Source organism: Hyperoodon ampullatus, assembly GCF_949752795.1.
Source record: "Hyperoodon ampullatus genome assembly, chromosome: 13".
In the NCBI taxonomy this organism is placed as follows: Eukaryota; Metazoa; Chordata; class Mammalia; order Artiodactyla; family Ziphiidae; genus Hyperoodon; species Hyperoodon ampullatus.
Genome location: NC_136926.1, coordinates 20312580 through 20600937, shown reverse-complemented (window position 1 = coordinate 20600937; position 288358 = coordinate 20312580). Strand labels below are relative to the sequence as shown.

The 288358-nt window shown below is 49.1% G+C and overlaps 1 protein-coding gene and 1 pseudogene across 3 annotated transcripts; both read right to left on the bottom strand.

The window, feature by feature from the left end:
• Positions 1–55301: 55301 nt before the first annotated feature.
• MYO18B (myosin XVIIIB) lies at positions 55302–281301 on the bottom strand (the record flags this gene model as incomplete). Of its 2 annotated transcripts, none has more annotated exons than XM_079717540.1 (42): positions 55302–56487; positions 74834–74971; positions 76239–76283; positions 86046–86176; positions 115063–115248; positions 117594–117731; positions 118983–119066; positions 119848–119964; positions 121343–121456; positions 137865–138017; positions 147073–147177; positions 151632–151742; positions 155469–155669; positions 156529–156652; positions 160312–160466; positions 165247–165371; positions 168800–168908; positions 169191–169310; positions 182477–182566; positions 184079–184222; positions 186032–186160; positions 190827–190892; positions 201299–201408; positions 206017–206239; positions 207051–207234; positions 209709–209868; positions 216357–216504; positions 218563–218643; positions 224132–224324; positions 226014–226104; positions 229428–229601; positions 249924–250068; positions 259063–259126; positions 260167–260267; positions 261095–261237; positions 263248–263446; positions 268168–268344; positions 269645–269757; positions 272093–272159; positions 272694–273956; positions 279194–279352; positions 281142–281301. In XM_079717540.1, the coding sequence occupies 42 exons, from the start codon at positions 281178–281180 to the stop codon at positions 55302–55304; spliced, it is 7605 nt and encodes a 2534-aa protein (XP_079573666.1). The 2 variants fall into 2 exon arrangements, with proteins under 2 accessions (XP_079573666.1, XP_079573665.1); XM_079717539.1 differs by having other exon boundaries at positions 216357–216507; positions 281142–281180.
• Positions 107811–108035, bottom strand: LOC307062100 (dolichyl-diphosphooligosaccharide--protein glycosyltransferase subunit TMEM258-like; annotated as a pseudogene). Its single transcript has one exon. The product of its transcript is annotated as a dolichyl-diphosphooligosaccharide--protein glycosyltransferase subunit TMEM258-like (transcript).
• Positions 281302–288358: the final 7057 nt, after the last annotated feature.

The following is a 288358-nucleotide window of genomic DNA, read 5'->3' as shown; positions in this document are numbered from 1 at the left end:
CATCAGTGAGCAAAGTTGGTCCAACAGCTCCCTTCTTAAGACAAAACAAACAAAAATAACAAAAAAGAAACTTCCCTTGACTCCACATCCCACTCCAGCCACCATCTGTTCCCTTTAGAAAAAAAAAAAATTTACTCAAAAGAGTTGTCCAGATTCCTGTAATTCTTCTCTCATTCTCCCTTGAGTCCAGTCCAGTTGGGCTGCCCTGAAACTAGTTCTAGCAAGGTCACTGATAAACTCCATTTTGCCATATCCAATGGGCCACCCTCAACATTCATCTTATTGGAGCTGTCAGCAGCATTTGCTACAACTGGCTGTTCCCTTCATCTTGAAACGTGTTCTTGACTTGGCTGCCAGGACACATGTGCTCCTGGTTTCCCACCTCCCTCCCTGGCTTCTCCTTCCTATCTCTTTCCGAGCTCCTCCTCATTGCCTGCCCTCTACACACTGGGACACCCTGGGACTCAGGACCCTTCCCCTCTACACTCACTTCCACTGAGTCTCATCCAACTTCTGAGCTTCACATACAAGCTGTGCTCTAACAACTCCCACGTCAAGTACACATCCCCAGGCTCCATCTCTCCAAACCCAGACCGTCCTGCTTAGGACATCCTGGATGTCTAATAGGCATCCAACCTAAGGTGTCCACCTTCCCCCACATCTCATCAATGGCACCTCTGTCCTTCCAGCTGCTCAGACTCAATTTTGTCACTTCCTTTTTCTCACTCTCCATGTATCATCTGTCAGGAAATATTGACCTTCCAAATAATCCAGAGTCTGATGACTTCTTAAAAATCTCCACTGTTGTTATTATTCTGGCCCAAGTCATCATGATATATAACCTGGATTATTTTGTCCTCATTTTTATTGAGATATAATTGACATAACATTGTATAAGTTTAAGGTGTACAGCATAATGATTTGATATATATAGTGAAATGATTACCATGATAAGATTAGTTACCATCCATCACCTCACAGAGTTAAATATTCTTTCCTTGTGATGACAACTTTAATATCTTGGCAACTTTCAAATACACCCTGGATTACTGTAGTAGCCTCCCCGTGGTCCTCCTTGCCTCTGTCCCGGCCACTACAGTCCACTCTTCACACAGCAGCCAGAAGCATCCTTTTAAAACAAAATCTAATCACGACACTTCTGCACTCAAAATTCTCCAATGATTTCCTGTCTCACTTGGAGTCAAAGTGGAAATTCTTACCAGTGACTAAAAAAGCTCCTCTGTGATCTGGCTTCCTCCGCCTCTCCCCTCCTTGCCCACTCCACCTCACACATGGCCTTTGCACATGACTTCCCGCTTCCTGGGATGTTCTTCCCCCAGACACGTGCACAGCTCACTCTTTCACTTCCTTTGGTTGCTTCTCAAACCTTATCTTATCAGAGAGACCTTTCCTGACTATGTTATATAAAATACCACCCCCATCCACGCACACCCATCCATACCCTGCTGCGAGAGGCAGGAGTTGGTGGAAAATATCTCAGCTACCCTGCCTCTTGGTGGGCAAATATGAAGTGTGTTCTTTGCAGGATTGAACCCCAGTTGCCCACAGCAAAACCTACTCATTAACATGTTATTTATTGGCTTTCTTCCCTTCCTTGTTTCAATTTCCCATTTCTTGATGGTACTTTCTAGGACCACCTCCTAAATAAAGGACCTCCACGTGAATCCCCTACTCAGTCTTCTTTTAGGGGGAACCACACTAAAACACACTATTTGGCCAGATGCATTTATATGACATGATATATATTTATCTATTTATTTTCTTTATTGTCTATTTCTTCCCACTAGAACATAAGCTCCAAGAAGTAAAGAATGCTCTCCTCAGGGTGGCTGATGGGCACTCACCAAATGTTTGCCCAGTGGAAGGGTTTACTCATTCATGCCTACCCTGTGCCAGGCACTCTTCCAGATGCTGGGGATATGGTGGTGAGCAATACGGGTGAAGTTCCTACTCATAAGGACCTCACTTTCTCAGTGGATGGATAGGTAGATGGATGGATGGATGAATAAACAGATAGATGAATAGACAGGCTCTAACTCTAGAGGTTAGAGTTAGGGTTAGGGTGGGTGGATGGATGGATGAAATGATAGCTGGAATGATGGGTGGATGGGTGGATGGATGGATAGATGGATGGATGGATGGATAGGAAAGATGGGGGACCAACTGGGACCCATGACAACCTTACAACACCCAACATTTGGATGCTAAGGTACCATACCTGTCACAATATTTCTTGCATACAGCCTCTCATGACATGTTCTTGCTGCATCTATTCTGTTACCTCTACCTCTTTGTCATGTCCTTAACACATACATTTTCCTCAGAGACGCCTGTGACCTTCCTCACTTCTGCAGCTGCAAACTGCCTGCTCACTGCCCTTTCAGACTCAGTTTCACACCCTCTAATGTTTTTCCTGCCCCCTTTGCTCTGATTCATCCTTTTCCTGGTCCAGTGCTTTCGAGGCAATTCTGCCCAAACCCGACATGGAAGGCAGTTATTTTCCCCCATTGACTCTTGGAGTGTAGTGTAGACTGGCATTTGTGCTCACAGGAAATTCATCTTTGTTATTCATGGGAATGGAAGGCAGGGTGGGGAGTGGTCAAGCCCTTCCATTCAGGAGTCAGATGGGGCTCGGACTGAGTCTGCTACTTCCTAGCTGCATCACCTTAGGCTTGATATTTCAGCTTTCTGAGACTCAGCTTACTCATCTCTCAAACAGGGATGGGAAAGCCTCTCCTCTCTCAGAATTATGGAGCAATCAAAGGAGATTATGAGTGTAAAGGAGACAAATTTTTATTCAAATCCTGGCTCTGTGTGACCTTGGACAAGTGTCTTCACCTCTCTGGCTCTCTGTATAATTACAAAATGGGGATAGACATGAGCTCCTCATAAAGCTGTTGTGAGGATTACAGGAAATCATGTATACAGAATGCTGGGCCCAGAGCCTGGTGCATAGCAAGTGCTTAAATCAATTATTACCATTATTATTTTTATAAAGCTTTTGAGCTCAAAAGCCATGGAGGACTAACAGCCACCAAGCCTGCTGGGTAAATCCCTGGAACATCAGACTGCTCACATGATGTGATGGCATCGGTGAAAAAATCTTAACCTGGAGGTGTTGCTTTTCTGGGGCTTAGAATCTCCTGTTCTTCCTTGGGCATTTTCCTCTCAAACAGCACTTAGAAGCAAGCCAAGATTATTCAATTCAGAGGAAGGAAAGTGCTGCAAAGCCTAGGGTAAAACGTGAAAGCCTTCCTTTTCACGCTTATCCCACCAGCAATCTTAAAGAGGGCAACACACCACCCTTTTATCTTCATCTGCAGATGAATGTAGAACACACTGCTTGGGGGATGATGAATGGGGAAAGCTGCTGAACAGATCAGTTCCTTTCCAGAAGGCTGAGGCTCCCTTTGTGAAGGCAAATCCATCACCAAGAGGCCTGCAGGGGAGGCCAGATTTCAGCTGGGAGCAGGAAGAGGAAGGTTCTGATCCTCTTCAATAATTAATTCCATTTAATCTTTAAAATTTATACCGTTAAACAGATCGTACATACAAAACAGTGAAAATCTGTATATGCAGTTAAAGAATAATAATCGCATGAATATCTGTGTCCTCACCATTTGGCTCCTGAAACAGAACATGATTAGTAATTGAGCAGCTTCTAAAAGACACCACTACTCTGAATTTTGTTTTAATCATTTCCTTGCTTTATAGTTTTGCCATCATGTGCATGTTCCTAAATAATGATAATAATGACAGTGGTAATAACAAAGATAAAAATAATAATAGGAGAAGCAAGAAGAACTACAATCCTGCAGCCTGTGGAACAAAAACCACATTCACAGAAAGATAGACAAGATGAAAAGGCAGAGGGCTACGTACCAGATGAAGGAACAACATAAAACCCCAGAAAAACAACTAAATGAAGTGGAGATAGGCAACCTTCCAGAAAAAGAATTCAGAATAATGATAGTGAAGATGATCCAGGACCTCGGAAAAACAATGGAGGCAAAGACTGAGAAGATGCAAGAAATGTTTAACAAAGACCTAGAAGAATTAAAGAACAAACAAACAGAGATGAACAATACAATAACTGAAATGAAAACTACACTAGAAGGAATCAATGGCAGAATAACTGAGACAGAAGAACGGATAAGTGACCTGGAAGACAGAATGGTGGAATTCACTGCTGAGGAACAGAATAAAGAAAAAAGAATGAAAAGAAATGAAGACAGCCTAAGAGACCTCTGGGACAACATTAAACACAACAACATTCGCATCATAGGGGTCCCAGAAGGAGAAGAGAGAGAGAAAGGACCAGAGAAAATATCTGAAGATATTATAGTCAAAAACTTCCCTAACATGGGAAAGGAAATAGCCACCCAAGTCCAGGAAGCACAGCGAGTCCCATACAGGATAAACCCAAGGAGAAACATGCTGAGACACATAGTAATCAAACTGGCAAAAATTAAAGACAAAGAATAATTGTTGAAAGCAGCAAGGGAAAAATGACAAAAAACATACAAGGGAACTCCCATAAGGTTAACAGCTGATTTCTCAGCAGAAACTCTACAAGCCAGAAGGGAGTGGCATGATATACTTAAAGGGATGAAAGGGAAGAACCTACAACCAAGATTACTCTACCCGGCAAGGATCCCATTCAGATTTGATGGAGAAATCAAAAGCTTTACAGACAAGCAAAAGCTAAGAGAATTCAGCACCACCAAACCAGCTCTACAACAAATGCTAAAGGAACTTCTCTAAGTGGGAAACACAAGAGAAGAAAAGGACCTACAAAAACAAACCCAAAACAATTAAGAAAATGGTCATAAGAACATACATATCAATAATTACCTTAAACGTGAATGGATTAAATGCTCCAACCAAAAGACATAGGCTCGCTGAGTGGATACAAAAACAAGACCCATCTATATGCTGTCTACAAGAGACCCACTTCAGACCTAGGGACACATACAGACTGAAAGTGAGGGAATGGAAAAAGATATTCCATGCAAATGGAAATCCAAAGAAAGCTAGAGTAGCTATACTCATATCAGATAAAACAGACTTTAAAATAAAGAATGTTACAAGAGACAAGGAAGGACACTACATAATGATCAAGGGATCAATCCAAGAAGAAGACATAACAATTATAAATATATATGCACCCAACATAGGAGCACCTCAATACATAAGGCAACTGTTAACAGCTCTAAAAGAGGAAATCGACAGTTAACACAATAATAATGGGGGACTTTAACACCTCACTTACACCAATGGACAGATCATCCAAAATGAAAACAAATAAGGAAACAGAAGCTTTAAATGACACAATAGACCAGATAGATTTAACTGATATTTACAGGACATTCCATCCAAAAACAGCAGATTACACTTTCTTCTCAAGTGCGCACGGAACATTCTTCAGGCTAGATCACATCTTGGGTCACAGATCAAGCCTCAGTAAATTTAAGAAAATTGAAATCATATCAAGCATCTTTTCTGACCACAATGCTATGAGATTAAAAATGAATTACAGGGAAAAAAACGTAAAAAACACAAACACACGGAGGCTAAACTAAATAACTAAGAGATCACTGAAGAAATCAAAGAGGAAATCAAAAAATACCTAGAGACAAATGACAATGAAAACACGATGATCCAAAACCTATGGGATGCAGCAAAAGCAGTTCTCAGAGGGAAGTTTATAGGAATACAAGCCTACCTCAAGAAATAAGAAAAATCTCAAATAAACAACCTAACCTTACACCTAAAGGAACTAGAGAAAGAAGAACAAAACCCAAAGTTAGCAGAAGGAAAGAAATCATAAAGATCAGAGCAGAAATAAATGACATAGAAACAAAGAAAAGAATAGCAAAGATCAATAAAACTAAAAGCTGGCTCTTTGAGAAGATAAACAAAATTGATAAAACTTTAGCCAGACTCATCAAGAGGGAGAGGACTCAAATCAATAAAATTAGAAATGAAAAAGGAGAAGTTACAACAGACACCGCAGGCATACAAAGCATCCTAAGAGACTACTACAAGCAACTCTATGCCAATAAAATGGACAACCTGGAAGAAATGGACAAATTCTTAGAAAGGTATAACCTTCCAAGACTGAACCAGGAAGAAATAGAAAATATGAACAGACCAATCACAAGTAATGGAATTGAAACTGTGATTTAAAATGTTCCAACAAACAAAAGTCCAGGACCAGATGGCTTCACAGGTGAATTCTATCAAACATTTAGAGAAGAGCTAACACCCATCCTTCTCAAACTCTTCCAAAAAATTGCAGAGGGAGGAACACTCCCAAACTCATTCTATGAGGCCACCATCACCCTGATACCAAAACCAGACAAAGACACTACAAAACAAGAAAATTACAGACCAATATCACTGATGAATATAGATGCAAAAATCCTCAACAAAATAGTAGCAAACAGAATCCAACAACACATTAAAAGCATCATACACCATGATCAGTGGGATTTATCCCAGGGATGCAAAGATTCTTCAATATACACAAATCAATGTGATACACCATATTAACAAATTGAAGAATAGAAACCACATGATCATCTCAATAGATGCAGAAAAAGCTTTTGACAAAATTCAACACCCTTTTATGATAAAAACTCTCCAGAAAGTGGGCACAGAGGGAACCTACCTCAACATAATAAAGGCCATATACGACAAACCCACAGCAAACATCATTCTCAATGGTGAAAAACTGAAAGCATTTCCTCTAAGATCAGGAAGAAGACAAGGATGTCCACTCTCAGCACTATTATTCAACATAGTTTTGGAAGTTTTAGCCACAGCAATCAGAGAAGAAAAAGAAATAAAAGGAATACAATTTGGAAAAGAAGTAAAACTGTCACTGTTTGCAGATGACATGATACCGTACACAGAGAATCCTAAAAATGCCACCAGAAAACTACTAGAGCTAATCAATGAATTTGGTAAAATTGCAGGATACAAAATTAGTGCACAGAAATCTCTTGCATTCCTATACACTAATGATGAAAAATCTGAAAGAGAAATTAAGGAAACACTCCCATTTACCACTGCAACAAAAAGAATAAAATACCTGGGAATAAACCTATGTAGGGAGACAAAAGACCTGTATGCAGAAAACTATAAGACAGTGATGAAAGAGATTAAAGATGATACCAACAGATGGAGAGATATACCATGTTCTTGGATTGGAAGAATCAATACTGTGAAAATGACTATACTACCCAAAGCAATCTACAGATTCAATGCAATCCCTATCAAATTACCAATGGCAGTTACAGAACTAGAACAAAAAAATCTTAAAATTTGTATGGAGACACAAAAGACCCTGAATAGCCAAAGCAGTCTTGAGGGAAAAAAACGGAGGTGGAAGAATCAGACTCCCTGACTTCAGACTATACTACAAAGCTACAGTAATCAAGACAATATGGTACTGGTACAAAAACAGAAACATAGATCAATGGAACAAGATAGAAAGCCCAGAGATAAACCCACGCACCTATAGTCAACTAATCTATGACAAAGGAGGCAAGGATATACAATGGAGAAAAGACAGTCTCTTCAATAAGTGGTGCTGGGAATACTGGACAGCTACATGTAAAAGAATGAAATTAGAACACTCCCTAACACAATACACAAAAATAAACCCAAAATGGATTAGAGACCTAAATGTAAGTCCAGACACTATAAAACTCTTAGAGGAAAACATAGGAAGAACACTCTTTGACATAAATCACAGCAAGACCTTTTTTGATCCACCTCCTAGAGTAATGGAAATAAAAACAAAAATAAACAAATGGGACCTAATGAAACTTAAAAGCTTTTGCACAGCAAAGGAAACCATAAACAAGATGAAAAGACAACCCTCAGAATGGGAGAAAATATTTGCAAATGAATCAATGGACAAAGGATTAATCTCCAAAATATATAAACAGCTCATGCAGCTCAATATTAAACAAACAAATAACCCAATCCAAAAATGGGCAGAAGACCTAAATAGACATTTCTTCAGAGAAGACATACAGATGGCCAAGAAGCACATGAAAAGCTGCTCAACGTCACTAATTATTAGAGAAATGCAAATCAAAACTACAATGAGGTATCACCTCACACCAGTTAGAATGGCATCATCAAAAAATCTACAAACAACAAATGCTGGAGAGGGTGTGGAGAAAAGGGAACCATCTTGCACTGTTGGTGGGAATGTAAATTGATACAGCCACTATGGAGAACAGTATGGAGGTTCCTTAAAAAACTACAACTAGAACTACCATATGACCCAGCGATCCCACTACTGGGCATATACCCAGAGAAAACCATAATGCAAAAGGACGCATGCACCCCAATGTTCATTGCAGCACTATTTACAATAGCCAGGTCATGGAAGCAACCTAAATGCCCATCGACAGACGAATGGATAAAGAAGTTGTGGTACATATACACAATGGAATATTACTCAGCCATAAAAAGGAACGAAATTGAGCCATTTGTTGAGATGTGGATGGATCTAGAGACTGTCATACAGAGTGAAGTAAGTCAGAAAGAGAAAAACAAATATCGTATATTAACACATGTATGTGGAACCTAGAAAAATGGTACAGATGAACCGGTTTGCAGGGCAGAAGTTGAGACACAGATGTAGAGAACAAATGTATGGACACCAAGGGGGGAAAGCCGCTGGGGGGTGGGGATGGTGGTGTGATGAATTGGGCGATTGGGATTGACATGTATACACTGATGTGTATAAAACTGATGACTAGTAAGAACCTGCTGTATAAAAAAATAAATAATATTCAAAAATTAAAAAAAAAAATAATAATACGAGCTACATTTACAGAGTGTTTGCTCTGTGCCAGGCACTCTTCTAAGTGCTTTATACATATTAATTCTTTTCATCTTCACAAGAACTCTTTGAGGTAGGGACCACTGCCATCTTTAATATTCTCCAGAAGGAGAAACAGGAACAGAGAGGCGAGTTAACTCACTAGGGTCACACAGCTGGGAGAAGGGACACCTGTTCATGAACCTGTTGTTGGCTCCAAAGTCCATAATGAGCATGCTATTCTGTCTCTCAACAGAGCATTTAGTTTTGCTGGTTATTGAACTTTATATACATGGTCTCATGCTGTGGCTTTTTATGTGGGATTTATTTCTTTACTCAATATTAACTTTCTGAGTTTCATCGACATTAATTAGTATAGCTACAGTTTATTGATTTTCACAACTGCGTAACATTCCATTATATTCATTCTGTTGATGGAAACTTAGGTTATTTCTAGCTTATTTAATCTCTATAGAGATCCCACCATGTAGAATATAATCCTTTTGGTTTTCTGGATGAGGAAACTGAGGCTAGAGAAGAGAAGAGGCTTTCCCAGGTCAGAGCAGGCAAATGTAGAGAAAGCCTTCAAACCTGAAACCATCTGACTTTCAAGCTTTATCTCTTTTTGCTGTTCCATGCTTAGACCTTAACTGCTGAGCACAGACTTTTAACTTTGAATCTGTGGTGCTATTTTTAGCCTTTTTTCCCTCTAGGGAATTTGCTCTGATGTCTCCATTCTCTTCCTCTGGGAGAAGCCACATTCATCTTTTCATACCCACAGTGTAAATGGCAAGCCCTGAGTTAAGTTTTGTGGATAGAGAGACGAATGAGGCACACCTGGCCTTGGAATCGCTCCAACTGCAGGGAGAGAAGACACACATTCCTAACGATAGTTAAAATGTACCTTAGATCTTATAGCAGAAAGAAGTTACAAGTGATCTAGAAGCACAAAGGAGAAAAGTGAAATCAGGGAAGGCTTCTTGAAGAGGAAATATTCAAGTAGGGTCTTGAAGACTGAATAGAAGTTATCCTGTTAGATGAGGGAGGGCACTGCCCCCTGATGGGGGGTCAAGACTTTTTCAGAAAATAGGGTGAAGTTTGGGGTGGTCTAAGTGTCAGCTGCGGGAGAAAAGGGAACCCTGGGGCAGGAATCTTGATGGTAAATGGTCTTGGATGCCAAGCTAAGGTGCCTGGACATGGTCCTATGGGCAACAGAAATGGTGTCAATGAGGTTTCAAGGCACAAAAGTGACACAATGGGGCCACTGTTTCAGAACAATCTCCTTGGGGACAGTGTGGAAGCTGGTCTTGGGGGATAGTCATGAAGCTTCCCTTTTGAGAGTATGGAAGTCCAGACTACATCCTGTGAAGTGCTGAGGATCTCGAAGGGAATTGACAATCCATATTCATAGCTTATCCTTTCCTTCACAGTAATAAATGTATTCTCCATGTGTTTAGCTCCTACTCCATTTAGCTGTATGAGCTGGGGAAAATGACTTAAACCTTCTGTGTTGTGGGTTCCTCATCTATAAAATGAGATAATACAATCTAATAATATGAAGTAATCGTATGACAATTAAAGGAATCCATACATGTATATTAGTTAGAACAATGTCAGGTGCATAATTTTCCATTTTATTGCAAGTTTAGTACAGTTATCACTATCATCATCATCACATTTTCAGGGCACAAAACCAGACTTTGAAATACACTGAATGACACTAAGTCTTCTGAATATCTCTGTGGAGTGGGTAGCACAAGAATTTTCCTCCATAGATTAGAGATCTGAGAGACTGAGAGAACTGCCCAGTGTCACCAGCATCAATAATGGGCTTGCAATCTCAATTCGTGTCTTCTTATGGGTTTCTAGCCATGACCTCTTACACTACCTCTCAGATCAGGACGTTGCCCCATGCCCTACCTAGAACATGGAAGTCCCTGGAAATGGTCAACTATTTGGACTCTACAATAGCTCGGTCGGTACCGTGGACAGTGACAGGAATTCTTAAAAGAATTGAGCACTTCAGTGGCAGAGTGACATTCCACCAACTTCATTCTAGCATGACCGCCATCAGTCTTGCAATGAATTAAACAGCATCTTCAGGGGGAGTCTGGATGCTTCCTTACTCACTTTATAATTCCATAAGTCACTCCCCCACCCTACACTCTTATTGTTTATCTTCAGGGCTAATTCTTTGCTCTGATCACAGTGGGAAGCATGTGCCCAGTTCCTGAACAGTTAATTAAAGTCAAAACTCATTTCCACAAGAAACAGCAGTGAGACTGAGGCTGCAGACTGTTCTGTATCCTTCATTATTCAGGAAACAGGTCTGCGTGTGAGAGGGGATGGGGAGAAGGTGAGAGAGAGAGAGAAAAAGTGAAAATTACAGAGCACGTTGGTAAACTCACAGGTTAGGCCATTAGGATTACAACTCCAAAAGTTTTATGTCTGGGCCAAGAAATGAGGACTGAGAACAAGCCTAAAACGTGACAAGTCAGAGGACCATAATAAGGTCTACTGGTGACTTAACCACACCTCTACCGAACCCAGAGATTTCATCGTAGATGTCCTTCTCTGAAACTAAGGAGGATTCACAAATGAACAGGATCAATGGAGTGATTTCTCTCCACTGCAGCTTTTACTAATCCTCAGCATTTGGACTAATTCTGGCCACCAGGAGCCTGTTTGGATGTTCCCTGTCGTCTAGTGGAAAAAGAACCTGGGCTGGATGCTGTAGACTTGGGCATGACACCAACTTGGTCTGTTGCCCAAACCAGTCCTTTCTCCTTTCTTGGCTTCAGCATCCACATCTGTCAAAGGCAGATGATAACCTATGCTGTGTTTTTTGATGGGTCCAAGTACAAGCATAGATAGAATGATGTAAGCACTTTGAAAAAGTAAATCAACACGAGGGAGTTTAGCCCCCACGGTTAGCACTGCTCACAACTAACTTAGTAATTATCCGTTTCTGTCCTTCTTTCCCGCATGAAGGTAAGCTCCTTGAGAACAGGAACTCTATCTCGTTCATCCTTGGCTCTTTAGCACCCAACGCAGTGCCTTGCACAGAGTGGTCCTCACTAAACGTTTGCAGAACAAGAGTCAGGAAAGCCTAATAGTTAAATGCTTGAGCTGTGTTGTCAGAAAATCAGGGTCATGTCCTGGCTCTGCTGCATCTCAGCAGTGTGACCTTGGGCAAGTCTCTTAACCTCTCTTATCCTCAGTCTGAACATCTGTAAAAGGGTGATGACTCCTCTCTGGGTCGTTGGGAATGGTAAATGAGGCCACGAATATAAAGCGTTTGGGAAAGTTTCTGGTATCTAGGCAACAAACCTTAGCTAACGTATTTGTCTTCCATGTTCTAATTTTTGCATTGTGGGCCATTAAAGGGTTTCACAAGGGAACCTACAATTGCCAAGTGGGAACTCTGCCATTTTTTGTGTGGCTATTCCAAATCCATTTCAATCTGACTGTTTCATCAGCCAGAGGATATCCAGAAATAGCAAGAGTGTGCAGGTGCCGTAGGAAGGTGGACAGATCTCAGATCTGCCACTCACCTGCTGAGTGACCCCATGCCAATTGCTCTCTATCTCCTGGCCTTAGTTTTCCTACCAGTAAAGAGGTGGCCAGGATTGGTTTCTAAGCCCACCCTGCTGTTCTAAGTGCCATGAATAATCTCTGTGCTAAAAAAAGGTCATCCTTTCAGAAACCCCTGCAGCTGTTCCCAGGGAGGAGTGGAACATAAAAGAACAAGGGATGCTTGCTTTGGACAGAGACAAGGTGATCTCTTGGGCATCAGTGTTGATGACCCAGCCCAGGGCTGGGCTGCCTGAAAGACACAATTCACAGCGGAAACCAGAGACAGCGCTCCACATTTCATTTGGGGGAAATCTGAGCCTGAGGGCTCTCCTGGATCCCACCCCCATTTCCCCAAGGAGTCATTTTACTCGGCAACGCATTTCCCTGAGCTGATCACTCTCTTTAAATATATATGGAACTTAAGAAAAAAAAATGTCATGAAGAACCTAGGGGTAAAACAGGAATAAAGACACAGACCTACTTGAGAATGGACTTGAGGACATGGGGAGGGGGAAGGATAAGCTGTGACAAAGCGAGAGAGAGGCATGGACATATATACTCTACCAAACGTAAAACAGATAGCTAGTGGGAAGCAGCCGCATAGCACAGGGAGATCAGCTCGGTGCTTTGTGACCGCCTGGAGGGGTGGGATAGGGAGGGTGGGAGGGAGGGAAATGCAAGAGGGAAGGGATATGGGAACAGATGTATACGTATAACTGATTCACCTTGTTATAAAGCAGAAACTAATACAGCATTGTGAAGCAATTATACTCCAATACAGTTGTAAAAAATAAAAAAAGTCATCAGTGACTGTGATTCAGCAAAGAGACCATTGCTGCTCTACTGAAAAGGACGTGGACCCATTGTCTTTATGGAAATGGAACGCTTGCTCAGGGAATTGAGCAAAAACAAACAAAACCAAAACAAAACTCAGAGTAAACTTCTCCTTATCCCCTTCAAAAATTAGAGAGAGCATGCCAATCTTGAGTTCTCAGCAGTCGTGGGAGCTGGGATCCCTCTGGATGGCCTCAACAGTAACTGAAAATGTCCTGGACAAGACTCAGGAGTTGAGTCAGTTATGCCTTTGCCATTGACAAGCTAGGTGACTTCAGGCAAACACTCTCTTTTCCCTGAGTCTGGTACTCAGTGCCTGCTCTGGCTCATTTTTCCCTAACACAAAAGTAAGTAATAGAAATTGTCTAGGATGGGTCAGATGTATTGACTCAGAGTCCAGCACTGTCCTAGGTGTTGGGGAATGCAACAAAGTCTAGTTCCTGCCTGCCTGGAGCTGATGATTGAAGGAAGCAGAGGGATGGCAAAGTAAGTAGATAATTGCTTTACCATGAGATAAATGCAGAGCTGGAGAAAGTACAGGTACCTTGGGGAGATATAAGCACTGTGTGTGTGTGTGTGGGGGGGAATCAGAGAAGCTTTCCCAGAGGATGGGCATCTAACTCGAAATTTGAAGGGAGAACAATCATAACCACGACTTTTTGAATACTTACTATATGACAAGTAAAGAGTTATTCCATTGAACTCTTAAAATATGTTTTGAAGCAGGCAGTATTATTATCCTCATCTCAGGGACAAGGAAACGGAGGCTCAGAGAGATTAAGTCATTCTCCCACAGCTGCACAGCTAAGAAGTGACAAAGCTGGGTCTGGTCCCCATGCATTCACCAGCCACTACCCCACCTCTCGAAGCTGAAGCTGGCCAAGCAATGAGATGGTGAGAGAGAGCTCAAGGTAAAACACTACGAGCAAAAGTACATGGGTGGCAGAGCAGTGCGTCTGGGGAAGTGAAATCTGTGGACACTGGCCAGACGGAATGCAGTGTGTGCAGTGGGGAGGGTCAAGGAGGAAGCTGCTGGCACCTGATGAGGTCAAAGAGAAAGGTAAAGTTTATGATAAGAAATAGACTGCCTTGAGGCAAAAAGAAGCAGCTACAGAGTTTCCAGCATTAGAGAGCTATTGTCAGGCTTGCTATTTTGAAAACCCATTCTGGCTGTCCTATTGAGAATGGGGCTTCCCTGGATGGTGCTGACGGCCAGGGGACTTGGTCACGAGAGACAGTGAGATGTCACGCCCCAGGAGAGTGATGCTCAACCAGCCTCCGCACCCCTCACTCACTGTCATCTTTTCTCCATGCCATGACCCCACGGGCTTCTATTTCATCACTGTGACAACATCTCCCAACGGGTCAGACCCATCGGTTAGGAGCCCAATGTTCCAGTTAGGAGCCACGGCCAGAGGCCCATTGGTGTTTAGCACAAAGGACCACCTGCTACTTCCCATCCAATTCCCAGTCCCAGTTTGGGGGAGACTCCCACCGAGAAAGAACTGATGGTACTGTGGAGAAAGACCAGAAGGCAACAATAGATGCAAGTTCAACATTTGCTTCCTTATGCAAGCTGTGCTCCCTGCTAGATTGGTGGGTGACAGCTGATTTGGAGCCTCAGTTTTCCCATCTGTAAAATGAACTGGTTAAAGAAGGTCCATGCTTTCCAAAGTATATTCCAACAAAATGGATATATGAGGTGCTCCTTGGGAAAAAGATCCTGTGACCAAATAATTCTGGGGAAAGCTGTCTGTTATGACCCTCTTCAGGAGACTCACATCACACACTGGTACATTAAAGGCTCGGACAAGTCTTGCCAGAAGGACATTTGCTTAAACCATAGGCCCTTATACTTGATAATGGACTTTTCTGATATAATATCTCTGAGCATCATAGCAAACTAGTGTCCTGTGGCACCCATATAGGGAAATTTTGGAATGGACGCTGTCTAATTTCCATGCTCTAAGTGTCACTAAGCTTAAGAGCTCCTGGAGGTCAGAGATAATACCTCAATTACACAGCAGGTGCAAATAAAATATAGCTGAGAGGAAGAAGTTCATAATTGCCTGACACCCATGCAGATTCTAAAGATAATCCTTAATCGTTATCTGTATTTCACCAGGTGCTGTATGATGCACATGGTAATTTCTAGAGCCAATTTTTGATCACCTACAATGTGCCAGTGTTGGGGGCTGTAGCTATGATTGTCCTCTAGCAGTTTCCAGTCTCTGGGGGACCAGAGCTAAACACAGTGCCATAATGGACATCCGTACAGAGGATGGTGGGTGCTGGGCATCTTTTGTTTGCCCTCTACACTTCACCCTGCTCTGGCCTCCAGAGGCCAGCCCATATGGACTGCATCAGCAGACCCCCTTGTCTTTTGCTGCCAGCTGTGTTCTGCCAATGAAAGGCACCAACAAGATACAGGACAGCAGGAGGAAAGTGAGGTTGGGGGTTTATCCTCCTGGCTCCCTCCCTGATGCATCACTAGGAGGTGAGGCTGTCAGGGAATCCTACTGTTCTATCCTCTGTGAGTTTTGTAACTGTTCCTCCCTTTGCAGCTTCAGATCTTGGGTAACGGTTCCCCAGTGTTTTTAGCCCAGGTGATGCCCTATATCTAGTTGGTTTCTGGAAACCATGTCCACTGTAATGTATATTCCATTGTAAATAATCCCTTTATTAAAGCTGCCTCATATTGTCCAGTTTGAGTGTTTTCAACTGAGAGCCTCATTAATACATGAGATGAACAGGGAGAGCAGAGTGGTGGGGATGCAGAGTTGGGGCAAGGAATTAATCCTTGGGAGAAGAGAGTGATGATCAGTAAAGGCTTCACAAAGGAAGTGGACATTTGAGTTGGGTTTTGAAGGCTCAATAGGAGTTGCCTAGGTAGATGTTATTTTGAGGAGGGAGACACCTGAACAAAAGTAAAGGGGTATGAAGAGACACAGTACTTGGGGGGAACAACTAAAAGTTAAATGATGCTGGCTTTTCTTCAAAATCGTCCTCCCATGCCTCCAAAAATGGCCATCTTGGAAGATGCAGAGGCATGCTATGGTCACAAATTTTTCAGAATTTAGTGACAAAGTGTGGCAAATGAGGCCTGCTCAGAGACTGCAAACAAACAGTCTGTGGGCCAGTTCAGCCACCTGAAGAGTTCTATTGTACTCACAAAGATCCTTAGGAAAACTCAAGCTAAAACTTAAGAATAGAAATATTTTACTTCAAAATTCTGGTTTCTCGGGCTTCCCTGGTGGCGCAGTGGTTGAGAGTCCGCCTGCCGATGCAGGGTACATGGGTTCGTGCCCCGGAGGGGGAGGATCCCACATGCCGCGGAGCGGCTGGGCCCGTGAGCCATGGCCACTGAGCCTGTGCATCCGGAGCCTGTGCTCCGCAACGGGAGAGGCCACAACAGTGAAAGGCCTGTGTACCGCAAAAAAAATAAAAAATAAAAAATAAAAAATAAATAAAATTCTGGTTTCTCTTTTTTAAAAAAGGAGACAAGCTGGCAGTACTGTTCCTGCCTTCCCATCTGGCAGCAATAGTTGGAGCTGGAAGGCTCCCTCTCCAAGGCTCGGCATAGGGCCTAAACTTTGCCACAGTCCCCACCACTCCCTATTGCCTCCTGACCACACATTTTTTTCTTGCCCACCAAGCTCTATAAAAATTATCCACAGAGCTCTACAAGAGTAGACTGATGACCCTGGCTGTAGAGAGTACAGACGCATTTATAAATCCTCTCCCCTCCCTTTTCCCTCTGCCCTTGCCTTCGTTAAACAAAGAACTTTTCAACACTATGACCTGTCTTCCTCCAGGATCAGTGTCTGGGAGAGGCTGGAGCATGTTTTTGCCTCACTGTCTTTGTGCAACATATACACAGCCTCGTTTTTAAGTGGCAGAGGGTGGGTTTGATGTGTCTCTTATGATCAGAGCTGGTGGGATTTTAGAAGTCTGCTCTAGAGGAAAGCCCATTCTTTGATATATGATGCCAGCCCCAGAAGGACTCTGGTAGCATTAAAATCAGCCCCCTAATTTTATAGATGGGGAAACAGGCAGAGAGAGTGGTAGGACTCACACAGGCTCATGTAGGAAGTATGTGGGGAAGAGAAAGGAAACAGCATTTGGTGGCTTTATACTAGGTGCTTTAAAGGCGATGCTTGTGTTCCTCTTACAATCAGTTAGATGACAGTTAATTCCATTTTATGAATGAAGGGATGAATGCTTGGAGCAATGGAGTGAGATGTCAGAGGCCACGCAGCCAAGAAATGGTAATGGTTCTGAACTTGGGGACCCCAGAGTCAAATGGACACAGGTGCAAATATCAGCTCTGCTACTGACAAGAGGAGATGAGTCATCCAGTGGCTGGTCCCAAAAGAACAATCCCCCTTTCAAGGCTCAGAATGAAGCAGTCCTGAACACTGAAGGTTATCATCATGGGGACAGCCTCCCTCCCTGTAAGGGAGGATGCTCTAGCATAACTTTAGAACCAGGCAAATATACAGGTTCACATAACCACTCTTCTCTTTATTAGCTTTGGGTCTTTGGCTAAAACCCATCCCCTCTCTGAGCCTTAGGGTCCTAATCTCTAAAGTGAGAACATTACCTCTCTCATAGAACAGTTAAGAAGATTAATGCAATGCTGTTGTAAAGTGCCTTGTAAATTGTGGACCCTGCTTGAAAGGTTTGGTCCTGTTTGGGGGGTTCCCAAGACCATCCACACCTCCAATGATCCACTAGAAGCCCTCATGGGACTCAGCACATCATTGTCTCCACTGCTAAAGTTCATTACAGAGACACAGGCAGGATGTGCAGGCAGCTCAGCAAGGAAGGAGGCACAGGTAGGGTCTGGAGGAATCCCTGTGCAAGACCCTGTGCTCTCTCCCTCCTGCGGGGGTGGGGGGAGGTGGTCACACAGGGTGCACTCTCCCTCCAGTAGCAAAAATGCAACCACACATTTGTGATACTTGTTGTAATGCCCCTAGTAGCCTGTTTGAGACTCGCAATTTAGGTTGTTTATTGGGGGCTGATCACATAGATTTCTCTATCTAGGAACTACCAAAATTCCAGGCTCCTAGAAGGAAAGCAACCATAAATCACATTGTACAAATAATCCAGGCCCAGAGAATCAACCTTATCAGTTAGGGAACAGAGGAAGCATTCTGAAAGTCAAGTTCCCAGACGCCAGCTAAGGACCAACCCTGAAAGCAGGCCTTTCTAAAGATCACAGCCTCAGGCCTGTTAACTCTTATCTGCAAAGACCCCCTTTCAGAGCACTTACATTCATTCATTCTATGAATCTTTATGGAGGTTCCAATAAGTTTCTGGGAAGATGAGGCTCTGTGTTTTATGGGGGAGAAAAAGGTGCTGATATCAAGGAACTGGCAGTCTAGGTAGTGAGAGGCACAAAGGGAAAAAATAATAATAATGACAATATCAACCTATGCAAGACACTGGTTGGTTTGGTCTACCTGAGTCCCTTCCTTGCTTCTCGAGATAACAGCACCTCCTCTTTCTTTTTGGAGAACTTTCTCCCCCCACCCCCATACCCCAGACTTACTCTTCTCAGGTAAGGGTGCCAATCACAGATGCCACATGCTTGTACAGAGACCAAATTTGGCCAATCACAGACTGTTGGTCATGAATTTGAATTCTGATCAGAGTCACTTGAATTCTGATCAGAAATTTCAATTTCTGTCAGAGACAAAAAGTAGTTGGGACTGTGCCACCCACAGCAATGTCTTAGAGACCATCCTCCAACTTCTGCTTTTACGATCCCTAAGGTTTGCCTGCTTCCAGAAGCTTCTTCTAGTAACCCCTTGTCCTAGTTCAAATAAGCCAGGGCTGGCTTTTGATGTGGAGAAGTGTCTTGACTAGGGAAGGAGAGTGATATAGGACACATAGCAAGGACAGCTATATCCTAACAGAGTGTGGGATGAAAGGGGGTGGAATTCAAGCTGCAACCACTGAGAGGGGCAGGGAGCATGTTCCAGGCACAAGAAGCATCACACTCAAATGTCCACGGTGAGCTTGAGGATCTGGAAAGTTCAGGGTCTGCAGCACTGCATGTAAAGCAGTAAGAGTAGATGCGTTTGGAGATAGGTTAGGGTGAACCAAACCACTGAGCCCTGCAGGCCATGGGAGCAAGTTTGGGTGGCATCTTGCAGGAAACCATGGCAGGATGTACATTTTGGGAAGATCACTTTGACTGTAGAGTGGAGGGCTCATGAATGGAGGTCTGGTGAAAGCCATGATCAAGGTCACTTCCTTTTTCAGAGAACTTTCAGACTCACACTTTCCTGCCATCTTCATCCCATTCCAGAGTGAGGTAGGGCAGGACTTATCTCCACTTTCTAGAAGGGAGGATGAAGACCCAAGTAGAGGGAGAGTATAGTGCACCACGACAAAGCTGAACCTCTGATCAGTGACTCCAGGCTCTTGATCTGGAGGGTTTGTCATCGCAGTGAGTGAACCAGCGTCTCTCCCTGTGTCCCCTGAGGTGAGCCAATGGGTCTCAAACTCCAATGAAATAACAACCAGCAAACAATAAAAGAGCAAATTCGGACCAGGTGGGCAAGCAGGAGTAATGATGGTGGTAAACTGGTAGCCAACAGGGAGGTGTGACCTGATCTATGACTTCTCAAGAGAAGGTGGAAGTTTATTTTTTTGGCTGCACTGCGAGGCATGTGGGATCTTGGTTCCCAGACCAGGGATCGAAGCCACGCCCCCTGTAGCGGAAGCACAGAGTCCTAACCGCTGGACCACCAGGGAATTCCTGAAACATCCTTATTTCTGAAGCACTGTGCTGGCCAAACCAAAACATTTTATCCTGCAGGTCACAAGTCTTCACTTCCTACATTAAATTTCCACAAAGTTCCCAGCTAGGATTGCCAGATTTAGCAAATAAAATATAAGATGCCCAGGCCAATTTTAATTTCAGATAAACAATGAATATTTTTTAGTGTAAGTATGTCCCAAATATTGGATGGGATATACTTATGCTAAAAATTGTGGGTTTTTAAATCTGAAATTCAAATTTAACTGGGATTAGGGTTAGGATTAAGGTTAGGGTTACGGTTAAGGATAGGGTTAAGTTTAGCAATCTTATTCCCCAGCTGACCCAACACAGAGGAAATAAACTGGCTCCATATCCACCTCCTGGCTCATCTGGGGCCTGGGCTAATTCTGCATTTTCATCAATAATTCCTGGTGCTCAGCCCACACGTCCCCTGAAGACCCATGGTGTCACCTTCTCTTACTGCCCTTGATGAATGGGGGCCTCAGAGTCTCATCAGGTGTAGACAGAACAGCCCTGCCATGCAATCGCCACTCCCAGACTCCACAACACATGCCAGTGCAACGAGTATCATCTGTCTTTTGATCCAATGAGAGGAGAGGAAATCCCCCTGGCCCTCACAAAGCCAGGGGCTCCAGTTCTCTGGTGCTGAATAGATTCCGGAATAGGCTCTTTGGGATCCCGCTTCCCCAGGTTGAAGATAAGATGATAACGTGTCATCTTACTTGGATTCATGGTTTGGGAGTGTACAAACAGCTGAATGCAGTTTTCTTCCTCTGCGCACCAGGTATACACAGCCCTGGTTCAGAGAGTCTTTTGTGGACGGCTGGGTGACTGGGGTGTCCTGTTTCTCATTCTTTCTTCTAAATGTCCTCCATGGATGCCTCTGAAAGCCCTGCCAATGAATGGCCCCACTGTCAGGCGCAGATGAGCAGATAGTGGGCAGTGATGCCCCCAACTCAATTCCCTTCCTTTGCCAGTTTGGGAGGCTCAGATACCGCTCACCTGTCCTTCCCATGCCTCCAGGGACAAACTCAAATGCCCCTTTGCACTCAGGAAAAAATGGTCAGGACTCACCAAACTTCTTTTGATATCGGGCCTCTGTTTGCTTCCTCTCCCCCGAGCTTGCTTCTCTGGCCTCATGAGTCTGCTGCTCTTTCTCTACCAAAGTGATTTACCAGTTCCTAACGGGGCTCCCTGACGCTGTTTGTTTTCTGCCTTTCAACCCAGACTCAGCCTTGGGTGAGCTTCTGCATAGGTCCTAAGGTGAGAGGAAGCAAGTTGTCCATAATCCCATTTATAATTAGCAGTGGAGCCAAGCTCAAACTCAGGCTCAACTGACCCCAGAGCCTCACTTCTCCAGGGCTCCAGCAGAGTCCAGCAGGAGCCAGAGCCAAAAACCGTTGGATAATCCACATACCAGCTCCCAGAACCATGACTTAATTACAGCACCGACGCCAAGGGCTTTGAAAGTCCCAGGCTAGGTGTTGAAAACACAGGAAGTAAGGGGGGTTTTGCTGTGCCTTGCTTTCCCTTCAAGGGTTGCTCCCAGGGACACATCAAATCCCCAACCCCCTTTCATCTTCCTTTTGCTTTTCCAGCTCTTTCGCTGTGGACTGTTTTTTTTTTTTCCCTTCCAGATAATTATTTACACAGAAGGAGAATAATTAGCAGCCCAGGAAACGCTTTTTTGTTCTCAGCTCCCTGCCCCGGCCTGCGTCTCTTGTCTGAAGTGGTGCACTTGGAAGAGGGACATCAAAGCTGCTGGGGAGGCTTTGCACCGAGAGGGATTTTCTTTGTCTGACTGAGAAGCAAAGAAAGACAATCTTGGCTTGTTCGTCTCTGCCCCCTGACTGCTGCCATTTCTCTGGGCCTGGGGACCCTCCAGTGACCAAGGAGAGGTTAGAATAACAGACTGCTTCCCAAGTACGGTGGGTGTTTTCCTACTTGGTTTCAATCTCTTTTCCTGGACCATGAAGGGTACACATTCTGCCTTCTCAGAAAATGTTAGAGCCAAAAGAGTCTGTCCGGTCTGGAAAACACAAACTCAGATGCTTCTGTGGCCATCAGGTCACAAGCTGAGTGGAGCAGACAAGTATAAGATGATGGGGAGGGGTGGAGTCTGGGGTAACTCAGAGCAGACGTGCCCCTCTTAAAACCTGTCTGTCGTTGCTCTGTGGCAATGGGGGCCCGGTGCAGGCTGACTCCCTATTTTTCTAGAGAAGCTGGATACATGAGTTTGCGTCTGAAATTAAATTGTAAAATACTGTGAAGGCCAAATGAAACACCAAAAGAAGGGCTGGCTATAGCGCACGACCACCAATTTGCAACGGCTCATCTGTTTCAACTCCCTCTTCCTGCCAGTGAGGGAAACTGAGGCTCAGACAGTAGCAGTAACTTATCCAGGATCACATATAAGGGAGGAAGCCAGGACTGGAATCCAAGCCTTCAAGTATATCATGGAATCCAAGCCTTCAAGTATATCATGGCTATTTCCAGGGCTTGACATAACTTAAGATGCCTGGCACACAGAAGGTACTTAGATAGTTGTCAGCTAGATGATTAGTGACAACATTTAATTAGCATCGATCACCTATTATGTTTTAGCACTATGCTAGATGTTACATGTCTAGATATATTCATCAGGGCTCTTTTGGTTGCAAATGACAGAAACCCAACTCAAAATAGTTTAAACAAACAAAGATGCACTGGTTGCCATATATAAAGATGCGTGATCTGCAGGCGTGGCTGTACCTAGACGTTTACACCAATTGTCAGTTCATTTCGCTTTCCCAACATTCTTTTTCTCACTTCTGCTCTCCTGAAGGCAGTGTGTTGACTCCATTCCTAGATACATGCAAGATGGTAAAATTGGCCACAGACAGCTTGAAGCTTGCCCCTTTCCAGCTAAAGACGCTAGAAGGCAAAAGAGCTCCCTATCCCAAGACTGGAGCAAAAGCCCCAGGGCTAACTCTCATTGGACCAACTGAAGTCACTGCTCATCCCTAAATCAATCCTTATGGCCAAGAGAATGAAATGTTCTGATTAGCCATGTCTGGGTCATGTGACCACGCTTGGCACTTGAGTGGACCTGGTTTTAGGTCTTACATTTAAGTCTTTGATTCATTTTGAGTTAATTTTTGTATGTTGTATTAGGTAAGGGTATAGCTTCATTCTTTTGCATGTGAATACCCAATTTTATCAGCACCATTTCTTGAAAATACTGTACTTTCCTAATGAATGGTCTTGGCATCCTTACTGAAAATCATTGAACCATAAATGGGAAGATTTATTTCTGGACTCTCTATTCCATTGGTCTATATGTCTGTCACTAAGTCAGTACCACACTATTTTGAATAGTGTAGATTTGTAGTAAGATTTGAAACCAGGAAGTGTGAATCCTTGAGCTTTGTTCTTCTTTTACAGGATTGTTTTGGCTACTTGGGGTCCTTTGAGATTCCACATGAATTTTAAGATGAGTTTTTCTATGTGTGCAAAAAAAAAATCAGTGAGATTTTGACAGGGATTGCATTAAAACTGTAGATAGCTTTGGGTAGTATTGACATCTTAACAAAATTAAGACTTTTAAAAATACATTTTATACATCTATATACAGATACATATGTGAATGTGTGTTTGTGTGTGTATGTTTGTTTACATGTTTGAATGTCTGTGTTTTGCATATTGATTTATTCTAAAAAGTATAAGAAGTGGCTCTAAATCTAAGACACTCCTGGCCCACAGTAGGAGATCAATAACTACTTTGCTGAATGGTAGTGAATTATACTAAATTAACAGAGAACTTGTTATTGGCTGATGTTTATCTAGGATCAGTCAATGAGTAAGTTGCATTTGTGCTGATTTAATTATCTTATCTTAATGGTTTGTTTATTCATTCAATCATTATATTATTTCTTAATATAAGCATTTACTATGCACTCAACCCTCTACTGCTGCTGAGGATATACAGTGATGAACAAGACAGGCACAATTTCTCCTGGAGCTGATGATTGAGTTGGGGAGAAAAACACCAAAGAAAAGATAATTAATGTTTTAAATGATGGCTGCTGTCTTCATTAAGGTCTGTTAGCTCATCTTCATGGAGTTGGTTGGGTCTGTTAAGAATGATAAAATTTACTTATGTCCACCATGTTATCAAGGATTATCTTTGAAAGACTTTACTCTCCTTAAAAATATATATATTCTTTGATTTGTTAAGATGTCCCAATAAGCCAGAAGCCACTAAATCAAGAAAGGAATGATTGGGAAAAAGAAAAGCCACAATATTCTTGCAGCCACACTATTCTCAGACTCTGACCCTTTATGGTTGGAGTTGGAATCTATAGTCACAGTTTTCACAGGTGGTGAATGGAAAGGCTAGTGGTGGAAAGAAAACACAGACGTTCTAGCAAAATGATGTTTACTGTTGGGGGGTAAATTTAGACCTTGGGGTGGGGATTAAGGGCAGAATCACTGTAGGCATTGGCTGGAAAAAAGGGGAATAGAGCCCTGCACTGACCACGGATGGGAAGCAGCCAACACAGCCTTGCGGGCTTGTGTGTAAAGAGAGCTAGACCAGGGCCAGGTATCCCACGTCAAGCCCTGACTGCCTCCCTCTGGCTATGTGACCCTGGGTAAGTCACTTCATATTTTTGGCCACTTCAGTAATGTCTGCAAAATGAAACTCATCATCTTTGCCCGCTCAGAGGGTGGTCTGAGTATCAGCAAGATGGTTTATGGAAGCTCCTCTCTGACTGAGTGGTGTTGAGCTTGGAAGCTAATATTTCCATTGTTCTCTTCACACCTCTGATTCTTCTCATTTCTGCCACTTGTTTACACCTGTATTCTTGACACTTCAGCCATTCCATGTGAGCAGTTTCCAAATTAAAACTGCCACTCAGCTGGAAGGCCTTGAAGTCTCTTTTATTAATCTGAATATCATTCAAGTCAACATATGTTGCTTTCTAGCTGCACCAAGTAAATTATTCCAGAATCAATGATCTGGAATCAATGATCTCTGGTGTTGCAACAGTGTAACAGCAGAGAATGTAGACATTTAGAGCAAACAAAGAATCATGGCACAATCCTAGGGTAGGCCCAGAACTGCGTGACCATGTCCCTAAGAGCCTACCGAGTAGGTTTGCCTGTGACCAGTTCCCAGGATGCTAAGACTGTGACCTGGCATTGGAAAGATGAATTATGGATGGAAGCTACACTGTACTCTTGTCTTGCTCCATATTCAAGCACTCACTTCTATACAGCCACCTCTCTTTGGGGAACCCAGAATGGGTAGACCAGAACACCAGCTATGGAGCTTGACCTTGGGGACTGCATCCCAAGGATTCAGGGACAGCAGGGGGATTCTGACCCAAGGTGGCATGGCACATATATTGAACCAGAGGAGGCTGGGTTTTCTTCATCAATTAGTCAGGTGCATTTCATTTGTGAGAGAGAAAAAGTGAACTCAAACTAGCTTAAGCAAAAATAAAATTTTAAAGAGGTGATGGGATTTATTAACTCATGGGATTAAGAAGTCAAAGAAATGGAACTAGCTTCAGACCTGGCTGAGCACAGAGGCTCAGGCAGTATTGTCAGGACTCTGCTCTCTCTCCATCTCTCAATTATGCTGTCTTTCTTGGCTTGGGTTTCTACTCCAATAGAGAGAGTAGAAACCCACCTGACAGCCATGTGACCTGTTGGCCCACTACTATCCTAGCAACTCAACATCTCCAGTGGAAGAAAAAACAAGTCTTCCCTGAAACTCTTCCAGAAAAGACCTAGCAAGGACTCTGATTGGTCCAGCTTAGACCGCATTCTTATCCTCAGCCAAGCCCTGAGAACAGAACTGGGTTCCATTCCCAATCTTGGTGCTGGAGATGGTGGCAAGGGTGTCCTTCCCACCCACCCTGGATGGAAAAGGTCTTTGACTGGAGAGAAGTATCCTGTCACCAGAAGGCGGTGGGTGGGAGAAGGATGGAAGTTAGACAGAAAAAAAATGACCAAAATTTATAATATCAAATAATGCTTCATGCTTCCTAAGTCCCACAAGATAATCCACACACACAGAGAAGAAGAGTTCCACATTCGAATTAGCTTTGAAAAACACTACAAGCTCAATGGCTTTGTATTTTAAAGGTTCTGAGACACCCTGCAGCGAAGAGACCTCTTTAAATTTGTCTAAACCAGCATTTCCTGAAATGTTTGGACCACAGATTCTTTTTGTTTTTCAGAACCAATTTTAAAATCTAAAAAACAAAACAGATGGGCTAGAGAGGGCCAAGATTCAAATGCCAAGAACACCAAGGCCAAGCAACCTGAAGTTGGTGTTAACTGGACCAAGAGGCTGGAACTGGGCAGAGGTGCATTAAGAGCGCGAACAATTCAGGAACAAGCTAAGAGCATCAGATGGATGACCTTTCTTGGATGGTGGGGGCATAGCTTTTCTGGCCAGAAAAGCCAGAAACTGGGAACTCTAATAGTGCCACCGGTTCGGGGGCCCATCTCACCGTGGGCAGGAGAGCGGTACTGGAGGATGGAGATAGGTGCTCATCAGGCGAGGGGAGAGAAACCCAGGGTCCTAGCAAGGACTCCTTGGTGGATGGAGTGTCTGCTCCCAACATGTGGCAGAACAGAGGCCCCGAGAATTCAGAGCCAAGCTCTAACAGCTCAATCAAGGTAGAAAACCAAATGCTGAGCAGGTCTCTCAGGCTCTGGCCTAGGATTCAGAGTCAGGACTTGTATCTGTCAGGATCGAACAAGGAAAACAGAGACAACTGTATGGATGAAGAATAGGGAATCTGAGACGGAACTGATTATACACGTGATGGAAGAGCTGAGGCATCAACACGCCCCAGTGAGAGGGCCCAGAGAGGAATCCCGCAGGGAACCCCTACCCCATCTTGGCTGGAGGTAAAAGGGGGAAGACAGTGTTACCCAGAGTCTGAGGTCCCCCAGTGGAAGCTGGCATCACAGTGGGCAAGTCCAACAGAATCTGGGGTCACAGCAGGGGACAAGGTAGCCACTGGAGATGCTGACCAGATTGTGTGTGTGTGTAATTAGCCATTTTCTCCCTCTCGAGTCTCCTGCCAGTACCAGCCAGTGCTGGACCCAGACAGAACCCAGTGACCCAGGAGCCTCAAATGCACCGACAGGAGTCTGCTCCTTTGGCAACTCCCTAAGCAGAAAAAAAAGGTGAGAGAGGTCCCAGACTAGCAAAGAACCTCAGCTTCAAATTACAAGATTACGTGGTTTCCCAGATTTTCCCCTAGATCAGGGATCAGTAAACTCCTCCTGTGAAGGGCCACTGCAATTCAGTCTCTAATGCAATGACTCAACTTTTCTGCTGTTTCCTCACAGTATACAAACAAATTTGCTGTGTTCTAATAAAACTTTATTTACACAAACAACAGTGGGCCAGATTTGGCCTGCCAGCATGTAGGAACCTGGTGACGTATGAAAGACAGTAACCATCTTTGCACCTGACACCCAGGAGGTGACCTCCTTGCTTCTCTCCACAGAAACAGCATCTTGGGCTGTACAAATCGCAAAGCTCATAAAAAAAAAATTAAAAATATTCTTATGCTTAAAATCGTTTCACCCAGAATTCTGATGTGCAAAACCTTTCCTAGGCTGTCACAACTGTCTACTACATTGTCACCCCATGTGCCTTTCAGATGCGACATGTTGTAACCTGGACCCACACGCCATACCCAACCTTCTCTAGAACAACATGTAATTTCTTCTTCCAAGAGCCCCAAGCACGAGGGAAGCTTGAACAGCAGGGGGTTGATTTTGAATTGAACATAACAAACAACCAGTCAAGGGCTGCTCTCTCACTGGTTTAAAGAGGCTCATTATGTCTCTGGAATTGTGAGAATAATTCTCGAAGACGCCCTCTTGGGGTTTAAGGGTGGATTTAGGCAGGCAGTGGCAATGTATTCAAGCTGGAATTGGTCCAAAATGGTGCAGAGAGCAGCTGCTGAGTGCAGGGAGACACTGTCCCCTTCCCCAAGCTCCGGGTGCAGACAATGCCTGAGCTCCTCTTGCCGGGGAGAGGGGCTTGGTACGAAACTTTGACACATCCATGAAATAGAATTCTTCCCTCAAAGACACACTTCTTTAGAAAGCCCTTATTTCTTGGAATTCCAAATGGAAATGGAGCCACTCATTTCGGCATCCGCATGCGCCCTCTCTTCCCAGCCTTTAGACTTAGTGCCCCCACCGTCTCCTTCACCCCACATTTTGGTCCTCCTCCCTCTGTTCTTTTCACCCCCTTCACTAATGCTCCCATGAGCCATCACCCCAGCAGCCACGGCCCTCAGGCAGGTGCAGTAACGACCCATATGACATAGACTTTGGCTGGAAGAATCTTGACCAAATTTGCTGACCACACGGCATCCATCACTCAGGAAATGTCCTTGTCCAAGTCTACTTCAGAGAGGCCCCAAAGATTCTGTGAAGGCCAACATTCTATGAGCCTTCTCTCTTAGTTCTATTACCCGTCCATTTATACGACCACCACATAAAAGAGGAGAGGGTGTAGGCGGGGAGAAGAGCTCTCTTGTCTGGAGCTCCTGAATATGTATGTATTGCAGCTGTCAGTCTCAGCTTTCTCTTGTCAGGTTTTATACCCCCCCGTCCTCAGCTCCGTGCACCTACAGGTTGATCCCAGTCTTACCGCTGTGTCACACTGACTGGCCCCTCAGCTAACAGCTCCTCCCATTCGCACCCAGTCCGCTCCTGGTGGTCCCTGTCCCCGCTCCCATACTGGCTTATCATGGCCTTGTGAGCAGAGTATGGACGTCAACTCAAAACATTGCTTATCTGTCTCTAAAACTCACCAGCATTGAACTTGGTCTTTCCTAGAACTTTGAGAGAAGTGACCTTGGACTGATAAAATTTTCTGAAAGCAGTAACATTTTTGAAAGCAGATATTCATTTCGTACTTATTTTGTGTTGTCTGGAAGGCCTTGAACAGTGCTGTGCGTGGTGACAACAGTAAATAGGGTTTATCTCATTTCCCAAATCCAGGTGATCAGGAGTGCCTGCCTCAAACTACATCCAGGCTCAGCAGGAAGAGTTCCATAACTGATTAGTAATGTCTGCAGCAGGTATAGGCTGGGAGGGTGATGACATACATGCTACTTATCTGCTCTCCCTTTGGTAGGTGGTCAACCAGTACTTGCTGAAGCTGGTGAGACAGGAAGAGCTCAGAACCAAGTTAGAAAAGACAGGATTTAAAATGAGCATTGCTGTTAATTAGCTGGGTTGATACTGAGCAAAATCCTAACTCCTCTGGGCCTCCACTGCCTTAACTAGGAAGAGAAATGTTGAGATCCAAACAAAAATATTTCACCTGGAACCTCCAACCTTGCAGAAGCTTATGAAACTAATGAACATTCCCCAAATGACTGTCCATATTGCAAAAACACTAATGAAAAGGCGGCAGCATACAATGGTTAAGAGTGACTTTGTAGTCAGATCAACCCAAGTTTGGAGCCTGGTGGGCAAATTACAGAACTCCTTTGTACCTCAGTTTCCTCAACTGTGAAATGACCACTCATGACCACTTAGTAAAAATTAAGTAAGCTAAGGTTTGTCAATCCCTGGGTGGGGCCCCAGGAGGCATCTAATACATCCTATCATTATTGGTATCGTTATTATTTTAGATGGGATGGACCACTTCTCTTTTAGAAGCATCCTATTAACTGAGTGATCTTTAGTTACATAGATCCTTGGTTATTCTGTGGGGAAACACATCCTTTTCCAAATGATCAGAGCAGTTTAGTTTGCTGGCTGCATTCTTTAGAACATGAGGCCCATGGGAAGGGGGAGACATATCAAAGAACCCTCTGATGTGGAAAAGGCCAGGGACCCCAGGGATGGTTGTCCTCCACAGCCCTTTCTTATGCTGAATGTCTGTGCTCCTCTAAATGCCAGCCACGTGTCTCTACAGGGCTCGGCACACAGGCAGCTCTCTTGGTGGGAGGCGATGCCATTCTGAGATTTTTCTCTACTATTCTGTGAGTCGGTATACAGTTGGTGTCCCCTGTTGGGCCAATTACTGACTTAAAATGTTGTTAAGAAAAGGCAAGAACATTCATTATGTAGCAGCGAGCACTGAGGCTCCGTGGTTTTCTATTTATGCTGTTTGAAAAAGCCATTCTTCTTTGGTCTCTCTGTGTGTGCGTGTCACCAAAAGGCCTCCGAACCACAGATTCTTCCCTGGTAGCTGTCCATCTTCTCTCCCCACGTCCGTCTATCACCCTGGCTCGCTCAGCAGGGATCGGCCAGAACAGGAACTGCAGGCAACAAAGAGCTGAGCAGGAACCAAAGTTGCTGGGGACGGAGAGGCTTAAGTACTGTACAAGTGCAGGGGGTGAAGAAAAGGGAAGCAGGAGCTGATGTATCTGGTCCGCATTCTTGTGGCACAAATGGAGATGAGATCACATGATGCCACAACCGTGAGTAAATTCCACGAAGACACCTGAAACCATGAAAAAACCCAACACTCTCCTGGTGTGAAAAACAAGACTAGGAGTGAGGAGACCTGGGTTCTACTTATGGCCTGTTTGACCTTGAACAAGGAATCGAATCGTTCTGGCTCCCAGACCATCCTTCTGCAAGTTGAAATTGGTGCTATCATCATCATGTTTCCATTCAGCCCCTACGATCCATGGATATATGATTCCATGAGCCAAAGCCTGTGGATGCACTGAGTTCTTTGGTAGATTCCTATTTCGACTTCATAGAGACCCAGTCTCTGTACTTATAACAGACCCTCAACCAACCACAGGGGAGGGTTCCCCAGATTTGGATACACTTTGGATCAATCCATATCCTTTAGAGTATAGAACTCAAATCTCCTGTGAGCTGGAATACTACTCATCTGATCAATCATTTTCATCCTATGATTAATACTTCATTGCAAGGAAGGCATACCTAGGCACTTTTTAAATTAATCCAAGTCTGCAATCAGTCAGGGAATAGATTCACACTTTCACTTTACTTTTCCTAAGCAAGCAAAATGAGCTCATCTCAGGCATAGGATTAGTTCCTCCAGGAGGGTGGAATCCTTTCTGTATCTTCAAACCAGCCTGACATCCAAGCCCTCACCTCATCAGGAACCTGTTTATCTAACCCAGCTACAAAGAGGCGGGCACGTTCTCCCAAAGTGGCTCTCCTGATTTTGTTTTTCTTTATTTTTTCCTGCCTTTTTTTTTTTTTTTTTTTTTTTTTAATAGCTTGCTCTAAGTATAAGACACAGGGTTTCCAGAGTAACCTTAGGGAGCCCAGAGTTCTCCACTGGCTAAAAGATGACAATGGAGTTTCTCCATCTCCCATGACTCCTTTCTAGCCTCCGGACAAACAGAAAGATAAAGAATTGCAAAGTGATTTGATCCCCTTTGCCAATAGGATGGCAACAATCTCCATGATGGCCTTCCCCCTTCAATCTGAAAAGAGAAAACCTCTCCTCACTAGAGTCATCAGCATCTCAGTGTTTACTGAGTTAATATGACAATGGTCTCCTTAGCAACCTTGCTCTCACAGGATTGAAGGAGACAAGTCCTTCTTTAATGCTTCCTCAGCCTAGACCAGAACACAAGCTCTCTCCAACATCAGTAAACAGAATGTAATGAGGTTACAAAAAAAGCCAGTGATACAAGATAGCCTCTCCCTGAGTAGCTTAGCAGGCAGGGTTGTTCTGTTACACAGGGGTACTCGGTAGCTAAGGACCTGGAAAACAATGAGGTGGATGGAGCATTGTGTCAGTCTCATTCCTAAATGAACTTACTGTTCTACAGAGAAAAGAGGCTGGGCTAATACGATACTCACCTCTTAGCTTCTTACTGGGGCTCATATATTATAAATGAGAGCTCCTAGCGTGGAGCCTGACACGCACCAGGTCAGAAAGCCTGATGGGGGTGAAGAGCTTATGATCTACTAGACTGTCCGTTTATGAAGACAGAGTATCGATCTGCCCTCTTCAGTGATCAATGCTTAGTGGTGCCTGGCACATAACTGATGCTCAAAATCTGTGTTACTGAAATGCACTTCCTATGTGTTATTACATCATCAGATCCTTAAGATACCAGAGGAGGTGGGTAACACCATTATCTTACATTTTATAGATGAGAAAAATGAGACCCTGACGTCAAGTCTCTGGACTCAGGTCCCATGGTAAGTGACAGGGCCAGGCTCTGTCCCCATGTCCAGTTGACACTGGTGCCAAAGCTCTAGCTTTTACTACGCCGTCTCAACAAAGTTACTCTTTCTCTGGGCTCCATGAAGAAAGAAGGCTCAGTTTCTCTCCAGTGCTCTCAGCCCTGTTTACCTGCCAACTTGGAAGAAGTGTGATGTGGAGATTCCCCTCAAGGAGCTTTAAGCATCCGTGGTGATTTGAAATTTCCTAACTCTGCCTGCCCGCTCCCTCCATCACCCCATGCCCCCTGGAAGCTGTCTCCAAATTTGAAGCTTGAGTGATCCAGTTTCAACGTGGCTCACTCTAATTCATCAAGGAGAGCTCACTCTCTGTTGCTTCTCCAACATATGTTTATCCAAATTCATCATAGGAATGGGGATTGCGTGTCCCTGGCATGGGGCTCTGCTGCATGGGCAGATATTCCTGGCAGGGAACCTAAGCACCCAGAACTCAGGAGTTGGATGGGCACATAGCTAATTTTATGGAGCCCAGGTAAAGTTCTGATATCCCCTTTCCAGAGGTTAGAACTGTAGAATAAGAAGGAGGCAAAAATGTAGTTGTGAACATGTGGGTGAGGCAATGTAATTTATTACATTATAATCATCATTAGTGGGAGACCCAGAGAGTAGGCGATGCTGCAGAACTGTCTCCTGGGGCTGCAGAATGTGTATATGGTCCTGGGACTCCCTGTTCTGGGCCAATGCGCATCGGTGGCCCGGGGAAATAGCGGTCACGCAAACTGACAACCTCAGAGGCATCCTGGGATCCGCCCTTTTTCTCCACCTCCTCACTCGATTAGGTTTTAGTATCACCTTTTTTTTTTTTTTTTTTTTTTTTTTTTGCGGTACGCGGGCCTCTCACTGCTGTGGCCTCTCCCGTTGCGGAGCACAGGCTCCGGACGCGCAGGCCCAGCGGCCATGGCTCACGGGCCCAGCCGCTCCGCAGCATGTGGGATCTTCCTGGACCGGGGCACGAACCCGTGTCCCCTGCATCAGTAGGCGGACTCTCAACCACTGCGCCACCAGGGAAGCCCTAGTATCACCTTTTGTGTCACCTCCTCTCTGAGTTCACCCAACACCATCTCTTACCTGGACCTCTGCAACAGCATCTCTGCTGTCCCCAACCTCTCCTTCTGCCCCTCTGACGCATCACCTCCTTTGCAGCCGGAGTGATTTTCTTAGAAGGAAAATCTACTCAAAACCCTTCAAAGACTTCTCATGTTTTTATCACAAAGCCACATCCGTTAGCCTGGCATTCAAACCCCTTCACGAGCTGGCCCCTGTCTAATTCAAACCCCTTCACTAGCTGCCCCTGTCCAATTCCATGGTCTCACCTCTTTGCCCCTGGATTCATCGTTTCTGAGCATCAGTCAACCTCCTCGCCTCTATGTGGCTGCACGTGCAATTTCTATTAACCACCAGTGCACTCCAGCCCTGGTGTCCTTTACGCAATTCTTAAGAGTTGAGGCTTCACTGTCTCCCAAGGGAGCTCTCCAGCTCCCCAGGAAAATTTTCAGTAACCATGAATTTTGGGTTCACTCCCAAGAGACTGGAAGGCATATTGTACCAATTGAGCACCTCCCTCCTCCCTGTATTTGCACAGATTACACTAATAAGATGCTGACCAGGATGACAGGGGCTTAGAGTCTGGGCTTCTTGATCTTGACACACATGAGGCTGTGGGAAAAATGCTGAACCACATTTAGCCTGGGTTTCTTCCTCTGTAAAATAGGGGCAGCAATATTACCTACGTTGTTGTTTTAAAAAAAAACCTATGTAATATACATAAAAAAGAAAACTATATAAAACACTAATGCTGTATCATGTACACAGATGGGTTTAACAGATAGTAGTAATGGTGATGAGAATGACTGACAATGTTGACAGCAATAAGAGCGTGACCCAAGTAAATCCTGGAGGACCATACAGTCTGGTTTTGTAGTCGTCTGACATTCAGGGAAGCAGAGCCCAGCAACCAAAGAGTACTAACAAGCAATTCCTTTACCTTTCTCTCTCAAGGAGACACCCAATTCATAAACCACAGCAACATGTTTAAAACTCCCTTCCCCAGTTACTCCTATCCTCCCATCTGGTAGCTGCCCCAGAGTGACTTCCTTCTTACCCTTCCTACAAGTCTCAACTCTTATTCACAAACTCAGCACCCCATCTGTCAATTTTTCTTCTTCTCCCTTCTTCTCTGGCCCACTTTTTTTTTTCCTCCCAAATAAATCTCTCCAACCCCACCTCTCAGTTCTCCCCCAAATGATTTCTCCTTCTTTCTGCATAATCCCTGTTTGAGGACCAGGGGAGGAAGGGTGAGAATGCTGGACAAACAATAGCAAAATTGTCCTTGGTCGGCGAGGGGAGGGAATGAAGCTGATAATATACATCCACGAGTCCCATCTTTCCTGTTAAAACAGCATCAGGGCAATATAGGACACAATAGACAATAAATTAGTGAATTGCCACCTCTATCCTTGGTAACCAGCTGTATCAACAGAAGTGACATTTCTTATTCTGTAAGAAGATAATGTGTGAAATGATCAAAACCATCTCAAAACACCCTGCAGCCAAGCTGGAAGGATTCCCAGCCCCCAAACCTATGCCTTTGACCCCTAACAAGCCAACCTCCAGCTTAGCCAGCCCCAGAGAAGACGGAGCTCTAGAATAGTGGGAAACCATACCAGTTTTAGATTTTACCAATACCTACCAAAATAGACCCAAAATGTACTTAATCTTTTGATTTAACCTTTAATGATTTATCCTACAAATGACTGCAAACATGTATTCAGAGATATAGTCAAGAATATTCATTACAAAATTACAGAAGCAAAAGACTGGAAAAAGTCTAAATGTCCACCAAGCAGGACTGGTTAAAAATTATTGTTGATTCATGCAGTGGCATATTCTGGGGGCCCTCTTTAGGTTGATAAAGGACAATCTCCTGGGCATATTTTTAAGGGGCCAAAAAGTAAAGTGCGGAAACATTTATTAAACATGCTCTAGTTGTGTTTTTCTAATTATTTTAAAGCTTGTGTACTTTGCCTTTATGCTTGTCTGGGCATAAAAATATCTCAGGAGAGGTTAACATAGATCATGAGGAGCCTTGACCTCTGGGGAACAGGCCCAGGGTGGAAGCGGGAAGGAAATATTGTTTATTGCATATTTGGGGGTACTTATTATTTTTTCCATAGGCAGGTCTTACTTTATAATGAAACTTTTTAGGAAGAAAATTGCACTCATTAAAGATAGGCTTGGATTCAAATCCCGTCTCTTCACTCATGAGCTACGTGACGTTCAGCCCTCTGTTTTCTCACCGTAAGATGGGAACAGGGATCTATATCTCGCCTGCTGTGAGAATCAAGTAACACTATGTACACAAAATACTCAGCATGCATCTGGAAGATAGGAGATGCTCAAGAAACCATAGTCTTTTTGTTTCAGTCTGCTTCCAAGCCTTCCTTGTCAATCACACAAGTCTAGAACACTCTTTGTTCCCTGAGCTCTCATCTTCACCTCCCTTTCTCAGAACTGTGCCTGCCCTGAACACTCTCCTCGACACAGTTTGTAATTATTTCTGGCAACTTTTCTACCCAACCTTATCCAACCTCAGATCCTACCATGGAGTCTGCTAACTGTTGGACCTTCTCAGACCACCCCCTTCTTACTGCCCATGAGCAAAAATATCTAATGTGTGTCGGGCATTTTCTATGAGCCTAGCACTGTTCTAACATTTCATTCATGTGAATACCCAAGGAACTAAGGTTTATTACGACTCTCATTGTAAAGGCAAGGAAACTCAAGATGAGGCACAGTGAGAAACTTGCCAAGAACTGGAGAGTGCCAGAATCCCGCTGTTCTTCTGCCTGCCGTATTCATTCCTACTGTACCCCGTCCACAGAATTCAGATACAATAAGACGCGCAGCTCTCCACCCCATCATCACTTTTTTTTGTTTTAAATAAATTTATTTATTTATTTTTGGCTGCACCGGGTCTTCGTTGCTGCGCACAGGCTTTCTCTAGTTGCGGCGAGTGGGGGCTACTCTTTGTTGTGGTGCGGGGGCTTCTCATTGTGGTGGCTTCTTGTTGCGGAGCACGGGCTCTAGGCGCACGGGCTTCAGCAGTCGTGGCTCGTGTGCTCTAGAGAGCAGGCTCAGTAGTTGTGGCACACAGGCTTAGCTCCTCTGCGGCATGTGAGATCTTCCTGGACCAGGGCTCAAACTCGTGTCTCCTGCATTGGTAGGCGGACTCTTAATCACTGTGCCACCAGGGAAGTCTCCCATTGCTGCTATTAAAAAGTCCTTATCCATTCAAATAGATGTTATTCTCTTTCCCACTGTCCTTTCACCCAACACCTGCAGAGTAAGGGGCTGCAGAAGGGAGCCTTAAATAGCTTCTCCAGATGGCCTGTGGCCTGTATGAGCTCTGAGAACATGCCACATGTCAAAACTCCCCAGGAGGCCACCCTGCCCCATCATGCCACAGTTCTGACGGGACCCTGGAGCCTGTACTGCATAACTGCGGTGTACAATGGTGACACCACAGGCCCCTCTGTGAGTCCATCTCCAGCCACGGATAAATGGCTCGTGCTCCCCATGCTGCCGGCTGTATTTCTGCAGCAGTTCTGTAGGAGGGATTGTGCATGTAACGATGGCCCATCATTTTCCACGCACCCATCTCCGTGGCCTGATGGGTGTGTCCACCCTTGTTTATTTGTTTTATAGTTTAATTTCCCACCAGAGATTAACAGGGTTGTTTTTCTGAGGCCATTTCTTGTAAGAACTGAAGTCAACTCAAGCACTGATTCAGAATGGCTTTGCAAGGACAGCTGCTCTTTCAATTTAGAAGCTCCAAGGTATTAAGTCTGGACTGTGGCTTTGCAGTGCAAAAGGGGGTCTGCCACTCTTTTGCACTTGCTGTATACCAGCCGCTGTGCCTGGTATTTAACATGCATTTTCCCACTGAATCCTTGGCGCAGCTTTATGAGGCCGCTTTAAGGTTATCAGAGAGGTGAAGTGACTTGCCCAAGGCCACATGGAGGTGTGCTCAGAACAGAGACACAGCCCTCTGGAACCCCTGTGATTACTGCTTCTCCAGCCAGTCGTTTGTCCTACAAGTTTGTATTAGTGTCTCCCAGAGCTGGGCACATGAGATTCAGCTTTGACCGAAATGGTCACAACTCTGCATTTATGAAACCTTTATTACGTTTTGTCAAGAGGAGCACATTACGCTTGCAAAATAACCACTGCCTTTATTTGCCAAGCACTTTAAAGTTTACAAAATGCATCTGCACTCATTATCTCATCGTGAATAAATGTACTGTACTCCCCGATGCTTAAACGAATGGTAAATGAGACCTGTGACTTTGGAGTGGCCTATTTTGAAAGTGCATCCTCTCCGCTCAATCCTTCCAAATCCAGAGGCTGTGTTTACTATCCTCGAAGCAATTGCATTTAAATTAAATTACTGTCCCTCTTTCCCTCACTTCACTCTCTGCCTTCTGCTGCTCTTAAAATGCTTCTTTGGTCTCCAGATGGGTGACTTGCTTTCCATTGCCACTGCATTTGGAGGAACACATAGTTCTCTGGGCTGTGGGCAAGGTGTCACCTTGGAGACATACGGGGTTTGACTGACAATTGGGGACAGCCCCTGAGCAGTCAACCCCCTTATGAAGTCTGCTCTTCCCTTATCACATCTATCCATTTTTTTTCAAGTTTCCTTCTTCACAATGTGGGGAGATAACAAGCAAACACTCTAACAAACAACTGCACATCAACTGTGTGTGGATAGCCCTATAGATCATGATAAAGAATTGAGATTTCTTTTGCTCCCAGGGTGATAGGGAGCCACTGAATGATATGTCCCAGCTGTGAGAAAGTCAGTTTCTGCATTACCTTCCTTTCTGCTGATGGAGAAAAATGCTGTAGGCTGATGACAAGAGCCCTCCTTTGTCCCTGAGAATTCCCTGTGCCTTTAACCCCTGGCTAATAATGATAAAAATAATAATATACTACATGTAAATCTAAGCCTTAATTGTATGACCTGGGGGGTCCATCATACACTTATCTCATTGGTCTAGAGTTTGGGGGTTCTTCAGCCTGTGCCCCAAGTCCTTTCAGGGCATTCCTCTAACAATTATACTTTGCATTCCTGTTTCAAGCCAGAAAAGAGTTCCTGTCCTCGTGGGTTTTACTGCCTGGTGGGTGATACAGACAACACACAGCAGACCAATAACTAAAGTACAACTTGTGATTCAGGTCATAAAGAAAATACACAGGGAGTAAGGTATAAAGTAACCAGAAGACACCTACTTAGACTCTGAGAAGAGAGGACATTTAAGCGGAGATCTGAGGGACGAGACCGGAGCCAGACACGTGACCATCACGGGGAAGCACATTCTGGGCACAAGGAACAGCATGAGGAGAGGATCAAAGATAGGAAAGGAACTGCCAGGAAGCCAGCGTCGCAGGGTTGGTGAATGAGAAAGTGGTATGAGATGTCAGAGGCAGGTAAGGGCTGAAGCAGCACCGCGCAATAAACAGAACACAAGCCACAAGTGTAATTTTTAAATTTCTAGATATTCAAAGGAGTAGAAACAGGTTGGGACCAAGGTGGCTGGGTAGGAATATCTTGCGCTCACCTCCTCTCAGGAGCACACCAAAACCACAACTGTCTGCAGAGCAGCCATCGATGAAAAAGACCAGAACCTACCAGAAAAGATCTTCCACCACTAAAGAAGGAACCACAGTGAGCCGGGCAGGAGGTAGACTCGTGATATAGCCAAATCCCATACCCCCAGGTGGGCGACACACACACCGGAGAATAATTACTCCGCAGAGGTTCTCCCACAGGGGTGAGACCTCTGAGCCCCACGTCGGGCTCCCCAGCCCGGGGCCCTGCACAGGTTAGACGAGCCCCCAGAGCATTTGGCTTTGAAGGCGGGCGGGCCTTCATTTCAGGAGTCCCAGGGGGCCGGGGGAAAGAGAGGCTTCACTCCTAAAGGGCTTAAAGGGCCCACACAAAATCTCACACGCTCCAAGACACGGGGCAGAAGCGGTCATTTGATAGAAGCCTAGGCCAGACCTACCTGCTGGTCTTGGAGGGTCTCCTGGAGAGGTGGGGTCGGGGGGGGGGGGTGACTGCGTTTCACGCCGGGGACACAGGCACTGGTGGCAGCAATTCTTGGGAGCTCCTACCGCGTGGACGCTGACGTAGGTGGAAGCTTTTGCTGGTGGCCGCCATGATGGGCGCCTCCCTCCAGCTCATTAGCACCAACACCTGGCCCCATTCAGCAGCCTGCAGGCACCAGTGCTGGGACGCCTCAGGCCAAGCAACTAACTGGGTGGGTACACAGCCCCACCCACCAGCAGTCAGGCTGACCTAAGACCCCCTAAGCTCAAGGAGCCCTCACGCAGCCCTGCCCGCCAGAGGGCCCAGAACTCAGCTCCGCCTACAGTCCCAGAATCCCCTGCGCCCGGCCCCGCCCCGCCCCGGAGAGCCTCTGTACCAGCTCCACCCACCTGGGGCGGACGTCAGATGCAAGAAAATCGCAACCCTGCAGCCTGCGGACCCAGCCAGCTGACAGCAAGCCAGACCCTGCCCTGGGACCAGCTGGGCCCCAGCCCTGCCCACTAGCAGGCCAACACAAGCTTCAGGACACCCCTGACCCTGTACCCAACTGTGTCAGGAACTGCCCCCCTCACCTGTGAGCTGACACCAGCTCTGGGACCCCTGGGCCCTGCAGCCAGACTCCAGGACCCAGCTCTGCCTGCCAGTATCCGGCACTAGCCCCCCAGGACCTGGCTTCACCCACCAGTGGGGGGGCAACAGCCCCAGAGTCTACTGGACCCTGCCTCTGCCCACCAGTGAGCCAGCCCTAACCCCAGAGCCCTCTGGGGTTCTGCAGTCAGCTGCTTCGTGACCTGATCCCGCCAACCAGTGGCTGGCAGCCTCCACACAAGGCAGGGCCTGGCAACCAACTGGACCAGGGGCCAACCAAGCCTAGCAGACTGCCCACACAGTCAGCCTGCCACAACAGAAGGACGCACGCAGCCCTCATAGGAGGAACCCCTAGAGTATATAGCTTGAGTGTAGAAGGGGGGGTGTGTGTGCTGCTGGGACCTATAGGACATCTCCTATAGAAGGTCACTTCTCCAAGGTCAGGAAACGTAACTAACCTACCAGATACATAAAAGTACCAACTGCGATTTAGGCAAAATGAGGCAACAGATGAAGACTACAATAACTGAAAGGAAAAATGCACTAGATGGAATCAACAGTAGACTGAATGACAGAGGAATGGATCAGTGAGCAGGAAGATAGAGAAGTGGAAATCATTGATGCTGAATAGATAAAATTTAAAAAAATGAATGAAAAGGAATGAGGACAGAGACCTCTGGGACAACAGCAAGGGCACTAATATTTGCATCATAGGGGTCCCAGAAGTAGGAGAGAGAAAGGGCCTGAGAACATATTTGCAGACACAAGAGCTGAAACCTTTCCTAACCTGGAGAAGGAAAACACTGTCCTGAGCAGACAACCTCATGACACTTTTGGCAATTTAAATGTAGTCATTTTAAAGCCTGAAAGCTGCGTTATTTTCATCCTAACTCAGGATGTAGTTTAGTGACCAGAAGAATGTGCCAAATAAGCGTCAATCAGGTGGATTTTGGGCTATCGCTGCAGAAGTGGAATAAATTTATAAATTTAGTATCCTCAGAGTAAAATTTTGTGCTTCATAAGTTATTTTTTCTACATTAGAAAAAATATGCCACACAGGGAATTACATTCCAGATTTAAAGAATGAATGGAAAGGATACAAAACATTAAAGTGTAGCAGGTTATTGTTCATACTTGTAAAGCACCTCATATCATTGAGAAAATAAAGAAAGGTGCCTTAAAAGACAGACTGAAAGGTAGACTGTAACTTAAAATGTTGGTGACTTGTTCTTTCATATTAATGAAGGGAAAGGTTGGTCTGAGGATGTAACTGTTGATGTGAGCAGTAGTAAACCTGCTTTTAGATACCATACTGTATTTAACTGAAAACTTACCTATTTTATTTCAAGCCTGAGTAACTTAAAGGATGTTATACAAAGTCGAAAGCCTTCATCTACTGAACCTCCCAACATTTTGCTTATGGCTGTTAAAAAGTATAAAGTTGATTTAATTATATTTTCCTTTGCACTTCAAAAATTATCCTAACACTGTTGTACCTTAAAAGGATTTCCACCAAGCTTTCTTGAAAAGTAACTTCTATAAGGCAAAAAAGTTGTTTTAGAATCATGTACTAACTCTTTAAATGACAATCATTTTGAGACAGCAAATGTGAGCAGTGTAACTTCAGAAAAAATTTTAGTTGATCAGATTACTGTAGATTTTTAATGATGATTGCCCTGGATAAAACTGTACTTCTTCTGTCTCCTCTTCTATCCTTTCTTCTTCTTAGTTTCAATTCCTGTAGTATGATAAGCATGCATACTTTTCTTTAGCTTCCTTAAGAAGCACTAATTTTTTCAGGTTTAGAGGGATACTTCTTCCCTGCCTTTGACACATTGGATTAATTCAGAGGCTTAAATCAGTTTAAAATGAGCTTTTGCTTTTCTAGGTCATTAAGGTTTTTTGTTTTAGTTTCTTTAGCCTACAGTGGCTGAGTTTAGCACTTGGTGTTCAAATTTTTATATTAAGAAATGACAAGTTGCTTTGGTCCATTTCATAAGCCAAAATTCCTTACATTTACATAATTAAATGTTCTTAAAATGAAGATTTACTGTTTCTTCTTTACTTGCTGGTAGAGCTGAAGTTTGTTTTACTTGTACATTTGTACATATACCTAATGTTTTCAAGTGCCTTAACTGTTTAAAATCTCTGGCTTCAAAGATTTGGGGGGAAAGGTAGGCTTACCTCACATTTTTGTTTCCCTCAGTAGTAATATTTTAGGTACCTCACAAAAAATTTTATTATGGTGCCATGGCTGTTAGTTTTTAGTGAGTGCTTTAAGATACATGCTTCAGTTGAAAATATACAGAATTTCCATTCTCCCAAAGTGGTAAAAATTAGCTACAATGGTATAATTGTCATTTACCTAGATAGGAATACTTTGCCACACATTAATGTTAACACTATAGCTATTTTTGTGAAAATGTAGCTGACGAAGCCTCTCATCTTCTGTAATTTTGAATGATGCTCTAACAGAATCATAATATGGAATTAGATTTTACAAAAAGAGCTCTTACAACAGAACTCACAGTCTTTTCCCCTCTTCCTTTAGCAGTTTAGTATCTTGATCCATTAATAATTTTTTTTTTAAATCCAGAAGGTATATAGAAACCTTTTCAGATTTTTCATCTGATTTGTTCATGTAGATTGTAGTTCTATTAAAATCCCTTATTTTACCTTACAGATATTTGTTGCACAGACAGACACTGCTGTATTTAGAAATTTCTATTTCAGTTCATTAAAAACTGCAAAACCAATCTGTATCATGTACCAAACTGATTTAAAATAAATCTACATGTTTATTGGAAAAAAAAATAAGTCACCGGAGTCCAGGAAGCTCAGAGAGCCCCATACAGGATGATCCCGAAGAGGAACACGCCAAGACACATTGTAACTAATATGGCAAAAACTAAAGATAAAAAGAGACAACATTAAAAGTAGCAAGGGCAAAGCAACAAATAACATACAAGGGAACTCCCGTAAGGCTATCAGCTGATTTTTCAGCAGAAATGCTGCAGGCCAGAAGGGAGTGGCACGATATATTTACAAGTGATGAAAGGGAAAAAACTACAGCCAAGAATGTACTCTACCCAGCAAGGCTCTCCTTCAGATTTGATGGACGGATCAAAAGCTTAACAGACCAAATAGGGGACTTTCTGGGGTGACTGTTTGACACCCTGCAAACAGACTGAACAGCACACTTTATTATTTATTTATTTATTTGGGCTGTGTTGGGTCTTCGTTGCTGCGTACAGGCTTTCTCTAGTTGCGGCGAGCCGAGGCTACTCTTCATTGCGGTGCGCGGGCCTCTCATTGCGGTGGCTTCTCTTGTTGCGGAGCACGGGCTTAGTTGCTCCGCAGCAAGTGTGATCTTCCCGGACCAGGGATCGAACCTGTGTCCCCTGCATTGGCAGGAGGATTCTTAACCAATGCATCACCAGGGAAGTCCGAACAGCATACTTTAGATCTGAGCATTTCACTGCGTGTAAAGTTGATGTCAGTTAAAAATGAAATATGAGCTATTATTATTATTGTCATTTTTAAAAAATGCACCAAGCACTATGGTTGACACTTACGAGTCTTGTCTTGTAGTCACTGGACTGTAAGTGCTATGGAGGCAGGACCCAGCCCCCCTTGCTCCTGCCTGGTTTTCCAGTGCCCAGCACAGTGCCTGGCACATAACAGGTGCTCAGTAAATGTCTGTTGCATGAATTCATGAATGAACAAAAGAGGGAGTGTTTGGAGACAGCAGAAGTGAAAGAAACTGCTGGCTGTCCTGATATTTACAGCCCTCAAACATTTCTGTTCTGGTTTGCTGGACAAATGGGGGCTCCGTTAACACTCGTATCTATGCATTTACAAGACAGCCTGGAGGCTGCTTGGGAACTAATTCAGCATCTCAAGGAAATCATTTGCCTTTAGAAAAGATGTAAATATTCCCCACTCGGCTGAACAGAATGGCCTCACTGGGCTCCTGGAAAACAGTCGTTGAGAACATTCTTTAACTCACTCAGGAAGGCTTTGTATGGGGGAGGCTGGGAGAAGGATCCAGGGAAAGAAAGAGAAACTGACATCATGGAGGGTCTACTATGTGTCAGGGCCCAGCCGAGCGCTTTCACACACACTGTCTCCTTTATTATGATGATGAAGCTGACAAGTCACTGACTCTATTTCACAGATGAGAAAATGGAGGCTCAGAAGTGCCCCAGGTGAATCACACTCTCTGAATGGGTTGGCACTGAAACCCAGGCCTGCCTGACACCCAGTAGGGGGTGTTAACTCAGGCTGTTGTCACTTGCTGGGTGCCCAGGGGCATATTACTCTCTGAGCTTCAGTTTCCTTATCTGTAAAAAAAAAAGGCGTCCATGCCTTGCCTTGTCTGCATCCCCAGTTCACCGCCATGATGACCGCACCTCAGAAGGTTCAGGGAGTCACTAGTTTTTTTGTCCCTTCCAACAAGGAAGAGGTGAGGCAAAGAGGCAGCCAAGGGAAGGCAGAGATCTCACCGAGGGCAGCTGGGTATGTCAGCCGCCAGGTTGCCAACACAGGGAACAGGTACTCATTTCTCCATCAAGCGTTTCCAGTTGGCTCTACCTTCTAATTTGTCCTCTTCTCTCCACCTCCACGGCGACCACTCTGGTCTGAGCCACCTTCATCCCTCCCTTGGATTAGTGGCCCCCAAGCTGATCTCGCTGATTCGGCTCTTGTCCCTTGGAATCTATTCTCCATCCAGCAACCGGCGTGATCCTCGTCAATCCCAGGTCAGATCGTGTCACAGCTCTGCTCCAAACCCTGCAATGGCTCTAGGGGGACCGCCTTGCCCTTGTTTGCCTGGGACTTGCCCGTTTTAGCATTGAAACTTCTGTGTCCTGGGAGCTAAGTCCCGGCAAACTGGGATGGTTGATCACCCTGAATGGCTCCCAAATCTGAGTTCAAGCCAACATCTTTACAAAGTGCTACATCATCTGGCCCCCATCACCTCTCTGACCTCGTCCACCACTCCTCGCCCCCTCACTCACCCCACTCCAGCTGTACTGGATTCCTTGCAGACGCTCAAACACATCATTCACCCTCCCACCCCAAGGCCTTTGCACTGGCTGTTCCCTCTGCCTAGAAGGCTCTTCCCTAAGCTGCAGCCACGGCTCATCCCTCGCTCCCTTCAGATCTTTACTTAATGTGTCTTTTTCAAGAAGTCTTGCTCTACCCACTCCACCTAAAGTATTCTCCACACGACTCTCAACGCCTCCGGGACCCCTCTCGTGCTTCATCTTCTCCCCCACACGCTTCACTATCTAAAACAGTTAATCTTTTACTTTCTCCTCTTGTTTAGCATTTGCCCCTACCCCCAACTAGTATGTGGATTCCATGAGGGCATGAATGCTTGTCTGTTTTAGTCACTGCTCCGTCTCCGGCGCTAGAATAGGTCCAGTGCCTGACACATAGAAGGCGCTTTATAAACCCTGGTCGAGTGAATGCATTTCTTCAGCATCAACCACAGGTTGGGTCCTGCATCTCAGAGTTGCGTGAGGGAAAGCAGTGGTGAACAGAGGGCTTCATGCTGTGCTACATATATAATGATGGAGGGAGACACAGGTGGGGGAGACTATGGCAGAGCCCCCAACCCTCCCGGAAGTTAGGGATGACTGAGAACTGTAGGAGGAAGGGCGATTCATAAGGTGAGATGAGATGTAAGTCTCAGACCAGGGACTGCGTCTGGGTTGTTCAGGTTGTTGAGTGGATGCCCAATAAATCCATTTGAATGAATGAATGAATGAATGGGTGAGCCAGGCAGAGATGAAAGCATATGAGAAAGCCCAGAAGGGAGAAGGAACCGGGTGGGGTTAGGGCAGTGGCCAGGACAGGGGCAGGCAAAGCACTTGGGGACAATATCACTCAAGACTGATATGAACAGCATGTCAATCATGATGGCAGCTCAAGTCCATAAGTGACTGTAAAGTGCAGGAGAGGTTCCAAGTGCTTTTTCATGCATCCGTTTAATTCTCACAACCAACCTTTGCCCTAGTTTTAGTCTTAGCCCAGGCTCCCGAGGATATAAACCTGGAGCAAGGTTTAAACATTTGCTATGTTACTGGAAGGTACAATCTCAGGGCAGTGAGACTGAAGGAGAGGGAAGGGAAGGCAGGAAAGATAAGCTACAAGGTCAGTCACAGTTCTGGCCACAGTGGTTGCTGGGCTCCATGGTCTGTCTCTCTTAGAATGCACAGGAAAACTGCCCGGCGTGGTCCAACAGAGGGAGGGGTGGAGAGGGAGCGTGTCCTCCAGTCCTTCACACCCCCTCTCACTGGTGTAAGTGCTCTCCGGAGTAGGAGGAGCCACAGAGCCTGGCGTTTGGCTCTCTGACCTGCATGTATGTTGCTGTAATAGTAGCTGCAATTCAGACAGCAGCTGAGGGTCCAGGAGATTGATGGGGCCAAGAGAAACCAGAGAAAGCTTGGGAGATGGATCCAATACAATCGCTGCTATCCTGCCTTTGTCGCTGGGAAACTGAGGCATCGAGAGGCTAAAGAGCTCACCCACCATGCCTCCAGCAGTCCTGACACACAGTGAGAAGAATGTGGACCCCTCGGGGCTGCAGAGAAAGCAAGCATGTGGACCTAAATCTCTGAGGCAAGAATGTGAAGATGCCATCAGGATTCTCTAGTACACTGTAGGTTATCCACAGTCAACCCAAAGGCTGAATCAGCCTTGAATCATTTCTCTCCAGCTCCAAGAAGCAGCAAGAAGCGAAGGGAAAAACACTAGGTTCAGGTCTGCTCCCAATTTGCTGTGTGACTTTGGGCAATAGATGCTCGCTCTCTGGTCCAGTTTCTGCACATGAAAAATAATGTGCCAGTCCAATGCACTGGTACCAGCGAGGCCCTTCCAGCAGTGTCTGCTCCTCGGCTACAGAGAACATCCCTGCATGCCCCTCCCTGCTTGTCCCTGCCTTCCAACTCACCTTAGAGATTCCGACGCACAGGTATAGTGGGCAACAGTCCAGGGACCATCAGCCATGGCACCCACCCAGCTCTGACTGAGATACCACATGAGCCATCAGCAGCAAGAATAAATTCAGTTACCTCTCTCATTTCAGGAGAAGACACATTTAAATCTATCTGATGGCTTCTTGGGCCATGGCAATTAGGTATATAAGTCACTCAACCCATCAGGCATGAAATTGGGTTCCTTCAAAGACAGGAGAGAGGCCGGGCACCCATGGAGCCAGCCCCCCATTCCACCCCACCTTTGAGGGAGGTTGCTTGAGATCGGAGCTGGCAGCAGAGGTGATCGACTGCTAGGGTGGGGCGCTTGCTCAGTGTGTCCCTGCCTGTGACAGAGCTGGAACCCCCTTTTAGCCTTTCCCCAAACCAGCTAGATGACCAGGTCACGAGACTGGCAGGAGGCCACTGAACCTGAACCACGAGTCAGGAACTCTGAACTCCAATCCCAGCTCCTTCACTGCTAACTTGGTCACTTAGTTTTGCAAAGCCTCAGTTTCCCCATCTGTCAAATGGGTGTACTAGCCCTTGTCCTCATGCTTCTGTGAGCCAGACAAGCTTTAAAAATTAGTGTCTCCTCTTCCAACCAAAGGAGTTTAGTAAACTGCTCGAGGTCACAGTTTAAAAAATGGCGAAGACGGGAATAAATCCAAGCCTGTTCCAAGAGTCTGGGCCCCATTACCTCCCAGGTGGAGCAGGCAGGGCTGGCTTAGTTCTGCCAGAGGGAGATGGTGAAGGTGAAGCCGTATGATCCACAGACCCGTTCTACCAGTTGACCTTGTAGAAAAGCACTATCTACACTGCCAAGCTTGGCCCATGGTATTATCATCAAGGATGCCTGGGTTTGGAGGCAGAGCTCTGGGTTCACATTCCAGCTCCCCTCGTCACCACTCACGTCCTCTCTGAGCCTCAACACCTGATTTGGGGTGGGGGATCCCCTACCCTCTCATTTCCACCTTCTGCCTGACCCCTTGTTTGTTTCACTCTCCCCACATGCTGAGCGATGAAGAACTGCTGTTTATTGAATTGTTCAGAGTCAGCTGCAGTCACTGGACTCAGCTGACCGAGGACGAGGCCACTGTGCCTTAAAGGATCGCGTCCCCCAGCCTCCTTCCACCTCGGGCCAGAGACTACTGCCCAGGATCAGCTGGGGGCAGGGGCAGGGCCACGGCAAGGGCTTTGGGCAAATGCAGCTGTGTCTCCCCCTCCCCTCTGCGCCAGCCCGAGCGGGACCAACTTGAGATGATGTGGGGTGGAGGATGGAGAGGCTTAAATAAGCCACTGCCCTGAGCTCTGCACGCTGAAGGCACATGCGTGAGCAGGATTTTGCCCAGGGCTACAGAGCCTTCGTGCAGCTACTTACGAAGCAGTGTTTCGAGTCATTCAAAATGTTTTCTTGCAGGTGTAGAACACATGGCGTGATTGACAGGGCCGAGACCCCCAACACCGCTTCTTAACAGTGACGTCTGAGTACCGCCCAGCACAGCGGCTGGCCCCTTGCAGACATACAAGGAGCGGGAGTGGCAATGGTTCTTAACAAAGGGTGACAAGGTCACTGCCTCACCTCATCACCAGGCCTGCTGCCTAGCATCTGTCCCTGAGCTCTGAAGGTTGCTGACAGGTAAATAAGCAATCGGTTCTGGGGGTGGGAACCCAGCCGAGGCTGCCCATCACTCTTGGAAGACAACAGCGGGAGCTCCGCCAGGCCATTCATCACATCTAGAGCTGCCGAGGCTACACCAGCACCTTCCAGCACCCACGTCCCCCAGCTGCCACAGTCTTCCCTCGCCTGTTCTTCCCACTCGCAATCCTTGGGACTGGGAAAGGATGCAAAACCTCAGCTCCTCAGCCCTGAACGGTGCAGACAGCCAGGGGGCCTGGGACAGGGCTGGGTCTCTCTTGGCTTGGGGAGGGCTCTGCGCAGGGCTGGGATGGGACGGACATGGGAGGATGACCTGGAGCAGGTAGGCTACTGAAGGGCCATCAGGTGAGCGGGCCCAGCCAACGGATATGCCTCCCAGTTTATTACCTGTCTCCTGCAGTAAACCACAGGCTTCACAAAGGTAGGCCCTCTGGCCATCCTAGTCTCAGCTTTATCTTCAGTGCCCTGGACATGGGGTGGTAGAAAGATTAATAAATATTGATTAAATCAGAAAATGTTAATTGAGTTCTGAATTCAGATCTACCTTTGTCTTGGGACAGATCTTTTCCCTCTCTGAGCCTCCATTTCCTCAGTTGTAAAATTACCTTGAGGCTTCCTTCTAGTCCTGAGAGTTCAGACTTGTTTCAAGACCGACGCATGCTGCTAAAAATGGCCCGGGGCGCGGAAACAAGAGGAAACGTTTGGGGCGGCCACTCAACCCACCTGGATGTGAGACCTGCAACACCCTCACCTTTGAAGTGACTTTGGTTATGATGTCAGGGAAACCACACAGGGCACAGCTGTGCAGATGGAGCCTCTGAGTTGGGCACCAGGGAAAAGTGTTGCTGAGCCCAAAGATCAATGGTGCCACTGTGGACCGTGGGCTACGTGCCAGGCACTGTGCTAAGTGCTTCCTGAGCATTTGATTTTTCATGGGATGCTGGGAGGCTGGTACCAGTTCTAGACTCATTGCACAGATGAGTAAAGGAGGGCCCAGAAAGAGGTGAACTGACCGAGGTCATGCACGGATGAAAGGCAGAACCCAGGGCATGAGCCATTTAGTTACCCTGGGTAGCAGAAGTCGGAGAAGTGAAGGCTTGCACGGTGCTTACTGCACTGGGTCCTGGGCTGAGCTTGATGGGACACCAGGATCCATACTAGAATTTCTGGAGTGAGCTTGCAGGGAGGAGGACCCAGCTGGGTCAGAATCTCCTGCATCAGGCTGTGTTGGGTTGGGGGATTCGAGAGGCAGGGGGACAGTGGTTATCTTCTAGAATGTTGAATTGATTTCTAACAGCATCCTCAGGATTTCCGTTTCCTGATGCACGATGAGGAAAGCTTTGCTGTTGTTATCTGGGTTTAATTTTTTTGAATGCATCACTCACACGACTGAAGAAAAATGATGGCTTTCTTCCTTTACCAAAAGGTACTCTGTAAAATAAACGTCCAGAAAAATTTTAACAGGAAACTTACGAGATAATTTCATCTTTATTTTCCTTTATACTACTTCTCACTCTCTGACAACATATTTATTTTCTTGCTCATTGTCTGTCTCCCCAGCGAGGATGTTGCCTCCAGAAAAGCAGGGGGGGCTCCACCTGCCCTCCATGGTTCCCCCATGTGGGGAACAGTGCCTGGTGCCTAGCAGGTGCTCAACAAATATTGGCTGGATAAGTAATCCTGCTGGCACAGGAGGAGAAGCACATGGAAACACACAGGTTCCAGGCCCTAAAAATGTCTGCAAAACTCCAATGCCAGAAAGGCAGTGAGAATCTCTATTCTGGATTTCCACTATTGCTTTTGTTTGGGGACCAAGCTGGGAGTTTGGGACGTATTTCTCTGATCACTACATTAATAATAATGATCATTATTAATAAACTAATTGGTCACCTTCTCTGGCATAGCATGTGCTATGGGCTGAATCATGACCCCTACAAAATTCATATGTTGAAGTCCTAACACCCATAACCTCAGAAGGTGACTGCATTTGGAGATGGGCCTTTAGAGATGTGACTAAGTTCAAGTGAGGCCCCTGGGCTGGGCCCTAATCCACTCTGACTGGGCTCCTTTATAAGACGAGGAAATCTGAACACAAAGAGAAACACCAGGGATGCATGGGCACAGAGGAATGACAACGTGAGGACACAGCAAGGAGGTGGCCGTCTGCAAGCCAAGGAGTGAGGCCTCAGAAGCCAGACCCGCCAACACCTTAGTCTTGGATGCCAGCCTCCAAAACTGTGAGAAAATAAATTCCTGTTGTTTAGGCACCACGCCCACCCCCAGCCTGTGGTATTTTGTTATAGCAGCTCTAGCAAACTAGTATAGCCTGCTACACTCTCCCATGCCCAAATCCCATTAGATTCTAATAACTAGTATTCCCACCGTTGAGATGAGGAAACTGAGGCCCAGTGAGGGAAGTGGCTTTTCCAAGGCTCCATGGGTTCCACCGGAGGAAGACACAAGGGCTGTGTCTGCTCCCATCCTTACCCCACACCCAAACGTCAGCAAGCTTTTGAACACCACCCTCTTCCTTGCCAGGACCTCTGATTCCCTGCAGAGATCTCGGATGTCCCCTCCACATGCCCCAGTGCTCTCTGGTGAGCTGAGGCCACTCCTGTGCATGGCAGGCTGGTGGGGGATGTTCCTTAAATACATATAAATATATGATGTACTCGTCTATAGACTCACCAAGCGGGAGAACGCTCCTGCATCTGAGAAAACACAGTCCACTCTTCCACTGACTTTCTCCACCAGAGAGACGGGCAGATGGTGAGGTCTTCCAGGGAGGGCATCCGGTGAACTTCCTTCCTGCTCCATCTCTCCTCCCCTTCCCAGTTCTACCCACAACCTCTGGCGAGGACAGTCAGAGCTGAGATCTCCCCTTCTTGGGGTGAGCGCCAACTGATAAGCTGTTATGGTTTGAATTGTGTCCCCCACCCCCTCCCAAGATACCCGAACCCCCAGGAGCTCAGAGTGTGACCTTATTTGGGGATAAGGTCTATGCACAGGCAATCAAGTAGAGGTTAGGGTTGATTGACTGTGACTATGACTATGTCCTCATAAAAGGAGGAAATTTGGACACAGAGACAGACATGCACAGGAGGAAGACAGCCACATATAAGCCAAGAGAGAGTCCCTTAAGATACTCCAAAGGAACCAACCCTGCCAACGTCTTGATTTTGGAATTCTAGCCTCTAAAACTTCAAGATAGTAAGTTTCTGTTGTTTAGACCATGCAGTTTGTGGTGCTTTGTTATAGCAGCCCTAGCAAATTAACACACCGGTGATCCCAACAGGACTCTCCTTCCTGATGGCAGCTGTGACTGGCTGTACCAGAGGGGCCCTAGGAATAGAGGTACGTGGGGTAGGACGTGGAGTCTGTGCCAGTGGAAACTTAAGAAGCAGCACTGGCTACCTGAATGTGGGGATAAGCTAGTTATGCCTTTGTAAATAGGAAAAAAAGAGTGGATCTATCCCTTGGGACTTTATAAAGTTGGAGTGAGATGCACTGTAAAATGCCTAGCACGGTGGTCAGTACACAGTATGTGATCAATAAACATAAGCCTATAGTTTTAGGATTACTGACACTTCAAGGATGTTTGATAAAGCAGGTGTCCAGGGTGTAAGTGTGCCTTTGTGAGTGTAGTTTTTGGTACACGTGCATAGTTGTGTGTGCATGGTAGGCTGTGTATGTGAGGTGTATGGGGGACTGTGGGAACAGATGGTCACAAGTTCTTGAACGTTGTTGTGGGCGGACATTTCTAGAGATGCATATATGTCAGTGCGTCCCAGGTATTCAGGGTGTATGAGCCACTGACTTGTTCCGTGGTTCATTTGCTTGTTCAGTCACTCATTCATCAAAATTTCTTGAATGCCTGCACATCTACACACAATGTAGATATGTAAATAGACAAGGGAAATATGATAGAAGCATGGGAATTAAGGGAGAATAGAGAAAGAGCATTTATTTCAGCTTGATGTATCAGGGAAGACTTCCTGGAGGAGGTGACATTTGAGCAGAACTTGGCCAAGTGAAGAGGGCAAGGCCATTGCATGTAGACACATAGGGAAAGAAACAGCAGTGTGCACCCGAAACTACAGTGTGCACTGATTCCCTTCCTCGGAAGCCTTCTACCCCAAGGTGCACACCATCAATCCTCCAGAGGCCTAGGTAACATGATCACAGAATAGAGAGAAAGCCCAGGTGCCAAGAAGCCAACACTTTATTTGGTACAGACCTAGCATGCTGGGAGCCCCATGCCCCACGGGATGTGCTTCTGCTGGGCCCCCCTGGCCTCTTGAGGGTGGCCACACTGGCTGTGGACTCGGGGCCCCCAGGGAGGCCTGGCTGGTCTTTGTCTCTCTCTCCGGAACGTCGTGGGGTCGGGAAGTCTTCAAGGAGGGCAGTGTGTCGCAGGAGGCTGGAAACAAATGCAGGTCAGAGCTGAGAAATGGGGCCTGGGGAGTGTGTTTTGGTGGGTGGAAGCCCCTGGAGCCCATATTCCCAGGTGGCGTTACTGCAGTGATGTGCTGAGCGGAATGAGATAGGAGGGGGCAGAAGGGAAACGAGCGGAGGGAGCCTGAGAGACATCCTGAAGGGCCACCATTTCCAAGTGCAGGTACCGGACATGCACTGTGGCCGCTGGGGCAGTGCTCTGGGCTGGGGTCTCTGATTCACATGCCGCTCACAATGCGACTTTGGGTAGTTGGCATTATTACCCCCATTTTCCAGCTGAGAACACAGACGCTCAGCAAGGTTGCATCGCTCGGCAGTTACAGGGAAGAACTGAGCTCTGGGGGCTTGAGTGGTTCCGAATCCCGTAACACATTTGTATCGTGGGCAATGGAGCTGTATTGTCGAGCTCAAGACTCCAGCGTGCAAGTCAAAGGCGGAGGAGATTTTTAGGCAGGCACTCCGTTATCACAGCGAGCGCTGCTGGGAGGGGGGAAGGGGAGCTGAGCTTTAAAAAAAAATGGCAGAGACAAGACGTTCTGTGACGACGTCTGCTAAGCACTGTTCCCCTTCGGGACGTGTGCCCTTTACTTGGCCTTTGAAACTGCGTTCTGTGTCCCCAGAGCATAATAATGTAAATGAATATCAGATCTCTCCTCAGTAATTGAGAGCAGAGAGAAGGCCATGTTAAGTCAATTTAATTTGCTCTGATACAGTCCAAGCCCATCTCCGTGGAAGGGGCACTGGCTTTTTGATGGGCTGAGGGTGACTCTCAAAGTGACAGGACGTGCGGCTTGTTTGGGTCCAGGAGGCCTCTGGAAGGAGGGCTGGTGGCTGAGCCAGGTGTGGGCTGAGCACGACCACTTGACCACCTGAGCCTTGAGCCGCTGCGAGTTCTGAGTTTCAGTGACGCGGAGATTTATGGACGCTGGGGTGGGGGGCCCGCCACTGGGATGTGGGTTTGCATTGCATCTGAACCTGGAGGGAGGCTCTAACTCCCCCTCCGCTGCTTCCTGGCCTGCCTCATGGGGTTTGCATTTCAGTCAGGAGCTGTGAAGTGGAACACTCAGTGCCCTGGAGTCTGAAACATGCACTACGAGGCGCAGTCAGGGGCCAGCCTGGCCTCAGGGCAAAGAGCACTGGACTGGGAGTCAGGGTGGCTGGGTTGGTGGCAGACTCACTGGGTGACCTTGATCTTGAGGTCTTCCTTACTTGTCCAAGAGTGAGGTTGGAGTCTGTGAGTTCCACCCCCCCCCCCCTTTAGATGTACGATTCTAAGCTCTGCCTCAGTTTGCCCTCCGTAGAGGCAACCCCTTAGAAGACCCAGCTCCATCAGTGTGGCTCTGAGTTTACTCACAGAGAGGCCTGGAATACGTACCTAAGGAAAAGTGTCACCAACAAAAGTGTGGGGACTCTGGAGTTTCGAATCCCAGTTCTGCCTGGGTGATTCTGTACAAGTGCCTTAACCTATATGATTCTCAGTTTGTCAACCTATAGAATGGGAATAAATCATACTCACCACCTCTTGGGCTAACTGTGGGCACCAAATGACTGCCTGATAAACACATTCAATCAACTGGAGCTGTTATTAGCAACGAATGTCTCTTCCTACCTTTACTGCAGAGAAGTGCCAGGATCGGGACAGGAGGAGAAGGCAGAGGGAAGCACTGCTGCTCCCACAGTGTCGCTCTGGGATCTTTGTACTTGTCCCCTCCTCCCCCTGCTTGGGCCCCAGGTTCTCTTTACATATTTAATGCAAGAGTTGGACTTCACTAACGTCAAGGCCTCGTCTACGCTAGCCTGACCCTCCCCCCATCCACCTGGGCTCTCCCGTCACTGTGTGGACAGATGCCTCCATGGCTCCCCCAGCACCAGGTGAAAGGAGCGCTGGAAAGAGAACAGGACAAGGGTGGGAAAACTTTAAAAGCCCAGCGCCTCCTTCAGCACCCTCCCCCCCGCCCCCCACAGGACCCTCACGCTTTCTGATGGGTCTGTATTTTCAAAAGCAGAGAAACCGGTGGCACCTAGTGAGGGCTTCTGATAAGTTTTGCATTTACCAGCAACACATTATTTGCATAAATAGCGACACATTATTTCAGTGAAAACCTAAAAGCAGTAGCAGCAACCGGTTGCCTCCAGGCTGCCAGACCTGGGTGGACCACCTCGTTTCTTCCCCCCAGGAGGACAGGCCAGCCTGTCGCTGTTACCTGAGCTGGTTCCTACTTCTGTAGGTATTTCTTCATGATGCTCTCAACATCCTCCTCTTTCCTCCCTGTCCCCGGCTCTTTGATTTCGGGGGATGTTCTCTCACCACCGTCACCCTCCAGCCGTGGGATTCTCGGCCGACTCTTGATGCTGTCGGCGCTTTTGAAGGACACGATGGAGCTGGAGGAAGAGGATGAGTCGGAGAGGTGAGCGGGGTCCTCCTTGGACTCCGGGCTCCTTTTCAAAACGGTGGTGATGCCTGAGAGAAAGCCCCTGTCGGCCTCATCCGTCTCAAAGCGGACGCTTGAACGCTGTGAACTGTCTTGCCCATCTCTGGCTGCTCGGGCCAAGGACGTAGGCGTCTCGGGCTTCCGGATGGCCGGGAGGAAGTCATCGAAACCCACTTGGGGTTTGCGTTCATAGTTGAGGTTCGGGACCTTCCAGCTGAATGGGTCGCTGCCCAGGGGGTCCCCCATCAGGTGTGCAAACTGGCGGTTCTGGAAGACGAGCGGCTCCTTCCCGAGGTCTGGACAGCCCGCATCTTCCAGCGAGGACTCCAGACAGCGCCTCCGTGGGCGCAGCGTGGGCGACAAGAACGAGCGCCTAAGCGCTGCCGGGGAGCTCGGGGTCCTCCGCGAGCCGGGCCCCGATTCCAGGAGGGACTCGCAGGAACTGAAGCGGGTCTTCAGCTTCTCGGGCGGCGGGCTGGGGCCCCCCACGCTCTTCGAGGAGATGCACTTCAGGCTGGTGGACCGCAGCAGCCCGGCCGACGCGTCCAGGGGTGACTCGGCCCCGGCCCTCAGAGCCAGAGCGCCCTCGTCGCTGCCGGTCCTGGCCCTCCGCAGCGTGGACGCCCCGGTGGTCTGGTAGATGGGAAGGGTGGGCCAGTCCTCCAGGCCCAGCGGCGACCCCCGGCCCCTCTGTGCTCTCTTCCGCCGGAGCCCTTCCACGAACTCCGACAGGGCGGCCGACGGGCTGGGCAGCTTGTCCCTGGGCCGCGGGGACGCGTCTCCACTCCGGGAAGACGGGGAGGAGGACAGCGCGCCCGACCTCTCCGGGGGCTTTCTCTGGACGCCACACTCTTCGCCGTCCCCGAAGTGCCCGTACTTTCCTCGGCGGAGGGAGAACGGGGACGCGGCCTTGTCCCCCGAGGTCCTGCCGTGGGCGTCCCGGGCCCCGTTGCTGGCCTCCTCCTGGATCCTGCGCCAAGAAGAAACCCGCCGTCAGCGGACACCGTGCCATCTCCACAGTCAGCGCGACTGAGCCCCAGAGCGCGGGCACTAATACTATTTTTCTTTGGAAATGCTGACCCCACCTGCACCCTCCAACGAACCGTACGATTTAATGCGCAGGCTCAAGCCGTGTAAATGATTTCTCGTCGCTTTCTGAAATGCAATTTCTGTCTGTAATTAAACCTGACTAAGTACGCTTGAGTAGATTAAAATTGCACCTCTGACAGATGACTCAGATTTACGAGGCATCATCTCTGACATGATAGGACCTATCACCACACAGCCTGCTGTGAAATAGGTAATTTGCTTCTTGAAGACTCAGGGGCACCTACAGGAAGTTATTTATTTATTTAGGGCCAAGCCCGGAGGACAGCCCCACCAAGCAGAGCTTGCTAGAGCCAGTGACCCAAATATGCATCTGAATGAGATGCTCTGTGACACTCCTGATTGTTTCATGGGATGGCAGTGGGATTAAAAACAAACAAACAACAAAAAGAAAACGGTCCTTCAAAAGGGAAACATCTACATCAAATCAACTTGAAACCAAGAGGACAGAAGCTTTCTATTCTGGGACTGCCAGGCAGAGGCATCTTGCAGCAGCTAAGCCAAAACCACTCCGCCTCTGAAGAGTGGGAATCTCGCAGTGGGGCAAAATTATAGACTGTAAAACGAAAAGCAGGGCTTAAAGGAGAGAGACGGCAACCCGTCCACTGTTCTTTAAAAAATAAAATCTATTTGTCCTCCCTCTAAGACCAACGACCTCCTTCCCAGACAACAGCAAAGCTGTAATTTATAAAAAAGCAAGAAGGGGAGCCAAATGCCAGAGTTCGGGCGTGGCGGCCAGGGCCAGGGCTCGGCCTGAAGAAGGTGGGAGCGACGGTGATGCCGGCTCCCAGCCGTCAGCCCCTGCTTGCTGCTCTGTCACGACAGGAATGATTACAAGAGCCAGCCTCCTACACATAAAGGTTGGAATTCTGGCACAAGACTGAGGAAGGTGTCCTGCTCACCACAGTCTGATGATCACCATTTCCATCCCCGGACCATGTAGGATAGTTTAGAAGGAAAAGAGCTGACCACAGTGACCCAAAGGACTTTTCAGTCTCAGGAGGAGCCAAGCCCGTGGCCCCTGGAGGTGATGTCAGGAGTGGAGAGTACAGACAGGGTAGGGGGTTGGGATCTTTTTCAGGGACCTGGGTGGGGACCTAGGCACTGCCTTCCTGAGCTCCCACCATCCCATAAGCCTCTCTCTTCTGATGCTAGCAGGAGCCTCCCCTGACCCAGGACCATGGCGATGATACTCTGTGAAAAGGTTCCATGAGTGACAGGCACAGGCCTGGCTGCGCTCACCTGTCCCTCATGCCCTAGGTCAGCTAGGTGGAGAGGATCAGTGTCACAGTCTGGGGGTGGGGAGGAGACCACGAGATGGATCCCAAGGTAGGCGTGTAGACGCGCTGCCTCCATCACGCACTGTCCTCACTATCCTTAGTCTTCCAGGGGGCTCAGGCTCCCGACCCCCTCCCCAACCTCCTGTCTTGTTGAGTTAGCCCTTGGCTCACTCTGCTGCAGCCACACGGGTCTCCTGGGACAGGCCATGCTCTTCCAGCCTCCGGGGTTTGCATTTGCTGTTCCCTTCGTTGGATGCACTCCTTCCCCCTCCTCCTAGCCCAGGTCACCGTCCTGATCTCACAGGGAGATCAAGGGGAGGGAAGAAAAGCCCTGGGCCCCGCGCTGGGCACCTAGCTCCCCAAGTAATGGTTAACGGTTATGATGAATAATAATCGATAATGAATGGCTATTAATCATCAATAATTAGTCGTTAGGGCTCATTACAATTACTGCTAACAACCTCTGGGTCTCTGGAGCCTAACCCACCACCGGGCTCCACGAAAGCCTCATGTGAAGTCCCAAGAGGAGTGGGCAGGAGAATGAACAGGCAGGTGACCCTGCGTCCCATCACTCCCGGCAAAGGCTGGCCCCCATGTGCTCAAACAAAAGCCTCGAAATTTGCCCAGAGCAGCTGCTCCCTTCCTATTTCTTGCCTGTCACCTTCCATCTCCGTCACAGCTGGACGCAGGCCGGGAAGGGAGCTGGAGAGCTCCTGTGTGATTACCGGAAAGGGTGTTTGTCAACATCATCACTTTAGAATCGCTCCCCTAACACATGGCAAGATGGCATTCACATGCCTTTCTTTCTTTCTCTTCTTCATCTTTTTTTTTTTTTTTTTAATAAACAGCTTGGAGCTGCCAGGGGCACTGGGCTGCTGCAGAGCTGACAAAAGTCATTTCCGTCCTGTCTTGGCCCTGAAAGGAGGCGGACGTGATGAATGTGTCTTGGGCACTCGGTCTCCTCCATCATCTGTCACGTGGGGATGGCAGCACCCAGGGCTCCTGTTGCTGGGCCTCCTGGGACTCTGCCATCCCACTCACCCCAGCTCCCCTCTGGCTGCAGAGGCCGAGACAGGGAGGGAAGAGAAGCTACAGGAGGAGAGGGTGGAGGGGGGTGGAGGAGAGGAAGCAGGGGAAAAGGGCAGAAGGAGAGGAGTGGGGGGAACCCCAGCTCTCCAGCCTGTGCTGTCGAGAACCTGCTGAGTCCCTGCCGAGTCTCATCTCTACACCCTGACTCGGCACTGTGCCCAGCACACAGTACGTGCTCCGTAAGTGTTGTCGAACTGAGTCAAGTCTACCTTGGAAATCAAGTCTCCGAGGAAGAGAAAGTAGGTAGGATGAGGAAAGTGGAGGAGGAGCAAAAAGCAGCGGCGAGAAGTAGAAGCAGGACCAACAAGAGAGAAGGTGAAGTGAGAACGGATGGGGAGATGGAGAGGAAGAGACCGGTGGCGATGGAGGTGGCGAAGGAAGAGGGAGGCTGACGGCGAGGCCGGGGGACGGGGGGAGGGCCGCAGATGGGGTGTGGGCTGGCAGCTGAGGACCGGCCTTCCTCATCCCTGACCACAAGGTGGGACAGGCCGGGGGCACACGAAACCGTCAGCAGCCCAGGAGCGGGGTCTGGAGGTCGCAGCCCACGTGTGCTGCTGTCCAGGCGCAGAGGACACAGGCTCGCTGGGCTGGAGCCATGGGGGACCTCGGCTGGGCCAGACCAGCGGAGATGTGCCCGCCTTCCCCAAGGCCCACCAGGAGCAGCATCTTCCAGAAGGCACAGCCGCTCAGGGCCCACCTGGCTGCCACCAACTACTGATCACGGAGCCCTGCTGGGGGCCCAAGTGTTGATGTCACGGGGTGGAGTGGGCAGGGTCCCTCCTTCTGGAGTGGTCTGGTTGGTGCCTTCAGAGCCTCAGCTGGTGGGCTTGAAACCAGAACACAGTCCAAGCAGTGCAGGCTCAGCGGGGGAGGGCAGAGAGGACTGGGAGAGGGGGCAGGGTGAGGAGGGCGGGCGGGGAGATGGGGAAGGGGTGGGGGAGGAGGAGAGAAAGAAAGAAGCCTCGTCTCGGCTGAGCGCTGCCTCCTGGCTTTACCACCCAGAAATCCACCCACGCCTCTGCAGCATCTTTTTCGATTTCCTGTCTGCTCCACCACTCCAAGGGAGAAGTTTGCTGCATCCACTCCTTTCTGTGTGGAGACCGCAGAACTGAATCTGAATGCAGACGCCCTCTTGCAAGCTTCAGGGTGTGGGTTCTAGCTCTGCTGTCTGGGTCACGGTGATCCTCTCCGTTTCTGCCCTGGCTCTGGACACTTCAAGCACATTCCCCCGTCTTCCTCCAGGGGCCTGGGAAGACCCATTTTTTTTCCCAGTTGTCCTCACGGGACGGCTCAGCTCAGGTGGAACTCCCTTCCATCGGCATCGCGTGACGGATGGATGGTGGCTAATCAAGACGCTGCTGTGCCTGCCTCAGCCAGGGAGAGATGTGGTGCACAGGAGGTGCTCCGAGGCTCTGGGAGACGGTGCAGACACGAGCTAGGCGGGGGCACTGTGAGTCTCTGAGAAGGACTCCAGAAACATCTTGGGAACTTCTGCACCTGCCCCTCAGTCTATCCCAACAGGAAGAGGCTTCTAGCATACCTGCCTGATAAGGAGCCAGCGGCATTCCTGGGCATCCAGCCACACAGGCTCCAGGCTGGGTCTGAAAGAGTTATCCCTGGCAGAACACCTACTGTGTGCTGGGCGCCGTGCTGCGGCCATGGATACAGGGGAGAACAAGCAGGTGGGCCACCTGCCTGCATGGAGCTGACCGCCACGTCCGTTTATAACCTCGACGGCCACCCTGTGGGGTAGGAGTTGTGAGCTCCGGGCACAGTGAGGCGGGGTGGCACACACAGTTGGGAGTAGCAGAGGTGGGGTTCCAACCCCACAGCCAGCAGCACCCTTCTCTGGAAACTTCCTCCACACTCTGTGATGTGATACAGGGTTAAGAAGTATCTCCGATGTCACCTTCCCAGGTAACATCTGTCCCTTGGAGTCTAGTCTGGTTCTGCCACTCACTAGCCACTCACTTGCCTTGGGATAGTCACCTAACTTCTCTAGGCCTCAGTTTCTTCAGCTGTACAATGGGGGAAAACCAGGTCAACCCTGCAATGTTGCGGAGATAAGAGAGAGCTCCGGGAGGGCAAGAGTTTTTGTCTGTTGCATTCACTGCTCTACTCCTGTGCCTAGAACAGTGTCTGAGCACACAGTAGGCATTCGGTAAACATCTGTTGAGTGAATGAGTGGAGTGCCAGAGCCCTAGAACACAGTAGGTGCTCACTAAATATGTATTGGATGAATGAGTGGACCTTGAGTCCTCTGGTGCATAGTAGGCATCTGATAAATGTCCATTAAGTGAATTGATGAACAAAAGAATATATACGAATACTGTAGCTTCGTGGTATAGTCTGAAGTCAGGGAGTCTGATTCCTCCAGTTCCGTCTTTCTTTCTCTAGATTGCTTTGGATATTTGGGGTCTTTTGTGTTTCCATATAAATTAAAAAATTTTTTGCTCTAGTTCTGTGACAAATGCCATTGGTCGTTTAATAGGGATTGCACTGAATCTGTAGATTACCTTGGGTAGTACAGTCTTTTTGACAATATTGACTCTTCCAATCCAAGAACATGATATATCTTTCCATCTGTTTGTGTTGTCTTCCATTTCTTTCATCAGCATCTTACAGTTTTCAGAGTAGAGGTCTTTTGTCTCCTTAGGTAGCTTTATTCCTAGGTATTTTATTCTTCTTGAGGCGATGGTAAATGGGATTGTTTCCTTAATTTCTCTTTCTGATCTTTCATTGTTAGTGTATAGGAATGCAAGAAATTTCTGTGTATTAATTTTGTATGCTGCAACTTTACTGAATTCATTGATGAGCTCTAGTAGTTTTCTGGTAGCATCTTTAGGATTTTCTATGTATAGTATCATGTCATCTGCAGACAGGGACAGTTTTACTTCTTTTCCAATTTGGATTCCTTTTATTTCTTTTTCTCTAAGTATTGGTGGCTCACATGTATGAAGGCCTATTAGATAAATCAGGATATGATCATGCAGAAATGCTGGGATTTTTACTCTTTCTAACCTGCAAGGCTAAGAATCCAGGCTTCAGGAAGCAGACAGGCCTGGGTTCAAATCCTAGCTCTGTCCCTTCCTAGCCAGGTACCTTGTGAAGCCTCGCTGTGACAGTGGGAACAGTAACTCCCAACCTCACAGAGACAACGTACGTCATCGGGACAGTCAGTACACATGAGCGTAGCCCACGTACACCTCCACCTGCCCCCAGCTCTTCATGCCAGGTGGATTCTGGTGCAATTGAACTTGCATATATATTACTTATTCATTTCAAAACATTACTACTAATAAATATATGCTTAAAATCTTAATGATTGTTTTTCAATTAATGGCCCCTCCCATCAGGTTAGATTAGATTGAGGATCGAGGGCAGATGTTCAAGAATAAACAATTCCTAGGTCCGAGCCTGCTCTGAGCAGCACAGAAAAGGGGTGAGGATACCCAAGCGGTCTGTTCAGCCTCAGAGCAAGCCAGATGCTGACACACGTGTCTCCAAGTCGGGCCACACCCCATCCCCTGACAGGCCATCCTGTGAATGCGGCTCCATCGTTTTCTCTCTAGTGCTTACCACAGCAGTAGACATTCCATGAATACTGGGTGAAGAAAAAAATGCATGTACTTTGTATGTATCATCTCATCAGGATGTGGATGATCACCCCATCTTGTAGATGAGGAAACTGAGGCTCACCAGTGAGAAGCCATCTGCTCGAGGCTCACACTGCTCAGTGGCAGGGCCTGGATCTGAAGCCATTGCTTTGCCCTTCCACAACATCACACCCCGCCCCCGCCCCCCCCCCCCCCAGGCAGAAAGCTAAGAGGAAACCTCAACCACTGGAACTCATGTCTACACACATACATTGTTCAAAATCCACTGAGACACAATGAGCAAAACAGAGAGAGGCTCAAGTCAGGGAGACGCTGGCTTCACTGGCACTAGTAACAGTCACACAATAAAAACCAGAATTCCCAGGTCTGAGTCTGAGCAGAGTGTGAGCCAACGGTAACTACAGGAAACTCGATGCAGATTTAATGACACCATGAATCATCCCCAAAGACATGCTATCACCCCCCCCATTCTTCATCAACACCCTGAAATTAAAGAGGAAATTAAAAATGTATCGATGTTCTTTAACATCGAGGTCTGGATGGGAAACCAGATGTCCTTTGAAGGTGGCCTGAAGGTACTGTAACCGAGTCCAACACAGCAGCTGATGGTCTATAATAGAAGCTGACATGGTGCCCAACCCTGTGCCTGATGCGGTAGGAAACACGAGACATTTATTAAGTCCCTAGAGTGTGCAGGTGAATTCTGCATCATGAGAGCCACTGTATATTGCGCCTTCAGGCTCTGCAGACGTTATTCAATTTTATCTTCACGACAGTCCTCTAAGTCAGCAACTCTTATAATCTTCCTATTTCACAAATGAGGCTCAGGAAGGATAAGTAATTTGTCATGGAATACACGGGAGAAACATGAATTTAAACCAAGGGATCCAGCTTCGGATTCACGTGTCCTGACCACTCTACTCTGCTGCCCGCTATTGCCTTTGACTGTTCCATTTTACAGAGTTAGACATGGAGGCTCGGAGGGCAGATGGGGAGGAGGGAGGAGAGCCGAGGCTCTCACCTCGGCCTCGCTGACCACGTATCACCACGACGCTCAGCTGAGCCCCTCGCAGCAGAAGACGGGCTGCCGCAGCCTTCCGGAGGGCACACTGTGGGTGTGGACTCGGGATCAACCCACGCAGAAGAGTCAGCAGTGCGAGCAGCTCCAGGTGCACTGGGAACCGTGGACGGTAAAACGCGGCAGGAGGCTGGCAAGGGAGAGGCGAGGGGCTGGGGCCTGAGGGCACAGCCTTTCTGGAGGCGGCGGGGCGCAGTCAGGCTTTCGGAAGAGGGGTAGGGTCTGGGGGTGGGAGGGGCTGAGGAAGACACCCCAAGTAGAAGAGCCCTCCTACCAGCTTATTCAGTGGTTTCTGCAAAACCCTGGACCAGCAAGGGCTGATGTCTACATTTCACAGGCTTAGAAAGCCCACTTGGCTGAAGGGAAAGACTCGAAACAAGGAAGAGGCCACAGGGGTGCGATGCCCAGGGAGGCCTGCTTGATGGCAAGCAGGAAAGCTGTGGGATATGCAGCAGAGAGGCCCTCCGCCTGGTTATTTCTGGCCTGAAGGTGCAGAGACTTGAGTCAGGAAGCAGACTCTGTAAATACCCTATATTCCTTATAGTATAATGTTTTTATGAGGCAAGATAACTCTTAAGCCTTGCTTGCTGTTTTCTCTGATCTTAAGCAGGTGCTGAGTCCTTGACACTTCAAAAAAATGACCCATTAACTGCCCTCAGTGGACACCTGCCCATGTATCTCCTGCGGGTCACCAGAATTTGCCTTGTCTCACCCACACATTCTTTCTGGCCACCAGGTACTAGGACTAGTGGGTTTTGAACAGAGTTGCCATCAGAATCATGCCTGAAACTCTACCAAAAAAACCAGTTTCAATGGGGGTGGGGAGGTAAGGGGACCATTCTAGTTTAAAAGAGACTAAGGACTAATGGAAGATGTTAATAAGAGGGGAAACTGAGGGTAGGAAGACAGAGACGGGGGAATATGGCCGCTCTGTTCTTTCAGCTCAATTCTTCTGTAAGTCTAAACCTCTCTAAAAAAATAGTCTATTTTTTTTTTTTTTTAAAGAGACAGACCCAAAGAAACAAAACAACGAGATGCAATGAGTACCCTTAATAGGACTCTCCTTTCAAAAAGTACAGTGGATACAACTTCAGAACAACTGGGCTAATATGAATGTTGGTATCTTGGATGATACAGTGGATTTGTTCATTGTTTTAGCTGCAATAATGGTGCAAATAGTTAGGAAACGTCCTTCTTCGCAGGATAAAGATGTGAAATTATCTTAAGGAGAACTGTCATGATGTTTTCAACTTACTTTCACATTGTTGGGCATAAAAAAATGTGTTTAGATATAGACAGAAGTAGAGAGGAAGGTAAAGATAGAAATAAATATTTAAAAAAAACTGTTGCCCACACACCTTCATTGTTTAAAAAAAAAAAAAAGGAGGAGAAAGGAGGAGAGAGAGAGGGAAAGGGGAAGGAGAGGACACTTTACGGGGGATTCTATTGACTGATAAAGAACAAAAAAAGAAAAGCAAACATTTTACTCGCCCTTCAATGTTCAGCCCCACTGCAGCCACCTCCAGAAGCCTTCGCCCACCTCCCAGGCTGGGCTAGGGGTCTCCTCTGGTTCCTACAGCCCCTGTGCTCCCCCAGCCTCTATCCTATAATTGTTTGCTTGCTTGTTTGTAACTCCCAACAAGACTGTTAATTCTGAACTAGACTGTATTTTTCTCCTGTGAATTCCCAGGATCTAGAAGAGTCCCTTAAGGGAAGTCTGTGGAGTGGAAAGGGTGAAGGAATGGAGGAACAGAAAGATGAGGGATTGTGGGAACAAAGAAAGAGGGGCCAAAGGCTCCATCTGGCTCATCCGGCTGCTTCATTCAGACCCCAGCAGCCCCACTTATGGGTCAGCCAAACCCACTTCTCTGAGATTAAAACCAAGAGACTCAAAACCAACTTCCAGTACACAACCTAGAGGGGATTCCTCCCATGTCGAAACCCAATCCAAAGCCTGGTTTTATTTCTAGAGAATTTTATCAACTTCAGAATTGAGAGGGAGCTGGAACCACATCTGGTTTGAACCCCTCATTGTCCCCCTGGAAAAACAGAGAAGGAGAGAGCCTCCGGGGTTCACAATCTGATGAGACGGGAAAGTACTGGCTCTCAAACTTGAGCCTGCCCTCTGATACAACCTCCAAAGTGTCCTGAAAGAACACACTGCGTATGTAAAGTAATCAAATCGGATTAGAGATTCAACTTGGGTTCAACAGATTTTAAATAAATTTTCAATGCTTTCTTTCACTTTCTATGCATAGACATTAGCTCAGCTGAGTACTGTACAATGGCAATAACCACATAAAAATATGGGAACATATGTATATGTATAACTGATTAAATTTGTTATAAAGCAAAAAAAAATAAAATATAAAAAAAAAATTTTTTTAAAAAGAAAATTTCAAAAGATGCAGTTTCCAGTATGTATGTTTTGATAAGTTTACTTAACAAAAGTTTAGCTCAGTTAGAGAACCGCAGATACTACAAGAACGTTCTGAACTATGAGTGATTAATCCAAATGGTTTTACGCAAACTTGCATCTAACTTAGGTGAGCCTCAAAATTCCTGAAAGATTTGCAGATCTATCGTATAAGACCTGTAGCTCTGGACAGAAAACAGCCCTCCTTCCCATGGAAGCCTGTCCAAGAGTGATGCTGGCTCCAAAGATAAACCCCGGACAGAGCCAGGCTTCTCCTGCCCCTCACTTGCTCAGGCCTTGGGTCCATGGTTAGTACGTTTGCATTGAAAATTTCCATGCTTCCAGTTTCCACATCTGGCCCACTAATCTTCTTAATACTGATAAAACTGAAAAGAACCCTTTTGTCCTAGGAAGACATAAAACCAGTTTCATGAGAGGCTCATTCATTAAGTACATTCAGGATGGATTAAAATGATCCTGAGCTTGGGGCTTCCCTGGTGGCACAGTGGTTGAGAGTCCGCCTGCCGATGCAGGGGACGCGGGTTTGTGCCCCAGTCCGGGAAGATCCCACATGCCGCGGAGCGGCTGGGCCCATGAGCCATGGCCGCTGGGCCTCCGCGTCCGGAGGTTGTGCTCCGCAACGGGAGAGGCCACAGCGGTGAGAGGTCTGTGTACCACAAAAAAAAATCCTGAGCTCTGGTTCTAAGAATGCAGAGACCAGTAAATAAATGTGCTATTGAAATAAGATTAGCAGTTGATGCTTAACCTACTTTGAGAACAAGCTGTTTTTAACGCCAAGTATCATCCATTCACATTTACATAATTAATGAACTAATTACAAACGAGTCTTATCTAATCATTTAAGCAGGTCTCACATGACCCATCCTTGCCCCCACTTCTGCAGTAGAGTAACTGCATTTCCTTGAAAGTAATACAACTTTATTTGAAAGACAATACCTTAGGGCTTCCCAGGTGGCTCAGTGGTTAAGAATCCACCTGCCAATGCAGGGGACACAGGTTTGAGCCCTGGTCTGGGAAGATCTCACATGCCGCAGAGCAACTAAGCCTGTGTGCCACAACTACTGAGCCTGCACTCTAGAGCCCGCGAGCCACAACTACTGAGCCCACGTGCCCCAACTACTGAAGCCCTCACACCTAGAGCCCGTGCTCCGCAACAAGAGAAGCCACCGCAATGAGAAGCCCACGCACCGCAACAAAGAGTAGCCCCCGCTCGCCGCGACTAGAGAAAGCCCACGCACAGCAACAAAGACCCAATGCAGCCAAAAAAAGACAAAAAAACAAACGAAAAACCCCCTATAGTTTAGACCTTTTTACTGATTCAGGCCAGCCTTATCCTACATAAAAATCCACGGGGGCTGATCAAAGGAGGATGGTGGTGTCTAAATCTTTTGCTTTTTTTTTTTTTAATTTATTTATATGGTTGAGCGGGGTCTCGTTTGCGGCGCGGGGTCTTGGTTGTGGCTCGGGCGCCTCAGTTGGGGCACTCGAACTCTCAGTTGCGGCATGCATGTGGGATCTAGTTCCCTGACCAGGGATTGAATCCCGGCCCCCTGCATTGGGAACACGGAGTCCTATCCCCTGTGCCACCAGGGAAGTCCCTCTTTTGCTTTTAAACTAAGAACCACAAGCCAAGAGTATGGGGTTGTAAATGTTTACAGAAAGCAAATTTTTCCTTGAAAAAGGAAAAGTTGTAATGCCGTCTTTTAGCCAAATGAAAAAGCAGTTGTGTTAAATCAGTACCAAAGCAAATGATACGTACAACAGTAATTAGCGAAGATTACACAGTAATTAAAATCACGATGATTATGTGAGTGAGAATAATTTATACAATAATCTCCACGCTCACACTGCAATATGGTACAAGTCCAATAGCAACAGTGCAGAGCCATGTTTGGTAATAAATTCAAATCACAGCATCTCTAATTATGTGGTGACAGATCGGTCATTGAAATTGAGGGATAAATAAAGTCTCTGACCAGGATACACACAATTTTATTTGGACTTCCCAAGGCTACCAAATGGGGATCCCAAACACTCCAACACTCCCCATCCCTCCCCCAACAGAGGGAGCCCCAGACCATCAGGTTCCCCCACTATATTCCAAAAAGCCTTATTCCATGCTGCTAGCAACTTGCTCTGTGATACAAGACAGTTACCCCGTCTGGCAAAGCCACACCTGGCTCTTCATATCAGCATCATCCTTCTAATCACCCTATCGGAGTGATTAGAGAGGCGATCTAACTTCCATCCACTGGTCATTAATTTGCTCAATGCATGTTTATTGAGCACCTACTATGTGCTAGACACTGTGGTGGGTGCTGAGCTAAGAAGGAAAAGAGAAAGCTTATGTCCTTAAACAGTTCACAGCCTAATGAGGGAGACAGACACCCGAACAGATGATCCTAACGTATTATGGAAAGTGCTACGGGAGAGGGAATCATGGGGTCTGCAGAATCACGGCAGAGGGGCACGTGACCCAGCCAGGGAGTCAGCAAAGTCTCCTGAGGCAGGTGACACTTGAGCTGAGTCACAAATAAGAGTTCATGAGGTGAAGAAACATGGGAAGGGGATCCAGTCAGAGCGAAAACCATGGACACAGGACCAAGGGTGGGAAACAACACAGCGTATGAGGGAGTAGCATAAACCATTTGGGGCACAAAGCATGAAGAAGAGATACAGGGACATGAGACCAGAGAAGCAGACAAGAGCCAGGTCACAGAGGGCACGGGAAGCCCACTAAGGTGGTTGAATTCCATCCTGTTCTATCCTGTAAGGCAGAGGTCACAAAAGGTTTTCTATAAAGGACAGATAGCATATATTTTTGGCTTTGGGGCCACACGATCTCTGTTGCAACTGCTCGATTTTGCCATCATAATGCAAAGGCAGTCATAAACAACATGTAAAATTAAAAAAAAAAACAAGAGCATGGCTGTTGATACAATAAAACTTCATTTACAAAAGCAGGTCAAGGGCCATAGTTTGCCTGTGGGTGGTAGTTGGTTGACTCCTGCTGTAGGTGACGGGAAGCCACCGAAACCAGATTTTCATTTGAGAGAGATCATCCTGGCTGAAGCTCAGAGGAGGGACTAGAGGAGGGTGGGGTTGGAAGGTCTTTGCCAGAGTCTAGAACAGAAATGATGAACAGCCTGACTTCAAGGTGCTGACAGTGAGGATGGAGAGAAGTAAAAAGGGTCAAGAGTATTTGCTTGGCCACTTCCCTGGTGGTCCAGAGGTTAAGACTCCATGCTTCCACTACAAGGCACGTGGGTTCGATCCCAGGTTGGGGAAGTAAGATCCCACATGCCGCGCAGCCCAGCCCCCCCCAAAAAAGCACTTGCTTAAAGCGGGGAGGGGCAGAATAAGCAAGATTTAGGGATCAGCTGACCGGGGATGAGCAAGAGGGATGAGAGCCTCAGAGGAGTCGAGGGCGCCAGCCTGGGTGGCTCTGTGGATGACAGAACCACCAAATGATACTGATGACACTGGTGGGGGAAAGGGAGGAGTCTCCCCTTGGATACGCTGGGTTCAGACACCAGGGAGACATCCAGGTGGAGAGCTTCTAGAGGTAGGCGGTTAGAAATGATACACACGTTTGAAACCTGGGAGAACGTTAAGAGCTGGAGGGCTAGATTTGGGGGTCATCCGCTTACGGTGAGGGGGTTAAAATCACAACAGGACTGCCTGGGACCAGGTGGAGAGAAAAACAGCAGGTGAGAGCAGCATCCTGTGATCCCCAGCACTGGCGGGGCTGGGGAGAAGTTTGGGGAGCTCCAAGGAACAGAAACAGCTACAAGGCCGGGCAGGCAGGGAGTTCTGAGAAGTGTCTGACAGAGGCCAGTGCAGGAGAGAAGTCCAGAAAAAGATCAAGACTGGAGAACGTCCCCTGGTGTGTCCCTTTGGGAGCCGCTGACACGGTGAGAAAAGTTTCAGTGCAGTGGCGGGGGCAGGCTCAGGCCTGGAGGAAAGTGAGGCAGAAACGTGAGGTGAGTGAAGACGGTGCATGCGGGCCTTGCTTTGAAGAAGCTTGGCTCCAAAGGGAAGGGAAAGGTGATGGGTGAGGACACAGTTAGAACGGGGAGGACCCGAAGGTGCTTATAACCTGTGGAGGAAGGACAACCAGAAAGGCAGAAGCTGAGGATGCAGGAGGGAGAGGGGACGCTGGGCGCGCTGCAGGGGAGAAGGGGCAGCGGGATACGGATTCGACTTGAACAGGACTCGATCTTATCTTCTGAGACCGGAGGGAAGACGAGGGCAGAGAGAGACGGACTTACAGACACCACAGAAGTTCAGGCCATGATTTTCTTTTCTTTGAATGAACCAGGAGTTCAGGGTGTCTCCTTAGAGTGAGGAATCAGGGCCAGAGGAAAGTCAGGATGGTTTGGAATAACTGTCCAGTAAAATGAAACAATGGACCAGTGATAAGACATCAGCATCTGAACAGCTGGTTCAATTAATGCCCATCAGTGCGTGGACCCTGCAGAACTGTGTGAGTGACCAAGGCTGGGGTTCTGTGGGATGTGGGGATGGGGGTCTAGACAGAAATGGGGCTTGGACCTGCCTTGGAAAGCCTGAGGTGCTGTGAGGCCCAGAGTGGGGAGAGAAGCCTTTCCTGGAGCACTCTTCCGGCAGGGCAATGGCCTGGAGGGCAGGAGGGAGAGGCCAGGCACCCTGCAGGGCCGGGGAGAGCATACCAGCCCTGGACACCCTGGTACCACCTGCAGCCGGCTGTCAAGAGAGACTCCTGAGCCAAGCGTGGCTGCCACCCCCAAGCCCATAAACTCCCTCCCCGGGGGCCACGGAGTTAGCATCTCCGTCACCAGAAGCTTTTGCATTTATCAGCGGCAGCTGCGTGATTCCTGGGCTGGAAATCATAAAGCTTTAGGTGTATTTCTCTTGAGCTGACATCCCCTTATAAATAATACAAGGAGTGCTTTTATTTTTTTGGCAGAAGACTGCTTTCTCTCTCTCTTCTCTTTTTAGAGTGACCTTCTTTCTCAGTCAAGTTTGGGAATGCCCAAGGGACTCATTTCTTGAGCCCTTTGACGGGCCAGGGAATCCGGGGGGCGGGGGGCGGGAGCACACAGGAGCCTTGTATGCTATCCTGCCTCCTCGCACAAACAACACCCGGATGATCTGGTAGCATCTAGTCAAGTTTAAAACGCAAATTCCCTTGACCCAGAGAATCATTTGCCCGTGTGCATAAGGATGTGTGCTTTTTTTAAAAAGGCTTACAAGTTAATAGCAAATATCCTGAACTCAACTAAAAGTGAAACAAGAAGACTGTAGTTTAATAAACCCATGGCATCATTTAAAGATCTTCTGCAGGAATGTAAAAGAATGAGATAGACTTATGTGACTGATAGGGAGAGATCTCCACGGTATATTGTTGAGGCAAAGAAGCACTTTGTAAGAATTTAGGTAGAGCATAATATACATAAAATAACATCATACCATTTATGTGTTTTAAAAGCCCATAAAAATGCTATGTATTTGCTACAAGTACATGTATGTTTATAAATACACAGAGAAAGATGTGGAAGGATACATGCCAAACTGAAGATGATGGATACCTTTGGGAAGGGAACTGAGGTTGGGGTGGTGGCCAAGAGGACTGTAGCCTTCTCAGATATAGTCTAAGTTCTTAAAAGGGAGAAGGATTTACAGATTATAAAGCTGGAGGTCAAGGCATCTGAACTCTGGGTTAGTCCTTACTATAAGCTTAGGTAAGATATTTCCCTCTGCAGACCTCAGTTTTTCCCATTTATATAATGAGAGAATTGGACTAATAATCCGGTGGTCCCTTTGAACTCAGAAGTTCTAGAACCTTTAAATTGTAAATGTATTCCAAGGACAGGGCTTAAAATTTTCAAGGCTTAATGCCATGGAATCTGGCACTCAGTAGGCACTTAATAAATGTCTTTTGGATGGATGTTGAATGTTGAATAAGGATCCTTATACAGGTTTTTTTTTCTTTTTTTTGTGTGTGTGTGATACGCGGGCCTCTCACTATTGTGGTCTCTCCTGTGGCGGAGCACAGGCTCCGGATGCGCAGGCCCAGCGGCCATGGCTCACAGGCCCAGCCGCTCTGCGGCATGTGGGATCTTCCCGGACCAGGGCACGAACCCGTGTCCCCTGCATTGGCAGGCGGACTCTCAACCACTGCGCCACCAGGGAAGCCCTACAGTTTTAATATTAGTAATGGGCCAGCTCTTTGCCAGTAAACTCTGCCAGGTGAGTGATCCACCTCCTGGATAAAAGTCAGAGAGTCACGGCAGTGTGGCAAACACAAATATAGGCTTCGGAGGCGTTCAAACCTGGGTTCAAATCCTGCCTCTTTCACTTACTTGCTGAATGACATGGAGCAAATTTCTGACCCTGAGTCACAGTCAACGATGAGCTGTGACCAAGTACAGTTAGTATTTCTGCTCAAGTGTTGATGTTATGGTCAGCTATTCATTCAACAAACATTTATAGAGCACCATCTGTGTGCCAGCCCAAGGGACACCAACATGAAGAAAACTGACAAGGAGCTTACGGTCTCTTCTTGCCTCCTGCCCCACTGCTGTCCTTGGTGCAGGCCCCTCTGCTCTGAACTGCAGCTGGACAAGCCTGAGGACTTGGAGGGGGAGCAGGCAGGAAAAGGGGTACCAGGCTCTAGAGAGGGCTGCCTGGAGGTGCTGCCCGAGGCGTAGCTACAGGAACTGGGGTGTGGCCGTCTTTGCCTCAATCACTTGTTCCCTAAACTCTGGGCCTCAGATCCCTCTTGTGCAACATGGGGGTAATGACATCAGTCTCCTGGGGTTACTCTGGGCATCAAATAGATACCAACACTAATAAAGCAGCTACTTTTCTTGAGCTCTTTCTAGGGCTCTGAGTGCATCCTCTCATTAACCCTGACAATGATCTACTCACAAGAAAACATGAACAGAGAAGTTAAGCAACTCGCCCCAAACCTATGGTTACCGGGGGGGAATGGTGGGGGGGGGGAGGGATAAATTGGGAGATCGGGACTGACATATACACACTACTGTACATAAAGTAGATGACTAATAAGGACCTACTGTATAGCACAGGGAACTCTACTCAATACTCTGTAATGACCTATGTGGGAAAAGAACCCAAAAAAGAGTGGATACATGTATATGTATAACAGATTCACTTTGCTGTCCATCTGAAACTAACACAACATTGTGAATCAACTATACTCCAATAAAAATTATTTAAGAGAAACCAAAAACTTGCCCCAGATCTCACAGCTTCAGAGGAGCGAATGCAGGATTGGAAGCCAGATGCTCTGACTTCAGTCCGTGTACTGAAACCACTGCGGCCTCCCACCTCCCACTCAAACGGGTTCCTTATCATGCACCCTAATATAATTATAGTTATGAAACTTGGGTACTATGTTAATGAGCTTTCACATTCAGCTCTGGCTGCCTCCAGTTCTGCTTCTGCTGCCTTATACATTGGCTGATGGGGAAAAACAGACGTATTCAGTTATCAGGAGAGAAAAAGTCCTCATCATTTGGAGTTCACAGAGGACATGACTCTTTCTCCACACAGGTCTTTGTTTTTAATTAAGAGCGGTAATCAGATAAGCTTGCTTTAATTAACTCCCCCAATGCACCCCATTCTCAGAGCCTCCCTTTGATATTTTCGACATCAAACCTTTCAGCCTAAGATTATCAGCAGACACGTGCCAGACATTTGCCATTTCCCGAATGTGCCCGAAAGCTTGGAATGTACTTGCACCCCTTTATTTTTATAGAGACAACTCCCTGCTTCAGAGCAAACACGTTTCAAGTCAGGAAGGGGTTGTCTGCGTTTGCTCCTTAGTTTGTGATTTTTCTTTCTACCTTATCACATTGGTTCCTCTGTTATCACACAAGCAGTGTGCATTTCATCTTAATTATGCATCTGCTTAATCCATAATTTCTGATTTATGGCCATCAGCTCCTAATTACAAGAGGGCTGCCCTTGAAAAGGAAAACCGAACGAGCTGGGCGGAATGGAGCTGCAAAGCAAGAGGAAAGATGGATTTAAGTCCTACAGCTAAGGCTAAGCCCCGGGGCCCATTTGTTGGAGCAACTTATTGTTGCTAATCCTATAGATTTGTGAGGGTCCCATCTCAGGCTGTGACTGAATTTGTCTCCTTCTACGGTAGGAAAAAAATATAAAATTCTGACATTCAAACGAAGCTGAAATTTCTGAGGAGGAAATCATCCAGCCTAACAGTTTTTATATGGACTCCCCATTAAAAGAAAAACAAAACCAAAAAACTTTAATATGTTTATAGAGAAAAATTTAAATCCAAAACTATCTATAAGTGGAAAACTAGTGGGATTTGCCTTAGATAGAAAACAACTATAATAAATCCACAGCTATTTTTTTAAATGTTCACCCCCTGCTATTTAAAATCATCTGGAAAACTGTGCTTTAGGGAGGGCTGTATTAGATTCTCATCATTTCACCTGTTTGGAGCAGTAAATACAATTATATTTCCTGTTTTACAGGTGAGGAAGTGAAGGCTCAGAGAGGGTAACTGGTCTGCCTAAAGTCACACGGCTAGGAAGGGGCAGGGTCATACCTCAAACTGGACCATGCTTGTCCTTGTCTAGGACAGAGGAAATGGAAGACTTGAACAGCAACCTTCAAAGCCTGAGATTCTTTCAGCTATTGGTCATCCAGAGGCAGCAGGGAGATACTCTTACCTGGGGCTGAGGATACAGCTGCTGATGGCTGACTGTCGAGAGGGGGTCCTCACCGTGTCTGTGGCCATGGACAGAGTACAACTCAACCAGGACTGCAGACTGCCCTCTGGCTGGGAGCTGAGGATGGAGACGTTATCTCTAGAACCAGAATGCAAGATATTGTCAACATGATGACAACCACAGGAATAGCAATAACTAGATAGTCACCCCTTAGCATGAGCCAGGCATTGTGCTAAGTGCTGACATGCATAACTTTTAATCAGTGCTCACAATACCGTCCCTGAGCGGTGGGAGCCAGTGCTGCACCTCTTACATAGATGAGAGTAACGGGATTTGGGGAGGCCAGCTTGGGTCTTGACTAAGGTCACCCAATTCCAATGCCCGTGCTAATAACCACTGCTCTTCCTTGGGAAGATAAACACTCTAATATAGATGCTGAGGTATCTCTAATTTTGGAGTAAAGTTTGGCACTGAATTTCATACCAAGTGATATGGTCATGGAATATGTCAAGTGTGAAGGCCTTAACTCCTTGCCTGCCTAAACTGGAATGTCTTTGGGGACAGAGACTTAATTGTAGGCCCCCTATTTCTGAAAGCAGCACAGGGAGAGGCCTGTGTGGGCCTCTCATTGCTGTGGGTATTCAATGATTATTTTATTTTCTGGTTGATATAGTCACTCAAATATCTATTATATATAATATATAATAAATTTATACATTGATATATACACAAATTTGTTTGTTTGCTTATAGAGCACTCTATGCCAGGCACCATGAGAAGGAACTATAAACATGAACCCAACAATGGCCCTGCCCTCAAGACCCCATTTTAGCAGAGTAGACATCTATATAAATAACCATAAAAGAAAATTATCAATGCTGTAGATAAAGACAAGATAGGTTCTAAGGAGGACAAGGAGGGAGCCTTGATTTGCTTCTTGGAGGCATAAGGGAAGGAATCAAGTAGTGGCAGTTGAGCTACATCTTGTTTGAAGGTTAGGGCTTGGCTACACAGGCCTGGAAGGAATAGCACACACATAGGTATGGAAGGCACGGATGATATGGAAAGCAGGAGTCCCAGGTGGAGGGGGAAGTAAGGGTCAGAATGTGCAGGGCTCAAATGTCAGTCTAAAAAGTCTCTTCTGAGGCAACGGGGAGCCACTGACAGTGTCTGAGGACAGTGGCATGGTAAGTCATGGGCTTCTCTTTGTCTGCGAGAAGTTGGACGGTTCAGTAGTACATCTCCGGGGCTATATGTTATGACCATGGAGTCAGAACTCTTGTGGGCACTGCGGATAACTCTCCAGGTGGGTGTGGATGTTTCTTCTGCAAACTGGACACAGAGGGCCAGGGGCTCGTCTTTGGCTTTGGTGTAATTGGCTCAGTTCTACTCAGGGTTAACTTACGTCTCTTTTCTGCCACTGCTGCTACAATCCACTGCTGTCTGGACACTAGAAGAAGGCACAAGAAAGAGTCTGTTATCCTTGTGCTGCCAGGGGCTGGGGAAGAACCCAGTCTTTGATGTTAAATAAACTTGGGCTTGAGTCCCACCTCCAACCTTTGCCACTGTGTGATCTTAGGCAAGTCACTTGTCTTCTCTGAGCCTCCTGTGCTCTTTTGTAAAATGTAGCTAATAATGGGCCTCCTCCCCCAGAGCTGTGGAGCAGACTGAGATAACCCTTATAAAGATCTCAGCATGGTTCTTGGCAAATAAGCAATGTTAATTAAAGGGTAGCAACCATTACCACTCCTCTTGTTTTAGTACAACTAGTACTGCTATTAATAGCATCGTAATTGTCAATGAGCACAGCATTTGCTCTATATTCTTTGCGAGTGCTTGCAAATCAGACACGGGGATGCGGTGGTTGGCTTTCCCAGTGCATTCTGGGAAACTCTGAGCTAATTACAATAGTAGCTATTCTCTTGGGAGCATCCCTTGATTCAGCAAATACGCATTACATGCGGTCCCACTAACCACCTTGCCAGTCTCCCTCCTGGAGTTGAGGAAGCTGACACCCTTGTCCAAGGTCACGCAGCTTTGAATCCCAGGTCTGTAAGAGCTACTCAGCTCATGCTCTTCATCAGAGTGCAACCACCCAGTGTACGGGTGCAGACACCCAAACCACAAACCTCAGACACCTGAGCCGTCACTTTAATCCTGGTTCCTCAGGCCGGGACCTCCCATCTTTATTCTTCAGTGAAATCTGGGCAATTCCTTCCCAGAAGCCCTGGTCACTTCCTCTGAAGGATGCACCTGCAGCTCCTTGGTCCTTAACCCTCAAGGGCCAGTCACTCTCGGGGTCTCTACTAACACCTATTCATCCCCACCAGACTGAAAGAGTCCCTCACAGGCCAAGAACACATCTTATTCGTCCCTTTAGCCCCAGGGCAAAGGCTAGAGCAGAAATTCTCTCAGACGATGCCTGGTGAATCCAATAGAAGAGGGGTCTGTAAATGACGGCCAAGGGCCAAATCTAACCTACACATCTGCTCCTATAAATAAAGTTTTATCGGAACACAGCCACCCCCACTCATTTGCATTTTGTCCACGACTGCTTTTGCTCCACGATGGCAGAGCAGAGTAGTTGCAACAGAGACCACATTGTCTGAAAAGCCTGAAATATTTACTATCTGGCCTTTTAAAGAAAAATTTGTCGACCTCTCCAGTATTAACAAAAAGCACCTTTTGTGAACGACCCCTTGAGAGGCAGAATAATGACCCCACAGATGTCAACATCCTAATCCCTAATCCCAAGAACCTATGACTGTGTTTCCTGACACATTAAAAAGGGCTGTGAACCTGGAGGGGTGGGATAGGGAGGGTGGGAGGGAGACGCAAGAGGGAGGGGATATGGGAACATATGTATATGTATAACTGATTAATTTTGTTATAAAGCAGAAACTAACACACCACTGTTAAGCAATTATACTCCAAAAAAAAAAAAAAAAAAAAAAAAAAGGGCTGTGAAGACCTGGTTAAGGATCCTGAGACAAGGAGGTTATCCTGGATTACTGGGGTGGGCCCAGTCTAATGATTCCAATCCTTAAAAGCAGAGACCTTTTCCCAGATGTGGTCAGAAGAACACGTGGCTATGGAAGAAGAGTCAGAGATGCAACATTTCTGGCTTTGAGGATGGAAGGGGCCACAAGCCAAGGAATGTGGGTATCCTCTAGAAGCTGGAAAAGGCAGGGAAATGGATTCTCCTCTAGAGTTTCCAGAGGAACACAGCTGTGCTGACACCTTGATTTTAGCCCAGGGAGATTAAACTGACCTCTAATGAATGGAACTGTAAGTTAATAAGCCATAAAATTTGAGCTAATTTGCTATGACAGCAATAGAAAACCCCTGCAATAGAATAAAAGTATCTTTGTGAGTGACCCTAAATCTTCTTGAGGATCTATACAAATTTTTCCTGATACAGCTTTTAAACAAACTATTTAAAAATACTTAAAAACTTTAACTGAAGTGGCCAGTGCGAGTAGAACCAGCTTTATGCCTGCTGGTGGCCCGAGTCTCTTCTAAGGCTCTATGTGCTGGGGCTGCAGAAGGAACACCAGACTGTGAGGAAAGGCAACTGAATCCTCGTGTTCTCACTGTATAGCCTTGGCCTCCTCTCTTCTCTGTTCGGGGTGTCCGGTGTGTGAAATGAGGCGTTTGAGCCAAGATGCTTGGATGCTTAAAAATTATGTGCAATGGAGAGGATGCACTTAGGCCCCTAGAGCAGGAGTCCTGGGCCTTTTATGAGCATTTTTTTAAAGATTTATTTTTATTTACTTATTTAGGCTGAGCCAGGACTTAGCTGCAGCACGCGGGATCCTCTTTTTCAGTTGTGGCACGCGAACTGTCAGCTGTGGCATGCATGCACAGAGTCCTACTCACTGGACCACCAGGGAAGTCCCTACGAGCATCTTTTATGAAGACCATGGAACTTCCATTTCCCCAAATGCACAAACACAGACTCAAATTTTAGTGCAGTATCTGAGGGTTCAGAGTATAATTTCTAGAACTCGTGTGTGGACACCCCCTCCCTCGACGTACTAGTTCACAGGCCCCAGTTAAGGACACTGGTTCCAGCTGACCAACAAAGCTAAAATGTGGTAGGCAAGGGCCCTGGGAAGCGGAGGGAGGGGCTTGCGTGAACAGGGCTACATCTTCTGAAACGCTCAAAGAAAGACAAAAGAACTGAAGGGTATTGCGGCCCAAGCCGTAGCGTTCAAAACAGTGTGGCATGCGCCTTAAAAACAGAGAGGGTGAGTTGTACCTGGAACAAGGTTTCTCGTGCCCGCAAGCAGGGAGGAAGGGCAAACACGGGCCGCAGTGGGGGTGGGACTTGAGGCATGATGATAGAGAGGGAGGGGCTTCAGGCCCATTTCCCACCCCAGGAGTCCATGACCCTGATTACAAGAGGGTGTGCCCAGAGATCCTGGTGGGTGCCTGGGCAAGCTAATGACTCCATAATCCTAAGGCAACTGGCCTTGAACTCTGCAGGAGACAAGGTCTGGGCAGCTGGGCATACTTCCTCACCCACTTCATTGGTTCGATCTTTAATTGAACCCAGCACAGGAATGTCTGCAGAGCACAATGCAACTAACCAAGGTGCAGGCTGGTGTTAATTCAACTGGCACAACTGGACATCTCAAAGTAAATGAGTCTCTAGCCTTGGGGGAAAGAGCCCTTTCAGAAGGGAGCAAATTCAAACACTGAGTCCACCCATGGGGAAACGTCCTCTCTCACTCTGATCAGAGGATGGCTGTACTTCAACCTAAGCTAGAATTTTCTATAGGAGTTTGCTTTGGTGTAAAAGATGGGGTTCTTCTTGAAGGAGTTTAAAACCCACTGACCCTTCCACCACAAGAAGAAAGAGACTCTGGACTTCAAGCTCCATGAGGCAGATCCACGTTTGCCTGTTTGCGACCATACCTCCTGCCCTGACATGGGAGGTTCTCATCGATGATGATGATGATGGTGATGATGATGATGATGTTGTTTGTCTGTTGGGTGGGCAAGCAGAGGCCCAGGGAGGGCAGGTGACCTGTCCATGGTCCTGATCTCCTTGGCAGTGCAGCCAGCACTGGAACATGACATGTGGTGCCTGGTTTTCCCCTCATCTCCTGACATGTGGTCAGTGGTTCTTTCTCTTGACTTGGTGCATGTGACTTTTCAAGAGGAACTTGGGCCAGGCACTTGTGGACAGGGGGATTGCTGATGAGCAAGAGAAGTAATTAAAAGTCTTCTGCTGTATTCCTTTCAGGGGAGTCTTTGCTAGGCAACTCCAGCCTGAATACAAACATTGCCTGGGAAGTAACACATGAATGCACTGGCACCACATCACAGTGACAGACACAAGTTCACCAGAATGACAGACCAGTTCCTTTGCAGAGAACAAAGACCTTGACAACGGAAAGGGGAAAGATGGGGTATGGGGCTTCCCTGGTGGCGCAGTGGTTGAGAGTCCGCCTGCCGATGCAGGGGACACGGGTTCGTGCCCCGGTCCGGGAGGATCCCACATGCCGCGGAGCGGCTGGGCCCGTGAGCCGTGGCCGCTGAGCCTTCACGTCCAGAGCCTGTGCTCCGCAACGGGAGAGGCCACGACAGTGAGAGGCCCGCGCAAAAACGTTTGACACGAGAGCAGAGCTTAGTCGCTGGAGGTGTGGGTGATGGGGTCAACCTGGAAATCAAATCCCAGCCCCATCACTTACTGTGTGAGCTGGGGCCAGTTTCTTGACCTCTCTAAGCTCCAGTTTCCTCTTCTGTAAACTGGGGGTGATAATGGTTACCAACCTCCGAGAGGTGTTGTGAGAACTATGTATGTGAGACAGGCAGGCTGCATGGCCTGGCACAAAGTAAGTCCTCAGGAAAGAGTATTAGCACAATGATCATGGTGCCCTGTAATGCCAGAGTGGATAAAGCAGTTTGGAGCCCTCACTCCCCACTAGCTGGGTACCCAGGCCTTCCAAGCTAGAAAGATGCTTAGAAAGACAGGTGTCCTCTGTGGCATCATTTAAATGTGCTACTCGGCATGAGGGCCCTGTGATGTAACTTGGATGTCTTAGAATAATGGAGAAGTGCTTTAAGTTCTTCCTTCTAAGCAAAATTAGAAGGTAAGAGAGTTGTGGGAAAAGAGATGTGGGCAGTCCCAGAGCCCGTCCTACTTCGTAGCAGGGACCGTTACAGTCTGACCAGAGCCTGGGCCCACGGATGAGTAAGTTAACTCAGAATTATGCCCTCAGTGGCAGCTGCAATCTTTGGTTAGACCCAGATCTTTCTATGTGTCCTGCCGCAGCCTTGTTTTAGCCAAGTTAAAAGGATGTATGTTGGGGGCTTCCCTGGTGGCGCAGTGGTTGAGAGTCCGCCTGCCGATGCAGGGTACACGGGTTCGTGCCCCGGTCCGGGAAGATCCCACATGCCGCGGAGCAGCTGGGCCCGTGAGCCATGGCCGCTGAGCCTGCGCGTCCGGAGCCTGTGCTCCGCAGTGGGAGAGGCCACAACAGTGAGAGGCCCGCGTGCCGCAAAAAAAAAAAAAAAAAAAAAGGATGTATGTTGGAAAATGTACAACTTACACTCAACACAGCAACAGAGGACTCCTTTCCAGGGCCTTCATCTCAGATGGGGTCAGCTGGCGTGGAGACACTCTTGGCTGACCCAGGAGTCAGGGCTCATCCACTGACCTCTCCACACTCCGCCCCCCCACCCCCCCAACCCCAAACTCCCAGCCAAGGTGATGACAGAGCAGCTGCAGACCCTGGGCCAGGAATCGATGGGGCTGTCAGCTGATGCACCCCTCGCTCCATGAGTAATGAGCAGGCTCCAGGCCTGGGGGAACAGCTTAAAGCATTTCTCCATTAATCTAAAGAGGTTGACGCCACAGTCTAAGTTACACCGCCAGGGCCCCGGTGTAGGCGGGTGCGCGTTTAAATGCTGCCGCACTGGCCACCTGGCTTTCTGAGCACGTAGCCACGTTTCCAGCCTGGAAGGCCTGTTACACTCGGATCTAATACCCAACATGGGGAAATGCAACTTTTCATAATTTGAACAAGTCTCCCAAAGAAATTCACCTCCAGCTGAAGTACCGCTCACTCTCTCTCTCCCAGAGTGGGTTTGAATCCTAATTGAGAGCTCAGGCTCCAATCCAACCCTCTTTCCCCAGGCGATGAGGCAATTAAGAGGGGACTGCAGGGCTGAGCTGTCAGGATGGGCAGGAGCTGGGGCTCTGCTCTGGACACGGCTCTAGAACCCAGTGGCGCACTGTATTTCTTTGTATTGTTGATAACCAACTTAGCTGCACTGCGGCCAGACAGCATGGTTTGCACAACACTAATCCTCTGGAATTGAGACTTGAGAAGTGCTGAGGCTTCTCTGTGGCCACTTTTCCCCAGCCTTCCCCTACTCCTATGCTATTATTGAAACCCCCTCCCTGTGGAAGTTTCAAATCTAAGTTACAAGACAGCGAGTCAGGACCAAGGCCTACTGAGCATTACGAGATGCTTCCCGAAAACCATCGTGGGCTCAGGGCTGGCTTCGCAGGCTTACAGCCCGTGTCCAGAGGGGGCCTGTGCTTGGTGTGACACTCTGCTGTGACTGCCTTGGAATTCCGAACCTATTCTGAACAAGAAGCCCTGCGTTCTCATCCCACGGTGGACCCACAGATTGTGCCCGTCAATCCCGCCTGGGGTTCTGGGGTGCTTCACGGGGACACTGTGGGCTTCCATGGGCCACTTCAAAAGGGGAAGAAAGGTGGGAGAGAGGGAAGGAGCAAGAGGAAGAGAGCCTTTCTTTCCCACTGATCTCACTCAGGCACACTGGTCAACCCTCACTTCCTAGAACATTCCTCATTTGCCCTCACTCTTCTCCAGAGCTCCCCCGTCTGGCTCCTTCTTTTTTTTTTTTTTTTTTTTTGCGGTACGTCGGCCTCTTACCGCTGTGGCCTCTCCCGTTGCGGAGCACAGGCTCCGGACGCGCAGGCCCAGCGGCCATGGCTCACGGGCCCAGCTGCTCCGCAGCATGTGGGATCCTCCCAGACCGGGGCACGAACCCATGTCCCCTGCATCGGCAGGTGGACTCTCAACCACTGCGCCACCAGGGAAGCCCCTGGCTCCTTCTTTTAATCCAGGTTTCAGTTCAGTTCTTCCTCTCAGAGAGGCCATGTCTACCTCCCGTGTTATTCATCAGGGCTCTGCGTTCTCTGTCTTCGTAATTCCTACTGTATCCTAGCATTTTATTCGTCAGTCTGTCCACTGTATTCATGGGCAGGGACACACACACACATGCCCACACACGCATGCGCGTGCACTCGCCTATCACAATGTGGGTTCCACGAAGGCAGAGACCATACCTGTGCTCTCCTCCCTCGGGCAAGTTATTCAATCTCCCTGTATCTGTAAGATGGAGAAACATAACAAGAAGCAAGTGGAATAAGACAAACACTCAGCACAGTGTCTGGTGTGGAACACGTAGAATCAATCACATGAATGAATGAACAGAAATGATGATGGCTGAGCCCCTGCCAGGTAAAAGGTACTAAACCTGGGTCAGATTTTCTCACTTACTTCTTATTATCAACCCGTCTTACAAATGAAGAGACTGAGGCTCAGAGAGGTTGAATAACTCACAGAAGGTCATGCAGACATGAACCGCTGGATTCCTGACTGGAAATCAGGCTGGTTGAAACAAAGCGCCTACACCCTCCCCAAGCTGCCCCCACTTCCAGTTGCAAGAATCCCATGCATCTCCTGGGCTCTTCCAGGTACAAGATGCATTTCTTCACAGCTGGGGTTCTGTGATCATTTCACCCCTCACACAACCCTGAGCCGCAGGTGAGGGCCTCTCCAATGTCAGGAAGCATGAGTCAGGTACTGGGCGGACACTGAAGATTCGGACGAGGAAAAGGCACCAGACGTCCAGCTGAGACGAAGATGTAAAGCCCCAGAGACAAAAGATCATGAAAATGCAGACAGAAAGCTAGGGTTCAGATTGGATCCCTGGGGGCCCAGGGACTAGAGCTCAGAAAAGCTGGATGGGAACCAGGGGGTGAGCACGAGGCTTGTCACCTGGAGCAAAGACAGATAAAAGAATCTCCTATTAGGAGGAGGGTGCAGGCAGGGTCCCTTTAAGGCCTGAGGGGATCCCCTATAAACAGAGGCCGGAGTGATGTCTGTAACCACCTGTGACCTCACTGCCAGGACCTCATGCCCCACGTGAGAACCTGCTCCCTGTTCTCTGTCACACCTTCTGTCCAGCCTGTCCCCGCACCTCCAAGCACGGACTCTCTGCCTCTTTCCAATCTTGTTATTTTTAGAACTTTTATTGTTTATTAGAAAAGCAATCTATTGCTATGCAAGTAAAAATGGTTTAAAAGTTTTGCTCATTCACACACGAAGAACACAAAATACTAATATATATAGCCATTAATTCCCATTATGATTAATGCAAAAGCCCTAGCCTTTCTATTAACGGAGAGGCCAGCCAAGCATCGAGCGGGTAATACTGACGCCAGGGGTTTGTAATTACAGATGTTAGTTCTGTTATGACACTAATAAAACTGGAGGAGGGGAGGCGGAGGGAGTTCTTGAACGTGACCTTGAGCTGGAAGCAGCTGCAGCATCAGTAGTAGCCATTTCACCAGCAATTTGGCAGCTGTGGAAACTAGCAGGGCGTGGTAGAAATCCTTACAATATTTGCGTGGGAGCCATTTTTGCACAAACTGAAGCCGTTTGAGATAAAGCTCTTGATTTAGAGGCTAGAACATGGCAAGTCCACTGGGTTTCTGTCACACTGATGCTGAGAATGAACATCTTCATGGGAAAGTTGGAGGCTACACGCTGCTGAGCAGCTGTCACCAGCCCAGGAATGCATCAAGGAGAGAATGTGCTCATGGCCTCCTATCGGGGTATAAAGTACAGGACTTATATGAGCAAGATGTCCCAAAGAGGACGCTAGTACAGCTAGGGATGTGTGTGCATGTTCGCTGCAGAAATTTGAGAAAATCTATATAAGCCTGAAAAAAATAAAAATTTAGGTCACCAGTAATGCCTTCCCAATGTATTAGAACGTTGGTGTGTTTCCTTCCAGTCTTTTTTCTGGACTGGCCGTGGTCAGCTCTAACACAGACACCTGGTTCTTCCCACGGGCTGGACCACAGCCCACACACAACTCTCTCCCCTCCCCTGCTGCCCGGCTCACCCACACCTCCCGCCAGTCGGCAGCTGGCCCTGCCCACACCCCAGTAAGAGGTGGCTGGCTGGTCCTGGGAGGAACCACACCTGACGGGTAACTCGGGGCATCCCGCCCCTCACCGTCTCATTTTCTCCACAAAGAAAACGTCTCTCCCTGTCGCCCAGGCTTTGATGCAGAGGCTGAGATGGAGGTGGAGACGCCGCAGCAATATGGGCAGCTATGATTTCCAGAGACATAACGTGTCAAGGCTACAGAGGGAGCTCAGGGCGACAGGACGCCACGGGCCGTCCGCAGGGTGACAGCCAGGGCTGTGTGCCCGCTGGGACACCTCCAACCCCTCCCAGCGGGGCGGCCCACTCGTGGCCTGTGCAGCTTGAGACTTGGCTAGAGTCGGCGGGAGGCGGCCTATCTGTCTTCTGAGGGAGGAGAGAAGCCCTGACGTTGAAGCTGAGGGCCAGTGCTCTAATCTTGCACCCTTGACCAGCTGCTGCCTCTGTGAAATAACGCTCATTATCCTGTGCAGACACGGCCCACACTCCTGCAGCACTTACATGCCCCGACGCTGGTCACCTAGTGACAAGTCACAAGCTACGAGGTGGGGAGTGAGTGGAGTATACAGAACGTCCCCTCTGTAGGTCAAAAGGGGTCAACTCTTGGCAATTTCATGTGGTTTGCCCGGTAGTGCTATGTCCACTTTACAGATGAGGGAATTAGGCCCAGACTGGATGTGTGACCTGCCCGAGATCACACACTGGAGGACACTTTGCAGCCATTCCTCCAGATCGCCTCCCCAAAGCCTCGGTGAGCTGGGCTCTAGGCGTTTGGCGGTAACACAGAGACGTCACCACCAGCGGCAAAGCATCCTGTCTCTGCTCGCGTGAGGCGGCCAGTTATTCCTCCCACACCCTGGCGCGCCTGAGTCCCCGGACCCCCAGACCCCAGACCTGAGAGGGGAAGCACTGTCCACTAGAGGCTGCAGAGCTCCCCAGGCTGCAGCCCACCTGCCACGCCCAGCCCCAGCCGGCTCCTGGTAGCTTACCTCTCCGTGTCGCTGTCGCTGGACACCACCTCTTCCAAGGCTGCCTGCAGGTCGGCAATCCGCCGGATGGACGTCTCCAGGTCTGTCTGGAGGGTCTGTCTCACTGCGGCAAGCTCCTCCACGTACTTCTCCTGGAGACAGAGACCACAGCACACACTGTGTCTCGCCTTGGGCGAGACCCCCACCTGCCTACGAGGGCTCTCGTAGGGGAGGAGCCTGGCGTTCACTGGGACCCTGTGACGTGGTGCGTGCCCACGAGGGGCTCTCTCTATGGACAGGCTTGTGGACCCTCAGATGCTCTGGATTTTACAGAGGAGGAAGTGGATGCCTGGGGGCTCCAGGGCACGGCCCCGCACAGAGCTCACTCACCCACACCGGGGGTGCCGGCCCCAAGTGGACACCCTGGATAGATGGGTCAATGGATGAGTCAATGAAAGTTTCCCAGGAGAGTTGCGGAGGCTGGTTCTGGAAGCGGAGCCTCTGTCCCAGGGATGGATGTGGAGCGGGAGATCGGGGGGAGGGCAGAACAAGAATGGGCCCCTCACAACTCTGTCACCTAGACCCCCTCAACTTTCCATCCTCTAAGGCAGCAGAAGGCAAAGGTGGAAACCCCAGTGGGGCTCCCCGCGGAGCCGGCCAGCACCGCTGGCGTTCACTGAGACCTTTCCACGCCCAGCACTGTGCTCAGCGTTTCGTGCTCCTGGCCTCACTCACTCCTCACAAGTCTGGCACGTGGCTCTTTATTACTGATCCCATTTCACAGATGAGGAAATGAGGCCTGCGGGAGCGTGAGCCTGAACTGGAACTCGAGCTGGAACCCAAGCTTGGTGTATCTGACTCTCCATGCCCATCCCGTTACTTTCTGCCCTGACTGGATATTTGTCCAGACTCTCTGGAAAATCTCTTTCATTTGTAACGTTATTCCCACACTCCTCCCCTTTAGCACAATGACTTGTCAACTGAGGGTGTGTTTGCCCTCCAGAGAACATCAGGCGACGTCCAGAGGCATTTCTGGTTGTCACACTTGGGAGTCTGATGGCATCTAGCAGCGTAGAGGCCAAGGGCGCTGCCCAGCATCTTACAACGCACAGGGTAACCTCCACCATGAAGGGTTACTTCACACAAATGTCAACAGTGTCCAGCCTGAGAAACCCGGGGTTAAACCCAGAAACCCACCTTCTGGGAATTAATCCCATGGGGTATAAAGCAAAACACAGAGCAAGGCTCTGTACCCGAGGATGCCTGGGGCAGTGCTCCTGATGACATGAGAGGCTGAGAGCCGCCTTGTCACCCAGCAACCGGGACTGGTTACGGAAATCACAGCGCGTCACTTTGATGCTATTAAGCAGACATCAACATTAGAAGTAAGGATGGTGGCAGCACGGAACGCCTTCTGTGAAGTAACGTTAAGCAAGCAGGAGAGAACAGAGAATATCGTGCCCAAGTCTACAAGCAAATAGCACACATGCAGCTGGGAAAACACCTGGAGAGCTGAGAATATTTATGGATGGGAGCAAAGAGGGGTTACGGATAGGATTTTTCTTTTGAGCTGCTCTAATTATGTCACGTTTCTTATTTGACTGCTGTCTTTTAATGAACACGTATATACCAACTGATGAGAGCGTGAAGGGGTGAAAACATAAGGACTGAGGGTCAATCTAAGTACAATTCCCAGCTCCCCACGCAACCCACTAGCTGCGGGACCGTGAATGGTTCACAGTCCCTCTCTGAGCCTGGGATTGTTTTTCTTTATTTTGTAGATGAGGAAACCGAGGCCACTGAAGTCACTCAAGGCTGCAAGGAGCGGAACCCCGGTCTGCCCCGCTCCCAGGCCAGTGATCTTTCTGGGGCTCTGTCTGCCCGCCCCAGTGAAAGCCAGCTGGGACCAGGGCTGCTCCTCGTTACGGGGACATGCTCAGCTCTGCATAGCAGACCAGCTTGTCCATTCACGGTATTGTAAATCTGTGCCTTTACGCTGATTTTGAGTCTTCTCCAATTTGAGAGAGACAGCGAGCAAAGACCAAGAAAGCCAAAGAAGCAAGCCCAGCTGACGACAGAAGGAGTGGCGTGGAGAGGTGGGGGAGTGGTGCCGCTGGTTCAGACTGCCAGCTGTGAAATCCCCATCTTGGTGCTGACAAAGTGAGAAACGGTCTGAGGCAGGGCCCCCAGGCAGGAGGTAGGGCCCCCAGGCAGGAGGTCGGTGGACTGTCAGAGGAAATAACACACCGTGGGACGGCAGGGGGGTGGGGGGTGGGTGGGGGGGGTGTTCGCCCAGGATGCAAGCCTGTCAGCTCAAAAAGACATCTAGGAAAATGGCTGGGCACACAATCCCAGGACATTACAGGAGCACCGCCCGAGCACTGCTTCTTGCTAGTGGGCCAGGATGACAGCGTCCCTGGGAGGCGAGGGGACGAGGCACCTGTGTATCTGTAAGACACGGAGATGCTACCCATGTCCATGTCTGGGCCATTCCAGGCACGTGGTGAATGTTTCTTTTAGAGATGAGGAAACTGAGCACCAGAACAGCAAAAAGACCCACCCAAGGTCATGCAGCCGGGAGACCACAAAACTGGGCAGCCAAGTCTTGGGTTCTCAGGTGAGGCCCTTAGGCCACACGAGCTGAGAGAGAAGAGCCCAGATGTCCCCTCCTGGTTGTGCCTGGGTGACCTTGGCCCACGTCAACGTCACACGGAGGGAGCAACGAGGTCTTACAGTCTCGAACCGCACGAAGCCTCCTGGCGGACAGAGGACAGGGAGGGGAGGGATGCTGGATCTCAGGGACAGGTGGCTCTGAGCCAGGACCAAGCAAGTGAGCAGAGGGAATAGGGACCTGAGATGCATCAGATCCATAATATCATGAAAGTGAAAGTAGGCTCTGGAGCCAGGATGCCTGGGTTCGAATCCCAGCTCTACCACTCACTGGCTGTGAGACTTTCAGCAAGTTATTCAACCTCTCTGACCCCCTCGGGTAAAATGGGGGCAGCCGCAGTCCCCTTCCCAGGGCTGTTGTGAGGATCGAATGAGCTTGGCAGAGAGGAAAGGCTTGGCCAGCGGCGGCATTGCTACGTTTTAACGCTCAGAGGAGAACGACGAGCAATTGGGTGGGTGTCCCCACGTCACCGGGGGGGTTTGCCAAGGTCACTCAGAGAATAAGGAGGCTGACATGCAGGGCTCTGAAAGCTTTCTCACCATCTGCAGAGGAAAGACGGGTGGAAAGCAAGGGCAGCTTAGAGAATGAGTTAGCTAGACAGAGCAAGGAGAGCTGAGAGCGAGAAAACCATCAACACACAGGTGAGGCCTGTGGTGCCAGGGACCTGCCGCTACCGCCACCCTCCACTATGCCCCTTGCCCTCCGCGCCCCACCCCCATCTTCCTGGGGACGCGCCTCAGGCTCAGCAGGAACCTCCCAGGGAGGCAGATTAGGGAAATTCAGAGTCTGTGTAATCAGCAATCAGCAAACCTTTCCTGTTTCAACTTGAAAACCAGCTAGTCTGCTGATTGCCCAGACCAAGTCATTAGGCGAAATGGATGTGGTGCCCACACTAGTCTCCTGGGGGCAGACAAAACAAGGCCCAAGCCAGAGATGGCTTGAGAGACATGGAGGGTGGTGCACCAGGAGAAGGGGGCACAGGGGAGACCCCCTCTGGAGCCTTCTTCCATCTCCATGACCAGCAGCGCTCAGGATCGGGTCAGGACTGCTACGCAAATGGGATTGTGTTTTGAGGCCAAGTATGAGCTTGGTCTTCTCTGTTTTACTCTCTCTTTGGGGGCTTGGAGCAGGAAGAAGTTGGGGGGGGTGGAAATTAGGGAACAAAAGTATTTAGACAGTAAGATGTGTACAATAGAAACCTACTAATAAATATACCGTATGTCCATATTACTCCGCAGCTACAATGTAGTGATATACACGGTAATAGACACACAACATACTAACATAGATTATTATATATTCATTATATATATATATATATATACTGTCATACTATTCATTCAATAAGCATCTACTGAGCATGAACTATGTGCCAGCAGCACTGATCTAGGCACAGGCAGTGTAGATAAAATCCTAACTTCCATGAGCATCATTCTTTCAGGGCCCTGATCTTTCTGTATTGCTGCCATCTAGAACAGAGCAGGCACTCAATATGTCTTGGGATTGAGTGAATGGCATTACTGGATGACTGTAAGAGGTGAATGAAGGAGGGACACACACTAAGGCACACGTAATACTCACCACACACACAGAGATCAACACAAGACTACGAGGTATGTGTACGCGCCAGCCTCCCCTGCATCACGTGAGAGAGTCATCAATCCTTGTTAAACTCCGAAGCTGCTCCCCCTGGAACGTGCTGTGTGGAGTTGCCCGTGTTGGGAGCAGTGTGTACAATAATCAGTGGCTGCAATTAAAATCATCCCCTCTTGTGATGTTCCATTAGAGGCTAATATTTAAAACTGTTGTCTGCTTTCTCTGCCCCAGGCATCTCAACCTTCAGAGGACCCTCTCCTGCCTGCATGCACAGGACTCTCCTATGTCACTTTCTGCAGCTCTGGAGGTTGCCTCTCTAAACTTTGGAGGTGTCCCACAAGGCCTGCCAAAGTTAATTTCACCTAGTTTATATTATAGATCAGACTATCTCAAAACATCCTCAAAACCTGATGAAAATTCACCTTGTTATTCTTTTCTGATGTGCTAATGACAAATAGAAACTTCATGTTACACAGCCTGGTGTTAAGAAAAAATTATACGCACCTGCATATGCTGTGTAAATGTGTATAAATATATGTTTATATAAAGTATACATGTAGTATATAGAAATGTAAATGTATAAATGTAAATACATAAATATGTATACGTGTGAATGTGTTCTCATGTGTATTAACAGATACACACACAAATATTCCCAGTTTGACATATAGCACATACTTAATAAGTATTTGTGAATAGTTAATAAATGAACGTATTTATTTCTATTTCTCACATGGGCAGGCATGCTATTAAATGTTTGAAAAAAAACCTTATCTCACGCAATCTTTATAAAAACCCTCAGAATCACATACAATATAAACACATAAAAAGTAACGCGAGAACATTACAACAAACTCGTAGCAGAGCTATTATCTCTTGCAGTGAGATATCAGGTGATTTCCCCCCCCTTTTTATAGTTCTTCCGATATTCTGCAAAGAATATGACTTACTTTTGTTATTAGAAAATTAAAAATACAGGACTTCATTTCTCTCTGCACTGCAATCAACAACCCCCTGGTCCACCTGCTCAATGCCTCTCATGGCAGCCTCATTATCCCCATTTTACAGATGAGCAGGCTGAGCCTCAGGAAGGTTAAGTCACTTGCCCAGGGACATGCACCCAAGACATGACAGGCTAGAGTGGACCCAGGTCTCCTGACTCCAGCCCACAGCTATTTTCCCCTTTGCCTCTATTTGCTCCTGCTTCATCCAAGGATGCCTGTGTCTCCAGAGCTGGGGGGAGTCTTCCCAGAAAGCAAGGTTATGAGGAACTGCCATTGTTTCATTCAAATTGTCCAAGGGTCACTTGCCTGGGAGAAAGGAGGCTATGGGGGAAAGTAAAAGCCCCGTGCATTGTGTCCTGGCAAGAGCTCCAAGGCCATACTGGCAATGGAGTGAGCATTAGCAGGAAGCGTTCAGCCCCATTTTGGGAAAGAGTTGGGGTGCCCCTTAGAAAACCCCAAGTGATGCATCAGATTCTCTTATTTAAGACTGAAAAAGAGCCCAGCTTCCAGCTGGAAGGGGACTAAGGAGAAGGTAGTTGTCACTAGACAATGTCCTTTCTTCATAATCATCCTGCAAAGTGTTTTATTTTAATGATGTGGTGATAGACACAGAGAGATTCATCAAAGATCCCAAAGTCACCCACCTAGACAGTGGTTCAAGCTCAGGCCTCCCTGTTTCCAAAGGGTCAGGAAACACCTCACGACTCCTCCTGTCCTTTTCTTCTCCTGTGGCAGGCATGCCTATCGATCACTGCACAGACCCAGGCAATGTGGGGCCTGAGTCCTTTCTCTGAACCACTAAGCTAAGTGCTTTAGCCCAGTACTGCCCTGTGCGCCATCCACCAGCATCAACTGGAACTCCCAACTCTGCCACACTTCAAATGATCTCAATCCTCCTGGAAATGCCTCCTGAATCCTCAAAGAAGACACTTATATAAGTTAGTTGTGGGGGCGGGGGGCCTGGTATTTCTGGTATTTCTCCTTGAAAAATGATGAGTGCTCTATGAAACTGAGGGAAGCTGAAGCCCAACCACACTCAGGGAGGGACCCTGGCTGGTGGGAAGGGGGAGATGCAAACTACTAACAACATGGGAGCAGCAGGAGAAGCTCTGGCTTTAGGACGAGATGAACCCTGAAGCACTCTGTGAATTTTGAAGAATTACTAACCCTTCCTTACTTTCAGTTCCTCATCTGTTAAAATGACAGTGTTATTCTGCGACAGACGGTATTGCAAGGAACAAGTGAAATAACGTAAAACTGCGTATATCTGGTATACCTAATACTGTGGCACGTACTTGATACATAACAAAGGTTCCCATTTCCTTCTTTCAAAGTAAAGACTCCGAAAACATGAAACCTGCAGGGACTGTATAGTGAGGATAGCCTCATTTCTCAGAAAATGAATTCTATGAACCTGATACTTTTTTGTTGAAGCCAGAAGGATTTAATGCAATGCCTCCAAGGAGCCTGTATCAGTCAGGAAAATAGAAATCACTCTAGATCATTCAACCAAAGGAATTTAATATAGGGAATTGGTTTTTCAGGTGATGGAAAAGATGAGAAGCCAGAAGAGATTAACAACTACAGGAAGGCACTGCCAACCTAGGGCTGGAAGGAAAAGCCAAGAAGTTGGGCCATCCAACGGGCAACAGCAGGGCTGCCCAATGGGAGCTGCAGTCAGGGAGGAGGGTCCCAAATGGGATCCGGAATTACAGAGGCTTGGGCTGCAGTCAGGGATGTCCCCTCTCCCCGACCCCAAGGCAGTGCGAGAGAGGGAGAAATACGCTGGTTCTTCCACTCCTCCTGTCTTTCAACTGTCCCTCCCTGCCGTTCATTTGGCTGAACCTACCAGAAGGCAAGCTCTTAGAACCGTTTAGAGCACAGCAGAGAAACGGTGGGAATGAATCTGTGAGCAGAGCACAGAGGCATCTGGGCTATATCCAGGCTTCATTATTAAAAACAGATGAGGGTGTTTTCAGTCTGTAAAAATTCATCCAACTGTACACTTTTAAGATTTGCACTCTTCTAGTTGTATATTTCAAGGAAAACATTACAATAAATCCAGAATTACGATTGTCAAGTGTTACAACCAAATGCTGGATCACAACCCCCAGTCTGTATTATTTATTGCTACATAACAAATTGCCTCAACACCTAGTCTTTTTGAAATATCAAATATCATTCTCTCTCATGGTTTTCTGTGGGTCAGGAATTCAGAGGTGGCTCACCTGTGTGGTTCTGGCTCATGGTCTATGGTAGGATGAATAAGGCCCCCAAAGATGTCCACATCCTAATCCCCGAAACATGTGCATATGTTCACTTAGATGGCAAAAGGAATTTTGCAGATGTGACTAAATTAAAAATCTTAAGATGAGAGTTCATCCTGGATTATGTGGATAAGCTGGGTGGCCCCTAAATGTAATCATAAGGGTCCTTATACAAGGGAGGTGAGAGGGTCAGTGGGGAAGAAAACAGTGCTGTGATGATGGAATCATGGATAGGAGTGATGCAGCCAGAAGCCAAGAAATGCTGGCTGCCTCTAGAAGCTGGAAGACGGAAGGAATGGATCATCCCCTGGGGCCTCCAGAAGGAACCAGCCCTCCTTTCACCTTGATTTTAACCCCTTAAGACTCATTTTGGACTTCCGAACTTCACAACTATCAGAGAATAAACTGTGTTATTTTAAAGTTACTGTGTTTGTGGTAATTTGCTGCAACAGCCATGGGAAACCTACACAGGATTTGTCACGACGTTACAGTGAAGATGTCAGCCAGGGCCATGGTTGTCTGAAGGCCACCCTGAAGCTGGAGAGTCCTTTTTAGAAAGCTCACTGACATGGCTATCAGCTGGAGGCCTTAGTTCCCTGCCACGAGGGCCCCCACTGAGCTGCTTGAGTGTCCTCATGACATGGTGGCTGGCTTTACCAGAGCCAAGTGATCCAAGGGAGAGCAAGGCAAATGCCAAAGACCTTTTATAACCTAGCCTCCAAGTGACATTCCATTGCTCCTGACCATCTACTGGTCACACAGACCAACTCCGATACAGTACGGAGGAGGCTACAGAGGGGTGTGAAGGCAGAGATGGGGACCGCTGAGAACCATCTTGGAGGCTGGCCCTCACAGTAACACTGACACTTCTTCACCCACAGGCCCCATCTCCAGTGACTCCCTCACCCACAAAGGAAAACCCTGTAGGAATCCTGAGCTGCTTCTCGTTTCTTGGAACACATCTGTTCATAGGTTGTACAATGTCCCCCCCAAAGATATGTTGAAATCCTAATCCCCAGTAGTTCAGAATGCAACTGTATTTGGAGTCAGGGTCTTTACAGAGGCAATCAAGTTAAAACAAGGTCATGAGAGAGGGACCTAATCCAATATGACTGGTGCTCTTATGACAAGAGGGAAATTTGGAAATGGCGACAGTCATGCATAGAGGGAAGATGATGTGAAGCCACAGAGGGAGAGCGCCGTGTGGAGACAAAAGATTCAAGAGATGCACCTATAATCTAAGGAACATCAAAGATTGCCAGCAAACCACCAGGAGAGGGGCATGGGACAGTTCCTCCTCTAGCGCCTTCAGGGGAGCAAGGCCCTGCCAACGACATCTTGATTTCAGATTTCTAGTCTCCAGAATGTGAGACAATGCGTTGCTGTTTTACTGAGCTACCCAGTTTGTGGTACTTGGTTACAGCAGCCCGAGCAAACTAATAAAACACCATGTGATCTTTTATTTTTCTTTTATACATCATTACCTTTCTTTTCTGGTTCTAAAAGGGTTCATTACACAGAATTTAGAAAATAGAGTTGCCAAAGGAAAAAAAAACATTAAAAATTGCCCTTCAGTCTGTTACCTCCGGGACAGCCCCTCTTGATGAGTATGTTGGTGTGTCTCCATCCTGTGTTCACTTCTTCATGTGTGTATAGACACATCTATTGGACATGCACTGGGGCAAAAGAGTTTTATAGGAAAGGCAGAATGGAGTTAGCCAGGCGGACGAGCAGGGGACCGTGGCACCCCTGCCCTGCCAGGACTCTCCGGTATCTCCAGGCAGAAGAATGCGTGGGGCTCCGGGCGCCTGCTTGCTATCTTTCATTTCCCTTCTCATTTTTCAAGCTGATTGTTTTAAAATTCCCCTAGCTACTACCTGAGGGCCTTTATAGCTTTCTGGAAAGTTAATATTTTAGGTAATTTGGGCTGTTCTAGATGATAAAGAGCCGGCCTGCAGAAAGTCTCAGATGTATTTGCTACGCACGTCCACGCATCACATAAACATCTGTGGACATACACACCATATACCAGGGGCCCAAACTGAGGCTCAGGGCAGGAAGCCACCTGGCCAAGGTTGCTGGGGCCACTGGGTGGCAGAAGCAGAACTGGAGTCTTTCCTACCCAGGTCATCTCTCTGTCAGCAAGTGTGTGCCTCTCTCCTTTCTCTGTTCTCACACTTCGGATGAGCCATTTTTGCCTAAACCCCGGCTCCAGCTACTCGAGTCATAACAGTGCCACGGGCTGGGGCTACAGTTATGAGAAGGGGGCTCTGAACTTGATTCTTGTGGTCCCACGTTTCTCCTGATGGGTGGGGAGTGGCAGAAGGCACAGCCTCCTTGGAAGGGCATGAGACCATCACACACAGAAGGGGAATGCGGCTGAGGGTCTTTGGAGCCAGCAGGATGGCAGTGGGGAGGGCAGGGTGAGCAGGCTTCAAGGCACCAGTGGGCTGTGAGTCTTAGGGTCACAAGGTTTGCAAATAAAACTTTTAAAAAACCTCTCTAACGTTCCTTACAGCTCTAACTACTCAGAGCTTGTAGCCCTCCCAGCCCTAGAACCGCCCCAGCCTGTGACTTCTGCTGCAGCGTCTTCAGAAATGGACAAAGAACTGTCACCGGAGTGCAAATCTCTCAAGGTTGGCACCCGCAGCGTCCTGAAAAAACCTCCAGCCACAGAAAGAAAGCCTGACCTGGTGTGAATCCAAACACCCCACTCCCCACTTCCCAGAGTTGCCCACCCAACTGCTTCCTGCAAAAAGGAAGAAAGGCATTTCATTTTTTCTGCTCCAGTGCAAATATGACATATCTGTGCCACCTGATTTTCCTGACAAATAATTATATCAACGTAATTAAGCCTCAAATGCGGAAATTCTCTGTACCATGTACACTGACACCGCACTTCCCCCATCAGAGGGCCATTGCTCCAGGCAGTAATTATCAAGCCACCTTTGACATGTCTTATTTCAATTTAAATGGAAATGAAGCTCATAGATCTTCCCAGCCCACGACCCCACATGACTGCAGAAATAGAGAAACTATTGAAACTTTGAACTTTGAATTACTGAACTTTTGAACCGGACTTTGAAACTTCCCAAGTGGCCTCAGGTTTTGCATCCGAAGAAGTTAAAGTGAGAGAACAACTTATTCCTATGTACCCCGGGCCCCTTCTCTGATCCTCAAGTACAGTATCTCATATCAACACAGTGGGCTTATCTCTCGCCTCTTTCCCCTGCTCTCCATCCCCTGTAAATTTAGTCTTCATCACCATCTCCTGAGGGTTCTCATCATCTTGGTCCTCCTCTTCAATCCAGCCCCCTCTCCAATCCACACTCCATACAGAATCCAAGGGAGAATCTTTTTAATCCAATCAAGTCCTCTCCTGCTTAAGAGACGTCAGTGCCTCTTCACCTCCCCAAGTCCAGACGGTGCAGTTGAGGCTATCAAGGCTTTCACAGTCTTTCTTTCAACTCATCTTCCAAAGTTCCTCTCCTTCCACGGCCAACAGTGCACCCACACATCAGTCATTCCCACAGTGCTCAAACATGCCGTGTCCTTCCATGCCTCTGTGCCTTTGGACCTACCATTCCTCCACCTGGAGTGCTCTTTTCTACTCTGGCAAGTGAACTCCTATTCATCCCTCAAGACCCATTCCACAGCCACCTCTTCTGGGATGGCCTCTCTGGCTCCCCTGGGTAGAATCAGCCACTTTCATCTCTGTGTATTGGGACAAGTCACTGAGTTAAGCACACACCTCCATCAGATTGTAATTAATTTCCAATTTCTAATTTCCTGCTATACTGAGCTCATTATGAGTAGGGCTATACTCAGCCTAATATCCCAAATGCCTAATGCAGTAGCTGGAACTTAGAAGTCATCCCATAAACATTCAGCTTTAAATTCTCCCAGCTCTACATTCACAGTGGGGGCCGTATGCAGCAGGTCTGACCACCACAGGTCTTCAACTCACACAGACATGGGCTTGCAACCCAGCTCCATCACTTGTGGCATGACTATGAGCAAGCCTGTCACCCACCTCCCTGACCCTCAGTCTCCTCATCTGTAAAGTGGGAGTACTGACAGCATCACTGTGCTGTGGGACTAGCTGAGGACTCATGGGTGGAAGGTGATTGAAATGTCGGATAAAACACAGCAAGTTTTATGCTCGATAAACATCAGCCCTCTTTCCTGCTCTCAGAACTACTGGGTGACACCTTGTTAAACACAGCAAGTTTGGGGGGTCTCTTCCCCCCCACTCCCCCATTTCTCCTGGCCCTCCCACATGCCTCATTTAGGCATCCGGTGACTTCAGTCTCATGCCCCACTGGCCACACCATTTTACTGCCCCAAACATGGTCCCCCACATCCTTCCAGTCCCCTCTCCACCAGAACATGTTCATGCTTTGTCCCACTCCATCACTGCCAGGTCCCAAGTCACACAAACATGCCCCCACATCAGATAAAATCCTGACTTCCCATGTGCCAACCCCCCAGGGCAGGTTAGGTCTCATCCCTGTCAGCAACCATGTGTCCAGAGCGTCCCAGGAGAGACGTGGCAAGAGACTGCAGACACTGCCCACAGATACAGGAGTCGGAAAACGGCCCCTGAATAAAGTCACCCAAGCCAGCAGTGACCAAAGTGACCACATCCCAGCAGCTATGCCAGGTAGGCACAGCCAGCGAGAGTCAGCACAGGGGTGAGGCTGAGACCCACACCAGACTCAAGACCTGGCATCGCACTGGCTCCCCAGGCACCAACGAGCAAACCCTCGAGTCTGTCCCCTCAACTCCATCAATATCAGTTCCCTCCCGATCTTCAACACAGAATACTGTGAGGCTCAAGTCACATTCAGGTGCTTTGTAAACTGTGAAGAGCTGAGCGCATATGAGACATTATTTATCACACTGCTTCTTCCCTCTTTAGATCTCCTTCTTTTTTCAGACACATCTGATGGCCTCATCACAACTAAAGCCCTGGCTGGCGTTCTCAACAAACCAAAGTACCACCGCGAATGAACCTGGCTGAGCGGGGAAAGCAATCCCTCCCAGGTAAATCAACCCCCATTAATAGTCTTGTATTATTAGATATGTTCCCCACAAGAACTGATCAGGGAGAACAAGGACCAGAGAGATATTGGTATTGGCGATCAAGGCCATCCTGGCTTTCCTTGTGCTTGGACCAGAGATAATGCTGTCTCGCTGAGAAACAGGTGAAGGAGCTACTGTCAGAGAAAACGGCGCGTGCGACACAAAGAGCAAAAGACGCTGACAAGCAGCGGGTAGCCAGGCGTGATAACGACCAGAGATGAAGACAGTGATCTCTAGACTTGATTGGCTTCCATCTGCAGAGGCAAGAGGATGTTAACAGAGACACGAACACCCTGGCCGCGTTTCAGACCCGGGGAAATTTCCACCCATCCATTGGGAAATGGACATTTTTGCTAGTTATGATTCTCACTTATTCGTGCCACTTTCGTGGGACGGTTTCAAATGCTAACTCCTCTAATTCAAGGGCACTATGTGGCCTCCGGAGAGGGGTTCTGGATGGATTTTGATTTTCTGGACTGAAGAAGGCTGAGCTAAAATTCAGGGTTTCTCAACTTCAGCATTACTGCCATTGGGGCCACATGAATCTTTGTTGGCGGGGGGAAGGGAGTGGTCCTGGGTGTTGCAGGATGCTCAGCAGCAAGCCCGGCCTCTAACCCACTAGGCATCAGCAGCACCCCGCCCGCCCCTAAGATGTACCAACCAAAAATGTCTCCAGATATTGTAAGATATTATTACTTGAGAGGCAAAATCGACCGCAGGTGAGAGCCAAGCTAAAGGCATAATGGTAGGTGGGAGACATTAATTTAGAAGACACGGACTCTGGACCACACCGATATGAATCTGAATCCTGAATGAGCCACTTCCTGCTGTGTGACCTCATCTTACAAAACATAAACCTCCCCTTCCCGTGACTTCAGAGGCTCTGGCATAAGGAGAGGGTATCATGTAGGGCCAGCCACTCCCAGTGAGGTCCGTGTGCCAGCATCACCAGGACGCCGGTCATAAATGCAGGCTCTCCAGCCCTGTCCCAGCCCTGCTGACTCAGGCTCTGCCTTTGAACAACATCCAAGGGTGATCTGTATGCACTCGATGTTTGAGAAACACCAACACTGCGATTGAGAGCATAGGTTTTAGTGTCAGGAGACTGATTCCATATCCCGGTGCCAATTTTTCCTAGCTATCCAGCCTTGGGCAAGTCACTTCACCTCTATGTAAGCCTCTTTAAAATGTGTAAAATAGGGCTTCCCTGGTGGTGCAGTGGTTGAGAGTCCGCCTGCCGATGCAGGGGACACGGGTTCGTGCCCCGCTCCGGGAGGATCCCACATGCCGCGGAGCTGCCGGGCCCGTGAGCCATGGCCGCTGGGCCTGTGCGTCCGGGGCCTGTGCTCCGCAACAGGAGAGGCCACAATAGTGAGAGGCCCGCGTACCGCAAAAAAAAAAAAAAAAAAAAAAAAAAGTGTAAAACAGAGATAAAAATACCACCTCGCTCCAAGGATTGGAAGTGCCCATTTAATGAGATGGGGCACGAGGTGGGCCACAGCACAGACAGGCAGTACATGTCAGCTCCCGGGCTCCCAGCAGGAAGATTCAGAGATGCGGAAGGAAGCTCCCTCTGTGCACGTTTTTGATCTTCCCTTTGATGGAGTCTAGAATTACAACAGCCACGTGGCTGCTCGTGGTCCATTTAGTCCTTTATTGACCCAGCAGGAAGGAAAAGCAACCGCCAAGCGCTGCGCGTTCTCTCCCCTGCACATCTCAAGGTTACGGCCTGGTGGCACGTGCCTCTGGGAGGGACAGCCTCATCACATCCGCCCTGCAGCTGGGCCCAGGGCTCTCCCGGGTCTGTCCGTCCTGCCCTCGCAGCCTCTCAGGGTCATCTCCTGCTTCTCATCCAGAGGCTTGGCTCCGGGGAAGGCAGGCGTGGTTCCAACGGCTTCTCACTGGTTTCCCTCCATTCAGAGACAGGCTCTCTGGCTTTCTCCCAGCACCAGGGAGCATGTCAGCCACAGCCCCTCGAAGCTCCTTCCTCCCTCATTCCCTCCCTGGAGGCCAGATGCTGTCCTGGGAGAGACATGGTCTGAACTAGGCAAAACCATCCTCAAAACGGCCCCATGTCCGAGTGGGGCCCCTAGGAACCTCTAAAGTAGGTCTGTGAGTTTACTATGCAAATCCCAGCACCTGAGGAAACCCTTTCAACTTTTATGTTCCAAACAAGGCCCAAACTCTGGCTCCTGGGATCAAATCTGGCCTGTACCTGTTTTTGTAAATAAAGTTTTATTGGAACACAACTACACTCGTTTGTCTTGTCTACAGCTGCTTTTAGAGTTCAGAGGTTGAGACAGAGAGACTCTGTGGTCCACAAAGCTGAAAGTATTTACTACCTGGCCCCTGTTCTAAAATCCTGAGGTTCAGACTCCTCTGGTGGTGCAGTGGTTAAGAATCCGCCTGCCAATGCAGAGGACACGGGTTCAAGGACTTGTCCGGGAAGATCCCACGTGCCTCGGAGCAACTACGCCTGTGCGCCACAACTACTGAGCCTGCACTCTAGAGCCTGTGAGCCACAACTACTGAGCCCGTGTGCCACAACTACCAAAGCCCACGCACCACAACTACTGAAGCCCGTGTGGCTACAGCTCGTGCTCTGCAACAAGAGAAGCCACCGCAGCGAGAAGCCCGTGTAACCTTGCTCTCCGCAGCTAGAGAAAGCCCGCAGGCAACAAGGAAGACCCAATGCAGCCAAAAAACAAAACAAAACAAAAAAACAGCAGGTTCTCAGTTTTGCATATGCAAATGTCTCACCGCAGTAGACAGCTGAACCCTTCCTGGGTGTGTAGTTAACTTTTGGGCCCCGCCCTGGAAGGGTTAAGAAGAAAGTGATTCTTCTTAAAGAATCAGAAGAAAGGAAGAAGAAGAAGAAAGGAAGTAGACGGTGTCATTGGGGGAAAAAGACACAGAAGCAAAACCACCAAATCACTGATACAAAAGCAGGGGCCATAAGCTACACTGGGCAGTAGACTGTGTGATTAGGGTCTGGATGGGAGAAGCCCTGTCTCTCACCCTTCTTGGCCTCCTGCCCCTCACCTGTAACAGAGTCAGGGTGAAGCACCTACATCAGGACTCTTCCTGTCTGTGTGAGTCACCTGAAGGTCTTGTTAAAATGCAGATCATGACTCAGAGGTGTGGGGTGGGGCCTGAGGTCCTGCAGCCAAGGCTGCTGGTCTGAGAATGACACCCTGATTTGGAGGTAGGTCACGGGGACTTTGGGAGAAGTAAATGGCAGAATGTACAAACCACGTTTAGGCCTGGCACAAATGGTAGGCTGTTATAGAAATAATAATCATAACAACCACAACAATGAAAACAATAATAAGTAAATACAAACTATACATAACCCAACTTAAAATCAACCTCCAGCTGGTGTCCATAACAGAAACAATAAATATGTAAATCCACAGAGTCACAAAGCAGGGCTGTGTTTACCCTTCTCCTACAAAGAGCAATCTCCTCCCCTCCTCCCCCCCACCCCACTCAAGTGAGTCTTAACTATTAGCATCATCACACAAACGTCAGAACTATCCTGAAGACCCTGTCTAAAAATCGCACGAGTTAAAACACAGAGATAATACTGGCTTTGAAACAGTGTCCTTGACCTGCAGATACAGTCTTCAATGTTGGCCTCACGTTAAACTACCCTCATTAGCTACTCATTCTAACAAGAGATGTGTGTACACAGAATCTTGATTTGTGTCCTTGTGATGGAGATGGGTGGGCTGAGCCAGGGGCGGCATACTGGTGTGGGAGGGCCCTGGTAGAAACGGACAACAGAAGGACCATCCTTGGGAAACTCAGAGCCGCTAGACCTTCAAATGAGCTACAGAAAGACTGGCATCACCGATCCTGTCCTCATAGCAGGGGTCAACAGGAAAGCTCCAGGCAGCCGTCTTTCATCAGGTTTACTCCCTCGTGATTTTTAGCAGGGGTGAGGAGGTGGGCACGAGGGAGAGTTACACTTTATTGACATTTAATATGTGCAAGACACTCCTCTAATATCCAGGTTACCTTAGACCCCTTTTTACAGATGAGGAAACTGAGACTCAAAGAAAGCAGGTGACTTGCCCTGTACACACAGTCTGGAAGGGCTAGAGCTATGATTTAAATCTAGTTCTGCTATGCATTCCCAACTCTGCTTTTCCTTCCAAAAGAGCTTAGAGCAGCAGTTGGCAAACCACAGTCTAGGGGCCAAATCTGGCCCACCACCAGTCTGCTTTGTAAACAAAGGTTTATAGGAACACACATACTCATTCACTGAGGTACTGTCTCTGGCTGCTTTTGTGCTACAGCAAAGTTGAGTAGTTTCAACAGCTATAGTATGGCCTGCAAAGTCTAAACTATATTTACTACCGGCCCTTTACAGAAAACATTTGCTGATCCCTGGCATAGCACATTTCATTGCTACTGGGTACAATCTCGTGAGGTTTGGCCACCCTCTCAGAAGAAGTGAAAACCATCTTATCTCCTGAGTTCTTTTCCTTTTGTTTGCTGAGAAGTCACATCAGTCGTCTTTTCTTCCCCACCTGCCAAGCAATTAGCTCATAAAGGCTGGAGCCTAAAGGATTCCCCCTGAGTGTTTGTTGATAAGCCTCCTTCCAGCAGGACGCTGCATGTCTAAACCACTGCCAAATTTTAATAACAGCATGGACTGCATCACCTCCCACCAAAAGCGAACAGGAAGCCTGGCTCGGCTGCCCAGCTGGGTGGATGTCAGTTGCGGACAGCTGCAAATTGCCTGAACAAGGACAGATGTAGCTTGTCTTTGCCTTTCTTCTTCCATGTGAAAACTTTTCAGGGTGAAGATTAGACTGCTGTTAGGGAAATGAATGTGTTGATTCTAATTATGTGAGCAGGCAGGCGGCAGGGGTGACATGCAGCAGGATGGGCTCCAGGTCATTTACCTGGAATGCAGCCAAGGCAAGACTGGGCAAAGAACAGAATTCCAATGAAGCTGGTGCCCAGGACACTGAGCACAAAAAAGGAGGCATCTATGAACCCATGGGTCACGGGGGTGGGGGGGTGGGGCCAGAACGTGGGGGACAGAATTCCCAGAACTGTCCAACTGGAAATGATTTAACCACTGCCTAGGCTTATACCTCTGCTCTAAAGCTCAGAGCTTGCCTGTTCTCGAGGGGGCTCTTCTGTGCTCTCTGCTCTGGGTCTCACTCTCATGGTGATGCTGGTGGTGACGATAATGACAGTGATGAGAATGAGGATGGTGATGGCAGTGATGGTGGTAGTGGTGATGATGATGATGGTGAATGATGATGGCAATGGTGGTAGTGGTGATGATGGAGGTGACAGTGATGATGACTGCTTGGTCTGAATGTTGGCCCTCCACTCCATTCGTATTTTGAAATCCCAACCCCCAAGGTGATGGTATTAGTAGGTGGGGCCTCTGGAAGTGATCAGGTCATGAGGACAGTGCCCTCATGAATGGGATTAGAAGGCAGAGACAGTCCTAGACCCTTCCACTGCGTGAGGACACAGCAAGAAGGCACCAGCTGTGAACCAGGAAGAGAACCCTCGCCAAAATGCTGGTGCCTTGACCTTGGACTTCCCAACCTCCAGAACTGTGAGTGGTAAATTTCTGTTGTTTATAAGCCACCCAGTCTATGGTGTTTTGTTACAGCAGCCTGAACAAATTAAGGCAGTGATAATGATGATGATGTGACAGTGAGTTTGCTTTATGCCCTGTGATAAGCATTTAAATGCATTATTTCATTAAATCTGCCTTGAAATGATGTGATGGAGTTGCAATGACTATCCTATTTTATAAGATAACAGAGACACAGAAGGTGAGCATCTTGACCAAAGGCACACAGTAGGGAAGTGATGGCACTGAGATTTGCACCCAGTCTCCTGACTCCTAGTTCTCTGCCACTTCTGTCAAGCTCCTACTTCGTTTGGCGTGCATTTTTTACGCCTCCTATGTGCCAAACAATGCTTGAGGGCAAAAGTAAGCAAATTTTTTTTTTCTGATAAACTCTGTTTGCTTAAGCCAGTTCGAGATTTGTCACTTACAACCAAAAGAGCTGTAATTTAGACCAATTCACTCATCCATTTCTATTTCCACATGCTTGCAATTCCAAATCAGCCAATTCTCCCCCAAAGAACCATTTTCTTTACCATTGCTTGGTCTATCCTCAAGTTCTGAGGTCTCCATCTACTTTCTCATTGTTTAAGTTCAGCCAAAAAAGACAAAAAAAAAAAAAAAAAAAGAAAAAGGGCACCAGAAAGAGATGAATTGTTTTTCAAACCAAATTATAGTCTGGAGATGAATTTAAAACATTAAGAATCTGATCTGGGGCTCCCTGGGACCACTACCTCCTGAAGATGTCCAATTGGGACAATGACTGTGCTTTCAGTAGTGAAGATTAACCTTCCCAAGCCTCTCTGACATGCAATTAAGTGTGGCTTAGTCTCATCTAAACAATTCCAATTGGATTTATTTTAATAATTTAATGTACACCTGCACCGCTCAATCAATGTCTCCTCCCACTTTTCTTTTTTTTTTTTAAGTAACTTTGGGAGGTTAAGTTACTCTAATTTCCACAAGTCTAAGGTGACAAAAGTTCAACTGATGAAGTCTCTGGGGACAAGATTAGTATTTGCTCTTTTGTTTGCCATCTCCAGACTCCACGTGTTATTTGTAATTGGTATTAGCAACTTTCAATTCTGATTAATTACTGGAGCGTCTGTTTTCGATGCAGAAACAAAGCCAAAAGTCAGGGAGTAATAGACCCAATTATCCCTAGGTAGGCTTTTGGTAATAGATTTTATTATCTAGATATCTCATCTCAGAGGCAGACGCAAAGAAACTCATTTTGTTAGATGGTAACACCTCTTGAATTGAGACAAGCACATTCACCACCTGGGATCAGGAGAGCTTGGAAAAATTCCGTTTCAGAAATATGTCTGGGGCTGGCAACACCCGGTTCTAAGTCCCTTTTAGGACCAAGTTTCTTTTGTATGGAAACCTTTGTGGGGAGACAAGCAGAGGAGCCCACAGTGCCTGGAAGTGGGGATGATACAAAGGCCCACGTTCTCCCCTGCCAGCTGAGAGCACAGGAGGCTGTGACTAGTGGGGAGGGAAGCAGTGTGTGAACAGGGAGTTTATAAACACGCTGGGCCATTTTGGATCACACTGAGATAACGGGACAGTAATTAGGAGAGCTATCTCCCTGTCAAGAGAGCTATAAAAGGTGTTATTTATACCCTGCTCATGGCCCCAAATGCCCTCCACATGGAATGCCTTTTTAAATACTTCAGTTCCCAGCCAAAATAATTCATCTTTATGCTCTGAAGTTCAGAGCCATTGGCGGGAGAAAAACACTGAGAGTTTTTTTAAATGAAACCCTTAATTCTGGGTTTGGTGGATATACCCCCGGGGGCAGGTGGTGGGAGGGGTCTGTGTTCTGACCTAGAGTTTGGAAACATGGGTCTTTGGGTGGCCAAAAAACAAACCAAAAGCGAAAACAAACACGAAAACTAAACAGAATCTGGCTTTGGGCTTCCTGAAGCCCTTACCAGCTACGGCCAGATTCTCAGAAGACACAAGAAAGAGAACCAGAGGGGAAGACGGAGCAGCCAGCATGCCTGCAGGGACAGTTATGTGACAGGCGGAGCAAGAAGCATGGTGTGGATTACTCGCTTCAGTCTTTCTGAGTAGATCTGATCACACCCATTTCATACATGAGGTGAAAGAACGTCCTCCTCAAGAGGGCAGAGTTCTCATAGTGAAGTAATCTGGCTTAAAAAAGACAGTGAGCGATGAGATTTGACGTGAGAGCCTTCGGACTCCACGCTTCTGTTGCTTCTACTCCAAACCAGGGCAGGGCGACCCCACCCCAAGGAAGCTCCAAGCCTGGGATGCGCTGGAACCAGCTCCCACAGACTGGCAAGAGCTGATGGCTGAGTTTTCAGGAATTTTGCGAGCCAGCTGTTACACAAATACGTATTATTAAAAATCGAATAATGTCAACTTACAATTAAATAAATCACATTAAAGACAAAGGTAACACATACTCAAAACACACTGCTTCCTAATTTTACTAACATTCTGCCCATGCTTTTGAAGTTGTTTTTGTCTATCATGTCTGTCCAGTGGAGATGCCATGTAACAGTACTGCTGGGCGTGGCTTCCCAACACCGCACATCGTTAGCTGGAAACCAGCCGCGGGGGAAGATTTACACCACAGAGACTGGAAAACACTACAGACCAACTGGGATTCCACCTACGCTGGAGAGCCGGTTGTTAACCCTCTGCCAGAACACCGCCGCCCCAAGCTCTCCTCCTGGTGATCTGGCAGAGTCTTCCCAGATCCCAGTTCAAAGTGAACCTCTCCATTGCATCCATGGGAGGCTTTCTCCTCACAGGAAAATTCACCAACACAGAAGGGAGACATCCCTTCATCTCTTTTAGGCCTCACACTGTTTTCATTTTTTCCCCCCGAAAGTGGAAAATACACCCCAGAGTAACACCAAATAAATAATTCATGAACCATATATAATTGATGCTAGGTTTAAAAGAAGTAGATCCGTGAGTGGTTGTCTATTAACTATTTATGACTGCTCGGGCTGCTGACAAGCCAGGCTTGGTGCGGAGATCTCACCCATGCTCCCATGTTTTATTTAAACATTATTAAAAGCACACAGCCTGCAGCGAGGCCTTCCATTCCACTTAGAATCAGACTCTGCTGCGAAGTCACCTCTGGGTCTCGGAAAGGTTAGGACTGGCTTTTGCTGGAACTGCTACTGCCTTTTTCCTTCGTGTGGAGGGTGTTAGGCTGCCTCTTCCGCTCACCCTTGAATTTTTCTCTTTTGATGTGACCCCCACTCCAGTTTTTCTGTGACCTGGGGCACGTCATATCACCCCTCTGCCCTGAGCCTCAGTTTGACCATCCGTAAAATGGGGAGTATCACAGGCGTTACCTTAAGGGTTACTGTGAGGATGAGATCAGAGCAGTGATTATTAATGGGGTGACTTTGCTCCCCAGAGTACATCTGGCAAGGTCTGAAGGTTTTTTTTGGTCACACATCTGCCTTTATTGTGAGCAGCCGATGGGACACTTCCGGCATAGTAAAAAAAAAAAATTAATTTACAAAAGCAGGGATTCAGTAAAGCCGCCTGGTTGGAACCCTTGGGAGCTCATACGTAGATGCCAACCCAGAGCAGCAGGAAGAGGACTCCAAAGCCCATGAAGAGTGAGGCCACTAAAGAGATGAGGGGCTCTCTGTAGATATCCCGAGTGGATGTGGTGGAGGTGACCTCCTAAATGAAGAACCAGGCAGTGAAGAACATGCCAATGGCCAACAGCACCACGGTCAGATGCGGAAAGACAGCCGGGTTCACTGGGCTGGTGTATCTGCTCATGTCCTCAAGCTCTGTTTTGCCGGGCCCAGGGTAATCCACCGCTCCGCCACCAGGGGGGAGATATTTTTGATTGTGATGACTTGGGTGGGGAGCTACTTGCATCTGGTGGGTAGAGGCCAGAGATGCTGCTAAATATCCAACACAGCACAGGACAGCCCCACATCAGACAATTATTCACCCCAAAATGTCAATAATGCCAAGACTGAGCAACCCTAGATTACAGAATCAAAGGCAGTATTAATTTTTATGACTCACTTTTAAAAAAGGTACTTGAATGAGGAAATACCATGTGTCTAAATCTTCTAAGGGAGAGAATGGGTTTGAGCTGGTGAGATCTTGGTCCAGATTCTAATTCAGCCACTTAGCTGGGATTGTGACTTTGGAGAGAGAAGTTGCTTCAGTTCTCTGATCTCAGTTTCTTTATTGGTGAAACAGGGATAGTTACCTCAGACAGAGAGGCTTAAAAGAGAGATCTCATGTAAAGTCCTTAACTCAATGCCCAGCACACAGCAGTAAAGCACTAGCTCTCATCAACACTGCCCCAGCCATCGTGCGTGTAGCACGGGATGCGGCTGCAGAGCTGGCAGACTTGTGACGAAGTCTGAGTGGACCAAGAGTCATGGGAGGAGTGAAAAGAAAGGGGAAAGAAAACAAGGGAGCATCTATTAAGTGCCTACTGTGTGCTATCATTGGGCACTTTCACCTACACCATCTCATTTACTCCTCACGGCCTCTCAATGAGATCGGTTGTATTTTGCTCCCAATTTACCGATGGGGAAACTGAGGTTCTGCAGTGTTAACTTAGCCACCCGAGGTCTCATACTTCAAGTCCAATGCTCTTTCCACCAGCCTGCAGTGAGCTGAGGTGTCCTCCCCAAAACCATATCCACTTGGAACCTCAGTATGTGACCTTTTTGGAAATAGGGTCTTTGCAGATGTAGTTAGTTAAGATGAGGTCATACTGGATTAGGGGAGCTTTAAATCCAAGGCCTGGTGTCCTTATGAGAAGATAGGACACAGAGACAGGGCAGAGAAGAAGCCCATGTGAAGACGGAGGCAGAGATTAAAGTTATGTGGCCGTAGCCAAGGAACACCCGGAGCCCCCAGAAGCTGGCAGAAGGAGGAAGGAGCCTCCCTTAGAGCCTTCCGAGGGAGTGGCCCTGCTGACACCCTGACTTCAGACTTCTGGCGCCCAGAGCTGTGAGACAACACGTCTCTATTGTTTTAAGACAACCAGCTTTTGGCAATCTGTTACGGCGGCCCTGAGAGGCTAATACACACCCTCCTCCTCTCCAAGGGGAGCCAGAAGAACTGTGTGAGGAAATGAGAGAGAAAGAGAGAGAGAAACCACATGTCCACACCCAGTCAAGTGAGCACTTGTCAAGCAAGAGAAGCAGCAGGAGAGAGCAGGTGGCAGTGGGGGGAGGGAGGGGTTTTGCAGCTGGCGGCCAGTGGGGGAGCTGCAAGGAGAAAGAAGGAAGAGAAGAAAGCAAGCCAGAGGTGGGCTTCCCTGGTGGCGCAGTGGTTGAGAGTCCGCCTGCCGATGCAGGGGACACGGGTTCGTGCCCCGGTCCGGGAAGATCCCACATGCCGCGGAGCGGCTGGGCCCATGAGTCATGGCCGCTGAGCCTGCGCGTCCGGAGCCTGTGCTCCGCAACGGGAGAGGCCACAGCAGGGAGAGGCCTGCGTACCGCAAAAAAAAAAAAAAAAAAAAAAAAGAAGGCGGAGGTGAAGAGTCTGGGTTTACATCCCGATATGTGGGTTTATCTCTGCCTTTCTGGAGACCTGGACATGGCCCGCCACATGGCAGGCGTGCCCTAGACGTCTGCTGAATGCAGGTCAGAGATGATGATGAGGTTGAGACGACCACGCGCTGGCCAGCACTGCATCCTCCATGCAATCTTCTCCACGTCTCCCGGTTCTACCAAACCACTTCCTCCTTTGCTCGCACATCCCATCCTGTACCAGAAGTATTTAGAGACACATGCATCTCCTCCTCTGGAACTTGAGGTCTCCAGAGGCACGGTCCCTGGTCCACTCACGTCTGCATCTCCCATAACATCAGGCACAGGGACGGGCACACGGCAGGACACAAAGTAAAGTGTGTTGGTCTGAAAGTTCCAATTTTTAAGATAATTTTTGAGCTGTTCTCTCAAAAGGTAAAACTCCAAAACACTGTGGAAACTATTCATTCAGCAATTCCTGAGAATCTACCTGTGCCTAACCCTGAACTGGAGACCAAGAGTCAAATAAAACCCACCCCCCTCTCTCAGGTGCTCCCTGTCTAGGAAGACAAGAACACAAGCAATGACAACAGCCCATATGAATGGGGTGAACACAAGGCGATGTGGGAACACAGAGGAGGTACGTAGCTTAGTGATGGGTGGAGGTAACAGTGAGGGCTTCCTGAAGGTGAGCTCTGACCTGTTACAGGCTGAGCAGGCAGGCGGAGGGATGCAGGAGAACAAAGGTGATGAGCCCGGAAATGACCTGGCACCGGGGCCTGACGCCTCTGTGCTTGAGTAGATCACACGAGGTGACGAGAGGCAGACAACCAAAGGCAGAGAAGTCTACAGAGGCTAGATTTCTGGGAAGAACTTGGGGCTTTGCTCTGAAGGCAGTGGAGAGCCATGGAAGATTTCTTAGCAGAAGAGCAACACAGTAAGATGTGTCCCTTCTAGAATGACCTTTGGGAGGGAGGAGCAAGAGTAGAGGAAAAGTGGGGAGCCAGGATACAAGGTAACTGTACAGGCCTAGACCAGAGGGGCTGCAGATTAAAACAGAGAGGGAGGACGTAGGGCTGGGACTGGAAAGGATGGATTTGAAAAATACCTCAGTAGGATAAAATCAGCAGGTGTGGCCATTAATCTGTATGACTCAGAGAGAGATGGGCCACCGTGATTTCTAGCTTGGGTCACTGAGTGCTGAGCTAAGAGTGTGCAGAGGCGCCATCTAAGGTTTTCAGGGGAAAGTTAAGACTATAGAGAGCCAGGCCAAGGTGCTGAAGGGGAACCCGACAGGTGGAGCGTCCAAAGCCAGTGCACCTGGCTGAAAGCCGGCAGAGGGCAGGCCTTCCTGTCACCCTCAACTCTAACTCTTCTAACTGTCCTTGACAGCCCTTCGTCACCCTGACCTGGGGCGGAGGTGGTTTCCCCTGAGCTCTGTAACTATTGAAAAACAACAGGATATAAATCCACGGATAAGCTGTCTTGCCACCCCAGTGGAAAAAGGACTTGAATGACTTAGAGCCAGAGTATTCTTTTCTCCATAATGGTTCCTGGAGCCGCCAGGAATAGTGCATCTACCAAAATTAATGGCAAAACCTCATTTTTCTGTTTTCTGGGAAGAGAAGTTCCATCCGCGGGTAATTGATCCTGATCTGGACATGCCGGTTTGCCAACCAGGGGTGTAAATCATTCTCACGGAACAACCTGCGGCCCTTTAAACCAACACCAACAGTGACAAATGGGACGGGGTGGGACAGGTGGAAAGGAACACTGAGGGGAGATCCATCAATATCCTTCCCGCTTCTCACCAGGGCCCAGAGTGTAGGATCCTTTTTGGGGACTCCACAGCAGAGCCATTTTTCAGCAGGGTTGGGTCGGGAGGGCAACGTGGTGTCCCAGCGAAAGCTTTAGCGCTGGACACGCAGGGAAGCCGATCCCAGCTCTGCCACTCCTGACTCTGCAGCCCTGGGCCAGGCACCCCTCGCGTCCATACCTGCTGGGGTGACGTAAGCGTGAAAGAAGATGACATCTGCAAAGAGCCTAAGCCCAGAGCGACTCAATCAATGTTTGTCCAAGGAATGAATGAAGGAAGGAAGGTATGCCTGGCCCCGGGAGTTCAGAAATTCACTATCCCTCCCAGAGAGATGTGAACTTTAAAAATAGAAGATGAAATGGGCAATGGTTTACTCAAAGAAGTGATTTGTGGTGATGACCGGGAGCATGATGTCAACTGGTCTTCTAAGAACCCTCCAAATCCCAGCACACAGACCCTTTGTTTTGCCTGTGAAAGCTCTGAGCGACCACTGCAGAGAAACATATAAAATACACAAGCAACGGCCTTGGCAATATCTCTCCCTTCAGCACGCGCTCCTCAAGGGTGAGGGTGTGTGTCTTGTTCCCTGTTGGTCCCCAACATCCAGCACTGGGTTTGGCCCAGAGTAAAACCTAGGGATACATACCAATCACATGAACGAAAGAACCAGAACCCTGACTGACTGCCTTGCAGGTGAAGCTTATTGAGAACACATGGCACGGAGCAGCTCCCCCCTTACCTTACAGGGGTAGGTGGGAGGAAGGGAAATTGGTGGCACAGACACGAACCTGAGAGGTGAGGTGTCACCTCCTGTGATACCTGGAAAAGTGCCAGGATGCTACGCAACGGGAGGGGCCTCACCAACAGGGTTCCTCTGAAAATGACAGTGTTCGCTGAACTCTCCCACTGAGCAGCATTCTGTCCACACTGTGAGTGTGTAAAAATCAGGGACGTTATGATTCCCCGCCCCTCCCCTCCAATGCCCATCCCCGTGCCAGGCCCAGAGCTGGTGCTGAATGAATAAATGGATAAATGAGAAAGTAAGAAAATATGATATCCTCTCCTCCCCCAGAGGAAATATCCCAGGGCTCAAAGGCAAGGGGCCTACTTGAGGGCAGGTAGGTTGGTGAGCTCGGGACATCCCCTATTAGGACAGGTCTGCCAGCCTAACACTGTCCCCGTGAGCCCTGCCCATCCACGGAATCACTGCAGAAACCGGCTGTGGAGGAACACGCCCTCCCTCCGTAGCGGGTTGAAGGGTGGCCCCCCAGAAGCTACGTCCTCCCAGAACCTGTCAATACGGCCTTATTCAGCAAAAAGGTGTTTACGAATGTAATTAAAGTAAGGGCCCTGAGACGAAATCAAATTGGATCTAGAGTGGGCCCTAAATCCAATTACAGGTGGCCTTAGAAGAAAAGGCAGATGGGTATCTGAGACATACACGCACAGGATGAGGAACCATGTGAAGACAGAGGCAGAGACTGGAGTGACCCAGCCATAAGCCAAGGAACACCCGGAACCACCAGAATTAGGAAGAGCAAAGAAGAATTCTAGCCTGGACCCATCAGAGGGAGCATAGACCTGCCAATACTTTGATTTCTGACATTTGGCCTTCACAACTGTGAGAGAATAAATTTCTCTTGTTTTAAACCACCCAGTTTGGGGTAAATTTCTAAGGCAGCCCTGGAAAACCGATACACCGCCCAACCCCAAACACACACCAAAATAAAAAGAATAGTTCAGCCTCGGTAAGCTTACCCAGAATCTTACAATGAGAAAACAGAGAAAGATGCAGGTCTAATTTTAGCATACACATAAGCTTTGTGCTTTGAAGTTCTGACCCATATATGGGGGTTGCATTATAACCTTTTCCAGATTTTAGGGCCTTTAAAGATCTGAACATGTCCCTGGGAATGGGGGTAGGGAGAGGAAAGTGAGGAGGGGAGGGGAGGGGAGGGGAGGGAGAGCGAGGAAAAGAGCAGAGAGGAGAGGAGGAAAACCACTATCTGATGTGACGGGGAAGCCTGGTGTCCCGCCAGCTGAAGAAGACATCGGAGGAGGAGTGCTGGGGATGTTCTCTCACTGCAGCCAGAGATGGCAGGAGGGGGCTCAGCTGCAAGAGGAGCAGGGCTGGTTCATGAGGAAGTTAGCCCGTCAGCTGGAAGAAAGAGCCTTTCCCTCTCCCAGGGCCAAGGCGGGTGGAGGCACTGCCAGTCACGGGGCTTGGATCTGTCTGGGAACCTGGGTCTCTGTGTGGAGCCTCACCTCGTCCCGACACGACAGCCGGGCTGCTGGCTTGTCAGGGACAGAGCTATGGGGATGACACTGGCCGCGGGAGGCAGTGGCCCGGGAAACATACTTGCTGCAGGAGGACAAGGTGGTGAGACCTGTCACAAAACCAGAGTGGACAGGGCAGGGAGGAGATGACGATGGTGATTTAAAGCCCTCTGGGCCGAACTGCAGCACATTCTGCGTTGTCTCGGAGAAGGCTCTATGGTGGAGGGCAAAGGGGGTGCCAGATGCCTCCCAGGCTGCAGAAGCAGAAACCTGGAGGCTCGGGGATATCTGGGCTCGCGGGGAAAAGGAGGAGTGGGCACTCTCAGTCGCTCTGTGATCCCTGCAGGAAACTGTTCTCAGAAAAATACAATGAACAATGGAGAAACCTTCCCATTTGGAAGGAAACAAATTTTAAAATGCACCTTGGGCCACACCAGGGGACAGGCATGGCTTAGTGAATAAAAGTAGAGACTACAGAGTTGGACAGACCTGGGTTCCAAGTCTTACTTGCATGTGGCCTCAGGCAGGGGAATGTACCACTCTGGGCCTCAATCTGGCACGTGTGTCCCCGTGCCTCAGTTTTCCCATCTACTTCACAGTACTGACAGGAAGATTTAAACAAGAAAGGTTTAACCCAGAACCTGGCACATAGCCAGTGCTTAATAAATGGTGGGTTTAGCATGATCGTTTTTATCTTTTATCTTTGTGGTTGCTGTTAACAGCCCAGAAAGACCTCTGACATTTACAAGGTATGACTTTGACAAATTATCTCAGCTCTGTCAAGCCTCGGTTTCCTCATCTGTAAAATGGGATAACAATACTGACTTCACAGGGTTATTACGACCCTTACACGGCATTACGGGTGTTAAGACTCCACGCAAGGGAGACATTTAATAAACGTTGGTTCTCTCCTCTTTGCACGAGGCCGCCCTGCCTCTGGAGGAGAATGTGTGAGGCAGGAAGAGAAAGTCTGAGTGTGAGGCAGAAAGGTGGCTGGAAGTCATCCTGCAGGAGTGAATGCGACTGGCTCACTTTGGACCTGCCCCCGGCGTTTGCAGCCCACGGCAGTGCGGCTCACAGCCCATCCCCTTCCGGTTTCTTCCCTGCTTCCGGTCTACCCCCAAAGGCCCCAGGGACCAGGCCCTGAGGCTCCCATTCAGAAGGAAAGAGGGCTCCCCTCCTGAACCCTCCATCACAGGACCACACTCACCAGCTCCACGCACCGCCGGCTGGCCTCGGCCTCCCGCTGCACCAGCTCTTCCATGTCCACCTTTAGCTCCTCCAGACGCCGCTGGTAATACTGGCTGCTCTCCCTCTGCTGGGACTCGGCCGTGGCTGCCTGTGAGAGCTCCTCACCCATCTTCATCAGGCTGTCCCGAAGCCGGATCACCAGGACCTGCAGCCCAGGCAGAGAGCACACGCCCGCCCTGGAGTTAGAAGCCTGGGGCCCGGAGGCTCCAGAAAGAAATCTTTTGCTGAGTCTCTGTGCATTTTTATAAAGTAATCAGGGTAATAATCCTGATTTCTGGTACAAAAATGAAGGAAACATAGAAAATGATAGCTGCTGTTCTGAAAAGCAGTGTAGCTTAGTAACAGATGCTGAATTCATGTTCTGGGTTCAAATCCTACCTCTACCTCTTCCTGGCTGTGTGACCTTGGGCGAGTTATTAACCTCTCTGAGCGACAGGATGATGTCCAGGATGCTGTCAGGGTTGAACATGTTAAGTTATGCGGAAGGCTTAGCTTGGCGCCTGGCACACAGGATGTGCTGGGTAAGGGCTGGGAATTAAGATTTACAGCGACCTTCATTCAGCTCAAGGTTTGGGTGGTGGAGTGGCAAGGTGGAAAGGACACTATGCCGGTGGGTCCAAATCCCTTCCCCAACGTGGATTCTGGTTTCCCGATTTGTAAAATGAGGAAGTTTGAGCAAATAATCTCCCGTAAGCCTGAGCTCTAATATCATGGCATTTTTCTTTGTGTGTGTGTGTGTGGGGGGGGTGGAAATCCACAAGGACACAATGAGACTATGAATAGAGAGAAAAGAGCCGTGAGCATCACCAGTGCTACAGAAAACCAACCCAAGGGCTGTTCTGCAGAATTCATTAGTTGGCCAACAAGTCTGGAACCAATAGATTCTGATGGGTAAATACTCGAGTGATGACATAAAATGCAACCCACATGAATATTTTAGGTCCCTGCTAAGGACTCTGAGCCCCCTTCCAGATCAGAGACTGAATAATGGGCTAAAAGAAAAGCTTTATGATTTGTTTCCTCTTTCCCCTTTCAACTGGAGTTTAGCAACGGTTTCAAAGGGCAACAGGAGGGTCATAAGAATGGTCCTCCAATTGTGTCCCCAAGGTACCCCATCTCAAGGATCTGGGATTCTACTAAGTTCCAATAATGATGGCAGAGGGAAAAGCAAATTTGGAGACAGAATGTGCCATTTAAAGTTACTCTACAATTGTATTCTTCTCTGCTATCACCTGACCATGCTAGAATCAAGCAAAAAATGATATGTGATATAGCTCAAATTACGTATTTAGTCATTTAAAATATAGTAGATCAAAGTTTCATGGTGATCTGCAGAGACAGTTATGCCTTGAGGGATCCCTTGAGCAATTCCGAGAACCACTGAGGGCCAAGGCAAAGAATTTTTCTCTCGTCTTCATCCAGAGCAGCCTTCTTAGAGACCAAAAGCCCAACAGGGGATTGGGGGTAAATGTTTTGGAATGAGAAGAGCAGCCTCCCATCGCTCAGACACACCGTCATACTTTGGGTAAGCCCCCTGGCTGCAGGGAGATCAGAACCTGAGACCAGGATGGAGCGAAGGTCAAGAGTCAATCTCCTCCTGTCACTGACACTACCTGGCTTCATCTTGAATAACTCACTTGACCTCTCTGGGGCCATCTTCTCATTCTATCCTGCATGCCCCATGGGGCTGTGATGAACATCACATGGGGTAGCTGATGTGGAAGGTTTTGGCAATGGGGATCTCCTCGGTAAATGTCCCATGACATTGGTGTACAGAGCTAAATGTGAATACAGTCACTGAACTCCACCCCAGCCCATCCAAGTCTTACCTGTCCTGCAAGGTCCAGCACCAAAGCCACCTCCTCCTGTAAGCCTCCCTGATTCCCCAGCCTGAAAGGACCTCTATCCTCCAAACCTCACAGCCCTCTCTCCTTAGTATGGGTATTTATGTACATATCTTACCCACGTCTCCTACAAAGCTCTATGCTTCTGGAAAGCAGAATCTATTTAATACATCCGTCTTCCACACACCCAACACAAAGCCTAACACACACTAGGGGCAAAATAAATTTCTGCTCAAAACAAGTGTCGGGTGCATACGTGGATGAGTGGGTGGATGGAGACGGGCAGAACTGGATCAATGGATAAAAACATGGACAGACAGAGGGGTCAAGGTCTGAAGGAAAGAAAAAGAATAGAGGAAGAGAAGAAAAAATAGAGAAAGGAAGAAGAACAAATGGAAAGGGGGATGATGGATGGACCGATGATGGTGGATGGAGATGAAGACAGAGGAGGTGACTAGGCTGAGTGAATGGGGAGCTTGTGGGACAGTGCGATTGAAGACAGGAAGGAGGGATGGAGGAAGGGAACTCAGGAGACGGATGAGTGATCCAGATGCAGACAAAGGCATATGAGTGGACAGATGGATGGAGTTTACAGGAAAGCCCTCATAGCTCTAGGCCTGAGCAATATTTACACGCCAACAAGTACCTCAAATCTCTTGATCTGCACTTTCTGGAACTCCGTCTTGTTCTCCAGGTCACAGATGACCGCCTCCTGCCTGCTGACGATGGCTCGGTCCACGGTGGACTGCTCCAGGTACTCAATGCGCATCTGGGCCACCTGCAGCTGGGGACACACCCAAGAAGGCCACTGACCACCTGGCAGCCCCGAGTCCCAGAATCGGGGGTCCCAGCAAGACCCAGCCCCAGGCCCATTCACGCTGCTCCTTCCCAGCTCAGGTGCACAAGCACGAACTGCTGGATCCCAGCTGAGGACCCCACACGGGACCCTGACCCTTCCTGTGCCTTCAGCTTCCAAACAGCCCTTCCAGTCAGCGCCTCTCGTACCTCTTCCTCCTGCCCTGATGAAGCACCAAGCCGGTCTGTGGACAGCGAGCTTTAGCATCAAGAACACAACCAAGAGTGGGTTTGGGAGCCAAGCACCTATTTCAGGGTTCCAAACCTGGCTCCCCACTTTCTAGCTGGGTGTGTTGGGCAAGTCAGTGTCCTCTTAGCCTTGTTTCTTCATTTTTGTGTGTGACGGAGATTAGTGCCTGGTACACAGCAAGCACCCAGCAAGTGGCCACTCCTGCTATTATTTTTGTTCCACTTGTTGTCACTCTGTGCCCAAAGATACTGTTGGAGACTAGGTCACTCTGACAGCCACTCTAAGTGGGCACACGCAATGGTTCTAGAAGAGCTTTGAGAATTTCATGGATGATAGCAACCCACTAGGTAATGAGGGAAATTTAGGGGTGTTTGGAGGAAGCATGACTTCAAAGGAAGATGTCACAAAGGATGGTGATCCTGTCTTGCACAGACCAGACCCTTCTCCTTGGAGCCATTTCTCAGGGGTAGACATCCTGCACGGAAACCCTGCTGAGCCTCACTGCGTGGGGCATCTATGGATCCTGAACAAGCGTGGGCAGGAGTGTGTGTGTGTGTGTGTCTCTCTCTCCTCTCTCCCCCTCCCCCTCCCTCTCCCTCTCCTCTGTCCCCCCCTCCCCCCTCCCACCCCCCTTGGGATTGTCCTCAATCCATCTGTCATGCAACTGACGTTGAGTGAATGAATGAATGACAGTTCCCAGGATCCTCCCCCACAACATGGAGACTCTGAGCACGTACTTGTCCTTTTTTTTTTTACATCTTTATTGGAGTATAATTGCTTTACGATGGTGTGTTAGTTTCTGCTTTATAACAAAGTGAATCAGCTGTATATATACACATATCCCCATATCTCTTCCCTCTTGCGTCTCCCTCCCTCCCACCCTCCCTATCCCACCCCTATAGGTGGTCACAAACCACCTAGCTGATCTCCCTGTGCTGTGCAGCTGCTTCCCACTAGCTATCTATTTTACGTTTGGTAGTATATACGTACTTGTTCTTGAAGCTTCTGCTTCTCCTTCTTGGCTTCCTCTAGCTGCAGCTGCAGTTCCTGGATCTGCCCAATGTCGGCAGCAGACTGGTAAGGCGAAAAATGTCACATTGAAACCACAGGCTTTGCTGGAAGTCCCTTCTCCCCCTGCCCACAGATGTGTATGTATCACAGAGCATGACAACAGTTGGTTCTAAAGGGCACCTCACATTCTCCCCAGTATCCCTCATCTCGGTGTGCACCCAGTCACTCCCACTACACAGGCCCATAGCTTCGGTCAACTATCCAGCGCTTTATTATACACCCTTGAGAGCCCAGACAGAATGAGCTGGCTGCGGCACCAGGACCAGAATTCTGAGGGAAGAGCACTATTCTAGGTCAGGTAACTGGGATTCTAGACCTGGATACCAGCCTTGGCAAGCCACAAAACCACTCTGCACCTCAGTATCCCCATCTGTAAACTGGGCTGATAGTCTCTGCTGAGACCCTCTCCATAGGGTTTGTCCAGAGACTAAAATGAGGCAATGGAGAGTAAAGGTCCTTTAAAAAAGAGTTGAACCAAACTGTTTAATGTGACTATCCCCAAAGAAAAGAATTCCAGAGGATAGGAGGGCCGCTAGCTTTCTATTTTCCACAGGTATTTATTATTTAAATTATTTATAATGGGCATATGAATCTACTGCTTTTGTAAATGAACTAATAAACTCCCATTTTGAACAAAAGTGTGATTCACAGTTGCTATTTACCTGTGTGGCACTTATCCCTCCAAGGTCCTAGCACCAGAGAGTGGCCCAACCACATTACCTTCTCACTGTCCCCACCTAACTCACCCAAGGCCACCAAGCCTTCTTCCACTGGAGGCCATTACCTGAGCAATGAGGTCCTTGTGCTTCTGCATGAGGTCATTCAGGTCGTCCTGGTCCTCATCGATGCGCTTCAGGAGGTCTGCCCTCTCGAACTGCAGCCGGTACAGCTGCTCGTCCACCTGCGGGGGCAGGACGATGGTGGGCGAGAAAAAGGGGGGTAAAAGGGGGACTACAGGGGGCTGATGAAGAGCAAAGGCGGGGCTAGACTTCCCTAGCAGTCCAGCGGTTAAGACTCCCCACTTCCAATGCAGGTGGCGTGGGTTCGATCCCTGGTCGGGGAACTAAGATCCCACATGCCACGCAGCCAAACAATTTTTTTTTTAATTAAAAGAAAAAAAAAAAAAGAACAAAGGGGGACTTGCCTGTGGGTGTGTCAGGTGAGTGAACACCTGCCTGTAAGGGAGGCCATGGCTGTGTCAATGAATGCTGTGTGTGTGTGTGTGTGTGTGTGCTGGGCCTGCCTGCGACTGCGTGAATGCAGCATGTGTGTACGTGAATGGATATATGACCGTATAAGCCTACCTGGGAATCTACATACCTACAGTTTAAGTGTGCACGGTGCACATGTGTCAGTGATCTCAATAAATATGGCTAAACTTAAATGTATATCTTACCTACGAGGGCATTTATTTTATATGTGGGTCTGGTGATTTTGTATGTGAGTGTGTACATTCATCCTTGCGTGCGCATGTTTGTGAATGTTTGCGGGCAAGTTCCCCTTGATCTAGCACAAATAAAATCTGGGACAAAAGGGCCAATGGGGATCTTGAGAAAAGCTTTTGCCAATAAATCTCTAGCTCTGTCTAAACTTCGGATTTCACATGTTGCGTATAAATTTAAGCCAACCTTGTACATCTAGATGGGGCACTTAGAAACCCACACCCAATCTTCACCAACATAATAGATCCATAATATATGTTCATTTGTTCCTGCTCAGCGTTGAGCACACAGTAGGCCCATTACAGACGGCTGGGTCTCTCTTAGGAGTGAGCCCAAGTGGGCCCACAGGGCTACCCGTGGCTCTTAGAAGAAAGGATGTGAAGAAGTAGCCCAACAATAGTGACCAAGTGCTCTCGGGGGTGGTGTGTGTGTGTGTCTGTGCGTGTGCGTGTGCAGTAGGTCTACAATAGATGGCTGGGAGCTGCTTCCGGGGGGGCACAGTGTGGGCTCACAATAGATAGCTGTGCTCCCACTTCAGGTGCTGAGCGAACAACAGGCTCGTACTGGAAGCATCCTCATGGGGCTGAGCACACACTGGGTCCACAGCAGGGTTCCTGGTCTCCCTTCGCACAGGTGAGCACACAGCTGATCCTCACGTGTGCCCTTACACCTTTGTAACGCTCAGCTCTGAGGAGGCTGCCTGTGCTCTCAGAGCGTCCAGCACCCAGTAGGTCTACAATGGATGCCTGTACCTCCAAGTACAGTACAGTGAGTGCCCCGGTCCCTCCTCTAATGCTGCGCACACAGTAGGCCCCCCGCCCCAGGAGGGACCGGTACCAGGCTCTTGCTGCGGGTCATGCTCTCCAGCTCGCTGTGCATGCTCTCCAGGTCGGCTGTCAGCGCCTTCTGGGTCTTCAAGGCATCCTCACACTTGGCTTCACTCTGCTGCAGCTGGACCAGGCAGGAGGGGGAGGGAAAGGGAGAGAGGCCTTGCGACACTGTCTCCTGGAACGTCCCTCCCCTCCAGCCCAGCCCGGCCCCTCCCAGGCAGAAGAGTACTTTACAGGCAACCCTCCCCTCTTCACGGGTGTTCATCAACCCACAGAGGGGGAAGCAGAGGTGTTTGCAGTAGGGGCAGCTGGGTTCTGAGCCCACTCAAAACTGAACTAGCACTGCCCCACGAAGTAAAGCCAGGCCACCCCCAATTCAGTGCCAGGAGCGAGTCCCCAGTTCCGTTCAGCAGATATTTGCTGCCACCCACTAAGTGCCAGGTATGGGGCTTGCACAGAACAGTCAAGGTGGCCCCTGCCGTCCCGTGGGGGAGACAGGCAGGGACAGGTAGTGACAGCGCCTCTAAGGGTACCAGGAAAGGGAGGGTATGGGGACCCCGGAACACAGGATGGGGGCTGAGAAGCCTTCCTGGAGGAGGTGCTCATAGTTCGTTCAGTGGGGACTTGCCAGTAGACATTTTTAACCAGAGTTGTGAAGCCCCTTTTAAATGGTAGGCAAAATATCCTGTGTGTGAGCATTTCCTGGTACATGACTTTCACTAGATTCTCGATGGTTAAGAGCCACTGACTCAAAGTTTCTCCTCCTCACCCTTTCTTTCTCTTCCTTCCGTCCACATGTACACAGTAGGCCTCCTATCCTAGCAAAGTGGGGCCATAGAGATAGGTACAATGACCTGTGTGGCCCCAGAAGACAGACATTTCCCCCCGGAGAGACCACATTCACGCACAAACCCTAAGTTCGTTCTGCGATTGAGTTTCCCCCTGATTTCTGAACCCTAGAATCTCCAAGCAGAAAACCACCTTATAAATCACCGAAGGCAAACATCTGAGGTTCAGAGAGGGGTGGCGCCTTGTCTGAAGTCACAGAGCTACAAGGAGCAAAGACACCACTTGTATCGTCCAGACCAGCTCGCTTTCTCAACTGCCAGGCCACTGTCCCTCCAAAAGAGTAAATGACATTAAGCCTGGTGCTAACAGATACCGGACAAAGAAAAGCCAACTAGACCCCTACTGAAATGACATGCACACAATCTGATCTCCGAGGCCACCCAGTGAAGGGGGCGCATTGATTTATGAAAGGAAAATGAGGGAGCCAGGGTAAAGGATGCCCCAAGGACAGCTGACCAAGGCGGGGCTCTGTGGGGAGAGTCTGCCTGGGACCGTTTTCATCTTCCAAACTGGGCAGAGAACATCTTCCTCGGAATGTCCATGAGCTCACCCCAGATGCTAGAATAATAGTAATGACACGGGAGGTGGGGAGCAGGCAGGCTGCCATTCGTTCCAATATCGCCCGTCAGTCCTCCTGGCAGATCTGGGAGGTGTGCACTGCTAATACCCCCATTACGCAGGCTGGGAAACCGAGGCCCCAGCCTCCTCCCACAGCTTCCCCACACGGCACCCTAATCCCAGCCCCACCCCACTGCCAGCAGCCTCAGACCACAAAAGACCCATCTTCAAGGCGCCAAGGAAAGCGTATTTCTGCAGCTGGGCTCCGTGCTGGGCCTGGGAGGAGGGCTCGGTGGCCCGTTTCCCTCAGCGACTGGAAGGGATCAAGACACACTGAGAAAAATGATGTGGAGCAAGGGAGGTAACTGGCGTTGTTAGAGAATAATCGACGGAGGAAATGAGAAGTCAGGCGCAGTCTCATCTTCCCCGCAGGAGACTCCAGGGCCTCTGGGAAGGGGGGGGCTGGGGGGGGCGGTGGGCTGGGGATGGAGGGCTGCCCAAAGCCAGCTCTGGATTCACACATAAGTCAGAAGCCTTGCTAAGGAGAGGCATTTAAACTAAGACCTAAATGATGCAAAGGAGACAGGCAGGTAGAGCTTTAAGTGGAAAGGTGCCCTGAGTAGAGGCAACAGCAAGTGCAAAGGTCTTGAGACAGGAACAGGAAGGAACTCGGTGCTGCAGAACAGAAAGACAGCCAGTGGAGCTGGCCAGCTACACAGAGAAGGCCAGGAGGAGGCGATGTTGAGGAAGTGGATGGGGATCACATCAGTGAGGCTTGTGAGCCAGGACGCAAAGCTTAGCTTTGTTTTTAGTCTGTAGGAGAACCACGGCTGCTCTCTGAGGACTGAGGAGGAGGGTGGCATGATCTCCCTCTGGCTGCTGTGGGGAGGAGGGGCTTTGGTGGATAAGAGTAGCAACAGGGCAGCCAGAGAGGATGCTGCTGTGGTCTTCCAGGAAGAGGGTGGTGGAGGTACTCCAGTCGGAGAGGAAGGAGAGGAAGTGGAGAGAAATGGAAGGGTCTGCACAGGGCGGTGTGCAAGGAACAAAAGAAATGGGCAGGCAGGAGCAGATGGGCCAGCGTGGGAGAGGATGTCAGATAACTGGTAGTGGAAGGGAGGTGTCCAGCGGGGCCCCGCTGCCAGGCCAAGTTGCTCGGCCCAGGGCCAGGAGGCAGGTGAGAGCCATTGTGAGTAGCTCAACAGGGCAGAGCCAATAGACAACAGCAGTTCCCATCTGCTGAGCCCCTCCTTCAGCTGAAGGAGGGTTTCATCAACATGATGCTGCTGGTTCTCTGAGCCCCTGGAGAAAGAAGGCTCTATTTTTATCCCCATTTTACAGATGGTACACCTAGACATGCTCCTTCCTTTCCCCAGTCTCCCTGAAGAAAGCTGGGAGAGGGACAATTTATCCCCAGGCAGAAAGGAGCGCAGAGACAGCATGCAGGCAGTGGAGGGCCTGCCGGCATTAGTCCTAGCTCCCACCGGGCTGGAGAGAGGATTATCTTGGCCCTGATGGTTTGGGCATGAGTGGTCACACCGGCTACTGTTGCTTGGGGAACATTTCCAGGGCACTGGGCTCTAGCTGCCTTGCTTCACAATAGCGCCACAACCCCTCTAGAAGAAAGGCGCCACCGTGAGGACCAACTGACCTCGGAGGAAACTGAGGCTCATTGAGGGGAAGCAACTTGCTCACAGGCACACGGCCGGCAGCAGAGGAGCCTGGTTGTTCCAACTCCAGAGCCCAAACCTTAACCACTGGGCTCTGCTGCCCCCCATGGAAAGCCACTCTCTGGAAAGAGTAACATGGATTAAAATAAAGAGAGAGGGGCGTCCCTGGTGGCGCAGTGGTTGAGAGTCCACCTGCCGATGCAGGGGACACGGGTTCATGCCCCGGTCCGGGAAGATCCCACATGCCGTGGAGTGGCTGGGCCCGTGAGCCATGGCCGCTGAGCCTGCGCGTCCGGAGCCTGTGCTCCGCAACGGGAGAAGCCACAACAGTGAGAGGCCCGCGTACCAAAAAAATTAAAAACAAAAAAAATAAAAAATAAAATAAAGAGAGAATTCCAACTGCGGAGAAAACAGCCCAGTGGCTTGGTGCTACCATGTAAGCCACTCAAGCCGTGTCACAGTGACCTGAGCCAGGTGGGGACTGTAGAATGAGAGGTAGACACAGCAGGAAGAACGGACAGAACTTGGAGTCTGAACTCACGTGGTGGCGCCAAGGAAACACATCGTGACCGGAGCCTTCCAGGGATGCGCGAGTTCATCCCAAAGGGAAGAGGCAGGAAAGCAACCCGTGTGGCATCTGCTAAGCACCAGGTGCACCACAAGCGGGGCCAGAGCGTGGGCACTGGGGCCAGACCTGGGGGGTCTGCCTCTCGAGCCAGTCACTGAACTCACCACGCCTCAGTTTCCTCATCTGTAGAGTGGGAATGGTCACGTCCTACCACCCATGTGGGATAAACCAGTGAAAACATGAGCGTGCTTAGCACAGCACCCGGCACTGAGAAAACGCCAAAAAAGCAACGGTGGAAGTCGCTGTTGTTTGTCTCCTTCAGCCCTTAACAGCCTGAGAAGTGGGGACTTTTAACCCTGTTTTAGAGGTGAAAGTGCCAGAGGCCAAGTGAGCTGTCAAGGTCACGTGGCCAGGGGGAGGCAGGGCCTGGACCACAATCCCAGGGAGGGTTTTTAGGCTTCCTGGCAGACTGGGATGTATGCAGGGAGGGTGCCAACCCCAGAGGCACACAAGTCAAGCAGGCCCAGATTTTCACTGGGCCTGGGACTATTGCAGCAACACTAGGAATCCCCCAGCCTGTGGCCTCTGCCGGGCAGGCCCGGGATTGCTGCTGGCGAGCTGTCTTAATGCTGAGCTTTAAAAATTTCAATTTATTACACTTCAGGGAGCAAGAAGAAATACAGGCCATCTCAGGCCTATTTTCCATCATGGTTGACGTGGCGTAAGAATAACTCACTGCACGTTATTTCCATATTGGGGCTGTTTGACTGACGTTTTTATGAAGTCAGGTGGCAAATGGTGTCAGGGCTGAGATCAGATCCCTCAGCGGTGCGATGCTGCCACCGCTGCTCTGACAGTGTCTTCCCGGAAGGAGGTCCGGTGGAGTAGTCAGAGAGCAGCCGGCTGACAAGTGACTCCCCAGGAAGGGTTCTTGGGGTCCCACCTCCAGCCCTGGCAGCCAGCCTGGCTATGAGGATCCCACACCCCTTTCAGCTCCAAGTCACCATCCAGTCCCCATGGACAAGCCCTCCCACGTTCCAAGCAGACCTCCACAGCATGGCGTGGGGAGTGCTGGGGGAGAAAAAGGCCCCCGGGATTTCCATCCCTCTCCAGACCCAGCATGGGGCAGGACCCACAACGGGCTCTCAATGACACAACTGATTTGATTTTCGTACAAGTTCACGTTTTTCTTTCCTTCCATATCTTGTTTCTTGAAAAATCAATACAATAACTTGCAAAGTATGTGGGTACAAGGCACCAAAATGCCTTTAACTGCCAGAAACTCATCTCCCCCTCGCACACGTCTGGTCACGCTATCATTCACTCACTAGATCAGCCACCCTTCCCCAGGGGCTGCTGAAAGGCAGGGTGTCATTTCCTCCCCAGCCCCTGAGCCAGGAGCCCTCTACCAAATGGACACCTTTATGCAGGAACGAAGGGTGTCAAAGCTCTGGCCTGGGGACATGTGGTGAGGTCCTGACTCTTGGACCAGTGTGGGAGGACACCGAGGGTCCTCAAAGCCTGAGTTCTGGGGGGCAGCGCTGCAGCGGCCCGGGGGCTGCCGTGCACAGGGGTTAGGAGCCTGCGCTCTGACACGGGGCCAGGCGTGGCTCCGCCGTCACTCATTTAACCCTGACAACAACATGCGGAGCTGGGGTCAATGGCCATTCTTGTTGCTACTGCTGAGGAAACTGAGGGGTAGAGGGGTGAAGTGACTTACCCAAGTCACCCCGGTACTACGTGGCAGAGCTGGCAAATGGAACTAGGCAGCCTGGCCGCCAGGCTGTTATGCTGCACTCCCATAACAGCAATGCCCACCACACATGCTCCAGAGGGAAAATCTGGTGATGGGACTGCACACGCCTGCTCTCATTTCTTTTGACAGCAGCATCCTATCTTCTCTGCAAAGAATGTCCACCCTCCAAATGTCCATGATGGGGCCAACCCTCCTCCCTCAAGCCCAGAGAAGATGCATGTAACTCAGCCTAGCCAGGCAGAGCACCACCTCCTGCTGGCCATAGTAGTTGGTCGTGGGACAACAGCACGACTGACACCAGGATTTTGTCTGCGACTACGGACACAAGATTGGCTCCTTCTGATGCAGGATATAACCTTGAAGTGTCTGGGGGCCCTCCTGCCACCAAGAAGGAAGAGATTGCCTAAGAACACAAGGTGACATCAAGGCCGTTGAGACAAGAGACACATTCTTGATGACATGGTTGGAGCACCTAGATCCAGCCAAGCCTGAAGGCAATCGTAGCCTCAGAACTTTTCAGATGTTTTGGCCAATAACGTCCCTTTTTCTGCTTGAGCAAATTAGAGCTGGGTTGCTGTTACCCAGAACCCAGATATAGGATGAGTGAGCAAGTCAGAAGAGCTAATACATGCACAGGGTCAGCCACAGAGTAAACAATCAGAACTGTGGTGAGAGTGTTTGCTGATGCTCTTCTGTCACAAGTTGGATCAAAGTAGCTCCCTCCAAAACCCTGTGACAGAATAACAAACATCTCTTTAACTATTCTGTGTATGGATCCCTCCTCATGGGGGATAAACAGTCCCCCTTCTGGACTGTTCAATGGGGAGAAGGAGGAGGAATGGATTTCTTCAGCACCAACCATATCAGGCACGGTATAAGCTTTGATGCTTATTATGACCGTAGCCCACAACAGCCCTGCAAGGGAGCAACCAGCCTGGGCAGGGGAGGGACTTGCCCAAGGTCAGAGTCAAGTCCACGAGACTCTAAACCCAGGCTGTTTCTGGGCCACCACCAGCCCCCTCTGCACACAGTCTTTCTCTATTGCTGAATTCATCTCAGGCGTTCTCTCCCCAGCACCCACCCGTCTCATTCAGTGGGAGGGCGATTGAGATTCCCAGCACACAGACAGCAACTACAAACCAATGAATAGCATTACTTTCCTATGCAATGCCATCTGCCCGCTTTAAATACCTGGGTAAAATGTTTGCTCTGGACTTATTAGGCTACGAGATGAGTTGGCTTGACACACGGAATGAGGTGGGGAAAAAGGGAAAATTCTGATATTTCAGCAGAGCGGTTAGAACCTGGATTTCTGGGTCTGATTGAACAACTCAGAAGATTTAAAAATACCACACTGCAAACGCCACAGGGAAGTGCTCTAAGAAATGGTGGCTTTGGCAGGCTGATCTCAACACATCCCAGGCCTTGACATCCCATCAGTGCACTTGGAAGAGTCAACCTTCAGTAGGAAGGCTTTCCCTGAAGGGAATCACCAATATCTCAAACTACAGACGGCCCTGATAGGGAACAAATTTAGTAAATGCAACATATTAAAAATGTCAGGTCAGGTCCACCAATGGTCTGTCCAACTCAGAAGTGTGATGACAGTGGCCTCAAGGGAAAGTTCCTCAGACCATATGGTGGTTACTCTCTGTGTCCTTGATCTCCAACTATTCGGGCATATACTAAACATTCCATGATTTTCCTTACATTGTGCTAGACAACTATCGTTTATGGATGTACTGAAATGCTTTCTGAGGATTTACTGTTTCCATCATCGTCATCTTCAGAGTAATAATAATCATGATGAGTAGTGGAATAATAATAACCGCTTTCTGTGGATGCTGACCACGTGTCTGTTCATTTGCAACATGTACCCCGTCTATGAAGTACACAGTTTCATCTTCATTTTATCGATGAGGAAACTGAGGCTTAGAGAGGTCAGTTAATTTGTCAAGGTCACACAGCTATTAAACGGTGACTGGAGCCAGGACATGAACTGAGGTCTCTTTTAAACGCACAGCTTTTCCTTGTGAGCCCTGTGGCATGTGCTTACCACCTGCTGAGTAAAGCAGGTCTTTTACTTGTTTTAAGTCTGCTTCTTTGAGGGTTTAGGAGTCCTTTCTAATTTTGTATCACAGGATCTAAGGATGGGACAGGTGCTACATGATAGAACAGACTTCAAGAATTTCCTTCCCGACTTCCCTCTGGTGACAATGGATTTGTAACACACAGGTGCTCTCCAAAGAGAGAAAGAAAAAAAAAAACAACAACAACACTTGGAAAAGCAGGATAAAATACTCAAAAAAGGTTCTCCCTGCCCCCATCCTATTCACACACCCCCTCTTTTAAAATTATATTCCAGCTCTCCAGTGCTCCTCTAAATAATTAGTACAATGTCTGAGGCCTCCACGTCTTGTCTTCCCGCTGGACAGCGGGCTCTGGAGGGTCACTGGGTCTTGCTCACCTCTGGGGGCCCACACAGTAGGGACTCCACACCCACGTGCTGAGGCAAGGCTGCGAGGGCAGCTCAGCACATCACTGAGCCGGCCCGTCGGCGGGGCTGCCCACGTCTGCAGCCTGAGCTGCCCACCACCCACGGCGGCTCGCAAGAGCCCCGAATGCCCCCTCGGGAGGCCACCCGCTGCCTGGCTGCCCCCGGCTCCCCCTGAGCACAGATCTCTGACCCCGATGCCAGCGGTGTCCAGAGAGAGGCTTCACGGGAAGGACAAGGGGCGGGGGCAGGACCCTGTCTGTAGAAGCAGATGAGCTGGATGGGGAAAGCACCACAGACACGTTCAGCAAACCCCGGGGCCCCGAGCGGGGCCCTTTCTGTAAAGCTGGAAGGAAGTCTGTCCAGGTTACACGGGGGCAACGCAGTCACGGCCCAGCTTCCGGGTGGGCAGGGCAGAGGGTGTTCTCATGAGACTTCCCTTTAATAAAAGGGTTCTTTTGCACACACAAAAATACACACATACTTGAAAAGCACCAGGAGAGATTAAGTCTTCCTTCCTCACTTTACAAAAGAAATCTCTGAAGCCGCCCACCCTCCCCGCCCGCTTGAGACAGTGCACACTGGGGAGGGGCTGGATGGCCTCCAGGGGTACACCCTACGGAAATGCACACACATGTGCCTCCCCCATGTAAGAGAGCGTGGCGAAATGTTCATAGCAGCTCTATTCCTAACAACCAAAATCTAGATGACTTACTCGTCCATCAATAGCAAAGTGGCTAAACTGTGATACAGTCTCATAAACTAGCAAGGAGAATGAAGCGGCTAAGACATATGGTAACATCAGCAAGTTTCGTCTATATCAATGGAACAAAGAAAGCTAGACACAACGTGAGAACAGGCGGAGGATAGGAATTCAGCCAAGGGGTAACATGAGCGGATGGGTAACCGAGGAACAGCTTTTAAATGCGCATCTGGTTCACTGGCTTCTCCCCTAAACCTATGAGTACCTTTTGAGAACAGGCCTTACTGGAGAGGCCCGAATTACTTAGGGCTTGAGGCGCCGGCTCTACGGTGACCAGCTCACCCCTGTTTGCCTGGGACTTTTTTGGTTTTAAAATCAGAAGTCCCGTGTCCCGGGAACACGCTCAGACCCACACAAATCCAAATGGCTCTGAAGTGAAAAACACGTAGCTTCAAATTCCAGGGCACCCAGATGGAGGAACCTTCACCACACAATTGGCCTGAACTCTCCCAAAATGCCAGCGTCATAAAATACAAAGACAGACTGAGGCTCTACGGATGGTATCACTGAGCACAGGCTGTTACACATTCTAGGCTGGATCCTGAACAGGGAGAAAAATTGTTACAAAGAACATCAGTAAAACAACAGGCAAAATTTGAATAGTCAGCAGATAAGATCAGGGGTCAGCAAACTTCTCCTTCAAGGACAAGCTAGACAATATTTTAGGCCATGCAGGCCAAGAGGCAATATTGAAGTATATATGCAGGTACTTATCTAACTGTAAATGTAACCGTTTGAAAACGAAAACCATTCTTAGCTCTCAGGCTGTAATAAGAAAAACAAAAACAAGACAACAATGAAAAAATAGGCAGCATGGGCTGGATTTGGCCTGTGAGCCATAGTTCACTAACCCCTGGATTAGAAAACAGTATTTTATCAATGTTAAAATTTCTGATTTTGATTAGGGTAAAGGGACCTCACGTCTGTAACTGGTTTTCAAATAATTCAGAGAATGTGATTTAGTGAGAAAATGATAAAGCAAATGTGGCAAAATGTTAAAAAGTGAAGGATCCAAAGGAGTCCTTTGAATTATTTTTGTAAATTTTTGGTAAATTTGAAATTCTTTCAAAGCACATTATTTAAAATCCATCCCAGTTGCCCCCCAAACTCTGTGACTTTGGGCAGAATTCTCATACGCTGAGCTTCCTCCCACATAAAATGGGCCTAATACCAGCTGCTTCCTATGGAGACTCACCCCACCCCGTGGGGCCCTATTCACGCACAGAGCACTGCTGTGTGCAGACACGCTTCTGTACTCTGGTCCCAGAGAGGAAAGGCCCCTCTACTCATGGAGCTCACTACATTCAAGTGGGTTGGGGGCATAAGATTCGGTCATGACCTCTAAGTGCTTGGCCCTGTGCCTAGCACGGTGTAAGCCACGGGTGCCTGCCATCAACATTCCCGTGGTTATGATTACCCTGGTGGGTGGCCAGGCTGCTCTGGGGGCCTGGCACTCCATAGCTGAATAGTACCAGGCCCTTTGGGAGAGACGCATAGGTGGTGTTCCCCATCTGCAAGGAAACCAGCCTTTTCCCACATCATTCATCACAGCCCTGGAAGTGTCAGTATTTGCGGGGTGAACAGGCTCCGGATAACCATGTTTTTAACCAATTACAATTTGGACTTTATCTCCTCTGACAGGAGGTTATGTTAATATTGAATCAATTCACTCCAACACAATCTTTTTTTTAGAAAAGTCTCTTCAAATAAAACATCCAAGCCACCTGTTCTGTGGTTCCGGGCTGGAGAGAAGTGCTCCCTAAGTGCTCGCTCACACGAAAGACTCCTGTCAGGATCGTCCTCCCAGAGCTTGCTGGTTATCTTCAACGTCTCACGGAAGCGCGGGTGACCCCTGGTGACCACCATCCTGATTAAGGGCACTGGGGATCCTCAGTCGTCTGTGCACTAGCAGGGACCACTGGGGGTTCACTGTGTGGAATATGCACCAGGCCTAACGGCCCACCTGAGGGACACTGAAGCCGAGATGGAATCCCCCAGTGGAGGGGCCGACAGGAGCACTGGGGCTTCCAGACGGGCTGGGAGAGCCCAGAGTGGGCAGCGGGCCAACAGGAGGTAAACTGGTAGTTTGGGGGGGGTGGTTATCATACTGCCAGGAGTTGAAGTCAGACTCTGCGGGTTCCAGTCCCACCTCAATCTCTTCTGACCTTTTTGTGACTCAAGCAAAGAGGTAACTGTGATAGAATGATCTGGACTGTCCTGGGGGAAGCCCAGGAGCTCGTGAGAGAAAGGAGCTGGGCCCCTCCCCCAGACCCTGGAGGTCAGAGATGGCTCCTAGAGACGAGGCCCAAACCCAAGTTCGGAGGACGACTAGATGCCCATCAGGCAAAGAGGTTTCAGTGGGAGAAGCGAGTGTCCGGGAGAAGGCATGGCTTGGTGTGGGGACCCCAAGACGGTCTAAGCTGCTGGTCAGAGGTGACGGGAAGGTAGGAGCTGGACTGTACATCTTTAAACGTCACGTTGAGGCACATGGCCTGTACTCTGAGGGCAATGGGGAGCCACTGATGGATCCTGAATGCAAAGAACCATGATTGTATTTATATTTTAAAAATCTCTCTCCCAAGATCAGGGGGCAGAAAGATTGCTCGGACAAGACCGAGGCCAGCAGACTTGAGAGAATTCCAAATGAGAGATGCAGGTGGTGTGTGATAAGAGGGGAGAAGCGAGGAGGGGCTAGATTCCAGAGCTCTTTAGGGGGCACAATGGCTGAGACTCAGCAACAGCTTTGTCCTAAGGAGGAAGGGGGGAACACGGTCCCCTGGCATGAATTAAGTAAACAACTGAAGAGCTCAGTGCAAACTCTTCTCCATTTAACAAAACAAAACAAAAAAAGCAAATAACATAGTTCCTTTAGGGAGGAGGCAAAGGTCAAGGCGTGAATCAAATTTAAACAAAAAGCCGCCACTGCCCGGGAGCAGACATCACCTTCCACTTTCTCCTCGGAGTCAGGTGCCGGCATCTGCTGCTCACAGATGTTATTTATGCACAGCGATTATCTCAATGATATATCTGGTTGTTGGAACTGCTTCTGTCTCCAGATTATTTTGTTTCCAGTGGAAGCATTCCACGGGAATTAATTAGTAATTGCTCCTGAAGAACAGGTGTCATTAGACCCACGCCACACATGGCCTCATCTACCTGTCCACGAGGTCTTGTGAAACCCTGGGCCCAGGATCCAAAGTCTTCCACCAGCTGACTCCGGGGGGTGGGACGTAGGGGCCAGTGGGCAGCTCTACATTTAAAAATCATTGTCTTGTAGTTTTCAATTTAGAGAATTCCTTTGAATCCAGGGTCTAGGGTTCTTTATACCAGCCCAATAGCTGGGAATATCAGGCTCTTTTTTCTTTAGGTAAGAAAAAGGAGCCTCTGAAAGGCAGGGTGACTTGCTCAGAATCGTACAGCTAATTAAGTAGCAGAGGCAGGATCTGAACTCACAAGGTGTGTGTCTTTCCTCCAGGAGTCTTGCATGTTTTATCCCACAGTCTTTAGCCTCAGGTGTTAGCTGAGGCAGAGCCAAGTCTCCCAATGGAGGGAAACTGGGCAAAAGAACCAAATAATCTTCTCGGGATTCTAGATGGTAGGGCAATGGGCAGAGGGGAATGCTTGTCCATCTGGGAAGAAGGCAGGGGCACTGTGAGATGCTCTGCCTAGGGGAACCCTCCCATGCCTCTGGTTGAGCCCGGCATGCCACACATCACTGCTTCAGTTGGGCCTAGAATCCTGCTGGTTTTGTTTTTTTTTTTTTTTGCGGTACGTGGGCCTCTCACTGCTGTGGCCTCTCCCGTCGCAGAGCACAGGCTCTGGACGCGCAGGCTCAGCGGCCATGGCTCACGGGCCCAGCCGCTCCGCGGCATGTGGGATCTTCCCGGACCAGGGCGCAAACCCGTGTCCCCTGCGTCGGCAGTCAGACTCTCAACCACTGCTCCACCAGGGAAGCCCCTGCTGTTTTTTTTTTTACAAGCACTTCTGACCGTGCCCTTCCCTGCTCTGTAGCTCTCTATGGCTCCCTATCACCTTTGGGATAAAACCCAAACTCCTTAGTTGGGCTCACTAAACCATTCACGAGCCGACTCTAGCCTCGCTGACCGACACTACCCTCTCTGCTCTTCCCCGGGGAACGCTGCACACCAGCCACAGTAGGCCAAGCGGAAGACGCTCCCTGTCTCCTCCCGCCCCCGGCCCTGGTGCTCCCTCCCACAACTCCCATGTGCATCTTACCCAGCCAGCCATTCGTTCCCACCTTTAAGGAGACAGCTGAAGCCACCAGCTCCCCTCTCACAGCTAAATCAAGGGCATCCTCTACAGCTAAACCCCAACATTTTGCCAGGAAAGATCTCATCACCCTGCTGGCCACAGTCTGCTCCTAGGTCGGCCTCTTGCCTAGACTGGGAGCCCCTCTCGGGAAGGGTTCTTCCTTATCCCCGCAGCCTGGCCTCGAATTCGTCCAGAGTGGACACCTTATCAGTATCTGCTGAATGCACACAGTTCACTAACAGGTGCTTTCAAACGCATTCATTCCCTCATCTTTGCCCTCAGAGAGAAAACCTTTCTCTAGGTTACCCAGAACCATGGTTAGTGAGCTGTAGAGGCTGCAGAGGGTGTTCCAGCTTCTCAAGCCTTCGCGGGCTAGACCTCATTGCCCGCCCCCCCCACAAGCGCCTGGGACACGAGGCGATGACGATGCTCCACTTCAGGAGAAGGGCTCACGGAGGTCCTGTCACACGGCGAAGGTCACAACATTAGCAAGTGTGGGATCCAGTTCTCCTGACTCAATATTTAATGAACTGTAAAATTGGTTGAACTAGGCTCTGTCATACTAATATAACCTCACCATCAGTTTTCTCATCTGCAAAATGGGCCTATGCCATGGAACCTGAAAGTGTGTTTTGAGGGGTAAACGAGGCCCATGATTCCCAAATGGTGGTCCTAAGACCAGCACTGGAATCCCCTCACGTGACTGTTGAAAATGTAGATCCTGGGGCTTCCCTGGTGGCGCAGTGGTTAAGAATTCGCCTGCCGATGCAGGGAACACGGGTTCGAGCCCTGGTCTGGGAAGATCCCACATGCTGTGGAGCAACTAAGCCTGGGTGCTATAGCTACCGAGCCTGTGCTCTAGAGCCTGCAAGCCACAACTATGGAGCCCACGTGCCACAACTACTGAAACCCGCGCTCCGCAACAAGAGAAGCCACCGCAATGAGAAGCCCGTGCACCGCAACGAAGAGTAGCCCCTGCTCGCCACAACTAGAGAAAGCCCACCCGCAGCCACGAAGACCCAACGCAGCCAAAATTAAATTAATTAATTTTTTAAAAATGTAGATCCTGGGTCTCAATGGGAAGAAAAAACGAGGAGGGGGGCCTGTAAATCTGTGACTTTTAAACGGTACTTAAGTTATCAGATGTGCAGCCAAGTTTGGGGACCCCGAAAATTCCAAGGAAAAGCCTGATACATAGTAGGTGGTTGAAAAATGTTAACATCGTGGGTACAGAACTGTCGGCGCTGGCGGCATTAAGATATACGCTGCTGTGTGCGGTTGGGTAAGTTATTCAACCTCTCAGAGGCTGTTTCCTTATTAGTAAAATGGGTCAAAAATAGAAATAGCCACCTCCTAGGGTTCTGGTGAGGATGATCTAAGTAACGCACTTCCAGGTGCCACACCGACCATCTACCAGTCCTGTCAGCTCCAAACCAGCCCCCACTTTGCCTCCTCTCACCATCCCCACAACCATTTAACCCAGGAGACCCTTTCCGCCAGCCTAGAGGGTACTCTAGCCTCCTAACGGCAGGCACTCACCCCTCCTCAATCCCCTCCCCACACAGAGGAGTGATCCTCTGAATCCAATTACGTCATGCTCTGCTCAAAACGTCCCAATGGCTTCTCATCACCCCTGGAATAAAATCCAAACCTCCCAGGCCCTGCATGCTCTGGTCTCTGCATGCTTCTCCTTCTCCCAGGGGAGTTTAGCTGATCACCCAAGCTAAACGAGACCCCTTGCAATTCCCTATTCCCTTTATTATTTATAATAACCCCACTTATCTCCTTTACTACCTGAATTAAGGTGTGGGATATTTCTGTTTATTTGTATCATTGTTTGCTTGTCCTCTTTTCCAGCAGACATCAGTTTCAAAGGGAGAGGACCATGCCTGTCTCACTAACCGTAATATACTTAGATGTAGCACATCGCCTGACACTCAGTAGATGCTGCATAAATACTGAATGAAGGAATGAATGGAATAGTCCAGCACCATACCCAGCAGTGAAGACACAGCCGGCAGCAAAGTTAGCTCCCTCTCCCTTCCCCCCTCCCGTCTGCTCTCCCTGCCTCTGTCCCTGGAGGCTTCAGGTAAAGGACAAATACCGTACACGGGAGAGGAGAGAGAGCAATGCCCAATGTCATCGCTACTTTATTTGATTAGCTCTGACTCTGGCAGGCGGGACACGTGTGCTGGGAGCCAAAGCAACTGTACCCTGACCTCTGGTCCACATGATCCCATCCTTATAACAATTTCCATGACAACAGCAACAGAAAGCCAAGGCTGTGAATTCTCTTTGATAGGAGCCGGATGCAGAGACGGGGAAGAAGGACTTTCAGAAGAATGAAGCTCTTTGATTCAGCTCAAGGCGCCTTCACTAAACACCACTATTTTCCAAGAACACACATTTTAACCCTGCAGAGGGAGATTTCTCATGAATAATAAAAAAAGAAGAAAGAAGAAAGAAAAGAGGAACAAACAAAACCACTGTGGTTCTTTTTCAAGAACATTCACCTACGGAGAGAGGGGGACTTGGATGGCATCAGGAATATTTTGATGGAAGACAGGCAGAATACAGGGCCTCCTGTCAAGGGGGCCGCATGAACCCAAGATGCCTGAGTGGTGGCTGAGTGCTCAGACATCCTGACTGCCTGACAGAGGAGGCTCAGGGTCCTCCATCCACCTGGTCGGTCAGACAGACAGGAAGGCGTAGGGTGAGGCAAAAGAGCCCCCAGATTCTGCAGTTAGAATCACGAGTCCTGGATTTGAATCCCAACCCTGCCACCTACCTGCTGTGTTACCTTGGGTGCATTGCTTCCCACCTGTGGACAGAACTTTCCCATCTGTTAAATGGGTACAATATCATTTGCCCTCCCCCAGGGGTACCACGAGGACTGAGGGAGGGGACACATTCAAGCACAAGTGATTCTAATGTTCTGACATGGCCATGAAGAGAAATGAGTGACCAACTGTCCTGGTGTCCCTGGGGCTGAGGGCTTGCCCAGGACACAGGACTTCTAGCACTAAACCAGGACAGTCTGAACCCATCACGTCTCCTGAGGTGCTCAGCTCCCTCTTGGCCTCACCTCTCATCCGCCTCCCGTTCTTCTCTGAGGCAGCCAGGGATGGTGGGGCCTGAAGACCCGGGTTTGAATCCCGACTCTGCCACCCTCTAGCTGTGGGACTCTGGGTGAGTCACCTCTCTTGTGAATGGAGATGCTGATCCTCATGTAGGATCTTCATTATCAGCACTATCTGTTTCATATCCAGCCCCGCTGGTCACCATGCACGCACGCATGTACACAGGCACGCGTGCGTGCTGCACTCAGCCATTCTGCCCCAGGGCCCTGATCTGCCCAAAGACTCAAACTCACTCTGCCCTAAAGAAGGGAACAGGACTCCTAAGTCATTTATAACCCCCCTTCCTCATCTACCATATCCATGTGACCCATCCAGCCCCGCAATGCCCTCCACCTCCCTGCAGGTCTGTGAAAGTCAGACATCAGGGCTGTGGCCACGCCCATCTGGGTGCGAGGACCATTCTCCCCCTGCTGGCCGCAGCATCCTCCCTATGGGGTTCTGAGAGGACCCCGTGACACCCACCTGGCTTTGCACTTTCTCCAGCTCCTCCTTGCTGACCGACGTCTTGCTATCCTTCATGGTCCCCAGCAGGAGCTGCACGTCTGACAATAGTGCATGAGTCCTTCTGAGGTCCCTCCGAAGACGCTTCTCCACATCAAAGTCCCGATGGCCGATCTGGAAGCCAAGGGAAAGCTCTCGTGAGCTAAGATGACAAAGTAGTGGCCAGGGTCCAAGTTCTCTGGAGCCTGGCTCCCTGAGTTCAAATCGTGCCTCCACCACTCACACTGTGACACCTTGGACAAGACCTTTCTCCTCCCCAAGCCTCAGCCTCCTCATCGGCAAAACAAGAATGGCAGCATTATCTTTGATAAAGGAGGCAAGAATATACAGTGGAGAAGAGACAGCCTCTTCAGTAAGTGTTGCTGGGAAAACTGGACAGGTACATGTAAAAGTATGAAATTAGAACACTCCCTAACACCATACACAAAAATAAACTCAAAATGGATTAAAGACCTAAATGTAAGGCCAGACACTATAAAGCTCTTAGAGGAAAACATAGGCAGAACACTCTATGACATAAATCACAGCAAGATCCTTTTTGAGCCACCTCCTAGAGAAATGGAAATAAAAACAAAAATAAACAAATGGGACTTAATGAAACCTAAAAGCTTTTGCACAGCAAAGGAAACCATAAGACCAAAAGACAACCCTCAGAATGGGAGAAAATATTTGCAAATGAAGCAACTGACAAAGGATTAACCTCCAAAATTTACAAGCAGCTCATGCAGCTCAATATCAATAAAACAAACAACCCAATCCAAAAATGGGCAGGAGACCTAAAGAGACATTTCTTCAAAGAAGATATACAGATTACCAACAAACACATGAAAGGATGCTCAACATCACTAATTATTAGAGAAATGCAAATTAAAACTACAATGAGATATCATCTCACACTGGTCAGAATGGCCATCATCAAAAATCTACAAACAGGGCTTCCCTGGTGGCGCAGTGGTTGAGAGTCCACCTGCCGATGCAGGGGACACGGGTTCATGCCCCGGTCCGGGAAGATCCCACATGCCGCGGAGCGGCTGGGCCTGTGAGCCATGGCCGCTGAGCCTGCGCGTCCGGAGCCTGTGCTCCGCAACGGGAAAGGCCACAACAGTGAGAGGCCCGTGTACTGCAAAAAAAAAAAAAAAAGAAAAAATCTACAAACAATAAATGCTGGAGAGGGTGTGGAGAAAAGGGAACCCTCTTGCACTGTTAGTGGGAATGTAAATTGATACAGCCACTATGGAGAACAGTATGGAGGTTCCTCAAAAAACTAAAAATAGAACTACCACACGACCCAGAAATCCCACTATTGGGCATATACCCTGAGAAAACCATAATTCAAAAAGAGTCATGTACCAAAACGTTCATTGCAGCTTTATTTACAATAGCCAGGACATGGAAGCAACCTAAGTGTCCATCAACAGATGAATGGACAACGAAGATGTGGCACATCTATACAATGGAATATTACTCAGCCATAAAAAGAAACGAAATTGAGTTATTTGTAGTGAGGTGGATGGACCTGGAGTCTGTCATACAGAGTGAAGTAAGTCAGAAAGAGAAAAACAAATACTGTATGCTAACACATACATATGGAATCTAAGAAAGAAAAAAAAAGGTCATGAAGAACCTAGGGGCAAGACGGGAATAAAGACACAGACCTACTAGAGAACGGACTTGAGGATATGGGGAAGGGGAAGGGTAAGCTGTGACAAAGTGAGAGAGTGGCATGGACATATATACACTACCAAACATAACATAGATAGCTAGTGGGAAGCAGCCGCATAGCCCAGGGAGATCAGCTTGGTGCTTTGTGACCACCTAGAGGGGTGGGATAGGGAGGGTGGGAGGGAGGGAGACACAAGAGGGAAGAGATATGGGAACATATGCATATGTATATGTATAACTGATTCACTTTGTTATAAGGCAGAAACTAACACACCATTGTAAAGCAATTATACTCCAATAAAGATGTTGAAAAAAAATGGCAGCAACCACACAGGGCTGCTGTGGAAATTAAACAGGTGTTTAGCCCACAGCATGACTCATAGTAAAGGCACGACAAATTTGAGCTGCTGTCATGACTGTTATCACAGCCTGTAAGGATCCAAAGTTACTCTGTCTCATAATCTGTACCACAGCCATCACCTTGCAAGAGCTTACATGTCAGGCGAGGCCCTCTGCTGACAGAAGTCAGGACAGCAGTTACCCTGGATGGGCAGTGACTGGATAATACAGGAGGGGGGGTTGTTTGTGGTGTTAATCTGGGTGCAGGCTTTAAGAGCTGATGCAAATTCAATGAGCAGTGCAGGTGGGATAAGGTGTGCTTCCCTGCATGTATGTTGCATATCAGTAAATGGTGTTAGAAATACCTGTGTTGCTTTTGAAGGTCTAAACCAAGCTTTTCTGTCCCTTGAGCGCGTCTCTTTTGCTCGTATAAAGACAGGCCATTTTCTGCAGAGGGACCTTGCCCAGAGGTCCCTCCCCCAGGATCCTGTCCTCCGAGAGAGTAGTCACGGGGCTCCTGAAGAAGCCGCAGCCTGGACTTGGCACGGGGAGGGCGAATTAGATTCGTTAACAACTCCCAGGGGCCAACAGTACAGGCCGAGACAAACCAAGGGAGGTGCAGAATCAGGTAGGGGCCCGATGAAACCCTGACAGCCCACGGTCTCCCCTAGAAACAGAACACGTACTTCAAAAGCATTGGGGTTAATGTCTCGGAAAGAAACTAACAGCCCCTTTCTCTGCAGGAGACCAGAGGAAGGAACATGGCACCACTCATCAGATGGGTAGTTTTCAAGAAAATGGGGTGCAGATGTGTCATCCATGGAACCCAGTTTCTACACCCCTGGACATCTGGGCCTCCACACCAAGTGAAACCAATTCCTGGATGCTCAGAATGCCCTGGAATATTCTAGAAAGAACTTGGGATTTAGAATGAGGTGGCCCAGGCTTGAAACCCTGGCTCACCACTTGCTGGCGGTGGGACTGAGGCTGAGTCGTGCCACCTCTCAGAACCTGAGTTTCCACATCTATTAAGGAAGAGGTAAAAAAAAAAAAAATCCCTATCCTCCATGTTGTGATAAGACAAGGATCAGATGTGATAATGAATCGAAAAGCACCTTGTACGCTGTCAAATGCTTTACAAATATAAAAGATTATGAGTACTGTCTGATGACCTGGAATGTATTCCTCTAGACTTTGTGTTATTATTCTACTGCCAGTTCTGAATTCTTTGAAAAATGAGTTGGTTCTTAGAATATAGCCTCTTAGTTCTCAGATGTATTGCTTTGTTAAGTTTAAAATGCTGAGGTGTATGTGTGTGTGTGTATTTATATATATATATCTCCTCCTGAGCTGAGGAGCTGAGGACTGGGCATGGTGCCAGGCCCTTTGTCACATATTACTGCATTTTACTCCTGTGGTAGTCTCTTTAAAATGACATTATTATTATTGCCTTTATTAAAATAATAATAGCTTACATTTTGGGTTTGCTAAGTGTCAGACACTGTTCTAAACCCTTTATGGGTATGAACACATGGAGTCAGCATGGTGAATCTATGGGGTGTGAAGTATTATGATTCCCATTTTATGGATGATGAAACTGAGGCTTACAAAAGTGAAGCAGTTTGTCCAAGATCACACAGCTAATCATAAGTGGCAGAGTTAGGATATGAACCTAACTTTTCTGACTGCAAAGAGGTAATTTTAGTAAAATATACAATAAAAGAGGTTATGTTTTGCTCTTTAATTAAAAAAAAAAAGAAGGGTGTTATGAAGGCACAGAGGAGCATCCCAGCCAAGGCTGGGACAGGACTAGACACAAGTCTCAAGTAAGCAGGAGCTGGTTATGTGAGGTGCAGGAAGGCGCACAGCTGAGAAACCATCTTGAATGTGCGGTTCTGGGTGATTAGCATGAGGGTATATAACACAGGAATGGGGCAAGTCACAGAATGAGAGAAGTTCCCTGGGGCCAGCTCACGTCTTGTGAGCTGTGTGGAGCTCTTCAGTATGTACTGTCATAGGGAAATGGAGGCACAACCAATAAAACAGAGAGGGTAAGTGATCAGTCCAAGGCCACACTGCTCCTAAGTGGTGACCCAGGGACTGGAACCCAGGCAGCTCAGTATTAGAATTCAAGTCTCTAACCATTGCACCAGAGTGCCTGGTGAAATCTGAGCCGGGACTTATTAACTCGAGAGCCCAGATTCTTTGCCATGATTACACTCAAGCAACATGCTTTTGCACCTTCCTCATTTTTGTATCTGCTCGTGCTCTGCACACATCCTAAAGTGCCTTTAATTCTCCTGTGGGGCAGGTCACCATCAGGGACATTCAGGATGACCCCAGCCTTGCTGCCAGAAAGACTCTGAAAATGCTGGCACCACCTCCTTTCCAGAGGGATCACTGCAAACAAATTCACAACAAAACCTCAGACCAAGTCATCCTCCCCTTCATAATAAATTGCTATGCAAGAGGAGGGGAAAGAAAAAAACCCCCAAAACTCATTAGGTTAATGGGAAATAAATGTCATTCTGCAAGTTTACATTTTGCAGCACAAAGATTCAAATTTAGATAAAGCTGGTGAATAATTAACCAATAAAACTAAATGATGTTTAGTGTTGTTGTGGGAAACTCTGTTCCAACCTGGATTGTTTCACCATTTATCATTAAGGGTAAATTGTTTGGGGCAGTTGTTCAATGTCTGTCATCAAAGAACTCTCTAAGCACTTTAACAAATGATCTAAAAATGTTATTGGGGTAATCAAGCCACTTTACAGATGGGGAAATTGAGGCTGAGAGAGAGAATGTACGTAGCTGAAGGTTGCACAGCAAATTAATGGCAGATCTGGATTGCCTGATAACATTAGGGAAAAAGATGGTCCAGAAAAGGATAATTCTAGTTAACTAAAACCTTAATCACTTTTTAAGCAGCATGGTGTTAGATTTAATTTAAAAAAATACAGGTTTTCAAATAATATATTGATAGACCTCACTTCGAATTCACGTAGGCCACTAACAACCTTTATGATCTTGGGCAATGTGCTTTACCTTTTGAGCCTCACTTGATTCATTTATATGAAGGAACTGATAGTATCTAATAGAACAAAAGAGATCATAGAAGACATTATCAATCTACCCCAAAGCAGGAAAGGAATAAAGGAAGAAGCAAAGAAAGGGGGCAATAAACCAAAAAAATTAAACACAAAAGAATAGAAATAATTTCAAATATATCAGACATTATATAAATGTAAATGAACTAAATTCTCCAATGAAAAGTTAGAGATTAAAATATTGCATTAAAAAGTATCCATCTGTTTAAGGGACACACACAGAGAAAGGTGAAAAACAAAGAGATAAAAAAGGTCCTGCGGGCAAACTAAAAGAAATCGCACAAAATAAAATATGGCAAAAATAATTCACAGAGAAAAAAGGGACACCATACAACAATTAGAAAAGAACAATGTACAATGTGCCAAGGAAATAAAACAATAACAAACTTAAATGCACCTAAAAATATAACCTCAAAATATATAAAGAGAAAACTATAACACAATTATAAGCAAAGTATATCCCCATGTACCACTATAATTAATAGAAGTATAGAAAAATATTCTACTTATAAGAGCCACAGAAACTACAAGATTCCTAGAAGTAAATCTAACAGAAAAGCTCAAGCCTTATATGGAAAAAAATAATAAAATATACAATAAAATAAATATTATTATTTATTATTATAAGGTATTAATTTATAATAAAAATAAAATATATTTATGAAAGCCATAGATACATGAAGAAACACAGCATGCTCATGATTGCAATACTTCAATATTAAAAAAATATGTCACTTGTTCCCAACTAACTTACAAACCGATGCATCTGAAAATCCCCACCAGGCTTTGTTACGGAATCTCTATAAGAAGATTAAAGGATCGCAAATAGATAAGACAATTTTAGAAATGAGAAAGATAATCTGTTTACAAGTTATCAAACCCAGCCATTACGACCACATGGTGCAGGAACTGAAGAATAAACCAATTAAACAGAATGGGTAGCCCCCAAACACAGCCATACATATATGGAAATTGTAGAAAAAATTACTCACGAAATAAAACAAAGGTCGTCTATATCGGGAAAACACAGATTCCTACCTCACACATACCAAAATAAAATCTAGATGGGACTTCCCTGGTGGCACAGTGGTTGGGGGTCCGCCTGCCAGTGCAGGGGACACGGGTTAGAGCCCTGGTCCGGGAAGATCCCACATGCCGCGGAGCAACTAAGCCCGTGCGCCACAACTACTGAGCCTGCGCTCTAGAGCCCGCGTGCCTGGAGTCCATGCTCCGCAACAAAAGAAGCCACCACAATGAGAAGCCTGCGCACCGCAATGAAAAGTAGCCCCCGCTCCCCGCAACTAGTGAAAGCCTGTGCGCGGCAATGAAGACCCAACGCAGCCAAAAATAAATAAATTAATTAATTAAAAAATAAAATAAAATAAAATCTAGGTGGGTTAAAGGCCTAAAAATGCTCAAAACTTTAGAAGTTTTCAGAAATATGGTGAAATATCTTTATGAACTCTGTTAAGGAAAGAAACCTTAAAAGAATCAACCATAACTGATGAATAGGACTATATAAAAACACTTTTTATTAAGTAAAAAACATTATAAATAAAGTGAAATGATTATCTATAGAGTAGGAGATATTTGCAAAATATACAATCAAAAGTGGATTAGCATCTTGGATAAGGATCGTGAATAATGAATAGAAAAAAAAGGTGAAGACAAAACACTATAAACAGGCAACTCACATAAGAGAAAACCATAATAAACGTGAAAAATGCACAACTTCACTAGTCATGAGGGACAAGCAGCACAACTTAACACTCAGTAACTGGTAAAGATCTTTAAATGTCTGACAGTGCCACGGGTCGGTGGGGGGATGTGTGGTAGCAAAGAAAAAACTGCTGATGACAATGTAAACCGCCACAATCACTTTGAGGAACAATCTGGGCAACATCTAATAATTCCAAAATGGTACATTCCGAACAGCCAGCAATTCCTCTTCTAGATTCATACCCTGGAGAATCTCTTTCCCACGTGCCCAGGAAGACATGTATAAGAATATGCACGGTAGCTCTGCGTCCTAGAATGGAAACAGCTAAATATCCACCAACAGAAGAGTAGGATTAAAGAAAATGAATACTGTGTAGCAGTTAAAAAAGAACGGATTAGAGCTACATGTATTATCACGGAGGAATCTCAAAAACAGAGTACAGAAGGGGAGTAGTAGAAGTAAAGGCAGAATCACATGTACTGTGTACAGTTAAAGTTCAAATACACACGCAGGGGAATTAAAGCCTCCAGCCTCAGGAGAACGGTCCCCTCTGGGAGAGAAGGACGAAAAGATGGAAGGATAAAGGGATGGGAGACGAGGAACAGAAACCAAGGGGCCACCAACTGTTTCTGAATTGCTTTGCTTCCTTAAAAACATCTGAATCTGATGTGGCAAAATGTTAATTTATGTGAACCCTGTCCTCTTGATGCACAAGCATCAATTACTCTGTTCTACTTTCTCATGTGTGTGGCAAATGTCTTACTAAAACATTTAAAAGTATCCAATGTGACAAGTTATTCAAAGGCTCCAGCTTGGTGACTAACACAAAATTAGCTTCTCATTCACTTAAAGTTACCTTCTCCTTGCATGTAAAACTTACAATTTTAGCAGTATTTATAAAAACCTTTCTTTACGGGATTAATTCCTTTGTTGTCTTAAACAGACCATGCTGGATAGAAGGCAACCTTCTCCCAACAATTTCCAACTATCATTCTAGAATCAAATCCTGGGGTGTTCTCTCTCGTGCTGATGCCAAAGGGAGAGAAGCCTCAGTGGCTCTGCACTCAGTGGCCCCAGTTTGCTTGGCTGAAAATCCAGAAAACCCAAAAAAGGAAGATCATGTAGTCCTCCCACTGATGTCCTCAGCTTCCGACTCTCACTCTCACGGCTGTAGGGGTCCCACTCTAGAATTCACTCATTTACTCAATTAAAAAAAACAAAACACAGTGAGCCCTTATTTGTCCGAAGCCTGGCTGCCCTGGATGACCATTTGGAGGGGGCCCACATGCCTCTGTGAACAAGAGGAATGACTGTGGGAAGGTTATTGACAGCGAGATCGTTACTAATTACAAGATAATGAACACAAGTTAAGCAGATACGTTAAAAAACACTCCTATGATACTTAAAAAGAAATCACGGAAGCCGCCAGCATCCCTCTCCAATGTCGGGGTTTCATGGAGGAGCGATTCCCCCCAACTCTGATACCGGGAGCTGGCTCTGGGCGCTGCTGGCTGCTTCCTTCACAGCAGTGGTTGTCTGTAAAGAGGGAGGTTGATTGTGTCCTGGAGGAACATGTGGTAACGTCCACAGACACTGCTGGTTGTTACAACTGGGGGAGATGCTTCTGGCATTTAGGAGGTGGAGGCCAGGGATGCTGCTCAACAGCCTAAGATGAGACAGTGCCACCTCCCCCCAGCACCCCGACCCCCCCACCCCCGCACACCCGGCCACCAACAACAAAGAATGATGCAGCTCAAAACGTCTGCAGTGCTGCAGCTGACAGCCCTGGTCTACGGCGACGACGGCAACAACCCCACAAGGCTCTGCTCTCCAGCAGCTCAGAGCAGTTCATTAGATCACTCACAGCCAAGGAGACAGAAGTGGCCCAGCTAAGGGTCTAAAGCGCCATTGGCCTGACTCTGCCTTCAGCAAAAGTCTGTTCTCACGAGGCCAGCTCTGAGCACAGCAGCCATTCACAGTCACCCCATCAAAGCAAAGGCTGTCTACACTCTCACCCCGACAGCGGCTGAAGGCAAGGCGACCTCGTCTGTCACGTGTGGCTGGGCCCACTCTCTTTATTCTCAAGGGTTCTTCCAAGAACCCTGCTGTGTGAAGGCTCCCCCCACGGAAGGTCCCCTCTGAAGAGGCAGTGCGTGAGGGCAGAGACAGAATTGGTGGAGAAGAAGGTGCCTGGGAGGAGCAGGTGGAGGCCAGCTGAATGGTCTACCCTGGGCTGGTCCTAAGACCCCTCCAGCTGGTCTCCCCAAGAATCAGCTCTCTAACAGGGCCCCCGGAGGCAGGGAATGCGCTTCCCAAATTCCTGCTGGTGTCTCCCTCTTACCTGATCGCACAGGGTTCCGATCAAGCCTTCTAAGTCCTGCTTCTCATGGAGGACCATCTGCTTCTCCTCATATTCTTGCTCCAGCTGCATTTCCAGTTGGCGGAGCTGTGGGCACAAAGGGCAGACGCGGGCATAGGATACAAGAGCTCTACCCGACAAACCCCACGAGGCAGGGACCCTCTGGAGGATGGGGTGGGGGAGGTGGAGTTCATGGCCCCTTGCCCAGTTCCACAACGGCTCACCTAGCAGTTAGGAGGGGGTGTCTCTGTCAGAGAACTTGGGAGCCTAAAAGCTCAGGAGCCGGACAACTACGGGGAGAGCTGGCCAATTATGGGGAGTCCCCTGCCATTCACTGTGAAGTTCCCACCCCCAGTTCCCTTCCCATTTCCTAACACATGTCTCCTTCCTCTGCCACGACCCAGCTTGAATAGTTACAAGTCTTGGCACTCTAACTTTTTAAGACTCTGCACTACATTGTATCCAGCATAATAAAATGCATTCACCTTGCTTATTAAATACACTGTGATACAACAACAACAACAAAAAATGTTGCATTTGAGATTATTTGGTGTTTGGACTGCACGTTTGTCTCTCCAAAATTCCTAATCCCAACGCGGTATTATTTGCCGATGGGGCCTTCGGGAGATAGTGAGGTTTAGATGAGGTCATGAGGGTGGAGCCCCCATGCTAGGATTAGTGCCCTTATAAGAAGAGACACCAGGGACCTTGCTTCCTCTCTCTCTCCACTGTGTGAGGACACAGTGAGAAGGCAGCCGTCTATCTACAAGCCAGGAGCAGGGCCTTCACCCCACACCAGATCTGCCAGCACCTCAATCTTGGACTTTCCAGCCTCCAGAACTGTGAGAAATATATGTTTGTTGTTTAAGCTCCCCCCACCCCAAGACCCCAGTCTATGATATTCTGTTATAGCAGCCCAAACCCTTTGGCTACGAGCAACTCATTTAGTTTACAATTGGCTCTGATTTCTCGGTAATCACCCAGTAACAGCAGGCACTCCCTACTAAAGTGGACGCCCCACTATAACGGTGCTTTGCACATCCTCTTCTGCACCAGACTCTCTCATGTGTGTTGTCTCACCCCTTCCTCCTTTCTCCATCCTGTGCTCTCAATGACCTTCTTTCACAGATGGGCAAACTGAGTCAGAGAGCGGTCCTGAAGCATAGACTCCTACATCAACTGCTGCTGAGAACAGTCAGCATTCTGTCTACTGGCCCCAGCTCTTGTGCCACACCAGACAGCCATCAGCATTCCCACCCAGGTCTCTAACGATTGATTTCCTGTCATGGTGAGAGACAAACTGAGCAGAGCAGTCACTAGATGTGCAGTCAATGTTAGTATCTGTCACAGGAGAAAAACACCTTTCTCTGACCTCACCCTCCCCCTTTATAAATCTGTCCATGGAAAAGCCTCAGGAGGGTCTGTCTGGGTCACATCTCCAACTCATCAGGGTCCTGGCTCAGGGCACTCATGATGCTCGGAGGCACTCTTGGAATGCACTAGAAATTGTGCTCCCTTCACCTGAGGGCACATGGGCAGGGACTGGGGGCTTCCATCTCCTGACCCATGTAGAGAAAAAAAGTACTGATGGATGGTCATTTCAGAAGAAAGTTCATTTCAAAATTTTCTTTTAAGAGTGAGAGACACAAGGCACTCTGCTCACACCTGCTTAAAATGAAGACTGCAAAAGCTAAATTTGTTTTGAAAAATATACAATAAAAATTATGCATCAAGCAAGGCAAAGTTTTCTGAAGTGTGTTCTGTAGAACATTTCCACATAGTGTTCACACGTATACTGTGTGTGTGGTGGGGGAAGGGAGGCAAGTCCATGCTAGAATAAGTGTGGGAGCCACTGAGTTAATAGGGTCTTCCATGCAGTACTTATCAGAGCCTTTGGTGAGTTCATCTGCAGGAAGTGCTAAAGGATGCAGCACTGCCCAAGGTTGACTTCCATCAAGTGCTTCCTAAATGGCCTTCCATAGTCCAAACATTTGCAAAATTAAAAAAAAAACTTTTTTTTTTTTTTTTTGTGCGGTATGCGGGCCTCTCACTGTTGTGGCCTCTCCTGTTGCAGAGCACAGGCTCCAGACGCGCAGGCTCAGCGGCCATGGCTTACAGGCCCAGCCGCTCCGTGGCATGTGGGCTCTTCCTGGACCAGGGCATGAACCCGTGTCCCCTGCATTGGCAGGCGGACTCTCAACCACTACGCCACCCGGGAAGTCCCTAAAAAAACCTTTTAAAATCTAGTTATTTTGGTTAAGAGATTGGGCTTTGGAGTCAGACAGGCCTAAGTTCAAGTCTGAGCTCGTTTACTTCCCAGTGAGGTAAACCTGGGGAAGACCCTTCACCTTTGGGACTCTAGTTTCCTCATCTGTAGAACCAGGACTATAAACCTTACAGAGTGCTTATGAGAATTAAATAAGCTGACAGACATAAAGAACCCAGCCTAAAACATGGTGCCCACTGGGTATTCAAAGAATCTCATTCATTTCTCCCAAATATGCAATAATGGAAAATAAGCAGAAATTGGCCCCTCAATGATAATTCCCAGAACTTTACAGTTTATAAGGCACCTGCCATTCTTTCATCTTATTCTCACAACAGTGTAGGTAAGGTAGAACATTTTCTCGTATTGCTCCCATTTTGTAGATGAGAAAACTGAGTCTTAGGGAAGTTACAAGACTTACTCAAGGGCACACAGGTCTGGTTGAACCTAAAATCTATGACTCTTCTTTTCCAACTCTGGGGAGTTCTGGAGGGCATGCACTTGGCCCCTTGGGATGATCCATGTAAACACCCAGAGGGGCTGAGCTCTAAAGGGGCCCCAAAAGGAGTATCTGAGGAGCAGGAAGGGCAGCAGATGCAGCAGCACCAACCACTGGGAGTGGACAGGGGCTCAGCTCTTACTTACTCCCGTCCTCCCCCAGAGCGATGACACGGTGCCGAGGCGACCCCATCTGCCCAGGACCTGCTCACTAGAGTCCCGTCTCCGCTGAGGTCCTGACACCACTGAGGCCTCCTCCAGCCCCGCCCAGGATGATGCTCTTGCGGGGATCAGCAGAGCACCAAGTCCCTGAACCCTCCTTCTCTTGGATGGATTAGTCACACCCAAGAGCAAGGCAACCACCACGTTTGTTCCCTGGTTCCTCTGGAAGGATCAGCTACCTGAAAATCCACACACACACCGGTATTGCTCATAAGTTTCCAACCATCAAGGGTTCCATTACAAAGCTCTGTGCAATAGTTCCACATCTGTGATCTCCTTGAATCTTCCCTGTGACCCTGCAGGAGGCCATCATTATCCTATTTTACGGATGAGAGAAGTGAGGCTTATTAGCAAGGTTATGTGATTTCTCCAACGCCCCACAGCTGATAGCGGATGGAGTTGGGACTTGATCCAAGCCTCTGTGACTCCAAATAAAGTAGCAACACTGGCCTTTTGTGTGTCTTATAAACTGGCTCTGAGTGACTAGCGGTGGATACAGAGAATGGAGTGTAGTTTAGTTGGAGCTGAGGGTTTAAAATCACTTTCCCCAAATCACACAGTTGTTAAGCTGGAAGGGCAAAGATTCAAACCAAAAGTCTATGAGTTCCAGCACCCATGCTCTCAGGTCCTGCAGTTTGGAGGTCTCTGTAGAGACTCTGTTTAGGGAACTAATAATCGGAGTCAACCTTGGGAAATGCTACTCGGCCCCTTCTTGGAGATTCACAATGTACCCAAGGCTATGAAAGGCCCACAGAGATCCTACCCACACAAAACCTGTTAAATGAGACTTAACCCAAAGCTTCTCAGCAATTCCATTTTAAAGATTCATCTCACATTCACATCAGTGAATGCATCCGTAAGGAGGTTTGTCTCAGCACTGACCATAAAAACAGAAAATCCTAAATGTCCAATGACAAGAGAATTAATGAGAGCACATGCCTAAGGTGGAATACTTTTATAAGCCATTAAACATGTAAATTAGATCTGCATTTACTGACATGAGAGGAGGCCCAGGACAAACTTCCGAGTGAAAACAGCAGGCTTCAAAGCAGCATGACCCCATTTAGGTAAAACGATATCTCTACAAATATGCACGTGTGGGTACAATGAAAGAGCAAGAGGAAAGAACATTTAAAAATAGTAATAATGATGGTGCCTTGGTGGTAAGATTTCAAGGGTTTACTGCCTTCTTACACACTGTCTGAAATGTCTGCAAAGAGCTTGGATAAAATGTAAGAAATGATATGCAAGGCAAACAGCCAGAAGGGACTGGTCCCTTTCTTGAAACACATAAATCCTTACCCAAAGCATCAGTCACATGGCACTGTGGGCTCTTGGTAGAAATCTTGGGGTAATTATGCTAGACAGTTTCAGAGCATCGTAGTTAGGACAGGTAGGTCTGCTCCAGCACCCTTGAAAGCACTGAGGAAGCTAAGGTCTCAGGTGGTTGAAGAGACCGTTCCCAGGCCCTGGGATTCCCCTCACTCTAAGGATGAGGTACCCAGACTGACCCTGCCGGGACCCCAGGACACAGCTGTGCTCGTGGCTCACATACCCGCTTCTGGCAGGACTGGCGGATGTCCTCCATCTCCTCCTCCTTGTCCTCTCGGTCCTTCTGGTGCATCTGCTTCATCCGTTCAATCTCCAGCTCAAACCGCTGGCGGAGCTGGGGGTGGCAAGGACAGCGCGTGAGGGTGACCCACACCATCCATGTCGTTCTTAGCATTTCAGCTGCACTTTTCATTTTGGGACTGCATGGATGAGAGTCAAGTTATCCGCCCCCCATCCCGCCCCAGGCACCCAGGGAAGTCAGAAATGGTAGATAAATAGCCCCAATACTGCCTCTATCCCTTCTGTGGTCATAACATAACGTCACGAATCAATCACACTCTTTGCCACTGAGTTTAGATATCATTTTGGAATCCCGCTCAACACTCTCAGGATGAAACGAATTTGTCATCCCTGGAGCAGGCATCAGGGAAGTTCTTCTAGATGGGCGGATAGGTGGGTGAATGGATGGTAGAATAAAAGTTTACTTATGAAGACAGGAAATCCTGGAGAGGGAGATAACTTGCCCAAGATGCTACCTTGACAATTCACTTTGCCTTTGATTAGTTACCTTGCTCTGTAGAAAACAGCCTTCTTAAAATACATTTGTGAGATTTAAATGAGATGACATATAAAGCACTTAGCACAACGCCTGGCACAAAAAGATTACATTTTCTTTCCCCATTATTTTGAAAACAGAGTAAGGATTGGCCCCTCCCTTCCCGGAAGCCTGACATAACCAAGAACTGTGTTCCCATTAAGGAGATGAGCCTTTTCAATGAGAGCCTCCACCACCTGCTCAGGGCAGGAAAAGAGCTGCGTGTGATGTTTAAGCTGTGCCATCTTTCAAAAAAGGCTCTAGAACTGGAGGCAGAAGTCATGGGACCCAATTCTAGTTCAAGAGTTTACTTTCTTGATTTTCATAATTGAGAGACTGATCCAAGCTCTTGCTTGTCAAGTTTTGTGGCATATTAGAATTACCTGGTGCTTTTTTTAAAAAAAATTTCAATTCCAGGGCTTCACTCTAGACCTATTGGGTCAGAATCTCCTGGATACGGGCCTCAGGAACGTATACTGTTAAGCTTTCATTGATCTATCCTCTTCAGTGCTGTTGGTCATGGAGCAGCATGGAACCCATCAGTGCAGAGGGTCAGACTGTAGAAACTACAACGTCCTGACCATTTGCTACTCTGCCCTGGCACCTCACAGCAAGCTTTCATGAGGCTACAATTGCTGCCTCTCTAACATGGACATGCAGTCGAAAAAAGACAACTGTGGTCTTTCCCAACGTTGATGATATTCTCTACTACATAGGACTGTGGTGAAGAGGAAGAATGGTGTGCCTCAGAGCCCCTATTGTAGCTCCCGGCAGAAAGCAGGCTCACTTTAAATGCCAACTTCCTTCCCCGCCTCCTTTAAAATGACAGAGGTTATGGGAAGATAATCCAAAATGAGGAGCATTTAAAGCAAGTAAACGTAATCTTTCTTTTTCATTTTTTTCCTAGCCTCTTGGACACTCCTGACATCTGCAATACCATTTATGTCAAGCTTATATGAGTTAACATAAAATTTCCTGGAAAAAGTGCTATGTTGTAATCAATAAATATCTCCTGGATGTCTACAATAGCCCAGTGCAGTGTGAGGTGATGGGTGAAGCTGAAGATGGATGAAAGGGTTGAGTCAGCTTCGCCTCCTGTGTAAGCTGACGGTGGTACTGGGAAGCTGCATTCAGCCTCGGGTCCCTGAGGTCACCGTAGCACATTTCTGCTTCCGAGCACCGAGTGGTCCCCTGGTGGCATTTTCAAGAGGTAACACAACTTTCCAAAGTGCTCACTCTATTCTTGACTCTGGGTTGCTTTGTGACGCTGTTCTACCCTCTACGTCCCAGAACAACCTGCACAGATATCCCAGCTCCCTCATGAACCTTCACAGATTCACAGCTGGGGTTAGGGGGAGGCTAGGGGGTTGACAAGGCTCTGACTTCATTGTACAGATGAGGAGACTAAAATCTAGAGAAAATAGGGGGCTCGCCTAACATCACACAGACCCCATCTGCATGTGATCATCTTGCAGTTCCTTAAATGCCACGTGACTCCCCTGCCTCCAGGCCTTTGCACTGGCTGTCCCCCCTGCCTGGAACTCTCCTCGTCAGCCAACTCAGACTCATCCTTCGGCTTTCAGCTTCAGTAAATATCACTTCCTCCAGGAAGTCTTCCCTGACTGTTCCAAACCTGCTCCCCAAACCAGATCTGCAAGTTAAACCTTCCCATAACACTCAGCATAACTATAACCTTCAGCAGAGTGGAGACCACATTCGTCTTGCTTACAGCTGCTTCCCTAGCATCCACCCTGTGCCTGGCACACAGTAGGTGCTTAATAAATATGGGTTTGACTGAGTGAGTAGAGACGCTGTTTTCTGAACCACTCCAGACTGTCCCTCCACGCCTGCCACATCCATGTCTCAATACTCAGCAGACTCCATCCCGATGGAGGGGGGTAAGTGAGAAGCAAGGGCCAGCACCCCAGCCTCCCCCCGACCGCCCCCACTCCCTCACCCCACTTCACCAGAGCAGCTCAGTTTATTTGCTTTTACGTATTCATGCTGCCTGGTCAGATGTTCTTGAAAAAGGAGTTCCAACCTTAAAACCATTTCAACATAATTACCCCTTATGAAATCCCACATGAGAAAGTTTTTTAGAACTAAGCATCAAGAAAAGCCTTGCTTCCCCTTGAAAACGTAGCTTGTTTTTATCTTGGGGATGATAAAAAAGCATGTAACTCACATTTCCTTTTTCTCTCTGGCCACCAGGAATTTTAGAGCTAAACCTATTAAGTGTGTAAGATCGTATGTTCTGCGTGTCTGCTTATTCATTCACCACACCACCGTTCCTTAGCACCGGTTTTAAATTGTGTTTTTCTGGTTTGGCTTATTTTATTTATTTTTCTATTTTATTATGTATACATCTTATAAGCTGCCTCGAATTCTTTGGGGAATGAGTTGGGCATATAAACAAACAAGCAGACAAAATATTCATCAGGTGCTTCGTTGAGGGGGCTGGTACTAGAGTACTGGATTCCTGCCTTATTCCCCTCAGTTATTTTGCATTTTCCAAAGATCAGGGCTCCCATGTCCCTGGAGGCTGTGCACAGCACAGGTATCCGAGGCACTGTGGAGTCAGATGGCGCAGGCTTCAAATCCAGTCCCTGCCATTTTCTCCCTGTCCCTGAGCCTCAGTTTCCACATCCGTAAAGTGGGGATAATACTAATATCTCAGCATATAAATTTCTTGTGGAGATTGATGAGGTGAGATGTGAGGAGAGCTTAGGGCTGAGTCTGGTACACAGACAGTGCTCAATAAACACCAGATATTGGGTCAACAGTTATTTAATGAGTACCAACTATGCACCGGCCTCATTCCAGGCTCTGGGGATGCCCTGATAAGCAAGATCAACCAAAAAGTCCTCCTGTTTCCCTGAAACTTATATCCTAACGGGGGAGAGAAGCATTGAGCACATTTTTTTAAAGCACTATGGCATATGATGGCAGGTGCTATGAAGAAGAACCAAACGGCTAAGGAGCGGCGTGGAGGTGGGGCTGTTTTCAAGGAGATCAGGGCAAGCTTCTCGGAGGAGCTGACATTGACGCTTGCAGGATGGTAGGAGGGGGCTACGTCACGAAAGGTCTGAATGTCAGATCTAGGGGGGTTGAGGTTCTCTGGGGTACTAGGGAGCCACAGAAGGATGAGGAGCAGCTGAGTGAGGCGCCTGTGTCGTATTTTGATAACAGCCTTCTGCACTGGAGTCAGCATGGGCCAGGGCATCGCCCTGGACAGGACCTTCCTACCTGCTCCAGCTGCTTGATGGTGTTTTCCTGCTGGCTGTGGATTTTCTCTTGCTCGAGGGCACTGGATTCTAGCTTCCAGAGCCTCTCCTTCAAGCCCGCAATGCAATTCTCCCCCAGAGAGGGTGACCCCAGCAGCTCCTGCTTCTGGGCCTGCAGCATCTCCACCTCCTGCTTCAGCTGCAAGGTTTCTTGCTCCTTTTGCTACAAAGTGGGCAGAGATCCGAAGTCACGTGACCATACTCCTGCTCCCCCGGGACACCTCTACAACCTGCGGGAGGGCGCTTTCCACTGTTTAGTGCACGTCATCTTCACTGCCACCTCCACCTGGATCTCGCGGCCCCCCGCCATGCCCCCTGTGGGACGCCAAGGGCCCTTCCCTGGGACAGCTCAGACAGGCTAGGGTGGGGAGTCTGTGGGAAGCAACGCCCTTGCCCCTAGAGCTAGACCTCAAAGCACCAACAGGAGGTGTTTGCCCCATTTGAAAGCTGTGTACCTGCCAAGGGTGGGCCTGAGATGTTGGAGCAGGGAAGCCAAGTGGCCAGGCATGACTCTTCCAGGTTAGAAAGTCAGCTCCAGGGTGAAAGAAGTTTGGGCTACATCATGCAGGAGCTGCCCGCCAGGCTAAGAGGTGCAGAGGTTCTCCCAGAGCAACAGGGAGCCACAGGCCTGGAGGAGCAGCTGAGGGAGGTGCCTGTGTCATATTTTAATCAAATCCCTCTGCACTGGCACCTGCAGGGGACAGGGCACTGCCCCTAGCTGGGTCTATAGCTAACTCATCCTGAGCCAAGCCTCTCCCCGCGCCCAGGTGGGCAGCTCGGAAGTCAGGCAGGTGACTGAGGCAAGATCCTGAGGGACGTGGAGCTAGGGAGACCTGCTTATCCATCACCTGCCACCCACGGTTTGTTGATTCAGGCGTGCTGGGCTCCATGACGCCGGCACTGGCCAACCAGGACGGCCACACGCAGAGCTCTCGCCCCACACCGCCTGCAGCAGGCGCGCAAGGGGTTTCCTGAGACCCAGCAACCAAGAGCCAGGGGGGCGCTGTGCCCCCGCCCCTCACCTTCAGGTGCTGCTGAAGCTTGCCCAGCTCGCACCGGACGCTGGTGTTCTCCTGGGCCACTTTCTCGCGGAGGCCCTTCTCAAACATGGACTCTCCCAGGGCCTGGGCCAGCTGCGTGTCAAACCTGTCAGAGCAGAACGTGGGTCATGGCCCCAAGGCGGGTGTGCCTGGGCCGGGGGCGGGGGAGGGAAGGTGCGTGCTGGAGAGAGGCAGTTAGCTTGCTGAGAACCGCTAGGGAGAGAAAGAGAATTAAATGATGGAGGGTTTGTGGATGTGGGGTAGGAATCCTGAACACCAGAGGGCAACGCTGAGGGTTTATAGTTATCACAAAAATACCGGACACTTATTTAAAATGTGATAAAAACACATACACAAAAATAAAAATAGAATAAAACTATACAAACAGAGAATAAGAACAAAAAACATATATATATATAGAAAAAACTAACCTATCAGGTTTGCTGACATATGCCAAGGACCTTTAATTCTACAAGGCCCAGGTTTGGCATCTAACATCCACTGATTGGTACATGAATGTATTTATCAGCACAAACAAGGGATATTCAACATTTCATATTGTGCATGATACTGTGGGGCTCATGCACTCATTAGCCATATTAGAGCATGGTTATTACTGATAGAACGCTGGACAGTTATACATTCCATCTTGTCTTCATTTGGTTCCTAAGCAGACAACACAGAGACTGGACAGTCCTATGGGGGCCGTCGGGGAATTAGGAAGTACCTACTTTGGAGGGCACCTGCCCCTCCACCATGGTGACCACTGGGTGGGAAGTGCTTCTTGGACTGGACATCATTCCACTCATCAGCCTCTGCCCCTGTCACAGGCGAGGAAACTGGCAGAGGCTCTGACAAGCCTCAGTAAGATGTGACTTTGGTCACTTGCCCTCAGCCCACACAGAAAGGCCACGTGCTCCAGGGAACTGGGTGTGGCCAGAATGGCTGAACTGGGCATGGGGTTTTGGCCTTGGTGAGAAGAATGTCTCCCTTGTTACAAGATTATCCAATGTCCCTTAATGCTAGATGGTCATTCAAAGCCTCAAGACTCCTGAAAGAGCCAACTACAGGTCATATGAGCGAGGCCTACTGTTGGAAGGCCCCAGAGGTTTTCTGATTGGCTGTTGGTGACATCATTCAAGAGACATTATTGGCTGCCTCTGAAATGGCAACACTGTGATGATGATAATGGTCTAGCAATCCCAAAGTGCCAGGCTCTGAGCTGGGATCCATGGGGTCCTTATAACAATTCAGTAAGAAACACATTATAACCATTCCATACAAGAGAAAACTGAAGTTCAGAGAGGTGAAGTGATTCAGCCAAAATCCCAAAGTGGGTTTGAACCAGCTTCTCTGCTGATTTAGCTGGTCCCCCATCTACCTGTTCATGCCCTGGAACAGGGAAGGAAAGACAGTGGGGGCCAGACAGTGATGGATGTTTTAAAGGAGTCCTTACTGGGCCACCTGACGCCAAAGAATGCCTCCAACAGACCCTAACTTTTGGAACACACTGACCGATGAACTGCCTGAGGCCAGAGGGACTCACACCCTTCACCCCACTAGGAGCGGGCTGGGGGTCCAACCTCCTGTGGCTCCAGCACAGGCCTTTTCCCTGTGGAAGCAGCTGGGAGCTCCATCAGCCCTCGAAACTGAGCTTTGTGACCCATGAGTAAGCATGGCAACAAGAAGCCAACCTCAAATGGAGCCATTCTGGGCCACTCTGAACTTAGAAGCCAAGGTGGGGCAGGGAACTCTATCAGCATGGAGACATCCCTCCATCCAGAGCCCAGCAAACTAAGGAGGCAGCTGCATCTACACTTCGATTAAGCTTAAAGAGGTGTGAGAAAGTAACACTAACTTCTAGATCTCTCCCTCACTAAAGGCATTCTGCCTGAATTTCCACCGTTAGACAGAGACTTCTACTCCCTTATGGGCTCCCTGCTAAAATGCTAGCCCGCCTAGAAAGGTAATGACTGCTATTTGCAATGAGCATCAAAACATAAATTAGCTTCTGCGAAGATATGGTAGTGGAGTAGAGAGCGTGACAGGGCAGGTTAAGTCTTAAGAAGAAGAAATGTAAGTAGGATGAAATGGGGACTTTCCCGGTGGCCATCATGGGGAGGTTCTTGAGGACCTGGAATGAAGGATTCTGCCCAAGGGGGTCGATCACAGGAAAGACCAGAGAGATGGAATTTTCTGGCTGCATAAACTCCAAGGGCAGAACCCTGACCCCTGCCACCCATCAGAAATCTGAAACCCCCTCATAAGGCATCTCAGAAGTGGAACCCACAGATAAAGGGCAGAATTGTCACAGCTGGCAGAAACCTGAGGGGTGATGGAGTCTCACTTCTCAATTTACAGGCGGGGGTCTGTCAGAGCCCCTCTTCAGCACCAGGTGGCCTGCTTAAGTCCAAGGACGGCTCTGAAACATCAGTCACTGTCTGGCCCAGACAGGTAGTGTCACTTGACAAGGTCACCCAGGAAATGACCAAGGTGGGACTAAGCCATTCTCCCCACTGCAAGGACAAGGCTTAGCCAGAGCACCCATGGGAAGGTGGAAAAGGAAACAGAGTCTGCTCTCAGCGAGAAGAGAATAAGCTTCTCTTGTTTTGGGGGGCGTACTAATAACACCCCAAAGAGCTTCTTTCCCCCCCCCCCAAATGAAGGAGCCAGCTCAGGAAAGCTCAAAGGTAAATGAGAGAAACAATATTTAATGCAGATCAAGTTCAAAACCTGTGCCAGTCCCATGGAAATATAACTCAGCTTGCTACCTGTTGGAAATAGGCAACCTCGGCAAAACCACATCCTGGCACACAAAGCAAGGCTTTTCTGTATTTTTATCCTGGACCTTCTCAAAGAGGCTGTATTTCATCTATTTGCCACCTAGGAAGTTTCCATTAAGGCTTATCTGGCTCAGAACAGGACCCCTGCACACCTTTACCCTCACCAGGTGAGTTGAAGAGCTTTGGACACAACCAAGGAGTCCAGGGAGGAAGGCACCCCAGGACTGAGATTGCACGTAGGGAGGCCTGTGAGTGTAAACCTGGGCTCCTGGTCTAGGCTCCACCCACGGAAACCTGTGACAGCACCGGCGGAAAGCAAGCACGGGGACCAGTGTGCAGATTCAAGACTGGCATCTTGTTTGTGCACAAAGCCCAGTCCCTGCCATAACTGCTCACGTGAGCTGAGAGTCTAAACTTCAAATGAAAAGGGCACTGACTCAAGTTTTTGGCCTCCTCTCCATTTTCGACAGTGGGAATAGGAACCAGACTCTAGTCCTGCGGGATCTACCAACTGTATCATCTAGTCTTCACCACAAGGGGGGCGCTCCACCTAAGGAGAAGAACCAGGCTGAGAAGGGTTGAATGACTTGTCCAAGGTCACACAACTAGGAAGAGGCCCAGCTGGGACTTGAACCAGCACTTGCACCCCTAACCACCAGGCAAGGCTGTCTTTGCCCTCCACAACGAACTCTACACTTGATAAGTGGGGATGCGGAGGCCCAGAGAGGCCAAGCAAGTTCCCCAAGCTCACATGGTCAGTTGGTAATAGAGCTGAGACTGGATAACAGAAAAGAATTATTTCTTGCTGGATTCTTGGGAGAACGATATAGGAATGTGTGAGGGGAGAGAGAGGAAAATTAGAGCAGAACAAGGATGGTAGGCTCCATGGATGAAGAGCCCTGACTGAAGTGGAGGGGTCTGGAAGAATCCGGAGACCCCAGAAGACCCCAGCACCCAGGTGATGACGTGGAACGTGACTCACTTCTTCTGCTTCTTCTCTAGCTCGTGGTTTCGGCTCTGCTGGTTCTCCAGCAGGAAGTGGGTGTCCTGCAGGTCGCAGGTCAGATGGTGGCACTTCCTCTTCAGCTGCTGGGCCATCCTCCTGGCCCCCTCGTAAGCACTCTGCAGCTCCCCAAGCTGTGGGAGGAGTAGAACCAATCAGCCACCTCTGTCGGCGCCGAACTGCCCCCTACTTTCTAGGTCAAGTAGCTGCTGTTTCCAGTGTAAGTGTAATGGGAAGAGAATAAGCACGGGGGCTGGAGCGACCCCGTCCTGACCACTTTTCACCTGTGTCACCATGAGGACGCTACTTCTCTGAGCTTCAGTTTGCTCAGGGATAAAACGGGGCGGGGGTGTCTATCATTCTCTTAGGGTTTTTAATTTTCCTCAATAATCCTCCTGCCAGTGTGCCCACAGATTCTTTACATGCCCTGCCTCAACTCGACAGCCCCTTGAAGACTATGCATAACTGATATCCCCATCAGTGGGCATAATCTGGGGAGACGCATGCGCATCAGCCATGAAGCAGCCAAAATGGCACATGGAGAAAATCTGACCAGGAAACCCCTGAGACAGGCTCTAAAGGTCAGGGCAGTAACTGGCACTTGAGATGGGCTGACTTCCACAGGGACACGCGCTGCTGGAAACAAACAGAAAAGCCACGGCACTTGCATCTTCCTCCAGGAAACACCCTCCCAAATGTCCTAGTTTAGATCTGGGGGCTTCCCTGGTGGCGCAGTGGTTGAGAGTCCACCTGCCGATGCAGGGGATACGGGTTCGTGCCCCAGTCCGGGAAGATCCCACATGCCATGGAGCGGCTAAGCCCGTGAGCCATGGCCGCTGAGCCTGCGCGTCCGGAGCCTGTGCTCTGCAATGGGAGAGGCCACAATAGTGAGAGGCCCGTGTACCATAAAAAAAAAAAAAAAAAAAAAAAAAATAGATCTGGGAGAGAGGGCAACTCAGCACACTCGCTTTGAAGAAATGGCCTCATTAAAGAATTGCTTTAAATAAGCGAAACGCTGAGTTAATGAAGCCTGTAATTCTAAATTCAGTATTTGAAGGCAAATGGGATGTTTTCATATATTCTGCTGCTCAGAAAAAGGTTGCACTTTTATTACTTTTTAATGTAGCATGAGTATCCCTCCTTCCTTGGGGAGGCTGACCCAACTTTATAATTTGTTATAAAAGAACTGGGCTGTTCCCCTGTGGCTGTCCCTTGCTGGTTATCTATGTCTTCTGAGGATCATGATACAATGTCCATCTTGGAAGTGACCCCTAAAACCATCTCCAGCGAGCCTCACTTCCACTGTTTATAAAATCCTGTGTGATCTCATCCTGGCCCACCTCTGCAAGTTGATTCCATGATACTTTTCTCTCACAATGAGGAGATATATATATATATATATATATATATATATATATATACACACACACACACACACACACACACACACACATAAAATAGCGGGACAGGAAATATGACTTCAACTCTTATTGTGCTTACCTCCAATGGGGACACCAAGAAGTAAGCAGATAATTACAACACAGCATGATGAAGCTTATATCTGGGGAAATAATTCAGGGGCACCCAACCCAATCTGTGTCAGGGAAGATTTTCTGGAGGGAAGGACATTTAAGCTGAGATCTTAAGGTTAGTTGGAGATATCTAGGTAGGGAACGAAAGTGTTCTAGGAAAAGGAAACAGCATATGCAAAGGCCCAGAGGTGAGAAAGAATAAGGCTTTTTGGAAGAAGGGAAAAAAAAAAGTGCAATGGAACAGAATAGAGAGTCCAGAAAAAGACCCACAGAAATACAGTCAGTCGATTTTTTACAAAGAGGCAAATGCTATACAGTGAAGCAAAGACAATCTTTTCAACAAATGGTGCTGAAACAACTGGTCATCCACATGCAAAAAAAAAATGAATCTAGACAGAGATTTTACACAAAAATGAACTTAAAATGGATCACAGACGTAAATGTAAAATGCAAAACTAACTATAAAGCTCCTGGAAGATAACATCAGAGAAAACCTTGATGACCTTGGATTTGGCAATGACTTTTTAGATATGACACCAAAGGCACAACCCATTAAAGAAAGAATTTATAAGCTGGGCTTTATTAAAACTAAACATTTCTGCTCTGCAAAAGACATTATCAAGAGAATGAAAAACCACTGACAGGAAGAAAATATTTGCAAAAGACATATCTGATAAAGAACTTATCCAAAATATACAAGGAACTCTTAAAATCCAATGATTAGAAAACAAACAACTCAAATAAAAAACAGCCAAAGACCTTAACAGACACTTCGCCAAAGAAGGCTACTGATGGCAAATAAGAATATGAAAATATGTTCCACACCTTACGTCATCAGGGAAATTAAAACAAGATACTACTACACACCTATTAGAATGACTAGAATACAGAACACTGACAACACCAAATGCTGACAAGGATGTGGAACAACAGGAACTCTTACACATTGCTGATGGGAATGCAAAATGGTACAGCCACTTCGGAAGACAGTTTGATGGTTTCTTACAAAACTAAACATACTCTTACCATATGATCCAGAAACCATGTACTTTGGTATTCACCCAAAGGCACTGAAAACTTACATCCACATAAACACCTGCACATGGATATTTACTGACAAAACATGGAAGTAACTGAGATGTCCTTCGTAGGTGAACTGATAAATGAACTGTGATACATCCAGATGATGGAATATTATTCAGAGCTAAAAAGAAATGAGTTATCAAGCTATAAATGAAAAGATGTGGAGGAACCTCAAATGCATATTCCTAAGTGAAAGAAGCCAATCTCAAAAGGCTGCATATGGTATGATTCCAACTACATGACATTCTGGAAAAGGTGAAGCTATGGGGACAGTAAAAACATCAGTGCTTGCCAGAGGTTGGGGGCAAGTGTAAACTGATGGAGCACAGAGGATTTTTAGGGCAGTGAATCTATTATGTATGAAACTATAATATGGATACATGTCATTATACATTTGTCCAAACCCATAGAATATATGACAGTAGGGTAAACCCTAATGTAAACTACAGCAAACTACAGTCTTTAGTGATGGGTCAATGAATGTTCATTGATTGTAACAAATGTCCCACTCTGGTGGAGGATGTTGATAATGGGGGAGGCTATGCAAGTGTAGGGATAGCAGGTAGATGGGAAACCTCTGTACCTTCCTCTCAATTTTCCTGTGAGCCTTAAACAACTGAGTTGGTTGGACTCAGTGGTGTGCTGGAGCTGTCTCCTACCAACTTACAAGAGCTGATTCTGCACATTTCTTCCCAGTTCCACATTCAGTGACATCACAGTGGGAGCCTGAAATTGGCCATGGTGGGAACATTTACACCACGGAAATTGGCAACTGGCAAACATTACATATCAGGGTCTGTTTTTAGAGCGACAGTTTATCAGCACACCACAGGTTAAAGTGTAGACTGGGTAGAATGCAGACTAGCGGTGGCTGGAGACAATGCAAAACAGAGGCCAAACTACTTTCATCTAGACATTCCAGACAAGGTTACATTATATTTGTAATGCCCAGCTGCACTTTCAAGAAAAAAAGGGAAATTGTAGGATGTCAGAAATGCAGAGGACACAAAACAAGAACACTCATGGTAGATGCTAACACTATGGCAGTCAAGGTGGGGGAGGAGAAGAGCGGCAGAAAGATCCAGAAATATCCCTAATGATAGAGGCTGTGTTCAAATGCCCAGAGGGAGACAGGAGACAAGGCCTTGGGGCCATGGAAGGTGGGAGCTTGGAAGGAAGACCCTTGCACTAAGTCAGGACCCTGCAAGAGCTGCACCTATGTGACAGGGGACAAGGAAAGCTCCACCCATGGCCTGGAAGGTGGTAAGAATGGTTGCTGCCACTCTGGCTCCCAGTCAGGGAGAAAGGATTCCCGTGAGAAATCAAAACCCCAGGTCTCTGCCTCATGTGGGTTCGAAGCTCAGCCTGACACTTTGGACATGCTGCAGAAATCTGAAATGCAGAATTTATTTAGCATAACCTCGGGGGCTGCTGCAGAAGAAAAAGTGCAAAAGTGCTTCTTCTAAGAGGAACACATTCAAAAACGTAAGACTCCATTTAAAATCAATAAAAAGGTTTTAAAATTTTTTCAAATAAGATAGACTCAATTAAAAAAAAAAAAAGCTAAAGACACATAAAATCTCCCCACAAGAGTCAGAAGGGAAAAAAGGAACATCTACAATGCAAACTATGTGGGGCTGGTGTGTGGGAGGCGCCTGTGGAAGATGAACTCACAATCAAAATTTACAGAACACACAGGCAAACAATTCCCAGCGATAGTCAGTCTAACTTGCGATAACAGAACGATCTGAAAGTGATGCTGAAAGATCCCTTGGCTGCTGTGTGGTTGAGGGGAGAGGCTGGAAGCAATGAGACCAGTTAGGAGGCTGTTGCTCTGACCTAGACGAGAGATGGAGGTGGCAGGTTAGGCTAGAGGCAATGGGGGCTGATATCATTTGACTACTTTAAGAGCACATTACAATCATTTTATGGATGAGAAACCTGAGACCCAAAAGGTAAAAGTGCTTTCCACACGGTCAGAGCAGAAATGGATGAGAAACCTGAGACCCAAAAGGTAAAAGTGCTTTCCACAAGGTCAGAGCAGAAAGGGAACTGGAACTCAGGTATCCCAAGCTCACTTTCATGTTCTTTAGTCCAGTGTAGAACATTCGCATGTAGAGAAACTATCACCCATATCACATAGCGACCTGCATATGTAATATCAGTGGAGGTGGAGAAGCACGGAACAGGTGATGCCCTCTCTCCCTTCCTGGGTTCAGCCAACACCCTGAAGAGGGAGGTGAGACCCTGCCCAATCGCTGCCACTTTTGCAACCCAGACTATCTCTCCCCCGCCTTACCTTCTGCTCCAGCTCGTTCCTAGACGCCAGCTCTGAGTCCAGCCTCTCCTCGGACTGCTGGAGACGCTTCCTGAGGAACTCGTTCTCCATCTGAGCACAGTCGAAGCGCATCTGCCACTCGTCTGCTGTTTAACAGAGTCAGAGAGACCAGGACGGGAGGCTCAGTGAACGAGGGTGGTTCTCTCCCACGGTCTTAGCTCTTTGTGCACAATTTCACAGTGTTAATAGAATTCCTGAGGCTCGACCTCAGGCTTCAGATTAGGAAATCCCACTTTAAGTCCAAGCTTTAAAAACCACTTCCTCCAGGCAGCCTGCCCTGACTACCTCCAGGTGTCTAATGTTATTGACCACTCACTATTTTAAGCTTGGTCATTTTATACTATTAAATTTCTCTACAAGTGTGCAAAGACCTTTTTTTCCCCAAGGAAAGTCCACAATTTTTGAGGGTAGGGGAACTGTTTTAGTCATTTGCGGGTTTCTCCACACCCTCTAGAAGAGTCCCACACACACAGCCGTTCCCCCCCACATGGTAACACAAGTTCACCAACTGGAGTCATCCTACTGGCCTACCACACTGGGTGACAAGAGTATAAAATCAGTGACTGTTGGTTGAATTAATTAACAAATAAACCAATGAGCAATAATTAAAGTGTCTATTAAATGAAGAGCCACAGACACACTAGTCGCAAGATGTCTGTATGTGATAGCAAAACAATCCCTTGATTTGGTAAAAAACTAAAAAAAATCATTTGCTCGTGTGATGAAAACTGTTTGACTGAAGAGAACAGGCTACAGTAAGTTGTGATATCTTTTAACTGAATAACAGAGTAACATCCTTTAAGGTAATGGAGATGTGGACAACACTGCACAAATAGACAGTTTAAGATACAGACCCATCCACTTCTCCATCCATCCACCCATCCATCATCCACTGTGCCATCTACCTTCCATCCATCCAAACACTCACTGGGCACACTACTCCATACCAGGCACAAGGGATCATGAATAAGAAACCATTCTATCTTCTGAAGTATCTACTTGTGGAGACAAACATGTAAAAATTCAGCTTCAACACAGCATGACCAGTAGTCTCATAAAGGAACTTAAGGATATCCAGAAGAGGACTCAAACTCATAAGGGCAGCAAACTCTGTTTTGTTCATGATTGTGTCCAAAGGACTTACTACAATGCCCAGCATATCATAAACGCTCCATGACTTTCACTGGAGAGGTGGGTGGATGGATGTTAGGGTGCACGGAGAGGTGGGTACGTGGATGGATGAATGGACGGTAGGGCCGAGGTCTTGTAGGAGTTCACCCCAATAGGGATTCTCACATAAAACAGAATAATGATATAACTGTAAGAAGTCAGAGCCTCTTCAAGTTTCCATCAAGGTAAATAATATCATGGTAGGAAAGGAATCCTATCTCCTCACCAGGTAAAAAGTCTCAAGTAGCAAACAGCACAGCCGGCACAAGGAAGGGGCAGCAGAAAGGATTTCTGAGGCAGCCTGTGTGCTCTGTGCTCCAGAGAGGGGTGGGAGTGGGCAACACGAACAGGTGAGGAAACTTCTCCATTCTTCAAGGCTGATTTCCACCTCCAGCCTCCCTCCCCATGGACACCATTCAGTATGTGTAAGTGAGCCCTTCATTTTCCACTCACATCTTTCCTGGGTTTCTCTGACCTCCCCATTTACATGGCAAGTTCCTTGAGAGCAGGGCCCAACTAAAATTCTTCTATAAACCACCCCCTGACACAAAACAGGGTCTGGCTCTGTGCTGGATGCATACCGTAAAAGGTTCTCTTTAAATACTTAACCATGTATATAGTGGGAAAACATATATATTTTTAGTAATTTCTACTCCACCTTGATCCATAGAAGAGGCTGTGGTGCCACTGCAGTGGTGTGATTAAAGCGTTTTATTGCTTCTTTCAACTTTCCTGTATTTTAGAAACTTTCTGTAATGAGTATGTTATTACTTTCATAATGAAAAACAAAATATTTGTGGATTAGCTCCCTGGAATAAGCATCCTGAGCAGAAAGCCTGCACAGCTAATGTGCTCATGAGTTAAGCGCATTTCCCCCATCGTCCGACTCCCGTATCTTTGCACAGGAAAACAAATGGCTGGGGAGTATCATTCAGACATAAATCACAGTCGGGATGGAACTGGAGCTGATGTTCTTCTGGGGAAATTGTGCGGTTCTGGGCCAACACGTTCCCCACTCCCTGCGTGGGCCCTGCCTTGTTGGGTCTCAGGTATGTGAGAACCCCAGACTCCTGTAGATTAACCTCCCTGGTAAACGCCTGCCCTGGGGGCAGCCAGGAGGAGAGGATAACGAGAGGAGAGCAGGAAGCACGTGTGCCCTGCCTCTCCTCCACCACCTCCGACCTTGGCTCCTCTGAGTGTCCCTGATGTTTCTAGGGCATTGATTCTCTGGGGGCACTGAAGGAATGGTATCAACGTTTCATAAAGGCTGACAGACACGCTGGGAATCCTCCTCAGCTGACTCATTTAGACTGGGGAGAGGAGGTGACAAAGATGTCATCCTGCCCATCCAACCATTAGATGCGAGTCCCCAGGTTACCGTCTAAGGCGGGCACCACCAGGAACCCCTGGCTCCTCTGAACATACCTCTCACTGGGCAATTCAGGGGTCCTCTCACCCTCTCTCCATTCATTCAGTAACTGCTAAGTGCCTGACATCACTTTTAAATGGGGACAGTAGCCGCTGCTCCATGGATGATGAGCAGGGATAATGATCCCGCTATCAGTAATAGCAGAAATAATGATAAAGTAACTAACAGCTACTCAGCATTCTGTATCATGCACGTGGCTAAACACTTTCCATTAATCATCTATGGCTACATCCATTTGAAAGATGAGAAAACCGAGGCCCGAATATGTCTTTGCCCAAAGCCACCCATCTAATAAGCTATGGAATCGAGTCAAATCCAGAAATGGGATTTTATAGATTTCACTTTTTAACCACTGAGCTACCTTCCTCAAAAATTATATTAAAAAGACTCATATAAATATAAGGGTGCCTTGCCCATCCATAGAACCACTATTTTTTTTTTTTTTTTTTTGCGGTACGCGGGCCTCTCACTGTTGTGGCCTCTCCCGTTGCGGAGCACAGGCTCCGGACGTGCAGGCTCAGCGGCCATGGCTCACGGGCCCAGCCGCTCCGCGGCATGTGGGATCTTCCCGGACCAGGGCACGAACCCGTGTCCCCTGCATCAGCAGGCGGACTCTCAACCACTGCGCCACCAGGGAAGCCCAGAACCACTATATTTTTAAATCATTCTTTGCATTATTACTAAACAGCACCTGCCACACTGATAATTTATTACTTGGGATATTGTTGGACTATCTGTTTAATGCCTGTGTCTTCCACTGGGCTGAGAAGGCAAGGACTGTTCCTTTCTCTCCACCAACGTCTCAGCCCCTAATGCAGCGCCTAGAGCTTCATGAGCATGCAGTACATGTGAATGAATGGAATAAAAGGACAGCTTTTCCACCAGCGTCTAATCCCATGGGTCCCAGTGGCTCACCTCCTCCAGTGTGATTCCTTTCCAAATCATTCAAGCGAATTTTCTGCTGGGCTTCTTCCAACTGCTTCTCCACTTCTCCCAAATTCTTCTGGACTTGCTCATACTTGCTCTGGAAGAGAGGCCTCAAGGTTTCAAACTGGAGCTAGACAGAGGCCATCTCACCTAAGGTGCCTCCAAACCAGTACTGGCCACCTACCCCCTGCACAGTCTTCACCCAGGACACCTTCAAGGCCAAGACTTAGGAAGACTCAAATGTCCCCCAGGACTCCGAGTATGGGAGTCAGTAAGCCTGTGCATCCCAGATGTGAGCACGTGGCGGGGGGCGGGCAGGCCTGCCTCTCCCAGCCACTCTGCTCAGCCGCTCCCACCCCCAGCACTCCCGACCACTCGCCTTTAGCTCCTGAACTTCCCGGGAGGCCCGCAGCCTCTCTGCCCGCTCACTCTCCAGCACATGGCAGGCCACGTCCCCTTTGAAGCGCTCCTCGGCCAGCTCTGCGGTCAACTCAGCAATCTGGGAGGGGGAGGGTTAAGGCAGGGTTACTTGCTGGCACTGCACGCCCTTCCGCCTCCACACATACTCCACAGGACCACCCTTGAATCACTGGATCTTAAGGTGGTAAAGAGCATGGCCACTAGAATTTTACTGGTCTTGGTGTTAGAATTCCTGGCTCAACACTCTGAACCAGGCAGGATGCCTCTCGGATGCTCAGTTTTCTCAGCTTTAGCGGGGTGGGGATAACTGATAGAATTGTTGTGGGAATTGAGATAATCCACATAAAGCTTAGCACGGTGCCCAGCACATAGTAAGCATTCAATTAAAAACCAGTTATTCTAGTAGAAACTCTCTTTAGCCATCCTTCAGGGAGCCATCTCACTGGACCAACCAACAGGCTCCCTCAGTAAGACACACTCACAGGTGCCCAACCCCCAGGTATGCTCTCAGCCAGGAAACCCCTCCATGGCTCCCCAGGGTCCACCTGCCCCTATCAGGTGACAGCCACGCTCACCTGGTATCGACTGTGTGTGCTCCAAACCTGTTTATGTCTCATACACTTTTACCGCCATTATCTGTACTATTAGCTATTACATAAACCTGTAAAATGTGACTGGTCAAAGAGTTTCCATGAAAACTAGGCTGAATGCTTTGGAGGTAACAAATACAAGTGAGTTGCTTCTTAAAATTCTGTCAAACATGTGTAGGTGCAAAAACTATAAAGAAAAAACCAGAAATAAAAAATTTAGGCTTTTGCATTCAAATTTCTTTGCCATTTGCTCTGCTTTAAAGAAATCAAAACTGGAAATCATGTAGCTGTGTGTTAGGGGTGTGGTCCAAAAAAGAAGTAGATCTGGGGTCAGACGCTCATCCTCAAAGGGCTTTGGTCCTACCTCAGTGAGTTGAGGTAGACACGTTTAAAGTTAAAAATAAAAATGTTTATTTTTAAATGAATTCCCACTTGCACTGACTTCCCCCCCCAACAAAATAACCAACAAACAACAAACACCAAACGGGTCAGCGCTTCTGCGGTCTTATTGTTCCAAAATACAGCCTTCTGGGTTAAAGGATATGCCGAAGAAAGTGAGGAGAGAAACATACAAGTGGACAGTTTAGACCAAGAGGCATAGAATTGACCTTGTACAGAAGAGTCCTCATGAAACTGAGGCTACCCCTTGTGTGAAGCAGTGGCTCAAGTCCAGAGGGAGAGAACGAAAAGAAAAAAAAATAGAGGTAAGAACCCTGTACAGGGTTCAAGTTCAGACACAACAACCAACATATTGTGTGACCCGGGACGAATTTCTTCCTCTCTGGGGATGTGGTCACCTGAGCTACAAAATGCACTGAATTAGGTGATGTCTCCTGTCCTTCTGGCAATCCCATTCTATGCCATAGATCTTGCATATAAAGATGTCAAAACACCACAGTTTCCCATCAGACCCTCTGTGTGGTATCGAGGGGCAGCTGTGTGGTGCTCCCACACAGACTCGAGGTGGCCCTTCTGGTGTGGAATCCAGCCCCCGTCAACACTATCAGTTCACAGGCAGCCTCAAAAACCACTCAGCTGCCCCGTGAAGAAGGAGGATGCAGATCTATATGTTCTGACATTAAAAAAAAAAAAAATCCCCAAATTATATTGCCAAGGGGAAAAAAAAAAGCAACGTTGCAGAATAGAACATTTGGCATGTTTCCATTTTTGTCTGTACTTGCACAGAAAAAGGCACTCCCAAACTGTGAATGGGGATTCCCCCCCACTGACCCCCGAAGGATGGATTCACAGAGAACTCCAATTTCCTTGTGGTGCGTTTCTGTACTGGTGACTTTTTAAACCGCTTTTGTAATAAGAAAAACACAAAACAAAAATATCTTTTTTTTTTTTTTTTTTTTGCGGTATGTGGGCCTCTCACTGTTGTGGCCTCTCCCGTTGCGGAGCACAGGCTCCGGACACGCAGGCTCAATGGCCATGGCTCATGGGCCAAGCCGCTCCGCGGCATGTGGGATCCTCCCAGACCGGGGCACGAACCCGTGTCCCCTGCATCGGCAGGCGGACTCTCAACCACTGCGCCACCAGGGAAGCCCCCCAAAAATATCTTTTTTAAATAGTCTAAACCATAAACTGAGCTGGGCCTGCCCTGTCCATTCTATGCCCCCCACCTTTCTTCCTCCTCCAGCCCATCAGCTTCCCTCCCATCTTGCTGACCATACCAGTGACAGCTCAGGCCAAAATGCCAATTTTTATTTTTCAATAAACAGAGGAAAAAAACGAGGCTTAAGGCGAGTGTTCTGAAGTCACACAGCAAGTGAGCAGCAAAGCTTGGATGTGGACCCAGGTCCCTGACATCCAAGTAACGACCACCCGTTAAAGGGGAAAGAGCTCTCTGGCCGTGTTCCTGGCTGTCTTTGGGGTGGGGGCTTCCTTTGCTATTCCTTGCACTGTCGTCTCTAAACTATTCATTGCAATGACCTTGGACGGTTGTTTAAATACAAATCTCAGGATCCTCAGATCCCCCAAACCAAAGTCTCTGAGGTGGGCCCCAGGAATGTGAATTTCAACACACTCCAGGGTGATTCTTCAGCACCACGAAGTTTAAGAATTACTTTGTGACCGCCTGGAGGGGTGGGATGGTCGGGGGTGGGGGGTGGGAGGGAGAAAGATGCAAGAGGGAAGAGATATGGGAACATATGTATACGTATAACTGATTCACTTTGTTATAAAGCAGAAACTAACACACCATTGTAAAGCAATTATACTCCAATAAAAATGTAAAAAAAAAAAAAAAAAAGAATTACTGCCGTAGAAATAGCTAGGATTGCCTCCTAATTTTGGCCTCACTTGGCTTTAGATGGGTTAGATTTGCCTATGGATGTGCAAAGGCATTCAAGCTGGAAAAATGATCACTTGCAATGGGTGCCGGCCACAGGCCAGTGCAATCCAGGAGCGCCCCAGATCACACCCCTAAACACGCCCCGCATCCCAGAGATCAGCACTGATCCCAAACACAACTGTGTTCCCTCTGCCTTAGCCAATTAGTATGAAATTTAATTTGTGCTAATGGGCCTGAGCAAAGGGAGCACAAAATTAATTTAATGCATTAATTCTGAGTTCCACAGACCCAAGTCTGGAGACAAAAGGACAATTAGTCCTTTCAACCTGGGGAAACGACAGCCGCTTTTAATAGAGACAGTAGCCCCTGACCTCCCCCTGTCCCCACAAAGCCCTCTCCCTTCACACATTTTGGGGTCTGGGGGCTTTGTCCGTGAGGTGAGGGGTAGGCACCACGCCCAGAGCTATTAGGTGAGTGCAAAATGAAGGCCAAGTTAATGAGGGGAGAGCCTGGTCTGCAAAGCCAGAAGGGTCCTCTGCAGATTGCTCCAGGGCCAGTTAACCAGCAATTATTCTGGAAGCCTCCCTGGGTCCATCACTTGGCCAAGTCATCAGAAGCCCTCTTTCTACTTAGGGACAATGACTCCAAGGGCCTGCCAGAGAGGAGGGGACAGAAATGAATTAATCTGCTGTACATTTTGCACAAACAGAAATAATATATCCTGCACGCTGACACCATGCGCAGTTTGGGGCAACAGTGGGTAACAGGGATTTGAAGGACGTTAAGTGCCGAGCACATGTGGGGTCCTGTGGGCTGTCACTGTCACCTGCCCTTCATGATACAAGCACCCCTGCCCTCAAAGACTCCACTGTCGAGTTGGGGAGAGAAGAAAACCACATGTGAGGCGCCCATGTGTCTTGCCTCCACCCTGCCCTGGGCTCTTATACTCAAGGACCCTCTGACCCCAAGTCACCTTTCCCGTCGAGAGCAAACAGCACCCTTTCCCTCTCCTCCTGCACTTTTCAGTTTAACCAAAAGGATTTATTCATAATAAGCCCTTGAATGAGAAACAGCTCACTCATCCACTGCTGAGGACAGACGTGAGCTTACTGAGCACTGGGCACAGACGCCTTATGAGGAGGGTCTTTGCACAGGACAAGAAACAGGCACTGAGAGGTGAAACGATGTGCTCAAATCAGAGGTGATGAGTCTCGGAGGGAGTCCGTCGGGGCGGCCTCACCCCCGGGTCCTGGCTGGACGTCCGTCCAGACAGTCCTCTGTCCCGCATCCACTGTCCAACTCAATCCCCTGCCCCTGGGCCCCTGGGGGCAGCAGAGCAGGAATCGTCATCCTCCTGGAGCAGACATGGAATAGCCAGCGGGTGCAGGTCAACAGCCTGCTAAGACCTGGACCCCAACCACTCCGCGGCGCCACAGCCAAAGGGAGCCTTGTGGACCCCCCGTGGAAGGGAAGCCCCCATTCCCATCAACCTGAGTGGCTAAAACAGAAAATGGAAAAAAAAATCAGAAGAGAGAAAAGAGAGAGAGGCGAGAAAATGAATCGACAGGTGAAGGGTGGCCTGACGGCAAGGCCAGCGGCGGGGGGCGGGGGGAGCGGGGGGGCCGTTGTCCGCTGGTCAAGGAGATTAAGCAGGTCTCACAGCACCTGCCCCTAAAGCTGCCCCAGGCATCAGGGACGACTCAGGACAAATCTCCGGGGGCCCCCAGAGACGCAGGTGAACACCAGTGCAGGCACCACTGTATTCTCTTCCCAGCTGGGGACACCACCTGCTCGTAAGTAACAGTGACAGTAACGGTAATACCTTAGTCACAATCACCACCACAGACAGTGCTGACGGCGTGCCCAGCACAGGCTAACCCACAGAACCCTCACAGCAACACAGACAGGCGGGTACTGACGGCTCCAGACTGCAGATGAGGCATCAGGGTGCAGGCGGCCAAGAATACCCAGCCAGCCAGGGGCAGAGCTGGGCTATGAATTACGGCAGCCTGGCTCCTGAGCCTTCACTTCTAACCACACCATCAAACTACCTCTTGGGGGCTCAAAGAACACGTGCTGAGTGAACGAATAAATGTGCGTGAACCAAGGAGCAAATGTCGGTGGAGATGGGCCGCTGCTTTAAGAATGCCGAGAGAAGGGGCATCTCCTGAGCGGGACACGTGGGGATGGACACGCCACCAACTGGCCTTGCGGGGGAGAAGGGACAGTTATGGGCTTTCACGAGCTTTAGAAAGGGTCTTCAAGGAACCCTAGCACCCCCCCAAAAGGATAATAACCTCTCAGATGCTGTCACTCACACATCCCATCCTGAGAAGGTTCTTTGGTCCGGCCCCGACCTTCAGGAGGGAGTTCAACCCTCTAACATGCCTCTCACGGCGCCTGTGACCCAGCCCAGCTTCATGGCCTGACCCCCACCCTGTAATCACCCTCGCTCCATGAGACACTGCAACCGCCAGGCCTGCGGGTGCCAGATCAGGTCCCCGCTGTCTCTGCCCTTGCCCTGCCCTCCACCTGGATTGCCTCCCCACCCCACGGCCTGGCTGGGCCTGCTCATCCTTCAAGACCCCTCCTCTGAGAAGCCCTCCCTGAGCCTATTCCCAGCCTGGGTAGATACTCCTCCTCGATCCCAGACAGACCTGGGTTCCAATCCCAGCTCTGCTACTCACGGGCTGTGTGATGTCAGACAAATCACTTCCCCTCTATGACCTTCACTTACCTCATCTAGAACGTGGGGTACTAACACCTCCCTCACAGTGTGATTTGAAGGTAAAATGAGATGATGCAGGTAAAGTATTTATCACAGCACCTGGCACAGACACACTGCTCATTAAATGTTACTTTAATGATTAAATTCGGCACTATTCCATTCATTCATTCAATGCCCACTGAATGCTTGGAGGGGTGCAGAAGTAGCTAAGATGTATCATTATCTTTGAGGAACTCAGTTTGCTGGCGGGGGGGAGGTAAAAAATATCAACTGTGTATTAGTCACAGTGGTGATGCATCAGAGGTAGTGTGATGTCTGCTTTACAGGCACCTCCGCACACAGCCCTACACAGAGGAATGCGTAATACTACTGTCACCGTCTTACTCACGGTGACACAAGGGCTCAGAGTCTTGAAGAATTTGCCTATAATCCCACAGCAATAAGGGCACAAGGTCAGCCGTCCTGATGGACCCTCCGTTCCTGTCCCAGAGCACCAGGGCAGGTCACTGTCCTCGTCCCCAACTCGTACAGCCCCCGCTTCTGCATTTGTGTTGCAAGGCAGGTAGAGACGAGATGATGGGCCCCATTTTCACCTGGGGAAGCAGAGGCACACAGAATGGACTTACCAGCCGAGCCCTCCTCTGTGGGGCTTTGGCTCACCCCACCGTGGCCATCGTTAAACATGCTCACCCGGCAGAGCCTCTGTAGCTGGCTGTCCGCTGGGAGGATGCCCTCCCCGGCATATGCCCTCAGTGAAGGCCCGAGAGACCCTAACATCTTGAGTCAGGTAGGAAACCAGGCTGTTTTATTCTCCTGGGGACTAGGGGCCACCACATCCCGACCTCACTGAGGCAGAGCGCTGTGCCAGAGCACGGAACCAGGCGTCAGGAGAGCCGGGACGAGGTCAAGGCCCGTGACCCCCAGCAAGTCATTTCCCGTCCCCTCCTAGAGGTCAGCTGCTGCTGGACACCGTCACGGCCATCACAGCCACCTCCCTCAGGGCTATGCTAACGCACTTCTGCCCTAAGTCTCCAGTCCCCACTGCATCCTGGTGATTCTGCATCCTGGTGATTCTCTCGGCAATTCCTTACCCAGAAGTGAAACTTCCTGGGCTAATGAGGCCAGACATCGGAGCGCATGGGCCTCCGTCTCCTGCCGTAAATAAGGTTCTGGATATATTCCAGAGAGAGAAGAGACCGCCCCTCTCTCACGCACCGCCACGTGCTCCCGCAGCCTGCCAGGGGCTCCCTACCAGACTGGCTGCTTCCTTGTGAAAATAAAAAACCCCACTTGGCATCCAGGCCGATTTTGCACGCTTGAAGATTTACAGCCAGCGACTCAAGAGGTTCCTCGTCTCCTCTTCCGCTCCTTCGCAAATGAAGCACTCAAATCATTCTGCCATAACGTTGTCTTTTGACTAAGCCCCGTCAAATGGAGTTCCCACTGATGAGGCAACACCATGTTTCAGCCATGGTCCTGCGGCTGTTTCCCCCCTGCTGAGATGAGGGTGGGGTGCAGGGGGTGAAGGGGTGCTGGGGTCTTCAGGAGGCACAGCCCTGAAGGAGTGTCTGCTCCCCAACTGTCAACAGGAACTTGCTTCCAAGAAAGGAGAACCGTATGGAAGGAGATGTGGCAAGAGACACTTCGTATTAATGTTTCTCAAAGTGTGATCCCTGGACCAGCAGGTTCAGCATCACCTGAGAACTTATTAGAAACACAGAAGCTCCAGGGCCACCCCAAGCCACCGACTCAGAACCTCGAAGGCCGGGATCCAGTGATCTACATCCTGACACGTCCTCTCAGGGATTCTGACACACATTCACCACTGCTCTAACACAGCACAACCCTCCCACATCAGAGTCACCTCAAGGCTTGGTGAAGAAGCACTGAAGGACCCCCACCTCCAAGATTCCCTCCTGGGTCAAAGCCTTGAGAGATGGGACCAGGGAAGCTACAGGGTTAACAGCTCCTCTGGATGATTCCAATGCTCTTTAAAGTGCAAAAGCAACCAATATAAATCAACAGTAGCTTTACCCAGGTTGTGGGTGGGAGGTGGTGGGGAGGGAAGGGAATTAGAGCCCTTTCTTCAAATAGAATCTTACTTGGGCCCCAACATGCTACATTTCACCAAATCTGAGCTGCCATTGATTGTAAGATGCACCGTTACAGAATGTAAAAAATGAACATGTGGCCAATTTTTAGTGTAAGCTGCCACTGATTGTTAAGATGCATCCTGAGTCCAGAGATGTACAAAGGGAGAAAATAATGTGCATCTGAGAATCGATAAAAACGTAGAATGAAACCAAAAAAGTGCATATACTGAAATGGATGCAGGTATGGGAGTCCTGGAGCCCTCTGGTGGGTCTGAAGAGACGCAGGACTTCAGAAAACACTTCAAATTACTGCATCAGAGAAGGCAAGCCACAGAGTGGAAGGCATGTGTACTACTTACATTGAGCAACTGACCTTATATCCACGGCATATAAAGAACTGCTACAAATCAACAAGAAAAGCAATAGAAAAGACATGAAAGACCATTTTGCCAAAGAGGATAACCAAATAGCCAAAAACATGTGAAAAGGTGCAAATTAAAATCACAATGTTGTACAAGTGCACACCCACCACAATCGCTAAATCAAGAAGGCAGATAATGCCCAGTGCAGGTAAGGATGTGGAGCAGGCAGAATGCTCACCTGTGGCCACGTGCAAGTGCAAACTGACACAAACACTGTAGCAAGCTGTTTGGCAGCATCTACGAAAACTGAACACAGAAACAACTTAAAACCCAGCCATTCCATCCCTAGGTGTATTCCTAACAGAAATGTATGACTTGTGCACCAAAAGACACGTGTGAGGATGTTCACAGCAGGCTTGTTCTTTATAGTTGAAAAACAGAAACCACTGAATGTTCCTTTAGAGTAGAAGGGGTAAAGAGTGGTCTCTGTGTGTAATGGACGGCTCTATAGCAAAGGGAGGGAGTGATCCACCATCACCCACAACAAGGTGGATGAATGTCACAAATGATGTCAAATGAAAGAAACCAGACACAAATGAGTACACATCTTTGATGAATTTAGATAAAGTACAAAAACAGGGAGAAAACTAACCTATAGTGTCAGAAATCAGTTTGGTGGTTACAGGTGGAGGGTAGTGGCTGAAAGGGGGCACCAGCGGGGAATCTGAGGGAAGCTGGGAGTGACCTGTGTCACACTCTGGGTGCTGGTTGCATTGGTGCGTCCACTTTGTGAAAACTCATTAAGCTGTACACTTTAGATGTGGGCACTTTTTTATATGTTGGACCTTAACATAAAGTCTAAAAGGCAGGAGGAAAGGAGAAACAGGAGGAAGAAGAAGAGGTGGCAGAAAGGGGGGTTTGAGGAGGAAGAGGAAGAAATCCCGACGCTCAGTCATCTAAATGTGCTTCCTGGATAAAGCGCTGCTTTGACTCCTGGATGAATTCTCTTTATGGCACTGGCATCACACCCTTGGCTTGCATTTCAAGGAGATACTACCAAAAGCATTCCTACAGACCCCTCTTGTATTTACTGTTTGAATAGTGCCCTTGATGCCCTTTTAATGAGGATTCATGGGAGAAACTTCTCTAATATCTAGATTATCTCAATACCCTGAAAAGTTACTTTTTTCTCAAGCAACAGGTATCTGTGTGTGTGTGTGTGTGTGTGTGTGTGTTTAACCTAGGCACAACATGTCTATGGAATATCCTGTTTTCCTCTTTGCTTTGGTTGCTAGGAAGCTCAGTGTCAAAATTTCGGCCCACTTTTAATGGTTCCACTCACCCATTCTGTGTCTATTCTGTACCTGGGGCCGGGCTGACGTGATGAGCAAGACACATCCCTGCCCTTGGGTTCTCCCAGTCTAGCTGGGACACAGGAGGTGATTAGGTTGCACCGATCAATGCTGTGAGGGGAAGGAAGCACGGGGCCAGTGGCAGAATATAGTGGGGGCCTAACCCACCCTTAGAGGGTCAAGGAAGTCTTCTTGGAGGAAGCACCACCTGAACTAAGTGAGAAGGGATAACCAGACATTTACCAGGTGAAGAGGGTGCAGAGGAATGTTCCAGGCAGAGGGAACAGCACAGGCAAAGGCTGTGAAGTCACAGTGAATCTGAGGCCAATGGTCAATGTCTATATTCTAACTCTTTCCCTGGTTTTGTATATTCCTCAACTCTTAGTTCCCTTTGCTCTGATTTTCTTAGCTTTAAATTTTTATCTTATTTTTTCAAGGCCCCATGCATTCAACCATGTGTGATACAAAGACAAAAAGACCCTGGACAGAATATTCCATAGGTGCTGACATGTCTATGCTTGGTTCAGGTCTCAGAAGCCTGGCTCCCTCTCTCTCTCCTCCCAGGGTCCCATAAGCTGGAACTCTAGATGCTAAAGATGCTCACCGCATCCCTCTCTCCAAGTCTCCCCCACAGCAGCTGACACGTCGCAAACCCCCAAGTCCAACCTGACAGCTCGAGATGAATTACTGCATCAAGTGTCAGCTTGGCGGGAAGGAATTTCTACCGGGAAGTCACCGATATTCCCCACCAACCCACAGAGCTCTGATTTTTTGCTTCTGCTGCTCTACTCATGGCTACTTCCGGCAAGAGAGGTCAGGCCACTGGCCCCCTGGAGCCTCGATGGAGAACGTAAGGCACTCTCAGTTGTCATTTCGTCTCCACCTCACAGTCTCGTCCACGACAGGAGCACCAGCTCACAGCGCAGCAGCCCCGCCCGCCCAGCTTCTCCTAACTGTGTGTGCAGACGTGACTCTCCCTTCCAGGGGCCCCTGCCTCTTGCCTGACCATGGGAGTGGGTGTGGATTAAGCAGACAGAGGACCCTTGGTGGGGAGAGTGGACACAATCATGGGGAGGATGAGAAGGGTGGAAAAGAGGCAGCCCCCCACCCCAACTTCACTCCGTGCCCCACGCGAGCCAGCAAGGCTCAACTCAGGCTGTGAACATAGAGGGAAGGATGAGTTATGTTGGCTTGATGGTGAATCTAATTACAGTCCCCATTAGCCATCAACCAAACCAAGCAATATTACCAGTAACGATAACATCACAGCCTCGCCGGTAGAGAAAGCTCTAGTTTTGCTCTGGACTGAGCTTTACCTCATGTTGCTTCAGGACCTTTGCACTTGCTGTTTCTACCCTTCCTCCAGATCTGCACAGAAACGGGTACAGCAAATCGTTCGGATCTAGATTCAAATACCTCCGTCCACAGAAGTCTTCCCTGACCACTCAGGAAATACTGGCCCCCCCTCGACCTCCCTCCACTGTCACCTTGCTCTGCTTAATACCTGCAGCACTCCACGATCTGAAACTAGTTTGCGTGTTGATTTACTTGTGATCTGTCTCCCTCTATTGGCCTGGAGACTTTGTGAGGACAGGGACTTTGCTTTGTCCCTGGCTGTATCCAAGGGGCCCGGTTGACTGTCTGCCACACGGGAGGTGCTCAGACACAGTATGTGATGAACAAGGGAATAAATAAGCTTCACCTGAACTCCACCAGAAGCCTGTGAGGTACCCAGGGCTTCCTGAAGAAAGGCAGCGAAGCATTCAACTAGGGTGCAAAATTGAAGGGAGCACCGAAAACCTCAGAAATCAAGATAAATTAAAAATGTTAACGCAATCTTTAAGAAAATCAAAATTAATGCCAAAAATCTGTGATGACTAAAATATCAAACTTTTAAATAAAGAATCAAGACAGGATCCCACTGTGCAGAGTTCCGTCACTTGCCTCACCCTAATCTTGGCCCGCAAAACCCTGCATTTATTTACAATTCTGATATTCTGCTCATCCTGGATTTTTTGCATTCAATTTACCTCTTAAAAGATACTGCATTAAATATTACTCATCTCGCTGAGTTTTCTGGTGCCCCTTTCAATTCTGTGCCCCAGACACGTGCCTTCCTCTCCTCACCCTCAACCGGGCCCCGCGAGCTGAATGGGATGGCAAGTTTTCCTTGGAGAGCTCTTTCGTGGTCTCCCCACAGCTCACTGACTGCACCCCACATTATACGGAATGAAGACGTGTAGGGGTCTGTAATCTGAGATCGTCTCCTTGGGGGCAGGGCCATCCGGTTCACGTCTTCATCCCCAGCCCACAAACTCAATCCCCAGCCAAAGAGAGAAAACCCCGGCCTGCAGTCACACACACCCCAGCCCAACCTTCCTCAGTCACGCGTCCCTTCCATCCCCCAGAGTCGGCCACTATGCAGAATCTGGATTATTCCCATGAATATCTTTACACCATAACTACTTAGGTATATTCCCCAATCAATGTATAGTATTGTTGTGCACATTTTAAAAATTGATATGTACTGTAACATATTTTAGGCATTCTTTTGTAAATTAATCCTTTTCCTTCAGCATTTTGTTTTTGAAGGCAATCCATGTTGGTTCATGTATCTCTGGTTGAAGGGTCAGGAAACGTCTTCTATAAAGAGCCAGATAGTAAATATTTTTAATCTCTGCAGGTCATACAGTCTGTCACAACTATTCAACTCTGCCTTTGTAGCACGAAAGTAGCCAGAGACTATATGCACAAATGAATGGGCGTGGCTGTGTGCCCATAAAACTACGAAGAACAGGTGGTGAAATGGATTTGCCCTATGGGCCACAGTTTGCCTGCCTCTTTATCCATTTTCACTTTGGTAACTCAGTTTTTAGTATAACAAAATGTGTTCATCCATTCATCCATTCTGTCAACAGACTCCCTTTTGGGTGTTTACATTTCTTCAACATGACAAATGTTGCTGCTATAAGCTTCTTGCCTCTTCATTTAGGTGAGAGAGTTTCTCCTGCATGTGTATCTAGAAGTGGAATTGCTGGGCCACAGGGTACAGGCAGCTTCATCTTTCAGAAATAATGCTAGATTGTTCAAGAGCCATGAGATCCATTTACACTCCCACCAGCAGCATGAGTTCCTGCTGCTACGCACCCCTGCCAGCACCTGGATACATCAGACTTCTGGATTTTGCCCATCTGAAGCGTGAAATGACACCTACTGTCGTGTTAATTTACATTTCCTGATTGCTAGTTAGTTGCTCATCTTTTCATGAGTTTATTGGCCATTTGAATTCCTGATCATCAGAACTCTTGTTCCTGGGAACTGCCAATTCCTAATTTTTGCCCATTTTTTTTTTAACTGGAGTGTTTGCCTTTTTTCCAGTTGATTTGAGGAAATTCTTTACATATTCTGGTTACTCTTTGTCAGTTATATGTGTTGCAAATTTCATCTCCAAGTATGTGGTGTGTCTCCATTTTATGCTCTGACAATCAGAAGTTGATTACTTTACTGGGGTCACAGTGATCATTTTCCCCCTGTGATTTGTGCTTTTGTGACTTATTTAAGAAATTCTTCCCTTTGGAGCCAAATGACATGGGTTTGAATCTCAGCTCTATACTTGCTGGCCGTGTGGCCTGGGGAAGGTACCTAATACCCCAGAGCCTCAGTTTCCTCCTCTGTAAAACGAGGACAGTAACAGCATGCACTTCACTGGGTTATTTTGAGGAGGCTTGAAGGCACTTAGCACAACGCCAGGCTCCTCCTCATCATCTTCTCCATCAGCATACCTCCCCCCGCACAGGGACCCCACATAGGAGGGATGGGGCTACCTTGCTCTCCAGAAGGTCTGTGTTCTGCTGGAGATCATTCCGACACCTCTCTGACTTTTCTAGCTTCTGTCTCAGCACTGTAAGCTCCGCCTACAAAAGCAAACACCTTAACAGAAGCCATTCTGGACTGGAGATATAGGTTCCATGTATATAAAGAGTGGCCAGGGAATGAAGTAGGCAATTCAGCAGCCTATCTGTGATGACACCCAGATGCTAAGTTCCTACGAGGGATGTTTTCTTTGACCATTTCTGAATATCAATGTCTCTGCTCACTCAAGTCTGGTCTACACCAGCCCAGTCTAGGGGCTGAATGCAAATACTCAGAACAGGACCGCTGCTTAGGATTCCTGAGACTGGGCACGCCCGAGTGAGACAGGTGCTCAGCTCTTCATCTTCCCTAATTATCACTTTTTGGCCAGTGGGTCAGCACGAGGTTTACAATACCACCATTAGGAGCAGCTGAAATGCCCACCCACTGAAGACTGGTGGAGCGAACCATGAAACACACACACCAAGGAGGACTATGTGGCCATGAAAAGAGAACAAGGAAGACTTCTTTAAAAATGGGAATCATGTGACAATATATAAATGTATCACATTAACATGTTGCACACCTTAAATTCACCATGTTGCAGGTCAAATATACTTCAGTTAAAACATTTTTTTAAAGAAAATCCAAAAAGATAGACTTGCCGTGATTCTTAAAATATATTTTGAAGTGAAAAATGCAAGTTGCAGAAGAAAACATAGTATGCTACCTTTTGTGTAAAAAAGAAAGGAACCATTAGTTCAGCGTGTATGTGTGTCTGTGTGTGTGTGTGTGTGTGTGTGTGTGTGTTCTACAGGCATACTTTGTTTCATTGAGCTGGGCTTTACTGCACTTTGCAGACATTGCATTTATTTACAAATTGAAGGTTGGTGGCAACCCTGTGTTGAGCAAGTCTATTGGTGCATTTTTTCCAACACCATTATTTTTTAATTAAGGTACGTACGTTGTTTTTTTAGACAGAATGCTATTGTACACTTAATAGACTAAAGTACAGTGTCAACTTTTATAGGCTCTGGGAAGCCACCAAATTTACGTGACTCACTTTATTGTGATATCCACTTTATCTCAGTGGTCTGGAACTGAAGCTGCACTATCTCCGAGAAATGCCTGTATTTGCTAATTTTTGCAAAAAGGAACAACAGGCAGGATAAACCAGAAACCAATCAGAGCAGTTATCTATACCAGGTGGGTGCTAATAGGGTAGAAGGGAGAGTAAGGGGAGTGCCCCCTGAGAGGTAAGAAGATAAAGGACTCAAAAACTCTCCCCTTGAGTCTCGCGGATGAACAGTAAGCGAGCGTTTGCACGCCCCCAGGGTGGTGATGGCGCCTCTGACCAGCACCCACTAGCCCACGGAGGAGCTGGCCATGTGGTGGAGGGCGGTCTGTGTCGAAGGGAGCAGAGGGATATCTGCAAGGGGGCAGCGAGGGCTGTTGGTGGAGCATTCCCAGATGAAGAATTTCAAGGGGTGGGGCACTGGGTCTGGATGCAAACACTAAGGGGCGGGGGGTGGGAGGGGGCGGAGGGAGGCGCCCTGCCTGCCCCGTGGACCCACCTCCTTGGCGCAGAGCTGCTCCTCCCCGATGGTGGCACTCAGCAGGGGTCGAAGGGAACCCAGGAGCTGCCACCACGGCCAGTCCTTGACCGCCAGGAACACAGCCACATTCTTCCGGATGCACTGGGCAGCCAGCCGGTGAATCTGCAGGGGAGGGAGAGTAGAAACCGAAGGGCCTTTCCCAGCCAGGTTGAAGGAAGCAGAGGGTGGCAAAGGGGGTAGAGGAAATGGGTTTGCCCTAGTGGAAGGGATTGGGTAAACTTAAAAAAAAAAAAAAAGTTCCTTTCATGGAGTCAGGCTCCTGGCATCAATATTAGGCCACAGTTTAATCTTGCATCACCTAATAATAATAATAGGACAAGGAGTAGAAAATATTATATAACACAACAGGGTCACCTCTTACATGGGGATCAGGCTCAAAAGTCACTGTGCAAGGCAAAAACTATCCTCAAAAATCCCTGACACTGCCCGCGAGAAACAGCGGCCACGATTATGTCGCTAGTTGATATTTAAGGAAGGGATATTATTTTAAGCACATTTAAACACAAGTTCCATGCTTCCCACTCTTCAGTGTGCATCGGAATCTCCTGGAATGCTTGTTAAAACACAGACGGCTGGGCTCTACCCCAGAGGGTCGGATTCAGTGAGTCTGGGGTGGGGCCCGAGAACCTGCATTACTCACAGTGCAGGTCCGGGCACCACACTTTGAGAACCGCTGACCTAGTGCATTCTTACCATAGGTGGGAATCAAGCTGACTAAGAAGCCAGAGGTCCTTTCCCTTTGCCACCATCACAACAGCCAAGGCTCGTACAGCTGGCACAGCGCCTCCTACGGGCCACACACTGCCCAGAGCATCTTACACACACCAGCTTAGTCCTCACTACAGCCCTGTGAAGGTAGGTGTTGTTATTATCTCCATTTTAGATGGGAAAACTGAGGCACAGAGAGGTACAGTCACGTGCCCAGCACCACACAGCCTCTCAGTGGCAGAGTTAGGATCTGAACCCCTGCAGTCTGGCTGCAGGCACAGCCCAGGCGCTTAATTAACCTCTATTTCAAATCATCCCAAGGCATAAACTACCTGAGTGCAGTGCGCTGGTAAAATTGCCTACAATATTTTCACTATTTATGTTCTTGCCTTTTTCTGTTCTTACCAAGTACATACAAGGGAATTCACCAATTCACATAAGCTGGAGGCACGTGCGCTGAGACTCATTCTGGTGGCAGTAATTAGCAACGACAACACTAAGGCAACGGCAGCTGGTATTTACCAAGCAGTAACGATGAGCCATGTACTGTACTACATGCATGTTATCTCATGTCACCTCCACTCAGGTCCTATGTGGTACAGATGGGATTCGAACATGGTTCCTCCTTGTCTCCAGAGCCGTGCTGCCTTTCTCCATCATGCAGGCTACAGATAGGAGACTCAGTCTCCAGGTATGTATGAGGATGGTGGCCCAGGGTGGTTCAGGACTGAGGACTCTGACCTTGCCCTTTGGTCCCAAAGGCCTCTGTGGCCAGGTCCTGCCCATGTGCTCTCTGCTGACCCATGAAAGCCAAGTTCTCCAGAGATGGGACAGGTTGAAACCATTTCCAACCCAGGAGGGCTTGGACAACCTCGTGGATATCCTGACCAAGGCTAACATCGGTGGTGATTTGATGTCAGTGTCCTAGAACAGTCACATCATCTTACAAAGTGTCTATTAAAGTCTGACCACTTGGGGTGGGTCTGTGGACCAGCAGCACTGGCACCATCATGGGAGACGGGCAGACCCCCGTGCTCACCCCAGACCCACTGGACCAGAATCCACATGTTAACATCCCACTGGAGATTCATGCACAAGAGGAAGTGTGAGAAGCAGGGATTACAGCCCCCAGACCAGCACAGATGGTGCTTTTCCAGGATCCCGCACCCCTGCCAGGTTCACAAGGCACTTGGGCTCCCGCACCTTCAGCTTCTTGAATTCCTGGCGGGACAGAAAGCCCTTGCAAGCCGCCTGGAACGAGATGATGCCGTGAGACACCAGCTTCTCCCGCTGCTTCTCCAGCCTGGAGACCACGCCCGCCTTGAGGAAGACCTGGAAGGAGAGAAGGTTGCAGGTGATTTCGCTGCCACCGAATCAGACTGCCTCAAGTGGGAGGGGCTGCCGCTCAGACCCCAGTTCTCCTAGATCTACCCGAAGTATCTGTCAGTAGCTGCCCTTGACTGGGGGGTCTAAATGGTCAAAGCATCTTGTCTCCTGATGCCTCCTCTTTCCCTTCTTCTGGCCCCTGGACGCTCAGAGTGTGGTCCATGCACCTGGGTGTGGTCATCGTCACCTCCTGGGAGTTTGTTAGAAACGCAGCATCTCAGGCCCCACCCCAGAGCTGCTGAATCAGAACTGGCATTTTCATTTAATCCCCAGGGGACTCATGCACACACTCAATTGAGAACCACTGGTAGGACAGACCTGCCTAAGCGTCTCTGTGCACCGGAATCACCCAGGGAAGGTGGTCAATGCGCATTCCCAGGCCCCACCCCAGGATATGCAGAATCATGGGCTTGGCGTCAATCCTGGGTGTGCATTCTTTTTTGATAAGTGCTGTTGGCCATGAGACAAGTGCCACCCCAGAAATACTTGGTCCTGCCTTGTAAGGAGGGGCAGAGAATGTGGGGGAAGTGACGACAGCCCTCCTTGGTCAGGAGGGGATGGGGCCTGGCGGGTGTCACCGGCAGGAGGTGTAGGCATTGAGCAGAACACAGCGGAAAACAGAGTTTCCAGGCCTTGGTGCATCAATAATGGATGAGGGCCCCTGCAGCAAAGTGATCACAGCCCCCCCGGCACCCTCGCGGCTGCCCCCAAGAGACTGCAGGGAACACGGGAGGGTTTTCAGAGAGAACCGGAAGCTCTGGGGCCAGGCCTGCTCCAGCCAACGCGGTGGGGTCATAAAGCTGGTGTCGCCTCCCCAGAGGCAAAGGAAAGACACTCTGCTGCTGGGATATGTGTGAGTCGGTGACACGGGAGGGTTACGTTTCAGATGCCTTGGTGCCGCTTATTTCTAAGCACAGTCCTGTGCGTTTCTTTGCCAGATGTGGCTTGTAGCCCCAAAGGTGTTCAGTTTCTCTGGAGCCACTGGTGAGCTCCACCTTGATCAATGACACTGTCAAGTAATCCATGACATTATCAATCAATGGCTAACATTGATGGAGCCCTCCTGTGTTCTGGATCTGAAATAACCATTTGGTATGCAGGCAAAGCACTTTACATGCAGAATCTTACATGGTAGTTACAACAATCCCTCCATTTCATGGAGAGAGAAACTAAGGCTAAAAAAGGCATGTGCCAACAACCCTCCACGAGCAGGTGGTAACACCGGGATTTATTTCCCTCCCCCTGACTCCAGACAAGACTACAATTGTCACTGAATGTAATTAACATTTGCATGGCATCTAAATTTTTCAAAGTTCTTTCTCCTATGTCCCATTTTAATACGCAGAACAGTCCCACGAGGAATCTGTCAGCTCAAGGAAGCTGTGTCACTGACTCAAGTTCACATAGCTGGTGGTCAGCAAAGCTGAGACTTGAACCCAGAACCTCAAGTCCACGCCCTGTACCCGTTCTCAACATTGGCAAGAAGCTTCATTTCCTCGCTCACATGATCCAAACACCAGGAGTTTGAGGCTGAAATGCAATTTGATTCCAGGTGGAACAAAGGGTTTCAATCGATTCTCCATTCCCTTAAACCTATTTTCTGTAATGAAGACCACTCTGCTAATCCCACAGTAAATTTTTTCTCAGAGGGAAAGTGGAAACTAGCGCAGCCAATCGGTGCTAACTCTGTTTTGCAACCCTCCATCGCTTTACAGAACACCATCAGCCAGGACCACCAGGACAATTAGCCTCATTGAAATAAAGACACGATTGACTCATTACCTATCAGATTGCTTCAATAATGACTGTATTAATTTCACAAGCTAGTGAGTCCCAAAAGCTGCTATAAAAAAAAATCAATGATCAAAGTGATGACAGCGCTAGTCCATATATTACAAAAGGCAGCGAGTGCTGCCAAAACCGTTATTGATTAAGTATGAGGCTTTCATTAAAAAGATAATTGGAAACGACCATACGCAGAGTGGGAATAAGTCATCGCTGCTGCAGAATCTTAGCTTGATTTTTTTTCTTTTCCTTTCAAGAGTGTACTCCGACCAGAAGGCCGATGGCATGTGGAATCCCACTTTTTCATAAATGTCATGGCCCTCAGCACAGGCTTTGATAAGGTACCGGGGGCTGAGAATCACAAAGAAAAATCTAAATTATTCCCTTTTCAGGGGTCCAGCTGCTTATCGGGCCCACGCAGAGTGTAACATCCCAACATCCCTATCTTTAAGGGATCTCTGGAAGCCAGTTAGGCAAGCCAAGGTTTAAAAATCTAATATGGCAACCGCTTTCCTTTCTGGTATTGTTGAGGAATTAGCTACCCGCCTCTTAGTACTTTTCCAGATTAGAGGAGTTTAATTCTTTAAACATTAAAACGCTATCCTGTTTGACAAGCATCCTGACCCCGTTGGCAAATGCCTGCCACAAATGATGACAGCCAGCCCCTGTTAAAAGACAATTTACTGATTCCCACAGCCAGCTTGGGAGGTAGAGAGCAGTGGGTCCATTTTACAGATGCGGGAACTGAGGCTCCGAGAGGCTAAATCACTTACTCAAGATTCACACAGTTAGGCAGTGGTGGGGCCTGGGTGTGGACCAGGTCAGCCTGTTCTCTTCCCCTATTCACAGCCTTCCCAATTATTAAGTGCCGAACCCTGCAAAGCATGAGAGTTGCATCTGCCCTTAAAGATCTCAGTCTATTGCCTTGCCTGGCTTCCCAAAGGGCACAGTGACCTTGATTTGCCCTGGACAGTTTCTTAGTGAATGCCAAGTATTAATAATAATAATGTTTTATTATGGGGATGTTTTTGGCTGGTAGACATCTTGCCTCGCCACTGTGAGACTTTGTACAGCGACTTTTGCATCTTGCTGTTTTCTTCCCTGCTCTGCAATAGATGATGGGATCACAGGGACTGATTTTGAAATTCATGAAATAACTAAGTAATTTATCTAAACAGTGGTTCTCAAACTTGAGCATGTACTGGAATCCCCTACAGGGCATGTTACAACCGAGACTGCAGGGTTCCATCCCCAGAGTTTCCGAATCAGTAGGGCTGGGGTGGCACCTGAGAGTTCTGCTTCCGGGAAGCTCTCGGGTGATGCTGCTGCAGCTGGTCTAGGGACCACACTTTGAGAACCACTGGTCTAGAAGGATGAAGTTCTTGGAGCTGAAAAAAAATTCTTCTGATTCAAGACCATAAACACCTGTGTGTAAAGAATTTGCTGTGTATTTCCATTAATAAACAATAGAACCCACAGCGTATTGAAGAGAACTTGGGGGTTGGACCAGTACAGGTTTCCATGGGAGCTGTGCTCCTGGCTCCCTAGAGGACCTGGAAAAGGGGCTGACTTCCCAGAGGTACATTTTCCTCATCTGTGGAGAAGGGATACTGTAATTATCTCAAGAGAGACTGTGAGGGAAAAGAGGAATAATATATGAATTTGCCTAGCATAGCACCAGGCTTGTGGTGGGAGCCCAGTAACCCAGGGGTTTATCTCTCCTCTGCTGGAAATGTCCAGAGTTGCTGCCAGCTCCCAGCAGGATCAATCAGGTTGAAACCACAGCAGACTAATAGCTTCAACCATAGGCTGCAAAGGACCAAGAAGCCTGTGGGGAGAGGCTAGTGTGTCTAGGGGGCAATGACCAGCGTGAATGACTGTGAGCTCTCCGAGGAAAGAGGTGTGATGGGGCAGCACACTTCACTTTGCAAGAGGTACTAATGGCCAATAATGCCACCAACACTTTACACGGTACCTGAACGTGGAAGGCAATTAATTGACAAAGGTTTCCTGGGTGCCATTAATCAACCAGTAGGTAACTTAGTGGGGAGGTGGTCCCTTGGTCTCTTCTCTCTCCAGTTTGTATTTCTAAACGTTGTCCCTACTCCCCTGCCCTCCTCCTGGTCCTTGAGTTTCCAACCTCTGTTCCGCACTCCCTACACTATGACCCAGGGAACGCTAGTTCTGGGAGGTGGTAATGGGTCTTCCACAAAAACAAAAGGGTGAGGGTTCCAGGGTCAGGTCACTTGGGGAGCCCTAAATACTATATTTTCCCTCTTGAAAACTTACAAGATGTATGAGCATATTAGGGCTCCATGAAATTCTTCTCTAAACGTTTCAACTTTTCTGGAAGGGCTTTTGGCGCAACACCAGCTTGGAGAAATCTACGTCTCTCAGCCTTAAAATCATGTACCTTGTTCCCATGCCCTCTCCTTTCATTTACTGCTGTTAATCCACTAGGACTACTGCTGTGTTACAGTTGGTTGCAAAGCAAAAGTTACAAGGCTTGGAGTGAAGATGGGTGTTTCTGAGGTTTCGAGAGTCCTACCTGAAGTCCAGATGTTTATTCTCCAGACCACTGAGGTCCCTGGGAGTGTTACCTCTAATAAATGATATTCTCCAATGTTATTTCCTCCCACATTATAACATTTTGTCTTAACAGCCTTGTCACATAACAAGGGCAGAGATCACTTAGCCCTGTGTTCAGCCCTGTCTGGTGGAAAGGAGACACACAGAAGTAGTGGATGCTGAGGAAGGACAAGACTCAGGTCTCATGTGCGTCCCTCATGTCATGGGTAGAACGGCAAAAGGAAGAAGCTCTACTCACCTGGCTGTGCCCCACGGCCACTGTCTTCTTCTCCAGATCCAGGCTCTGCAGGAGCTCTGCCACAGCCTGGGAAAAAGAGGAGAGTTAGAGAGGAAGACAGACTGAGGGCAGGAGACTCCCAAAGTGGAAGGTCAGCTGGCTGCATGGCTGAGGGATACACCGGGAGAGAGAGGGTGACCCCACATGTCTGTGAGCTAACAGAGCTCCACCTCCCCAGGTAAGTGTAGAGGATGAGCATGTACTGGGCACCTACTGTGTGCCATCCACTCTGCTGGAACCTTCACAGACACCACATCGTTTCAGCCTCACAGCAACCCTAGGTGGGTCGTCATACTACCATGGCCATTTCATAGAGGAGAAAACCACAGATGCAAAACTAAATGGAGGATGTGTCTGCTACAGAAAGCACTATGGCAGCTCCTCGAAAAATTAAACATGCAGTTACTATATGATCTAGAAATTCCACTTCTGGATATATACCCAAAGAAGTGAAAGCAGGGACTTGAACAGATACTCGCACACACTCATATTCATGCCAGTATCATTCACAGTAGCCAAAAGGTAGAAGTAACCCAAGTGTCCATCAACAGATGGATAAACAAAATGTGGTGTATACGCCCAACGACATATTAATCAGCTTTAAAAGGGAAGGAAATTCTGACACAGGCTACAGCATGGATGAACCCTGAGGACATTATGCTAAGTACAATAAGCCAAACACAAAAGGACAAATACTGGATGATTCCACTTACATAAGGTCCCTAGAGCAGCCAAATTCATAGAGACAGAAAGTAGAGTGGTGGTTGCCAGGGGCTTCGGGGAGGGGGAGGGGGAGTTAGTGTTTCCTGGGTACAGAGTTTCAGTTTTACAAGATGAAGGAATTCAGGAGATGGATGGTGGTGATGGCTGCACAGCAGTGTGAATATACTTAATACCACTGAACTGCACACTTAAAAATGGTTAAAATGGTAAATTTTATGTTACCTATGTTTTACCACCATTTTAAGAAAAACAGAATGAAAGCATTTCTCCAAGGTTGTAAGTTACACATGGGCCGAACCAGACTCGAACCAAGGTGTGTCGGGCCACACTGCAACACCTATGTCTCGACTGCTTCCCAGGCCCAAGACAGCTGCAGAGGGCCCTAGGCTACTGGGGAATTTACCTGCTGTGTCCCCCGTGACAGCCTCCCCAGCACCCTGTCCTTCTCATCACACGTGCCAGAGACGGCCTCACTCTCCCAAATATGTGAATAAATGGCGTGGCCTTTAACCCTGTGTTCCTGACCTAGGTTAGGGAGGGAGAGCCTGTGTTTAATTCACCTGTTTCCTCCACTGCACCTGGTACTGTTTTATGCATACAGTAGGAGCTCAATAATTATGACGACTGAATGAGGGAACGCCCAGTGAGGGTAGAAGCGGGGCAGGGTTGGGGGGGAGTGTGGAGAAGGGCCACCCCCTCTAGGAGAAACAAATTCACTCAGAGATCCCTGGATGCAGCCTTAGTCAAACCACCAGCCATTTAAAGGAATTTTCCTCGTCATATAGCACTGCAGACTCTGAAACAAGCCTGCCAGAGATCCATACTGTCAGGTGAATGCAGGTCGTGCCTGGTTCCCTGGTGACTGCCAATTCCCCTCCCGCTGCACCCTCACACCACCCCTCACGGACCTTCCATTCACCGGAAATCACAAAGCCTATCTTCAGAATAAGCTGTCAGAAAAGTAACTGCGACACTCAAAGACGCAAAAGGTATTATGAGACAGAGTAATCTGGTAGATGAGTTTCAATTCCATGGGTCATCGGCATCACAGAAAACTTCCTAAGATACAAAAAAAAAAAAAAATGCTTATTAAAAGTCTACTCTGAGGCTGTAATCTGGGGGGAGGTTTTCTCCTCTGACCTCTGAGAGGAACATTCCATAGCGCCCCCTCCAAAAATTCAGTGGTTTCACTTATTACATTTTAGCCAAAAATGTTCCAAGGGAGCTATAGGCAGCAGAATGCATAAAACCAACATATCCAGACTACAACATTTTTTTTTCTCTACACGAGAGGAAAACAAAATAAATATTGGCTGAAAACAAGATGGACGGATGGAAAAGAAATGAAGCCTACAGCTGGTGACAATTTTCTAACCTACTTTGGAGTTAACGCCCAGAGTCCACGTGTGGGAGGAAAAAATCAGGATGTGGAGTTAGATCCTGGACTGAGATTCTCGTTTAACCACTCACGAACTGTGTGACCCTGGACAAGCATTTTACTCTGAGCTGCAGGCTCCTCTTCAGAAAAATGGGGGGAAATAATGGCGCCTATTATGGAAGACGCTGTGGCTGTGCTTGTGGAGGGCTTCACAAAATAGCTGCATACAGTAGGCACTCAGTAAACATTCTGAGCCTGTCCTGATGTCCCAGAGCTGGTCCTACCGGCCTCTCTCTTGGATAAAATGGCAGTGGTGCTGCAGAATGCGGACTAAGCTTCCATTTCTCAGGTGTACCCCAAACACAGCCAAAACACACAACCAGCCCCACAAGATCCAAGGATTCTTCTCCGTCTCCCTGCTTTCTTAGAGCCCTTTAGATGTCTGTGTAGCCAAGCACATTAGGCCTCACAGAGATATTCTGTCCCATTGACCTCATTGTACAGATAAGGACGCTTAGGTCCAAGTGACAGAGTGAACAGGTGGCTGCGGGCACTGAACTGTGCTTCTGACCCTCATTTTCCTCACCTGCAAAATGATGCTAACATTCCCTGCCTAGACTGTACAGGGGCTGGGACAATTAACTGAGAATATGTACATGAAAATGACTTTGTCAGTGACTCTGTACTCAGCTGCTCTCATTATCAACATTAATATTACTCTTAGATCGAACCATATGAAACTGTCACTTGCTTAGGTGAAATACCAGTGATTTCATTTGTTTCTACCTAATCTAATCACTGCCCAACAGCCAGCTGGTGGATGACAGGGCAAGAATCCAGGTGACTGTAAGAAATTTCTTCCTTGTTCCGCATCTTTATGGAATCAGCTAACCCATGTGAATCGTCCCGACAGTTGAGGTAAAACCTCTCGGCATGGAAGGCTGAGTAAAATGCGGGCCATTTTCCTTCCAAAAAAAGAGTTTTCCCTTTCCCTTGTGTTTTGGGGTCTGAGCACTGCTCTAAGTGCTTTACCCATAACTCATCTAATTATCAAACCTCTGTGACTCTCTTAGGAAGTTTTATGCCCATTTTATAGAGAAAGAAAGTGAGGTCGAGTGCAATGAAAGGACTTGTCAAACATCACATGCTAAGAAGTAATGGAGGGGGACACAACCCCAGGGAATCAGAGAATTCAGCTTGTTCTCTGCCCTCGGACGCTGCGATCCAGTACAGCTCCATCGTTCGATAGCTGTGTGACCCTGAGCACGCCGCTCCTCCTCTCGGGTCCTCTTGGTGCCCTATTCTAGAATAGGAGTGGTCACGCCTATGCTACAAGGATGTGGTGGCGGTTTAATGAGACCACGAAAGTAGTGTGTAGGAGTGAGACTTCCAGAATGTCGTACAAGGAGCTTGATAAATCCTATGTCCCCAAAACAATGATAGAAATGGATACAGTTTTCAAAAACAACAACTTTGATTCTCTGGAAACTGAGCAAGAGGATACAGCAAATTGAGAAACATTTATTCAAGAGAAACTACTGGGCCTTTAAAAACAGTGGGAGTTTATGGCAATCATGGCCAAGACCCTTCCACTCCCCACTAAGCTCTGTCACTGCAGAGGTCCTACCAGGGTGAGGCAAGCTGTGAAAACCATCCACTTTACTGCCAGAAGGGATTCACTTACAAGGATCAAAGTAAGGGGAAATCCCACACCCAGGAACACTGTCAGAAACAGTAGTGCTCTTGGCAGCAAACAAATGGAGAAAGTCAATGGCACAGCTAGCCTAAGACTGTTATCCTGAGAGGGGCAAGAAATGGGCCAGTGACTAGCCAGGTCCCTATAACAAGGAGATATAGGGAACAGGACAGTCATAGTGGGCCTTGAGAACCTCCCATATATTCCTGGCAATCTGGAAAGCTACACGCATGCACAGGAGGGACTGAGAGAGCCTTAGGCATCTAAATAGCCCTACTTAAATATAAGGCCACGTGCACAGGCAGAAAACATGTGAAACAGCCACACAGAAAGTAAAATCTGTGGCACACTGTAAATGCCTGAATGTCGAATACATTTTCCAACCCACACAGAGTACTGTAAGAATCAGATAAAAGCTTCACAGATTCAAAATGTTTGACCACAACCTCTCCTGACCACTAAGCTGTGCTGACATAGGGGCAACTCCTGAGAAACCACAATTTATAATAAAAACAAGAGTGAAACAAACTGAAAAGAGATGGCAGCAGTCTCACAACATGGGGGAGCCAGACTCCATAACCCTAGTTCAGGTAAGTTACCAAGTAACTGGGAAAAGAGCAGAATTTAGAGATGCAGTTTTATATTATTGAAAATGGCCAGCTTTCAACAAAAAATTACAAGACAGGCAGAGAAATTGGAAAGTGTGACCTATACTCAAGAAAACAAACAAACAAAAAGCAGTCAACAGAAACCCTCTGTGGGCTTGGATGCTGGACTTAAAGACTTCCAAGCAGCTCTTACAATGCACATAATGTACTTAATATCATGCCTGGCACATGCTGAGTTTCAATAAGTACTAATAACTGGTGGAGGTTCTGAGGTTATAAGCCCCTCTGGCACTGTGGAGTGATGACACACCCTCCATCTTTACCATTCTAGGCTCAAGTTATGAGTCCTTCAACGTACCTGGGAGAAACCGAATTCATGCCTCCACTTGCAGAGTCCTTTTGTGTCCTAGAATTTTGCACAGAGCTTTCTCTCCAATGTTCAATAAAAAGCACACAGTCTGACATCTCACGTTAAGCTGAACATGCCAGACAAGCAGCGGAAGACTCCAGGAACCACAAAGAGCCATGGCTGGGAAGAGCTTGCCCAACTCAATCCTCAGCAGGTAGTGTGATGCAGGGAACCCACGTCTGTGGAGACAGATGCTCTCCTAGTAAACCATTTGGCTGCTGTCAGTACAGCACCTTCTCCAGGAAACCCACACCATGACCCAATGGCTGCCATGTATCTGGGCACCTACTATTTGCCAGGCACTTTGTTATGCCCTATCACATGTTGTCCCTGGTCATACAGCTATCAAGCATCATGGGGCACGGATGAATGCAAAGAGAGATGGCAGATACCAGGATTTGAACCCAAGTCTGTCTGACTCTAAACCACATGCTTTTAACCACTGAAAACTCTCACTTACACACTGATCTAATCATTCCGTAAGGGTGGGGACTATATCTCTGTTCTTTAACTCTATAGGCTCAAGACTGTAAACAGAATGTCTGGCACAAAGCATAAACTATACGGATGAACGTATAAATAACACACACATATTTATATAATTGGGTTGGTAAACACAGAATGGAAAACATGTAGAGTTATTAAAACAGTAGACTCAAACTGGAGGAGGACAGCAAGGTGAGAAAGAAAAGGATGATGAATAAATTCCAGAGGGTTAAGGCTATGGAAGGCCCTGTAAAAATCGTTTAGCATCACGAGAACGGACAGCTCCCTCTCTCCCTCCCCCCACCCCTCTGCCCCAGTCACAGGCTCACAGGGGCCTCTCCCCAGCAGAAAAGGACTCTGAGACAAATTCAGAGGAAATCGGGAGTATCTACCAGGGTCTAAGATGGAACAAGAGTGGCTGCCTTTGAGAAGACAGACTGGCATGCCTTAGGTGTGTTCAGATCAAGTCCCCAAGGACACAGATTTGGTTGGCTAAAATCAATCATCACTGTAGACTCAGGGGAAGATGGTGGGCCCAGGGCTTTCCTATCATGAGATCAGAGAGACTCAGCAATTCCTGCCTCAGCAGCAGAGAGAATGAAGGGACCAGAACCTGGGACAGAGCCAAGGTGAACCGAATGAGCTCTTCCAGGAACCTGCCTGAGGTCACTCTGGGAGGGCTTCAGTGTGGGTTAAGGCATAATCTTAACCAGACGGGATAACCTGGGAGAGAGGAATGGGACCCACAATGGTTAGAGAGGGGAGACAGGGTCATTTTGGAGACAGGAGCAGGTGCCTGGGTGTCTAGAAGAGACGGGCATCCTCAACGGCTGGAAGTCAGCGTGAGAATACTGCTCCCTATAGAGGGCCAAGGAATGGCCAGAGTGGACTTGACTTCCTTCATAATTTTGCTTAAGCCAGTTCAAATAATAACGATCTGGTCTTCAAAGCCATGCTTCTGCTGATAACCTTTTGGTCAACCATCACCGACCACCTGATAAAGCCCAGACTCTTATCTCTGCTAACAGTGACTGTGGTCTGGCCCCTGCCAACAACCTCAGACCCTTTTCTTGACACTTGGCGGCATTTATGCTCCAGCCACACTAGATTAGCCATGTAACCTCGTGACTCTGGAGCTCTGTACATGCTGTTCCCGATGTGGCTTGCCCTGTACTCTTTCTCTTGATTCCTCGAAATTGTCCCAGAAAGCTCAACTCAATCATCATCTGCTCTGAGGTGTCTTCCCTGAGTGTCCCACCCTCACCCCTGCTGCAAAAATCCGAAGTTTTAGATGTGTTTCCTGGGGCATCCCAAAACTATCCCTCTGTCTGGAAATTACTCATTTTCATCTTTCTTCCCCACGAAGCTGTGTTCTGTTCATTCCTGTCTCTCTGGCAGCTAGCACAGGGCCTGGTGCAAAGCAGGCACTTGGTTACAGTTGGATGGGATCAATAATAATTATTTTAAATTAACATCACGGATGGCACATTCTATACAAAACTTCACCAAATACTCTGGTCTTCAAAAGGCTCCTGTTCGGAAGTCCTGTATGAACATGAAAAGGTGCTCATCAGCCCTGACCATCAGATGACTGCAAATCAAAACCACAATGAGATACCACCTCCCACCCGTTAGGATAACTACTGCAAAACAAAGAAACAGAAAACCCAGTAAATAACAAATGTTGGCAAAGATGTGGAAAAACTGGAACCCTCATTGGGGGGAATATAAAATGATGCAGCCATTACGGAAAACAGTTTGGAGGTTCCTCAAAAAATTAAACATAGGATTACCATATGATCTAGCAAGTCCACTTTGGGTATACACCCCAAAGAATCAAAAACAGGGTCTCAAAGAGATATCTGTACACTGTGTTCATAGCAGGGTCATTCAGAATAGCCAAAAGGTGGAAGCAGTCCAAGTGTCCACTGAGAGAGGATGGATAAACAAAATGCTGTACTACATAAACACAATGGAACAGTATTCAGCCTTAAAAGAAGGAAATTCTTCTTTTAAGAATGTGCTGCAACATGTGCTGCAACATGGGTGAACCTTGAGGCCATCATACCGCGTGCAATAAGCCAGTTACAAAAGGACAAATACTAGGGCTTCCCTGGTGGCGCAGTGGTTGAGAGCCCGCCTGCCGATGCAGGGGACACGGGTTCGTGCCCCGGTCCGGGAAGATCCCACATGCCGCGGAGCGGCTGGGCCTGTGAGCCATGGCCACTGAGCCTGAGCGTCTGGAGCCTGTGCTCCACAGTGGGAGAGGCCACAACAGTGAGAGGCCTGCGTACCGCAAAAAAAAAGGACAAATACTATATGATTCCACTTATATGAGGTCCCTAGAGCAGTCAAGTTCATAGAGACAGAAAGCAGAATGGTGGTTTCCAAGGGCTGGTTGGGGGGCGGGGGATGGGGAGTTAGTGTTTAATAAGAACAGTCTCGATTTTGGAAAATGAAGAGCTCTGGAGATGGATGGATGGATGGCAGTGGTGGCTTCACAACAATACGAATGTACTTAAGGTCACTATGCTTAAAAATGGTTAAGTATGCTTGAAAATGGTTAAGATGGTAAATTTTATGTTATGTGTATTTTACCACAATAAACAGTAAAAAGCCCTGTGTGAGGGATTTGAGAGCCTGAGTTCAAATCCCAGCTCTACCACTGCCCCACTGCCCGGCTGGGGGGGTGACAGCCTCAGTTGCCTCTGCTGTAAAATGGGGATAATTCCCAGAGCAGGGAGGCTTTATCTACTGAGGGCTGTAACCTTTTCACATTACGCCTGATATTTTGTGATGAGGGTTTGTGCATCTGTGGTAAAAGGCACCACACTATTTTTGTTTCGGGAGCACAAAATATCCATCAGGGACCCTCCAAATCAGAGTACTTCACTGGGAAAGAGCCTTGTTTAAGCACCACGTGCATGTTGGGCACACAGGGGACACACCAAGGCCCATTTCACACCCTGACAATGAATTCCCTCTGCTGCTGTCTAGTGTCTAATGATAATATTGACCTTTTCTAGCTGTCAAACTTGTCTTATTAAATCCTGAGGTCTTAAATGCTTTGCACACAGAGGCTGACAGTTTGCCCACCCGAGCACGTGTTCATGTATAATTCATGGCATATCATGTTGCCTGGCAAATGAATATTTATCAGCTTTTTCATAAGAGGCAGGATGGCGTTTCCTTTTGTTGCTACCAAAATCCTATGCTGCAGCAAATGAAATTTGTGAGCAAATAAAAAGAGAATAAGAAGCAGCAAAAACTCCCAAGTCCATTCCACTTGTAATTTTCCACTTTCCGAGGCCTCCAGCGAGTGTATGGAGGTGGCTTCGGTTTGGCTACAAGAGAGAACTGCTGAGTCGTCCAGAATAGAAATGCCTCCATATGCTACCCCCACTGCCCCCGCAGAGAGCTCCCCCACGCCCCACTTCTGTGCTGTTTTCAACTGCAGAGGAGCCCAAGCCCCTTTCAATGGTTCCGTTCCAGATGCTCTGAACAGAGATTAAGACTGGGGGGGACCTAGGATAAAGAACCCCAATGAAGCTTGGTACAGAGTGGCTGGTGGCACCAAGTCAGGCAGAGTTTCGTGGTTTCCAAGATGGGTTGGCGGGGACAGCCTTGCTCCACACCAGCTTGGGTCTGAGGTCCCCTCCCCACAGTGACTCAGGAGGGCCACAGAGAAATGCCACCTTGTCTGCAGGAGGTGGGCTGCGCCCTGGCCCCTGCTGCAGAAAAGAGTCCAGAGACGACTTAAGAACTGTGACTCTTTTCACTCCTCTTGCCTCACAACTCAGTGAGCTCAGGCACGCACGGGCACGCTCACTTGGAGGGGGAGTTTCAACACAGTTGTGAATATCCAGTCTGTGTGGCTTGGCTGCCATCACTCTGGCCTTGAAAGATGATGATGGTGGTGCTGATGCTGCTGACAGTAGTTCATATATAATGAGCCCTTATTATATGCCGGGCCCTGCGTCAAGCACATCAATTATACTATTACATACAATCCTCCAAACGCCCCACTGGAGTTGGTATTATTGTCGTTCCTCTTTTCCAGATGAGGAAACTGAGGCAGAAAGATGGATTCACTCGTTTAAGTTCACACAGCCCCAGCTGGGAGTCAACTGCAGGTCTGTTTGACTCTGGAGCCCAGGCTTTCTCAAAGGCACTCCCTGGAATCAAGAAATTTGGGTTCAAGGACAAAACCCATGAATGCTCGGCTGTGTGGCCTCAAGGGAATCATTCATCTCCATGAGCCTAGGTCTCCCCATTTATAAAAGAGATGTAATAGCTCTTGTTTTGCAGGGCTGTTGTGAGGATGTACTAGCGCTTTGCAAATTCTGAAGAGCTCTATCATCACTGACTAGCCGGTGGCCATTCTCAATAGAAACATTTACCGAGGCTTTGGCACTAGGGGTGAAGACTTCCGGCTCCAGAAGTTTACAGTAGGGATGGAGAAAGGAGATACCCAGGGGCAGAAATAACAAGGTTAGGTACGTGTATTCATTCATTCATCCAACGGGAAATTTATCAAACACTGCTGTGAGCTAGAGAACACACAGGCAATCTGTGTATAATTTCAGATAAGGATAAGTGCTATAACTATTAAAACAAGATGTGATGGAGAATAGCATCTGAGCCAAGATCTGAATAGCAAGATGACAGTGACACTGGCCAGGCAAGGACTGGGGAGAAAACTGCTCCAGGCAGAGGGGACAGTTAGTGCAAAGGCCCTGAGGGGGAGTGTTTGGGACCACAGAGCCCTCTTTTCACAGACTCTTATCTCAGGGTGCTGGTGCCGAGTGGAACACGCCTGTGGGTGGGAATGATGACTTTTCATCTTGCTAGGAGCCCTCCTGGCTGGGACTTGCTCTTTTTGTGGCTCTAATTCTTTCCCTGCACCTCCTCATGCAGGGTTTCAGAAGGACCATTCTGGGATAGGCGGTGTCCTAAGTGACATGGCAGGGGGCGAAGTCTGGAGCAGGGGTCTGAGTCAAACCTCACGCCACCATCATCTTAGCCCCCAAGGCCCAGCTCTCAGATCCCAGCTGCCCCAGCTGCCCACTGGGCCATCCCCTACAGAGCAGAAGCACTGGGGCCTCCACCTCCCCATCACCTGGCTCCACATACCTTCTTCTCATCCACTCTCTCGCGGGCCGACATGAGCTTCTTCATGAGCAGAGGGTCCAGCACCTGAAATCTTCGGCGGAACTGAGTGAGCCCCATGTGGTCAGCGTAGCCTGGGGTGGGGGGAGCAGAAGAACAAAGAATCCAAGTGCGACGCCCAGCCCAGGGGTCCAGGGGTCTGCTCCCAGCCTTGCTACTCATTGTGTGCCCTCACGTCTTGGGGCCTCAGTTTCCCCATTTGCTAATTTAAGAAACTGGGTTCAATCAGCATTTCCCAACTGCATTCCCCAGAACAAGGACCCTATAAAAGGCTCCAATGAAAGTTTGAAAAAGCTGCCCCCTCATCAGCTTTTCAGAAGGTCACAGTCTGTGTGAGCACTGACGTCAAAGGCTCCAGACCCTCTGCAGGGAAGATGCCCTGATTAGCTTCGCTTAACCCAGAGTTCTCCAAACCTGTTGGACCATGGAAAAAAATTTTTTTTGGTTTAATACTTTTTACCGCCCCACAGACTGCATGTGGGAAATGCTGCATCAGACAGTATCTACATGTTAAATCTAACATGCAGGATGGACACAGCTGCACCCTTCTGTGTGGGAAGTGGCATCTGAAAAGCTACTGGGAGAAGGTGATGTTCGAGCTGGCCTTTGAAGGGGCCGTGAGAGTGTGCCAGAGGATTTGGTGTGGAAGGAAGTCCAGGCAGAGGGAGCCACAGCAGGAAAATACAAGGTTTGTCTCACAGTCATAGCAAAAGCAGTTACTGAGCTTTTATGTGTGCAAGACACTAGGATAACAACTTCCTTGTATTACAGACACTCTGGGGACTGTATTATTACACCCATTATATAGATTGGAAATTGAGGCCCAGAGAGTTCAAGTCATGTAGCCCAAAGTGAAGTCAACCCTAACTCTCCCAGATGGGATCCAAACCCAGAGAGTGATGATAACGAATCCAGTGGAGAATAACCAACAATGAGGTCAAAGACAAGCAGGGACTGGGTCCCCAAGGAACTTGAAATCAAATTCCAGACCTCGAAGCTTGGACTTCATCGTGGATACAAGGGGCGTGGTAGACCCTCAGCTGCCTTAGAAAGACCCCTCAAGTGGCTGCATGGGAGAAGGTCTGGTGAAATCTCACTCCATTTTGAGACTTCACTTTACAATAAGCCAAATGCATGAACCATGAGGAAGAGTCATGGTGGGTACATGTAGCAAATCCATGAAGCCTTCCTGGGGGAAGAGGAGGGTTTCAGGCCAGGTTGGAAGGATGCTGACCACACAGAGACCTGGGGGCTGGGAGGTTACAGGCTTGTCCTTTTGAGTCAGACTTACTTGGGTTCGTATCTCACATCCGCCCTGATTAGCCCTCTGACCAGCGACAAGTGACCCTATTTCTTTGAGATTCAAGCTCTTCACTTGTTAGATGAGAGTAATAAGATCTCCTGTCACACAGTCACGATGAGGATTAAATCCAACGATGACTGTTGTATTGGGTTGGCCAAAAAGTTCGTTCGGGTTTTGCTGTGCCAACCCGAATGAACTTTCTGGCCAACCCAATAAAGGAGGCCAATGTGTTTTGAGCACTTTCCCAGGTCCAGGCACTTTTCTGTTATTCCCTTATTAATTCATCAACCCACTCGACAGCTCTCTGAGACTTGAGCTATCACAGGAGATAAAAGGCAGGCACGGTCTAGGGACCTGCCAGTGTCAGCCACAGTCAAGCCCAGGCCAACTGGCTCCAGAGTCTGACCTGTGCCCACCAGTCTGCCCCATATGTAACGTTTGCTGAGCCTTTACTCTCCTCCAGGCATTGTGCTAAGGGCTTTGTGAGAACAACATCAATTAGTATGCGTAACTGCAGTGCCCAGCATATCGTAGGTACCTGAGAAACAGCATATGTATGTGTGCATCATGTGTGCATGTGTATATGAATTCAGGCACACCTGACATGTTGCAGGTTCAGTTCCAGACCACTGCAACAAATCAAACATCACAAGAAAGCACCCCTAAAACTTTTTGGTTTCCCAGTGTGTGTAAAAGTTATCTTTAGACTATACTATATTCTTTTTTTTTCAATGTTAAACTCATCTTTTTTTAATATTTATCTATTTATTTTGGCTGTGCCGGGTCTTAGTTGCGGCACACGGGATCTTTGTTGCAGCATGCGAACTCTTAGTTGCGGCATGCGTGCGAGATCTAGTTCCCTGACCTAGGATCAAACCCGGGCCCCCTGCACTGGGAGTGTGGAGTCTTACCCACTGCACCACCAGGGAAGTCCCTAGACTATACTATATTCTACTAAGCATGCAATACCATTACATCTAAAATACAATGTACGTACTTTAATTAAAAAATACTTTATTACTAGTATTTTCCTGTTGAATTCTATAATCACTTTATTTTAAAGGGTATTGATTGAATAAGTAAATTGATACACTATTTATAATTCTGTGTTTTTATAAAAATAAATTAAAACTTTTTAAAAAATACTTTATTACTAAAAAATACTAACCGTCATCTCAGCCCTCAGCGAGTTGTAAATTTTTGCTGGTGGTGGGTTGGAAACATTGCAAGAATTACCAAAACGTGAAACAAAGACACAAAGTGAGTAAATGCTGTAGGAAAAAAGCAGTGACAACAGACTGGCTTGACATAGGGTTACCACAAACCTTCAATGTGTAAAAAAGTGCACTCTGTGAAGCGCAATAAAGCGAAGCACAATAAAACGTCTGCTCGTGTATACGTTACATGTGCACAGATTCAAGTCATAAATATGTGATACATGTGTATGAATCTTTGTATGCTTGTAAATATTGCTTGTATGGTGTGAGACAGAAGTGACTCAGAGCAGAAAACAATGAGGAGGACTTCCCTGGTGGCACAGTGGTTAAAATCCGCCTGCCAATGCAGGGTACATGGGTTTGAGCCCTGGTCCGGGAAGATCCCATATGCCACGGAGCAACTAGGCCCGTCTGTCACAACTACTGAGCCTGCGATCTAGAGCCCGTGAGCCACAACTACTGAGTCCACACGCCTAGAGCCCGTGCTCCGCAACAAGAGAAGCCACCACAATGAGAAGCCCGCGCGCCGCAACGAAGAGTAGCCCCCGCTTACCACAACTAGAGAAAGCCTGCACAGCAATGAAGACCCAATGCAGCCAGAAATAAATAAATTAATTAAAAAAACAAAACAAAACAAAACAAGAAAACAATGAGGAAATGAACCAGGTCTGGGAGACAGAAATTTGCGAAGTTATACCACAAGACTTCAACCCTTCACTGAGCTGGAAGCTCCCTCTGAGTCGGGCGGCGCTGAGAACGCAGAGGGCGGACTCACAGGGAGGAAGGGGACGCTGACCCATGCCTGCACACAGGGACTCTAACCCATGGGCCAGGGTGCCTCCGGCCAGTGGGGTGCAGTCGATCAGCCACGGGCTGTGACCACCTCGCTCTTCCAGTGTGACAGTATCTGTCTTCCTGTGCCTGTGGTCGCGTGGACCGGTGGGAAAATCAATGTGATGCTGAAGGGAGCAAGGGACTCATCTTTGCTTCCAGCTGCTCCCGGCTTCTCCGTCAACTACCTCATGCCCAGGGTTCCGTATTAATGCGGTGGGAAGACACGGGGGCAGTGACCACAAGCTGAGGCATCAGTGACCACAGGAATATTAAACAAATGGGTGCCCACCCAGACTCCCTGCCAGCCCTGCCGCCCCATCGGCTGACTTCGCCTGAGCTGTTTCTGGCAGGGAGGGGAATCCATGGGGTGGCCTATGGGGTCTCAGAGGCAGAAGAGAATGGGAAAATTTCAGATCACACTCAACTCATAAGATGAGCTAATGGGGGAACCCTGGTGCATGCTTGCTTTCTCGAATACAGGCCTGACACTTCGTTCCTTTGGCTGAAACCCCTTATTCCCCTATCACTCCATCACCTCCTCAGCTGGACCCGGGAAAGCCAAACTTCCAAAGACAGCATTCACAGGCTGTCTCTCCTGGTGGATCCGCCCCTCATCTCCCACAATCCCCCACTCATTCTGAACCCGACTGCCTGAAAACCAAGGCTCCTCCATGCCTCCCTGCCTTTGCATATGGTGATCCCTCGGCCAAGCTTTTCCTCTCCCTGCACCGGCCAGAGGTGAGCTACCTGCTTCTTTCCAAGACTCAACTAAGACGTTATCTCCTCCAGGAGGTCTTCCCAGTCTCCCTGCTTCCTCCTCTGGGCATCCCCATGTGACACATGCCCTGGTCCCATCATGGACCAAGCTTGTTTCCACACGGATCTCCCAAACCAGGCTGAGTGTCTTGAAGACCAAATATTAATCATTGTGGAAATTTCACCCTCTACTCCAAGGCTGATGCCCGAGATGTTTGTTGTTGAAAGGAAGATGAGTAAGACACACCCGTGGCCTTCCAGGAGTTCACAACTAAGTCAGGAAATAAGATGGGCTTTGGACTCAAAGAGACCTCGGCATAAACCTAGGCTCTGCCGCATCCCACTGTGTGACCCTAAGCAAGTCCCTTCTCCTCTCTGAGCCTCAGTTTCTTCATCTGTAAAATGGGGTAATCATAGCCTCCCCCCAACCAGGGTTGCTGGGCTGTTTCGATGGGATGCTGCATGGAAAGCTCCTGGCACACAGCTGATGCTCCTGTCCCTTGGCTGCCACTGGTCCAGGAGCATGTCCCAGGAATCAGAGACAAGGTGCTCGCTCCCAGGCTGCCTCTTACCTGCCCTGTGCAGGCGCAGCGCCTCCAGGATGTAGGACCCTGCAAGCTGCACCCTCAGAGCCGGGATGTCCAAGGGCAGGGACCCGCCTGCCCCGGGCTTGTCTCTACCAGGCTGCGGTGGAGTCAGAGACCCCTGCCCGCCTCTGCTCTCTACCACTGGGCTCGGCACCAGGCAGTGGATGAAGTGTAACTGAGACCGGCTGATCACGCTGATCAATGCATCCTAGGACAGAGAGGAGACGGGGTCGCGGTCAGGGCCAGGGTGAGACAGACAGGGGTCTGAACGTTCCCCAAATGTATATGCAGTCTGGCCTGGGCATCTCTGTGGGGCCCCTATGTCCTACACCAAGGACCTCCTATCCATGGCCTGATTTGTACTCACAAGAAATAAAGGACCTTTATAACAACCCTTATTGTAACAGATGGAGAAATTGGAACATGGAGAGGACAAGCGAGCGGCCTAAGGCCGCATGGACCACTAGCCAAAAAGGAAGACTAGAACCCAGGACCTGGTCCACGGGCTTTTCCAGTATAATACGCTATGAGTCATTTCTTCAAACCAATCCTTCCCACATCCCACCCTCCTGAGCTCAGCCTGACTCAGCCTGACCACTTGTTTTCGGATCAAGGTGTCCAGGTAACATCTTTACAGCCAGTGCTGGGTCCTGCCGCCTCCCCTATGGAGAGCCTAGAGGTAAACATGCAGGCCTGCGAGAGGTGAGGAAGGCAGGCGGGGCTGGTCTGGCTGTGACATTTGTCACCTTGGTCAAGAGGGCAACTGTGGTTCCTGCAAATTTTCTGAAGCTGCTTAAGTTAAATAAACCAAGGAGCTGAGGCTTTCGCCTCAGACTTGGACGGATCACTTTCCACCAAGTTTCTTTGCTTCCCTGAGCCTCGGTCTCTTCCTTGGTGAAACGTGGGTGTTGCCCGCCCCTTCAGGCTCGCTGGGGAGCTCAGAGATGATGTGGGTAGGTAAGCCACCCTGGAGGCGGGCAGCGAGGCCATGACTCCTCGGGGACAGGGCCCCCACTCACCATCTGCAGCTTGATCTGGGAGCACGGGGCCTTCCTCTTCACCGCGGCCAAGCTGCTGGCAAACGTCCTCCTTACCGTGCTGCTCCTCTGCTGGGCGTGCTGGGAGGTGCCCTCCAGGCCGGCCACAGCCCGGCACACAGGGGACAGCTTGGCCCGGGACTGGAACAGGCCCCTCAGCTCCTCCCTGGTAGGTAGGAGGGGAAGAGAGAGGTGCTTCAGGGGGCTCACAGGGTGGAGCGAAGGGGACCCCACTTGCCTCCTGCTAATCTGCCTCCTGAACCCTCCCCTCGAATCATACCCTAACTGCCTACTCTACTCATGGTCCCTTCTGCCACATGAGCCTTTGCTCGGTGACAAATGTCAGCCCCTTCCTCCATGCCTCTCTCCCTCCCCTGACCTCAGAGCAGCTTTCCTTCTACTGGACATTTCCGTCACTTACGTACCTGCAGGAATTCTACCCCGCCTGCACTTCCTCAGAGGGCAAAATCATCTCGGTTCTCCCGAGAACAGGTCCAGTACACAGCAGGCACTTACTGTGCTTGTTGTCGAACAGACAGCCTGAGCACCAGGCAGACCCTACTGCGCCCCAGGAGGAAGCGGGGGCCTAGAGGAGGACCCGTGCCTCTCTGGTCGCACCAGCCCATCCCCTCCAGTGGACACCTGCGGGCACCTTCCATTGCTCCCTGCAAGTCCGGGCCCCACCCCGGTCCCAGCCCTCAAGACCCATTATCCACCCGCCTCTACGCCTACCCCACTGTCCAATATTAAGGAAATGAGTCTTGCCAGATGCACCAAGGGTGCTGAGAGTGGTTAGATGCATGGCAGAGCGCACAGACTAACAATGGCTTGAAAACACTCACGTTGAAATAAAAATCTGGGGAGGGAGCAGTGGGGGGCGTGGAGCCCCTGGAAGCAGCAGCCCTGAGAGCGAAGGATGTCGGCACCAAGCCCTGGTACAGGGAGAGAAGGTCGGGCCCACAGCCCTGACCCCTGCACGAGGACTGCCCCGTCTGTGGGGTTGGGAGCCCTGACTTCTGGTCTCCAATTCACTTTGTGCCTTGGGCAGTCACGTGTCCTCTGTGGACCTCCACTCCGTATATATAAAGCGAAAGCTGAGTGGGCATGAGAACCTCCTGGGAAGCCCCACCTGAGAGACTAGGTGGGCCCAGGAATGAGGAAGCGACACCAACAGTCCTGGTGCATTAGCGACCTTGGCTGCAGAACCACATCCTCAGAAAAAGCACCGTTTGCTCTCAAAATCACCAACGCTTGGCTCTCAAGCCTGCAAGACGCCCTGCTGGGATTTACCTCCAACCTGCCGTGCTCTCTCACCTCCAGGCACACGCTGCTCTTTTTTCCCAGAATGTCCCCCACTCACCAGGCCATCTGATCAACCAAGGTGTGCCCGCCCTTCCCTAACCCTACACCCCTCACTCAGCTTGAGCCATGGGATTTTAGAGCAGAAAGGAAATTTACAAGGCCACAAGATGTGTGTTGAGGGCCAGCTATGAACCAGGCTCCTTAATAAGCCATCTGTTATGTTACCATCACCAAAGCCTGACAGCACACGTGTAAGCTTGGCAGCATCATTCCCGTTTCTCAGATTGTGAAACTGTGACCCAGCTCACGCAGTTTGAAAAAAGGGAAAAGCAGCATTTGTACATTTGCCTGACTTGCCCAACAAACCCTTATGTCATGGTGGAGAAAGCGAGAAACCCAGAGGAGGGAAAGCGAGAAACCCAGAGGAGGGAAAGCGACTGCCCCCAGTCACCCAGGTGACATGGGGCAGGGCTAGGACTTGACCCAGGTCTGCTGGCTCCCCACACAGCCCTCCATGTGCTCGTTACCCTTCCTTCTGCCCCATCCCGACTTGATCTTTCTCCAGGAGCTGTGCGCCCCTGAGCCCCGCCAGATACAGGCTTTCCAATCAACTCTGACCACCTAGACTCAAATTGTATCCTGGCTCTGCCACTTCTTTTTTTTTGCTATGTGATCAAAGGCAAACCACTTGGCCTCCTGGGGCCTCAGTTTTCTCATCTATAAAATGGGCCCAGGGATACAGTTGTTTTAAGAATTTAAAAGATGCTTATAAAGCGTTCACCCTGATGCCAGATGCATAGCAGGTGGTTAGTAAATGTTGTGGTCTGAGCTTCACTCACACACATGCGTGCGCACACGCACACACACGCACGCACGTGCACACGCACACACACACACCCACACAAAACATTTCCCAATAGCTCTTTGAAGTCAAAGCAGCCCTCTGCTAGCACTTCTGAGCAGAGCGGTCAAGAAATGCAGTGAGCTGTTTTTAATGCTACAAGACATTATCACTTTGGTTTTACGACCCCCTAGTTTGAAGATGTCCATAAAAGTCCTTCCAGGCACATCATCTACCAAATACTTAATGAAAGGCCAGAAGCCAAAATAAGAAGTCACAGCTTCCTAGCTTTTGTTCCACTTCCCCAGAAGGCCGGCTTTTCTCCTCAGCTGGACTCAGGCTGGCCCTGGGAGACACTGAACTGCTCCTATTTGAGTACGGGTCTTTGCATTATTAGGGAGGGGTTGCTGTACTGCTCTCCATCACTGGGTTGCTGTGACTTCACGGCCCCAGCACCTCGAATGCCCCGGCCCATCCCCAGCCCTGGCAAGGCTCACCTCTTCGACTGCTGCAGGACCTGGGGGGCGTCCAGGGCCGAAAGATTAGGCTTGGCCCTGTGGAGCCAGCCCGTGAGGTCATAACGCACGGGGTCGTGTCCCAGCTGGTGGGCGATCTCGCACTGCAGGGGCTGCTCACAGGTCCGGAGGGCAGAGGTCCCTGAAAGCAGATACAGGGCGTGAGTCTTGGGACCTGGTGGGGACACTCTGTCATCACTTGGCATCACTGAGAACACGCTTTTCCCATTTTAATATGTTCCAACCTAGCTGAAGCTACCAGTTCTGGGCACCCATATTTCCCCTGCTTTGTGCATTTATGTGCATTACATCCAACCTCGATTCTGTTCCTCCTTGCTTTTTTTTCTTTTAATATATATATATATATATTTTTTACAACTTTATTGGAGTATAATTGCTTTACAGTGGTGTTTCTGCTTTATAACAAAGTGAATCAGTCATACATATACATCTGTTCCCATATCCTTTCCCTCTTGAGTCTCCCTCCCTCCCACCCTCCCTATCCCACCCCTCCAGGCGGTCACAAAGCACTGAGCTGATCTCCCTGTGCTATGCGGCTGCTTCCCACTAGCTATCTACCTAATGTTTGGTAGTGTATATATGTCCATGCCTCTCTTTCGCTTTGTCACAGCTTACCCTTCCCCCTCCCCATATCTTCAAGTCCATTCTCAAGTAGGTCTGTGTCTTTATTCCTGTTTTACCCCTAGGTTCTTCATGACCTTGCTTTCTTAAATCCAGGATACCTGTTTTTCCCAACTACCATCAGCACACACAATCTCCATGATTTTTGCCATACCCATGTTATCACCTGGGCTATTATTTACTTAATGTTTCTTTCAATCGACTCACATTTTTACTGGTAAAATGTATTTGTACAGAAGCATTATACTGCAGATTTGGTGTGCCAGCCATATTTATTTTCTAATATTTGTGGAAATAAATACACAATTATTAAATATTTTGAAAATATGTGTGTGTACCACCTGAAATTGTCTTGAATACCAGCTACCAAATAAATGCACAGCATATTCTTGGGAGATGCTGGCGGACACCTGGTTCCAAGGGACAGAGTGGGAGAAACAAATGGGCTTGGAGTTGAAAAGACCTGTGTTCCAATCCTGACTTGACCATTTATTACAGTGGGACAGGGGCCAAGCCACCTATATTTCTGAGCCTCAGTCTCCTCCTCTCCAAAATGTGGATTAAATAATACATGTCTCCCAGGGTGGCATAAGGTCTGAAGGTGTGTGACGTACTTTGGTGGGGTGCCAGAGCAGTCACTCAGGAAGCAGCAGTAGTGGGTGTCACTGCCATTTCCTGCATTGAAACTTTTGCTGATGTTCTGGAATCACAAAAGGTTGACCTTCACATCCCCAGAGCCCAGCATCATGGTTGGCACATGACTGGAGTCTGGAAGTGCTTGTGGAATGAATGGATGGATGAATGAATGAATGAATTCCTGATCATTTTTCATATCACTCTCATTGCAGTGATGCTCTCAGGCTGAGTAATGGCTCCAGACCAATTATTATCAGAAGGTGTAGTACCATCTCGGTTCTTGTATCTACTCTGAATGATCTTTCTACATTTTCTCATCCCGTGATTGTCAATGGGCCAACATGTATCTAGGATCTCGACTGCCTCCCTTAAATCTTAATTTGCTTCCTCTACACTTCACTGAGCTAAGAAACGAAGGACCTGCGTTTCTTAGAACTCTGCACAAAATAAACAAAGTCCGACAGTCTTCAGGTTCTGATAAGTAAGGGGCATGGATTCTGCCGTCTGGCTGCTTGGAAATCCTTTGTGCTCACTTCCTGGATCTCCTCTACGTTCTGGATCATTAAAGTTACCAGAAAGGCACACTTCTGGTTAAGTGAAGTATCACTGCGTCGAGAGCGACCCATGAGCCCTTCAGAACCGTACAGTCCCTGCCCTTCCATTGAGAGAAGAGCAAGGGACTTCCCTGGCAGTCCAGTGGCTAAGACTCCGTGCTTCCAATGCAGGGGACCCGGGTTCAATCCCTGGTTGGGGAACTAAGATCCCACATGCCACGCAGTGCAGCCAAAAGATTAAAAAATGAGAGAGAGAAGAGCAAGGAACAGAGCAGACACTCGGCCCTGGGACATACGTCCCCGACGCCCTGCAACGCTGCAGGTGTCTGTTTGCAAGGCTGCCTCCCTGCCCTGGACCAAAAGCAACGTGAGGGCAGGGGTCGTGTCCATTCAGCATGATGTCCAGCAGCTAGCACAGAGTTTGCTTCGAATGATGACCCCAAGGGAATCTGGGGAGGGGGAGGAGGCCCAGAGTGAAGAAAGGCTGCTCATGTGTGCTAAGCCCTGGCCACCCTCCATCACTCAGTCCTCACTCTGGTCTGTGATGTAAGCGTCACTGGCGCCCAGCACGCACCTTAGGTGAGAGGCAATAAACAGCGAGCTGGGTCAGCCAGAAAGCCCCATGTGTTCTGCTTGAGTGAACATTCCCATTAAACATTGGAACGATGATAAGAGCTAATCAGAAAGCCCTAGGGGCAAAATATATATATATTTTAATACCAAAATGTCTGAGTTAATGTGTCTATCTCAGTCAGTCCAGACAAGAATCTCTCCCCTGGGAACCGAGAGCCTTGCAGCATCCTGCTCGGGGTGTCCGGGACCGGCATGGTCAGGCCTCACAGGGAAAGGAGAGGGGCTGAGGGTCCTGCCCCAGCCACACCCTACAGGACACTTTCCACTTCTGACCCTACTCTCTGTGTCTTTAGCCGAAACATCAGGACGAAAACATTCCATTCGAGAACTCCGTTTCCTTCGATTCCGGATCACCAGTGTGACTGGAGCAGAGCGAGGGGTGGGGAAGGGAAGATGGCAGGTATCCACGGGGCCGGCCATGCTCCGGGCACTGGGGAGACCGCAGAGAACGAGACAGGGCGCCCCGCACCCTCGGGGTGTACAGGGTGGTCGGGGGACTGACGAGAAGCAAGCAAAGCAAACGGGTCACCAAACATCCCAGAGCCCAAACGGGGCCCTGAAGGAAATAAGCAGGGTGTCTTGTGATGGGACAACGTGGCTGAAGAGGGGACAGCTACAGACAGGGGTCAGGGAGCTGAGGGAGCATGTACAAACGCTTCTAGGCACACACAAGCTCCTCCGTTCTCACACCGGCCCCCAGGGTTATTACCACCTTACAGACAGGAGAGGGAGGCGATTTCCCAGAACTCACACGTACTGCAGCTAACTAGCGGAGCAGGGGTCCAACCCAGGTCTCTGGGGTCCAAAGCCTGGGTGGGCTTTTAACAGATCTGCCTCCTGGCTTCCTGTGGGTCTACCGTCCCCCGGAAAAATAAAAACCATTCCAGAACCCTGGAGACATTTCCTGCAGACAGAGGCTCCTTTCATAGCCTGGAGAAGGGTCAGGGGTCTGGCTGGCTCTCTGAGTGAGGCCTCCCGGGCGCAGCGCCAGCTCCGTTCTCTGTGCCTACGGGGCCCCGGTCAGCCACATGGGTTCTCCAAGGCCCCAGATGCCCCCGGGAGGTGGGGTGTAGTGGAGCCCACAATGCCCAGCTCAGACTAAGGGCTCCACAAATAGCAGTTTCATCTGCCCCTCCATCCCCGTTCACTGGCTGGCAGAGGCGGACGTACCTCAGCAAACAGAGGTGACCTTCAGGAACAGAGGTGATCACTGGCAGCGTCACATGGAGCATTAGGGCCCCCTCCCCCCCCCGGGGGAGGACAGTCCAGGGCTGTGCTATGACTTCCCCAGGCCCCGGGCACTTTGCTTTCATGACCCCCTTCCTCTCTCTCTTTCCATATATATAGATACAGATATAGATGTAGATATAGATATAGATATAAATATAGATATAGATAGATATGTATCGTGTGTGTGTATATATGTGTGTATACAAATACATACGTATACATACACACAGAATTACATTTCACGACTGTTGGTATAAAAGCAAATAGATTAATATTAGTAATATATAAGTGTCTTATATTAGCTTACTACAGCTGCCATAACAAAGTACCACAGACTGGGTGGCTTAAACAACAGAAATTAATTTTCCCACAGTTCTGGAGGATGGAAGCTGGAAGTCCAAGATCAAGGGGTTGTCAGCAGGGTTGGTTTCATTGAGGTCTCTCTCCTTGGCTTGGAGATGGCTGCCTTCTCCCTGCATCTTTCCTCTATGTATGTCTGTGTCCTAATCTCTCCTCCTAAGGACCAGTCACATGAAATTAGGACCCACCTCAATGACTTTAGCCATTATTAACTCTTTGAAGACCCTGTATCTATATAAAGTCATATTCTGGGGTGCTAGGGGTTAGGGATTCAATATATAAATTTTTTTGCGGGGGAATACAATTCAGTCCATAACATATACTTAAAACAATGTACTTAACCTAAACGTTCATTTTTTTCTTCTACTTTTAACAGAAGTCAAAAGACTTTCACGGGCCGCTAAGGGTACCGCGGGCCCCAGGCACTGCCCCTCTTGCCTGGGGGAGGAGTCGGCCCTGGGCAATTCGCCGCAGACCTAAGCTCTCCAAGAGCCATCAGGGTATTAACGCTCTGGGCACGGTCCAGGGAGAGCGGCTGGAGCCAGCAGGTGGTACTGCTGTTTCTGCTACTGTCAGCAAATCCAGCGCAGGAGTGCTGGCGGTGTATCCTGGACAGAGGCCCCAGCCCAGCGGCACTGAGAGCTGTCACACGTCTTTCTCCAACTCTTCCTCCCAATTTCTCATAAGCCACTCCAGTCAGACAGTCACCCCCAATGCTCCCATTGCAGTTGTACTTGTCTTGGTGGTCAGTGACCTCCACGCAGGCCAAGTCAGTGCCATTCCTCAGCCATGCCTCACTCGACCTTTCAGGAGCATTCAACTCGGTTGGTCCGTCCCTCCTCCTGCGGCTTCCAGAGTGCCACATCCTCCCACTCCCGTCCTCCAGCCGCGGCCACTCCTCCCCAGCCGCCTTTGCTAGACACAAGCTTTGTCCCTGGCCCCTTGGCCCTGGAACGTCCCAGGGCTGAATCCCTGGCTATTTTCACTGCCAACTCTCATTCCTTTAGTGATCTAAACCAGAACTGTGGTCCTCAACATCTTACAGATTTTTTTTTTTTTTTGCTTCATCATACATCTCCTCTGCTAGAATGTCAGTCCCTTGGGGTGGAGATTTTTCTTTTGTTCACAGATGTATTTCCTGGCCTAGGGCAGTGGCCACCACATTTTAGGTGCTCCTGAAATATCTGTTGAATGAACCAGTGAATGAATGAGCCCACATCCTGACCACCATGTCACTTAGGACCTAAAAGACCTGAGTGTATCTGTCTTCTTACGTGCCTGGGGCCGTCCAGGTGAGGGGGGCTCACAGAGGTTTAGATCCAGACAAGGCCTGTGTTGAACCTGCCTTCTGACACTCACCCTCTGCGTGATCTCAGACAAGCGTCTCTACAAGCCTCTCTCTGGAGCTCACTTTCCTCATCCTGGGGAGTAAGAATATCGACCTCCAAATACATGACAGAATTCTACCAGACACTGCACAAAGCTCAGAGCACGGGCCCTGCATGGCATGCGGACAGCATTCCTCCAACCCGTGGAACGACGGGGATGATATTCTTCGTCACATCAACAGCCTCGGCCTCATCAATGACATCACACCTGGCCGCTGATGACACAGCTCCTCAGGTACATCCTCTCACCCAATCACAGCAGTGGAAATTCTGGTGAAAGGGAGGCCAGGGCAAGCTCCAACCCCATTGTTCAAGACTACATGACATTTGTTCGGTGCCACGTTGGTGAAAGTACGAACAGCCAGACTTGAACTTGACGCTGACACGTGCCAAACCCTGTGGTCTCTGATCTCGCTGTCCCAGCTCGAAGTGTCCATCTCGCCTCGCACTTTTCCTCCTGCCAATCCAGACCATCACCCAGTGCTCGGGACGCTGCCTGCTCGGTACATCCATAGTCTGCCCACCTCCCCGAGGCAGGCGGCTCCGCTCTCACCTCCCTGGCCTCCTTCCTATCGTGTCTCCACACTGCAGTCTGGGTGAACTTCCTAGGACAGGAATCTGACCATACCCCCTGCTGCCTAGAATCCTTCATCGCTTCTCATTGCTCTTGGGTTAAGACCAACGTTTTCTGTGAGGCCTGCAAGGGCTTGAGGTCTGAGCCCAGAGGACATCTCCTGCCTTGTCCTGTACTGCGCTCCCTGCTCTCTGTCAGATTTACCTGCACACCTCTCCCGCTGAGGGCCCCCGGCTCCCAGAGAAATGAGGTCTGCCTGCTGCCCACCACCAAACCCCAGTCTGCCATCTCAGGCTCAGCGGCCACACTTGTGCTTACGTGTTAGCCTGTCATCTCCCCCTGCCCCCGACTCCCCCCAGCAAGGACATGGATCCCATCAGTGCGTTTGCCGCCACATAGAATGGTACCCAGCACACGGTAGCTGCTCAGGACGCTTGAGGGATACATGAACGAATGAACACACAAGTGAATGAAAGCATACCCAGGCACATGCACAGACGTTTCTGCACTCAGACTCCCCAACCCTGCTGTGCAGGCCTTGTCGGGGCTTTGACAAAGACAGATTCTAACCCCAGGCTGGACTCAGCACCCCGCCCCTGACTTGCTCCCTCACCTTCAGCTTCAGCACCTTTCTTCTCAAAGGCGGCAGAGAGGCGCTCGAGCACCACGCCGTCCCCGGAGCCCTCCACCCGGACCTCCTCATCCAGGACCCAGAAGAGGCCCCTGGCATCCTCAGCACCTCCTCCGGCTGGCAAGCGGACCTGGCAGGAGATCAGGATACACTGAGGAGTCCTGATCCCCTGATGGAGGCCAGGCCCGGGTTTCCCTTCCCACCCGTGAGAGTCGGGGGGACCTGCCTCCCAGGCATCACAGGCCTAGATCCACACTCTCTACACCCCACACTCCCACTCACTGCAAGACTCTCAGCGTCGAAGCCACAAAACTAACAGCCTCTTGGTTACCAGAGGTCCAGATCCTGCCTCTGTCTTCATTTCCAGGGCGACCTTGGGCAACTTAACTGCACCTCTCTGAGCCTCATTTTTTCTCTTTTGCAAGATGGAGAGTGGTAATACTTTCCTCTGAGGGCCGTCTTGAGGGTTTAATAAGGGCAAGCACTCTGTAAACTACACATCTCTGGCTCCACACAGGCAGCTGGTCTATTCGTGCACAGCCAAATATGAAAGGATTAATCCCATCCACATCACTTCCTCTTAGAAGTCTTTGTATTTTTTTAAACTAAAATCTTGAGGGAAAAAAAAGAAAGTTCCCAAAGCACGTCTTAGAGAAGGTGAAGTTGGTTCAGGGGCACAGACGCAGAATTCTAAATCTAGCCCCCAGCATCAGAGACCATCCAGGCGACCCTGAAGCTTTGCATACGGGAAACTGGAAGAGGCCGGGAGAGTCTGCGGGACTTATCTGAGGGCCCACAGTGGGCTGACACATCTGAAAATGGTGCCAAGTGGTTAAAGTGGGAATGTGATGCATATGATGGCCAACGGTCCCAGTGTGCCTGGGGCCAGGGGCTTCCCAGGACGTAAGGATTTCAGTGCTGAGGCCAGCAAAGTCCCTGGCAAACCAGCACAGTTGGTCACCCTAATTCAGGAGTATTAGTCCACGCCCCACTGAGAGGGGTCCAGAGAGGGGAAGGGACACGTCCAGGGTCACATGGAGAGGCCCAGGGGCAGAAGTGGACCTGGACCCCAGGTATCCTGAATCTTCACCTTGGCCTTATTTGCTGGGGTTGAAACCTACAGTCAGCCCATCCCCAGAAGGTAGCTGTTCCAGCCACTGCCCAGGGGTCCCGGGGATGCCATGGGCCTTCCCTACTTGCACTGCCCGGGTGGTCCCTTCAGGCCTGCCCCTCCCAGGTGAGGAAGCAGGACAGGGACGGGGAACCAGCCCGAGAGGTGCCAGCAAGAAGTAGCAGCAGGTGTGAAGGGCCGGCTGGGCTCACAGACTGAGAGAGCTTTGCAGGGGCAGGTACAGCCCGCTGTGAGCCCAGATAAGCCAAGGGACCAGGACAAGGTGTCCAAGTGCAGGAGAAACGCAACCTGCGGGACACCTACTGTGTGCCACACACCCTGTAGGGGCTTTACGTGCCAGATACCACGGGCGTTCACGACAACCCGGGGATACCATCTATCGTTTCCACTTGGGTGATGAGGAAGCTGAGGCTTGGGGAGGTTAAGTGACGTGCCCAAGGTCACCAAGATTGGACCGGAGCCCAGCAAGTTCCATGGCCCAAGCACTTTCACACCAAGATGCGCAATGGCCGAGGGCAGCTCTGCGAGACGGTTGAGCATAGGTGCAGATCTGGGGTCAGCACAGTGGGTTCTGGGGCTGGGGAAAGGGAGATAACGACTCAGGTATCCCCCAAACTAAAGCCTGTCTGCCTCCAAGAAGCTCAAGGGCCTGGATCCACCATCGCCCCTGCTCTCCATCCCCCAGGGGCCCCTACTGTCCCAGTCTCTGCTGGGCACAGCACCTTCATCTGAACACCCCATCTTTCCAGGTGACAGTGGCTGGAGACCACTGGTCACCAGCCCTGGACTCCACTCAGCTCAGACCACAGTCCAGGTGTGGGCGCGTTCTAAGACGCAGACTCAGATTCTCAACCTGATGGGATTTAAATATTCTTTGCCCAGGCCACACCCCCCAGACCAATCAACGCAGAATTGGGGAGTGGGTCCCAGGCGTCAGTGTTTTTAACAATCCCTGGGTCATGCTAGGTGCAGGCAGCTTTGAGATCTAGTAGCTCAAAGGCTCAAATCTGCCAGGATTTCTAAAAAGGCTGTGCGGCATCTGAGAGGCCGTGTTACCTGCGAAGGACTCTGATCCACAGCAGCCACCGTGGTCCCCAGGGACGGCTCCGGGAGGTCAAACTGCACAGGAACATCTTCCTAGAAAGTCACAGAAGTTCAGCATTAGCTCTTCCCATGAGCTGAAGAAGAAACTTCTGAAGGAGCAAAGAAAAGTGAGGACTTCCATCGTCACACCTTGGCCATTTTTTTTTTTTTTTTTTTTTTTTTTTTTTTTTTTTTGCGGTACGCGGGCCTCTCACAGTTGTGGCCACTCCCGTTGCAGAGCACAGGCTCCGGACGCGCAGGCTCAGCGGCCATGGCTCACGGGCCCAGCCGCTCCGCGGCATGTGGGATCTTCCCAGACCGGGGCACGAACCCGTATCCCCTGCATCGGCAGGCGGACTCTCAACCACTGCGCCACCAGGGAAGCCCATTTTTTATTATTATTTTTTAATTGTGGTAAGAGTAGACGTGGCATAAAATTTAACATTTAAATCATTTTTAAGTGCACGGTTCATTGGTGTAAAGTACATTCACACTGTTGTGTAACTGTCACCACCATCCATCTCCAAAACGTTTCTCACCTTGCAAAACTCAAACTCTGCACCCATTAAACACCAACTCCCCATTTCCCTCTCCGTATTTCTGTGTCTATGAATTTGACTACTATAAGTATCTCATATGAAGAGAATCGTACAGGATTTGTCCTTTTGTGACTGGGTTATTGCACACTTAGCGTAATGTCCTCAAGGTTCATCCAGTCGTAGCATGTGTCAGAATTTCCTTCCTTTTTATGGTTGAATAATAGCCCCCTGTGTGAAGAGATCACATTTCTTTATCCATTCATCCACTGATGGACACTTGGGTTGCTTCTACCTTTTGGCTATTACAAACAATACAGCTGTGAACATGGGCATACAAATATCTCTTCGAGACCTTGCTTGAAATTCTTTTGGGTAGATACCCAGAAGTGGAATTGCTGGATTTAATGATAGTTCTATTTTTAATTTTTTGAGAAAACACCATACCGTATTCCACAGCAGCTGCACCATTTTTATTGTGCACAAGGGTTCCAGCTTCTCTACATTCTCCCCAACACTTCTTACATTTTTAGTCTAGTGGGTGTGAAATGGTATCTCAATGTGGTTCTGATTTGAATTTCCCTAAACTAGTGATGCGGAACATCTTTTCGTGTGTTTATGGACCATCTGTATATCTTCTTTGGAGAAATATCTATTCAACTCCTTTGCCCATTTTTAATCGGGTTCTTTGTTTTGTTTTTTATCATCACCCCTTAGCCTTTGTGTGAGAAGGATACAGACCAGCATCCCAATAACATCCTAATATTGTTCATCCTCAGGGTGGTCAGCAATCATGGTGAGAGCTTTATCAGGAACTGATAATTCAGGGCAAACTTTTCTAATATTTACTGAATACCTAATAAGTGCTGGGCTGAGTGCTGGGTGCTGGATGGAGCAAAAAAACTATGGATAATAACAGTTGGCATATAAAAGTAACCAGAAATGTCCAGATAATGCTATGCTCAAAGATGTTCATCACAGTGCTGTTTATAACAGCATAAACGTGGAAATAACCCAGATGGCCAAAACAGAGTTCAGACAGAATCAGACATAACCACAAACATGCATCCTTACTAAGAGCTATGAATGGAGTGAGGAAATGTGAATAACATAATGCTATGAGGAAAAAGACTATAAACTCGTGTGTACAGATGGATGGGAAATCTGTAGAGAAGACCATATATGGAAAAATGGCTGGTATAAGATACAGACAGTGGTAACAGTGGTTGCCTCTGGGCGGTGGGGCTAAAAGAGATTGTGTTTTCTGCTTCTTGACACTTATACGCACTTTCCAGTTTTTAAATAAAACACATGTTTTACTTTGATCATCAGAAATAAGTGAAATACTATGGGAAAAAGAAATATGATGGCTGCTACTATATGTGGAATGCCTAATACAGATTATGCATTTCTCTATCCCACTTCATCAAATGCTCCAAACAGCGCCTTTAGGCAGTACGGTAAAAATGATTGTGAAAATAAGCGCCACCTCTCCCCTTCCCCATATCCACACTCTCTGTACAGATATGGAAGTTTCTCCCATCAAGAAGTGGACGCCATTTCCCAGCCCTGTGAGTCAGGGCTCAGCCTTGGACTTGCTGTGACTAACTGATTACAGCAGAGGTGACGTTGCCAGTTTCAAGTCTCGGTCCCAAGGGGCCCTGAGCACTCCTGCTTGCTCTCTTGGACCCCTGCCCAGCGCCATGAGAACAGCCTGAGCTAACCTGCTGGAGGACAGGGCACTCCTGGAGCACAGGTGAGTCATCCTAGCCAAAGGGCTGCCTGGATCAGCTCATGGCCAGCTGACCTCCAGACACAGGGGAGAGCCAGCCAAGAGCCATCTACCCAACCTGCCTCTGACCACAGGCACATGCTCTCCCAGCCAAGACCAGAAGAGCTACCTAGGCAACCCAGAGGCCTGCAAGCAATAACAAAAGGTTATTTTTTAAGCTACTATGTGTTGGGATAGTTTATTATGCAGAATTATTGTGGGAAATGGTAACTGATACAGGAGTATTGTTATTTCTATTTTACATGTGATGAAATTGAGGTTCAGAGAGGGTGAGTGACTTTCCTAAGGCCACACAACCAATAAATGACAGAGTTAGGGTGAGAACCCAGGTCTCAGCAATGCCATGTGTTTAAGATTTATTCATATTGATGTTTTCATATTTATTGCTGTGTGGGCTCCAACCAAAGAAATGACCATAATTTTAATACCCATTTTCCTACTAATAAACAATATGATCATTTCTCGTATTTTGCCATTAGCACTTGCTGGAGCCAAAGGGGTCCCCTTCAGGGAGGAAGGAGGGAGCAGATGCTAGGGGGCGTCTGGGGTGCTGGCGATGTTCTCTCCTTTTATCCTGGGTGGTAGCTGCAATGAGTGTGCATGGTTGGACAAATTCACTAAGCTGTACACTTCTGAGTCAGGCACTTATTTGTGTAAATGTTATAGTTCAAAAAAATTTTTTTAAGTATAAGTAAAGGAGGGCAGGCAGGGACGTGCCTGTACAGGTTTCCCAGTTCGCATATACAGAGTTTCTCCAGGGGGCCTCCTAGAAAAGGAACTGCATCTTCACCTTTCCTAGATGCTCCCACATTATGATCCAAAAGGTGTGCAAACCCACTATTTTCACCCACAAGTGGGCACGAAGGCCCTTCCACGGGGAAGATGCAAACTAACTGTTGGAAGAGGATTCAGCTTGGGTACGTGGGCGAGGAAGAGGTCAGCGCAAACAAGGGACAGCGGTGGGAGCGAGGCCTGGGGAACCCCAAGTTCTGGACTGTAAGGGGCAGGGGCCGTGGCTGGAGGCTGGGCTGTAGAGAGAGACGGGGGAGCAGCAGAGGCCCAGGAGCCAGGCCTGGAGTTTGGGTTTTAATCATCGACGGACCAGACAGGATGAAGCTAAAACCTACCAGAGGACCAGTCGACCACCCCCTCCCCTGCCCCGCCCAGCCTCACGCCCTCACTGAGCCCCTGCGAAGGCCCCGCCCCAGCTCAAAATGGATTAAAGACCTAAATGTAAGGCCAGACACTATCAAACTCTTAGAGGAAAACATAGGCAGAACACTCTGACATAAATCACAGCAAGATCCTTTTTGACCCACCTCCTAGAGAAATGGAAATAAAGACAAAAATAAACACATGGGACCTAATGAAACTTAAAAGCTTTTGCACAGCAAAGGAAACCATAAACAAGACCAAAAGACAACCCTCAGAATGGGAGAAAATATTTGCAAATGAAGCAACTGACAAAGGATTCATCTCCAAAATTTATAAGCAGCTCATGCAGCTCAATAACAAAAAAACAAACAACCCAATCCAAAAATGGGCAGAAGACCTAAATAGACATTTCTCCAAAGAAGATATACAGATTGCCAACAAACACATGAAAGGATGCTCAACATCTTTACTCATTAGAGAAATGTAAATCAAAACTACAATGAGATATCATCTCACACCAGTCAGAATGGCCATCATCAAAAAATCGAGAAACAATAAATGCTGGAGAGGGTGTGGAAAAAAGGGAACACTCTTGCACTGCTGGTGGGAATGTGAATTGGTACAGCCACTATGGAGAACGGTATGGAGGTTCCTTAAAAAACTACAAATAGAACTACCATATGACCCAGCAATCCCACTACTGGGCATATACCCTGAGAAAACCATAATTCAAAAAGAGTCATGTACCACAATGTTCATAGCAGCCCTATTTACAATAGCCCGGAGATGGAAACAACCTAAGTGTCCATCATCGGATGAATGGATAAAGAAGATGTGGCACATATATACAATGGAATATTACTCAGCCATAAAAAGAAACGAAATTGAGCTATTTGTAATGAGGTAGATGGACCTAGAGTCTGTCATACAGAGTGAAGTAAGTCAGAAAGAGAAAGACAAATACTGTATGCTGACACATATATATGGAATTTAAGAAAAAAAAATGTCATGAAGAACATAGGAGTAAGACAGGAATAAAGACACAGACCTACTAGAGAATGGACTTGAGGATATGGGGAGGGGGAAGGGTAAGCTGTGAAAATAATAATAATAATAAAAATATTTGCTGAAGAAGAAAAAAAAAAGAAGAAAACTATCAGTAATCATGAAAAACTCATTCAAAGAAAATCACTTAAAGCAAATTCAGTAGTGATCACTGAAAGGCTGATTATAACTATTTATTGATTTTATCTTCCATACTTACTTTTTACCTTCCCTCTGACCACTAAAAATGATATACAAATTGAATGCTTTCAAAATATAGATAATAACAGATCTATGATTCAAATGAACAGTATTTTGTGTTATAGGCAGTGAATAAATTTTTATGTGCTCTCATTTAAAAATGAGACGACTAAATGACAACTGTATGAAACTATATGAGACAACTATGTGAAAGTGATGAACATCAGTCCCCAGTGGTACGGGCAAGAGAGCTAACTGTGTCCATGAGTGCTATCAGCAGAGCAATGACTCAGTCCTGGACTCGGAAACTTAAGAGTCCTACAGATATATCAAAATAACTGCAACCTTGTTGGAAAATAATAATTAACAACACTTAACTGTCCCTCCCCAAGTAGTTTACAGTAGGGGAAACTATTCACATAGGAATAGTGAGATTAAATTGAATTATAGGGGAAAAAAGGGCTCTAGGCCATTGTCCTACCAAAGTCCCTTCACCATGAATTATCTTGAGTTCTTGGAGTCCAGAGATCTTTGGGGTGTGAACTGGTATGTTTTAAGTGAATAACGCAAATTAGGAAGTGGTTATGTATTTGTATTTTACAGAGTGACACATTTTTTTTGGCGGGGGGTGGATAAGGGTATATCAAAACCTCCAGTTTTTAAAAGAAATATAAGCACATCTATGAAAACAAAAAAATAAAAAAATAAAAAATAAAACCTACCAGAGGACCAGTCGACCACCCCCTCCCCTGCCCAGCCCAGCCTCACGCCCTCACTGAGCCCCTGCGAAGGTCCCGCCCCAGCCCAGCCATACCTCCCGGAATCGCTCCAGCGTTGAGACAAAGGTCCGCTGGTAGAAAAGCAGCTGCAAGCGCTCATGAGCGTAATTGTGGCACAGCTCCTCAAAGGTGGCGGCCCGGTCTTTGCCCTGGTGCCGGGGGTTCTGAAAGCCTGGAGAGTCCACCACCATGATGGAGGCCATGGAGAGGTGGTGGGAGGAGAAGGATCTGGGGGGAAAGGAGAGGGGCCCTGAGAGGATATGGACTCTTAAAACCCCGCTGGTCCAAGCCTCCCACACCCTTGCATCACAGAGATGGAGAAACCGGAGCAGCACGCTGGGCAGGTCTGCAAATCCAGCAGATCTCACCACTTGCAGGCTGTGTGACCTTGGGGAAGTTACTTAACCTCTCTGAGCATGGGTTTCCCCCACTGTTAAATGGTGGTAGGGATGAGTAGGATGACCCCAGGGGCTGCAGTAAGAAGAGAAGGAGTTGAAGTATGGAAAGTGCCTCCCATGGACACCGCAGGCCTTCAGGAAACGTGCTCTCTCTACCAGGCCCAGAGTGGAGAAATGACTTGCTTAAAGTCGCACCACAAATTGGCTATAAAGTTAGGACTAGAGTCTCCTTTTTTTGCTTAGTGATATGCTGCTACAGAAAAACAATTTTGTTCAGTGCCTGCCTCAGTTTACAAAGATCTCTCAAGTCATCACCTCCTTGGAGCCTCTTGACAAATCTATCAGGGGTTATTCACATCAAAAAGCAGGAGTTAAGAGACTCTGGAGAAAGTCACATGGGGGCTCCAACCCTTGCTCAGCCACGGAGGGGCTGTGTGTCTTGGGAGAGTTGCCTGACCTCTCTGAAACTCAGCTGTGAAAGGGCTAATGATGGAGATGAACTTAGAAGGCTGTTGGGAGGGTTGGATGTGATAAGATATCCACGGCTCTGAACGTGGTAAGGCGGTAAGTGTTTTCTGCTATTATTATCCTTAGCGTGACCAGCTATACACTTTGGAGGGCCCTTAGTTTGAACCTGAGCTCTTTGCTGTTATTTGCTGAGGTTTTCCATCTGTAAAATGGTGCCAATAAGATCAGCCACCACATAGACATGCATGAAGATTAAATCAGTTAATGTTCAGAAAGCCAGATGCCTGCTAGGTACTCATAAACGTAAGGATAGTGGGTATCGTTATCCCCAGTACACCCATTTTATGGAGGTGGGCTCCCAGAAACAACCAGGCAGCAGCCACCCTCTGCAGGCTGAAGCAGCCGCCCTCCACTGGCAGGTCCCCAATAAATCCTTCTTCCCCTAAGCACGCATGATCCCCCTGGTTTCTAGATAATGTGTCTGTGGTCTCAGAGGGTAATTACTCCAGCAGCATGAGAGGGAGCCGATTCCGTGTCTGTGGAGAACCCCACTTGCACTGCTGCTACACACCAGCCTCATCCCCTTAACAGGATGTCAGAAGCCTAATTACGCCTCCTGCTTTCACAGAGGAGGGAGGGAAGCCCTTGCCCCAGCTCTGGTTTGGCCTCACTGGAACTGCTTAAAGATTTCCCGACAGTACTACCTGCAGTATTTTATGGTCACGATTAGCAAGAGTTGCTTACAGACACTATTTCTTTTTTACTTTAATTTTTTATTGATTTATTTTAATCCTTACAGTGACCCTGAGGAAAGAGCCATTTTTACAGATGCAGAAGGGGAGGTCAGAGAGGTGAACTGATGTGCCGAAGTCACACAGCCCACGGGTGGCCAAGGTGGAATTTAAACCCAGCACCATAAGACACGGCTCAACAAGCCCCTCTCCAGCTCAACAAAAGCCCACTCTGCTAAACTCCCCGGACTCCCCGGGTTTGGGCTCGTTCATACACTGCAAACAGGCCACCTCTGTAACCGGGAAAAGGTTGCCATTACCTGTTGATGAGTGAGACCACGGCGGCAAAGACCTCTTGGTACAGGCCCGAGGCCATGCCCTCCACACACTCCACTCCTGTCATCTTGAGCCCTACAGTGGGGAAGAGGGGCAGGTTGGCATCCCGTGGTCAGGACCGTGCCTGGGGCCAAGGTCGTTGCTCCAATGCCATCACTACTGGCCTTAGCACATCTTCCCCAACCGCGCACACACACGTCCCCCTACTGCTGAAATTACTTACGTTCTTAGGATCAAGTTCAAGTGTCCTACCAAGTCTTCCAGGGTCCTGTGTAACCTGGCCCTACCTCCCTAACCTCCATTGTGATCTCCTGCTCAACCCTCAGGGCTCAACCCAACATCACCTCCTCAGGGAAGCCTGCCTTGACCACCACCACCACCCCATTAAGCCAATTCCGAGGTCTACCTTGTTTTTTTGAAAATTTTATTTATTTTTCACACTGAAGTAATGATTGACATACCAAAGAACCTGTACATTTTTAACGTATACATCCCGATGAGTTTGAAATATACACCCGTGACACCATCACCATAAACACACCACAAACATAACCATCACCTCTAAAATTTTCTTCCCACCCTTTGTGTGTGTGTGTGTGCATGTCTGTGCGTGCGCACGCGTGAGATAGGCACTTTTAACATAAGATTAACAAAATTTTTTTTTTTTTTTTTTTTGCAGTACGCGGGCCTCTCACTGTCGTGGCCTCTCCCATTGCAGAGCACAGGCTCTGGACGCGCAGGCTCAGCGGCCATGGCTCACGGGCCCAGCCGCTCCGCGGCATGTGGGATCTTCCCGGAAAAGGGCACGAACCCGTGTTCCCTCCATGGGCAGGCGGATGCCCAACCACTGCGCCACCAGGGAAGCCCAACAAATTTTTAAGTATAGAATATGGTATTGTTAATTACAGGGACTTTGCTGTACAGTAGAGATATTCATCTACTGATCATTTTATTCATCTACCCTCTAGGATTTATTCATCTTGCATAAATAAAACTATGTGCCCTTTGATCAAAATGTCCCATTTCCCCCTCCTTCCACCGCCCTGGTAACCACCATTCTACTCTCTGCCTCTATGAGTTTGACTTTTTGAGATTTCTGATGTGAGCAGTGTATTATTCAATAGTAAAAAAAAAAAAAGAAGGAAATCCTGCCATTTGCTACAACACGGATGAACTTGGAGGACGTCATGTCAAGTGAAGTAAACCGGACACAGGCGGACAGATCTACCCTGATTTTACAGCACTGACCACAGCACACCTGCACTTCGTGGTTATTTCGTTAACCTGCGTCTCCCCCGCCCCGCCACCCAGGCAGGGAGCGCCCTGAGGATGAGGACTACCTCTGGGTTTGCTGGCTCCAAATCCCCAATTCCTGACACGTAGTAGTTACTCAGTAAATATCTGTTGTTCCCTCTTTCTAGAGGGAAATTTGGCAATTTTATAGTAGAAGCCATAACATATTCATATACTTGGACTAAATAACTTCACTCTTAGGATTTTATTCTAATGAAATAATTCAGAGAAACAAAGACTTCTAAGTATGTATGTTCTCCCAATTGTTGCTTAAATTGGCCAAAAAAAATCACTTTTTTGAGACAACCTGAACATCCAACAATAGGAAATGGGTTAGATAATTTGTAGTCCATCCATACAAAGGAATACTTAAAGTCAGGTCTAGAAGAATATTGAATGAGATGGAAAAGTGCCTGCCTATAGTGTTAGGAGGAATTAAAAAAAGCTTAGAAAATTATTATAATGGCAGCCCCAATTTTGTATAAACACACACGCTGGTCCCATTAGAACAGCCAGCCTTGATTAGGGGTCACTGAGCAAAGCGGGATGAGTGGAGGGCTCAGATCATAAATACTGACCCTTAGGTTTTGGTTCCATCCACAGAATTGGAAACACAATTTCCAAATCTGCACACACTAGTGTCTAGAGAAACAGTTCTGCTTGTACATTCCAGGCAGCCCACTGCAACCCCAAAGCATTTCCCGTCCCTGCTTTAACTCTGCCCCCAACCTGGGTCGTTGCTAGGCAACCCACAGCCTCCCAGCATCTCTCAAAAGCTTGCCAGTCCCCTGCCTGCTTAAAGTCTACCCTTGAGACCTCAGCCTGAGAGGGTGACTCAGCTTCACCAAGCAGCGTGTGCACGCATCTGTGCTTTTGTGTGTGTGTGTGTATATGTGCATTGTGTGCATGTGATGGTGCACGCACATGCATGTATGCGCGTGCCTGTGCATGGTATGTGTGTGTGCCTGTATGTGTGTGCCTGTATCCGAGAGGAGGTATAACCATTAAGCAGACCCCAGCTTACACCAGAGCACAGACCTGGAAGGCAGTGGAGTCTCAGTGACATCAGCCATCAAGCTGAAGTCCCTGGCAGGTGGAGCAGCCACGGGGATCCGAGGGGCCTCTAAGAGAAGGACCCTCAAACCACAGTTCCAAACAGTGCTACCCACTAAGCCCAGACTCTGTGGTCTCTGGGAGAGCTTCTCTTAGAGAGTTTTCAGTGAACCCTGGGGCTCCAAGGGGTCCCTCTGCCCTCACCTTCTGCAGCCAAAGCACCTGGCTGCAGAGGCTGCAGACTTGGGACTCAGCAGACCTCACTCTAACAGGTGCAGTACAAAGCTCCTGTTTTTCCCCCGGGTCTTTTCAAGCACCCCCATTCCTCCTGCTGCTCATGCCAAAGTCCTAGAAGGTGTCCTGGCCCCCTGCTTCCACCTAGGGCCCATGCCATCAGCTCTAACTGTAAACTAGACCTTGAACTGGTCCACCTCATCCCATCTGTTCCCACCTCCATCACCTCACCAAGGTGACTTGTACCCATTCCCACTCATTCCCTCATCTTCCTCCAGGTTGAGCTTCATGAAGAATACAACAAATCATGCCATTCCCCTGCCTGTGTGCCTCCATGGCTTCCCTTGGTCTGAGCAGAAAACCCCTAGTTTACAGACTATTGTGTGAGCTGACCCCAGTGAGCTCTCCAACCTTATCTACTGTCCTCCCAGCTGGGCCAACCATCCTGCCCTTATTTCTGTTCCTCAAACTGGAAGGTGAGTCTTCTGCCTACAGCGTAGGGGCTCAGCAAATACAACATCCACTGGAAGCACGCTGGTCCCTTGGCACCATCCACAACGTCCCCTCTTTGCAGCATAGGGCCCCCTCCTGGGTTTCAGCAGCCTTTGAACCCTGGGCAGAGCTAACTATCTGACCATAAGTACCACGCCAGAAGGAGCCAAGTCCATTTCCAGGGGAGTGGCTTCCCTTGCACCTAGAAGGTCTGCACACTGCAGACCCTCAGGAAATCCTCGATGGATAGTGAAAGGGTGCTGGTGTGTCCCCAGGGGCCGGCCCCGCGGGGATGCAGCCCACCCAGAGAGGCAGCAGCACGGTACCTGAGCTGGCCTCCTCATCCTCCGGGTCCCGGCGGCTCGGCCCAGACGTCATGCGCTCGATGATCTGCCGCAGGTGGTGCTTGAAGGTGGCTGTGTTCAGCTCCTCGTACTCGCAGCCCAGGGCCTCTGCCGCGTGGCTGGCCGACTCGAAGCGCATGAACTGCTTCCGGCCCACTGTGCAGGGGACAGAGCAGGAGGAGGGTGGTGAGGTCCTGGGCGGGTGGTGGGCGGGCATCCAAGAACACCTCGGAGAATCTCGCCACCTCCCACCCTCAGCAAGAGCCTGAACAACTGCCCAGGCCTGGGACCCCAGCTGATGGCCCCGGGCAGGAGACGCTTTCCCAAGAGACATGTCTGTCCCATTTCCCTGCCATCTGCATTGCTCACTTTCCCAAAGCAATTAAAAATACCATGGGGAACACTCTAAACGTGGGACTGGGGAACGGTAAGAGTATGACTTACCCACCCACATATCCACTTACCTATCCATCCACCACCCCTGCCACCCACTGACCTAGCCACTCAGCTACCCACCCAGCCACATATCCAACAATCTAACCACCCTCCCCTTTATTCAACAGATATTTCTGGAGCTCTTACTATGGGACAGGCACTGTGTCAGCCTCTGGGAAATCGGTGATGAGCAAGACAAAGTGTCTGCCCTCACGGAGCTTACAGTCTTTTGAGAGAGGGAGACAATAAACAAGTAAGCAAATAAATATTTCAGGTGATGAAATTGTAAAGTTATTTTTTCCCTCTAAGGAGAAAATAAAACAGGGTGATGGGGTCAAGAGAAACTGAGGGAGTGGCTTTGGATGCAAGGTGGTCAGAGGCGGCTCTATATGAGGATGTGATAGGTGGACTGGCGGTAAAGATGAGACGGAGCTGGCCACACAAAGAATCAGGGAAGCGCTTTAGAGGCAGAAGGAGGAGGTGGTGCAAAGGCCCCGAGGCAGGAATGAGCATGATGTGTTAGGAAAGTGCCAAGAAGGTCAGCATGGCTGGGATGTAAGCGGGGAGGGGAGTAACCAGACGAGGCTGGAGAAGCAATGGGGAACCTCTCTATGGACTATTATAATGCCACTTAACATCAGCAACAAAGACCGTACAACATGGTCAATTCTTATTTTCAAAATGTTAAATGAAATGGACTAGAAAATCACACCACAGTATGACATCAGTTGTGTAAATCACTCTAAACTGCTATAAAAACAAATAACGAAAAGGAAATATATCCAAATACGAACAATCACAGGGTAGGGGAATTTTTTATTTTCCAAACTTTCTGAAGTGGTTCTGCACTAACTTTGTAATCCAAATTTTAAAAAATAATGACTTATTAAAGCAAACACTAGCTCCATCCTTAAGTAATTTTCTCCCAACTCCTATCTTCCCATAAATGTGTTTCCTTCTTTGAAATAAGAATCGCAGGTACCAACAGAGATTTCTCAATCCATCAGAAAGAGATCTTAAGGGCCCAATTCCTCAAACAGACATCTTAAAGAATCTAGATTCCTGGTTTAAGAAAAATTTGGAAATTTGGAAAAAGACTTTATCTGGGGCCTTGACAATACCCAGGAAGAAGGAGCTCTGGCCACTGCTTATCAAGGTCCTCCTACATGCCAGTTATTCAGCACTGATTATCTCAAGAACAGCATTTTATTACCTCCATTTTAGAGACTAAATCTCAGCTTTATCAGAGAGGTTACATGGCTAGTAAAAAAGTCCTGCCACTTTATTTTTTTTTTTAATTAATTAATTTTGGGGGGGGGGCGCTGCACAGGGTCTTCGTTGCTGCGTGCGGGCCTTCTCTAGTTGCAGTGAGCGGGGCCTACTCTTCGTTGCGGTGCTCGGACTTCTCATTGCAGTGGCTTCTCTTGTTGCAGAGCATGGGCTCTAGGCACATGGGCTTCAGTAGTTGTAGCATGTGGGTTCAGTAGTTGCGGCACACGGGCCCTAGAGCATGCAGGCTTCAGTAGTTGCGGCGCATGTGCTCAGTAGTTGCAGCACGTGGGCCCTAGAGTGCGTGGGCTTCAGTAGTTGTGGCTCACGGGCTCTAGAGCACATGCTCAGTAGTTGTGGCGCATGGGCTTAGCTGCTCTGTGGCATGTGGGATCTTCCTGGACCAGGGATCAAACCCATGTCCCCTGCACTGGCAGGCAGATTCTTAACCACTGAGCCACCAGCAAAGTCCCCTGCCACTTTAAAAAATGGTGAAGAAGGTAACAACGATGGTGGTGATGACGTGGTGATGATGGTGGAGGTGATGGTGGAGATAAGATGATGGTGATGATAGCAGTTACCACTCAGTGACCCCATTTTATTCAACATGTCATCTTTGTTCAGCTCATGGCTTTTGGAGTCAGAAAGCCTGTCTTGGAGTTCCAGGTGTGACACAGAAAAAAACTCAATACATGCAAGTTGTAATTACTTATTATCATTACTTTTTTTTTTTTTTTTTTGCAGTACGCAGGCCTCTCACCGTTGTGGCCTCTCCCGTCGCGGAGCACAGGCTCCCGACGCGCAGGCTCAGCGGCCATGGCTCACGGGCCCAGCCGCTCCGCGGCATGTGGGATCCTCCCGGACCGGGGCACGAACCCGCGTCCCCCGCACCGGCAGGCGGACTCTCAACCACTGCGCCACCAGGGAAGCCCTCATTACTATTATTGAATCTTCACAAAAGTCCTCGAAAGCAGTATTATTCCCATTTTACAGATGAGAAAACTGATTCGGAAAAGTCACCAGAAATCAAACTAAGTGGAAGAACTATTTCCCCAAAATCAATCCTTGCAATGTCACCTTTAGGAAATTTGTCAAATCCTTGTGTCCCTAGATAGGACTTTCTTTTAAATGGACTCACTCATCTTTTTCAGGTACATAAATACCTTGTGAAAGGAAATGTTATAGCACTAACTTAAACAAGAACCCATTTGTTGAAGGAGGTCATTGAGAGGATATGACCACCAGGTGACCTGCGAGCTGGCCCTGGACAACTGGAAGCTCCTCAGCCCTTCCCCTGCCCTTGGAATATACATTCAGCCCCTCCCCGACTCCCACGGTGGCAGCTGTTACAAGGACACAGCCTTGAGAGAGCGAGGTGTTACTGAGACCATCCAGAAGGTCTCCCTGACTGAGCCCAGTTTAGGCCTCTATAAACTTTAAGACTCTGGCGGGCGGGGGTGGAGACCTACCCTTCTTGCAGCATCCAAGACAAGCCTTGTATGTCAGTTCCCTTCCACATTACACCTGCCACCCACCAATCTGGAGTGGCTGCCTCTTTCTTCAGTCTCTCCCTGCCCTCCACCACAGTGGGGGCCAGTTTCTGAACCAACACTGTTATCACTTGTCACAGATAGAAAATAGAATAAATACAATATGCGTACAGAAATACCATTAGATTCTAATTAGATACAGTTACCTGGGAGTCCAAGGTCTGCTTTCTCTTCGTTGAAAAAGAGATTAGCAAGTATTACAGAGAGGAGTTAAAGGCTACTGGCCCTGAATGAGATTTCCTTCTTCCTGTGATGGGGTTGAAAGTGAATTAAACAGGAGATGACTGTCTAGGTGGGCAACGTCCTGTCCCTCTCCTGCCCCATCACCTCCACTGCCACCCTCTGAAACAGTCTCCCACACTCTGCCCACAGTGACCTATAGCCTCACTGAGCTGGGGAGAGCTCATGAAGGGGCTCAGCAATGGTTGTTTCTGAAAAGAGGAGCAGGAAATGGACTGGGCAGGACTCCTTAGGTCCCGCCTAACTTAAGGGGCATATTTCCAAGTGTGCTGAGCAGCATCCCGCTGGTGAAACCCAGGAGGCATATGGGAGCTCTGCCGGGAAAATGTATTTCTGCTTCCAGCTCCCGAAGGCTGGCCAGGCACCAAATCCAACCCCGTGGGCCCCTCTGTCTTCGTCCAGACCTAGGTGGAGGCTGAGAACTCTGGGGCAGCACCTGCGGTGAGGAGAAAGCGGACTGGACAGGAACACAGGCACCGGAGCAGACAGGGTCTGGGTCCTGTTCCCGTCATTCCCAGCTGTCAGCCCTTGGACCAGTCTCACAGCCTTTTTGAGCCTCAGTTTCTTCATCTGCAAAATGGAGTCATAAAACCTCAAACACCTCTTCGCTGGGCTGCAAGGACTGGGCGAGATGGTGGCACGTGAGGCTCTCAGCAGAGCACCTGGCCCTGAGAAGGTGCTGGACAAATTTGAATTTCCTCCTCCACCTGCAAAACTAAAGAGGGCACCATTCACCCCAACCCGGATTGCCCCGTCCTGGGGCTGCAGGGACTCCTCCACAAGATCTGTCTGTTGCTTCACCGAGAGCATGTGTGGAAGGGATAGTGAACTGGTGAACTCCGGATGCCGGTCACGCCCAGGGACTCCGAGCCCACCGAGGTCATTTCTCCTCCAAGGAAAGGCGGACACACGCTGGGCTCAGCACTTCCCACCAACCTACCCAAAGCCGGGGACAGAGCTATCCTCGGAATGCCACCGAGGTTGGAGATGCCAGTATACAGAGGGCTCCAGCCCCCATGAAGCCATCACCAAACGAGCGAGGACAGCCACCAAGCAGGGAGCATGTGCCGTGTGCCAGGCACTGTGCTAGCACGTCCCCCGCCTCATCGCTTTCCTCTTCTAAGCCCCTGAGATCACCCAGATATGGAACGGAGTAGGTCAGGTCTCGTTTCCTGTCCAAGGTGGTTCCAGGGGTGAGGGGCAGAGGGGGATTCCCACCCTCCCGTGCTGATGTCACACCGTGTGCAGCCGCCCGCTGTTCTGTGCCAGCAGAAGTCTGTGTGGTCACTGCTCTGGCCCAAGTGAGCTGGCACGAGGAAGCGTTCAATAAACATTAATATGGTGAGTGATGAAATGAAACAAGGAGTCAACGACGAAATGAACATTTCTCACTGATGGCCAGCCCTGCCCAAAGTGGCAGATCTCCAAGATTAGGGAGATAGAAACGCTGTGTTTCCCTCTCCCCCACAAACCAGCCCATCTGAACCTTAGAGCCGCCTTCTCTAACAGGAAAGATCAAATAGAAGATAAAACAAAAGGGAGAGAGGCAGAGAGACACAAAGAGGGAAAGGCAACGAGCCAGAGGTGGAAACAGACAGACAGGACCAAAAAAATCTTGGAGGGGAGGGTCTGTGGATTTTTCCCCGCCTCGTAGCCCACCCCGTAGGGGATCACACACTCTATCAGGATGCTTTCTTGCCATACAGCAGGAGGCGAGGAGGCTGTGCCCAGAATGATCCCAACGCCAAGTGCAGAGATCATTTCAGGCATGTGCGTTTGGCTGCAGCCATTCTGCTGGTCACTGGTGGGAAACAGGACCCCATGGCAGGCGGGCCCAGGGTTCGGCTCTGCGATGGGCTTTCATGCACACCATCTAGGAATCCTCGGCCTCTTCTTCTGCAAACATCACACAAGGACATGTGATGGTGAACCGCAGGAAATGCTCCCTGGTGCCCCACCCGTCACCCACCCTCTGTCTCACCCATCCAAGAAAAAGAGTCAGAACGCAAACGCCCAACAGTATTACAAAGGCGACCTTAACATCACAGCATCAGACAGCAGCACCTACAGTACCCCTTCCCAGGGCCAGGTACTGGGCTTGAGCACTGGACACCGCTGCCTCATTTAACCCTCCCTGCAGCCCTACAAGGTCAATGCTAATATCTCCCCTTGACTTATGAGAACACTGAGCCGCAGAGAGGGTGACCTTCCAAGGTCATGCACCTGGTAAGTGGCAGAGGCAGGATTTGAACTCAAGCCTTCTCACTCCAGCTCTCAATATGCTAAGCATGGGCCTGTGCAGAGGAGCCTTCTCTCATAAGGGGGTACTGTTCTGAAACCAGAGTCTAAGGTGAAATATCAAGTACCCTTAAAATTACCCTGAGGATCTCTTAAATTGCCCATAACGTACAGTACTGTAGCATATTTCCCTAAGTCCAACACTGCCAGCTTCCCCTCCAGTGGAACACCAAAGCAAATGGGTCGCTTGCCTTTAGGGCCCATGACATATGAAAAAATATGTATATGTAACCACTGGCCTCACATTTGCCTTTGCATGGCTGGATTTACATAAATACAATGCATGTCTGATAGGACCGCCCACCCTTGAAACAGTTCTATATTAAAGAACTACTTGCAAATACCAGCTCTATTATTGTGCTCAGTGACAAATGGCCCATGCATCTCGCCATGGCCTGGAGGATGCACACCTGGACAGGTCTACATGGGGCGGGAGGACGGTTTTATGACCTTGGCTGATCTCCCAACTGCCCTGCGAGGTCTGCAGGCTGAATACTCTTAGGCCTGATTTATAGTAGAGGCCACCAAGACCCAGCAAGGGATACCGCCCTGCCCTGAGTCACACAGCTGGTAAACGGCTGGCTAGAACTTGAGTCTAGGTCCCCGGACCCCCAGGTCACGGCATGGGGTTAAGGACGGCTCTGGTACTCCCAACATCCCATGTTAGACCTAGCTTGAGCATACACGTGGGCTGTAGGTGAGGTCAAAAGGAAACGGGGGCAGACTTCAGAAGGCAACATGGTGGGTGGACCAGAGCAGAGCTGTTGCTGCCCCACAGTGTCCCCTGGGGCTTCCTGTGCTCCCTACAGCTGAGGGCCTTCTCTTGTACTGGCATTTGCTGAAGCACAGGGCATGGGATGTGGCACTGAATTAACATTCCCAGCCTTCAAGCAGTGACAAAGGTAAGGCCCTCTGAGTGCGATAACTCGGGTGCGTGCTCTACGCTGCCCCCCAGAGGTCCCTAGTGGGAAGAGCCCCAGTTGCTCACAGCGGCAGCTGGTTTTGGTGACACTCTTTTTTCTGTGTGTGTGTGATATGCGGGCCTCTCACTGTTGTGGCCTCTCCCATTGTGGAGCACAGGCTCCGGACGCGCAGGCTCAGGGGCCATGGCTCACAGGCCCAGCCACTCCGCGGCATGTGGGATCTTCCCAGACCGGGGCACGAACCCGTGTCCCCTGCATCAGCAGGCAGACTCTCAACCACTGCACCACTAGGGAAGCCCTGGTGACACTCATTTTGGCTGCCTTCCTTCCCTACTTCCCTTCCTCACGCCCCTCCCAGTACTTCCTGGGATCACCTCCCACATGCAAGTCTATCCCTTGAACCCTTGTCTCAGCAGCTGCACCCATTTAAAGTGCCAAGGCTCAGAGAGGGCCTCAGAAGGTTCTCTGAAAGGGAGCCAAGTTCTTGGCACGTTGCTCTGTTGTGTGTGTGACTTTGTGTGTCATTCAGAAGCCATCTGCACATCTGAGGTGAGGCCTGGCCCCAGCCAATGTGCTACCAAGGGCAGGGCTGAGTCAGAAACTCCCCGGGTGGCCAAAGGGATATGGAGCGGGGCACAGAAGCCACGCAGCTGGGGTTCCGAGTTTCCCAAAGGGGCTCCTCATAGCGGTTGCTCCATAGTTCATCAGTGTCACTAGGGAAAAATGAATTCTGTATTATACCAATTTGGTCATTGCTTTGGTGAAACAAGTTTCTTAACTTTGGGCCATCTCAGAGCCTTTAAAGTATATCATATGACGTTCCAAGAAGGGGATGTTCTGTTCAGACTTATTTGGCCTTGGAATGCTTTTATAGAGTATCTTGATCTAATGTCCCAGGAGACATCGGTTTAGGAAATACTGGCTTAGCTGAGAGAGCCCTCGATCAACCAGGTGACTGCGGGCAATCTGCTTTACCTCAGTCACTTGCCCAAGATCACTCTGCTGGTAAGAGGCAGGAGGGGATTTGAATAGAAGAATGAATAAAGGAGAAACAAGAAAAAGAAAAAAAGGAAGGAGTAAGGGAAAGTTATGCAACTGTAGTTTCTGAACTGCTCAACCTGCAAAGGCAGGTTTTTCCGTTTATGCTCAATACAAAAAAAAAAAAAACGAGAAAGAGAGAAAGAGGAAAAAATAACTGACCGTTCTCCCCTCATGCACCGTGAGTTCAATTGCTATCAATTACTGTGACCTCCTACATTCATGAATAACCAAGTTATCTCTCCTTCCAACAGTAGCCATGCTGCTGCTGAACTACTGAATGTTATGTGACTTAGTTATAACGCCGGCGCACCCGGTTCACATTTCCTCACACAGAGGTTTACAGTTCGGAGGGCTGTGAAGGAGGAGGCCACCTGCAGGGAACAGATAAGCCTAAAAGGCTGTGGGTGCTACGAGAAAAGGCAGCGCTCCAGAAACAGACTGCACAGGTTCAAATCCCACCTCCGCTGCCAAAAGCCACGTGATGTTGGGGAAACCGTGTCACCTCTTTGTGCCTCAGTTTCCTCCCCTGTAAAATGGGAATCTACCCCATGGAGTCCTTGTGAAGCGTCAGCGTGGTTCCAGATGCAGATCGCTTAGCACAGGATCTGCTGGATAAATGTCTAGAATTATGATCACACTCTGAGAATTCTGCCCAGGGACGTCAGGTCAAGTTCAATTGTTGGGATCCTGGAAAATGGGACTGTCTTAAAGGCTAAAACTTTGAGTCTCTTCCTGCTTTTTAGGGCTCCCACCTGTTCCTGCTGTTCCTGGGTGCCACACAGCCCTGCAAACCTGGACAGACCTTAGAGAAAGTCACCTGTCCATCTGCAGTCAGCGCACCCCGTAAGGCCTGGCCAACAAGCCGTCAATAAATCGCTGCTCAGTCACTCATAATCCAACATAAATCACTGCTCACGCCCTATCAACTGGAAAGACAACACGTGGACCACCCCTGATGCTCTAGCATTCTGGACAAAGAGGGCTTGCTGGACAAATCAGCTGGGGCAGCATCCAATTAAACCAACCAAAATGGGCTGCTTCCCTGCAGGACTGCTCTAATCTTGAGTATGCCAACGTGCATCGGGAGCTGACAGGAGAAGGGGAGCATGGGTAGGGGTCTCCTGGACTAATTTGATCAAGAGGCTTAAGGGGAAAGGCGTGGCATCTTTGGGATGTTGGGCAGTTGTGGAAAGAACCAGAGGCTGGGCATCCAAAGGTAGTTTCCACCTGGCTGCAAGATCTCAAACAGGAAAACTCACCTCTCTGAGCCTCAGTTTCCACATCTGTACAATGGGATGGCTCCTCTCCCAATGGGTCATTATAAGGATGAAACAAGACACTGGGTGTGAAACTGCCTGGGAGTGTCCCTAGAGCAGGTAATCCGACTTGAGAAGCAGAGTCACCAGGGAGACCTCAGTCGAAGGCATCACTCATCAGCTGGGGGAACTGCAGGAGCAAAGGCTCAGGGGTGGAACCAACAGCCGGTGAGTGACCTGTGTGAGGTCACACAGCTAGTGAGGCAGAAGCCAGGATTAAACCCGGCTCTGGCTGGCCCCCAGTCCAACGCTCTTTCCATATTCAAGGGTCCCTCACCAAGGTAGACTGAGCAGGGGTCCCCCTCAACTTATCACACTGTCTCCTTTGAAGCTGGGGCCCAAGGGAAGCCCAGGAACAACAGCTGGTGTTTCCAGAGTACTCACCACATGCCTGGCACTTAATTTCATCAGTGCAAGAACCATATGAAAAGGTATGTTTACTAATTCCCCATTTATTGATGACACTGTGGACCACCCGGCAGAACGTGGCATGAAGAATAGGGAGAAAGGCTTCAAAGACAGAACTCCTCAGTCCCAAATTGAGCTCCTCCCTTTCCTGAGTCCAGGACCTTAGATAACTGCCTTTATCTCTCTGAGCCTCCACTGACTCACCCATAAGATGGGTATAACCCACCATATAGGGTTACAAGGATTAAATGGAATAACCATGCACAGCACTTAGATCATGCCTGGCAGAGAGCAGATTCTCAGTAAACAGTAACGCTTACTAACCCCATCATTAGCATCATCATCATTGCTGTCAGCAGTATTGTTATGCTCTGTCACTGAAGGGTGAGACATACATGTATGGTGAGGTCCTCACTGAGCCACAGCCTCCTGGAGTCTCTGATAAGCAAGACTAAAAGAGACGCCAGAGAGTATCCATCCATCCCCATTGGGCAAGTCCTTTCCCCTCTCTGAGCCTCAGTTTCCTCATCTGTAAAATGGGGTAATGGTGCCTACTCCAGGGGATCATTGAGATGGCCAAAGCTCTTAGAATAGTACCTGCACCTTGTAAGCACTGGATAAACGTCAGCTGCTGTTATTTCTTATGGGAAACAGAGGCCAGAAAGAGGGGAGGGGCTTTTGCAGGGCCACCCAGCAAGAGTGGCTAAGCCAACCTGAAGTCGGGTCTCTCAGGGGTTCCATCCTCCTCCCCCTGCCCTCCTGAAGGCCGGGACTGCCGGCAGGGAAGCCTTCTAGCATCAGCCACTTCAGGGACTTGTGGCTTTTATAATATAACTGTTTACATCCCACAGCCGCCATTCCAGCTTAACAAATGAATTCAATATGCTTAGAAAATGCAGAATCAATCCTTGCCTGTGGCCCAGAATAGGCCCAGCTGTGGCAGCTGTCGGGCAGGGAGCCAAGCCACCAGCTGGGGGCCCGTGGGCATGGGAAGGCAGGCGGAGGACAGGGTCCAGGCGGGGACCAGCCTCGGGGGTGCGGGGCCTGCTCTAGGGCCACATGGTAATCCTCTCTCAATCCCGCAGCACCGGTGCCAGGGATTGGCGCCTCGCAGACGGGGACACGGAGGCCCCAGGCCTTGCTCGGGCCACCACACCTCTGCTCACCGAGGCTCTTCTGTCTGGAGCATCCTCCCTGATTTCTGCTCTGTTTGGGAGATTTGGTTCAAGGGTCCCAGGCCCTAGGACCCCTTGGGTGGGGCTGACCCCTCTGAACTTTGGGTGTCTCCTGCCTAGAATTTTCTCCTGGCGTCTCCAACGCACCTGTCTGGGTCTCCCTCCCTTGATCAGATGGAAATTTCGTCTTGGAATATAAGAATGGCGTTGCCGAGGGCCTACCATCCAACAGGCATAGAGGAGAAGAAGAAAAGGAAGAGAGAAAGAGGGAGAGGAGGGAGAGGAGAGAGGAAGGAGAGCAGGAAGGGGGGAGTGGAGGGGGAAGAGGGCGAGTGGGGGAGGAGGAAAAGGATGGAGAAAAGGAGGCCACGGGGGGCGGGTGGGGAGGACGGAGCAGCATGAATGCAGCCACGGCCCAGGTGTTCAGAGACCCAGACTCCAGTCCCACATCCCCCCCAGGCTTGTGAGGCTGCAGTGAGCCGACTCTTGTGAATACAGGCAGGGGAATCGAGCTGTGTCCATGGAAATGTTCAACCTCAAACACGCCCCCTGGTCCAGCAGGCCCAGGTCCAGGCCACCACGGCTCCAGAACGCTCACCCCTGCACCGCCTCTATATACAGACATGTATGCCCCCCAAAGCAGGAGACTGCCCAAACGCTCATCAGCTGGAGGAGTGCGACACCGACTGAGGCCCCCTCGCCGGGCGAGCCCTGCAGTTAGGGGAGAGAACAGGGGCGCTGCTGTGAGCCACAGGCAGAGAGGCCCCGGCACGCGGAGAAGCAGAGCACGTGGAAATGGAGCCGGTGTGAACTTGTTTATATTATAACAGCGACAGCCAGCCACCCCCGTAGTTGTCATGTGCACAGGTGTAGCTCGTGCTCAGTCTGCAAGGCCTGAGGGTGAGGCCTACACTGGGGACACAGTGACACAGCCACGGCCACTCTCTGCTTCTGAGAGGGACTGCAGCCACGTCCACAGCCACAACTGGGGGAAGGCGTCAGGGACTCGATGTGTTACTGTTCCAGCTACTTATGAATCTATGATGATTCCAAATTAAAAAGTTTAAGAGGAAAAAAAAAAGCCAGCCTGTTAGGGTAGTGGAACTAGCCTGGACACACAGTCACGGTGGACACAGGACATGACATGACACATCTGTCAAATCCCAGAGAATGTACAACACCAAGGGCAAACCCCAAAGTAAACTGAGGACTTCAGTTAATAACTGTGTATCAGTATTGGCTCATCAGTTGTAATAAATGTCACCTTTGCACCTTAACAACGGTCACCTTTAAGGTCAGGAGGATCAAGGGAGTCAGGGGGGACCTGCTTTCGACATTCTGTGTTCGTCTGTATTGTTTCCATTTTTCATAGGAAGACAACTTTACAGTATTATTTATGCAGTTGTTTTAAAACAATAAAAAGAGTAAAACACTCACCAAGTGCTTGAATATATGGTGATTGCTTTGCGTTGACAGCATCACTGTTACTACTGCCCGTGGCCTTCTGTGCTCAGGGTCTTATCCGGGCTTGGGAGCATCAGGCCACCTCTTCCTATCCTTGGACGGACTCCCCTGGCTGCTAGATGTCGGGCGGGGTCCCAGCAGAAGGTAGGGGGCTGGGTCCCTGTCATCATTACAATCGTCTCTTCTTCCTGCGGGCCCCTCGGCGCCCCCCGAGTCACGGTCCCATCCATTCAGGGACTGATGTCTTTACTAGGACAGGCGCGGAGTGGTGGCCGACTGGCAGCCTCCCTCCATCACTCCATTACAGGGCCCCCCCCCGGGTTATACATGGGCCCGACTGCATCATATATTAGGCAATGGGGTCAGCAACAAGTAGACTGGCAAATTTAGTAAAAGACAAATAAATTAAACCTCCCATCAGCCTTCAGAGCCAAAGGAAAGCAAAGCAACTCGGCCATCAAGGCAGATAACACATCCTTGTTATTTTAGATTCTGAGCAGTACTGTCATTTTTATGGAGTAATGAGGGACAGCGGGCAGAGTGACAAAGAGTCTCAGACTTTCTAGGGAGGAGGGTGTACATCTCTTACAGCCACGGGACCACAGGGATTGGAGAGGATTAAAGACCAGCCCGAGACATCTTTGTAGACTCAAGCTTTGCCAGGGAAATGCCTGGATGGTGGGCAGGTTTTCCATTAACAATGATAATAGCAATAACACAAGGGTGGCCGAGCTTTACACATTCAAACTGAATAACTTAAGCCTCCCAAGGACTGCTATCCCCATTCTACAGATGAGGACACGGAGCCTCAGAGGTGAAGAGAGTCACAGATCACGCAGGAGAACTGGGGTGAAACACAGGTCTGCCTGGCCCCAGAGCCCATGCTGTTAGCCTCGATTCCGAGCTCTCCTGCCTCGGTTCTGCTTAGTGGATGCCCTTCCAGATGAGGGAGTGGAGACTGGAGACTGGGGATGGAGCTGAGAAGCTGCTCTTAGAGGGGAGGTGGAGGTCTGAGCACCCAAGGACTGGGCCAGATGAGCGGCCTCATAGAGGAGAAGGACACTAGCTTTGGAGGCAGACAGGCACTGATTCTAACCTTGGCTCCACCACGCGGTGCCGTTTGGCCTCGGCAAAGTTACATAACCTCTCTGAGCCTCAGCAGCCTGAACTGCCAAGTGGGAATTCCCTCCCTACCTACCTGTCATGGTTGCTGTGGGAATTAAAGGAGAGAACACAGGTAAGTGACTCCCACCCTTGGGCTGACGTGGAGGACAGCAAGACCGTGGGAGCATTTTGTTCAGGGAACATTCCTGAGAAGAGGGTCGTGACTGGTTTTAATCTCACACAGCCAAGAGGTCCTGAGACAGAGAATTGTTTATTGCTGCAAAAAGGGCTCCGAGTTCCTCCCTGATTTACTCTCCTGTGGGAAAAGGGTCTTTAGGGGCATCAGAGGATACTGGGGGGCACTGGTAATAAAAGTAGGAGCAGAAATCCCAGGAGCATCCTCCTGCCATCCCAGCAGGGAGCCGGGAAGTTATCTCCAAGCTTTGTGATGCCCTAATTCACAACAGCAGCTCTGACAAGTGCCTGGCACTGAGCTTAGCCCTTGACATACATTTCACTTCATCTGCTCAGCAGACCTGTGAAGTCACTACTGTTTTCAATCCCATCTTACAGGTCGGAAAACTGAGTCTCAGAAAGCTTAAGTTCCTTGCTCAAGACCAACATATCGCCACACCAGTATCTCTCACCCTACATGTTCTCGAACCTCGTCACTCCCCCATCCAGGGTTAGAGTCTAGACTGCCTGGCCCTTGAAGCTGTGACATAGAGCATGGCAGCAGTGACACTGCATGATAGCTGAGGCCAGCTCAGAAGAGGTGATGCAGTTTCCATGCTGCTCTCTGGAAGTTTCCTTGGAGCCCCGAAGCCGCCAGGCCACAAGGAAGCCCAAAGAGGCCCACGCTGGGGACCCGAGGTCTGAGACTCAGAGAGACGGAGGTGCCCGGCTAGTCCCGGCAACTTCAGCCCCACTGTTTCTGGGTCAGCCACCCTCTGACCGCAGCCCAGCCGAGCCCTTCCAAACTGCAGATCCCCAGGAGCTTGGGGAGATAATAAAATGATCATTGTTCAAGCCACGGAACAACATGGGCTGATTTATTATGCAGCAAGGTCACGTGACCAGTCCCAAAGCTAGCAAGTGCTGGAATCCTCACTTCCACTTGAGCACAAGACTGTGTCACTCCTGACTGCTCTGACCACTACCCCACACTCTCCCTGGCCCTCAGAACCTTCCTCGAAGCTGTGGAAAGAGAACTGCACTGAGAGTCCGGAACTGGACCCCGGTTCTGAAGCTGCCGTTCACTAGCACAGAGGTTTCACCATGTGCCCTTAAGCAATGAGCTGCATTCCCTGGGGGCTTGAGTTCTCCACCCCGACCCGGCCCACATCAGGGCAGGCTTTGATGCCAACAGATGACAAAAAGCACTTTGCAAAGAGAAGGGAGTCAGGGCTTGCTGAACCCCACCCATGTGCCAGGTGGGCAGGATGCAGCCATCACCTGACTAACAATGTAGAAGGTAGACAGGGTTTTACCATTTTACAGGCACGGAAGCTGCGGTCCAGAGAGGTGAAGTCTCTTGCACAGGTTAAATCACACAGCCAGGAGGTGGAGGAGCCTGAACTCAAGGCCGGCTCCGCCCACTGCAGGGCCCAGCGTGTCCCTCCTCCCCCGCCCTCTCCTTGTCGAGTGAGCTCCAGAGAACATCTGTTTGCTGCCATTCAAAACACATGGGTGCCAGCTGACTGTTCCATGGGCCACATTTTGCCAAAGGAAAGAAACACGAGGCTGGATAAATGATTCCCTGATGGCTCCTAAGGGACGGCCCAGGCCATGAGTCTTGGTTCACAGCAAACCATCCCGCGTCAAATCACCCAGGGGTTTCTGCCTGCCATACCGAAGCAGCCCCCAGTGCCCCCTCCCACGGCCTTCCCAAGGAACCCAGCAGGGACAGTGAGCCTGAGAAACAGAAAGGAGGTGGAGACAGTGCAGAGAGAGGGAAGAACACAGCCTCTTTATGACCGACCGGCCAAGCCAGGAGCCACCAGGCCTGCCCATGGGAGGCAGCCCAGAGCGAGAGCATTACTAGCACCGCAGCCATGCGTGACACCCCAGACGGCTCTCTGCCGCCCTTTCTCCCTCTTGCAGAGGAGGCTCGGGCGAGCCCCAGAACTTGGCCGAGGTCACACACAGCTAAGTAAGAGCCCAAGCTGAGCCCTGAACCCAGGACTAGCTGACTTCGAGATGCCCGTGTCGCTGCTCTGCCACATTCTAGGGTGGGTGCCCTCTCTGACTCCGACACTGCCCAGGGCACTGCTGATGACAGGGTGATCCAGAGCCCCACAGGCAGCCAGACTCCTGGGGTCAAGAACACCAAGTCATACGGGCTGGAGGGACCCAGAAGGTGGTGGGGGAAGGTCACAGTGGCAGCGCCCTGCAGGAACTCAGGGGTCAGTGGGGACCTAATGCCACTCCCCCAAGAGAGGAGACTCAGGGGCCCCCAGAAGTGTGCTGGGGCCGTGATTGATTAAAATGATTTAATCAATCATGCCTGTGTAATGAAACCTCCATAAACCCCAAACGATGGGGCTCAGAGAGCTTCTGGGTCACTGAACACAATGAGGTGCCGGGAGGGTCACACAGTGAAGGCAGGGAAGCCCCTTGCTCTATAACTTGCCCTGCACATCTCTTCCGTCTGGGTGTTCCTGAGTTGTATGCCTTACGATAAACAGGCACTGGTAAGTAAAAGTCCTCCTAAGTTCTGTGAGTCATTCTAGCAAATTATCAAACCAAGGAGGGGTCTGTGGGAGCCCAACTTTATAGCTGGTCCATCAGAAGTACAGGTGGCCCAAACTTATGAACAGCGTCTGAAGTGGTACAGTCTTGTGGGACCGAGCCCATAACCTGCACTAACTCCAAGTAGTATCAGGAGTGGACTAAATTGTAGGACACCCAGTTGGTGTCCGGAGAATCAGAGGACTGGTTGGTGTAACGAAAACCCCACACATTTGGTGTCAGAAGTGTCATGAGTAAAAACAGGGCACCCCAGTGAAAAAGTGAAATCACCAGCCCTTGGAGCCTGTGAGGCCAGAAGCAGCAGCACACAGGGCCAGGGAGACCAGAGGTGTCGTCTCAGAGGTTAGGCTCAGTGCCTGGGCAGACCTGGGTCCAAATCCCAACTCTGGCTTTAGCTGTGTGCCCTTGGGGATGAGGATGAACCTCTCTGGCGGGCCTCAGTCTCCTCATCTGTAAAATGGGCATCTAATAGTTCTTGCTCCTCCTGGGCAGAGGAGGCTCGGGGACATCACGTCTATAAGAACTCAGCACAGGGCCCAGGAAAACAGGTCAATTCTCCAGCAAGGAATGACCCTAACAGCCCTCTGCAAAGTCTAGGGAAGGGGAGTGATCTTTGCAGGGAGACCGGCCGTGGGTCCAAACCTCACTCTGGAACATGCTAGCTGTGCGACGTCAGGTAAACCGCATTTCTTCTCTTATAAAGCCGTGAGCCAAGTCCTGTGCTCCACACGTTTGGCCCTGACTTATTTAATCCTCATGACAAGCCTAAAAAGTGGGTGCCATCATTAGCCCCATTTTACAGAGGAGGAAACTGAGGTTCAGAGAAGCCAAGCCAGGAGGCTGACTCTTACCCATGGCACTATCCTTCCTCACCAGGTTACTGTATGAATCCAATCAGATCAAAAGGCACAAGAGAGGTCCAAGTGCTTTTGAAACCATCAAACCCTAAACCAATATTAGTGGTGGTTGTCGTTACTGCTGAAACAGTTCAAAAATCCCAAGTCCAGTTATAAGGCCTGAAATCTACCCACAGGGACTGATATTGGTTTTTAAAAACAGGATCAGGACTTTCAAAATAAGTTAAGGAAGCTGGGTGCGCTGCGAGGAGAGTATCGTTTTAATGAAAAAAAACCTGATTAACGGAAATGATTCTTAATATATTTCGAAATGATCTGTTATGGCACAAAGCAAAGACATTTATATATGACTTTGAAATTCTTAATAGCTGATTTTAGAGCAACCTATTATGAAATCTTCCAAAGCAGAATATATAGTAAGTAAATCATCAAGCAGGCCTCTCAGGCAGACTGACAGCAGCTCCTCTTAAAATAATTTATAAGGTGGGGTGGGAGGAGGCTGGGAGGAATTATTGCCATAATCATGTATTAATAAAATATTTATAAATGTACCTTTCTCTTTTATCGTTACAGGCAGCTACAGGTATGAGTCCTAAGCCCACATCAGAGGGGGTGCCCCATGAGCCTCAGGAGAAGAAAGTCAGGCATCAAACTTCTCTGGTGACAGGTCAATAGACTAGGGGCTCCCTTAGCCTCTGTTTTGTCACATCAGAGGCAGAGAGGGTTCAAGTGTGACAATCGAAATTGGAAGGTAGGTGCCAACCGCCTTGTTCTCTCCCTAGGCTTTGCTGAGTGCCGGGAGGGAGCAAGACTATTTATAGAGTTGAGCAAAGCAGAGAGGCATGTGGCTGTGACACCCTGGGAGAGTCACCTAACCCAGGCTCAACAACACAATCTACTGGGGGACTGCCCTGAGCTAGAAGCATGGATGATCTGTCCACCACCCCCCGCCCTGGCCATTCCGTACATACCACCCCACACGTGTCCCTGGCCTGTCACTGCAGGTACCTGTCTGCACCTCTCTGCTTTCCTGGCTGCCAGAACATGCTCAGCTCATGCACGGGGCAGGCTGGAAGGGCAGGGGAGAATGCTCCCAGGAGCAACCTTCAACCAGGGAGAAGCAGGAGGCGGTATAGATCAATATCCCAGCTCCCTCGCCCCTCGGATAATACTCGATGAGGAGACATGTTCTTCAGAGTCTCCCAGAGGTCCCCATAGATACTAGCCCCCCCACTTCCCAGAGCTAATCCACTCCTTAAGGCTCCAGCATCACCTGCCTTTCTTCCCTATTGGTTCCTCCTGATACCCCCTCCCCCAAAGCCTACATGCAATTTTGGTCTCAGGGTGTGCCTCCGGGGAAAGCAGCTTAATTCAGCTTTCTCTTCTTTATTCCATTTAATCCTCACACCAACCCCAGTCTTGGCCCAATGAAACAGAAGGCCTCTCTGAAGCTCAGAGAAGTTTGGTTTTGAACTCAAATCTGCCTCCCTCAAGCACCCATAGCCTGGAGTTATTTTGGGGGGCTGTGTTGGGCCTTCGTTGATGCGTGGGCTTTTCTCCAGGTGCGGGGAGCAGGGGCTGCTCTTTGTTGCAGTGCACAGGATTCTCACTGTGGTGGCTTCTCCTGTTGCGGAGCACAGGCTCTAGAGTGCAGGCTCAGTAGTTGTGGTGCACGGGCTTAGCTGCTCTGTGGCACGTGGGATCTTCCCGGACCAGGGCTCGAACCCGTGTCCCCTGCATTGGCAGGGAGATTCTCAACGACTGCGCCACCAGGGAAGCCCCAGCCTGGAGTTTACTGCACCTAGACCTTCTGAGCCTCAGTTTTCTATTCTGTAAAATAGGTTTGCTTCCTTCCACACATCCGCCATCTACAGATGCCTGTGCCCTAACTCTAAACCTTCAACAGCTTTTCTCATCTGAACTGTGCAATGACATCCCCAATCCCAGTACATTTACAAAGCTGGCTGATTTCCAGATGGTCAGGGCATTAAGCATGGCCCATGGCTGATTTTTGGAAAAGGCAAGTGGCATTTGATTTTTCCATGTTTGCCCAGGTATGCATGTCTGCCCTTGGCTTGGACCAACTGTGGACTCCCTACCCTACCTATTTCTGACTCAGCATAACTTCTAGAAATGTCCAAAATCAAATCGGTGGACCAGTGCAGCTCAAGTGTATGAAAATCAAAAGAACAGGCCACAAGGCCCACGGGTATGGGAATGGCAGGAATAACATGCCAGCATATTCCAAAGAAGTCTGCTGCCCCACAGAGGAATGGCCCAGAATGTCAGCCAGAGTCAACCCATAGCTCCAGAGGACAGACCTCCATGCACACGTGTATCCATTCAAAAAGTAAATTCCAACTCTATGTTCTGGGCCCAAAGGAAGCCACTCTCTACAGGAAGCAGCTAGACAAAGACACAATCACAGTATAAGGTACCATAAGCCCCAAGAAGGCGGGAGCCACACTGCTCTTGATATTGACCGTCTCCCTGGGACCTTTCATAGTGCCAAAAGCAATGGCACAGAGTCTGGTTAGGGAAGCGAGGAGCCTTGAATGCCAAGTCAAGGAATTTTACTTGATGTAGCAGACAAGAGAGCCTCGGGGGAGTCTAAGCAGGGAATGGCACAACAGGTCTACCTTTTAGAAAGGAGCCCAGTGGCCACAACGAGGATAGAGCCAAGCCATATGCAATGACGCTACCGCAATAGTCCAAGCAAAAAAAGGACTAGCAAATACTTAGTCTAAGGTGATAATAGTAAGAATAGAGAAGTCAAGACAGCAATGCTGTCACAGAAGGTATCTACAGGGCAAGGTCGGGCTTCCCTGGTGGCACAGTGGTTGGGAGTCCGCCTGCTGATGCAGGGGACGTGGGTTCGTGCCCCGGTCCGGGAAGATCCCACATGCCGCGGAGCGGCTGGGCCCGTGAGCCATGGCCACTGAGCCTGCGCGTTCGGAGCCTGTGCTCCTCAACGGGAGAGGCCGCAGCAGTGAGAGGCCCACGTACCGCAAAAAAAAAAAAAAAAAAACTACAGGGCAAGGTCAACGACTGGATAGGGATGGGGGAGGGAGACCAACCTGAAGTAGGGACAATAAGCAAACAGACAGTTAAGGCTGGGGAGCAGGTTAGGGAGGAGAAGGAGAGCTGGGTGAGCTTCAGCGCACATGGTGTGAGCATCTCCAAGATGTCTAGACAGGAAAACATCACCTTCAGTGCGTGGACCCAGCCTCCTCTCACCTGTTTCAGGGTGTCTCTTCTGAGCACAGTAACCACTAGCTACATGTGGCTATTTAAATGTATGTTAATTAGAACTTAATGCAATGAAAAATTCAACGCCTCGGTTGCACCAGCTGCATGTCAAAAGCTCGACAGCCAAGTAGAGCTAGCGGCCACGCTACTGGACAGAGAACCTCTCCCTATCATCACAGAAAGTTCCACTGGACAGTGCTGGGTAACGCGGTTTGCTTGAAACACCCAGCCCGCTTCCTCCTCGGCACGCCTGGTTCGGCAGCCTCCCCGAGAGCAGTCCCAGAGATGTGGAAGATGACAGGCTGACCCTGTCCCACCTCACGGAAAGAAGGGCCTTGTCAGGCACCTGCTGGTGGAGACAGCCGGCGGCCCAGGTGAGCCCGGCGGCAAGCACGTACCTTTGCAGGCCCCCGCCGCACCCAGGTGGTAGATGGCGGCCAACACCCGCCAAATGGCCCTCTGCTCGCTCTCCAAAATGCCCAGCGTCTCCATGGCGCCCTGGAGCTGGGCGAAGGCAGCCGCCGCCCTCTGCTTGTCTTCAGGCTGAGAGCAAGGGGAGAGAGGAAGACAAACAGGCCGTCACGGTGGAGGAAATGCAAACTTGCAAGTGGAAGCAGGGCTCGGTCTCGGGGAAATGTGTGGTCATTTTATGACCGTGGTAAATTACCCACGATTAAGCTGGGGAGTACTGACACATAGAACTCAGGCTGCTGGGAAAGTTATAAAAATCATTTCTATCTGACTTTGGAAGGCGACATGATTTTTATTGATTTGTGTGTTCATTCAATAGATTTATTGAGGCTCTGCACCATGCTGGGCTCTGGAGAGACAGAGGTGAGCGAAATCCAGAACGTGACTTTGAGGACCTCTCAAGCTAGAAGTGGAAAGAGACTTAAAAACAACTAAGTGCGAAACAGGCTAAGTGGGGGACTGTGGGATCTCAGAGGAGGGCCTGGCCAATTAATCCCACTCGAGAGAGTCAAAGAGAATGTCGCAGAAGATGAGACAAGATTGTGATTGAAGTCTGAAAGACAAATAGGCAGAGCTGACCAACCGGATGGAAGAAAAGGCCTGACGGGCAGAGGGAACAAAGGACATTTTTGGAGACAACAGGTGCTCAACTGAACGTGGACAGAGAAGCAGGTATTTCTGGAGGTGGGGCAGACAGAGTGGGGGAGGAAATCGGCAAGAGAAGCTGGCTGGTGCCATGGAGAAGGCCTCAAACACAACATTAAAGGGCGTAGGCTTAAAACTCCAGCCACGATGGACAAACACGCATCCCTGTTTACACTCCTGGACCCGTGGCGGACACCACCAATCGATGAAGATCCCACAGCAAACCAGCGAGTCCAGATTTTTTTCAGGATGTCCCCCCTTGCAGCCCCACCCAATGATCTGCCTCAGTAACTGGAACAGACCCTGTCTGCCATCCCCGGGGCACGCAGAGGGAAACTGCCAAAGATTTTTAAGCAGGAGGAAAGAGAAAATAGTATGAGCAGATGTTTATGGGTTGTAGGGTGTCACTTTTCCTTTTTCAGATTTATGATCTCAATTATGTTTGCTTTTTGTTTTTTTAATAAATTTATATATTTATTTATCTATTTATTTTTGGCTGCCTTGGGTCTTTGTTGCTGTGCACGGGCCTCCTCTAGTTGCGGCGAGCGGGGGCTACTCTTCGTTGTGGTGCGCGGGCTTCTCATTGCGGTGGCCTCTTTTGTTGCAGAGCACGGGCTCCAGGCTCATGGGCTTCAGTGGTTGTGGCACGTAGGCTCCGTAGTTGTGGCTCATGGGCTCTAGAGCACAGGCTCAGTAGTTATGGCGCACGGGCTTAGTTGCTCTGCGACATGTGGGATCTTCCTGGACCAGGGCTCAAACCCGTGTCCCCTGCACTGGCAGGCGGATTCTCAACCACTGTGCCACCAGGGAAGTTCCCCCAATTATGTCTGATTGAATATTAAAATTAGTCTGAAACTCCTAACTCCACACACGCCATCTGGCCAAGGAGACGTGACCCAGAAGCCTGCTGGGTTGAGAGGAAGTGAGCTGGCAATGAGAATTCTTTTGTCAGTAATCGTCCAACAGATAATGAGGACCTGATTTGCACTTGGCCTGTTTACAGAGCTTGGGTGATGAACTGTAAGCTGTCAAAGCCGGAAGGTCCTTGAATTTTATGGAGTCCAATGCTTAGAGAGGGGACAACGCTTGCCCAAGGTCACACAGCAAGTTAGTATCAGATACAGGATTAGAATCAGGCTTTCTGACTCCCCGTCCAGGCCACTTGTCCCCTCCACTCAAGCCACTTCTTCTAACTGGGAAAGAAACCTGCAAGGATCATCGACCTATTGGGACAACGTCAAAGCACGCAGTGACATTGAGAGATTCGCTGTGGAAACATTTCAATTAATAGCAAAGGCATGTTCCACTGATCCATCATATTTCTGGGGCACCACAGGACCACAAAAACCCTAGCAACAAGGAGCTCAACCTAGCAACTGCAGCTGCTCCGCTGGAGCAAACGGAGGAGAGGAAGGCATCTTACCAACATGCTCTTGGTTATTTATGAGATTTCAAAGTAGCAGAGAAAGGACACCAAAAGGACAGTGGCAACACATTTATTATGGCTCCCACTGTCAGCCATGAGCATTTGACTTTAAATTACAGGCAGACTCCATCATCTGCCCTTAGCTCATACGAACAGAAGAATTAGAAAACTTCCACTAAAGCTCGTTTGCTTCTTTTTCTCTCCTCCCCGCCTCCCCCGGTCTCTGCTGTAACAGAAGACAGGGAGGGATGAATATATATGCTTCTGATCTAAAGCAATTAGAATCACGAGGATGTTTACAGTTCCCTAAACTTCTAGGGAGCCAGACAGCTCTGCATAATGCCGTGACAAAAGCCAGTCCTTGCCTCAAAATCACGAAAATAGAAATCAGATCAGTGGGATAAATCAACTCACAGCCGAAATGTCTACCAAGAGGAGAATGGATAAACAGTGGGTGGTCCAGCCAGGGCACAGTGATGGGGTACCACGCAGCAATGAAAAAGATCACGTCACTGATCTTGCAAGCACGTGTATGAACCCCAAAAATTCCACGTGAGACAAAGGAGCCATGTACAAAAGACCACGCACTGTGGATTCTGGTTACATGAAGTCCAGATGTGGGCAAAACTACCCTATGGGAAGAGAAGTTAGGATGATGACTCAGGTGGGAGGGATACCTCTGATGGGGTGGGGACTCAAGGGAGTCTTTACTGGAATGAGGAATGTTCTAGTTGTTGAGCTGGTGTGGGGTCGCAGGTGCATGTAAGAATATAATCATCACTGATTTGTACACTTAAAATTAGTGCTTTCATAAACATTTGACTGTATGTCTCAACTGAATTGAAAACAAAAAGTGAAAAAAGTAAAAGCTGACTCAGAAGATGCCCAGGCTTTGTCTGATGCAATTAAAGACTCAAGGTTAACCCCAAGATAGCATGTAAGTTAGTGCAAAAACTAAAATCCAAACTGTTCTCTCCACATTCAACCGGGCTGCATTGAGAGCACCCAGGAGATTCCGACAATGCAGAGAAGGGCCAGGTTTGGATTTGGAGGCAGATGGCACTGCGTGTTCTCTCGGCTCTGTGTCCCTGCGGTGTGACTGCGCAAGTCTCTTGCCCTCGCGCTGGAGGCTCAGTTTCCACCACTGTAGAATGAAAATAGCAGCCAAACCTCCTCCCAGGCCACTGTGAGGATTAAATGAGTTGAAGTGTGTAAAGCACCAGCACAGTGCCCGGCACACAGTGGCACTCAGTGAATGCTGGGCTCGACCCCATGCCTTTGCCCAGGCTGTCAGGCCTTCCAGGGACACCTTCCTTGATGCTGCACAGCAGTCTCCGGCAAGTGAATCAGGTGTGGCCCATCCTTGAGGGGCTCCCAGTCCAGTAAGGGGGACAGATGTGCAGACAGACACTGACAGCACAGGGTGAGTGCTGGGCCTGGGGGCCTCTGGGGAGGGATAAGGAGGCGATTCTGGGAAGAAGCACTGTATGAAGCCACCAGCACGAGCAGGAGAAGCGGGTGCTGGGCAGGCAGGCAGGCAGGGTCTCCTAGCAGAAGGGCATGGGGCTGGAAGACATGGTGCGTCAGGTGCCAAGGCCCCTGAGGGGGCATGTGCAGGCCTCTCTCACAGGGTGCAGGGCCGCAGGGAGCCACCGTCTGCAGCTGGGCACTGCTCTCTGGTGGAGGGCACAGCACCGGGGCCTCCCTGGCCGAGAGGACCAGCCCCTGGAGTTCTGCCCCTGGTTATAAGCACAGTTCAGGCCCAGGGTCGCACTCTGCTTCACGGGGATGTAAACCACACCCCCTCCTCCAGGGCCAGGGTGGGGTCCCCCGTGTCTCTACAACCAACCAACCCAGAGCTGGAAGGATTCCCACAGTTCCAGCCCCTGGATCTGGAGCCAGATCTGGGAGGGAAACGCAGAACACTGACTCTATTCATTGGCAGAAGAAATGTGGGTGCCTGCACAGGTGGGTGAACTTGATGGAGACCATGGGGAGGGCAGGACAGGTGTCCAGCCAGAGCCAAGGGCTCCCTTTACCTCAACACTGATGGGTCCACGTTCTCTCTGGGCACTCAAGTCCATTTAAGGAGGGAGAAGAGAAGGGTTAACTGAGCACCTACAATGCTGCACTAGGTGCTTTGACCTTGTAAGGCAGCTGTGAGTCTCTCCAATTGTCAGAGGAGAAATTGAGGCTCAGAGAGGCTAAGGCACTTGCCCAAGGCCACCCAGGTGGGGAGGGACAGAGTCACTATACGCCAGATTCTTTACTGAGCCCCTACCCTAGGAGCAGACCGAGGGTCAGGGTGTTGCTCCACACATTCCACAGGGGGAAAAACTGAAGCTGAGAGAGAAGAAGTGACCCAAGGGTGCACACTGGGGCACATCCCAGAGCACGCGGTCTTCAGCCAGGGCACAGACCTGAGATGACAGCGAGGGACGAACAAGAGAGACCATGTGGAGTCAGGCCAACCTGGATTCCCTGCTTCTGCCACTTAAAAGCTGTGTGCCCTTAAGCAAGTAGTTTCACCTCTCTGAGCCCGATCACTCCTCCCAACCAACAGATGTGATAACAATCCCTTCTGTCAAAGGGTCCTTAGGAGAATTAAGTAAGAGGAAGCTCCTGGCAGAGCCCCTGGCAGGAGTGCCTGATCCCCCATCCTTCTGTCTGGAGCCCATTCCTCCACAGTTGATGCCTGGGTCATAAAAAATTAATGTGTCTCGGGCCAAAGCCTGGCTGCTGCCAGCCAGAAGCAAACTGCTGGGAGGCAAGGATTATTATTATTATTATGACCACTGCTGCTGGTACTTTTTTAAAACATCAGTCTAGGTTGCGGAAAAATAAATTATAGAGAAGAAAATAATATGAAAGCTTTGTGATTTCAAATGTGTCCTGGTGCCCTAACAGATCTCAAATAAGTTCCATTTAAAGCTGAAATGTGGGGTTTCCCTGGCGGCGCAGTGGTTAAGAATCCGCCTGCCAACGCAGGGGACACAGGTTCGAGCCCTGGTCCGGGAAGGGAAGATCCCACCTGCCGCGGAGCAACTAAGCCCGTGCGCCACAACTGCTGAGCCTGCGCTCTAGAGCCCGTGCTACGCAACAAGAGAAGCCACCGCAGTGAGAAGCCCACGCACTGCAATGAAGACCCAATGCAGCCAAAAATAAAATAAATAAATTTTATAAATAAATAAGTAAAAGCTGAAACGTGGCAGGCAGGGAGGACGCAGCTCAGGGACCAGGAGGGGAAGCTGGCCATCAGCGAGCGAAGGCGGCCATGGAGGGCCAGCACCACCCCGAGGGCCGGCTTCCCCACAGCCTGGCCCCCGAGGACCGGCTTCCCCACAACCTGGACCCGCTCCAGCTGACAGCTCCCCGGGCCCACACCCTCACCCTGTGCTCTGCAACCACTGCACTGCTGGCTCTCCCCCGCCGTTGCCTCTGCATCGGGAGCTCGGTGCAGCAGGAAGGCTGGCCTCACTGCACCTGCCTAACTTCTCTCACAGTCCAAGACCAGCTTGTACTTACCTCCTCCAGGCAGCCCTCTCTGATACAACTTCAACCCTCCAGGCCTGCCCATATAATATTTGGGACTTAAGTTAAAAAAAATGTATTTGATGTTTATGTGAAACTCGAATTTAACCGGGCATCGTGTATTTTTTCCAGCTTTACTGAATTATAATTGACAAATAAAAATTGTATATTTTTAGGTGTGCAATGTGAGGATTTGATGTACATAAACGTTGTAAAATTATTACCGCAATGAAGTTAATTAATACACCCATCACCTCACATAGTTACCATTTCTTGGTGTGTGGTAAGAACACATAAGTTCTACTCTCCCAGGATATTTCAAATGTACAGTAAGTCCAGTATTATTAACTATAGTCACCATGCTGCTAGATCAGTTACAAGGTGAATATGGTGTAGGTATCCTGTATTTTTATTTGCTGACTCTGGCGACTTCAGGGGCTTGTACTTAACAACTCTCATTCTTGGGGTGATTTCCTGACCACCAAATTCCTTCACTGAGCCAGTACCTGATGGCCCAATCCCAGAAAACTAGCCCAGGCTTGTATCAAAGACCGACCCATTTCCAGCTTGTAGTTTTGCTCTTAGAGAACAAATAAAACACTCTCCATACCTGCCAGGTAGCAGGGTGAGAACAAAGAAATACCCTACCAGTTCCCACAGACCAACTGGTCTAAAAAAAAAACAACCCCCAGAAACACACAAAAAAAGAAAGCCACTTCAAACGCCTCCTTGACTGGGTTCACACCGTGCCCCGTTCCTGTGTGCAGACTGTGAACAAACAGGTCAGGCGGGGACGCTCACGAGGGCCTGGCCTGAGCCCTCCTCCTCCTCAAAACCAAGAAAACAAACAACAACGCTCTCGCTGATTCAAATGGATACATGTGGCCCAACCTCATTAAAGAAAACCCAGCACTGGGATGGCCTCGCATCCCCTGCCGTCCTGGGGCCAGTCTGGGCTCCTAGTGGCAGGAAACCAGCGGGAGAAGAGGCATGAAAGAAGAACATACTGCCAGTCCCCCCAGTGGAGGGGGTTGTCAGGTAGGTGAAGCTGGGGGAGCCGCATCACCTCACTCCATCCCACTCCACTCACCAGCGAAACAGACTCACCTACAGTGGTTCTCAAAACGGGGTCCCTGGACCCACAGCTTCAGCATCACCTGGGGACTTGTGAGAAGTGCAGATTCTCAGGCCCTAGCCCAGACCTACTTAATCAGTCACTCTGTGGATAGTACCCAGCAGAGAGAGAGAGAGAGAGTGTGTGTGAGACAGCCTTACTGAGGTGTAATCGGCAAAAATAAACCACTCATCTTTAACAAGTACACTGTGATAAGCTTTGACATATACACCCGTGAAAGCATCAGCACTCAAGACAATGGACACATCCATCACCCGCAAGAGTTCCCTTTCATAATCCTCTCTCCCCTCCTCCTGCAACCAAAACCCCAGGCAACCACTGACATGTCTGCTGTCACAGCAGATTTGTTTGCATTTTCTAGAGTTTCAAATACATGGGGTTATATGGTTGTACTCTTTCATCAGATTTTTCACTCAGCACAATTATTTTGAGAGCCATCATGTTCTTGGATTTATCAGCAGTTCATCGTTATTACTACCTTTAGTAGTAATAACTACCTTTAGTTATTAAGGTATTATACTATTTAGTTATTAAGGTAGTATACTACCTTTATGGTTTTCTACAATGAATTCATCCATTCACCTGTTAATAGACATTTTGGGTAGTTTCTAGGTTTTGGCTCTTACACATAAAACTGCTAATGAACTTTCATGTAAAATAAATTTTGCATGGATGTACACTTCCATTCTCCTGCATAAATACCTAGGAGTAGACTAGCGTGCCACATGGGAGGTGTATGTTTAACTTTGTAAGAGACCGTTTTCCAACATGGTGCACTGTTTTCCACTCCCATCAGCAGGGTATGAGAGTTCCAGTTACCCCACATTCTCACCAGCATTGGTATGATCAATCTTTTCAAGTGTAGACACTCAGTAATTGTGTAGTAGTATTTCATCGTGGTTCAAGTTTCAATTTCTTTAATGACTAAGGATGTGTAATATACTTTCACATGCCATCTATGTACCTTCTTTGGGGAAGTCTATGTTGAAATCTCTTGCCCATCTTTTTTGTTGGGTTATTTATGAGTTCTGAGAGTCATTTATAAATTCTGCATTCAAAGACTTTATCAGATATTTGCAAGTATTTTCTCCCAGTCTGTGGCTTGTATTTTCATATTAACAGTGACACTCAAAGAGCAGAAGTTCTTAATTTCAACAAAGTGCAATTCATCAATTTGTTCTCTCATGGACTGTGCTTTTGGGGTCATATCTATGAAGCCTTTGCCCAATCCAAAGTTACAAAAATTTTCCTCCTGTTTTCTTCTAGAAATTTTATAATTTTAAGTTTTACATTAAGGTCTATGATCCATTTTTTTTGGTCAATTTTTGTACATGGTGTGAATCTGTGGACTGAAATTCTTTTTTTTTGCATGATGATACAAAATTATTCCAGTGCCATTTGTTTCCCCGACATGTATGTTTGGAAAAGGGCTTCAGAGTAGAAATGATTCACTCCCCTCTGCCTGGTAAACTCCTACTCATCCTTCAAAACCCAGGTCAGATGTCCCCTTGGCTAAGAAGCCTTCCCTGACTGAGGCCAAGTAGCTTTCATCTATCCACTGGTGTACAGAATGTTGTACAAACTCTGGCATTTCTCTTATCCCACATGATTGCATTAATTCCCAAGTCTTTCTCTCTTGATAGGATGAAAATTCAGGTATGAGGACCATAATCCCAGCACTCAGCACAGGCCTGGCACAGGGGGTGATGGTAGGAGTGGGGGTGGGGGTGGGTGACTCAAAACAATTTTTAAAATATAAAAAAATAAATAAAATAAACAAGTGAACAATGTGCTTTTTTTAAACAACTGAATACCACCTCACAAGGCCCTACTCACAGGGCCCATCTTCCAGGAAGCCACATTAATCAACAACATTTCCTAAGAAAACCGCCACTGACTGATATAATCCAAGCCCAGTGCTAGCTGCTTTCTGCACGTCGTTTCATTTAATTCTGACAACAGGTCCATGAGGCAGATACTGCTACTATTGTTATTTTACCGAAGAGGACACAGACATTCAGAGAGGCTAGGGTCCATGCCTGAGATTTCATATCCAGTAAGTGTCAGAGCCGGGGTTTGAACCCAGACAGCCTGTCCCGGAGACCGCGTCCCTACCTCTACACAAACCACCTCCTGGTTCCCTTTATTTGCACAAAACTCATTTCCCTGACAAGCTCAGGCCCCATAAAGGCAACCCTGACTCCCCCACATGACCAGCCCTTGCCAACTACTCACTCCAGTGGCAGAGGGACGAGCTCACAGGGGACCCTCCCATCTTGGCCACAGGGACACAGACACCCACTCACACCCAGAAGGACCTCCTCTTTACCTTAGGCCACACGCCCATGCCGAAGGAGCTGCCGTCTGCCAGCTGGTGCAGGTACAGTTCTGTCCTGGAAACAGAGAAGGGACCAGAAGTAAGGGAGGACCCACCCACACCAGTGGCCTGGCAGGGCAGGTGGTCATCATGGCATGGGGCTCCACACAGTGCCCCAGGGTCTGCCTCAGGCCCTGGCCCTACCTCCCGAATATTCCTCACTTGCTGCCCTCACTGGGCCCTTCTTAAGTGAAGGCCTTCCAAAAGCTTCCTTACTCCTCTGTTACCCTGCTCTGAAAACTGGGAGTTTCCTCTCCAATCTGCCCTCTCTCCAAAGGGTAAGGTGCCCCTCTGGCCTTAGCCAGGAGGCTCAGGACAGCTTGGGCCTGCCCTTCAGACGGGGGTGGAAGGCAGGAGACAAATGATGGGGGACGCAGAGGGAAATTGAAAATTGTCATCCCTCGCCTGGGGTGAGCACTCCCTGGAACTTCACTAGATAGGACCTTACGCATTCGTTCAACAGATGAGGAAACCAAGGCTCAGAAACAGGGAGCCACATGTCCAAGAATTCCCAGGAGTCAGCAAGGGGCAGAGATGACTCCCTGGGCCACCTCCCCCAGAAGGCCCTCCCAGATGAGTCTTCTGGCTTCTCTGCTGTTCCACCTGGTGCCTCGTCACCCTGAGCTACCTCAGGTGCACCCAAGGCTCTCACAGAGTTTAGGAGCTTCTGGAAGATTTGGGGTCTGCTGTTCCTTGCCCACCTCCCACGCTGCTGTCAGAACCTGTACTGAAATGTCACCGTCACAGCAGACATCCTCCACCCCCCCGCAACGTGTATAAAGAGCCATATGTGAATTATCTCACTTAATCCTGTAAGGTCAGTCAAGGTACTATTTCCACTTTACAGAGGAAGAAACAGAGGTTCAGAGCAGGTGACACCTGGCCAGGTTCACCCAGCCCAGGAGCAGTACCAGGCAGCTGGAATCAGAGGCCAGATTCCTAACCACTGGACTCCACTACCCCTCAGCTCTAGGCAGAGGTAGGGCTGGGGCCTTGGAGAGCGGGGGCCCTTTGTCTCACTACCCTCAGCCGTCCCTGCTCAGCCCAGTCGCTCACCTGAGATCCAGGTCCAATCCGGCTAGCATCTGGGAGAAAACCTCGAAATTGCCTTCCCCTTCCAGCTGCCGGGCCACGTGGCTCTTCTCCAACAGCATCGTCTGCCAGGGGAGAGGACAGGCGCCCGGTCAGCACGAGGCCACGCTAGGCTGCCCGCACACCCCCACCAACCCCCAGGCCAACTCTTCAAGGCAGCACCTCAGGCCCCAACTTGGCTGGACGCCTCCAAATCAAAACATGCCAGGCCTTTGTCTCACTGATTCAGAGTCCACACAGGGAATCAATGAATGCCAATAGGCTCATTCCAATGAAGGAATCCAAGGGTACTAACAATTAGCCTACAGCCACCCTCCAACGCACTCGTACGCAACCGAAGCCCTTAATAACTTGACCCACATGGTGATGCACGGTAGACTTTCAGGGCCGGGACAGAAAGGGATTTATCGGGCACCAGCGAGTCTGGATATTCTCCCAGCTCCACATACAAACAACCCTTCTAATAACCTAATCCTATTTTCTGTTCAAACAGAATGTTTGCGGGGTGGTGGTGGGGAAGGGTAGGGGCCGGGTGATTTCAGAGAGGAACAAACAGGCCATGTGCCTGTCACACACGGGCTGCCGCGGCAGGCCAGCGAGCGTCTGTTTAATTTCAGCTTACGCTTTTAAGGCCCAGCTAATGAGCGACTGAATTATGTATCTACTCATGAATATTTCATCCCTGGGATACTCCGAGGCACAGGTGAGCCCGCTTGCTCGGGGAGGAGATGCCTGGGCACTGAGTGAGGTGGGGAGGAGCTGGCCTTGGCCTGGGGAGCGATGACCATTTAGACATTCCAGGGTTCCAGCTGGAGACATGGGCCCCGCTGAGTGGGGCTGAGGCTACTGCAGCCCCAAAGAGCCCCCTCTCCCTCCCACCCAGAGGCCTCACCTGGAGCTGGGCAGCCGTGACTCGGCCTGTGGCGTTGAAGTCCAGTGACATCACCATGGAGAACCGGGTGGCACAGCGGCTGTGGCCGGTGAACACAGAGCCAAAGGCCCGGAGGACAGTGAAGGTGGCTCGAATCTTCTCCACTGGTGGGGCATGGACAGGGCATCACCCGTGGCCCGGGTGCTGCCACCCCCACCTCTCACAGGACCCCAATCCGGCCCCAGGCCCCAGCGGGGCCCCCTCCACTCCCCCAACTCAGCTCTAAGCCACACCTCTTCCGCTGCTGGGCCGGCCCTGTGCTGCAAGCAGGGGCACGGGGGGAGCAAGAGTGAGCCCAGAAGGGGAGATACACACACCTAGGATTGGTACGATCTGAGTGATAAGGGCTGCCCTAGGGCCTCCTGGGCCTGGTGGAGTCTAGGAGGAGGGCAGGGCATTAACGTTCTTGGACCTGCTCTCAGGAACACTCCATCACAGCAGGCTCAAAAAGCCCTGCAGTCCCCACACAACTATTTAACGAGCACCCACTATGTGCTAGGCACCTGGATACAGCCTAGCCTGACTCCCACACCCCCAACACACACTTTCAGCAGAACTACATTCTGGGAGGGCCAAGACTGGTGTCTCTCCCTGCTGTACTCCCAGCTCCTAACAGGGCTCTAACCTGGGCCAGGTGCAGAACAGGTGATCAATAAAGCATTGGAATAACCCCAGTGGAGAAGCAGGATAGTACAATGGTTAAACAAGCTTGAATATGGCCTCTCCCCGTTGTTAGTCACCTGATTTGGAGCGAATTAATTAACCTCCCTGTGTCTCAGATACCCCATCTATAAGATGGGGGTAATAACAGTACTTACCTACCTCATGTGGTTGCCACAAAGATGAAAAGATTTAATAATGTAAAGTGCTCAGAACATGCTCCAAATGTGGTGGTGGTATTATTATGTTTGTTATTATTAGAAAAGCAATACTGCCTGGGCCATATATTCTCAGCAGGGGGCAGAAACTGATTCTTGAGAATGGGGGCAGTTTTCCTTTCTTATGTATAAAATAGAGCAGATACATATATATATATATATATGTGTGTGTGTGTGTGTGTGTGTGTGTATACACACACACACACACTGCATAAACAAATATATGGTGAATCTATGGCATTAAATTTTCATAGTGGGAGACGATTACGAGAAAGAACAACTAAAAAGGCTCCTCAGAGGGGCAACAATACATTGAGAACACTGGCCCAGGGGTAACAGCTCTGGAGCCAAACTGTCTGTGTTTGAATCTCGGTGCTAGGATGTATGAGCTGTGTGGCCTTGCGCAAGCTGGTTAACCTCCCTGCGTTTTAATGGCCTCATCTATAAAATGCAAATAATAATAATGTCTACCTTATAGGGATATTTTAAATAATAAATAAGTTAACCCACTTGGAATAGAGCGTGGCGCATAAGTCCTCAGCAAGCATTTAGCACGATCACCATCAATATTGTAATTATCATCATCAATTGACACTCTTTTTTATAGAAGTATAGTTGATTTACAATGTTGACACTCTTTCTTTAATGCCCAGCTCAAACATCATTTCCTCAAGGAAGCCCCCCAGCCCCTTCTCTGTGCTCCCTCTGCCTCTCCCCTCCCCAGCTCGGCCAGCAAGCGGTCCAGAGCATTGGAGTCTGGCACAGATGTGCAGCCAAGTCTCCCTTCCGGCTGTCAGCGCCTCCTTGTCTTTGTTTTTAGTTATCAGGTCCTCCGCACAGTCCAGTGGTCTGTGCGCTGCAGAAGGACGCCACACCTAAGGGCACAGCATTTCTATCAGATAGTCATAGGCCTGTATGCTTATTAGGATGATGGCCCAGAACGTGGCGGTCAAGCGTTTGGTTCTAACAATGTCAATGTGTGATGACTTTTCCACATATGGCAGTGAGTGTCTTAGGCAAGGAGTACCTGTTTCTAATTCACACAAAAGTACCCAACAGACTAGGGGTGGCCCTGCTGAGAAGCCAGCACAGGGTCTGCACACAGGTGCTCAGTGAACGCTAGCTGAGCGGATATAAGAAAGAGCCGCCCAGCACTCCCTCCGACTCTCCCTTCCCTTCCCCCACACCACTGCCCCTGCCACGTCCCAGCTGCACGTCACCTGGAGACCACTGTACCTGAGACCCTGCCATCCACACTGCCTGCCATCCCCACCAGGTGCTCCAGGACCTGCTCGCAGCAGGTGGTCTTTCCAGCACCGCTCCGGCCCAGGGCCACAATGCTCTGGTCCCTCTGCTGGCTCAGCAGAGCCCAGTACGCCCGCTGGGCCAGGGAGCCAATGTGGGCAGGTAGGCCATCCCGGCAGCTCCTGGGCACCTGCAGGAAGATCGCCAGCATCAGCTTTCCCACCCAGCCGGGGCCCAGGGGGCACTCCACAGTGCTCCAACCCGGCCTCAAGCCCAGATCCACGTCCATGCCTCCCATCCTACTCCAGCCTTGTCAGAGACGTCATGCATTTTTCTGGGGAGAGCCCAGCCTGGAGATCTAGTCCTGCCACTGGCTCGCTGTGAGCCCTTGGGCAGCCTCGGACCCTGCTCTGAGCCTGGCCTCTTCTTCCGCCAATGAAGAGGCTGGAACTAGAGCTGCATTAGCTCATGGGGTTCATCTCACTTGCTACACAAAGGACTGGATCTTACCTGTCTGAAATGAAGCAGGTGGATAAAATGGCTCAACTGATTAGTGACGTCTGCCATGGAAACAGAATGGGGCACGGGGGAATTGGCGGTACGTGTGCTATGTATTTGCTGTAACAGATTTAAATACCGGAAGCCCCTTTGACTTCATTCATTCATCCATCCACACATTCATTCACTCAATTAAAAAAAACATTCATTGAGTGTCTACTACATAGCAGGCACTCTCCCAGGCACTGGGGGCACAACACTACTCAAGGCGAATACGGGAAGTCTCTGCCAACCGTGAGGAGATGTCATTATACACCTATTAAGATGGCTAAAAAACCTGTTTTTAATTTTTTTGACACACTACCAAGTTCTGGTTAAGATGCAGAGCAAGTGGAATTCTCCCACAATGCTACACAATACAGCCACTCTGGAGAACAGCTTGGCAGCCTCTTTTACAGTGATACGTGCACTCATCACACAACTGAGCAATCCCACTCCTAGGTATTTACCCAAGAGAAATGAACATTTGTGTTCACCAGAAAACCCTCTCTGTCACTGGTTATACGGAGTATGTATTCAAAATCATCAACAAACTAGAAACAACCCAAATGTCCCTCAACTAAAGAACAAAGATAACCAACCACCCTGGTTTTAGCACTGAAAAGTCCCTTGTCCCAGAAAAACCATTCCCTCCCACAGAAACCAGGACAACTGGTCCCCCTCCCAACAGATAAACAAAGCTGTGCAATAAAATACAATAGAATAAAAGAACTAACGGCTCACAGCTGCAACAATATGGGTGAATCTCAAATGCGCTGTGCATTGTGACAAGCGGAAGAAGCCGATTCCAAAGGTTACACGCTGTACAATTCCATTTATATGACTTTTGAGAAAAGGCAAAACTAGGGAAAAGGGACAAAAGAACAGATTAGTGGCTGCCAAGGGCGGGACATGGCAGAGGGGTTGGCCACAAGGGTATGGAGAACTTTTGGGGGTGATGGGAACTGTCCTGTAATTGATGGTGGAGACAGTTTCACAACTATACGTGTTTGTCAAAAACCTACAGAAGTGAACACTAAAAAAGGTGACATTAACTGTATGTAAATTATACCTTAATAAACCTGACTTAAGACAAAAAAGCTCTGCCTGTAGAGCTTGCTTTCATTTGGGAGAAGACAGATGATAAAAAAACCAACTAATTAAATTATACTGAACGGGGAGTCATTTTAAAGCCATGAGCTTGGATGAGATTACCAAGGAAGTGGGCGTTTAAAAAAAAATGTCATGAAGAACCTAGGGGTAAAACGGAAATAAAGACACAGACCTACTTGAGAATGGACTTGAGGATATGGGGAGGGGGAAGGGTAAGCTGTGACAAAGCGAAAGAGAGGCATGGACATATATACACTACCAAACGTAAGGTAGATAGATGGTGGGAAGCAGCCGCAGAGCACAGGGAGATCAGCTCGGTGCTTTGTGACCGCCTGGAGGGGTGGGATGGGGAGGGTGGGAGGGAGGGAGATGCATGAGGGAAGGGATGTGGGAACAGATGTATATGTATGACTGATTCACTTTGTTATAAAGCAGAAACTAATTAAAAAAAAAAAAAAAAGAGGGAGAGAGAAGAGGCGTAGGGACGGGGCACCCTGACTTGGAAAGATCAGGGACTAGCAAAGGAGGCTGAGAGGGAGGGCCAGCGGGACAGAAGGAAAACCAGGAGAGCGGAATCCAGGAGCTAAGGAAGGGAGTGATGGCAGGAAGAGGGAAGGACCAGCCCCTGAAGTGCTGCTGAGGGTCAAGTCAGAGGAGACCCAAGAATTGTCCACTGGGCAGCATGGAGGTCGCTGTAACTTTGACAAATGTCTGCTTAGCGTGGTTTTCAGGGAGAACGGAAGAGGGCGGTGGAGGTAGTGAGGGCAGTGGAAAAGCACCAAAGGGAGCAGGGAAACGGGCCTGGCTGGAGGAGGACCTTGGAAGCCCAGGATGCTAAGTGGGTGACAAGTGGGCTAACGTCCGCCCTCCCAGTGGCTTGGCAGGACCAGGGGCACAGACTCCGGTGGGGCGGCCCTCCCCCTCCCCGAACCCCCAGCCTGGGGCTAAGGAGCACCCCCAGTGCACTGTTGGCCTTTCCTACCCCAAGACCCCCAGGAACAGCAATGAGTCCCCATCCTGACACAAATCAAAAGGCTCAGGAGGACCCCAAAGCCGGCAAAGTAGGACAAGCTGCCACACTGGCGGGACACAGCCTAAGGCAACGCAGCAGGCAGAGGGGCCTGAGGTCTCAGCCTCGGAGCCACCTCCCGCTTTGGAAACATAAAGTTCAAGGGCCAGGCTATCCCAATTGTCAGCCTTCTCAGGCCTGCAGGGGAACAGGGAGGATTCTGCAGACCCAGGCCCCACAGTCACACACAGGTACCCCTGCATGCTTGCACACGGGCACGCTCAAGGGCACACGCACCCAACAGCTGCAGAGGCCTCTGCACACAGGTGTGCCCATCTATACCCCACGCAGTCACAGCACACTCACCCCAAGAAGCCTGCACCCCCAGGCACGCACCCAGCTCCCAGCCACCCGGCAGGCCCAGACCCCCAGCCAGAGAGGCCCCCAGCCAGAGAGGCCCCCAGCCCTGCCTGGACTCCTCCTTGCCCATCTTCAAGGTGGCCTCAGTCCCAGCCTCACCGCAGGACTCTGCTCCCACCTGGTGGCCATTTGAGGAACCAAAGGAGACTCAGCCAAAGACAGAAGGCAGCTGTGGGTGTGGGAGGCAGCATGACTTGAGGGGAACCCACACGCACCACAGGGTTACAGGGGCTTAGGGGGGTCACGGGACTCAAGTTCCTCCTACCAGGGTGGGTCCCAATCCCCGCACTTTTAGGCTCTTTGACCCAGGCCGTGTAGCAAACGCCGCAATCAAGGACAGTCAAGGTCGGTCGTGAGAACTGGGCTTGCAGAGAGACCTGTGGCGAACACCCCTCCCAGGGGCCCCTAAGGAACCAGAGCAGGCTCTCGGGGCCTTGGGCTGCAGTAACAGAAGCACAGCCTGCCTGGCAAGGGAGGGGAGAGTGCAGCGTCGCCCTTCCAAGCCCCTGGCCAGAACAGCCAGGCTGGGGAGGGGCCTGGAGGGCAACCTAAGGGTGGGGGGCGGGGCGTCCAGGAGAAGGGAAGCCCCGGGGAGGGGGTGCAGGGCCACTGTCCCCTCTTTAATGGACTTAGCATCATTCGGGGGCTAGAATGGCTTTGTCCCACGGGACGCCAAAGGGCAAGGTGCAGCTTTCCATCCTCCATTGACAGATGAGAGAACACCCAGGCCAGAGAGGTGTCCTCATCTCTCCAAGGTACCTGCGGCGCGTTGAACCTTCCCACCAGCAAGCCCTCAGAATGGAGCACAGGTAAGACTTTTGACCTCCGGTGGGTCTCCCTGCCTCCACTTTTGCCCACCTCTATCTAACCTCCACTGAGCAGCCAGGAGGGTCCTTTTACAGAATCAGACCACATCACTGCTCTGCTGAAAATCTCCATCATGCTCAGAGTAGAAGCGGAGTCACTATGACCACGCATGAGGCCTGGCACGACCCGTCCCCGCTCCTCCTGACCTCCACCTTGCTGTCTCCTCCACACGTTTCTCTTTGTCACGTTGGGCCCGTCTTCCCCCACGAAGGATGGAAGCTCCATGAAGGCAGATTTATCTGCCCACCTTCTTGCCTGCTCCTCCCTCCAAGCCTGGCATACGGGACCCTCAATCGACACCTCAATCAAGAGCCACTGAGTAAATGGAGGGGATGGGGTGCAAATGACTCGGCTGTAGCTGCAGACCTCTCCACGAGGTGGCGCTGACAGGTTTCCTTTGCTTTGACTGTTGTCTTAACAAAAAATGGGCCATTTTACACTCCACAGGGAAAAATAAATAAAGGCGGAACCGAGGCTTCTGTTTCCCGGTTCACATGGGTGTCTGGGACTCCCACGGGTCCAGCGTGGTGCCCAGAGCACAGAGAGGCCGGCGGCGTGGGTTTCACCCCAGCTCGTTTGGCAGGTGGCCCAGCTTCTCGTCCATGGAACGGGGCTGGTCATGGTCCCCGTCCTGTCAGGTGGGCCTGAGAATTGAGGAGATGCACACGAAGGTGCTTGCAGCAGTGCCTGGTACACAGTTGATAGCCAGTCAATACATTCTCTCTTATTATTACTGTCTTTCACGCTCCTGTTGCTGTCTCTATCAGTTACTCATCCTTCCCCTCTAAGGAGGGGGGTTCATGTGGTCCCCACGGTGCCCCAGAATCCACGTCTGCAGGATGCTGCCCACAGACACGTTTGCAGGGGGCTTTGGCTGCCCTGCTCTCCCCTGAGATGCAGAGGGACCCCTCCACCCCACCCCTCTTGCGCAGTCCCCCGGCCCTGGCCCCACGGTCCCCCCTCACCTTGGCCGCAGAGGGCGCCGTGGGTCCCTGGGGCTGAAGGACGATCAGGTCAGGCCCAGCGCGGGTGTGCAGCAGCCGAGCCCGGCGGCGGTGCAGAAGCGTGTTCAGCACGCTGGACTCGTTGACACTGACCAGGGAGGCCAGGTCCTCGGCCTGGTCCAGCTCCGGCGGATTGGCCTGTGAACCACCACAGTGTCCTCTGGCCTCCTGGTCCCCGCCCCCCCAAACACACACACACACAGCCCTGGTGACCCTGTCCCTGAAGCGCTCTGTGCCAAAGACCAGAACAGAACACAAGGACTCTGGAGAGAGTGAGGACACCCTACAAACGAAACAAGGGCACCTCTTCTCCTTCGCTCTTTGTGCAGCCGCCCCCTCCCCACATGGTCCTTCCTCCCTGAGCTCATGGCACTGGGAGGGGGGATGCTCTCAGGACGACACAGCAAGACTCAAGCACCTTCTGTCTCTCAAACACGGAAGATGGGTGGTGCTCTAGAGTGAGGAAGTGTCCTCTGCTGTTTCCTCCTCTTCTGGGTCTTGCCGGGGAGCTCTGCGTGTGCTCTGTGACACTGACGGTGGAGGCCAATGCCCTAGCTGCCCCGTTTCTGACAGCCCGTCGTACACTGACCGCTTGGAAATATGCCCAAACCCTTCTAGAAGCAAGGGATGACTGCAGCCTCTCCTTAGGGCATCCACTCTAAAAACCTTCCTACCATTCTTTCCAGCTTCAAGGAGTTTTTGGGGCCTAACGCTCTGGTGTTTGGGTCAACCCTCAGCTCTTTTATGGGTCAGTTTTTCTTCTGAGGACACTGGCCTTCGCAAACTCCCAACACTGGTGGGAGTAGAAGCCCCGGGTGGGCAGAGAAGGAGCAAAGAGGGATGAAGACGAACGAGGCCCACATGGAACTCCTGGAGGAAACGCCTTCTCAATTAGTAGGCTGTGAGGGGTGGGAAAGGATCAAGATGGGACCTTTTATTTCTATCATCAGACTCCGACTTATCCGCAAGTAGAGTCATGGTGTAGTGCAAAAATTAAGCAAAACCACCAAAAAAACAAAAAGTTGATGCCCAAAAGGTAGGCCACTGGAACCTATGCTATGGTTAATGGCAAACCGCTCACCTGGCTCTGAATTCCCTGGCAGCCAGGGTGAGAAAGGAAGCATGCTTTGTAGCATGATTTGCAATGTCCATAAAAAGGAAAACAATCCCTTTCTCGGATCAAGCAGAACTCCCAGTCCCAAGACCTGACAAACACATCTCTTAATGTGTCCTCATAAAGGGGACACCATAGGACAGAGCAATGAGCCCTTAACAATACACCTCCAGCAGAGTAATGACTTCAATGGTGATCTTCCCTATAATCCCCGCCCCCCAGGGCGTCAGGCCGAAGTATCATGTGCAGTCCAGCATGAGAAAGTCTCTCCCGGGGGTGGGGAAGGGGGGTACAGAGCAGGCAGGGAGGGGACAGGGGGCTCACCCGGTGGACGTGACCCTCATCCACCTCAGTGACGCTTCTGTCGGCATCAACGCACAGTCGCACCCTTCCTGCCGGCAGGTCGGCTGTTCCCTCGTCTGGCTTCAGCACCGTTGCTGGTAGACAACCCAGTGGGAGAGAGAGAAGGGGAGGGCGGTGGGGGGGGGAGAGAAGGGGAGGGCCGGGGGGGGGAGAGAGAAGGGGAGGGTGGGGGGGGGAGAGAGAGAAGGGGAGGGGGGGGAGAGAGAGAAGGGGAGGGGGGGGAGAGAGAGAAGGGGAGGGCGGGGGGAGAGAGAAGGGGAGGGCCGGGGGGGAGAGAAGGGGAGGGCGGGGGGGAGAGAAGGGGAGGGCGGGGAGAGAGAAGGGGAGGGCGGGGGGGAGAGAAGGGGAGGGCGGGGGGGAGAGAGAAGGGGAGGGCGGGGGGAGAGAAGGGGAGGGCGGGGGGGGGAGAGAGAAGGGGAGGGCGGGGGGGGGAGAGAAGGGGAGGGCGGGGGGGGAGAGAAGGGGAGGGCGGGGGGGGAGAGAAGGGGAGGGCCGGGGGGGAGAGAAGGGGAGGGCGGGGAGAGAGAAGGGGAGGGCGGGGGGGGGAGAGAAGGGGAGGGCGGGGGGGGGGAGAGAAGGGGAGGGCGGGGAGAGAGAAGGGGAGGGCGGGGGGGGGAGAGAAGGGGAGGGCGGGGGGGGGGAGAGAAGGGGAGGGCGGGGGGGGAGAGAAGGGGAGGGCGGGGGGGGAGAGAAGGGGAGGGCGGGGGGGGAGAGAAGGGGAGGGCGGGGGGGGAGAGAAGGGGAGGGCGGGGAGAGAGAAGGGGAGGGCGGGGGGGGGAGAGAAGGGGAGGGCGGGGGGGGGAGAGAAGGGGAGGGCGGGGAGAGAGAAGGGGAGGGCGGGGGGGGGAGAGAAGGGGAGGGCGGGGGGGGAGAGAAGGGGAGGGCGGGGGGGGAGAGAAGGGGAGGGCGGGGGGGGAGAGAGAGAAGGGGAGGGCGGGGGGAGAGAGAAGGGGAGGGCCGGGGGGGAGAGAAGGGGAGGGCGGGGAGAGAGAAGGGGAGGGCGGGGGGGAGAGAGAAGGGGAGGGCGGGGGGGAGAGAGAAGGGGAGGGCGGGGGGGGGAGAGAGAAGGGGAGGGCGGGGGGGGAGAGAAGGGGAGGGCGGGGGGGGAGAGAAGGGGAGGGCGGGGGGGGAGAGAAGGGGAGGGCGGGGGGGGAGAGAAGGGGAGGGGGGAGAGAGAAGGGGAGGGCGGGGGGGAGAGAAGGGGAGGGCGGTGGGGGGGGAGAGAAGGGGAGGGCGGGGGGGGGAGAGAGAAGGGGAGGGCCGGGGGGGGAGAGAAGGGGAGGGCGGGGGGGAGAGAAGGGGAGGGCGGTGGGGGGGGAGAGAAGGGGAGGGCGGGGGGGGGAGAGAGAAGGGGAGGGCCGGGGGGGGAGAGAAGGGGAGGGCGGGGGGGGAGAGAGAAGGGGAGGGCGGGGGGGGAGAGAGAAGGGGAGGGCGGGGGGGGAGAGAGAGAAGGGGAGGGCGGGGGGGGGAGAGAGAGAAGGGGAGGGCGGGGGGGGAGAGAGAAGGGGAGGGCGGGGGGGGGAGAGAGAAGGGGAGGGCGGGGGGGGAGAGAGAGAGAAGGGGAGGGCGGGGGGGAGAGAAAAAGAGGATCAGGGAAGGAGGGGAGGGTAGAAGACGGGGGCAGGTGGGGAGGAGAGGAAAAGAAAGGAGAAGAGAGATTGATTCTGAGTTGCTGAGCCAGGCCAAGGACGTGGAGAAGTCTGAGACATGTCAGAAATGGGTAGCATCACCTCCCCTTGGAGCCTATTTACAGGGAGGGTTCTGAATTGTGACCCTGAACTCTTTGAGGAGAGAGGCTGGGTCTGAGTCATTTGGGGCTTTTATCAGCTGGCACAATGTCAGGCACCCAGATGGTTGTGTGCTCTGACCCAATGCATATATAGACCTGGGACGGCAGATAATGGCATACAGGCTGCCGTTTTTCTTTCCAGGGCCCATGACAGACATCACTAATCAATCACTCTTCCCAGCCGTGTTCTGAATGGGACTCAGAGTAACTTCTCAGTAGCGTTTGGTCACTAGTCCCAAATCACCAGCAAAAGATGAAATGAAAGGAAATCCATTGAGATGAAATCCATTTGCCCACTTGCACTAGACTCCAAGTTCCTTGAGCAACACTGTAGGAACCAAACAATGCTTGCTGCTTTAATAAATTAAATTAATTAATTACCAAGGAATAAATGCCTTTGAAAACAGCACCCAACAGACCAGCTGCCAAGGGTGAAATGACATCCACCTATTCCCACCCCAGAGCCACATATCCCCATCCCAGTCCCAGCTGCCCCTTACCCTTTCCCTCCCCTTACTCCGAAGACTACTGTGATCAGGACCTGGCAAATACAGCTGGTAGCAGCAGAGGGTGTAAGAGGGAGAGGCTTAGCCCCCAGGTGTGCTAACACCCCTAATTACCAAGAGTAAATCCATCCTTCTGAACCAGCCAGACTTTCTCCGCTTCATACCATCGGTCCTCAGGAGCCTGAGGGTAAAGATCACATAAATTAGGCCAAGATGACGCTGCCTCCCCCAACCCGTGTGAGGGACAGACCCCTTACGTGGGCACTTCTCACAGTGCGTCTGGCACCAGCGAAATCACAATCTCCCGGTGCGGGTGAGGGTGCTTATTTAAATGCAGAAGCCACAGTCCCACCCCAGCTTTCTGAATGGTAAGCTCCAAGGTGGGGACCGGGAATCTGCATTTCGAACCATCTGCTGTTTACCCAGCACGAAGAACTGTTGTATGACAACGTAAGCTCAGGCTCGAGAGGGCACTTCACGTGGTTGGGACGTTCCCTCACTCTGTGGAGAATCTCTCCCCGGGACAGGTGCTGCGGGGTCCTCAAGACCCCTGCTTGTGGTCGGGGGAGTGCCTGTTCCCTTCTCTAGGCCGGCCATGCCCTCCACTCCCGGTCCGTCTCCTGTCCCTGCCTTGCCCACCTCCAGGAGCTAGGCCTTTCCCACCCCTCCTTCTCTGGCCTGCCCCTGCCCGCCCCCAGGGCCGCAGCCCCCTCACCTGGTCTGAGACTCCACTCTGGCCTCCTCTGCTCCCCTCCTGCAGGGCTGGACCCTCTTGGCTCTCCTGCCTCTGAGGCCTTTCCTCATGGTTCTCCAGAGCAGGCTGTCCGGGTCCTTGCGGCTCCATCTCCAGGGCCCCAGCCCCATCACCTGCTCTAGCGCAGGTCTCCTCTGCTTTCCGCCCTCTGCTCTCTGGCTGGTCCTCCTTCCCAGCTGTAACTGGGGTCTCTCCATGTGCATCCCCCTCCTTGGGGGCTTTAGAGTCCTCCTCTGTCTTACTCCCGGCTTTACCTGCCTCCCCAGACTCGCTCTGAGGTTGTCCCACCGTTTTCACCTTCCCCTGGGGCTCACCTGCCTTTCCAGTCACACTCCGAGGCTCGCCTGCTTTCTCCATCGCTCCAGGAGCTTCCCCCTCATTCCCCTGCACTGTGCCCGTCTTCTCCACCTCTGTCTGAGGTCCGTCTGTCTTGTCCGCCCTACTTAGGAGCACACCTTCTTTGTCCTTCGTACTCTGGGGACCGTCCCACTTGCTCCTTCTGCCCAGGGAACCTCCCCACTTTCTCACCTGGGCTTGGGCCCCAGCCCACTTCCCTTCACCTGCTGCCTCCTTGGAGAAATTCCGCTTTGCTCCCTTGTTTGGGGGGTCCCCTCTCCCTTCCTCCGCTGCCCCCGGTTGCCCCCCCCCACCCAGCCCCTCTTTGCCCTGGGGCTCACCCCCTTTTGCCCCTTTGGTCTGGGGGGCCCCGCCCCCTTTCCCCACTGTGCCTTGATCCTTCTCGCCTTTGGTCAGTGGCACAGTTCCTGGGTTCCCAAGATCCCCAGTTTGGGTCCTCTGAGCCTTCAGAGCTGCATCCTTGGTGCTGGCCTGGGGGCCACAAGGAGTCCCTGGGGTCTCCCCCTTTTTTTCCCCTCCAGGGTCTGTGGCTGGGGTCTTGCAAGCGGGGCCATCCCGGGGCTGGGTCCTCTGCTCTGGCTTGGCTGAGTCCAGGTCCAGCTTGGCCACCATCAGCAACACATCGCCCCTCCTTGTCCCTCTCTTGAAGGGCAGGCTTTTTTTGGCTGGTGTCACGCTGGGGCCCGACTCCTGGGGCTTCTCGCCATTGATACTGTTCATCAGCACCGGGTCCATGGTGCCAGCCCCCTCACTCTTCTTGCCCAGAATGTCTGAGCTCTGAGGAGAGCTCGACTGGTCGTCCTGGGAGATGGGCTGGCTTCCAGATTTGGTGCCACTGTTGGGTTGGCTGGTGGAAATCTCTGGGGTCTAGAAGAGACACCACAACCATACTTAGCTGCTTGCTGACCAGACAGCTTTGTTATTCACTCATTCATTCACTCATTTGTTCAGCCAGCCATTCATTCATCCAAAGACCCTCAAACGTCTACGGGCAATGGGCCAAACCCCAGCACCCTACACCCTAGGCTCTGGCTCAGAACCTCAAGGCCAAGTGACATTATGAAAGGAGAGTGGACTTTGGAGCCCAACAGACCCAAATTCACTTCCGAACTCTGCCACTCACTAGCTGTGTGACCTTAGATAAATTACTTCCCCTCGGGACTTCCCTGGCAGTCCAGTGGTTAAGACTCTGCGCTTCCACTGCAGGGGACACAGGTTCGATCCCTGGTCAGGGAACTAAGATCCCACATGCCGTGCAGCACAGCCAAAACAAAACAAAACACAAAAAAACTTCCCCTCTCTGAGTCAGTTTCCTTACCAATAAAATGAGAAGCATAATGTCCTACCTCACCAGGTGGGCGTGAGGCTTCCCAGTAGCATATGGAAGCTGAGCCCAGCACCTAGTATGTCCTCAGTAACAGGAGCTATTGCTGCTGCTCTCACTGGTGCTGCTGTCACTGTTCTTACTATTATTTATGCCTGATTCTTCCTGCTGGGCCAGGAAGGGATGGGGAAAGGACATGGAGCCTGTCATCAGAGGACCTGTTCTAGCCTTGGCTCCGATGCTTTCCAGCTCGGTGACCTTAGACGACATCGCCTATCCTCTCTGAGCTTTGGTTTTCCCTCAGTGCAGGCAGATACCACCTGACCATCCAGATTTTTTGTAGGCTGAGATGTGGAAATTGCAGAGAACTGAACAAAGTGATCTGCTGCTACTTTCACCACCCTGGTCCCCAGACCACACCTGCGCACCAGGTGAGGGCTCTGGATCTGCCCTGAGGTCTTCCACTTTTGCTTGGCCGAGACATCTGGGTACCCGACACTCAGGGGTCTCCACTGCCTGTTCCTCTCCCATGTCTTTCTACTGCCTTGTGATGCAAGCCCCGCCCTGCCCTCCATCCTTAAACCAGCCTGGCCGTGGCCTGAACTGCTCACAGAGCCAGCTTTGCCTCTGCCTCTGCCTCTGCAGAAGGAGACCACGGAGGGAGTTCTACCCTGATGCCTGGCTGCACCATCTGTCCTAGTCTGGGTTCTGCCACTTTGGACCCTGCTAACACCAGCCTCCCACACACCTGTGCCTGAGCATCTGGGGTTCTGATCCTTTTTTTTTTTTTTTTTTTGCGGTACGCGGGCCTCTCACTGTTGTGGCCTCTCCCGTTGCGGAGCACAGGCTCCAGACGCGCAGGCTCAGCGGCCATGGCTCACGGGCCCCGCCACTCCACGGCATGTGGGATCTTCGCAGACCGGGGCACGAACCCGTGTCCCCTGCATCGGCAGACGGACTCTCAACCACTGCGCCATCAGGGAAGCCCTGGGGTTCTGATCCTTTTGCATCCAGAACAGTCCCAGGATTGCGTTGATTCCACCTGCAAAGCTTCACACCTGAGTCTCCTTTCCCAAACCCAGGGCCACTCTCTCTCACCTGGGCCACGGCCAAGCCGCTGAGCTAATGTCCTGTCAATTTGCTGCCAGTCATTTAAAACCTCATCAAAAGATTCTGGAAGCTGCCCAGAGCCTCCAGGAAAGCCATTCAACACAGCCATCTGCCATTCAAAGTTCTTGAAGAGGAGCCTCCACCTCCACCTGGTCTCACTGTCCCTGCTCGTCTCCATGCTTCAGCCACACCTGGCATCGTCTCCTGCCACACCTGACACTTCCCAGCTTCCATGCTTTCGTTCATGTTGAGCTTGCTGCCCGGAATGCCCTTGCCCTCTCCACTCGTCCACATTCTACTCGTATTTCTATACCCAGTTCAAATGCCCCCTCCTCCACAAACCTGTGCCTGAAGACCTCAATCAGAAACTGCCTCATAGACCCACAGAGTGCCAGAGCCCTGTCTGTTCGTGCACCATCTGCACCATGACCACATTCTGCATCCCGTTCTAGCTCTGATTTGTGTTGCTCTCCTGTTTTAGGTGATGGATGCCTCCAGAGCACAGTCTCAATCTTCATCTTTGTAAAAATGACAATAATAATAATAATGGCTATCATTTATAGATCTTGCAATGGGCCCTACATCGCCATAATGCAATATCCTTCTTAACCTAATAAAGAACCCAATGAAGTAGGTTCTGAACTTCTCCCCATTCTATAGATAAGGGAGCAAACACAGACATGTAGGGGGCCCAAGAGACAAACCCAGAAAGGAAAGTCACACAGGCCTCTCTCTGAGTCTGAAGCCAGTGCCCTTAACTGTTGAGTACCGACAGCCTTGCTTGTCTTCCTGGGATTCACTGGAATCTCCCGGGAGCTTTAAAAAATGCTGTCGCTTCAGCTCCACTCCCAGAGAGTCTGATGCAGCTGGTCTGGGTGGTGGCCCCCCAGGTGACTGCAACATGCAACCGGGGCTGAGAACGCCAGAGCCCGGCAGCTCAGTCTGACCTTCTGGGACCAGGCAGGACACCGCCTTCAAAAGGGGATTGGCTGCAGCTGGCAAATCTCACCACTGTCCATACCATTTTGAACAGTGAGTCAGTGCCTTATTTTTAACCAAACTCCCGTAGAGGAGACAGTAACACAGGGGTGGGCCAAGCGAGACAACCCATCCCAACCTCCCTCCCCTCTACTCTGTGTACTCTCTTCCTTCAGATTTTCTCAGTCACCAAAACCCTCAGATCCCATCTGCAGCCTTCTTAGTACAAGGGGGAAGAAGAACATCTAGAATCACTGGCGCTGAGAGGAAACTCACAGCCCAACCATTTTATGTACAAAAATGTACAAACTAAGGCCAAGAGAAGGGATGGGATTTGGCCTGGAACACACAGAGTGATGGGGCCAGAGCTAGAACCCAATTCTCCTGACATTCAATATGGATCTCTTTCTGCCCCTATGTTATTCCAGTCTCTCCCCGTCCCTCACTGGCTGGGTGGCCTTAGGAAAACCAAGTCACTCCCAGAGTCTCGTTTTCCACTTCTGCAAAATGGTGATGGATTCTAATGGCTCCCTGCAAGGATTATATGAGGCTCCAATGAAATGGCTGTGCTGGGGCGAGGAGAGAGAGGCCAACGTTATTTAGTGATCACGGCAAGAAAATTAAACTGGCAGGACCCAGCCAGGGCTTGCCGCCTCACAGGAGCACGTCCTGAGGCTGCCCTGCTCCAGCCCTGGGAACATCTTGACCCACAGTCCAGACACCCGTTGTCATCTTAGGCCTATCCATCCATCATACTCAGAGCTCCATCCATGCCCTGCAGTGACAGCTTAACCCTGTCCTCTGCTTAGCTCTGCTTCTCAACTTGTGTGCAGCAAAGCCAGCACAGCCTGCAGGCTCCTGGGACCCTTTCCTCCCCAGGCGTCTGTGGCCACCATACCAGCCACCTCACTCCCCAGACTGGCCCTTTCCCAGGTAGCGTGCCAGAGCAGAGGACACACAGCCTCCGGCCCTGGTCTGCCTCTATCTGGCCTCATGACCTTGAGCAAGTGCCTTGACCTCTCTGAATCTCAGTCTCCACCTCTGATAAGTGGGTATAATCCCATCCACCCCCTTGCTGTACAGGGTATCAAATGAGACCCTGAGCAGACAGTGAATCTTGTCGAGTGATAAACGGCACACAGTAACACTGCATCACGACCTAACAGCAGTCTGTGGGGGTGGACTTTGGCCCCCACTTACGCCTGCGTCAGCCAGGGCTGGGGACAGAGCCTGCCCTCCCTGTCATCACCCCTACAAAGGCTCAGCAGGGGGGTTTCAGCAGCTGCTGCCGTTCAGTTGCTAGAGGACTTCGCTGATGCATCAGAGTCACTGTGACTGGACAGGTGCAGGCACGTGGGGGACCAGCCAGGCAAACAACAGCTGAAGGGGCATGGGAGGCAAAGCCAGGGTGGCCACTGGGCTCAAGCCAACTCCAGGCCCTGAGGCCACCAGATCTCTCAGCCCAATCTCTGCAGCATCCACCCAGCCTCAAGAGGGCATAGCAGAGATGCAAGGAGATGCCCTTTCTGCTAACACTGTGATATGCCCAAGGTGCAAGCACCCCAAGCCTGCTTCCCTGGTGTCCAGCCTCATCATCCTACCTCCCTGGTGTCCAGCCTCATCATCCTGCCAGGGTTCCCTGGCTGAAGAGCTGGGGGAAAGGAGGGAGGCAGCACTGGACACCATCAGGGATCAATCTGCAAGTCCTTAAAGCACAGGGACTGCACCTCGTCCACCTACTGCTTCCATCCAGCAGTGCTGTTCAGAACATGTAAGTGGACACCCACCAGTCAGAAGGGACGCCAGCTGGAGCAGGGCCCTGAGGTCCCTCCTGTGCCAAGCAGTGAACCCTTAATCATTGGCTGTGGCCACTCTGAGGGACTCAGGATAGGGGCCTAGGTGAGCATGGCAGCTGGGGGGCACTTGGGGTACTTGGGGCCATGGCCATTTACCACCTGCTATGGGTTTTAGAATTTTAACAACCAATACAGCAATAATCAGAGAACACCAACTGAACATCTTTTCTGCTTAAATGAAAGCAAACTATCTATACATCCTCAGTTAATATTTAGGTTTCCCTTTTTACAAAAGTAGTGGCAAAATGATCCCCTCGTACATCAACTGTTACCATCCACTCAGTGAACAAAAATTTTTGAGCATTCACTATGGGTCAAGTTCTATGAGAGCCGCTCAAGATAAAGAGTCGAATGAGAGAGAGAGTTGTTGCTCTCAAGGAATGCCTAGTCAAATAAGTCACATGATCAACTAATTACTATGCTGACCACAATTAAGACAGGCAGAGAGGGTGGAGTGGGAATTAAAGGAAGGCAATGGGAGAGCTTTCCAGAGATGTACCATTTGAACTGGGTTTTGACAGAGGTGTAGGAGTTCAACAGATCAAGCTGAAGTGGGGACTGCAGGAACAAAGGCTGGCAAGTGACTCAAAGGATGCTCACAGGACAGGATGGTGGGTATTTTTTAAGTTATTTATTTAGGCTGTGCCAGGTCTTCATTGCAGCATGTGGGATCTTTAGTTGCAGCATGCACATGTGATCTAGCTCCCTGACCAGGGATTGAACCCCGGGCCCCCCTGCAGTGCAAGTGCAGAGTCTTAGCCACCGGACCACCAGGGAAGTCCCCAGAATGGTAGGTACTGAAAGTCGCCTGGTCCCCTTCCTGTGGGGCCACTTACCTCGCGTTCCGGGGAGGCAAGCGCTGCCTGTTTCTTCCGTCTTGCTTCCTTCGACTCTTTCTCAGTCTCCCGGACCAGTTGCCTAATGAAGCCCCCTGGGATGACAGAGAAAAGGGGAGGGGGCGAGGATGGTGGAGGGCTCCTGTCCTCTTCCCGAATCTGTTTTGCAGAAGCAAGGAAGGAGAAAGCTCAGTGAATGAACCAGTGGAGGCAAGCTGCCCTTTAAAGAATCTGCGACAGAGCCAGGGAGGAGCCCAAAGAGGACATACATGACCAAACTCATGTACAAGACGCCACAGCAAAGCAGGAGAGGCTCGGCGAGGCGCTGGGAAGCCTCGAGACAGCGTATGAAAATGGAATGCACGCGCTTCAGAGGTTACTCCAGTTGGTGCGATCTCTGCCTGGACCTAGTTTCCTCATAATACGAATTTGCATGAACAAGGCCACTGGTTCCCTTCCTTGGTGTGGGAAAGACCCATCTCTGGGAAGACCTGTTTCAGAAGGAGCTTTTCCAGGTTTCCAGAAGGGGATGGATCACAGGGAACCATCCACACTCTCCTGTCCCATCTCAGCTTGTAGCTAATAGATTAAGGAATTAATTCATCACTTTAATCACTTTCTGTGCCAGGAGCATGGTAAGGGAGAGAAGGGCAGGAAGCCATGGTTTATATAAGGATCCAGCCCTATGGCTACAGCCTGCTCCGCTGACCCAGTGCCGTGACTTCTTGATGGTCCTTAAGCCAGAATCTGGACAGCCAGGGGCCCCCCAATACTGGGCTTTAAAGCCTGCATTTTACCCCAGAAATGTGGTCTAAGCCAGCTCGCTGGACTTGGATTGCAGCTGAGACTCGCCACAGAGACCTTGGAGGCTGAGACCTGGGCCTGGCTGTGACCGACTGGGGTGCGTCTTTAACCAGCATCACTGTGACTGCTCGTGAGTTTAAAAAAGAGAAAAATCTCCAGCGCTTCTTGTGGCAGAGCTACACACTGGTTTAAAATAAGCTCCTTATCAAGGTCCTCTTCAAGAGGGTGGCAAAGACTTGATCTCTGCAGCCCTGCTGATAAAAGGGAATCTAAAGGAGATAGGAAAGGCCAGGAGGCAAAGCAGAGGCCAGGAGATAAGGCAGACTTCTGCCTAGGAAGAGAGAAGCCAGAGACACACGGAGAGTGGGCTCACGTTTACACCACACTCACGTGGACTGAAACCTGAGAGTGAAAGGCACACTCAGCAGGTGTCAACCTCCACTCCCTCCAGCATTATTCTATGCTACACCCAGATCAGTCTGGGAGGGGCAGAGGCGGCCAGAAAGAAGCTTCTCGACCACCCCACCCTTCAGCCTCCAATTCATTAAATCGTGTCCACAGGGTGGGATGAGGTGAGAAGGAGATAACAAGCATCAAAGAAAGAGGCGGCCCTTCACTGAATCTTATGAGAAACACAAAAGGGAAAAGCAGAATCACTGGGAAGAAGGGCCCGTTTCCAGTTCTCCATGGTGACACAAGGCTGGGACCTCAGAAACCCATCCCCATGGCATAAACCTGGCAGCCAACAGCCCTGCCTCTGCCCCCTCACCCCCCGCTTCCCCACCCATACTTCTCCCACACAACCCTCATGCTCATCAGAGCTGCCATGAGGATGGAGACTGGACAGCTGGTCTACCCTTGTTCCCCCGCCACCTACTGCGGAACAGACGGATACCAGGCAGAAATGGGAGAGGAGTCAAGGGCATGGTCACTAATGCCTGGCTGGGCTGGAGAGGCCATGGCTAACCGAGGCAGAAGAGCGAAGGGGGACTGGACATGCCCCAGGGAGGCTCTGGATGTCAGAATCCCTGCCCCAGGTGGCCCCAGGTGGGAGGGGGCAGCCTGGGCCACTGGGGCTATGACTTGTCCTTGGAGGGTCCAGTTGGCCCAGGTGGCTGCAGCCCAAGCCCTGAACGTTACTTTCCTTCTGCTCCCACAGGGCAAGGCGTGATGAGATGGCCATGCTGAGGCAGTGCCAGGACCGTGAGATGAGATGAGATGAGATGAGATGGGATGGGTTGAAGCTCTCTGCCGGGCAGCACGGAATATGGCTTTATGGACACACGCAGAGCATGAGGTGATGGACACGAGACTGACCCACGGAGACACAGAGGGGAGAGAAGAGAGGGACAGGTTAGCTCGTGGGTACTGCCCAGCTCTAACCCCCACCAATGCCATGAACCAAGACCACAAAGCCGGGCACAACTCACTGTCAGTTACATCTGGGAGGAATGCGGTCAGCAGGGAGCTGCTGGCCATGGAGTGGACAGTGCCCTGATATCCTTGCCCCCTGACCCCGCACTTTAACTTTCTCTTGATGTACACAGTCAGAAAAGTACATACTAGTAAGTGTACAGCTCAGTAGCTCTCACATAAAGAACACAACTATATAACTAGCACCCTGACCAAATTAAAACTATTAAACTTTTAAAATAAAATCATGATTTTATTTAAAAGTATACTGAATTTAAAGTATTATTAAAATTAAATTTTAATCTTAAAATTATAACAATTTTAATTAAAATTATTAAAAGTACGTTTGAATTTAATTTGAAATATTCTTTTATTTATATTATAGTATATAAAATTGTAAACATATTATATAAATACATAAATATTATAAATAAAATAATAAACAGGCAAAATCTAATCTAATCTATAGTGATGGAGGTGGGAGCACCACGAGTGGAACTTTCTAAGGCAATGGAAATGTCCCGTATCTTGATGCAAGTTGTGAAATGTGAAATAAAATGGAGTCACTTATGTCGGGGGTTTTACAACGGGGCCGGCAGGCCATCAAGGAGGGGGACCTTACACACATCCTCCCCCCCGTGCAACCACGAACTTCGGAACTGGTCCAAACCACAAAGATTCCAAGGACTCTGCAAGAACACCTGAGATTTGTCCCAGTGAGGAACTTTTACTTCCCTCTAGTGATAGCCTTAGCGCTCAATCACGTTAATCAAAGACCAACTTCGACCTCCAACTCCAATTAAAATTCTTTGTAATGCAAACCTCCCCCGCTTTGCCTTTAAAAGCCTCTGAATTTTACTCCCTAGCAGGACACTGTTGTCGTTGCTACCGAAATCTGTGTGCCCAAATTACAATTCTTTAATCCCAAATAAAATTTTTGTTGGATTACTGCCTTCTAAGTTTATTTAGGTTGACAGAGTGCTGGTTATGCTAGTATAGTACGTGTAAAAATTCATCCAGCTGTACAATTAAGCTTGAAAATTTTACTGTATTAAATATCTCAATTCAAAAAATAAAACATTACCAGCCCCTTGACAATCCCTCATGCCCGCTTCTAGTAACTATTCCCCTGAGGACAGCCACTCTCCTGACTTCTAAAACCACAGAAGAGTGTGTGTTTCTTTTGTGAGGTAGCAGTTGGCTCCACAGTTTTGACCGTGAAAATGAAGAAAGGGTAGGACACCTTGACTATTAACTGATCCAGAGCTTTGGGGAAAAGATTAAGCATTTTTAGCATCATTTTGAAAGCCTTTACATAACTTTTGACCTAGAAAGCCCTCTTCTGGAAAACAAATTTGAGGAAGTGATCCTCAACCAGAAAATGTCACCATTGTGTTGCTTGTACGACTAAAAAACCTAAGTCTCCGATAACTAGAGAAGTTGAATAAATGAGAGCACATCGGACTTAAAGGAATAGTATGAACCCACTGAAAAGGATGCTTAGGAAACATTTTAAAACAGCTTGATTCATCCCACGTCAGATCTTCCAGAAGGCCAGTGTCTGTACAAACCTGCTCAAGAGAGTTTTCTGGTCTCCTTTATTCGTGTATTATAAATAGAAGTGTTGGGGGGGGAATGTAAATTAGCAAGCCCAAAGTGGAAAGAACCTGTCAGCCTCATATCCAGGTGTCAGTGATAAAAGATTAAATTGTTAAAGTAAAAATAAAAAACTGCTTTCTCTGAGGTATAATTTCTATGCCAGCCGTAAGCTCCACCCATTGTGAGCATACACTTTGATGCTTTTTGATAAATTTAGTTTTTTAAATAAATTTATAGAGTTTTGCAACCCTCACCAGAATCCCATCACCCCCAAAAGGGCCTTTATGCCTATTTGCCTCGCTAGCTGTTCCCACCCTCAGCCCCAGGCAACCACTAATTTACTTTCTAACCTCTATAGATTGCCTTTTCTGGGCTTTTGATATAAATGGAATCCTAGAGAATGCACTCTTTTACGTGTGTGTCCTTTTTCATTTTGCATACTGTTTTTGAGGTTTGTCTGCATCGTTGCGTATATCAGCGTTCCACTGTATGGATAAACCACATCCTCTTTATCCATTCACCGGCTGACGGACATTTGGGTTGTTTCCACTTTGGGCCCTGATGAATAATACTGCTATGAATAGTCCTGTAAGCCTTGGTGTGCCCATGTGTTTTCACTTCTCTTAGGGAGATTCACAGGAGGTCGCACTGCTGGGCTGTCTGCTAACTTTATGTTTGACTTTTTAAGAACTGGCCCAACTGTCTTCCAAAGTGGTTGCAGTCATTTCCCATCCTGCCTGCAGTGTCTCAGGCCCATTTGGGAAGCATTTGCAGTCACACTGGAAGGTGCACCAATTAGCTTGTGAGGTAAAGGAGGCAGAGGGCAACACGGCACATGCGCGTGCACACACGCACGCACGCACGCACACACACACAAAGAACTACCCAAAATAGGCAATTAAGAAAGCACCCCACAGAAAATGAAGAGCCCTCCTATAGCCCAGGTTCTGCATCTGCGAATTCAACCAAGAGTGAATCGAAAAAACTTGGGGAAAAAAATTCCAGAAAGTTCCAAAAAGCAAAACTTGAATTTGCTGTGCCCTGGCAACTATTTACGTTGTATTTACATTTACATTGTTTTTACATAGCATTTACATTGTATTTATAACTGCTAACATAGCATTTACAGTGCATTAGAGATGACTTAAAGTACATGAAGGAGGCTGTGCTGGGTTATGTGCAAATATTACACCATTTTATATAAGAGACATGAGCATTCATGGATTTCGGTATCTGTGGAGGGTTCTTGGAACCAATCCCCCAGGGATACCGAGGAACGACTATACAGCAAGATCTTAGTGAAGGGGGTCAAGAGGGGAGGAAGGAGCCTCTTTCTTCCCCCTTCGGCTTTTCTCACTTCTGTCTCTGAGCAGAATCCCTCACTGACCCCTCCCAGCCCCCTCCTGGAAGATAACCCCATCCTCAACACTCAGAGTTACCATGGCTCACGAAATTTCGGAGGTCCCCTTGGCCTGTAAAGAGCTGCCTTCAGGGACTTAGCCATAGAAGACGGCTTGGGCAGCGTTCCCGGAAACCCTGCCCCACGCAGAGACAACTGCACATCCTGGAAGCTGATAAGACAAACCTCACGGGGTGGTGCTGACCTGAACCCATCTCGCCAGACGCCATGACAGCCCTTGTTTTCCAACTCCGCGTGGAGCGAGGTCAAGCCACTCCCATCATCTCGCGAGAGCCCACTGTGGCCCTCACTTTCCAGCTCCGCGTGGAGCAAGGTCAAGCCACTCCCATCATCTCGCGAGAGCCCACTGAGGTCCTCACTTTCCAGCTCCGCGTGGAGCGAGGTCAAGCCACGCCCATCATCTCGCGAGAGCCCACTGTGGCCCTCACTTTCCAGCTCCGCGTGGAGCGAGGTCAAGCCACCCTCATCATCTCGCGAGAGCCCACTGTGGCCCTCCCTTTCCAGCTCCACGTGGAGCGAGGTCAAGCCGCTCCCATCATCTCGCGAGAGCCCACCGTGACTTCGCTTTTCAACCCCCACGTGAGGTGATGTCAAGTGACTCTCATCATTTCACGAGAGCCCATTGTGGCCCTCGCTTTCCAATTCCACATGGGGTGCTGTCACATGATAGTTTGAAATCAGCCAAGGGAGTGTTTACACCACAGAAACTGGCAAATACCACAAAGCAGGGCTTTTGCTCCCGGAGCCGGGCGTTAAACACTGACCAGCACAGCGCTGGCTGACACTGCAGCGCTCCTGCAGGGCCTGGCAACAATGAAATCGCAAGATCCGAAGACCCAAGAAGGGATATTTTAGCTCTGATGAGGTCACGTGCCCACGGGAGACCCTTAAAACATGTTCGAGTGAAAATAGCCAAGTCTTTGCCTTAAGAAGAAGGCCCCATAATGTGGGCTCTCCAGGTTGCAGAGGCACAAGAGGTGAATAAAGCTGGAGAATAAGCAGGAGGCCAGATCTCTGGGGAGAGGGTCTGTGGGAGAGAAGGGGGCAGAAGACCCCCTCCCCACTCATCCCCTTAGGAGACACTGGAGAGGACCCGAGTGACTCACAGCCAGAATTCACTCTGCTACACGCCCGGGCACAGGAGCCCAGGTTATGAATAGGCCTGACCTGAGGTTGCTGCCCTGGCCACTGCCCTCCCTGCAACACTTCCCATCTGGCTCAGGCCCGCCCAGGTCAGTGGCTGCTTCCCAAGAATCTCCCTCAGCTTCAAGGCTCTAAGGGGGATCCTGGCTGACGGTCTGGGTTGTCCTCAACCGGGCTGCTGGCAGGCCCAGGGGTCCAGAGCACATGGGGGAAATGAGAGAGCTCAGTCTCGGCCCTTTCCTCCTCCTGTCTTGCCCCTCAAAGGCACCAGGCCAGCCCCACTGACCCACGGCCAGGAGCCAATCCTACTGGGGTGGCTTTGTCAAGCCTTAATTTAAGCAAGTGTTCTTATCACCACATTCTCATCCCGGCCTGAAACTCACACCTGCCTCATCAGCTGCTGTTTTAAGCCCATGAGGAGGCCCCAGATGCTCCGAATTCATGGGACAAAGTCTCAAGTCTCCCCTCAGAGGTGAGGGAGGCTGGTGAAAGGAAAAGTAACCCCCAAAGCCAGGGATGGTTTGAAACAGTTTTCCATGTAGACATGCTGGTCTGAGTGACCCCATGGGGCCCTCAAGCCTTTCCCTCTCACATCTCAATGTCCAGCCCTAACCAAGCAGCTAATCCTCCGATGACATCACCTGTCTCAGAGAACAAACTCCCAAGTCTGTATAGTGGCCTACAGGGCCCTCGTGGTCACCTGTCCTAACGCCTCTCCCCCTTGCTCCTCCACTTCAGTGAGGAGTGACCTGGATGCACCCTTCCACATTCTGTTCCCTCTGCTTCACACGCTTTTCCTTCTGCATGGCTCACATCTTCAGCTCTTTTAAGTCTTTGCTCAGAGTCACCTTCTCAGTGATCCTGCCTTCACCATCCCATTTAAATTGCTGCATAGCTCCATTCCACCTCGCCCCACCCTATCCCAGGACTGCCCATCATCTGCTCTTACTCTTTTTCCCCCATAGCACTTGATCACTGCCCACCATGCTGTGTGTTCTCTCTCTTTTTTTTTTTTTTTTCGGTACGCAGGCCTCTCACTGCTGTGGCCTCTCCCGTTGCGGAGCACAGGCTCCGGACACGCAGGCTCAGCGGCCATGGCTCACGGGCCCAGCTGCTCCGTGGCATGTGGGATCTTCCCGGACCGGGGCATGAACCTGGGTCCCCTGCATCGGCAGGCGGACTCTCAACCACCGCGCCACCAGGGAAGCCTGCTGTGTGTTCTTTGTTTAGTTTCTGACTCCCCATGCAGAACATGGCCCCTAAGAGGTTCAGCATTTCCATCTGTTTTGTCAGCTTATGTGGCCCCAGAGCCTAGGACAGTGCCTGGCACACACGTGCTCTCAATGCATATTTGTCGAGTGACTGAATGGATGAATGATTAGGAGCGTGGCTGGGGAGGGGCAGAGCAGGCCGTTGCCAGCAGTTCTACAGCGGGGATTGTTGACGTCCCCCTGTGCTGTCCGCATCTACATCTGTTATCATGGCCCACGTTCATGTCCTGCCACCACTATTCCCTTGTGGGCGCCCAGGAAGTTCTCTGAGACTGTTTTCTCAGCCGTAAAATGGGAAGAAGACGGCCACATACCCACATGCTTAATCACAGGTAACTACTTTCAATCATCTTTTCATTTTCTTTCGACTCCATGGCCAAAGCCGGCCTGGAGGCCCCAGCCCAGGACTCAGAACGGGATGATTCACCAACATTTAGGGAGAACCTACACTGTGCTGAGCACTGAGATAGAAACCTTACACCTAAACTGCCCCTGGCCCCCTTAAATTCCTATGGGACCTGAAATTTAATTATCTTGAAATCCATTATCACATTTCATTCCCAAGACAGCAACCACATGGTTGGCGTCACTCCCATAGAGCAGACAAGAGTCTCAGAGAGGTTGAAACACTTGCCTGAGGTCACCCGGTGAGAAGGTCAAGCTGTTTCCTATCAGGATAGGGAGCAAGTAGGTTTCAACTCACGTATCAACTCTGATAGATGCGTGGTTGTGTCTGGAGTGTTATACGGGAAGGACTCTGAGCTTCTGTCTGAGTGACAGATAAGGCATCCCATGTGACACCTATGGGGTGCACCGTCCATTTTCTTGTCTGGAGCCTTCAACCATTTGCCAGGTGAGCAATTTCTCATAGCTCCTGGATTCTTCAGAACATGGGCCACTGTCCCCTGGGAGTGTCCTCCTAGACTGCTCTCTGCAGCACAAGGGGACACTTCCCTCCACAAGAGGCTGACTACGGTGAGCGCAGCAGGCTTGTGCCCTTCAGGGGGCAGACATCAGTCCTGGAGCCCTCACAGCTGAGCTTGGGCCCCATGCTGCCTATTGCCAAACCTCTCTGGGCCTCAACTCTCCCATCTGTCAAATGGGAGCTCCAGTCTTTCTTGTCCACTTCTCGGGGGGTGGGGATGGGGGTGACACTAGCCCTCTGTACACCTGTGAGTTGTTACTGACTTTATTATGATGGCCTTTTGCAGCAGCCCTGTCACCTATTGATTGATTGAAGTCGAGTCCCAGTCTTTTAAGTTCCTGGACCCAATTCCAACGTATGTGTGCCAGGGTGTACGTGGGGCAGGTCAACTCAGTTCTGACACTATCTCCCCAGACATAAGATTAGATTCCATGAGTAAAGGGCTCAGTCCCACGAGACTGCCCTCCCCCCGCCCCCACTTCAGCCACCAATCCCAAGCTCCGACTGTTACCTGTGCTTCTGACAAACTGGCTATAAATCAGAGGTTCCCACGAGCCCCTCCTTGGGTTAGATCAGTTTGCAGAGTGGTT